Source organism: Pteronotus mesoamericanus, unplaced genomic scaffold, assembly GCF_021234165.1.
Source record: "Pteronotus mesoamericanus isolate MK-2021 breed Mesoamerican mustached bat unplaced genomic scaffold, CSHL_Meso_final contig_84, whole genome shotgun sequence".
Taxonomy (NCBI): domain Eukaryota; kingdom Metazoa; phylum Chordata; class Mammalia; order Chiroptera; family Mormoopidae; genus Pteronotus; species Pteronotus mesoamericanus.
This window is the reverse complement of record NW_026555267.1, coordinates 6,979,915-7,246,661: the sequence shown is the minus strand read 5'-3', so window position 1 is coordinate 7,246,661 and position 266,747 is coordinate 6,979,915. Positions and strand designations below refer to the sequence as shown.

The 266,747-nt window shown below is 46.4% G+C and overlaps 9 protein-coding genes, 1 long non-coding RNA gene and 2 pseudogenes across 18 annotated transcripts; 7 read left to right on the top strand and 5 right to left on the bottom strand.

The window, feature by feature from the left end:
• Positions 1 to 940: 940 nt before the first annotated feature.
• MKS1 (MKS transition zone complex subunit 1) lies at positions 941 to 11,748 on the top strand. Of its 2 annotated transcripts, XM_054585539.1 has the most exons (18): positions 941 to 1,038; positions 1,424 to 1,533; positions 2,638 to 2,708; positions 3,123 to 3,278; positions 4,641 to 4,738; positions 4,930 to 5,058; positions 5,310 to 5,414; positions 6,080 to 6,188; positions 6,731 to 6,787; positions 7,824 to 7,866; positions 8,124 to 8,189; positions 9,154 to 9,224; positions 9,573 to 9,642; positions 9,749 to 9,856; positions 10,529 to 10,662; positions 11,196 to 11,278; positions 11,365 to 11,462; positions 11,564 to 11,748. In XM_054585539.1, exons 1-18 carry the CDS (start codon positions 959 to 961, stop codon positions 11,653 to 11,655), a joined length of 1,680 nt encoding a protein of 559 aa, XP_054441514.1. In that variant the 5' UTR covers positions 941 to 958; the 3' UTR covers positions 11,656 to 11,748. The 2 variants fall into 2 exon arrangements, with proteins under 2 accessions (XP_054441514.1, XP_054441516.1); XM_054585541.1 differs by lacking the exons at positions 10,529 to 10,662; positions 11,196 to 11,278; positions 11,564 to 11,748.
• Positions 11,749 to 13,256: 1,508 nt separating this feature from the next.
• Positions 13,257 to 22,970, bottom strand: EPX (eosinophil peroxidase). The gene is made up of 12 exons (XM_054585501.1): positions 22,880 to 22,970; positions 22,676 to 22,769; positions 22,255 to 22,430; positions 21,954 to 22,071; positions 21,706 to 21,835; positions 20,540 to 20,746; positions 19,051 to 19,366; positions 17,489 to 17,649; positions 16,847 to 17,102; positions 16,218 to 16,388; positions 13,988 to 14,225; positions 13,257 to 13,458 (listed from the first exon to the last, which is right to left on the bottom strand). The coding sequence occupies exons 1-12, from the start codon at positions 22,953 to 22,955 to the stop codon at positions 13,257 to 13,259; spliced, it is 2,145 nt and encodes a 714-aa protein (XP_054441476.1). The 5' UTR covers positions 22,956 to 22,970.
• A 6,473-nt stretch (positions 22,971 to 29,443) lies between these two features.
• On the bottom strand, positions 29,444 to 30,400 carry LOC129080245 (olfactory receptor 4D2-like). Its single transcript, XM_054585538.1, has one exon. The coding sequence runs from the start codon at positions 30,398 to 30,400 to the stop codon at positions 29,444 to 29,446; it is 957 nt and encodes a 318-aa protein (XP_054441513.1).
• Positions 30,401 to 37,307: 6,907 nt separating this feature from the next.
• LOC129080244 (olfactory receptor 4D1-like) lies at positions 37,308 to 38,245 on the bottom strand. Its single transcript, XM_054585537.1, is given in 2 exon segments — positions 37,308 to 37,540; positions 37,543 to 38,245. Coding segments are annotated over 2 exon segments (933 nt in total). The 5' UTR covers positions 38,243 to 38,245.
• Positions 38,246 to 40,094: 1,849 nt separating this feature from the next.
• LOC129080203 (60S ribosomal protein L13a-like) lies at positions 40,095 to 40,611 on the top strand (annotated as a pseudogene).
• A 39,091-nt stretch (positions 40,612 to 79,702) lies between these two features.
• DYNLL2 (dynein light chain LC8-type 2) lies at positions 79,703 to 86,799 on the bottom strand. The gene is made up of 3 exons (XM_054585469.1): positions 86,518 to 86,799; positions 83,621 to 83,759; positions 79,703 to 81,679 (listed from the first exon to the last, which is right to left on the bottom strand). The coding sequence occupies exons 2-3, from the start codon at positions 83,750 to 83,752 to the stop codon at positions 81,542 to 81,544; spliced, it is 270 nt and encodes an 89-aa protein (XP_054441444.1). The 5' UTR covers positions 83,753 to 83,759; positions 86,518 to 86,799; the 3' UTR covers positions 79,703 to 81,541.
• Positions 86,800 to 87,060: 261 nt separating this feature from the next.
• LOC129080242 (uncharacterized) lies at positions 87,061 to 107,172 on the top strand. Its single transcript, XR_008530166.1, has 3 exons — positions 87,061 to 87,314; positions 93,604 to 93,733; positions 106,909 to 107,172. It is a non-coding gene; the product is annotated as an uncharacterized LOC129080242 (long non-coding RNA).
• Positions 93,602 to 93,741, bottom strand: LOC129080256 (uncharacterized; annotated as a pseudogene).
• Positions 107,173 to 135,344: 28,172 nt separating the features above from the next.
• On the top strand, positions 135,345 to 135,803 carry LOC129080202 (60S ribosomal protein L29-like). The gene has a single exon (XM_054585500.1). It carries the CDS (start codon positions 135,345 to 135,347, stop codon positions 135,801 to 135,803), a length of 459 nt encoding a protein of 152 aa, XP_054441475.1.
• A 1,298-nt stretch (positions 135,804 to 137,101) lies between these two features.
• Positions 137,102 to 155,485, top strand: SRSF1 (serine and arginine rich splicing factor 1). 5 transcript variants are annotated; one of them, XR_008530163.1, is made up of 7 exons: positions 137,102 to 137,398; positions 137,812 to 137,996; positions 138,358 to 138,530; positions 138,731 to 138,917; positions 139,293 to 140,688; positions 142,597 to 142,643; positions 155,312 to 155,485. XR_008530163.1 is itself a non-coding variant. In XM_054585468.1 (5 exons), exons 1-5 carry the CDS (start codon positions 137,205 to 137,207, stop codon positions 139,313 to 139,315), a joined length of 762 nt encoding a protein of 253 aa, XP_054441443.1. In that variant the 5' UTR covers positions 137,102 to 137,204; the 3' UTR covers positions 139,316 to 142,588. The 5 variants fall into 5 exon arrangements, 1 of the variants encoding a protein (XP_054441443.1); XR_008530162.1 differs by having other exon boundaries at positions 154,956 to 155,485; XR_008530164.1 differs by lacking the exon at positions 155,312 to 155,485 and adding an exon at positions 144,747 to 147,890.
• An 821-nt stretch (positions 155,486 to 156,306) lies between these two features.
• On the top strand, positions 156,307 to 172,216 carry VEZF1 (vascular endothelial zinc finger 1). Of its 3 annotated transcripts, XM_054585466.1 has the most exons (7): positions 156,386 to 156,477; positions 159,071 to 159,291; positions 161,355 to 162,049; positions 162,820 to 162,883; positions 163,958 to 164,159; positions 165,679 to 165,819; positions 168,874 to 172,216. In XM_054585466.1, the coding sequence occupies exons 2-7, from the start codon at positions 159,286 to 159,288 to the stop codon at positions 169,299 to 169,301; spliced, it is 1,536 nt and encodes a 511-aa protein (XP_054441441.1). In that variant the 5' UTR covers positions 156,386 to 156,477; positions 159,071 to 159,285; the 3' UTR covers positions 169,302 to 172,216. The 3 variants fall into 3 exon arrangements, with proteins under 3 accessions (XP_054441440.1, XP_054441439.1, XP_054441441.1); XM_054585465.1 differs by lacking the exon at positions 159,071 to 159,291 and having other exon boundaries at positions 156,307 to 156,477; positions 163,976 to 164,159; XM_054585464.1 differs by lacking the exon at positions 159,071 to 159,291 and having other exon boundaries at positions 156,307 to 156,477.
• A 13,103-nt stretch (positions 172,217 to 185,319) lies between these two features.
• Positions 185,320 to 260,921, top strand: CUEDC1 (CUE domain containing 1). Of its 2 annotated transcripts, none has more exons than XM_054585462.1 (11): positions 185,320 to 185,453; positions 240,944 to 241,569; positions 245,797 to 245,924; positions 250,768 to 250,894; positions 251,590 to 251,782; positions 252,639 to 252,722; positions 254,714 to 254,785; positions 255,607 to 255,700; positions 256,461 to 256,519; positions 257,255 to 257,325; positions 259,743 to 260,921. In XM_054585462.1, exons 2-10 carry the CDS (start codon positions 241,234 to 241,236, stop codon positions 257,320 to 257,322), a joined length of 1,161 nt encoding a protein of 386 aa, XP_054441437.1. In that variant the 5' UTR covers positions 185,320 to 185,453; positions 240,944 to 241,233; the 3' UTR covers positions 257,323 to 257,325; positions 259,743 to 260,921. The 2 variants fall into 2 exon arrangements, with proteins under 2 accessions (XP_054441437.1, XP_054441438.1); XM_054585463.1 differs by lacking the exon at positions 185,320 to 185,453 and adding an exon at positions 231,611 to 231,790.
• Positions 260,922 to 266,747: the final 5,826 nt, after the last annotated feature.

Here is a 266,747-nt window from a genome sequence, read left to right as displayed (position 1 = left end):
CTATTATGGTGAGTCCTTTGTGTTACACAACAGCAGCTATGCTGCCCAGGGCTCCCAATGAAATACAATCAATCTGGCATAAGAATACTGATTTCAGAGGACAATTGCTTACTCTGTGGGGGGCGGGGGGGAGTAGCAAATGTCAAAGGCTGATGACTGTTGGCACTTTGGGATGCCAGGTGCCAGACAAAAGGTTATGACGTGTCTTGCCTTTGATAGTCCATTGAAGCATGACTTCTGAATGGCACTTTGTTAGCTTTTCAGGAGGTCGGTTCAGTATCTAAGGTCTTAATAATCCGGAACTAACACATGTAAGGGAGAAAACAGAACAATAACATGTTTCCCTTCCTTACTGCTAGCTTCCTTGTTTTTTCATTCTCTGGCTTAGTGAATACAATAACTAATTAATCTTCTGGCAGGTCTCTTTTTTTTTTCTTCTTCTTCTTCTTCCAAGAATATATTTTCATGTTTGTATAAGCGCCATCACCTTCTCTGACTCTCTTGGGTAGAACAGAAACATTCTGTAAGTCCACCGATTTTCAGGCTAAAGTACCGAGCATTCCGTGGAAGTCAGGGTGGTGTAGTGGCAAAAACCAGTGGTGAGGAATCAGGGAATCTGGGTCTGCTCTGCATCACCAAGTCTGAATCTATATGAAAAGGGCCAATGGCTCTGCCTGAGTTTCCTCACTTGTAAAGTGCATAAGTCGGCCTTGAGTGTGCGTGAGCTTTGTTCGCACTTGTAATAAGCGGTGATCCCGCGAGACCCCAGCACCAGGAAGCCTACGCGCTCGGCCTAGGCCTGGGCTGTACGCGAGAGGCAGGCGTGGTGCCGCCATGGAAGCTGACGATTGCGCGCTCAGCTCCTCGCATCCCTGGCCTCCAGAACCCAGCGTCTCCGTTGCCAGGGGAACTGGGAGCAGCGCGCTTTCCGGCGCAGTCGTGGCGCGTTGCAGCTGTCATGGCGGAGACCGTCTGGAATACTGACACCGGGGAGGCTGTGTATCGCTCCCGGGACCCCGTGCGCAACTTGCGTCTCCGGTAGTCGCATGATCCCAGAGCCCCGCACTTTTATCCTCTCAGATAATTCGAGCCTGAACTTCACGTGTCAGTGCTCAGCGGCCCCCACTTCCGCTTAAAATCCCGTGCACTTCCTCTGCGGTCTCCATCTGTCTCACTACCCTGCACCCGCTCCTGTCACAGCGTGCAGACCCAACACAGGCACTCCCAATTCCTCAGAGCTCTGTGTCCCCAATACACTTCCTCATCTTCACTCTTCCTCTTAGGACCCCGCGCCACACTCACCATCCCTCGGTTGCGTGCACCCCGCACACATTGATACTGTGTTTCCCCTGTCTTTGTTTGGTGTTCATCTTCTGGCTGTGTGTCTTTTAATGAGTATCTTGGGCTTCTCTTTTCCTGACAGAGTCCACTTGCAAAGAATCACATCAAGCAACTTCCTCCATTACCAGCCTGCTGCCCAGCGCGGGAAGGACCTCATAGATTTGGCCACTTTTAGCCCTCACCCGTCTGCCAGTGGGTGTATGGTGGTGATGTGTCCCCCCTGGGTATCTGGAAGGGCCTAGGATGGTGGTTACCTCTTAAAACAGAATAGACCCAGGGCTGTAGTCTGCAAAAAGGCATGGAAAGGTTGTGTCCCTTGCTCAAGGTCACATGGCTGGTAAATGTTGAAGCCAGGGCTTGATTAGGCAATGTTAATGGCTATATTACGATGTGTATGAAAATTGAATAAGAATGAGTCCTGCCATCAAGATACTGATCTTAATTGTTAAATGTAGTGAAGTAGTAAATACCATACTTTAGATATGTTATAAATTTTCCTGGCAACCTAAATTTCATTTGTGGCATTTTTTTTTTCCTAAGAGAAAATATGCTGCAAATTCTAAGTATATGTATATAAACACTTCTTAAAACGATTTTAAAAATTGAAGCCTGCTTGGAAAATATGCATATTAACATCAGCTGTGCTCTTGCAGTTTTCATTATCTGGAGAGGCGGAAGAGTGAGGAAGAGAGGACAGTGTGTTTGTATTAGGCCACTAGTCTCTACTTTTGTTTCTGTTAAAAAATAGTCCTGGGCAAGAGTGTGGGCTGGTGGATTGTGAAGCGTGTGTGTCTGAAAAAGGCATACTCAAGACAAGAATATATTAGATTTGTTTTTTTATATATGATCATTTATTTGCCTTTCCTCTCCTTTCCTGATACTTGGTCCTAAGGTTACAGTGTTTGTGATTCTAGATATATGGCTTCAGGAATAGTAAAGATAAAAATGCCAGGATTCCTTTTAAGCAAATGTAGACAATTGGGATTGAGGAAGAGCTATTCAGCCTATATCTAAATTTCAGCTACTGACATTGAATTAGATTAAATGATTCCTAGAAGACATGTCTTCCTTTTATTCAAATTAGAGAAGCAAGTAAGACTTCTTGGGTCTTAACTCAGGCTTCTGTATACCCGCAACCTCTCCAACATTTATATAGAATGAGTGCTTAATAAATCACTGAACTTCAACTGTTTTTGTGCTAAATATAAGAGCAGGGACTTTGATTATAACTAACCACAGAGCAAAAAGTAGTGCTGGTTTTGCTCAAGCATTTGACTCACGCTGTTGTCTTTGGAGGTGGACACCGCCCAGATGAAGATGAAGAGGAGGAGGTCTTGATTGGATGGCAGGAGAAACTCTTTAGCCAGGTGAGCCAATGTCACTTGTCTGCTCAGTCTACCTCCACCTGGTCCACATCCACCTGCCTGGTGGCAGGGAAAGATTCTTGATACAGACTGACAAACTGATTTCCAGAAAGCTTGTAGCAGGGGCAGTGTAGCATAGTGACTGCCGTTACCCAGTTTTATTATCCTGGATGAAGAACTTTCCACTTCTGGGCTACATGCCATCAGTAACATCGGAGTTGGATTAGACCATCACTCTGGTTCCTTTTAGCTCTTACATCCTTTGGATCCCCCGCCCTGCATTAGTTTAGATACATGAGAATTGGCTATGAAAACATGCTGGATTGTCTCAGTGCTGTAAAACTGCTTTAATTAAACGGTTACAGGAACAGAAGTTTGACATAGTCTCAGTAGATCTCTCTTTCCTTGTGACCTCAGTTTGAAGTAGATCTGTACCAAAATGAAGCCGCCTGTCAGAGCCCTTTAGATCATCAGTACCGTCAAGAGATCCTAAAGCTGGAGGATTCAGGTAGAAGGAAGAACCGACGAATCTTTACGTACACTGACTCTGATAGATACACCAACTTGGAGGAGGTATTGTTCTGTAGCTCCCCTCTCCTTTGCCTTCCTGAGCTTTCTGGCCTTCCTGGGTTCCGGGTGTTAAATCAGGCGCCTATTGAGGGGTGACAGAGTGCCTATCTAGGAACTGCCTTGTGCTGCTGGCAGCCAAGCTGGAGTAGTGTGGGCACAGTCAACAAGTGGTGTAGCTTCCTCTCTTCTTCACCTGCTGGGGGGCCTGGAAGAGCTGGCAGGGTCTCCAAAGATAGGCTTGCAGGCTGCAAGCCCAGAGAAGCAGTCCCCGTGCTTGACTTCATGCACGCATCCTGAGATGAGACTGGTGGGTGGAGTCTAGAACCATCTAGATCAGCGATTTTCAACCTTTCTCATCTCATGGCACACATAAGCTGATTACCAAAATTCTGTAGCACACCAAAAAATATATTTTTTGCCAATCTGACAAAAAATATAGGTATAATTTTGATTCATTCACACCAGATGGCTGTTGTTATGTTGGCTATTGTCATTTTTTTTATTTGACAGTCTAAGGGAAAAGAGGTCAGTGCCCCTGACTAAATAGTCAGGTATTGCATGTTTTAAAAATTCTTGCAGCACACTGGGTGAAAGTCGCTGGTGTAGATAAAATTTACCAGAGGATTCAGCCAAAACTCTGAGTGTATGGTTTTGAAGAGGAATTCAACATAGCCAGTGGCTTATGTCCTCAGTTTGCCTCCATTATCCCAGCATACCCTGGCAGACTTCTTTAACATTTTCTTCAGTTACTGTCTGATATGGTTTACTTTCTCAGTGAGATTTTAAACTACTTGAGGGAGGTTGGAGCCACTATTTTCTGATTTTTGTCTATAACCTTGTAGAATTCTACAAGGAACAGATGTTAAATGACTGTTTTTGAAATACTGATGCTTTTTATTAAGAAAACTATAGGTTGATATCATATACAGTTTGGTTGTCTGTTTTGGAAAAGTGAATAAAATTACAGTTAGTGCTTAGATCCCATGTGAGGATTTCCCACAGAATACTTGGATTCCATTTGGCATCCTCCAACTACCTAGTGAATTAATGTCAACATCCACCAGGCAAACTCACCCAACTTTTGGTTAGTATGTGCTCAGAAGTTGCAGCTCTTTTAACATTAGCATAAATAAATGCATTTCTGAAGGTCAATATCCTGCTAAAAATCTTAGGGCAGACCAAGGTGTGGTAGGAATCTTCTTTGGCTTGTTGGTGCCACTACTCCCCTCCATGCGCATGTATCTTGTGAGATATAATTTTAGGTTCGGGTCCTGGATGAGGCTTCAGAAGGAGGGCTTCCCTTTGGGTACTCGATCCCCTGTGGCGCTGACCGCCGGGTTCCACAGGCCTGCTCTCTTTCCCCAGCACTGTCAGAAAATGACCACCGCAACCAGGGAGATGCCATCATTCTTGGTCGAGCGAATGGCAAATGTCAGGCGGCGACGGCAGGACAGGCGAGGGATGTGAGTGCGTGGGGACTGTGGCAGGGGGCGGGGGGCCTTTGTGGGCCTTCCATGCCATTGTTCTCGGTATGTCCACCGACTGGAGCCTCCCGTTCTGCAGTCGACCTCCACCGGGGTGTGCTCCCCTGTGCTCCTCCTTCCGGCTCTTTAGGGGGAACCAGGGAAGTGACCCTTCCTTTGGCGTTCCCCAGGGAGGGCGGCATCCTCAGGTCACGCATTGTCACCTGGGAACCCTCAGAAGAATTCATCAGGAACAACCATGTCATCAACACTCCTCTGCAGACAATGTACATCATGGCAGACCTGGGGCCCTATGGAAAGTGAGTGAAGCTTCTCACTGCCCAGCTCAGATGCCCATCATCCTCCCCTCTCCCCAGCGATCCTGGGGTATATGGGAGGGAGGGACTTTTTCTCTTTTTGTTTTTCTTAGTTGTTCTCAGAAGAAAGTCTTTTATGCGGTAACTCTCACTACAGCTTCCGTCCTCTCCCCTGACGTGGTCTGACTACCTCTTCCTCTTTCCCTGGATGTGGGACCAGTGACCCTGAACCTTGCTGATTTCCTGGTTTCTAGGCTTGGCTATAAGAATTATGAACATGTCCTCTGTACGCTGAAAGTGGACAGCAATGGTGTGATCACAGTGAAGCCTGACTTCACTGGGCTCAAAGGACCCTACAGGTGAGGAGCGAGCGAGAGGGGTGGTAGAGACTGGCATTTTTCCTCTTGGCTTCACTCCTTGCCCTTAGTTGAGGAGATGTGCAGAAAGCCCCTCGTCTGTTCTAACTTTCAAATTCCCAGGTAGTGGTTCATGTTCTATTCTGGGTTATTGACACCTTGGGTACTGGGAATACTATTCTCAGACTATATATCACTATACTGATTGGACGGTGATACCTTCAGCTGTATAACTAAGTGAAAATAGTCCTCTGTGCTGCTGACTACAGGGACTGACCAGAACAGATGAGGTGAACTCAGCCAGGTCTTGTCCTCTGGGCTGATTGTTCTTTATCTCTATGTCCTGGAATAACACAGCTGTGAATTAGAAATCACCTAGACCCTCCTGTCCTTTTCTTACAGGAGAGAACTGGGTGCCAGGGATGTCATGCTTTAGGGTTTCATCGTGACTTCGAGACAGAAATGGGCCCAGAACCTGTGCTCTCTGAGTCTAGTCTGGTGCCCTTGCTTTCCCATTTCGTTTCCCCCTGCCAGTTACCATTCTGGCCGACGTCGTCAGCAAACACTAAATGAGGTGTACAGCCAGTGAGAGCTCATCCCTCAGCTGCATCTGGAGGGCCCTATCTCTTGTTATTAGAGTGGGTTCCTATGTGGCTTTGATCTTACAGAATTGAGACCGAGGGAGAGAAGCAGGAGCTGTGGAAGTATACCATCGACAACGTGTCCTCCCTCGCGCAGCCAGAGGAGGAGGAGCGGGAACAGCGTGTGTTCAAGGATGTAAGAGCTAATTCCTTCCGAGTCCCCAAGGGGCGAGCCTCAGCGCCTGGGGGCTGAGTCCCAGGTTGCTGTCAGCAGTTGCACAGGCTGTTCTTAGTGGCTCCCTCCTGACTCGGGAAGTATTGCTGACGTATCAGACCCAAGTTTTTGATCATATTAGAACATCATCTTCGTAACGACCATTTCTTTGAGCACTTACCGTGTTCTGGGCTAGGTATTTCATGTACTTTATTTCCTTTAGACCATGCAACAACTCTTTGAAATAACTACTTTTATTACTACCATTTATGAGTTAGGAAACAGACTGAGAAGCTCAGCAGCCTGCCCAAGGTCACCTAGCTTGTACTTGTGAGAGCCAGGATTTGGTCCCAGGCCAGCGGACTCTGCAGCCTCTGGACTTCACTCTAAAATGTCAGTGGCTGGGATGCTTAGGCCTCCAGCTCTCGGGGCCGTTTCCCGTTACGGCTTTTTCTCCCATTTAGGACTGAACCCTGGTCTGGCTTAGGTCACATCCCAGGTTTTGGTTTGCTTTTCTTCCTCAGCTCTACGGCCGGCACAAGGAGTATCTCAGCAGCCTCGTGGGCACTGACTTCGAGACGGTGAGCCCCTGATTCCCCGCGGCACTGTGAGCTGTCATCATGCCTGCCTGCCGGGTCCCCAAGGCATACGTTTCAGTGCCAAAGGAAGTAAAAAAATAGCAAAGAGGGTAGTCCTTGTTAATGATTTTAAAACATTACATATTGATGTAGAACTGTTAGTACACAGAGAAAGGCCTTAAAGGCTATGAGAAAGCCACATACTATGGGTGGCTTTTCCTAGGGAGAGGGTGGGGTTGGGAGATGGTAGATGAATATTGGGTGGTGAGAGCAAATGTCAGGGGTGTTTATTTTTTATTCTCTAAACTTACGTAGTTTTGAATTTTTCCAGTGGCAATGCACTCAGTACTTTATAATTAATTTAAAAGTAAATATAAAGATGAAAAATGTCTTCCTCACTTCATGTGGATATTTTGCCTGAGGGCCCCATAGAGACAGAAGGGGTGTCATCTCTATTTGTTAAATAGCTTGGCTCCTTAAAAAGAAAACAAAATGGTTTTCGTCAGTAATTTGATGTCATGTTCTTTTATGTTCTCTTATTCTTGGAATTCCATTTCTAGATCTGGAAACAAGGGTAGAATTAGCCCCTGGTGTCCCTCTCTCTCTCTGAAAAAATGAACTTTCATTATTTTTGATACTGCATTAGCAATAGATGGTCAACGTTAAAAGCTAGATAAAATAGCTACACAAACAACTGCAATGGTGGACCCCTAGCTGCTCGACCTCAGCCACCTAATGGGAGCAGAGGCCTCTAGCCTCCCGGCTCACACTGAAGCACAGCTGTACGGCTTCCCTTGGCTAGTCTTCCAAATTTCCCACACTGTGTTGCCCTCCCCGCCATTTAAATTATGTACTTTCTTTTTCTACACTACAAATTTTAACTACTTTAGGGAACAGCTCTTTGAAGTGGCAGGGTGGGGAGGAGATGCATTAGGGATGCATCTGGATCTGACATCCAGTGTCAGGGCTCCTGGGGACAGGCTGAGAAGCGCTGATTGCATCCACACCTCCTGACCTGTCCCGCTTCTCTCTACCTTAGACGGACCCCGGTGCCTTCCGGCTCTTTGTAAATGGAGAGGTAGGTAAGTATCTTGCCAGACAGAGACCTCTTAAGCTTGGTCAGGAGCCCCAGTGGAGTGTGAAGCAATCCACCCGGCCCCCATGGAGGTCTTGGGTTGTCCGCAGTACTTGGAAACCTTAGCCACGAGCATTTCCAGGAAACGCAAGAGAGTTCCTGGCCCTTGAGGACTTTCTTTTGGAAGTGGATAGACCCCGTAGAGTTGGGTGGGTGCCAAGGATGGCAGGAGGAGCAGCTGAAAATAGGTCCCTGTATTCTTAGTTTCAGCCCAAGGCTACGAGTATGACAACCTCTACGTCCACTTCTTTGTGGAATTACCAACTGCTAGTAAGTAATATTCATAGGTCTCTTTTATTATACCCATTCTGAGAGTTTTCTGCTGGCCTTTGGTCAAGCTTCCTTTCCCGCTTCTGTACAAAAGCTCATTGTTCTTTTCAAGGCCATAGATCACTTCCAGGTTGTCAAATCCTGGGGTGACTTCTCTGCTGTCACCTTATTTGACTTCTCAGAAGCATTTGGCAAGGCTCCCTCTGCTCACTGAAACGCTTCTCTTGGTTTCTGGCTCCACGCTCCCCTTTTCTCTCTCACTGATGGACCGTCAGCCTCCTTGCTGGATTCCCACCTTCTGAGTTAATCTTAACACTATTCAAGTATCCAAGGCTGGGCCTTTGTAAATTTTGTTTTTCTTTTTAATCCTCGCCCAAGGGCACCTTTTTTTTCATTGTTTTAGAGAGAGAGGAAGGTGGGTGGGTGGGTGGGTGGCAAGGGGGAGAGACAAGAACGTGAGAGAGAGAAACATGGATTGGTTGCCTTCTCGTATGTGCCCCTACCAGGGAGCAAAGCAAGGCTGGGCCTTTTCAGGACCGTTTCCTGTGTCTGAAATCCTTTATGTCATGTCTTTGCATGACTGGTTCTTCTTGCGTTTAAGTCTCAGCCTAAGTGTCACCTCTGGGAAGTCTTCCCTCGCCACTCCGTCACCGCGGGCCTCCAGGTCACTCTGCCCCTTTACCCTGTCTCAGTTTTAGCATGGCATTGTTCGTTACCTGACATTCTCTGGTTGGTGTGTCCGTCTCCCTCACACTGGGATGCTGGGTCCATGAGAGACAGGGATCTTTTCTATCTGGTCACCAAGATGTCCCCTGTGACTGTCACAGCATAAAGTAGACACTCAGTAAATGTTAAATGAGTGATTGATTGTGTGAATGAGTGCATGAAGGAACTCTGTCTTTTGTTCAGCTACTTGTCCTCCTCCCAGGTAAACTTAGAATAATATATTGTCTTTGGCTTTCAGACTGGTCAAGCCCAGAGTTCCAGCAGCTCTCAGGAGTAACACAGACCTGTGCCACCAAGTCCCTGGGGATGGTATGGGAAATGAGAGGGGGTACCTGCAAGGGAACAGGACTCTGATCACGGGGTGGCATCTGAAGATTTATCGGGCGGACAGCTTCGCCCTCTAGGCAGATTCCAGAATTGGGCGTAGTCCTTCTGTGCAGGCCTGGTCCCGCGGTTCTCTGGCTGCTTCTGTGAGAATGGGAGCAGCCGGTAATTGGGTCTCCCTTGGCTTCAGCCTTTTATTTCCCACCTGGCGTGATAGGTTTTCTTATCCCCTTGTGAAGCCGACCTTGTCGTTGGCCACAGGGAGGATAAATTTCAGATGAGGCCTTGCCTTCCTCACAACACTGAGTATAAAAGGACACTCCTCTTTTTTAGGACAAGGTGGCCTACTTCTCCTATCCATTCACATTTGAGGCCTCCTTCCTCCATGAGGACGAGTCAGCCGGTGAGTAGCTCAGCAGCTGACCCATCCCAGGCCTTGGGTCTCCTCAGGCAGCGCCCCCTCCTGACGAAGGCCTCCAGTGACCCGGCTGCTTCTCTCATTGCTCCAGAGGCTCTCCCGGAGTGGCCCGTGCTCTACTGCGAGGTCCTCTCCCTCGACTTCTGGCAGAGGTACCGCGTGGAAGGCTACGGGGCCGTGGTGCTGCCTGCCACTCCAGGTGACTTGTTGTCTCTGCCCTTCATGTGGCCCACATGCCCTAGCTTCTAGGAACAAGACTCATGCTTCCAAAAGTTTCAACCGCTTCCAGTGAGAAGGAGGGATAGTTAGGAATTAGAAGCATTTAACGCGCAAGAGCCCTTGCTCCTGTTGAGGAGTCTTCCCCCTTCCTTAGAGACAGCTGAGTGACACTGCAGCCAGCTCTGAAGTCGAGTGGCCTGAGTGTCTCTGGAGCCTGCTCCAGGCTCCTCTGGTTCGACTTGCAGCCTGGAGGGAGCAGCTGCTTGGCCGAGTACATCAGCGTTCATTTGAAAACAGCAGCCACTTCCCCTTCCTGTGTGCCTGGCCTTATGCTAAGTGCTTCTCCTTAACTCTCCCAACTATACGAGGTGTAGGTGTTGTTGTTTCCATTTTATGAGATGAGAATGAGCCTCGGGGAGGTTAAGAAACCTGACCTGCGTACACAGGTAATAACGGGCAGAGCCAAGGTCTGAATTTCTGTCTAACTTCCAAACGGGTGTCCTAAACTACCACCGTGATAGTCTTCCCTAGAGGTCAGACTGTCACCAGAACAGGCATTGTAGTGGTGACTAGGCCAGTGTCACTGCTGGGGAGTCAGCAAGGCGCCTCGTGGCCTTCCTGGCCCTGGCCTCATTTTCCTTGCGCTGCACAGGCTTGCACACGCTGGTGGTCTCCACGTGGAGACCCAGGGAGCTTGGCACAGCAGCCGAGCTGAGGCGGTTTTTCATCGGTGGCTCCCTGGAACTGGAGGACCTCTCCTACGTGCGGATACCAGGAACCTTCAAGGTGGTTTTTGTCTCTGGGGAGACGTCATATTGGGAACTTATGTTTCTATCTCATCTGTTGAAGGTGGGATCTGGGTTAAGGCCCCTTAATTGTTCATTGCTTCATTATTACTTAGCCCCTTCCTTCCCGTTGCTTAAGCTGGAAGTCATAGGCACATTTTGAACCAGGTACAAATATCTACACTGCTCTCCTAGCAGATCTCTGAAAACTTGTATACTTGAAATTTCCCTTGGTTCCCATCAGAATAACCCGCCCCTCCTTCCAGCCCATCACGGAGGCCTCGATAGCCAGAGGTGGGGATGATCAGCAGGAAGCCTGAAAGACGGCTTCTTCTCAATGAGGTCGGAATGTTCCCTCCTTAGGGGCTGGGAGCCCGGGGTTAGCCTTGAGGTGATGGAGTCTGGGTGCTGGAATGAGGTTTCCCCAACAGAACTGTTTTCCCTAAGAAGGGGAAAGGAACAGGAGTGAGGCTGGCCTGGTGCCTGGGGTCCCGAGACCGCAGAATCCTGATGCTGCCTAACTGTCTGCCACAGGGGGAGCGCCTGAGCCGCTTTGGGCTCCGTACAGAGACCACAGGTAGTGTCACCTTCCGCTTGCACTGTCTGCAGCAGTCCAGGTGAGTGACCCTGGCCCTCTGCCTTGGGGCTTCTTCTCCCTGAGGGCTGGAGAATAGCCTTGGCCATGTGGCACCTTCCCCTACAGGGCCTTCCTGGAGTCACGTTCTCTCCGGAAAAGGATGCGGAGTGTGTTGGACCGTCTGGAAGGGTTTAGCCAGCAGAGTTCCGTTCACAATGTGCTAGGTAGGTTCCCCCGTCCCCCCCAGCTGGCCGCCCAGGGTCAGCATGGGCTGTGTTCCTCCCCACACCATGGCAGCTGACTCCTGTATTTGCTTCCATCACAGAGGCTTTCCGTCGTGCCCGGCGCCGCATGCAGGAGGCCCGAGAAAGCCTTCCCCAGGACCTAGTTAGCCCCTCGGGAGCTCTGGTCTCCTAGCCTGCTGCAGCTCTGTTCCTCTGTGCAAGAGGATACGACGGGTGGCAGCCAAGGCCAGTATTCTCCCACCGCCTCATCCTTCTCATTAGAGACCTGCTGAGAACCGGAGGTGCTGAGGAAGTCCCCAGGCCAGCCCCCTGCCTAGTCTGCAGGGTCTTCTTCCTGCCACATGGCAGAAAAGCCAGAGACCCTGGGGCCCCCATGTTCATATTTCGGTTGCTGCGAGTGGGCATCGCAAGAAGACAGGTTTTTTGGTTTGAGGCTAGTTTGGGATAACCCCATAGGTAGTTCTGTCCCACACAGCCTCTTTTCTGGCTTGTCTCTCAGGCTCGGCAGCCATGGGCTGCCGGCGCCTGCTTCTCCACAACCTCTTTACAAGTGGAGGGAGGAGGAAAGTGAGGGGAGACCTCACATTCCCCATCCAGGAGTCCCAGCCTCTTCCCCCACGGGGATCCTCGTCCCACTGCGTGAGGCTCATTGCGTTTGAGATGCAACTATTTCTGGAGCAAATGAAGGCTACAGGCAGTGCCCAGTCCTTGCTGCTGGCTGGGTAGTGTCTTTATTGTGTTTTTTATACATAAAAGCTTTTTATACGGACTGATGTTCTGTCGGTTATTTCTCTGCTCAGGTCGCTGGCACGACTGGGGTATTCTCCTTGATGTCAGGGCTCCTGGCACTGCTGCTCTTCCCCCTTCCTGCCTTTTCCTACTCCCGAGTGTTTCTTTTGATTCTCTTAACTCAGCGCGCCGGAGAGGCTTAGAGGTTAGGTTAGTGGCAGTCCGGTCTTAGCAGCAGTCCTCCTAAACACTTGCAACAAAGCTCAGGACTGAGGTCACACCCTCCCCAGCCCAGCACAGAAACCAGCTCCTGCCCCCAGTAGAGCTAATATATTGGCAGAAGCAGAGCATGCTGCCCAGCCTGCAGGCTCCCGAGGAGGATTCTGGGGTGGCCAGAGGCTGGGACTATGTGGTCTCCTAGTCATAGGTGGAAGCAGGGGATGGGCTTGGAAATACACTGTAAGAAAGTGGCTGGAAACCCCCCCACAGGTGACTTCTTTCAGAGGCCTCAGGATCTCCTTGCTTAGCTCCCAAGGCGGGTGGGAGCCTTGCTGCTGGGCACACTACCTATCACCCCCAGCCAAAGAACCAGCTCTGAGCTGTAGCCAGCGAAAGCATCAGCAGGGTATGGCTCCTCCAGGGAGAAGGGTAAACTTGGGGTCTTCCCGAAGTTCCCTGTCTCCAAGGTTGGAGGCTTGGGATGGAGTCCTGTGGAAGCAGCAGAAGTGGACATGTGAGAAACTTGCTGGACATCCAGAAATGAAACTGTTTCAGAGTGTTGATGACTAAGCTAAGACCAGCTGCATCTTCCTAATCGCAGACCCCTGCCCCCAAAGTTCTCGGCCCTGGGTGGGATTAATCATCATCCCAGATGCTAGCATACTGGGAAGCCACTAGGAACAAGTGCCCTTCCCCTAGTGACAAGCTCTGTTGTCCCTGCTTAGAGGCCCAAGACGACTCAGCTGTCCCATCTGGGGAAGGAAGTTGAGGACCTGTCCCAGCCCATGGCTCTTGGGGGAGGGCCTCCCCTTACCAGCAGAGGCCTCAATTGCATCTCCAGGCTGACAGGTTCAACCTGGGGATGCTGCTGCAGCTCACAAAGTCCCGGGGGAAGGCGTTGGCCCTGAAGATGTGCCTCGGAACGGTGGTGATACCAGTATTGTCACACACAATTCGAGACAAGGAAATCTGCCTCAGGGCCGCACGTTGTCTCCTGGTGAAAACGCCTCGTTTCTCCCACCAGAACCTTCCAAGACAGTCGAGAGATGTGAATGAAGGTTGAGGAAGAATTAACATGTAATAAGCCCCAGTTGTATGCCAGGTACATTATTTCATTCAGTTTTCACAAACTTCCTGCAAAATAGCCATTTTTCCCGTTTTATAAGAAACTGGTTCAGTGGTCAAGTAAATTGCCCAGTGTTAAATACACAGTAATTTAAGTGGCCAGGGCCATATCTGAACCTAGGTAAAGTTCAAACGCAAATAAATCAGGTCTTAAACCAAAAAGCTTCTTGGAAGGAAAGCAGATTTAGCCCTTTTTACCCCTGTTTTCCGGGATCCTTAGCCTGGAATAGCGAGGCTGTGACATCTCTTTCCTGGGTTAATGGCACCTCTGGCGCAGGCAATACCAGCCCTCCTGGGTCAGTGGTCTCACGCCCTCTGCCCAGGCTCTCCTGGACCCTCCTGGTCTCCCATCTTGTGACCTCGGAGTCTATATATGCTAGTGCTTTTCTTTCCTGCTGTGGGGCTAGTTTCTTTATGGTCAAGTCACTTACCTGTCTCCAGCTCGGGCTCTTCTGAACTGGTCCTCAAAAATACAAGCCAGAAGAGGCCCCACTCGGGCCCCTGGCAAAAGAGGCTCTGCAATGGCCCCGATCCAGATGTCAATGTTGTCAGGCGTCCCGTACACATTCAGGAACTTTCTCGCTAAATTCCGATTTCTCAGCACTCGGCTAAGCTGTGCTAGATTCCTGGGCTGGGAGAGCCCACAAAAGCGCCTCCAAGCATTATACCCTGAGGGGAAAGGGGCAGAAGCAGTTTCAGTCCCAACCCTGCTGTCTTCCCATTACTTTCTGGTTCTTTCCACATTTCTCCTGAGAGCTCTGTGGTAAGGCCATATTGGGCAGAACAAGAGCCTGCGGGCAGAAGAGTCCCTGAACCAGAGATCAAATGCAAACAGACAACCATGCTTAACATGGTACCCAGAACACAAGAGACTGTCAGTCAGGTTTGCAGAATGAATGAATGAAGAAGTAAGTGAATGAACAAGAAATGAAAAACGCGAATACAGCTTATTCAGAAAGGGACCGCATGCTGTGTGATTCCATTATGTAAGGGTCCAGAATAGGCAAATATGCAGAGACAGAAAATAAATTAGTGGTTGTCAGGGGCTGGGGTGGGAATGGGGATTGACCGTTAACTGTGCAGTTTCTTTTGTGAGTGATAAAAATGTTCCGATAACAGATACGGTGACTGATGGCACCACTGTATATTAAAGTCATTCAATTGTATACTTTCTATGTGTGAATTTTACATCTCAACAAAGCTGTTTTAAAAATTTTTTTGCCTACTCAGAAACTTCCAAAGACTAGCCATGCTGAATTCCCAGCTATCAGCATCTCACACCAGGATCAGGCTACCTGATGTGGTGGCGCCCTCAGTGTAAGAGATGGCTTTGCCATAACCTGAAGGAACACTAGCCCAACGGCGCCCCTGGAACTGCAACTGACAGTCACCATCCCCCAGCTGATCAAAGGAAAACCGTATCATGCTTTACCACTACTATGCTCTGTTGCCTGAATACGTATCTCTCAGGACCCTCAGAATACCTTTATTATTCCCATTTTATCAATGGATAGCTGCTGAGCTGAAGCAACCGTGACTTTTTTTGCAAGGTCGCTTTACTATTAAGTGGAGTTCAAACGCGGTCTTCCAATTTCAAATTTGGTGTTGGATTTTAGAAGGGATCAGAATAGAGTATAAGAGGTAGTATCAGGAAAAGAGTTCTGGGACAGCTTGCAGGGAACAGGTATTGGGGGAACAAAAATCTCTGTGGCAACTCGAGTAGCTAGCAATCTCAGTTCTCCAGCAGGGGGCGCCCACAGTTCTTTAGCCAAGTGTAACAAAGGAAAGAAACTGGTTCTTGTGAACCTGCCAGTTAGGGGCAGTAGAAATTCCCCCTACGCTGTTACGACAGAGCCAAAGATTAGGCGAGGCAGATGGAGCTGCAGATTGTATGTGGGCAAGAATGTGGAAGGTGGGGAGAGGGACAGAGAAGCAAGGCCATGGGCAGAGCCTTCCCCTGACTTGTGGATTGACCAGGGGGAAGAAAGAAGAAATTCTGAATTTGATTCAAATTGTACTACTTATTAGTTATGTGGCATTAGGCAAATTACCGGGTGTCTGAGCTTATTTCCTTTCCTATAAACATGTCTGTGGTCACTGGAAAGATTAAGTGAGTTAATATCCACAGAAGTTCCTAGCATAGTGCGTAATTTGTCTTCCTTCCCGGAATAAAGCTTTCCAGGTCCTCACCAAACAGCCAAGGCAGCCTTAGTTTTACCTGACTTGTTCCCTGCCTCTCAGGCTCTGCCATTCTCCTCTTAGAGGCTAGTTTCTCAGTCCCTGGAACTTTAGCCTTTTCTCCTTGAAACTTGCCAAGGTGCTAGGGAATTGAGCATTTCTCTGCTGCCTTTTACATCTGTTTCTCTCTACTTGGAAAAATCCTGATCACCTTTGTTCATCTCCTGTTCCCAAATCCTGGTCCTGTTGTGAACATAAACCCAGAGACCCTGCAACAGACAGAGAAGATGTAGCAGAGCAGCAAAGAGGTATCCCAGGAATGCCCCACTGCGTCAGCCTTGTTCTTGCACACCTGGGAACCAGAGCACATTCTGTAAGACAGTCCCGGTCAAAAAGAGGCACCAAGGGTCTTCTCTGAAACCCATCCCCACCGCCACTACCATGAGCGGCCCTGGTCCAAGCAAAGCCTGGCAGCCTCCTCACCTGGGAGGCCGTGGTCCCGGCTCCGTTGCATGTTGAGAGCTGCCAGGTCTAGCCCGATTCTCCTCACTTGCTCAAATAGCCGGTCTCGGAGCTCATCCACCACCATGGAATCCTGCCGGTTCAGCTTGGCCTGAGTGGCCATGAGGCCTCGCACGATGGGGTCTATGCCGCCTGGTGGCAGGAAATGTGAGCAGCACAGATTGGACCAGCTTCTGAGAAGCCCCTGAATCATCACAGGTTGCCAAAGTAGCTCAGAGCTGGATAAGCCAGTCGCTTATATTCTATAATGATTCTTTCAGGAAACAGAGGACTGGGGGGCCATGAAGAAAGTGGGGCTGCCAGGGAAAGGGGTCACCCCTACTTCTTAAAGGAAAGGAAGGCACGCTTCTTTCAGGCCCACAAGCCACCAGTCTGACATCAGTCTCCTCCCCTTTTAGAAATCTCTAATCTCAGAGGGGATGGGACACCTGTGACTGAGAGTCTTGGTGGCACCTGCCTTGTCACTATCCTGGGGAGATGGTTAGCAGTGGCCTGAGCAGCAGCCTTGCCTCCCAGCAGGAGGCTTGGCCCACCCAGAGGAGGGGTGCTCCCCAACCCCACTCCCCTCTGCCTTTGGAAAACCTGGTCACCTTCATGCACAACACGCCAGCTGGCAAAGAAGGCGGAGCTGAGCGGAACATGTGAGTTGGGTGCTGAGGCCCGGAACTGGCTGTCTAAGCGGATCAAGAAGGGTGGGAGCATGGTGTGCCCAAAGCGGAAGGCCAGGGTGAAGACATTGGACACACGAGGGTCCACATTGGAGAAATAACCCTGGTAGGGGCCCAGGGTTCTCCTGGCCCGGTCCGTGCCCAGAATCAGGGGGAGATAGTCTCGGTAGGTGATGATCTAGAAGAGAAAGCATAGGAAGATACCACCTTAGAGGCTGCCTACCACACTCCCTTACCTTACCTTTGGACAGATACTTGGCTTTTCAAAGGGCCACTCAGACATGTTCATTCTTGAATGTCATCGGGTCAAATGTAGCTTTAATTTCCCATTGGCTGATGGAGATAAGTGAAGCCCAGCAAAGCTGAATGACATGGACAGGGTCACGCAGTGTGTCAGTGGCGAGCTTGGGGTATAGGTCAGGTCTCAGGCACACACACAATCACTCAGACCTGACTTGCTGAGGCACACTCCTGAGGGGGTTAAGGAGGGTGGGACCCACTTTTTCAGATTGCTTCTCATGCCAGATTTTCTTCTAGTGGATGCTGGGACTCAGGACTTCCTACCTGGACCATGGCCCCCACAATCTTCCGAGCCTCCTCGTATAACTTGTCTCCAGACCACCGGGGATTCAGGCGTCTCAGCTCAGTCGCCAGCCGGTTGTGCTCTCGCATAAAAAGGGTATGCATGGCTGCCAGATTGGGAGTTTCACTTGATCGAGAGTCACCTGGAAAACCCCAAGTTCAGAGTCACCACAGCTCTTCCAGAGAAATGTCTTTCTGCTAGGGCAGACAGAATTCTGGGGACTAGAGAACGGTGGCAGGACTTCGTGACCTAGGCCAAGCTCCTGGCCCTCACTGGACCTCCATCTCCTTGGCTGGGCCGTGGGCCTGCTCACTGACCAGCACTCTCTTCCTCAACACAACGGGCAAGGATGGGGAGAACAGCGGGGTCCGGATCCCTAAGTGACTGGAACAGGTTTGGGTGGGGTGGGAAAAACACAGGGCAGCTGCCAGTCTTGGGCAGGAAAATCTTTGCCGAATGATTCTACTCTACAAGATAGCCATATCCACAGTTCATGGAGAGAAGTGGATGACTAGGAACCTTGACTTGGGGACCATGAGCCTGCCTGTCATAAGAACTACATCCATCTGCATGTTCTCTGCCAAGGGCTGGGTCTTTCCCCAGCTTTGAGGGCATAGATCGTGCAAGAGGGAGGGCTGGGCAGAGCCTCTTCCTGTAGCCAGACCCTCTCCTACAGGCCAGGAAGCAAAATAAATTCCTGAAGGCGGACCTTACACAGTTATTTGCTGGCTTTGAACTAAGTCCTTTTGCACAAAGTCTTATTTAATCCACTCCTCAGGAGGCTTCTCACAAAGGTGCAAACAAACAAAAAAAATACATCCTTAGAAAGGGCAGCTGGAACCAACTCCCCACAAAGAAGTGGTAGAATAGAGTGGAAAGAGCAGAGACCGGGACCCTCCCCTGACTTGAGTTCCCACTGTGGACTCTGCCATCTGAACTCTGTGCTCCACAGCACGTTAGTCTTCTTCCCTGAGCCTGTTTCTCATCTGTAAAACGAGGGTGATAATAGCAGCCTCCTGTCAGGGCTACTCTAAGGATTAGAGATGGCACATTTAACTATATTAAATAACCAGAAGCGATGCCCATTATCATAACCAGCACATGGGGGCAAAGAGCCCAAGGAGAGTTCAAATTATGCATCCGGAAGAAGGTACAAGGTAACAGTGTCTAGCAACAGAGGAATGAAGGGTAGGGGCATTGAAAACCTAAGGGAATTTAGCCCAGGGAAGATAAACATGTAGGTGGAAGATAGACCACTTCTGCTCTGAAGTTCCAGAAACGTGATGAAGAGCAATAGGTGGAGGCTGGATCAAAATTGGGCCACTTTTCTAACAGTCAGCACTGCTGGAGAAAAACAAGCGTTTGCAAAGGGATTCCTAACAACTTGCGGAGCCTGTGGCAACTACACATAGATCTGTGCTATGGTGTGCCTAATTCTGAGGTTCGAAGACAGGTACCCCCACCGCACCCCACCACCGCCTCCTAACCCGGAACCCAGGGACGGGCCGTATCCTACGAAGAGGCCACCTTCCCCCAGTCTGACCTGCCAGGAAGCAGGGGACGCGCGCTGGGCGGTTGGTGAGGAGGCAGGGGTCATCACGCAGGCTGTCGAAGGGTAGCAGGGCCCGGCCATTGTCACTAAAGCGCTGGTTAATGGCCAGTAGTCCATGGAAGTTGGTCCGGTTGCGGAGACGCAGGGCAAGGGAGACCTCACTGCCATACACCATGCTGGCGTCCAAGAAGGAGGTGAGTGAATTCATCTGGTTTCGAACGACGTTCTTCTGGGGGCATGCGGGTGCCGAGCGGAAAAAGGGGATGCAGTCTCTCTGGTTCTTGATTCGGGGGTCATTGGGTGGAATCTGAGATGAAAGAGGAACTAGTGGCACTGGGGGCCCTGAAGGGCAAGCTCACGCCTCTTGGTTATCCCACATCTTCTTCAAAACCTTTCTCGAAACTCCCCTCCTTCAGGAAGCCCTCCTTGACTTATCCAGACTCACACTGCTCACCAAGTCAGTTTAAATGTCCTTAGTATCATAGAGTCATGAGAGGTTAGAAATGAATGCAGTTTTCAATCCTCATTTTCCTCATGGGAAAACCGAGGCTCAGAGATGGGAAGTGACAAGGAGTTAGCAGGAGAAGAAGGATGGAAACCTAATTCTCCTGACATTTAGGCCTTGCTTCTTTCATTTAATTCACTTTAACAGTTACTTCCTAAGCACCTTTCTGGGCTGGGTGGTTTGGAGATACGAAGATCAACAAAGCCCAGTACCCGTTGCAGGAAGCTAGCAATTCAGTTGAAAACAGACACACAGACAGAGGATATAACTCTAAATTGACATGCCATTTGCTATGCTTGATCCGAAAGCCAACAGTGAACGGTGATGTAGGAAGATATGGAAAGGCTCCACAGAGGAGATGCCCCTGAACCAGAGCTTGAAGGAATGGGCGAAGTTGCAACAGGGAGGAGCCAGCCAGGGGTCCTCATACGCACCATGCCCCCTGGATACCGCCTTGCCTAGCAAGGGAGGGCGAAGGTGTGAGGGTGTGTGGTATGAGTGTGTACACGTGTCTCCCCCTTGCCCCAGCGTCTTCTCTTCCCTAGAGTTTCACAGCCCCCTTGCCTTTCTGCCTGAGAGACAGCACCCTGCTCACAACCCAATCCCAGGAGGTGATAAGAGCTTCAGGGCCCTCGGACCACCCCAGGAAGGAGAGACAGGTGAGAACTAAGAGGCCCTAACGGCTCCCGAAACCAGCATCCCAGAGGCTTCCTCTCTTGGGATCAGACCTATAGGTCAAAGCCAGTCTCACTTGTTTCCCCTTCCATGAAGCCTGCACTGAATCTTCTGGAAGAGTGCCCCACCTCCACCCCTCAAACACACACAGAACGGGAGTCTATGCCAGGCTGTGTCTCCATCTGACATTCTAGCATCTCAGACAGCTCCTTAAGGATGGTATTTAAGTCTTCCAGGTCCCCACCCTCAGCTCTTGGCTGGGGATGGAGGCCAGGGACCTGGGAGGTTGGCTGAGGATACCTTGATGGGGAAGCAGGGGGGCAGCTGGGCACAGGTCTTCTCACAGTCGACACCTGCAGTGAAGGCCACTCTGGCTAGGGATTCAGGGACAAAGTCCAAGTCGTGGTCGATGAACTGGCCCCACTGCATTAATATGAGGGCCCGACTGTGGTCGGAGGTCAGCCTCTCTTTGGGGAAGCGCACGATCTGGTTAGAGACTTCCCGGACCTGGTGGGAGAACAGGTGAGTGTGAGGGGTGGGCTTCCAGACCCCAAAAAGTGTTGGAGCCAACCCAGGACGAGGGCAGCAGGTCGCCCCTGCAGGAGTTAATAGTCTCTCCTCCTCTCCTGCTCTCCCCTCCCCTGTCCTACTTTGTCCCACCTCCTCAGTGGCTGTCATTCCTAGAAGGATGGCCTCTGGCCTGGCACCTGAGGAGTCCAGGAGGAAGATGCCGGGTTGGCTGGCTCAGATCCCGCCAGCACTTCCAAAGGGGTTATTACATCAAATCGATAGATTAATTTATAAACTAATGGATAACTGGATGATAGCACTGATTGATAGATGCATGGACTGGTTGCTAGGTAATGGATAATAAATATGGAGAGAATGGATAGATCAATGGAAGAAAAATTAATAAATAGTTGTTGATAGGTAAGTGATAGGTTACTATATTAACATATGAATAGAAAATTGATAAGTTCATAAATGTGAAACAGTGTCATCAGTAGCTATAACTAGATTAAAGTGTACAGCCTTTATACAGGGGTGGACAAAAGTAGGATTACAGTTGCGAATATGCAAAACAGAGCATTGATCCTTCCGTTATTTAATAATTATTATATTATTTATTTATATGACAACTGTAAACCTCCTTCTGCTGACTCTTGTATTTAGCAAGATACTTTGACACGAATTCTTTCAGAAAAAAAATACCCTATAATAGATTATATCTATATGGATGTTTATTTAATATTCATGCCAGCAACATGAGGCAGGCTTTACTGCCCCGCTTTACAGATACACAAACCGAGACTCAGATGTATTGCTTGCCCAAAGTCACCCAGCCAGCCCGGGGAACAGCCTGGATTCCAGTCCTGTCTGGCTGACTCTGGGCTATGCTTTTACTGTCCCCCAACCCTGAGTTTTGCAGAGATCAAGCCCCCTCCAGGTCCACAGCCCCAACTCACCAGAGGGAGAAGGAAGCCATTGCGCCTCCAGCCAGGAGTCCAGCCGAAGGGGCGCGACAGCCCGTCCTCATACTGCGCTGGCAGCCAGCGCTTCAGGGCAGTGTTGGCGGCCCCCAGCCAGGGTATCCTCCTGCAGCAGCGGGTGAGCTCAGGTCAGCGGGGTTCCGGACCTGGAGACCACTCTGAGTGTGGGGCAGATGGTGAAGCAAGGGAGGCACCCCCCGCTCAGGTGTAGCCCTGGCACCCACCTGTTGTTGCATCTCCCAGTGATGGTGCGATACTTGTTACTGCACTTCTCCTCTTGGGCCCGGACAGCACAGCCACTGGCCTTGGACAGCAGCCACAGCTGGGATTCCGTCAGCACATCTGAGGAGGGGGGCAGGCGGACAGGGTCTGGGTCAAGGATCCTAGCTCCTGAGCTGGTCTGTTCTGTCCCTCCCACCCCTTTACCCCCTCGCATTGCAAGGCTGCACAGCCTGCCTCCCCCTCCTGGCTCCCTTCCACTCCCAGACCAGGGCAGCCCTGAGGGCCCAAAGGGGAGCCCAGTACCAGTGACATTGGGGGAACTGGACCCCTGCCGTTGTAACTTCTCCTCCAGCAACCCCAAGGCCACATGCATGTAATCAGCAGCCTGCACAATTGTCCTAGTGGTCGCCACCGGCTGTTTGAAGTAGAACAGGAGGTCCGCAGGGCTGGCAGAACCACTTCGAAGGCGCTGCTTGATTCTACGCAGAAGAGGAGGAGGGAGGGCTGATCAAAGGAAGTGGACCCACCCAAGAGGGCCCCATCCCAGGTGGTGCACAGTCAAGACAGTGTAAGCAGGTAGATGGATGGAAGGGAGGCTCTCTACCAACATGGCCCTGCCCCCATGGTGCCCAGGGGCAAGACGCCAGGTGAGGTGACCTTGGTTGCAGCCCATCCTCCCTCATTGATCCTCCCAGGCCCGTGCAGACCCTGGGCCCAAGCCCACCTCCTCTGAGTCCGATTGTAGGCGGCATCCACCAGCAGCTTGGCCTCTCTCACGCAGTCCTGAAGGACTGATGTCTCCACTGCCATGGGGGAAGCTGCTCAGAGGGAAGAGGACTCGGGGTTCAGGAAAGCAAACCCTCCCATCCCAGACCCAAGCACATTCCCCTCCATTGCCCTTCTTCATAATTGTCCAAGGGGCTATTACCTGGGGCAGCACCCTCACAAGGCTGGACCAGGATGAGTGTGGCTATGACCCCCGCCAGGGCCAGGAGCAGCTTCATCTCCACAATGAGACCCCCAGCCACAGTGGGGCAACGAGCAACACCTACGTCTTGCATACCAGGGGAGCAGCTTGCTGCCTTCTCACCTGAAGGGCACCAAGCTGATCTCTCCCCTCCTCCTGCACTTCTTTGGAAGTAGCCGGCAAGGGACTTTTATATCCTGTCCTACAGTGAGGGAGGGGAGTTCTGGGCCCAGAAACCCAGCCTCTTGAGGTGGAGCTCTAGAACTTCCCTTTTATTTTGGGGGGCAGTTGTGAGACTGAAACACCCACACCACCCTGCAGCTCACCAGGCTGGGGACCTTCTTCTCTCCTTTCCATTCACCCCACCCTCACCCTCTTTGCTGTTGAGTTCACTGATCTAGTTCTCTCAGAGCCCAGGTTGCTCAGTGAAAGTTTGCTGGATGACGGAGAAACAGCATCCCTCCAAAGAGGACTGTGCCTGGTCCTACTACTCACTGGCTGTGTGGTCATGTCCCCTCTCCAGACCTCAGTTTTCACATCCCTAAAATGGGATTTGAGCCAGATGGCAGGAAACACTCCTCTCCTTCCCCAACAGGGCAGAAACTGGGTCTGTCTTACTGTAGTTATCTCCCCATACTCCCCCCAGCACAAGGCTTGACATTCAGTAGGTGCTCAATAAATGTTTGTTGAGTGAATTCATGATGGGGGATTAAGGATTCAGCCCCTTCCCCTCACTCCCTACCCTTACCAGCTCTCTCCAGGATGCCAGTAGAGGATGAGACGATGCTTGAGTCATGGCCTGAAAATTAAGGGGGCTACCTCTTGGGGCCATCTGGGGCACACAGTGAGATGTCACAGTAAAGCACCCAGCAGAGTAATGGTAGCAGAGGCTTCCTTAAAAGCTGGAGACCTGTCTTGGGCTTGGTGCTTCTCCATGAATTTAAGTACTTAGGAGTAGTAGGTGTGCACTGAGTAGTAAGTGTAAATTCTGACCTCCTGTTGGGCTGATTGGCAGTTGCTTTCTTAGAGAAGGCTTGCTACAGGGGCTCAGAGCCACCTGGGTTGGATCTGGCTCTGTCACTACCTGGGTGACATTGGCTAAGCCTTCATTTCCACATCGTAACGCCTCAAACAGTTTCCCGCAAGGGGACACGGCTTCTCATACCTTCTTGAATTTCCTCCTGCAGTTCCCTCCACTGGATGACCCAGGCTCACCTTTGCTTCAACCCCACCCTGGTCTGCCTGGAGAGCCTGCGCTCGTCCCTCTCACACTCAGCTCCAGGATCACCCCTGCCGAGCTCTGCAGCCTGCCCATCTTCGCCTCTTCTCCAGGTGGACGTGTCTATCCCTTCCTCCGTGTAGACCCCATACCTGCTGCAGACTCGCAGCAGGGCTGTTCTGAGTGTTCTTGTCTCCCACTGTCTTATCTTCCATGCCCTACCGACGTCTCCATGAAGGAGACGCCCTCCACAGCCCTCTCCCCCCACACCAACACCCTGGCCTGACAGTTGCTCTTGAAATAGCCCCTTCGGCAATCCCTTTCACAAGCTCCAGTTGAAGGCCTGGGCCCTAATCTTATCTCCTGATCTTCAGCAGGGGCCCCTCTCCTGTGACAAGGGGGCCTGGATGGAAAGTCACTGTGGAGTTGCCAGAAGTACACTTACCCCCACATGGCCTGGGATAAATCACACCACTCCCTGGACCTCAGTGGGATGGGGACAGTGAACCTCATGAAGGAGAGAGAATTAAAAAATGGTAGCCTGCTCTCAAGAGTGCTTACCCTTTGGACCTCAAGAAGCCAGGTACCCCCAGAAGGCTGGAAGCTGGGGTGGGACCTAGATTACCCACCTCCCAGGGTACCCTCAAGGAAAACTCAGAGTGAGCTCTGCTTGCCCTCTGAGAGGACTCGCTCTTCAGCAATAGCGAGTTGTGCAAGGGTTTGTCACAGCTGTGGGCTGCTGCAGGTTATTGGCACAAGCTTGAGACAGGACCCTGGGCCCTAGACCCTGCCTGCCATGTTGGCCAATCTCTAGGGGGTTGGCCCGCTGAGTGCTCGAGGTGCTGATGAGATGCAAGAAGATAGGAAGGGGCCTCCAAGGGGTCCTGTACAACCAGCCTATGGAGGGCAGGTTTCCCAGGCATGGCAGGGGCAGGATGGCAGGCAGAGATGTAGGCAAGGGGACCGAAGGAAACACCAGGTCTGCTGCCTGAACTCCTGCCCTTTCAGTCTGCTTTCAGCTGCCCACCCTGCCCCACGGGACCCTGCCCCTGCGCTCCAGCCAGCTCAACCCTCCAGGCACAACACCCACCCTACTCTCACCCCCTCCCCTCCGCTTCTGCTTCCAGGCCTCTGCTGATTCTGCAGGAAGCCTCTCTCTGGGAGCCACAGCACTTAGCTCCCAGGAGCTTGTCGAGAGCAGCACAGAGAGGTGGCTAAGAACTGACCTGGGTCCCGGTCCCAGCACCCTCATCCACTTGGTCAAGCTCCTCATCTGCTGCGCTTAGCTCTTCATTGTCAAATACAAGTCATTTGTAACTAATGTGTAACTTAGAGTCATTACAGCAATAAATGTAGAATGCTAGCATAGTGCCTGGTGCGCAGCAGGTACTCAACAATGTTTGTGGCTAAGCCAGCGCCAGCTCAGATGATCCTGAACCCAGATGATTTGGAACTTACTCTCGAAGTGAATGCATGTGTCTGAGGGAGCCATCATGTAACTGAGAATTGACTTCCACATAGAATACAGTGCTTGTTAAAGGATAAGTAATACAAATGCATTCCTTTGAGGTTTACAGGCCCAGGGCCTGGTTGGACCATAGAGGCTGGGGAGTTGTGCAGGAGAGCTCTTTCTCCTAAAGCGAAATGGCAAAATCCAGTTCCAAGACCAAGCCACACAGGAAGAAAGGATTTATCATGAGAAACAGCAAAAAGACCCCCTGGAGTAATAGGAGGAGATAAGGCTGCTTGGAAACCGTGAGTAAGGGGGCGAGCAGAAGGATGGGGTCATCCTGAGGCATCAGGCCCTGACCAGCCAGCCTTTCAACTGCTCTCCCTCCCTCCTTGGTGGCCATAGGACAATGAGGTCCTAGGGGACTGGGTACCACTGGGCCCATGGGTATGCTATCTCCTCTGCCAACTCATCTTCTCCTAAAGAAAGAAAGCCCCAGGTTCGCACAATCTGGCTCCTGCCCCCTCCCCTCTCCAGAGCCCCATCTCCTCTCTCTATTCCTCTGCCCTCTAAACCTGCTGGCTTTCAGCTCCTGAAATGGGCTCACCATTACCTGCTATGGGTCCCAACTATGAAAACCTTTTCCTTTTTGTGGCTGGAGATTCCTACAGACCCTCCAGGCCCCAACTGCAGGGATCCTTTCCTGTTGCGGCCCCACCAGACCCAACTCAAGTGGCTGGGTCTTCCTGGTCCTTACTCTTAGAGCTCCTTCCATAGAACTTAACATCGCTGTCATTATACATGTATTTCTATGGTTGGACCTAATGAAGCAACAACTCCCTTCATGTCTGTGAGTGCCATACAGAGAAGGTGTGTGCCTGTTCCGTCGATCACTGTAGCCTCAGCACATAACATAATGCCTGGCAGGGCCTCCGTATGTATTTGTGGAATGGATGCATCCACCGTGACCTTGTCTGTCACAGCTCTTGGGTAAAGGATTGGGTTGTGCCTGTACATCTATTAGGACCTGGTGTCTCTGGTCAGAGGCATTGTTCGCCCTGGGACACTGGACGCCTTTGCAGGGACTGGTTCTGCCAGGCTGAGGCCCAGACTCAAGCCCATGAGGGAGCCTTCCCTCCCGGGCATCTTTCAGCTGCAATGCCCAAGACCCTTCCTTCCCGCCTCCCTCAGGCCATCTCAAAACCTCTGTATTCTGCAACCACTTTCACAAGAACTGTCCACCAGCCACAGTGGAACTGCTGACCACAGGGCTGATTGGATCTCTTTATCTGCTCAACCCCAACGGCCCCCGCGGAGGCAGCTGCAGCAGAGCAGAGCTCAGGGCCCGGCGGGCCTGCTCCCATTCCAAGGGGTTGTTGGGAACAGGGTCCTTGGACCTATTCTCAGGACAAGAACACTGAAGTCTGCAGGGAGAAGGGGCTTAACTCAAACTGCAACAGCTCTACACTGTGTCAGAGACTGGGTCAGGTCAGAAACGTGTGCACGTGTTTGCATGTGTGCATGTACGTGTTCCAGCGCCAGGGGCACTCCTGAGAGAGGTGGCTCTGAGTGTTTTGTTTCTAGCAAAGCCAGAAAAAACTCACTGTGGGGCTTTGGAGAGCTTGCCTGGGAGCCCAGTATCACTCTGGCGGTATGACCTTGAGCAAGGGTTTGACCTCTATAATCTGCTAGTAAAGTCAGCAATGGGCAGAGATGTTCTAGATGTTCAGAGGGGGTCTCCAATGAGCACTGGGAAGATGCACAGGCTCAGGATGAGGGGTCAGCTGAGGGCTAGGCCCCTTCCCTCCCTCTCCCTCCTGCCTTGGCCTTCTTGAGAGCTGTACCTCACCTCCTCTGTCACACTGGGAACTCCCAGGCGCAGGAACTGGGGGCAGGGGGAGGAAGAGAGTGGCCTTGCAGATAAGACAGACTCTGCTTTGAATCAGTGACTTAACGAATGAGGGGGATATGAGGGCCTCAGTGGGGGACATGACCCATTGGACACTGCCTCTTGTGAGATACCCAAACAGCAAATATTAGTTTAACAAATGAATAAAACATGAATGTCCAGATATAACTAATGTTCAGTTCCTCGGATATCATTTAAGGGATGCCCTGATTGTTCCTTTCATGGCAGACATGTTTAGGGGGAGTCTGTTCACTGACATTTCCTTCTCTGGAAACAACCCTCACCCACAATCCCTGCTGAAGGGGTGGGCTTGAATGGACGCGCTCATGTCACATGACCTACATACCCCTCAGCCAAATGGGACACATGGTCCAATCTAAGCCAATCAGATTATTCTTATGAGACTTTGGAATCTGAACCATGAAAGACGGAGCCAGTCAACTGTGGAAGGCAGAATAGAAAATTCAGGCTTTTGGGCTGAGATTCCCCTTTGCGCCATGTAAACGTGGTTGCGTAAGTGGGGAGGGATGAAGGGAGGGAAGAAGGGAGAGATGAGTTGTGTGTCAGCCCTGACAGCTTCATATTTTCACAATACCCAACTCCATCTTATATCCTTAAAATAAATCTCCTTTTTTTAATTTAAATTTGTTTGAGTCATAGCCCCTTCAACTCTAATGATAATCTATTTCTTCTTTTCACTCCGCCTAACAACCTGGCCCCAAAGCCCCAGGTTGATGGTGGAGGAAAGATATGAGGGAGTGTGGAGTGGAGGTCCAGGCAGAGAGGACAGGAGGCACACCAGTGAATTGGCGGAGGGCGGGGTGCAGGGGAAACCCCGGGGGATGTAAAGGCTAAACTGGCAGAAATCAGTGGGAGGAGGGAGAGAGGGAAAAGGGAAGGGAGAGATAGGATATCTATCAGTGTAAGGGAAAGAAAAAGATAGAGTCAAAAAACTGTTATAGGGCACTTCTTATAAAGTATTACATCAGGCTTTATTAATGCATATTTACAAATATGAATGAATGAATTAATCAATGAATGAACGAATGATCCCATTCCTGTCTGCAAGAAGTGTTGCGACTGAAAATGGGTGTAGGTAGGAAAATAGCAGTAAGTAGTCAGAGTCTTGCAGACATGCCCTGAATTTATGTCACTTTCTCTTCTCAGTTTCACACTTGGGACAGTGGCGTGGCCCCTCTGGAGTTCAGCCTCCTCCCTCTCCGTGCCTCCCTTGCTGCACTGAGGAATTTCTGCCCTACTTCTAAAACACTACTTAACTGATGAAAGAATAAATGCCAGGCATAGTAGTAACAATAACAATAATCCTTAAATAAGCTCAATGATTTTCATAATATTCTTATGCATTATTATTTGAATCTTGTAACAAATCCGTGAGATTGTAGGGACAGATACTGTTTTATGCCAGTTCAGTAAGGAAGACTCCGTGAGTCCAAGGGAGGCCAGGTGGCACATCCAAAGTCACAAGTTTGGCAGGTAATGGAACAAGGGCTCCCAGTTTGGGGCTAAGTCTCCAAGTTCTGCACTCTCTCTATCACTCTGGACAAAGGCCAAAGGGATAGTGGAGAATGGGGTCAAAACACAGAAAATAGAACTGCTCTTATGGGGAAATGCTGTCATCACAGAAGGAGACTGTCCCTCAGGAAGGTGGAAAGGAGGGAGTAATTTTCCAGAATGTTTCCATGAGAATAAACTTTATTATCATAAGAGTGTTCAAACCATACATCACAAACAAAAACAAAGATATTTTTCTTTTCCTAAAAATCTGAGCAAGTTGCTTAGTTTCAAAACTCACTCACTTCTGTGATGACCTGCACAACATATCCACCATAAAGAGAACAGATACAGTGGCTCTCTGTTCTCTCTACAAATGGAAAACAAAGCCAAAGAGAAGTGACCTACCCACTGTCACTCCCTTTTAAAAACCAGTCAGTGTCTCCCTAATCTCTTCACTGCTGCCTGCATCTCCTGGTTCCTCAAGGTATAAATCATGGGGTTGAGCATGGGGGTCATGACTGTGTGGCTGATGGACACAGCCTTGTCCATGGAGAAGGTGGTGAACGGCCGGGCATAGAGGTAAATACTTGGAATGAAGACCATAGACACCACAATGATGTGGGTGGTGCAGGTGGAAGCTGCCTTCTTCCTTGCCTGTCCTGAGTGGGACCTCAGCATCACCAGGATGACCAAGTAGGAGGTCAGGAGGAGAAAGAACAAGATGACATCCAGCAACCCACTGTTGCAGATCATGAGGAGCTCTAAGATGGAGGTGTCAGTACAGGCAAGTCTCAGCACCTGTGGGACATCACAGTAGAAGTTATCCAGGACATTGGGGCCGCAGAAAGGCAGCGGGAGCATCAGAACCAGCTGGGTAATGGAGTGGACGAAACCTACCATCCACACTGTCACTACCAGCCCCACACAGAGCTGAGTGCTCATGATGGTGACATAGTGGAGAGGCCGGGAGATGGCAACAAGGCGGTCATAGGCCATCACCAAAAGGAAGAAGACCATGGCACCTCCCAGAAAGTGGAAGAAGAAAATCTGGGCCATGCAGCCCTGGTAGGAGATGGTCTTCTTCTCAGAGAGGAGGTCCACCAGCATCTTTGGGGCAGTGACTGAGGAGAAACAGAGGTCTAAGACAGCCAGATTTCGAAGCAGAAAGTACATGGGAGTGCGAAGCTGTGAGTCTGAGGTCACTGTGACCACGATGAGGAGATTTCCCAAAACAGTGGTGGTATAGACAAACAGAAACACCAGGAACAGGAAAAGCTGGAGCTCCCAAGTCTTTGAGAGACCCAGGAAGACAAATTCTGACACCAATGTGTGGTTCCCTGATTCCATGGTGTCTTTTTGATACACTGAAGGAAAATGAACCACATACATAGATACATGAAGTCACTTTTAGTGCTCAGGGGCTAAACCAAGTTGTCCAGGTCCAATGTGATGGTCATCCTCATCGGCAGACTGTAGCACCAGGTGCTGATTAGATAACCTTGTCGCTGGAGCGTTTACAAGTTGGTGCTGGAATATATATATTTATGACCTTAAAGCCATCCAGAGACACACGCAACATACCTTTTAAAGATTCAGTGTAATAAAGTGGTGGGAAGACACTTGGAGTCCAACAGACCTGCAGTCAAATGTCAGGGTTTTTCTTTCCATGAGATTTGACCTTGAGTGAGTTACTTAATCTCTCAGTCTCAGTTTCCATATCTGCAATAAAATGCAGAATAAAAAAATGTTTTCTTTAGAGAATAACCTTTGGGATTAAAGAAAATAACACATAAAGTTCCCAGAACAGTACCTGGAATAGTAAATGATAATCACTCTCCTCTGTGTAGTCTCTTACACAAATGACGTCCTCTCTTCTTCTTGTCTCTAATACATTTTTCTACCTACCATTTTTCCTGCAACATTTGATACATTATAATGTTAATGAACTTTTCACATGTCTATGTTTTTCCTCCATAATTCAACTGTAAGCTCCCAGAGGCATGAATGTAGATCTTATCATTTATTTGTGCCCAATCTTGCTGATACTTAATACTCAAAAAGCTCGTGATATTGACTGCTGGGTGTGCACCTCCTCCCTGCCCCCTTTCCCGGATGTCACTGATGAGGTGGCCCCTTATTGAGTGAAGACAGGACATACATGGTGTGTGTGCGGAGACAAAAAAGAGAAGGGGGAGAGAGATCCTCTGGACTAAGAAATACATGATGAAATTGTGTGAAGGGGACTCAGAGAGCTCTTCTGAAAAGAATAAGAATTTTAGAATATGTTACTGAATACAAGGGTAGAAAACAAAGGAGGATGTTGAAATAAGGGAAATAGGATAGACACGGGAATAAAGAAGGGAGATTAAGAGGGAGTGAGATGAAAGAAGAGAGCACATGGAGGAAGGGAGTGGAAAGCTGATGGGGCGAGGGAGGAAATGGGACCGAAGGTGGAGGAGGGGATGGAAGATGAGAGATAGAGAGTAACACGTGAGGGGAGAAGTGGCCTCTCACTCCCGCCCCCTTGTCTCAATTTCCCATCCTCCCCACCTGCCTATTGCAATCTATTCTCTATTAGAGGTCTTTTTAATCTCATCCTTCTGCTTCCATTCCAGTCCATTTTCTAGATAGCTATCAAAGAGACCTTTCTAAAGTCATATCTGATCCGTTTCTCCCTCGTTATGATCTTATAATGACTGTGCAGTGCCCACAGCTTAAAACTTGGAACTCTTAGACGTCCCCTAACATGCTTTGTAGCTCAATCCAAGGTATGTATGTACGTGCGGCTCCCTCTTAGCTTGTCATACAAAGCTATCAAATGTAGCCCCCATCTACCTTTCTAATCAGCACCCCCGTACCCAGGGACTGATTTGTCTTCAAGAAATTCATATGCTTGGTTATTGCCATAGTTTTAGTAGTGAATTCTGTTTCCTGGAATACCTTCTACTATCTTCTCAACTAAATTCTCAGATACTCCCTTCTCTGTACTCCTGGTTGCATGTCTCCCAATCAGAAGTAATTTCTCATTTCTCTGGGTTCCAATACATTTTATAAATACCTCAGACATAACAGTTATTTATTTTTTTCCTCTTGTCTCTCTTAACTAGATTGTAAATTCAATAACTTAGTAGCCCCAGCACCTATAACAGTAACTCTAATCTAGCAGTTGCTCAAAAAATGCTCTCTAACTTAATGTATTAGTAGGCAATTATGCGATCTTGTTTTAAGTGACTATGTGGAGAATTTTGTGGTGTATTTCCCTACCCTTTGCTCTCAGCATACTCCCCCCTAAATCAGTGGGCCAATTCTTCACTTAGCCTTTAAAAGCCTCGATTTTCACCTGCAACTCAAGGCATCTGTTTTCAACATCACATTCCCCTGCATTACGTTCTGAGGCCCTCCTCACACTTTAGACTTACTGATGTCAAATTTATGTCACTTGTTTATTCTCCTCACCTTCCAGCCAATGTTTCTAGATCCTTCTCACAGCCAATCTATTTACAGTTGAGGGAATGCTGGTCTCTCACCTTCTTCAGCCCAGAAGGAGAGAGAGGCTTCAGGCCTCAGATATTCTTGGAGACGCTTTTCCTGCAGCTTCAGTTTCCTAGCCAGTGCCCAAACCTCACATATACAACAACTGGTGTGATCCTAGGGGGAGGCAATATCTCCAGGGAGAAACTATTGGACTGGGCTCAGGAAGCAGGACTGGGCTGATTACCACTGGGGCCTGAGGAGCAAAGGGAGTTGTTAAAAAGTTTCTAAATGTCTCAAAAACGCATGCTCTTTGAGCCACATTCCTTGGGGGCCAAGAATACCAAGGATAATGAACATTTTAAAGATCTGTAGAATGTTGGATTCTCAGGTCAAGATCCAAAAGGTCAAGAGTCTCTTCAAAAAGAAACAAGACTCTCTGGAAGTTTTAGAACAACTTGTCTCCTTAGGCCAGTGATTCTTATCCTTGAATCACCTGAAAAGCTTGTTAAAAAACAAATCCGTGTGCCCCAGCCCCAGGCATTTTCCTTCAGTGGGTCACTGGCGAGGCCAGGAATTTGCATTTGTAACAAGTTCCCAGATGGAGCTGACAGTTCCTGCTCCTGGGGCTGCACATGGAGAACCACCGACTTGCTGCCAGCACAGCAGACTGGTCACTTTCATGGAATCGGCAAGATTACCTGGTTTGATTTCTTTCTTTCTCCTTCTCCTTCTTTTCTTTCTCCTTTTCCTTCCACTTTTAAACTTCATTGATCTTTACATAGGAAAAGTCATAGCTGGGAAAATGTATACCTCAGTGGAAACTTACTACCCTGTAAACCTTGTCCTTTATTTTGCCAACCAGACCCCCAATGTTGATTCACCATCCATAGTCAAATGCTGGCATTCTTTACATGGGAGTTATCACTACCTCCGATACAAGGATGGGTACAGGGATCCTGCATATTTCCTCATTACGAGGAATTGATCAAAACTGAAATTAACTGGCATTGTAACCTTAATGTGCTATAAAAACAGTCTGATTTCTCAGAGCTCTCTGATCTACACAGTATTTCCAGGTTGGTCTGAATTCCTTCACTGCAAAAGTTTATACTTGGCAAAATAAAGTCTCTGCCTGAGGTAAGAAACAATGTAAAGCTCTTCCATGCATAAGAGATAGAGATTTAAAAAATAATAATAATAATTCCTTTTTTATTTTATTAAATTTATTTGGGTAACATTGGTTAATAAAATTATATAGGTTTCAGGTGTTCAGTTCTGTAATACATCATTTGTATATTGCATCGTGTGTTCACCACCCAAAATCCAGTCGCCTTCCACATCATATACTTGACCCCTTTACCCTTTCCTACCTCCCCCACTCCCCTTTCTCACTGGTAGCCACCATGGTGTTGTTTGAAAAGAAAAGCATTAATTCTTATTTAGCGCTTTAGTCCATTGCAAAATTGAGTCACTTGGGAAACTAGTCTGGACTGATTCTGAGGAAGGGGAGAGGACTTATAGTTCTCATTGATTATCGTAAGAGTGATTTCAAGTTCTAATTCTAATTTAGCTTTCAATAAGAAAAACCTCGTATGTTCCAGTTTATATATTTCTCCTCAAAGGCACATGTGGGTCTGTAAAATGTTCACTGAAACTCATCTATTCACTGCAACCTTTAGCCAACATAAAAATTTTCAAAGACCCAAAGGCGAGGGATAGAATAATTATACTAAAGACCCAGTCATGGAAATTGAACTGAGAAAACAGTTTCCCTGTGTACCACCTATTTAAGAAAATAAATATTTGTCAGACTTAAGTAATGTTACAACTTCATACTGTTAAGTGGATTCAGAATACATAGAGAAGGAACTTCATTTACATTCTCATTGAGGGAGCCCAGCATCATAGATAATTAATAATTCTTCCCATGTGAAGATTGGATTTATATGTCAACTGGACTATAGTTCCCAGGTTTTCAGTCAAACACTGATCTAGGTGTTGCTGTTATGGTATTTTGTAGGTGTGTTTGATGTCTATAATCAGCTGATTTTGAGTGAAGGAGAGTATCCTAGATAAGCAGGTGGGCCTGATTCAATCAGCGGAAAGGCCCGAAGAGCGGAACTGAGGAAGGGGTAACCCTGGACGGCAGCTTCGGCTCCCGCCTGTGGTCCAGCCAGCACTTCCCGATGGCCTACCCTACAGGGTTCGTACTTGCCCAGCCAGTCTCACAATTGTGTAAGACTCATTTTTTTCCTTGCAAAAGATCTCTTAACCTATACAGGGTCTGGAAGAAGTAAGATCTGCTTGAGTGAGGTTGGTGGGGTAATAATATGGGTGTAATAATTTATAGTTTTAATTTGAACATTTCACCTAAAATGTCATGTGGTGTGCTTGAGAGTGATATTGTTATGTTACCGAATTGCATGCTTATGATTTTATAATAAAAGATTTTGCAATGAAAAAGAGGGCATTACTTGTGCCAGACCCTGTATATCCATATCCTACTGGTCCTATTTCTCTGGTGTAGCTCTGATGGATACATCACTTTCCGTGCAACACGAATGAGGTCAGCAAGTTAGACAAGATTGTGAGGTCTTCTTCTTACAGTTAAATCGTTGCTGTGCTCGATTATGAATACAACTGAAATGGCAGGATCTAGGGGTTAATAAGGCTGCGAAGTGAAATATTTTCTGGACCAGAATTTATCTACTATCACTGAAATATTTTGCAGCCTTCTTTGGAGAGAGCTGTTTTTTGCTAATTCTACAGATAAGCGACATAACTAAAGCATATTACTTGAGCTGATTGTTCATATCATAAGGATGCCTAACTGTCTTAGTTTAATTTAAAAGTATCGATGGAAAGTGGGCGGCGGTGGGGGGGGGGAGGTAAATGGGAATGTGTGAAGGAACTAACATTATTTGAACAGCTACTATGAGCCATGGACAGTGCTGGATGTTTTACAGTGGCCTCATTGATTACACAACACTGGGAGGCATCATGGACATTTCACAGCTAAAGAAGGAGAAGTCCGATGAGGTCTGAAAGGAATACAACCTACGGAAGTTAGAGCCTGAATTTGAATCCCATGGCTTCACAAACTACTGCTGTCCCACTATACTACTGAAGACAGCATCAGAGCACTGGGCATATTTTTAACTTAAGCTATTTTATGAACAACTTATTTTTAATTTTTTTCCTCTAAAGTCTTTATAGTAAAAGACATTGCACCAATCCATTTAGAGTTAATAAACTTAGATTTGAGTCAAATTTATCTCATAAAGACAGCATGGCTTCAGTAAAAAATGTCTTAAAGGTATAAATTTTCATGGATATAGCTGTATTCATTTAAATGCGGGTATTTCTTGACAAACTTAGTTAAGAATCAAGAACCTCATCTTGTGGAATTAATGTGTGTACAATAAGTCTGAGGAAATTTTTGTCACATTTCTTCCCTTTGGGTCAACATTATAGATTATAATTAGCAGATGTTCCACCTGGAGGAGAGATGAATTGGAGGATGAGAAAAGTATCTTCAGTCACTTAAAGGAATTCAGTGTAAAAGGGGGAAAAGCTGTTCGGAAGGACCACACAGATGAAATATGACACTAAGTTCACTTTCTCTTCCCTCACCTCCATAGGTCCACTGTGGGTAGGGAGAAAAGTATGAAATGAGAAAAGGAAAGTTAAAGGCAGAGTTGCCATGATGGCTTAGAAAGAACCCTAAAAGACATTTCTTGGGTGAGATGGTTGCTAGAAGGGAAGAAGAAAAAAAAAACTTGTACATCACATTCTTAACTTTGAATCAACATTAGACAAGGTCAGAGACTTTTGCAAAGTGAGGCATATGTCAAAAGAGATGGAGGGAATAAATAGAAATATAACAGAGATAGAAATAAAAAGTAGATTCTGAAACTGGCAGGGAAAGAACAAGATGCAGGAAAAATAGAAATGCCTCTCTGTGTAAGTTACTATTCAAGGTGCTGGGAGGACTGAAAGGTGACTGAAGCACAGCCTCTGTCCTCAAGGAGCTCTCATTCCAGTGCAGAAGTCAAAGGGAATGCCCACGGGGTGTTGGCTTCAGAACGAAACCCATGGCCCCAAACCTGGAACACCAATAGTCCTGGCTCTGCCTTCTCTGACCCTCGTTCCCCAACCATCCTACATACTCCTCCTCAGCCATATCCTCCAAATGATGTAAAGACTGTGTTGGAAAAGTAGAATATTTTGTAGGCTATATCCAAGGAGTATTTAGTAGGAAGAAAACATACAACAGGCAGATGTGCTTATGGGAAATAATATTTATACAATGTTAAAAGTGAGACAACTTCCTAGATACCAGAGTAGTTGATGAGGCAGAGACACAGAGAGCAGAAAAGAATGTGATTGTTCCAGAGTTTACATGAACCTGTTGACCATTTATCACAGACCTATTGTCCCATAGATGAGGAACACTCCAGGTTTTCCCTTGTGGTTCTGGGAGACCCTGAGTTTCTAATCCCACCCATATCTTCTGCCTCTAATCTTGGAGTCTGAGGAAACATGTGCCTGCCAACCTCTGCCACTCGCTTGCTGCGCATTATTGAGCAAGCCCTTTCTCTCTGAGTTTCCTCGTTTGTAAAACTGTTTAATATAAAAAATAATATATTCATTGTCAGTTTTCTGAGAATGAGACAAAAGTGCCTAACGTAGTATCTGACAGAGGAGGAGGTCCATAGAAATATTAATTTAATCTTAATTGTCATACTCTATAAAGACTTTCTTCCACTTTCACATGGGAAAACAAAAGTTCAGAGAAGTTTGTTGTTTAAAGTCGACCTATTTAAAGCTTCCCATTGCAGATCACTAGGCGCTTGCCTAACCTCTTCATGGCTGCCTGCATCTCCTGGTTCCTCAGAGTGTAGATCATGGGGTTGAGCATGGGGTTCATGACCGTGTAGCTGATGGACACAGTCTTGTCCAGGGGAAAGGGGGTGAAGGGCTGGGAATAGATGTAGATACAGGGAACGAAGGTCATAGACACCACGATGATGTGGGTAGTGCAGGTGGAAGCTGCTTCCTCCTTGCCTGTCCTGAGTAGGACCTAAGCATCACCAGGATGACCATGTAAGAGACCAGAAGGAGTAGGAACCAGATAAGAACCAGCATCCCACCGTTGGAGATCATCAGGAGTTCTAGGAGGGAGGTATCAGTGCAGGCGAGTCTCAACACTTGTGGAACGTCACAGTAGAAGTTATCTAGGACATTGGGACCACAAAAAGACAATGGGATCATCAGAGCCAGTTGGACAATGGAGTGGACAAAGCCGCCTACCCAGGCAGCCACTGCCAGCCCCACACGCAGTTGGGTATTCATGATGGAGATACAGTGAAGGGGCTGGGAAATGGCTATGTAGCGATCATAAGTCATCACCCAGAGAAAGAAGACTGTTCCACCTCCCAAGAGATGGAAGAAGATCTGGGCCATGCAGCCCTGGTAGGAGATAGTCTTGGTCTCATGAAAGAAGTCCACCAGCATCTTTGGAGAAGTGACTGTGGAATGGCAGAAGTCGATGACAGCCAGATTTTGAAGCAGAAAATACATGGGCATGTGGAGCCGGGAGTCAAAGGTCACTGTGACCATGATAAGGAGGTTTCCCACAACAGTGGTGACATAGACAAATAGAAACACCAGGAACAGGAATTTCTGGAGCTCCTGGGTCTGTGAGAACCCTAAGAGGACAAACTCTGACACCCATGTGGTGTTTTGTGGTTCCATGGGATCTTTCCCACACACCTAGAGAGGAACCCGCAAAACAAAAGTTATAAAAATTCAATCATTTTCCTGTGGAGCATCTGGACAAGTTCATTAATGTGGAGTATAAGGACAAAATCATTATCCTGTATCATTCCAAGATGACCCTTAGAAGAGCTTTCCATGGAGACAAACACATTTTCAAGGCTCTCACCGACTTGTCCCCCTAACCACGCCCTACGTTGTACTACGGGCATTCATGGGTCTTTTTCTCTTTGAACTGCACTGTCCTTGTCCATGGGTTTTGTGTCTGATTCATACCTGCGGTTCCCAATATGTGCCTTGTGAACCACAAGCAACACAAATACAGTTGGATCAATCAATGAACAAATAAACATGGCGGTAAGTACCTGTGACCACAAATATCATCAACCTACATGCAAAAATCTTGAGAATATGGAAAGTACAATCTAAAAATTGTTAAATAAACAACTGAATCTTCTTCAGGGAAGAGGTTTGAGGAAGAGAGGTATGCATTAGAGGAAGTTGTCATGGGCAAATTCAAGGACAAATGTGAAGAAAAACAAGCAGATGATCTTGGCTGTAGTAAAGTTGAGACGATGAGTGCTTCTCAAACTTTTCCGCAGAAATGCTTCTCTAATGACACTTGTCGTCATGGGCCAACAGCACAGGGAACTCAGTGCCGTGCCAGGAACTCAATGCAGCCCAGGGCAAGTACAAAATTTCCTTAAAGTCTTCATGTCTTGTATTTTAAAATTTATGGGACTTTTCTAGTCTATCTCAACAATCTTTAACAGGGCTTTTGAAATTTAACAATTGTGGCTTGTAAAACTTTAGTGAGTCCAAGGTGCTATATATAATATAGGACAGAGAAAAAACATTTTCTTTTGTTCAGTAAGTGACAGTTCTGGAAGACATTCACTTGAAAAATAAGCTGTGTATTAAAGCCCATTCCCTTGGGTTACACTTTTCCAAAACTGTTTAATTGTTCAGGAAAATTTGCCAAGTCCTGGCCACAAGCAGAAAATAGAACATAGAGTTCTCCTCCCTGACTCCTGCTTAACACAGGGGAAGGACAGCAGAGTCACACTGATGTTCTTCTTACAGGGGAACTGAATAAATAAATGCACATTTTTTTCTATCAACTTCTGTAGACAAATATAAAACAATTATCTCTAAAATTATCTGTGCAGTATTACAGTACTCAAAATATTGCCATGTTTCTCTCACCTAAAACTCATATTTATCCCAAATATTTTTGTAAAAATGATATTGCTGGAAGAGGCATTCTGTTTGTTCTGTGGCATCACTGACTCCCAGCAGAGGACCATTTGGAAAGCCTCTCCATGGGCAACTGAGAACCCCTGGCAGCTTTTGGAAGGAAAATGATATGATGACACAGGGTCACAATGAGCTTGTCCCAGCCCACTCGGGCAGGAAGCCCTGAGGCAGGCAAGACCGGAGCAGACCCTCCTGGGCTGTTGTCAGAGCAAACCCAGCAGAGGGTAACACGTTTTTGTCTCTGGCTTTGTGTCCCTGCGGAAGTGAGACTGGGTGGGCAGCAGCTTAAATGGCATGGTTTGGCCTCCCTGAGAAAGGCTCTGCCCGCTAACGCTTCGCCCCCACCCCAACCTCCTCTCCAGTCATTATTCCTAAAACATCATCAGCATAGCTTTATTAGTTCTATTTTTATCTTTGTCTGTATTAAGACTACAGCTATCACACCCTTTTATAGGCCCTTATCAGTCAGAGGTGCACACCGTGCACCATCATACGTAAGTCAACTGCCCAGCAGATAGTTTCTCCTCTAGATCAATGTTTTTTCAAAAATTGTCCATGGTCCTTACAGGTGGCCATGGAAATGCTGGATGGCTGCAGTCACCTCCTAAGTCACCTGGCAGCCATGGTGGCCAAGCAGGTATTGCTGGGCCGGAAGGTCATGCGTGGTGAGAGCATCCAAGTTTCTGACAATTTCTGCAGAAACAAGTTGAAGTACCCAACCTTCCTCTGCAAGCAGATGAACACCAACCCATCCCGCGGCCCCAACCCACTTCCGAACATGCAGCTGCATCTTTTGGCGGACCGTGGAAGTCACGCTCCCCCACAGGACCAGGTGAGTCCTCGTGTCCCTGCACCACCTCAAGGTGTTTGATGGGATCCCTCCGCCCTATGACAAGAGAAGGTGAAGGGTAGTTACTGCCGCTCTCCAAGTTGTGGGTCGGAAGCCTACAGGAAAGTTTGCCTCCCTAGGGCGCTGGGCTCATGAGATTGGCTGTAAGCACCAGGCAGTCACAGCCACTTTGGAGAAGAGGAAGGAGAAGGCCCAGATTTACTACTAGAAGAAAAAAATATCTCATGAGGCTAAGAAATAGGCCTGAAAGGATGTAGAGGGGGAAAAAATGACAAATACAGAGGTCCTCAACACCCATGGACTCCTGGTCTGAACCCAATAAAACTGACTGTTAATTCCTCAAATAAATAAATAAATAAATCCATGGTTCTTCATTGTCTACACAGGAAAGAATTCACACTTACATGGATTTTTAGGGGATTCCACACAACCTGGCTCCCGCCTTTGCGGATCCATCTGCTGCTCAGCAGTAGAAGTAGTAAAACATTTATGGTTAGTGATAGTAATTGTTGTCATTGTAGTAATAAACATTTACTGAGTGTTTACTATGTGCTAGGCCCTAGGTTAAGCATTTTTTAAGCATTATCCTGTTTAATTCTCATGCATTATTCGCATGCTTATAAAATATAGTAAGTACTATTAATTATCCCCGGTTCACAGATAAGTGAACTGAGGCTTAGAAGAGATAACATAATTTTCCCCAGGTCACACAGAGAACGAGTAGCAGAGCTCAGACTCTGAACCAGGTCTGATTAGTCCCAGAATTGCACTCTTAACTATAATTCTCGTTTTACTTGCTCCCCGGTAAGAATCCTTGGCTTCAACCAAACTGAGCTCCTCAGTCCCTCTGGTCTCAGTGCCTTTTGTCAGGCCAGTGCTCAACCTGATTACCTTCCCATTCTGCTCCCTTATTTGAATTCTACCCCTCCCTCAAGGCCTGAGAGTAATGAGCTCTTCCACACCTTGCCAAGTATTGGCGGTTTTCCATAAGGACGGCTCTGTCACCTCACATGTGTTTGCAATTCAATGTAAATCTGATATGTTAGTGCTACAGAGTTCCTAGTGCACATATAAACTTTCTCATAGATGTTTCCCAAAAGAATGCTTGATATTTTCACAGTGCATGGAACACCAGTTCAGGTCAGACCACTGAGAGAAGCGAGGGGAGATAGAGTAGCCACTGCATGAAAGGGTTCAGTTTAAGGGACCTTGAAGGGCACCCCAGGATCCTAAGGGCCAGCATCACCAGGTTCATGGACTTAGAAGCATCATCTTGGCATTGCCAGCATTCTTTCTACACATTCATAAGAATCTTTGGAGGTGATTCTTCCACCTGCACAGAGAATAGGTTTAGAGGGATTCTTGATGGGAAGGAAAACAAAGAGACAGAAAGGAAGGGCATGATATGCATAGGGTAATGGAAGGATTCCAGGCCCTTTCCTGTTGTTACTCAATCTTGTCTCCCATCTGTCCTGTTCTCAGAATATCACTCCACACAGGACGAAGAGGCAGGAAAGGAGGAGGAATAAGTGGTTCCAAAAATGGGGGTGAATCTAGTTGGTGGTCATCTTGGGAGCATAAACAGGTTTTACTAGACATGAGATTTGAGGAAGGATAAGATGGAGGTATAGCAATAAAGAAGGAATGAAAACCTGAAGTGGGTGGGAGAGGCAGCAGACAGGAGAAGGAGGAAGGTGGAGGAAAAAAAGAGGATTAGAAGGGCAATATTAGAGGGGAGGAAGTGTGAGAATAGGCCCGGTTGTTTTCTCCTGGGTGTGGAAAGAAGCTGTATGTGGAAAGTGGGGGATAAACCAGTGGCATCTATATTCTGCTCTTTCTCTCACCCTCTGTCCTAAATTCCACCCAATACATAAGCCTGTACAGACCAACGTCTTAATTCCAGATAAAATGCACTGTTCCCCACATCCTGTCTTCCCAGAATTCTTGCCCAATGACTCCCCCATAGCTTCCCTCTACCCCATGCTTATCTTTCTATAGGCTTTGGCAGGAGCCTTCTCAGGGCTGACTTGTCCATCAAAAGGACACCAGGGCCATGACCTACCTCCAGCCCAAAGGGGCCAAGTGGACTTAGAGCCGTCCTTCTTCCAGGCCACCCTTCTCCTGCCACTCCATTTATCTGGCCTCTCTAAAATCAGGAACGCATATAGGATTGGCCTTAAGGGAAGGAACATTCCTCAGAGGACAAAACTTAGGCTTAATTTGTGAATTGAAGCTGGGCTCAGGCTGCTAAGGACAAGAGCAACGGGAGTTATTAAGAAGTATGTGAGTTGTTGCATCAGATGCACCATTATAAACTCTTCAGGGACACTGGTCATAGGACCAAGATGAAGGAGGATAATAGCCCTTAAGGAAAATAAATTCTCAGGAAGGTTTACAAAAACTAAATCCCTTGAGGTCAGCACCATGGACAGTACAAGTTTCCTCCCTCTGCTACCACTGAGCTGCATCCTAGGAAGTGGTCCAGGTCACACTCTTTAGAGAGGAAACACAGAAGCCTTTTTCACATGTATGATTGTTAAGGTATCTCTCATCCCAACCTCTGATCTGTTCTCCTTACAGCCATAGAGACCTTCCCAATATAAACTGACAAATTTCGCCTTCAAGATATTATTCACATACCATAAAATGCATCATTTTAAAGTGCACAGCTCAGTGGGTTTTAGGATATTCACAGCCTTGGGAAACCACGGTCTCTCAAGAGACCATGCAGCAGCAGTCTCTACCCATTCTGTTCTCTTCCCAGTCCCTGGCAACGACTAAACATTTCTTTATGAATTGGCTTATTCTGAACATTTCATATAAATGAAATCATATAATGTGTGGTATTTTATGTCTTCTTTCTCTTAGCATAATATTTTCAAGGTTTATCCATATTGTAGCATGTATCAACTTCATTCCTTTTTATGAATAATATTTCATTGTATGGGTATACCACTTTTGTTTCTCCATTAATCAGTTCTTGAACATTTGGATTGTTTCTACTTTTTGACTATTATTAATAATGTTTCTGTAACATTTGTACACATGTTTCTGTGTGAACATATGTTTTGAATTATCTTGGGTTTATACCTAACAGTGGAAGTACTGGGTCTATAACGCTGTGTTCAACTTTTGAAGGAACTGCCCATCTGTTTTCCAATGGATGTACCATTTTATATTCCCATTAGCAGTGTATGAGCAGTGATGATTTCTCCACATCACCAACACCTCTTATTATCTGTCTTTTTATTTTAACCATTTTAGTGGGATTGTATCTCCTTGTGGTTTTGATACGCATTTCCTTAATGACCACTGGTATCGATAATCTTCTTATGTGCTTGTTGGCCATTTGTATATGTTCTTTGGAGAAACGCCAGTTCAAGTTCTTTGTCCATTTTTAAATTGGGTTGTTTGTTTTTTTGTTGTTGTTGAGCTAGAAGAGTTCTTTCAATTATGGATATTAGACTCATAAGATGTGTGGTTTACAAATATTCAATATTTTTTCCCATTCTGTAGGTTATCTTTCCATATTTTGATAGTATACTTTGATATAACAGAGATTTTAGTTTTATGAAGTCTAATACGTCTACTTTTTCTTTTTGTTGCTCCTGTTTTTGGTGTCAAATTTTAAAATCTATTGACAAATTTGAGATCATGAAGTTTACTTCTTCTAAGAGTTTTATATTTTTAACTCTTATGTTTAGATAGTTAATTCATGCTGAGTTAATTTTTATATGTGGAATCAAGTAAGGGTGCAACTTTATTGTTTTGCATGTGGAACCACTTGGCCCCACCATTTTTTGAAGAGACTATTCTTTCTCCATTGAATGGCCTTCACACCCTTGTAAATAAAGCCAATTGTCCATTGATGTTTGGGGTTATTTCTGCACATTGAATTACATTCTATTGGTCTAGATGTTTATTCATAGGCTGATACCACGCTGTTTCAATTATTGTAGCTTTAATAAGTTTTGAAATCAGGAAGTCTGAGTCCTCCTACTTTGTTTTTCTTTTTCAATGTTATTTTGGCTAAGCAGAGTCCCTTGTAATTGCATATGAATTTGAGAATTGAATAGTCCATTTCTGGGGGGGAAAAAGGCCATTGGAATTTTGAAAGGCATTGCATTGCATCTGTAGATCACGTTGGGGAGTACAGCTCTTTTAATAATAGTAAGCTTCCAATCTGTGAACATGAGATGTCTTTTCATTAATTTAGGACTTCATTAATTTTTTTCAGCAATGTTTTGTAGTTTTCTAGTGTACAAGTCTTTCATGTTTTTGGTTAAATTTTTCCTAGGTATTTTATTCTTTTGGGTGCTATTTTAAATGGCATTTTAATAATTCTTTTTTATAATGGTCTTTTATTAGTTTATAGAAGTACAACGGATATTTGTGTGTTGATCTTGGCCCCTGCAACTTTGCCAAAATTTGCTTATTACCTCTAACAGATTTTTGTGTATTCTATGGGATTTTCTATACATAGAATCATGTCATCTGCAAATAGACATTGTTTTTATTCTTCCTTCCTAATGTAGGTGTCTTTTATTTCTTTGTCTTACCTAACTGCTCTGGCTGGAACTTCCAGTACAATATTGAATAGCAGTGGTGCAATAGGCATCTTTTTCTTATTTCTCATTTTAGTGGAGGAAAGCTTTAAGTTTCTACCATTGAGGATGATGTTTGTTTTGGGTTTTTCATGTATGACCCACTTATATTGCTAAGTTTCTGAATGTTTTTATCATAAAAGGGTGTTAAATTTTTTCAAATGCCCCTTCTGCTTCTATTGTGATGATTACGTGGGTTTCCTTCATTTTATTAATGTATGTATTACATTGATTGATTTCTCTTATTCTAAACCATCTTTGTATTTCTGGGGTAAATCCCACTTGGCTACAGTATCTTTTCAATCCTTTCAATGTGCTGGAATTTGGTTTGCTAGTAATTTTTTTTAGCATTTTTGCATTTATATGTATAAGAAAAACTGGTCTGTGGTTTTATTTTCTTGTGGTGTCTTTGTTCGCCTTTAGTATCAAGGTAATGCTGACCTTATAGAATGTGTTAGGAAATGTTCCCTTTGTTTCTATTTTTTGGAAGCATTGGGTACTATTGGTGTCACTTCTCCTTTAAATGTTTGGTAGAATTCACCCAGTAAAACCATCGGATTCTGGACTTCTCTTTTTTTAAATACAATTTTTATTTGTTATAGGTGTGTTGACATTTTCTGTTATGTCTTAAGTAATTTCTCTGGAAATTTGTGTGCCTTTAGGAATTTGCCCATTTAATCTAGATTATCTAATTTATTGGTATATAATTCCTTCTGGTATTCTATTATAATCCTTTTTTATTTCTATAAGACTGGTAGTAATGTTCCCACTTTCATTTCTGATTTTATTTATTTGTGTCTCATCTCTCTCTCTCTCTCTCTCTCTCTCTCTCTCTCTTTTAAAGTCAGTTTAGCTAAAGGTTTGTAAATTTATTTCATTTTTTCAAAGAACCACCTTTGGTTTCATTGGTTCTTTCAATTGTTTTTTTCTATTCACTATTTCATTTATTTCTGCTCTAACCTTCATTATTTCTTTCTTTATTCTGACTTTGTGTTTAGTTTCCTTTTCTTTTTCTAGTTCCTTAAAATGTAACCCCATTGGACTAGGTAGGATTTGGGAGACATGCACTAGTGTCAAATCTACTACAAATCAACTGTATTTCCTTTGAAATTTCACTTAAGCTTTCACAACTTCTATTTTGGAATATCTATCTCTCAAAGAAGACAACATGAAAAAAACAGCAGAGCAATAGATAGCAAAGCAAAATCCACAGACCCCAAGATGCGAGTGAGGAAAATCCATGCACAAGGGCTGCGTGGTATCAGTATCTGTAAAGCAGGAAGTGGAGGGAAGCAATAAGGTATATCATGGACCTGAAAGGAAGATAATAAGAAATAGCTAACAGTATATACAACCAAAAGCAAGAAACAAACAAATAAACAAACTCATAGACATTGACAACCGTATGATGGTTACCAGAAGGAAAGGGTTGTACAGAGAGAATGAAGAGGGTAAGGGGGGTCAAGTGTATGATGACAGAAGGACACTAGACTTTGGGTGCCAAGCACACAATGCAATATACAGGTGATGTATTACACAGTTGTACATCTTAAACTTATATAATGCTATTAACCAACATTACCCCTAATTAGTTTAATTTTTTAGAATATCCAACAGATGTTCTCTGGAAAGTATGGCAGACCGATTCAAAAATAGAAGCTGAACATTGACTGGCATGGCTCAGTTGGTTGAGCATCATTCCAAACACTGAAATATCTCCAGTTCCATTCCTGGTCAGGGCACATGTCTGGGATGCAGACGGGTCCCAGTTGGGGTGCATGCCAGAGGCAACCAATCAATGTTTCTCTCCTTCCCTTTCTCCCTCCCTAAAAAAATAAATAAATAAAATATATTTCAAAAAATTTTTCAGTATATTTTATTGATTATGCTATTACAGTTGTCCCAATTTTTCTCCCCTTTCTCCCCCTCTGCCCTGTACCCCCCCACACACTCACTCCAGCATTCCCCCCACCATCTAAGTTCATGTCCATGGGTTGTACATGTAAGTTCTTTGGCTTTCCATTTCCTATACTGTTCTTAACTTCCCCCTGCCTATTTTGTACCTAACCAATTATGTTTCTTATTCCCTGTACATTTTCCCCCCATTCTCCCCCTTCTCCTCCCCACTGATAACCGTCCATGTGATCTCCACTTCAGTGATTCTGTTCTAGTTCTAGTTGTTTGCTTAGTTTTTGTTTTTGTTTTTTAGGTTCAGTTGTTGATAGTTGTGAGTTTGATGTGATTTTAATGTTCATAGTTTTTTGATCTTCTTTTCCTTAAATAAGTCCCTTTAACATTTCACATAATAATGACTTGGTGATGATGAACTCCTTTGGCTTTACCTTGTCTGGGAAGCACTTTATCTGCCCTTCCATTCTAAGTGATAGCTTTGCTGCATAAAGTAATCTTGGATGTAGGTCCTTGCCTTTCATGACTTCAAACACTTCTTTCCAGCCCCTTCTTGTCTGTAAGTTTTCTTTTGAGAAATCAGTTGATAGCCTTATGGGAACTCCTTTGCAGTATCTCTCTCCTTTCCTCTTGCTGCTTTTAAGATTCTCTCCTTATCTTTAATCCTGGGTAACTTAATTATAATGTATCTTTTTGTGTTTCTTCTTGGAACCAACTTCTTTGGGACTCTCTGAGCATCTTGGAGTTGTATGTCTAATTCCTTCACCAAGTTGGGGAAGCTTTCCTTCATTATTTGTTCAAATAAGTTTTCAATTTCTTGCTCTTCCTTTTCTCCTTCTGGCACCCCTATGATTTAGATGTTGGAGCATTTAAAGTTATCCCAAAGGGTCCTCAGCCTCTCCTGATATTTTTTTAATTCTTGTTTCTTCATATTGTTCTAGTTGGATGTTTATTTCTTCCTTCTGTTCCAAATTGTTGATTTGAGTCCCAATTTCCTTCCCTTCACTGTTGGCTCCCTGTATATTTTTCTTTATTTCACTTTGTATAGCCTTCATTACTTCCTTCATTTTGTGACTGAACAAATATATATTGTTTAAAGTAGAAGCTGAAACAGTGGTTCTTCCAAAGTTAGTGGAGAGGGAATGCAAGGAGCCTGGAGCCATCTCAGCCATGCAAGCTCTCAGAACCCACCAACCAGAGCCTCCTCCCAGCACAGACCCCACACAAAAGAGACACTGCTGGGAATGGGATCAAATCGGATCCAGATGAGGCAACAGAGAAAAAGGAAACAAAAAAATGTGGGGAAGACAGAGCAAGCTCTGACAGAGCTAGTAATTCTCAGAAAGCAAGAAGCCACATTTTATAATACTACATAAAAACAACAGAAGAGTTGGGATATGTGAATCATGACCCCTTCTCAAAATTCAGCAATGGTACTTTCACACAAAAAAATGAGCCACAGAAAAATATAAAGGGAAAACCCCACACAAAGTTGTCATCAGAAATAAAAGACTAAAGAGCAAAATAATATCCCAAGGATGATGAGATCACAGTGGGGAGACATGTCCACCAAACAAATCAAAACTATGACTTAGAGGTTCTAAGACTCTCTCTAACTTCTCCACTTATGACAAATAAAAACTAAAATCTGAGGACACTTAAAGAAGAACAACAGCCAGAAGTTTGTGGGAGGAAATCAAACCTTGAATAACAATTAATATGGGGATGGGTTTCATGATCTTTCTTCCTTCCATTGCTACTGACTTAGACTCTAGAGTCCCAGAGGCATACAGGGGACACAGACAAAAACAACACTCCCAGCAAAGCTCTCTCTTTATGGCCAAGGGATTGGGAAAAGGAGCCCCTGCTGGATTGAGAATGTGTAGAGAAATCCTCTTTTATTTTTTTATTTTTATTCTTTATTATTTTTAATTTTATTGAATATATTGGGGTGACATTGGTTGATAAAATTATGTAGGTTTCAAGTGTACAATTCTACAATACATCATCTGTATATTTTATTGTGTATTTATCATCCCAGGTCTCCTTCCATCACCATTTATCCCCCTTATACCCTCTGCTACCTTCCCCCACCCCACTTTCCCTCTGGTGGAAATTTCCTTTTTTCCCCCTTTCTCTTTCTCTCCTCCTGGTCCTATCCTCTGGCCATGGAAGCTACAATCCTGTGGCAGCGGCTCAAGCAGTAAAACTCTGAACAAGATCCCTCTCTTGCTAGAGGATTTGGATAAACAGGGTCCAAATAGCATGTGGAGAATCCTCATGAGTTTTTTCTCTTTCCTGTCACCACTTTGCACTGAGACACACCCAGTCATGGGAAGTTCGTGACAGCAAAAGGAGACTAAACCCCTGGCTGTGTAGCAAGAGAAAAGAGGACCATAGGAGCTAGATGGCATAAAGCACAGAGAGGAAATGATCCTTAAATCTGTGCATGGGTAAGAACGAACTTGCAGCAGTATAGCAAAGGCTTCGGGAACTGAGGTGTAGTGTGGACCACCCAAGTTCCAGGCTGTCCCCTATGTGGCGCACACACGGTACTGGTGCAAAGAGCCCCACTAAGACTTTGAAAAGTCCACTGACGTTGGAACCACACCTCACACAAGACAGGTCAGGACTTACGTGGTTAACTGACCGGTAAAACAAAGAAAATCAACATTTTTTAGAGGACTCAAAGTCTCATAATATGATATTTGCAGGATAAAATTCAAAATTATTCTACATTAAAAGAAAAAAAAATAGGATAAGCTCAACAACTTGCAAGGAAAACACAACCAACCTCAACAACTTGCAAGGAAAACACAACCAACAAATATCAACCCTAACATGATATCAATGTTGAAATTATCAAACAGAGACTTTAAAGTAGCTATTATCAACATGGTCTCTGAAATTTGTGGAAGCATGTGGGAAAAATAGCAGTTCTCAATAACAACAAAAATTAAAACTCTAAAAAAAGAATCCCAAATGGAAATTTAGAACTGAAAAATACCACAATGGAAGTACAAAATTCACTGAAGGGGCTCAATAAGATAACAAAAGACAGAGTCAGTGAGTTTGAAGATAGATCAACAGAAATTATCTAATCTGAAAACAGGGCTGGGGTGAGGTGAAAGATCGCCATCATGGCGGAGTTCACACATGGTCAGAGTTTGCCTGGGAGGCTATGCATCTGGGCGTGATGATCCGGACTCACCATCTTCTGCTCTCCAGGGTCTCATTTCCCTGTTTGTGTTCCCTCCCTTTTCTGCTTTAAACATCACCCCTTGCTGGAGTAAATGGGAGTTAACAGGAGCTCAAGGGCTCTGCAGTCTCTCGCCTTCACTGGACAATTGCCCTGTATTAGTTTTTCTTATCCAAAGACTCAGCTCATTCCTGTTTTTAACTTTGAGGCTATTTTACAGATTCACAAATTTTTCACGTCTGCCATTGGCTAGGTGCCTCTCCAGTCTCCTTGTCATACACTGTCTTTCAGAGACGTCTCTGTTTATGGAATCGGTCTTATTTTTATCTCATGCTTTTAAAAGCTGCTTTACTCAAGGTTGAGGGTACGTGACTGAGTTCATTCCTCCCTGCCCCTTCCCCCGCCAAAATGCTCCAAAAAGTGACTTAGCCACTTTCCTCTGAGACTTTCACACTTACACCCTGATCATTCTTCTTTATAGCCCAGATTTAAGTGCAACGTGTTACAATTCTAGTTTTTTTCACGTACCCTCCCAGCCCACCCAGCACCCTCCCTATCCCTTCCCTCTCACCAAATCCTTCTAGCCCAACAATGGGCAAGGGAGAAGGAGGTAGAGGACACAGCATCCACTCGTTCTGGAGGAAATTCTCATGGAGGAGCTCAGATTGTTTGTGGTATGATCAGATAAGCACTGGACCAAATGCCAAAAAACCCTGGATTCTTACCATGGTTCTGCCACAAACAAGCTGTGTAACCTTGAACAGGACATAGAGTCATGGAATTTTGAAGCTCTATGAAGCCTTAAGGGGTTATCTAATCCAACTTTCTACTTTCATATATGTAGAAACTGAGGCCTGGAGACATGGCAGAACCTGCTCCCAGTTTTGTGGTTGGTTAGTGGCATATCTGGGTACACACAGGACTATAATGTCACTGCTGTTTCCCACACCCCTCATTAATTGCCTCCATTGCCTCGTCATGCAATGGGAAAACTGAGGATTATGGACGAGAACAAGTGAGCTAATGCTGCTATAAGAATATGGAAAATAGAAAATCATATTCAAAGGAAAGGTTATTAATTTTATTGACAATCCCCACTGGAAACTGGTCTTCTGCTGTGCCCCAGGGGAAGGTTGGAACCCAGATGAGGTCTAAGCTGGCTCATCCACCTCTCCTGGGGCCTGTAAACTTTTAAGGGAAACACTGGGCAGAGAGCCATGGCCACTGCAGCTAATGAGGCTCACTGGAACCACTTTAAAGTTGTGTTGTTCAAAAATACCTGCAGTAAATACTTCGGTCTCAACAAAAAGTATATTAAGGGATGTGGGGTTATGAATGGTTTATCTTTTTCCTTTCTCTATTCCACAAATTGATTACAATGTGATTTACTGTTTTGGCATATCATACCTTATCTATTGTAGACATTTAGCAAACTTTCATTAAATACCAAATTAACAATTTGAAATTAAATTTCTTGAAGAATTAAAGAGCAGCAAGAGACATGCCTAAGCATTCATGAGTAAGAAGTTGTAAGAATTTAAAAAAGCAAGGATGCCCACTCTCACCAGTCCTATTTAACATCATACTGGAAGTCCTAGCATTAAAACAATAAAAATAAATACATAAAAAGTATCCATATTCTCAGAAAACATGGAAATTCCTAGGAATCTACAAAAATATTCCTAAAATTAATGTTCAGCAAGGTGGCAGCATACTAGCAATGAAGAATTGAAAACCAAAATGTAAAGAAAAATATTTACAATAACTGTAAAAATGAAGAGCTTAAGTAGAACTCTAACAAACAGGATTTGTATGCTGAAAACTATAACATAATAATCAAAGAAATGAAAGATTTAAATAAATGGAGAGACATACTATGTTCAATATCTGCAAGACATAACATTGTTAAGATGCATAGATTCAATGCAAACATGATAAAAATCCCAGCAGGTTTTTGGCTAGATATTGATAAGATGATTCTAAGACACATGTGGGAAGGGAAAGAACTAGAATAGCCAAAACAATTTTGAAAAGAATAAGGTTGGAGGAATCACACTACTTGATTTTAAATTTTATTTATTTATTTTTGGAGAGAGAAGAAGGAAGGGGGAAGGAGAGGGAGAGAAACGTTGATGTGAGAGAAAAACACCAATCAGTTGCCTCTCGCACATGCCTAACCCCGTGCCCAACTGGAGACCAACACCACAACCTAGGAATGTGCCCTGACTGGGAATCGAACTGGTGACCTTTCACTTTGTGGGATGATACCCAACCAACTGAACCACACCTGTCAAGGCTGTTATAGGAGTTACTATAAAGCCATATTAATCGAGACAATGTGCTATGGCTGAAGGGATAGACACACAGATCAATGAAATAGAATAGAGAGTCTAGATGTAGAACTATATAATATGGCCAACTGAAATCTTGACCAAAAAATGCAAAGACAACTCAAAGGAAAAAGTGATATTCTTTTCAACAAATGGTGTTGCAACAGTTGGACATCCCATATACAGAGAAATTAATTTTTCCCTAAACTTCACACCTTTTATAGAAAATGTTCAGTTCTGGTGGGAATTTTCAGAATGAATTAATATACAGAAACCTAAGTAAGCAAAAAAAGAAGCAATTATTAACTCCAGAAAATACAAAACATTGAGAGGTAATTATAGCACAATATATGGCTCACCTATCACTATTATTTGTATTATCTCCATAGTATGAACACTGAACCAGTGGCATACCAAAGGCAGGGTGGCAACAGCAGTCTGCCCTACATGCAAGCAATAAAGGATACATTCTCTGCAAATAACTTAAAAGCAATGATAAAATTTACTAAAAGTCAGTCTGGTTTTTATTGTCACTGTACACTAGCAATGCTAAATAATGTCAGTGATACAAAATACTCTCCCAAAATATCTTCTGTTTTTTCTAATATATAAATAATATTTGAAGTTACTGTTGAGCTTTAAAAATATATTCACAAGCTTCAAATTAACACATTTTTATTATTTATCCTTTAATGAACATTTTCTTTTACATGAAAGTTAATTTGAGGAGCTCCCAGTTGTAAGTTTGTCTCCAGCACACACGAATGCAGCTACAAGCAATTGTTTTGAGTAAATATCTAATGGTTCAGAATAATTGTTCAAGTTCATTTCAGGACCAGTTCATGTCTCCAACCCTGTGGTACCACATAGCCCTGCTTTTTAGCAGTAAATTAAAAGTAAACAAGGCAAGATCTGGCTGGTGTGTCTCAATGGATTGAGTACCAGCCTGCAATCCAAAAGGTCACTGGTTTGATCCTCGCTCAGGGCACATGCCTGGGTTGCAGGGTGGATCCCCATTTGGGGGCCTGTGAAAAGACACCCAGTCGATGTTTCTCTCACACATCCACGTTTCTCTCCTTTCTTTCTCCCTCCCTCCCCTCTCTCTAAAAATAAATAAATAAAATCTTTTAAAAAAATCATCCAATCCAGGTGTCACATATGCAGGCATGCCCTGCACTGGATGCTGTTTCAATGGAAGGTGGTGATGATTCTTTTCAGAAGATGAGAGGTCGAATGTACACATGCACCTTAGGGAGAGGGCCCAGTAAGTTACCTAGAGCCTCAGCTGTCACAGCAGGAAGTCAATACTTTAGGGTATGAGTGTACAAGCAAAGGAGAGCATGGTGGGAGATGGGAATTGCACCCTCAGAGTGGTGAGGTTGGATGGGTGAGGGCATTGCGCAAAGAAATGCTAGCTTTCATTTAGAGCCAAGCGGTAGAAATTGACTTTTTAAGCTACGTGCATATAGTACTTTAAAAGGAAATAATTATAAAATCAAAATAGCTTAAGAATGGAGAAACCAATATAAAAAGACTGGGCAGTCAGCTCTGGATACGTTTACTTATATAATCTAGACATTATTACGGGACAGGAAAAAAAAGGATTTTCCCCAGTGAAAGGAAAATCAACAGAAGTAACAAAATTGGGTGATTTATAAAGGGAGGGGAAAGGGTAACTGTTAACCACCTCAGCTTTTGTAGCAGGGAATTGATCAGTACTGTCTAAAATTGAACCATGAGATTTGAAAAATCAGTAACTTTAACCCCTTTATGGTTTAATGGGTTTTGTTATCATTTTTCCTTAACCTTGGGGGGGATCTTTTATTAATTAATATATCCTGTGATGGGAAAATATTTAAAGCACAACATTTCCTTAAGACCTACCTATGTTTCTTTTTCTGCTGTTGAATGTGATAAAAATTAATCTTACATTTTGATAAAATGTAGAGTAGGGATCAACTTTCACAAAATCATTTCTGCCTAACTTTATCTAAAACTTTCACTTATTCTTTCACTATTCTTTTGCATGTAAGCATAGAGAGTGTCTTTAACCATTCTAGAATGCAGATGTATTTTTCACATTTAAACAAACTTGGAAATCTAGGGAGCTCATGCAATGGCTGTTGGCTGGAAGTCAGTAGTGAAGTAGTTGTTACTGCTGACACCTCCTGGTAAGATAAGGTGACAGCATCAGAATTTACAGCTGAATATCAGGAATTTGGAAGAGTTCAGAGCACTCTTAATGAACACTGAATCATCCATACTCTTGAAGCACAAAGGATTATGTTGTAGTCACACATAGGACCCGGGGTCAAAAAGTGATCCAGCTTTCAGCTTTCAGCTCGGAGGAGGTGAAGGTGCAACTTTCTTCGGTCGACCTGAATCCGTATTCATTTAACATCAGCCGCCTCCACCATGCCGCCGAAGTTCAACCCCAACAAGATCAAAGTCCTATATCTGGGGTCCACCCGTGGGAAAGTCCGTGCCACATCTGCCCTGACCCCCAAGATGGGCCTCCTGGGCCTGTCTCCTGTATTACTCTGAAGCAAAAAAACATTAAGCACAGTGGAAGTATCACTTTTGATGAGATTGTTAACATTGACCAACAGATGCAGCACCGATCTTTAGCTAGAGAACTCTCTGGAACCATTAAAGAGATCCCGGGGACTGCCAATACAGAAAATGAGCCCAGGCTGTGGGCGGTGATGTTGTTGATGGCCACCACCTGTATGACATCGTGGATGACACAGCAGCAGTGCAGTGTGGAGTGGCCGGCTAGTTACAAACGACAAAGGAAAAGATTTCAATTAAAGATCATTTGACGACAACAACAAAACAAGGGATCAGAAGAGTTGAACTCTAAATGTAAAATGGCTTAGGAATACAACACCCAATTTATTTGATTTGTATTTTTTTAATGTTTGCATGAGAATAAAAGATATATTTAAGTAAGTCTAAGAGTTATTTTTTTCTTCCTCCAATTTTATTTTATTTTATTTTTTAAAATTAATATTTATTATTTTTTATTGTTCAAATACGTCTGTCTCCATTTTCCCACCACCACTTTCCCCTGCCTCACCCACCCCCACCTCCGACCTTCACTCCTTCCCCACTTTGGCTTTGTCCATGGGTCCTCTATACATGTTCCTTGAGTCTTCCCCTTCTTTTTCCTGTTACCCCCTCCCTCCTTCCCTCTTGTTATTGTCAGTTTGTTTTTTCTTTCAATGTTGCTGGTTATATTTTCCTTCCTTGTTTGTTTTGTTGATTAGGTTCCACTTATAAGTGAGATCATATGGTATTTGTCTTTAACCAGCTGGCTTATTTCACTTAGCATAATGCTCTCCAGTTCCATCCATGCTGTTGCGAAGGGTAGTAGCTCTTTCTTTCTTTCTGCTGCATAGCATTCCATTGTGTAAATGTACCATAGTTTTTTGATCCAATCATCTACTGATGGGCACTTAGGTTGCTTCCAACATTTGGCTATTGTAAATTGTGCTGCTATGAACATTGGGGTGAGTAGGTTCTTTTGAATTGGTGTTTTGGGACTCTTAGGGTATAATCCCAGCAGTGGAATCACTGGGTCAAAAGGCAATTATATTTTTAGCTTTTTGAGGAAATTCCAAACCGTTTTCCACTGTGTCTGTACCAGTCTGCATTCCCACCAACAGTGTACTGGATTCCCTTTTCTCCATAACCTTGCCAGCCCTTGTTGTTTGTTGATTTGTTTTTGATGGCCATTCTGACCAGTGTGAAGTGGTATCTCATTGTGGTCTTAATTTGCATCTCCCTGATGGCTAGTGATGCTGAGCATCCTTTCATATGTTTCTGGGCCCTGTGTATGTCCTCCATGGAGAAGTGTCTGTTCAGGTCCTTTGCCCATTTTTTAAATGGATTGTTTGTCTTCCTGGAGCGGAGTCATGTGAATTCTATATATATTCTGGAGATCAAACCCTTGTCTGAGGTTTCATTGGTAAATATATTTTTCCATACAGTTGGTTCCTTTTTCATTTCGCTGATTTTTTTTTTAGCCATGCAGAAGCTTCTTATTTTGATGTACATGACACCAGCACAGAAATAATCAAGTGGATCAATGAAATAAAATGAGCATTATAGAAACAAACATATATATCTGTCTAATAGTGTAATATATGATTAAATTGATATTTCAAGTCAACGGGGAAAATAAAGCTTATTCAACAAATAAAGTGCAGGGACCACTGTTACTTGAAATAAAACAGATGTAGAGCCCTATTTCATTTGTTATACAAAAAATATTCAGGTGAGTTAATAATCAATATACAAAATCTAAGGAGTTTTAGGAGAAAATATAAAATAATATTTTTCTTACCCTGAAGTAACATATTCAAATCCAGAAGCTATAAAGTAAAATATTGACAATATGACTATATTAAACATTTAAGACTATACAGTAATATACAGTAATATAAAAAAGTTAAAGGACAAGTGATAGAACAGGAAAGTATTTGCAAGACATCTAAAGAAGGGTTAATAGTTTTTATTTTTTTAGGGAAAAAAATTCTACAAACTTTTAATTAAAAAATGGATAAAGAATACCAAAAAGTAATTTAAAGTTTTTTTAAAAATAATAGAAATAGGAAAGAAATATACAAAAACAGGTTTTGTTTCAACAAATAATAAAGGAACAACTAAAATAACACATAATTGTCACAATCAGATTAATAAGTATTAAAAATATTGGTAATATCAAGTACTGGTGACTGCGAAAGGAACTGGGTATCCATAGACTCTTTTTCTTCCTCTTCTTAAAGCAGTCCCTTTAGCATATTTTGCAATGCTGGTTTGGTGGAGGTGTATTCTTTTAGCCTTCTTTTGTCTGGGAAACTCCTTATTTCACCTTCTATTTTAATTGAGAGCTTTGTTGGGTAGAGCAGTGTTGGTTGTAGGCCTTTGCTTTTTGTGACTTGGAATATTTCTTGCCATTCCCTTCTGGCTTGCAGTGTTTCTGTTGAGAAGTCAGCTGCTAGCCATATTGGGGCTCCCTTGTATGTTACTACCTCTTCTCCCTTGCTTCCTTTAGGATTCTCTGTTTGTCTTTGATATTTGCCATTTTAATGATGATATGTCTTGGAGCGGGCCTCATTGGGTTCCTCTTGAATGGGACTATCTGTGCTTCCTGGAGTTGTGTGACTTTTCCCCTCCTCCAATTAAGGAAGTTTTCCATCATTACTTTTTCAAACAGGTTCTCTATCCCTTCCTCCTCTTCTTCTCCTTCTGGTATCCTCTATTATGGATATTATTATCCATTTCCCTCAATGCCTCTTCATTCTTTTTGAGTCTTTTTTCATTTTCTTGCTCTTTCTGGGAGCTTTTTTCTACCTTGTCCTCCAGCTCGCTGACTCGATCCTCTGCTTCATTTAGCTTGCTTTTGATTCTTTCTACTGTGTTCTTCAATTCAGAAATTGTATTCTTCATTTCCTCTTGTCTCTCATTGATAGTTTCTATGTCCTTTTTCATAATGATATAGTTCATGCTGATATAGTAAGTTCCTCGTAGTTTACTGTAGTTTTTCTGTAATTCTCTCTGAGCTCACTGAGCTCATTGAGCTTCCTTAGAACTGTTGTTTTGAACTCAGTATCTGATAGTTTACTTGCCTCTATTTCTTTTAGTTCTCTTTCTGGGGATTTCTCCTTTCCCTTAGACCAGGGAGTGTTTCTTTGTCTTCCCATTATTTGTGAGACTCTTCCTTTTTGTTTCTGTTTCTTAAATTGATCTGTCTTGATTTCCTGACTCTGCGGTGTGAACTTCTATGGTAGGAGACAGCTGTTTTTTCTTTCTGGATCTGCCTCTGATGATATCCGATGTTGACCCTGTGTGACCTTAGGCAGTCTGTTCGAGACTTCCAGGACTCTATTGTCTGTGGCTGTCTCCTTCAGTTGTTAATCTCGTCACTCTGCACTCAGCAGTCAGGCTTAGACACCACAGGATGGGGCAGAGCCTCCTGAGGGTGGGGCTATTGTGTCTTCTCACACTGATGCCACTCAGGGGCGTGGTCTCTGCCTGAGTAAGATGGCTGCTGCTGCATTGGGGAATGACTCAGCACCAGGATACTGTCAGCTACTCTCTCAGTTCTCTCATCAAAGTCTCCTTCCCCAGTCTCTCCTCAGGTGTCTCTAGCCCACTCTGCCACTGCCTTTGCCAGATACCAGGGTAAGTGGCTGCAAATAAAAATTTATGCGTTGGCACTTTAAAAGGCTCTGCATCTCCAGCCACCTGTCTCTGGCAGAGAGCAACCCTGCCGCTTTTTGCAGCTGACTGTTATCTGTGTACTTTTTGGATCTCTGGTGCTGTAGGCTAGAGATCCCCGCTTATGGTTTAGACCCCACTCTTCTCAGGGGGTTCCTGCTCGCCGTTTCAATATCCTTCTGGTGCTGCCACCTGTGGGTGCCCTGCCTGCCTTCTCGAGTCTGCCACACTCCTTACCAGTTAGGTTGTGCTACATCTGATTCTTCGGTCTGTCCAAGGTTATAAGGCTCTAGCTATTGTTCAGTTGTTTGTTCCAGTGATTTCTCCACATTTTAGTTGTAATTCCTGATTGGTCCTGGGAGGAGGTCAGGATGACTACCATTTGCTCCTCCGCCATCTTGAAGTCCCTCAAGAGTTCTTTCAATACAAATTCCAAGTGATAAAAAGTACTGTGTCATGGTTTAATTGGCAACATCTTTTAGTGATACAAGAAATTATTTGTCTTAGAATCAAAACCTAGATTTTATGAAATATGGTATTTCCAAGTGACAGGACAGGACTGTTCATTGCTTTCTTCTTTAAAGTGTCTCATATGGCTTAATTTTATAGTGAGTATATACTATTACATGTGTATACACATGTACACATAATAATACATGTATGATTATGTACACATAATACTACATTATGATTATGTATTATTCATAATATATTGTTATATATTGTAATACTGTGTTATGTATAATATATTTACACTATAATATACAGTATAATTATACACATAATATATTATACATAAGACATTTATAATGTGTTATAAATATACATATTACATAACTAAGATGTAAATTTTTATATGGTATAATTGTATAATACATATGTAAAGAAATAAATATTATGGGCTCTTTCATATGACTGATATCATTTCACTTGAATGATTTTGATATTGCTTTCTCAATGTTATCAATACTCATCCACATTTGCTTAGCTTAGTGCTCAAATTTCTCCATATCCTTCAGTTTTTTGGTATTTGGGCTACAGTCTGTGTCTAATATGGTTTCTTTCATGATTAAAACAAATGTTTTAAAACCAAAAGACCCTTTCTAACAGCATCTCCTCTCCCCGCCCCACCCCTATATTTTATACTTCCTCATCGCCTTTTATTTTCCTTTACCTTTTTATTCCTTATCTAGTTTAGGGTCTCTGAGAGATATTACACAGAAGTCACTACTGTCCCTCATATGGAAGAAACAGTCATAAGCCAAGGAGCAACAGTGACAATTCAGCACCACGGACAGTAACACATGGCTCTAAAAGTCATTTGAGACAAGCTCCTAGTCTTCGCCCTGTCAGTTCCCCCAGCATCTGAGCAGAAAAGTACACCTTTCTAATTCCCAAATAGTACTTTGTCCTATTGACTGTCTCTACTTGCTCCAGTGATTTCTCCACATTTTAGTTGTAATTCCTGGTTGGTCCTGGGAGGAGGTCAGGATGATTACCATTCGCTCCTCCGCCATCTTGAAGTCCTTATAGATCATCTGAGGTTTTCACCATTATAGATCATCCTGTGCTTAAGGCTCCCAAGATTCCAATAAATATTATTGTATTATCCAGGAAAGCTAAGACTCCACACATTCTTCCTATCCTAACCAAGAGTCTCTTCATTTCCATGAGCAGGAACTCATGTAAGCTCCCTTGGTCAGAGAAGAGACATTTACTGTGAGAACACAGGTATAACTCCCAGAAGTCGACAGCAGGGCCTCCAGAGGTGGAGAAGGAGGTGGTCCCTCTCTGCCCATCCTTCTCTGGGGCAGTCAATAGTGGGGTGTTCTCACTGAACAGCAGTCAGGAACCAAGCACAACAGCAGGCTCTGTGATTCGTCAAACACAAATGAGACATGGCTTGTTCCCTCACAAAGTTACAAACTGAATGGAGTGATTAGACATAACACACAGACTGGAGCAAGAGTGGAGTAGCTATGAGGTAAGCAGGAGCTAGAAAGGGACAATCCGAAGACCAGGCCCAGAGGAGGCAAAGCCATGGTGCCCTTGGCTAAATTGTGGAGATGCTGGAGATGAGGAGGGGGAATAGATGGAAAAGTGGGTCATGGTGAGACCATGGAAAGTTTGGGTGTGCCAGAAAAATAAGTTTAGCTTGTATCTAGCCACTAAAAAAGAAAAATCAGAAGCCCCTGAAGGACTGAGACAATAGAGTGGTGCAATCCAACCTGGGCCTCTCAAGGGACCGTCTGTCTTCAAGGGAGAAATGAGGACAAGAAAGATCTTGAAAGCAGAGAGGCTTTCAGAGCAGCACAGAGAGGAAGGGGCTGTTCAACCAAATGAGCTGGGTGCAAACCAAGGTCATGAATACCTGCAAGCTCCCCTGTGCACAGATCCTGACACACAGATGTCTCCAGCTAAGCAGTCCTCAGCCCCACAGGGCCTGAGAGAAGGGACCCCAGGCCAGGGCATCTGTTTGGAGGATGGATAGTGGCAGGGTGTCAGGAAGGATCCAGAGAATAGCCAGTTCCGGGGGGGGCAGCAGGGACCAGGGTGGGGATGAACAGTTGATGGTGTTGAACACAGATGCACTTAATCAGAATCACACATACTTGTGTGCATACACCAGACCAAGCACACAATGCTATGACTGAGCAAGGGCTCTGAGTCAGGCAGACCCTGGATCAAGTCCTGGCTCTGCCTTTTACTAGTGTGAGATGTTATGTAACCCTTTCACCCTCTCTGAGCCCCAGTTTTTCCATCTGGATAAGACCTACCTCCTGGTTTGTTGTGGTGATTGAACTGAAATAATAATAACTATGATAGACAAGTCATTAAAAATGACAACACGTTCTTGCCCTCCTATAATCAGTGTGACCTTGCACTTCCTCTCAGCAAGAGGTGGAGTCCATTTATCAACCCCTTGAATCTGAGTTCATGACTTGCTTTGGCCAAAGGGACAATAGCAAAAATTGAATAGACTTGAATATTGTTCATCATGGGGCTTGTTCTCTTGTGCTCTTAGAACTCAGCCGCCATGTGAACAAGGCCAGGCTCGCCTGCTGAGTGATGAGAGACACGTGGGCCAGTTGCCCCACTCCCTCCAGCCAACAGCCAGCAAATGTCTGGGAAGCAGAGCCACCTAGCTGACTCAGAGCTGGCTGCAGGCCCAGGGGTTAGCCCAGCCAGGACCAGCCTCACTTCCTGGCCCAAACTGCCAACCTGCCCAAACATGAGCAAATAAATAGTTGTTTTAAGCTACTACATTTAGGGTCACTTGTTATGTTAAGTGATAGACATGTGCTCCTTATATGTCCTTAGACATATCCCTCCAAAGATACAGTAGCTGGGAACACACTCATCTTCCTGCCTGAAACAATCAAAATAACCAAGCAGGACTCTAGACACTGAAGCGTAATGAAGGGTAATGAAGGACAGTGACTCCCCAAGAGACAGGAAAAGAAATGATGTGGGCCCTGAGATCACACCAGCATACTGCCTAGGAAGTTTCCAGGCTGCAGTGCACATGGGGAGACCCAGAGGGATCCTGGGGAACTTCTGAGTCCAGGAGACCTAACGGAGAGTCTGGAGAGACTAAAGCGGGTGGAGTTCTTAGGCCAGAGTGCTGGAGAGGAGAAAGAGAACCCCAGAGACGGGTGGAGGGTCCCCCTCAAGTATTCAGCAGAGTACTGATCAGTGCATGTGTGTGAGAAAACTCCAAAGCCAGGAAAGAACCGTCTGAACAGATGAGAGAGCAGTGCCTGACACTTGCATAGAGCCAGCAATGGTGCCTGCTGCCATCAGCCAGACAGCAAAAGATCATAGTTCATGGGGCATTGAGTAGAACGCTCAGTAACAGGGAATAAATACTTAGCCCTGGACAGAACACACCTCCAGACCTGCCTAATAAAAGCAATCTCTGAAATGCTCAGACAGTTTCTAAGTAACCTCACTGCATCCCAGAAAATCTGATACAAAACCTAAAACTTATAGATTGCTTACTAACTATATTCCAGCAACACTACATATATCTCAGCATTTACATATATTACTACCATCGTTACTTTATAACAACCCTTTGAAATAGCTGCAACTATCATCTAAACTGTAGAGATGATAAAGTCTAAAATGATACATATAAAGTGCCCAGCACACAACATGTTCAGTAAATGGTATTTCCCTCAACTCCCCATCCTACCTCCCTGTATGCAATCATTGACAACCAAATGACTTTTCCCTTTTCCCAAATTGCACATCCACTTCACAGAGGTAATGACTTTAAAAAGCCACGAACCTCAACCTTCAGAAGGAAAGTGTTCTCTGGCTGGGATCATGGGGAAAGTCCTCAATGAAGAGTCAGGGGTGCTAATTCCAGTCCGAGCCCTGCCGCTGCCTTGCAGGGTGACCTCGAGCCAGTCTTTCCGTCTCTGAGCCTGACCCACCCATCTGCAGTGTATGGGGAAGGGGGCGACTCAATCAGATTTCCTCAAAGCAACCCACTCCCAGAGGCCAGGATGCCTCAACCACCCTCAGGCTAAAATTCGGTTGTGGAGGATGGCAGAGTTGGAAAAGCAAAGTAGTAGCTACCAGTGTGTGAGTGTGTGTGTGTGTGTGTCTGTGTGTGTGTGTGTGTGTGTGTGCGCGCGCGCGCACACACTCACACACTCAGGGAGCCTATTCTGTTGAGCTCTGCCACAGGTCTCTTGCACCCAAGAGCCCTCTCCCGCTCCAGTGCAGCATTACCCACTTTGGCCAGAAGATGGTGCTGCTTCTTCGTGTGCGTTCGACTGTGTTTCTTCTGCGAGCACAAAACGTTGTCTTCGACGCGGAATGAATTCAAAGGGGATTACAATATAACCCTTCCTTTGCAGGACCTCACAGTCGAGTCACAACCAACCAAAGTTAATATAAAATTAGAAGGGAATTGGAACTTTTCCGGAAAGAAACTAAACATGAGAAAGTGCTAGGCACTATGCCAGCTGCTTTACAACCCTTGTTTTAAAAGCTGGGTGCTCTAATGCTCACAGATGATAAAAGTACGAAGTAGGTGCTTGGTAAATGATGATTTTACTTTCACTTCTTTGTAGCCTTACAGCACAGGTCACTTGGTTATTGATCAATAAGTCCGTATGGATTGATTGGTTGAGTTATAATTGCAGATAGAGACCCAAAGTCTAAGCCAGAATGGTGGGACCAAAGAGAGCATTCAGTTCAAACATTACAATTTGTAGATGAAAAATGAGGTTCAGCGAGAGATAAGAAGAAAAACTATGTGTCTGATACAAAGTAGGTATCCCTCAAACATCTACTAAATAAAGTGCTCTTGCCTACCTCATCACTCACTCCAGGAGGTAGATAGTTTTTATCCCCACTTTACAAACGCTGAAACTAAGGGTGCCTCAAGGGACCTGGCCAAGTCATAAGGTGACTTTGAAGCACGTTGTGCCATGCCCCTAAGAATAATAGTTTACATTTCTACCATTCTTGGTAGGTTGTCAAGCACTTTTTTTTATACACTTTTTCATTTATTTTAATTAATATAAGAACCCTGAGAGGTAGGTAGTATTATTCCTATTTTGCAGATGAGGGAAACAGAGGCTTAGCAAGATTGTCTGCCCAAGTAACTGACTGTTAAGGGGTAGGTTGAAAGATGAGGTCTGTAGCTTCTGAATGTGCTCTTATTCCCCAACATCCATTTGTTTTTAACTTGAGGGTTCTTGGGAGCACAAGAATTCACTGGAATAATTTTTCACTCTACATTTCCATGTGCTAACTTTCCACAATTTTATTGAGATGTAATTGACATATGCTATTGTGTAAGTTTAAGATATACAATGTCATGATTTGATACATGTATATATTTTGAAATGTTTACCAAAAAGAAAAAAGGTTAGTTAACACATCCTTCACCTGGCACAGTTCCCGGTTTGTCACAGTAAGAATATTAGTAAAGCCTGACCATTTTAGCACCTTTCAAATATATAGTACAGTATTGCCAACTATAGTCACCATACTGTACATTTCATTACATCCTTGAAACTTACTCATCTTTAACTGGATGTTTGACCTTTTGACCAACATCTCCTCATTTCCTTTACCCCTCAGCCCCCTGGCAACCACTGTGCTACTCTGTTTTATGAATTCAATGTTTTTAGATTCCACATATAAGTGAGATCATACAGTATTTCTCTTTCTCTGACTTATTTCACTTAGCATAATGTCCCCCAAGACATCAATGTTGTCGCAATGATAGCTTTTTCTTTTTTTTTTTTTTTTAATGAACTCTGGATGGCCACTTTAAAACGAAGAGCTGCCTCCCAATATCAGTGTCCCTGTTTGTGCTTGTTGGTTGCTTTGGCTACTTTAATTATTCATAGCCAACAAGGGGAAAAGAGAAAAAAAGGGGATAGAGCTGATACCTAAATAATGCACTCACCGTGGGGAAGTCAAACTGTCCCAAGATGCATAGTTAAAGGAGAGATTTGTTGGGGTTCAAATCAAGGCACGTGGGGAGACAGGAGTGATCCACCTGGCACACCTGGGCAGAAGAACCTGTGCAGCAGCTGGCAGGCACTTGTTCCCCGTTGGAAGTGTGACTTTGATACAGAAAGAAAAAAAAATTTAATTAGTCTTGTTTATTTGAATTTTACAGGTTTTGTAATTTTGCTTGTATTTAATGTGTAAATTTGCCTTTGGTTTCATAGCCACTTAAGAGCTATAAGCTTACATTTATACCAATTTTATGCTTACACATACTTAAGTAATATTATAAGGAAATTAATTTGTTAACAACACAAGGAGTCCCTGGAACTTTATTTTCCCTTTAAAAGAGCTGTGCACAAGTCAGGTGAGAGACACAGAGACATTTTTTTCTCTCTGGGTGGGAAGGAGCCCTCTCCATGGAGAACAAGGAAGAATTCACCCCCAGGCCAGATGTGGCGCAGGAGAAAGGCAATTCTTTCTCTCATTCTCAATCCTTCCCTGCTGGCGGGGGCCTGGGGGTGAAGAGCTAATTGCTTTGAAGCTAAGAGGTGGTTCCCTGCAGGAGATGGGCGACCCTCCTCAGGTTTAATCAGAAGTCAAGAGGGTGGTGGAGCTCAAAACTGAGGGTGAAATGGGCGTGCCTGCTCCTCACCTAACTTGCTAATAGAAAGAACATCCAGGATCTGTGTCTAAGTAATGGGGGTGGTGAGAAGTAGTCCCAAGGTTTCCATCTGTTTCCTTTAGAATTTTCCTAAACTATTCAAGAATTAGAAAAATAATTTATGTTTATGGCATTCAATGAGACAACCATAGAGTGAAATGAATAATCTCTTCCTGGCCCCATCAGTATTCGTGGCTCGGATGTAGCTCTCAGCCTGGTCGCCACACTCACACAGCCATGTCCAAACAACATATCCTGTTTAGAGGGTGTTTGGTCATTGTTTGTTTGACAATGTAGAACCATACCATCTGCATGTCTCCAACATCCTCTTAACCTTCCAGGTCAGTGGAGGGACCCTCATATCATTCCTTTTGAAGAGCTGCAGAACAGTGAGCCCTGGAGGAGGGGATGATACAAACATACTCCCTCACCCCCTTACTCGACATCTGCCTTTCTGGGGTACTATTACGTTGTTGGTTGGATAGAGTTATGTAAGTACTAGTTATCCAATATGTAACTAGTATGTAAGTAGTAATTATTCATCTAACTAATATGTAAGTAACTCCTTGGTGCTCATATGCATGAAGGGCAAAGCCTTGTCTCATCTCATTTATTTCTGCACACGCAGCACAGTGCCCTGCAGGTTGCTCGATGACTATCTGTAAAAACAACACTTCAATAATAGGAAATAGCTGTTGAACTCAAAAAGAATGACCTACATATATTGACCAAGCTTAGTTCTCGGAATCCACCTGGAAGAGGCTGTAGAGGAGAGAGCCACCTGTCCAAGGATGGTTACTGCAGCATTAAATGTAATGGTCAAGAAGCACTGTCCATCTTTAGGGGAGGGCATGAGTGTCCAGCTGGAGAAATATTGAGGTTCTGCCTCTGGGTCCACGCTTCTCATCCCTGGTCACTCGCAAGAGACAACCCTCTAGAATCGGAGGACATTTTCCCCACTCACGCTAACCACTGTTTGTTGTGGCGGTCTTCTATCTATTAGACATTTCACATATATTCCTTTATTCTCAATAATCCTTACAAACCTACTGCATTCATTTATCTATTACTGTGTAATAAATTATCTTAGTGGCCTAAAACAATAAATATTTATTATCTCACAGGTTGTATATGGCCTTTTGTGTCTGGCTTCTTTCACTGAGGATGTTTTCAAGGTTCATCCATGGTATGAGCATGACTCAGTAATCCATTCCTTTTTGTGACCCAAAAATGTGCCACTGTATGGATATACCACTTTTTCTCTATCCATGTATTAATTAATAGATATTCTTTTAATTAATATGTACATAGCATATATTTTTTATTCTCTTTTTTTAATGCATAACAGCTAATTTATTTTCTTTTAATCATGAATTTAATTAGTTCTTTATCATGGTTATTTTTACCGGTTTTATGTATCAATAAATATAACTTTTTTTAAATTTTTAAACCATGCTTATTCTATTACAGTTGTCTCAATTTTTCCCCCTTTGCCCTCCACCCATCCCACCTGCCCCCCCACACCCCACTCCCACAGTCAATTCCCACTCTGCTGTCCATGTCCATGGGGCATTCATACATGTTCTTTGTTTAGTCCCTTCTCCTTCTTTCCACCATTGTCCTCCTTCCTCATCCCCTCTGGTCACGTTCAGTCTGCTCCATGTTTCCTTGCCTGTGGTTTATTTTGTTCATTAGCTTATTTTGTTGAATAGATTTCACTTATAGGTGAGATCATATGGTATTATGTAGCGTGGTCCCTTTTCGTCCCTGTTTGGGGTGCCACCTGTAGCGCAGGGGACAGAGCACGTCACAGGGAGCGCAGTGCTCCGCGGGATCTGAGGGTTACCGTCCGGGGCCAGCTGAGATGGGAGTGGGGACTCTGAATCCCCCAGAGCCCGACCCAAGGGTGTCACGGATGGGGGAATAAACACGAGTCACAAACACTTCTCTGTTTGCCAGGAGAAGGGACGTGGTACATCCCTCTAGCGGGGAAGGCCCAGAGTTCCTTTGTTCAAAGGCTTTTATTGAAAGGGTTATCAGTGGGGCTAGGTAACAGGATTGCACAGGTTACCTCATTACATCTCATTACTTTTTCAAACAGTTTCTCTATACCTTCCTCCTCTTCTTCTCCTTCTGGTATCCTTTATTATATGGATATTATTATCCATTTCCCTCAATGCCTCTTCATTCTTTTTGAGTCTTTTTTCATTTTCTTGCTCTTTCTGGGAGCTTTTTTCTACCTTGTCCTCCAGCTCGCTGACTCGATCCTCTGCTTCATTTAGCCTGCTTTTGATTCTTTCTACTGTGTTCTTCAATTCAGAAATTGTATTCTTCATTTCCTCTTGTCTCTCATTGATAGTTTCTATGTCCTTTTTCATAATGATATAGTTCATGCTGATATAGTAAGTTCCTCGTAGTTTACTGTAGTTTTTCTGTAATTCTCTCTGAGCTCACTGAGCTTCCTTAGAACTGTTGTTTTGAACTCAGTATCTGATAGTTTACTTGCCTCTATTTCTTTTAGTTCTCTTTCTGGGGATTTCTCCTTTCCCTTAGACCAGGGAGTGTTTCTTTGTCTTCCCATTATTTGTGAGACTCTTCCTTTTTGTTTCTGTTTCTTAAATTGATCTGTCTTGATTTCCTGACTCTGCGGTGTGAACTTCTATGGTAGGAGACAGCTGTTTTTTCTTTCTGGATCTGCCTCTGATGATATCCGATGTTGACCCTGTGTGACCTTAGGCAGTCTGTTCGAGACTTCCAGGACTCTATTGTCTGTGGCTGTCTCCTTCAGTTGTTAATCTCGTCACTCTGCACTCAGCAGGCTTGCTTAGAGACACCACAAGGCGGGGCAGAGTCTCTCCTGGGGGCGGGGCTATTGAGTCCTCTCACACTGATGCCGCTCAGGGGCGTGGTCTCTGCCTGAGTCAGATGGCTGCTGCCGCATTGGGGAATGACTCAGCACCAGGATCCTGCCAGCTACTCTATCCATTCCCTCCTCAATGCCTCCATCTCCAGTCTTTCCTCAAGAGTCTCTAGATCACTCTGTGCCCCCTTTAGCCAGGGATCTACTATCTGTGGTTGCCACTCTGTGTACTCAGCAGGGTGAAGTCCCTCCTGTTGCGGGGGCGGGGGCTATTGTGTCCTCTCACGCTGTTGCCGCTCAGGGGGAGTGGTCTGTCTGAGTAAGATGGCTGCTGCTGCATGAGGAATGATTCAGCACCGGGATCCGGCCAGCTACTCTCTCAGCTCTCTCCCCAAAGCCTCCTTCCCCAGTCTCTCCTCAGGTGTCTCTAGCCCACTCTGCCACTGCCTTTGCCAGAGACCAGGGTAAGTGGCTGCAAATAAAAATTTATGCATTGGCATTTTAAAGGCTCTGCATGTCCAGCTGCCTGTCTCTGGCAGAGAACAACCCTGCCGCTTTTCCCAGCTGGCTGTTATCTGTGTACTGTTTGGGTTCTGGTGCTGTAGGCTGGAGATTCCCGCTTATGGTTTAGACCCCACTCTTCTCAGGGGGATCCAACTGGTCATTTCAATATCCTTCTGGTGCTGCCACCCATGGGCACCCCAGCAGCCTTCTCAAGTCTCTACCACACTCCTTACCAGTTAGGTTGTGCTAAAGCTGATTCTTCTGTCTGTCCAAGGTTATAAGGCTCCTCTCTAGCTATTGTTCAGTTGTTTGTTCCAGTGATTTCTTCACAATTTAGTTGTAATTCCTGGTTGGTCCTGGGAGGAGGTCATTGTGACTTCCACTCACTCCTCCACCACCTTGATTCTCTCATTCTCATAATTACATTTTTCTTGCAAAAAAATTATAGGTAAGATTAATGTTGCCTTAAACTCCAGCCACCCTAAGCCAATTTCCTCCTCAGAGGATTAAAGTTTATCCAACTCTCCTTTTGTGCATGTCTTTAAATGTGTACCTGTATTAGTTGTTGTTTAACAAATCACTCTAAAACTTAGTGGCTTGAAACAATAACAAACATTTACTGCTTGATACAGTATATGAGAATAAGGAATTCTGAGATGGTTTTGCTGGATGGCTGTGACTCAGGTTCTTTCATGAGGTTGCAGTCAAGATATTGGCAGTGGCTGGAGTCATCGGAAGGCTTGAGTGGGACTTCCCAGATGTCTCATTCACATGGATATAGAGTCAATGCTGGCTGTTGTAAGGAGGCATCAGTTTCTCTCCATCCAGGGTTGCTGTATTTAGCAAATAGAAATACAGAATGCACCTAGTAGATAACTAAGTTCTAGAGTTCTAGTACACAGCATAGTGATTACAGTCAAGAATACTGTTATAAACTTCAAAGTTGCTAAGACACTAGATCTTAAATGTTCTCACCACAATAAAAGAAATGATAATTATATGAGGTGATAGTGGCATTAGCTAATGCTACAGGGGTAATCATAATTCAATATACAAATGTATATATATATCAACATAGTGTACACCTTAAACTTATACAAGGTTATGTCAATTACACCTTAATTTTAAAAAAAGAAAAGCAAGACCCAACTATATGCTACAAGAAAGCCACTTAACTACAAAAACACAGATAAGTTAAATAAAAAAGGGTGGGGAAAATGATATGTCACGCTAATATTAAACAAAAGAAAGCTGAAGATGCAATAGATTTCAGAGCAAAGAATATTGACAGGGATAAAGAGGGTCATTTCATAATGATAAATAAACCAATTCATGAAAAGAATATAACAATCCTAACTGTTTATGAGGAGTTTCAGAATGCATGCAAAAATGCTAGAAATTCAAGGAAAAAGAGATAAGTCCAAAATTATAGTTGGAATTTTCAACACTCTTCTTTCAATAATTTAGAGAATAGACAAAGACCGGTAAGGATATAGAAGATTATCAATCATTGGCCCGAATGACTTTCATAAAACACCCCACCAATAGCAGTAGAATATGCATTACTTTTAAGTGTATATTGAAAATACACCATGCTAGGCCATATTCTGGACCATAAAGCAAATATAAATAAATTTAAAAGGATTCAAATCATATAAAGTATGTATTTACATACAAAAATTAACTCCAAATAGATCATAGATCTAAATGTAAAATGTAAAACTTTTAGGAAAAAATAGGAGAAAGTCTTTCTTTCCTTGGGTTAGGCAAAGTATTCTTAGAAACACCAAAAACACAATTTGAAAAAGAAAAAAAAATTAGATGTCATCAAAATGTTTTAAATGTTTGCTCTGTAAAAGACAATTAAGAGAATAAAAAAGACAAGCCACAGACTGAGAGACAATATTTGCAAATTATATCCTTGAGAATGGACTCGTATCCAGAACATATAAGGAATTCTTGAAACTCAACAATGAGAAAACAAACAACTCAATGAAAAGATGAGCAAAGATATGCCAATAGCTATATATGCATTTGGGAAAATGCTCAACATCATTAGTCATTTGGAAAGTGGAAATTAAAACCACAATGAGATACCACTATATACCTATCTGAGAAGCTAAAATTAAAAAAGAAAATCTGATAACAGCAAGTGTTGACAAGATGGAGAGCCACAGAAAGTCTCGTATATTGCTGGTGAGAATGTAAAATGGTGTGGTCACCCTGGGAAATAATTGAGCGATTTCTTTTAAGACTAAATATATGCTCACCATAAAATCCAGTAATCCCACTCCTAGTCATTGGCCCAAATAAAAACCTACATTAACACAAAAATTGTACACAAACATTTATAATCACTTTATTCATAATTGCCAAAATGGAAACCCAAATGTCTCTCACCTAGGGAATGAAAACACTTTAGTAATATATTCATTTTCTGAACTATTACTCAACAATAAAAAATAATGAATTAAGATGCACAGAAGAGCAACACAGACGAACCTCACGATTATGCTGAGTGAAAGAAACCAGACCCAAAAAGAATACATATCATATGATCCCATTTTTAAAAAATTCTAGAAAATGCATCCCAATCTATGCCAAAAGTAAACAAAAGGTAGAGCAGAAGGAGGCAAGGAAAGGAAAGGCAGGGGTTACAGAGGGTCATAAGGAGGCTTGCGGGTATGATGAGAATATTTGATATATTGATTGTGGTGATAATCTTAATAATGTAGACATATGTCAAATCATCAAATTGTATACTTTAAATATGTGCAATTTATTGTGTCAGTTACACGTCAATAAAGCTGTTTTTAAAAATGACTTGTCTCTAAACATGTTTGGATTTCCCTATGAGAAGTTTTAACTTTCTTAGTTTACAAACTGTATTGGTCAGTTTTGTGTCAACTTGGCTAGGCTATGAAAGCCACTTATTCAGTCATACACTAATCTGGGTGTTGCTGTGAAGACATTTGGTAGGTACCTACAATCAGCTGAATGGAAAGGAGATTATCCTGGATAATATGGGTGGGCCTAAGCCAATCAATTGAAAGGTATTAGGAACAGGACTGAGGTTTCCCTAAGAAAGAAGAAATCCTTCCGATGGACTGCAGCTCCAGCTCCTGCCAGAGTCCCAACCTGCTAGCTGAGAGATTTCAAACTTGCCTAGCCAGCCCCCACAATCACATAGGCCAAGTGCTTGCAATAAATATTTTTGTCTGTCTGTCTCTCTCTCTAAGGGATTTTTAATATATTTATCCTAATATATCTTTAGGATTATATTCTGATACCCTATTGATCATATGTTATCAATAGTTTACATATATGTGTGTATATATACACATAGAGACTTAGTATATATACGTACATATATACAAAAGACTGAACCAGCAGAGAATATATGTTCTGGGTAGGAGATATACATCTTCTGCTGGTTGAGTCTTTTTTTCCGGTATGATGAAATGAAATAAGCCAAATGCCTATAGTCCTTATTCCTGTTATGTTACCTTCTCCCTCCCAGCCTGTAACCATGGCCTCATGGGGAGTTCCCTATGACCAGCTGACAGAGAAAGAGAAAACTCAGGACTGGCTACAGTCACCACCCAAAAGTGGATGGTTGCAGCAATGACAGCCCCTTTCTAAAACATCCTTGAAGGACAGTGGTGAAGACAAGTCTTCCTGGTGGGAAGAAATTTGACCAGTGCACCTGATTATTTATTTTTCTCAGAAAAGAAATGGCCAGACGCGTAAATCTATGTGGATTTGTGAGCTATGGTCAATAGTTTGGCTGGATAGTCAGGGACTTGATAGGAACATGACAAGAGAATTGGTGACGAGGAATCTAGAATGTGGCTCTCTCTAAATGGGCAAAGAATGTGAAGATGTTTGTGTCCCATGTGACTTCTGCATTGGAGGATTTTAATAATCAAGTGGATATGATGACCTGCTCTGTGGGCACCAGTCAGCCTCTTCCCAGCTACCCTTGCCCATTGTCATTGCCCATTGGCTTATGAACAAGGTAACCAGGAGGCAGGGATGGAGGTTACTGATGGGCTCAGCAACATGGGCTTCCACTCAGCAAAGCCAAGCTGGCTAAGCCACTGCTGAGAACCCAATCTGCTTGCAACAGAGACCAACACTGAGACCTGACACCATTCCCTGGGGTCATCAGCCAGCTACCTCGTGGCAGGTTGATTACATTGGACTACTTCGATCACAGAAGGGACAGTGCTTTGTTCTTACTAAAGCAGACCCTTACTCTGGATATGGATTTGCTTTCCCTACATGTAATGCTTCGGCCAAAACTACCATCTGTGGACTTCCAGAATGCCTTATCCACCATCATGGTATTTCACACAGCATTGCTTCTAATGAAAGAACTCACTTCACAGCAAATAAAGTGCAGCAAAGGGCCCAAGTTTACAGAATTTACTGGTCTTACCATGTTTCCCATTATCCTACAGTAGCTGACTTGATAGAAGGGTTGAGTATCTTTTTGAAGATCCAGTTACAGCACCAGCTAGGTGGCAACACCTTGCAGGGCTGCGGCAATATCCTTCAGTAGACTGTATATACTCTAAATCAGCATTCCATGTATGATGTTGTTTCTCCCCTAGCCAGGGTTCATGGTTCCAGTAATTGAGGAGTGGAAATGAAATGACACCACTCTCTAGTATCCACTAGCAAACCTTTTGCTTCCCATCCCTGCAACCTTATGCTTGGCTGGTCGACAGGTCTTCATTCCAAAGGGAGGAATGGTCTCACCAGGAGACACAACAATGCTTTCACTGAATTGGGAGTTAAGACTGCCACCTGATCATTTTGGGGTACCTCATACCTCTGAATCAAAAGGCAAAGAAGGGAGCTACTATACTGGCTGAGGTGATTGATTGTGACTACAAAGGGAAGATTCGGGAGCTACTATGGAGGAAAGAAAATATATGCCTGAAATATAGGCAATTCCTTAGGGCATCTCTTAGTACTACCATGTCCTGTGATTAAAGACAATGGAAAACTCTAACAACACAATTCAGACAAGACTTCAAGTGGCACAGACCCTTCAAGAACAAAGGTTTGAGAGCACCCCACCAGGAAACAAACACAACTAGTGCCAAGGTGTTTGCTAAGGGCAAAGGAAATACAGAATCCATGGCATTAGTACCAGTTACGACTAATTGCATAAATTAGGACTGTAATTATTGAGTATTTATTCTTTGTTATGTTTATTTGTGTGTATATTGATTCTTCCCTCTCTTATCCCCTTATCATCTAATATAAAATGTATTAATAATAGCTAACTTTTACATTATTAAAGTTATAGGATTGTCAGGAGAAGAGTGAACATTGTCTATGGACATTACATCCTCTTCTGGGAAAAGGGTTAGCAAATCTTCAGTTGTACGCAGGGCAACTGTACCATGTTAAGTGGAAGTATGACTTTGTTACTGGTTTAATTTGGAGCCTAAGTATGGTTTAAAAGGATGTGTATGGGTGCCAGATTGACTAGATGTGAACTGTGATCAGTTTTGCGTGTTAACTTGACTAGGCTCTGATACCTAGATATTTAATCAAACACTAATCTAGATGTTGCTGTCAAGGTATTTTGTAGATATGATTAACATCTACAATGAGTTAACTTTATGTAAAGGAGATTTTCCTGGATAACATGGATGGACCTGATCCAGCTTACTGAAAGGCCTGAGGCTTCCCTGAAGAAGAAATTCCATGTTTGGACTGCAGTGTCAGCTCCTGCCTAAGAGTTTCCAGCCTGACCTTTACAGCCTGAAGTACAGATTCCAGACTTGCCTGCAGAGCCTCACAATCATGTAAGCCAATTTCTTGCTATAAATATAGATGGATGAATGGATGGATGGATGATAGAGAGAAGATGATAGGAAGGAAGGAAGGAAGGAAGGAAGGAAGGAAGGAAGGAAGGAAGGAAGGAAGGAAGGAAGGAAGGAAGGAAGGAAAGATATCCTACCGGTTGTGTTTGTTTCTCTAGTGGAACTCCAACTAGTACAAAAACTACCTGAGAAAATCTTGTGTTTCTTGAGAGAGCTTGTTTTTGATCGAAAAGGTATCAACCAACATATTCATTAGACATAGTCCCCAAAATTCCTGAGAAAATCCCATGAGTTCAAAAGATCATTCTGATAGAGGAGTCAATAGAGCAGGTCAGGGCAACCCTGCTAGAATAGTGTTCTGTCTTTCAGGGCACGCCTTCAGATATGTTAGTCCTTTCACGTTTATTAATCTGTCTACAACACATTGGAACATTACACAGCCACTTAAAAATATGCTCTTATCAACTCTTTCTGAAAGGAGGCACAAAATTTCATAACAGGAATTGTTTTTAAGAAGGGGAAACTTGTGGCGGGAGGACAGGAGTAGGAGGGCGGACTTTCACTTTTTGCATTTGTGGAATTTTGAATTATGTGACTACATCATCTAGATCAGGGGTTGACAAACTATAGGCCATAGTCCAATTATGGCCCACTGCCTGCTTAAAATTTTACTGGAACATACTCATAGTCATTTTTTTACATAATGTCTATGGCTGCTCTCATGCTACAATTGCAGTTCAGTAGTTGCTGTCATATGGTCCACAAAGACTAAAATGTTTACTATTTGACCTTTTTCAGAAAAAAATTACCCATTTCAATCCAGGTTTTAAAAAATAGAAAATGACTCAAAATAATGACCCAAGAATTGAAAATATATGACCACACAAAAACTTATACATGAATGTTCACGTATAAGTTTTTGTGTGGATGTATGTTTAACTATTCACAATAGCTAAAAGGTGTAAACAACCCAACCCAAATGTCACTCGATGAATAAACAAAATGTGATGTATAATGGAATATTAATTAGTTGGCCGAAAAACGGAATGAAGTACTGATAAATGCCACAACACAGACGAACCTTGAAAACATTATGCTAAATGAAAGGAGTCAAGCACAAAAGACCACATATTGTATAATTCCATTTATATGAAATGCCCGGAGTAGGCAAATTCATAGAGACAGAGTAGATTAGTGGTTTCCAGGTGCTAGGGAAAAGGAGGAATGGAGACTGATTGCAAATGAGTACAAGGTTTCCTTTGGGAGTGAAAACGTTCTGGAATTAGATAGTGCTGATGGTTGCACAACTCTCTGAATACACTGAAAACCACTGCACTGTACACCACCGCCGAGTGTAGGGCATCCCACAGTTCAGCAGGGGCTCAGCACCTCGTCACGAATCAGTCCTCTCCATCTCCTCAAACCAGGATCAGACCTGGTCTGAGAGTCAAGAGACTAAGTCCTACATCTCAATTGCCCCAAACCTCCATGTGACCTTAAGTACGTTTCTTTCCCTGTCTGGTCCTTCATTTCCTCCTTTATGAAATGGGGTAATTGAGGCAACCTGACTTCCCAGAATTATTCTTTCAGTGTCTTCATCATCATTTTTCAATTTCAAAGCTCTTTCACACACATGATTTCATTTGATCCTTATAACCACTGTTTAGGGTAGATAGGTATTAACCCCATTTTACAAATAATTGAGCCTCAAAGAAGTCAAATGACTTGTCTAAATTTATACAGTGGGTGTTGGAGCTGGAACTCAACCCCAGGTTTTCTGATTCTATACCCTGTGTTCTACCCACACCACCGCGCTGTTTTTGCATGGTTAGCCTCTTTTTTAAAAGCCCAAGACAGGAATGTCCAGCAGCGTCACCAGTATAAACCTGTTTTGACAAAAAAAGGAAGGCGAGGCATAGAGACTTGGGGCTTCGATCTTCTTCTGAACCTCTCAATATTGGCACAGCAGCAGTCCGTGCACAGGAGTATGCATGTACATTGGCGTGGACACTGAGCCCATTGTATCCCAAAGATATACATATAGGTACACTTGACCTCCTCAACAGGTGATGTCACTCCTTGTTACCAGAATGGTTAGCAGGCTGTACCTTTAGTTATGGGGAAGCCTAAGAGGTCAAAGCTCTGGTAGTCTGCTCTCCCTCCTAAGTCCAGATGACTCCTTACTCGTCATGAGGCCTAAAGGAGGAAGGGGCAGCTCCTCAGTCCTTAGGAGATGGGAGGCGTGAGAAGGGACGGAGGGAGGGACAGGGAATCATCCTTGCCCTTGCTGCAGCAGAGCCCAGGAAAGGGAATATCAGTGAAACCAGGGATTCACTCGTAAGCTCAGAGCTGGGCCTAAATCTCAGGGAGCGTCAGTGAGACCCAGTGCTGTCAAACCCAGCACAGCGCCTGGCTCCAGCAGTGCTCCCATCTACATAGGCTTTTGCAAGTTGCTCACCCTCTGTTTATCCAAAAACCTGGCTAATGACTGCTGGGTCTCGCTCAAAGAGATGCTTAGAGGTTTCAGAGACATAAACCAACTGAAATGCTTTAAAAATAAAATGTACTTTAGGAACACTCTTTCATTCTCCCATAGTGGCAAGTAGGGCTGAGGCTTGCGCATACTGGGGAGGGGCCCACTCACTCCTTTGCAGGCAGCAGGAAATACACAGGGCTTGGGGCGGCAAGGGAGAGGGAGGCCAAAGGCAGAAGTCTCTTCAGGAAAGGCCATGCTTCCCTGAGGCAAGCCTCCATGCTGGCTTCCACTCTTATTTTCATTTGAACAATCGACATTTATCAAGTATATCCTACAGGACAGGTGCTGTTCAGTGTGCTTGAAGATAAAGCAGTAAAAGGAAAATGGTTTATATTCTAGTTGTGGGAGACCAACAAATAAACCAACAAATATGTCAAGCTTTGGCAGGTACTGTGCTGAGTAAACTGGGTAAAGTTAATAGCGATGGTGAGAGATGCTATTTCATATAGAATGTCAGCAGGGCCCTCTGATAAAGAGGATGATTGAGCAAAGACCTGAAGGAAGAAAGGGGATAGTTTAGGGGACAGCAACACCTTAGGTCTGGGCTGGAGGACACTAGAGTTCTAGAAAGAGGACAGGCATGTTGCCCACAGCGACAGAGACAATTCCCTACCAAGCTGGTATGGTTGGCCCCCCTTAGATTCATTCTCTACCTTTTTCTTTCCTGCTGTTCCCAAGTGGTAGGGGAGCTGACTCCTACAGCCTGCATCCCTGAGTCAGCCTTGCCATCTACCTTTCAGTTAGGTTCAGCCAAAAGGATCCCCCAGAAGATTGGACAACACGCTAAGAGAGGTGGCACATTGACACTCCCACTCCGTCTGGCCAGCTCTGGCGGTGGCTACATTCCCCTATGCCACAATTCCTACCTGCCTTCCACAGCCCCTCTGTAACTCATGCTCCCGACCCACCCATCCTGGGCCCCACAACATCAGGAGTCGTCTTCTCCAGCAAGCCTTGCAAAATTAGCCTTCCAGATGAGCACCACGCACTACTTACACAGGAATGTATTGTCCAGAGATACGACCTGGATTGCCTCTCCCATTTGGGCAGGTTAAGGATGTTTTAGCCCCAGAAAAACCTGTCACAAATTGTGGCCTCACTCTCCTCTAAGGCTCTGGCTCTGACAAATCACTCACACCCAGATCACTCATAGGAACAGAAGTTGGGGTTCTAGAGCCCCTGGTCTTCCTCCCTTAGGACCTTGATGCCCCAGAAAGAGACTTCTCCCCAGGATCCAGCTCACCAACTTCCTGTGTGAAGGAGCTCTGCAGACCTACTTCCAAAAAATCAAAAGCTCATTGTCAAGGAAAGTTTATTTCCTTGATAGTACAGTTATCACTATTGGAAAAAGTTTATCAATGTATATGTCTGCTCTGCCCATTACAACATGCATGCCATGGAAGCACAGAACTTGCCTATCTTATTCACTTGTGTGAACAGCATCCTAGGCCCAAGTACATGAAAACTCAGTAAAGTGTTTGAGTAACTGACAACAGAAACGAGTACGAAGTACCTCTGCTCTTTTAACACTCCACAAAGATGTGGCCATAAACCCAGACACCAAGAGCTTAGGCTCAGGGATGGGAAGACACTCTCAGCAGTGCCTCAGGACTGCCGACCTCTCCGGGTGTGTTGGGGCAGGAGCCCCCAAGTGGGACAATCAAGGTAACACAGGAGTCAAAGCAGCACTAGATTCCACCAAGAATTTCCATCTTTCTGAAGGCCCCCAGCTTTTTCATTTTTGAGTGGCTACAGCAGGACTTAGCTAGTAGTCTCCAGGTCTCAGGGAAGCTTCAAATGAGTATGAGGGCTAGGAGCTTTGGCCAAAGGGTCTAAGCCAGCTCCTGTAGGTCCAGTACAGCAGCTGCCAACTGCCATCCTGAACCTAGAAACTAGACCTGCAAAGTGGGAAGGCAATATTTATTATATTGAAGACCCAAAATGTGGTTCACCTGGCCATCTCTACCCAAGGACCCAAGAAACCTTGTGGGTAAGTGTTGCCATCTAGGGGCCCAACCATAAACCCAATTAAAACCTGACTCAGGCCAATCAGTGTCTCTCTGCCTGGTCTTCTCTCTTCAGGACCCATTCTACTCCACTTTAGGTACCCACCACCCCATCCATGTGCGGTACCACCATCACCTGACCAAACCCTTTAGCCCCAAAGAAACTCAAAACAGCTCAGAAGTGCATCAATCAACCTTTAATGTCCAAAAGAGGCATGGATGCAGAGCACAGGAGATGTGGCGGGGTCTCAGCCCCAGCTCCAGAAATGAGGGAGAGACAAACACAAACCAGACATTTCCGACTGGCCACGCAAGTCTGGGAGGGCAAGGGAAACACAGATTTGGGACATTCATAAAAGGGTTTAATACAGGGAACTCACTCATCATCCCAGTCCCCACCCTCCTGTCAGCATCAGAAAGAAAGCTCGGCACACACTAAAGGCTTGGGGTGGAGACATTTTCCTGCCTCCCCAAAGATGGAGTTGAAAAAAAGAATGAGCTAGATCCCAACCCTCCCCCCGACCCAGTGTCAGCCATACATAAGTTTTATTTAAATGCAATTTACAGGAATCAACAGCTCAATCAACGACTCCATCCACCCCTACACCACTGCCCCATCTCTATTTGATCAACAGACAAGATTTGCCCAGCACTCTCCTTGGAATCTCCTCCCACTAGTGGCCCTGCTGCATCTCCTCATCCCTGCAGACTTCCTCCCAAGCCCCTCATCACTTCCATCCTTACCATCCACAAAGTCACTTTCCCGCTCCACTGAGAGCCAACTCCAGAGCAGATGGCACCATGGCCATCTCATTGTGGGCTATTCTCCAAAAACCTTCCTGGGAGTAGACATCCACAGGACAAGCAGAGTGTCCGGGCAAGATGACTGAAGGGGGCGACACCTGTCTTCACCCACTGATGTTTTTTAACATAAAGGCCCATTTAGAATTAATTGTGCACCCATATACCATCTACCCATATATCCTAGAGATTCCATACCATCCTGCCCCTCCCTCCCCTCCACCCCAACCAAGACACACACATACACACACACACATACACAGAGAACAATCAGGGAGACACTGATTTGGTTTGATTGCTAAGACCTAACTAAGGAACTACGGTCACCAGATATTCCCTTGTCAGCCAACTAACAGGGGCTGCTCTAAGAGAACTCCAGAGGAATGAGAAAACTGAGGACTAAGCAGGGAGCAGACAGAAGTAGAGAAGAAAGAATAAAAAGAAAAAATAAAGCAAGCTAACCCTACCTCCAACATCCTCCTAGCATGAGCTCTGGCAGGAATAAAAGATAATCCACAAAGACACAGCCCTTACTTAGAAACTCTTCTGACAAAGACAGCAAGACAAATCTGCTCCCCACTCCCACACACCACAGACAAACACATCTCAGGGCCCCTTAAAGAATCCACCCCTCCAACCCCACCCTCTGCCCCAAGCCCTGGAATCACAGTTCAGTGGAATAGTCTCCCTGGTACTAGATCAATCCCCCTGCCTTCCTTCCTATCCCTCTCTTCTTGTTGATCCTAACATTGTCCCCCCCACCCCCCGCCCCCAGCAGCCTTCATGGCCCTCCCAAAGCAGGAAGAGGCAGCTGCACAGTTTTAGTTCCACCTCCAGAAACCATTTTTTTCCCCTGAGCCCTCCTGGTCTTACTGGGGGGTTTTTTTGTGTGTGTTTTTTTTAGGGCTTATTTTATAGAGAGAGAAAGAGAAAAGGAAGGGGTGGGAGAGATTTCCTAGTGCAATACAACCAAAAAAAATTTTTTAAGTCTTGAAAAATAAATGTAAAGCAGCCTTCTTCCCCAGGCAACTAAACAGAAAGAAGTTTGGTTTTGTTTACTGCGACATACACATGAAATCGAGTATACAGTCCATGCAGTAGCACAGCCATTGGTGAGGACATCCTGATGCTGGCCCCAGTGCAAAATAGTCCCAGCAACGTCGTCTGCTTGCCATCGCTACCGCCGCCACTGACACCTTCCCTGCAGCCACCTAGCCTGACTTGAAGAGGAGGATTGCAACTTGACCCAAGTAAAAATAGATGAAGTGCTTTGTCTCGTGTGTAACGTAGCTGCCAAAATTTCGGCCCACGATACAATGCCAGGTAGGGTTGTATTTCTTGTCAAATTCCTAAAAGAAAAATAAAAGGGAGAGAAGAAAGGTGATTAGGACAGCTACAGAATGAGAAATCAGAATGGGAGTCTGATCACTTTAGTTATCACCCCCAACCCATGGCCTCAGCTCCCCAAACCTCAGGAGCTCAGGTTCTAAGGCTGGCTAGAACACTTCTTCCCTCGTTAATAATTTAACACCACAAAGGCTCCACTATTTCTCTCAGGCACTTTACACCCTGATCATCTCTCCTCCCTCTAGCTACCCTATTCAACAGCCCACCCTGTGACTCTTCAGCAGAGGAATCAGAGAAGCCAGTGGCACAAACAACCACTCCAGTGTAACACAGCATGAGTAAGAGCAGAGGGGCCTTCCACATTACTAAACCAGTATTTCTAAATGTCAAAAACCAAGACACTAGAGCAAAACAGGAACCAAGTATCAGGAGTACCAGAAAGCAGTTCTGTTTAAGTCATTATTAAAAGCATTCTTGTGTGCCAGACAATGTGTGGACTGTAAGCACTAGAACAAGGACCTTAGACATGAGACCAAGGCAATTCCCTCTTCTCTCCCTGGCTCAAAAGTTCAGCATCAAAGCCACCTAGGAAATCCTTGTGACCTAATCCAACAGGCAGTTCCCTATCACCTTGTAGATGCAGTAGGAAACCAATGGCTCAGCTCTGGATGCATCCTGCCATAGCTATGAAAGGGCAATATACCACTGCAGGCACAGCAATGCTGCCTGCCTACACTGTGGCTCAACATACAACTTGTTTGGCCTCCTCAACTCCCACAGCAAGTGACTCCAAGAGGTATTAAGGAACAGTGGCACGTATCACCAAACCCAGCTTTAATCCTGACATGACTCCATAACAGAGGAGAGCCATAGTCACTTCCCTAGGTCTCATTTGACCCACCAGCAAAAGAAGAAAGCTGGACCACATATAATCTAGGAATTCTTCTGGCTCTGGGAGTCCATGATTCTGGATTCTCTCCCTAGATAGGACAGCAAGGCAATCACTCAGCAAGGAGCTGGCATGCCCAGGAGTCTTGCTGGCTCTGCACTCCTTGGCTCTATACTCAATCTTGCAGGACTCCAGAGTTCCCTCTTCTCTTCCCACCCATCTGGGTAGACAAGCAGAGGTCTGTTAACTCAAGAACACCCCACCACCTCTACAGACCAGAATGCCACTACTTAGGCATCCTTCTTGGGATGCCAGAGCTGAGAATATTTAAGACTAGGACTATGCTACCGATGGACATGGACCCTGACTCACAATCAGGGGCCCCATGTACCACTTCTCCCTTCTAGGTGAGCTGATTCCTCACCATGTTTACCATATCCATTCACCCAGGAATTTTTCAGGGACTAAACCCATTGCTCTAATATTGCTCATCCATTTAAAAAAAATTATATATTCAGGCTCACCCTTTTCTTAAGAAGGTAGGGGAGAAGGGCAAGATACAACACCTGAGTCCTTTTTATTGTTTATTTTTACATGTTTTTCCCCCCAGAGTCCTTTTTGAGAGCAACACAAAGAAACCTCCTACATAATGAGGATTATCACAGAGGTATACCACTTTAAATGATGAAGTTCCCTGAAAATTTGTATGATATTATATTATTTATTCAAATATCCTTAATGTTCATTTTGAATAGTTCCGAATTGGGCCAGTTATATTTAATCCTCAAGCTTCTCTTCCCAATCTCTTGCAGTGACACAATTATCTGTAAACACATACATGCACACAAACCAGCGGCGTTACTATTGGGAATGCCTAAGGTAAATTCTTTGTCAATTAATAATCACTCCCTAATTTGTCTGCTTTGCAAATTCCTAGGGTCTTGTTGTGCAGGGTATAGCTAGTTTCCTATGTCCCCAGCTCCAGCCTTCCCTGGGGTACAGCTCAGCTGCCTATCCCCACCCCTGGCCACTAGCCACAGCTCTCCCAGTGCACCTTCTTGATATAGGCAGCAATGTCCTTCTCTATGTTGTACTTCTCCATAGCCTGCGTGGCGCAGTCAACAGCATCCTGTTGCATGTCCTCAGACATGTCTGCGTTCTTGATCACTGCCTTACGGTCAGACATTGTGACACTGCAGAAGAAGCAAAGAGGTAAAATTGAAAACCCTATGACTATGGACAATGAACATTAGCAATTGGGTGTGGGACCTCAGTGGGAGAAGGAAGTACCAGAAGTTTAAGGGCAACAGAAAACAAGGACAAGAGCTAAAAGAAGAGGGAGCTTCTAAGCTTTTAACCAAGACATGGCCCCCAAGCCTGGGAAATACAAGATAAACAGTAACAAAAATATAATAAGACATCAATTTTTATTATATGTAAAATGAAGACTTTCCAACTGTAAATTTAATCTATTTCTGATATCTTGAATGGCACCAGTAGTCGAAGTACTACAATGTTATTACCTGCTAGCTGTGTCCTTGGGCAAATAACTTTTGTATTTTCATGCCATCACCTTAAAGTGGGGCCTGCAGGGTTATCCTAAGGGTAAACCAGGTGGCATAACACCTGAAGATAATAAGCCCTTGATTTAATGACCATTATTATATCATTGGTATCATAGTGGAAAGAAGACAGTAGGGATCACCAGGCTGGACTATGAACTCTTGTAGTTTTGGTCAAGTCTCTTAGCTTTTCTGCATTTGATTACTTCCATTTCAACGATGAGGGTAGCTCTCTATCAGGGGCTGTCATAAGGGTTAATTAAAATTGTACAAGAACATCAGCAAGCAAAGGCAGTCCATACAGAGATCTGTCTCACCTGTTTTTGTAAATAGTTTTAGGGGAACACATTACAATGGCAGAGTTGAGTAGCAGTTGCAAGAGACTGTACTGCCTATAAAGCCTGCAATATTTACTATTTGGACTTTCACAGAAAGTGTTGCAAACCCCTAGGCTACCAATGCCCAGTGGTGACAGAGATAACAAAAGATAAAGAATTACTTTAACTTTTCTCTTTCATAGATCTGCTATCTACACCAAGGTACTCATCCTATAGCAACCTATAGAGTTCTGGGGTAGATTTTGCATTGTCCCTTCCTAGGATGACGGGAATCTGAGGAGTGCTGGCCAGAGCCCGCCTGGTAGTCTGTAGCACGCGAGGGCGCTTTGCAAGAATAGAGGAGATCAGCTGAAAATCCTATCCTCTGTCCTTGACCACAGTTCTGTCACACAGAGCAGTAACAATCCACCTCCCCCACATCCCACCCCCCAAAATACAATTGTGTGGCGCAGCCCAATGGACAAAAAACACTGTCGTTCCAGCCCTGTCTGATGAGAGGCTACACAGGGTTCTGTATAACCAAGGAGAGATTCCAGACCATTCCCATCTGAGTCTACACTAGCCCGTGGACTGGGTAGGCTAAAAGGGAAACAGAACTTAATAACTACCCCTTTAGCCTATAACAGAGACAAAAAAATGCATGCAAGCCAGCTGCAACTTAGGCAGCCCTTGACTGAATCCAAAGCACCTTTGTCTGGCACTATCAACCTAAGCAGAGCTGGTTCTACTTCAGCAGAGGCTGGCACAGCTGAGAATTAGTGGATCAGCACCCTCTGCCCCCACATCCTGAGAGCAAAAGTCAGAGAGCATGAGGGAGGCTGCGAGCACTGCCTGGTGCTGAGGAAAAGGTCCGGGGAACCCTGTCCAAGGCCTGACTACCTACATGACCTTGGGAAAACCAAGTATTTTTGAAAACCCATGATTTTTAAAATAAATTAGGCAACTTCTGTGAGTTTAAACAATAGTACCTGAGCACCGCAGGGAGAATGTGCTGATATTAAAAGCTCTTTACCCGTGAAGAAAACTAGTGTCACTCGTGTTCCATTCCAGCTCACCACTCAGAAGGGGACACTGTTTATAAACCTCGGGTGGGGGTGGGGCCAGGTTACAGAAATTAGCACCCTTTCCCAGCGAGCTCATTTAGCTGCACTGCCTCATCCCCAAAGTGCAAAGAACAACTTTATCACAGTAATTAAAAGCCACCTTACTCTCCTGGAGAGAGCCCTGCAGTTACATAACGTTGGTCTTGTGACTACAATGCCACGATTCTTCACCCTCGGCCCCCCAGGCGTCTCAGAGGTGAGGTCTAGCCCCAACCTCCCCAGTCCAAGGTGCCAGTGAGAAAAGCATAGGGAGGTGCCCAACCTAGCCCCTCCCTCCTGGGAAAAAAAGCAAGGGACCTGGGCCTACCTACAGGATGACCAAAGGGCCCCTGGCCAGCTGCCTCAGTCACGAGCCACGAGCTCCTTAGGAAAGCTAAGAGGCCATCCAGACCCCAACCTCCATCCTCGGTGTTGCGACCAAAAAATAATATCCCTCCACCATCCCATCCCTCAGAAGGCCAGCACCTGGTGAATGAGAACGCACCCGCCTCCCCGCCTCCGCCTCCGCGCGGGCCGGTCAGCCGCCCTCCCCCGCCCGGCCTGGAGCAGCGTCGGAGTGACTGGGCGTCCTCGCCGCAGGAAGGACGCCCCAGAGGGTGGCGGTGGTGGTGGTGGTGGCGGCGACGGCAGGGGGAGCCGCGTCACGCCCGAGCCCTCTCCACCCCACCCCCTCGGCCCCAAACACTAGAAGCCTCCACGCAGCGCAGGGAGACTCCCGGGGGAGACGAGAGCCATAACTCCGCACCTTGAGCCTCCAGGCGCGCCCCGAGGGTCGCGAGGGCACAAGGTGGCGCAGCTCCAGAAAGGAGGGCCGCCGGGGGCGTCACGCCGAAGCCAGCCCTTCTCCGGGCCCCGCGTGGGGAGAGAGGACCTCAGGGGCACCGCGCGTGGGGCCCCACTCAACCGGGGCGGGCCCGCGCCCCGGAGGCGCCCTCACCCACCGCTTACCTTCACTCCGGGAAGTCCGCGTGAGGCCCCGGGGGAGCAGCGATGGCCTCAGGCAGGGCGCGGGCAGGGGCGGTGTCCCCTCGGCTACTCCTGCAGCAGCCGCCGGCCGCCGCGGTCTCCGGCTCCCGCAGCACCGGGCCGAGCGCTCGCCGCCGCCGCCGTCTGCTCTTCGAGCTTCCTCGGTTGCCCTCACGCCTCCTCGCTCCCGCCGGCCCACCTGCCTGCTCTACGCAGACGCCTCACTGCTCCGATCTGCTTCGCCGCTGAGGGCGACTAACGCGCGGCCCCCACTGAAATAGCGCCCCGCCCCCGCCCCCCCCGCCGCGCGCGCCGCCGTCCGCGCTCCCCATTGGCTGCGCCCGCCAGGCCCCGCACTGCGGGCTTCTCCCCGCGCCGCTCTCGCCCCACATCTTGTTTCCTCCCACAATGCCTCGGGGCGGCGGGAGGGAGTGAGGAGGGGGGAGCTGGAAAGGGTGGGGGAGGGCGGTCTGGCCTTAAGAGAAAAAAGAGGAATCCAGACCCCTTTACCCAGGCAGGAGAGCCCAGGCCTAAAAAGGAATAATGAGGCGAGGCTCAATGAGAGGGAACCCCTCGGCTAAAGACCTCAATCCCAAGAAGAATAAAGACAGGGTGTCGGAGATTTCAGACCCAGGGAGCTTGCTGGGGAAGAGGTAGGAGATCCTAACCTTAGGGAGAGAAAGGGGCGAGGGGTGAAGTCAACAACATCAGAGGAAAAGAGAGGACCCCTTTCCTCCCCTCAAATCCGTGGGAAGAAGAACAGCCAGCCCTACGGAGAGGTAATGTCATAATAAACAGCCCCAGGGCTCCCATCACCTCACATTGAGGGAAGGTCCCTTTCCTGTCCAGCTCAGCCTTTGTTCCTGAGTCTTAAGGCCACGGCACCTAAACTCGCAGCCCGGGCCGCAGCTGCTGTTTATCTTCAAGAGCAAAGGAGGCAGACCCTAAGTACAACTGTGAGGAGGGAGACTTGTCTTTGGGGTACACAGGCCCCTGTAAGAATCCCCACCTGCCTGCTTAGACAGGACCCGAGGGGGAGTGAGTAGAACCCCTTAGGGGTAGGAACCGGAGCAAGTAAGAGCTGAGAGAGACTTTAAAATTCACCCCCTCCATATTCCTCACCTTATGAAGGAGAGAACCAAGGTACAGAGAAGGGTGATCTCTTGGCAGGGCACCACAGGTCAGTCCTGGATGTGAATTCTAGGCTGGAAAGTGGTGTTTCTTGGCAGGAGCCCCTCTGGTAGCTGAAGAGGCTGTTCGTGGGAGTGTGTGTAAATGCATGGGCACATTGGGAAAGTGCCTGCCCTACACTCCACCCCACCTACCTCTAGAGAAGAACAGGAAAGCCTGCTTTTTTCTTCCCCTTTGTTTCATAAAGGAAGTATCTACCTAAAAAAGTGGTGAGTCTTTATTCGGAGGCAAGCACAGTGAGGGTTAAGAAGCTTCCATTCCCATCATTTTCCCTTCACTGCCCCAAACCAGTCAGGAAGTCAGACTTGCTTTGGCCCTGGCCTGCTATGATTTGGAACATATTTATTTAGTGTTCATTATGTGTCAGGGCAAACATGGAAAATCGTCCCCTCCCACTTCTGCTTTCCATAGCTCTGTCATCTGCCAAACTCAATCTGGATTTCAGAGAAATGGGCAAGGCCTGAGGTATCCCCTAACACCAAAGGTATTCTGATGTCAGCCTCTGTGTGAATGAATGGGGTATGGGGCATATGTGGGGAGGGAGGGAGGAGAAGGAGAATGCTTTATCCACTTAGGGTTTGTGGGGAGTTAATCTCACGGACTAATGGGAGGAGAACTCCTACCCTCTTTCCCCAAAGATCATTAGCTTCCAGCCTCTTCTGTGGTCTAAGGGTTAGAACCGCTGTCTATGGTTGTGCTGGTTGTTCATTATACAGTGACATTCAGCCTAAGAAATACATGGGGGCTAAAATAGATCCTGCACTCCACTTGCTAAGCTGTGTGCCTGGTACAGGCCAGCATGCACCCAAAAGATGCATACCTTTTTCAAGTAGGCATGAGGGTGATTATGAACTAGCAGTGGCCCTTGCAAGGCCATGTAGCCAGGGTAGAAATCCTCCCTCTCTCTGGCCCCCTTCCCTAGTTTAGAGTTGGGCAAGAGTTTGGTCATTCCCAGTCCTGGGCTGTGGTGGGGTGGTGGTAGAGGCACAGAGAGCTTTAACTAACAGGGGTCAGAACCAAGACTTTTGACTTTTAAGAAATATGGATGGCAATCCGTGTGTGTGAAGTGTGTGACAAAGACTAAGTTCTAGAATATCAGGAAGATTTGTCAATAACAATGTGGTTTACAGTTAAGAGTTAATTTTTATAGAGCCCTCACTCTGTGCCAGGCTCTATTCTAAGTCTTTTAAATGCATACATTATTGCATTCAATCTCTGGAAGAATAATGGTGAGTATATTACTATTTCCTTCTATAGAGAAGTTCACGAACTTGCCCCAGATTACCCAGTTTATCAGTGGCAGGATTCAACCCCAGCTTATCTGCACTCAACCATTCCACTCTTCTAGCTCCTAAGAGAAAAAATTGTAAACCAAGGGTTTAGCGCTCTATCTAACTAAATCATACCCTGGTTTGATTTAAATCATACCTCTATCTAACTAAATGCATAACAGCATTTCCTAAACTTACCTGACTCCAAAGCCCTTTTTTATCCAAACATTTGTTAACATCTTCAAGAACTACTGCTATTCCACAGGACACAGTCTGGGAAACTTGTGCTATACTAATTACTGCCATTTATGTAAAATGCTTACTGTTTACAATAATTAACTGTGCAACATAGTAACGACTGTAATTAATGTCAGCTGAATTTGGTCACATTTTTATGTGATGCCACTACACCTTTGTGATTGCCCAGTTTTCTGTTGCCCGGATAGCAGAGCCATGTCTTCAGACTTGAAAATCAGAGGGGATTTTTGTTTTTGTCTCATCTGTGGGCCCCTTACCTTCTGGCTACTTCTTTAAATTAGGGGTTTCCCAGGGTTTCAGTCACTGTTCAACTTGAGTAGTTTCATCCACATGTATGGTTTTTACCATGATCTGGGCCCTGATAACCCACTAAGTCCCAGACCTCTCCACTGTGAGTATTCCACAGGCTCTTCAGACTCTTCGCATATGCACATGTAAACCCTGGTTGTTAAGAGCATTGGCCCTGGAGCCGGAATGCCTACATTCCACCACTCTTCCAATTGTGCAGATCGGGCCAAGCTATTCAACATCTCACAGTTTCATTTTCCCATCTCTAAATCGAGAATAATAGTATCTACCTCATAGAGTTATGAGAGAATGCATGAAAAACTCTTGGCACAATGCCTGGTCCTTAAAAGTGATTAATAAATGTTAGCCATCATCGACATCTCTCTTCCAGGCTCATTTTCCTTCCCTGTATTTCTTACCTCAGTTCATGGCCCCATTTTCCACCCAGGCATCAAGTCAGGAACCTGAGAACCCCCTAGATGTGTGTTTCTTCCTGACCAACCATAATCTCCATCACTACTCACCTCCAGGATATATCTCCACTTCATGCCTCCTTTCGTTGTAAGTGACTCATTCTCATTATGAATACCCTGCATCAGACACTCATCAGCTCTTCCAGTTGGTTCCCTTTCCTCCATTCTTGGTACCTCCTCCCCAAATCCACACTGCAGTGATCTATGTAAAATGCAAACCTCCCCGGCATCCCCCAGGTAGAAAAAAGACCATGCTTCTCTCTCTCTCTCTCTCTCTCTCTCACCCCCCTCTCTCTGCCTTATCTCCCCACACTTCCCATCTCCCTCTTAAATCTCTAGCAATGTCATTAACTGCCTGTGGTTTTCTCTACACCCAGATTCCACACCTTTGTCCATGTGGTTTTGTTGCCTGTGAGTTGTGGCTTTCTTTCTTGACTAATTCCTGTGAGTGTTCTCTACAATGCCTTTTCTGAATCCCAGGTGGGATGTATCTTCCTCTTCTTTGCTTTGGTCCGTCCAGGGCTTATCACTGACAACGTTCTATTAAACTTGTCAGTCTTATGCTTGTCTATAGTTCCTTGTGGTCAGGGATTATGTGTGGGCTGCAGAACCCAGCACAGTTCTTGGAACATGAGATGTTCTCTGTAAGTATTGGTCAAACTGGTTGTGCTCATTGATGGCTGAAAAATACAGCCTGGAAGGACAGTCTGTCTCTTCCTCCACCCAAAGAACCATGGCCAGGCTCTCCTGTTTCTATAGGATAACCAATGAATGCTATTTACAATGGGCCCTTACTGCGTAGAGCCAAGTTGCTAGGCAAGGTAAATTATTGTTAACTGTGGGGAAAGTACAGGCCTGATTTCTAAATTGATTTCCACCTCACACTCTCTGTTGGGTAAATTGACACCTCACAGGTAAAGACAATCAAGGGCTCTCCCACCCCAGCTGACTGGGTCACCCAGAGAAGAAAGGCCATCCAGTGACAGAGGTCATTTCAGCAAGCCCTTTAGCCATTACTTGCATCAAGGACTCCAGGATGATGGAAAAGAGTGGGAACACACATGCTGATACTCCCATTGCAGCGCAAACCCTGGTGCCACTCTCCTCTGCCAAGTTCTCAATCGGAAAACCTAAGGAAGAAAGCAACATGGAACCTGCCCCATTTCCTTGCTGATTTTTTGGGTGGCCTTAAAGGACATACTTCCCTAGGCAACCATTTACCAAGCCCCAAATATTGCCCTTTTCCCCCAAGTTCCCTGAAACCTGGAAGAGTCAGTCAAGGTTAACCATGTGACTGGGAGCTAGTGAGATAAACAATGGACTTGGGAGTCAGAGGAGAAATCCTAAACCCAATGTGACTCTAGTCATTTCACCTCTCAAAATCTAGATTTCTTTATCTGAAAAATGTAGGACCGGATAATCTATAAGATCCCTGTCAGCCCCAAAGTCTATGATTCTCCGATTTCAATATCCTATCATGAATGATACCTTTCCCATGGGTCAGGGAAATTTCTCTACCTCTAGCCGAGATTAAATGCCCTCTGTTTTCTGACCTAATAAATTCAGAAGTCAGAGAGCATTTCTCTACACTCCCACACCACCCTCCAAAACTGGGATATCATTTTGTTCATCTTTGTACTCCCTTATACTAAGAAAGTACCTTGACATAGTTAAGAGTCAATGAATATTTAGAGCTTTCATTAAAATACTGAAGCAAATCATCACCAATAAGGAACCAAAGAGAAGATGCTCCAATGGAAGTATAAGAGTGGTTTCTTGGTCATGACTTCTCATAATTTAGGGGTCTTCCTCCTTCATTGCCTGGACAATCCTGAGGAGCCCTACGCTGCCATACGAGAACCATGACAATGATATGGAATTTGTCAGCCTTTGAACATCCAAAAGGTCAAGTTAGGATTCTTGGATGTAAGAAGTGTCTGAAGGGAAAACCAGGACCAGAGAAGCAACCCCTGACTCCAGAGCATGGGAACTATGGAGCAGTTTCCTTCGGGCATTCCAGTGGGGCAGGTCACTGGCGTTTTCCTTGAGTCACCACCCCACTCTTGATTCAGATTCCCAAAGAAGGGCATCTGATTGGACAAATTAAGTCACAAGTCTAGATTTTGGTAATGGAAGTCAAGGGCATCCTGACTGACAGGCCTTCTGAGGTTGAGGAGGGAAATAGTTGATGGGAGGAAAATCAACATGCAATTAACAAGAAGCAAGAGAATGGGCACTGGGCAGGCAGAAACCATCCATTGCTCTGGGAGAGCCTCAGGAGTGGGAGGCAAGGCTATCTGCGTGTGAGATCCTTGTCTCCACTGTCATAAAATCATGCACTGTGTTCTCACTCTCAGCTTCTTAGAGCAAGGTGGGGAATGGTGAGACCCCAAAAACGAGGTCTACACATCTTTGCCTTCCCCTTTAGCACAACTTTGGAGGAAAACTTTGTCTTCTCAGGCATGTTGCAATATCTTCCAGTTGTCAAAAACCTTTTTTAAAAAAAAATCTTTTCACTGGGAAATGGAGGCCGCCCTTACATTTCACATAATAAGGTAATTCTATTTTTATATATATAACAGCTTTATTGAGAGATAGTTCACATACCATAAAATTCACCTTTTTAAAGTGCACACTTCAGTGGCTTTTAGAATATTCACAGAGCTTTGCAATCAGCACCACTATCTAATTTTAAAACATTTTCCTCACCCCAAAAAGAAACCCCATACTCACTGTCAGTCACTCTCCTATTTCCCCCTCATCTCCAGTAATGTGCTTTCTGTCTCCATGGATTTGCCTGTGCTGGATATTTTGTATGAATTAAATTATAAAATATATGGCCTGTTGTGTCTCTCTTATTTCACTTAATATAATTTTTTCAAGGTTCACCTATATTATCCATTAATCTGTACTTCATTCCTTTTTATGGCTACGGTTAATATTCTATTTTGTGAGCATACACTTTTGTGTTTATCATTAATCACTTGGTTGTTTCCACTTTTTAGCTACTATGAATAACGTCTCTAGAAATATTGATGTACAAGTTTTTGTGTGGATATATGCTTTCAATTCGCCTGGATATACAGTGTACACCAAGGTGTGGAATTGATGGGTAACACTGTGCTTAACCTCTTGAGGAAGGGTCAGACTGGTTTCCAAAGCAGCTATTATTTTTTATATAGCCACCAGCAGTGTATGAGGTGAGAATATATCACATTCTCACCAACAACTGTTGTTATCTGTCTTTCTGGTTATAGCCATCCTAGTTCATGTCAAAGGAAATCTTGTTTTGGTTTTGATTTGCATTTTCTTGGTGGTTAATGATGTTCAGCAGCTTTTCATGTGTTTTTCGGCAACTTGTGTATTTTCTTTTGAGAAATATTCAGATCCTTTGTTCATTTTTAAATTAGGTTATTGTCACTTTATTATTGAGTTGTAAGAGTTCTTTGTATATTCTGGATACTAGACCCTCATTAGTGATATAGTTTACAAATAATTTTTTCCATTCTGCAGATTGTATTTCCCTTTCTTGATGGTGAAACTTTGAAGCACAAAGTTTTTAATTTTTCTTTTCCTTTTTCATTTAGGGGAAGAGCATGAACACAGCCCCCCAATACCACAAATTATGCAGTCAAGTTTCCCACATTTGGGGAAATCTCAGGGGCCAGCACACCATGAATGCAACCACATTCATGATCGTGGTATCTCCTCTACCAGGTAAGTATACAGATCTATTTTTCTTTTTGTCCCTTGTGCTTTTAATGTCATATCCAACAAATCACTGCCTAACCCAGGATCACACTCCTATGTTTTCTTCCAAGAGTTTTAGCTCCTGCTAAATGATCTATTTTGAGGTAATTTTTATGTATAGTGTGAAGTGGAATCTAACTTCATTGTTTTGCATGTGTATATTCAATTGTCCCACATCTTTATTTGAAAAGACTATTCTTTCACCACTAAATTGTCTTGGCATCCTTATCAAAAAGCAGTTGACCATAAATATAGGAGTTTATTTCTGGACTCCTGATTCTGTTCCATTGATCTATATATTCTTAGCTAGTACCACACGCTCATCATAGCTTAGTAGTAAGTTGTGAGATCTGGAAGTCCTATAGCTTTGCTCCCGTCTTTCAGGATTCTTTGTCTAATCTTAGTCCCTTGCATTTCCATGTGACTTTGAGGACCAGCTTACCAATTTTTATTTAAAAAGTCAGCTGGTATTTTGATGGAGATCATGTTGAATCATAGACAATTTGAGAAGTAATCCTATCTTAAAACTAGTGTTCTGATCTATGAACAGAGGATTTCTTCCCTTTTATTTAGGTCTTCTTTAATTTCTTTCAATAATGTATTATAATTTTCTGTGTACATATCATTCTTTTGGTAAATATATTCCTAAATATTTCATTTTTGATGTTAGAAATTGAATTATTTTTCTTAGTTTCATATTCAGATTGTTCATTGCTAGTGTATAAAGATAGAATTAATTTTTGTATATTGTAGTTTGTATACTGCAATCTTGCTGATCTCACTAATTAATCCTTAATTATGTGTGTGTATGCTGTTTAGAATTTTCTATATACAAGATCATATTATATATGAATAGAGAGAGTTTCATTTCTTCCTGTCTTATCAGGGTGCCTTTTATTCCTTTTTCTTGCCTAATTGTCCTGGCTGGAACCTTAAGTATGTGTTGAATAGACCTGATGAGAGCAGACATCCTTATCTTGCTCTTGATCTTATGGGGAAAGCTTTCAGTCTTTCACCACTAAGTGTCTAATGTTAGATGTGGAGGTTTTGTAGATGCTCTTTATCGAGTTGAAAAAATGCACTTCTGTTCCTATTTTTTTTAGTGTTATAATGAAAAGGTATTGAATTTTTTCAAATACTTGTTCTGCATTTATTGAGATGATGGTATGATTTTGGTCCATTATTGTATTAATGTGGTATATGATATTAGTTTTCAAATATTAAACCATTCTTGCATTCCTGTGATAAATCCCAGTCTTTTTATACATTGCTGGGTTCATTTTGCTAGTATTTTGCTGAAGATTTTGCATCTGTATTGATAAGTGACGTTGATACACATTTTTCTTGTGATGTCTTTGTTTGATTTTGGTATCTGGGGAATACTGGACTCATGGAATGAGTTGAAAGTGTTCCCTCCTATTCTGTTTTGGTTTTTTTTTGGAAGAGTGTGAAATATTGGTATTAATTCTTTAAATATTTGGTAGAATTCACTAGTGAAGACATTTGGGCCTAGAATTGTCTTTGCGGGAAGTTTTTAAAATATTAACACAATCTCTTTACTTCTTTTAGGTCTATTAAGAGTACCTGTTTCTTGAAGTAGTTTTGTGTCTAATAACATGTTTTGTCCATGTTTATCTGATTTGATAGCATTAAATAATATACTTGTTCATACTATTCTTTCGTAGTCCTTTTTATTTCTTAAGGTCTGTAGTAATGGCCCTTATTTCATTCCTCATTTTAATAGTATGTGTCTTTTTTTGTTTGTTTGTTTAGCTGAAGATATGTCAATTTTGTTCATCTCTTCAAAGAACCAACTTTTAATTTTATTAATTTTTTTATTGCTTTTCTGTTAATAGAGTGGTATAAGCTGCTTGGGTCAGGGGAAGCTCAGACTGGGACTATTTCTTTGAGCAGCTGGATTCTAACTCAACTGCGTGTCTATTTCACTCTAAATAGGGTTTTATTTTAGTACCTCCCTCATCCCCATGACTCGGAGTGATATGACAAAGAAAATAGAGACCACACTATTAGTTGGGGGCTGTGAGGAACAACTATTCCATTAAATCCATAAACACTTCTTAACCATTAACAATCTGTGAAGAAGACACCAAGGGGGCAAGGATGAGTAGCCAGAATCAGCCACAGACTTTCTTAGGGCCACAGTCTATTTGGGGAGACACACATGTACACAACCAACTTTGGCACAGGTTAAACTACAATGAGGGCTGTGATTACCATGAGCAAAAATAATGTTTTTGAAATATTGAATTCAATAAAATATATTATTTAAAGTTAATTTCATCTGTTTCTTTCTACATTTTCAAAATTATATTTTATTGATTATGCTATTACAGTTGTCCTGATTTCCCCCCCTCTACCCAGCATCCCCTAGTCCCTCAGGCAATCCTCCCACCGTTATTTCATGTCCATGGGTCATGCGTATAAGTTCCGTGGCTACTCCATTTCCTGTACCATACTTTACATTCCTATGGCTATTCGGTGACTACCTATTTGTACTTCTTAATCCCTTTACGGTTTAACCCATTCCCTTACACCCTCCTTCCATCTGGCAACTATCAAAGTGCTCTCTGTATCCATGATTCTGTCTCTGTTCTTCTTGTTTGCTTAGTTTATTTTTTAGATTCAATTATTGATAGATATGTGTTTTTACCATTTTATTGTTCATGTTTTGATCTTTTCTTTTCTTAAATAAGTTCCTTTAACATTTCATATAATAATGGTTTGGTGATGATGAACTCCTTTAGTTTTTTCTTGTCTGGGAAGCTCTTTATCTGCCCATGGATTCTAAATGATAGTTTTGCTGGATACAGCAATCTTGGCTGTAGGTCCCTTCCAGCCATTTCTTCCACTGACTCATTCCCTGATGGTTTTTGAAGCCAGAAGTTGTGGAGACTTATCTTCCTGGCACTGCAACCCTGGGTTGGGGGGCCTGGTATGGGGCTGGGACTCCTTTCTCCCGAGATATCCCTCCCAAATTTTTATCCACCGCACGTGGGTTAGGGACCAGCCCATTCTGCCTCTGCGCCCCTCCTTCCATTCTGGATGGATGGGGTTTCTTTGATTCCATAGTTGTCAGGCTTCCATTCAACTCAATTTCTGTCTGTTCTGAGTGAGGTTGTTATTTTAGTTGTAATTTTGTTGTGGTTGTACCAAGAGGTGAGCCATGTCTGCCTTTGCCACCATCTTGTCTGGAAGTCTCTACATTTTTAATGTGGCTACTAGAAAATTTCAAATTACACATATGACTTATGTTTGTGGCTCTCATTATATCTCTATTGAATGGCACTGCTGCCCATAAAAGCAAAAAGGATCTTTATAAAACACATATCTGAATCTGCCACACATCTTCATAAAACCTTTCAGTGGCTTATCATTATATTTAGGATAAAGTTCATTCTACTCAAAACAGTTTTCAAGCCCTTCATGACTCAGACCCAACCTCCACCTCCAGCCTTATCTTTCACCGCCTCCTCCCTCTGCCTGCCCCTTGTACACTATGCTCCAGCCCCACACATTTCACTCAGTTTCTTACATGTACCAAGTGCTCTCTAGCCTCTGGGCCTTCATGCACGCTATTCTTTGTGCCTAGAACACTCTTCTCTTGGGTGAATTAATGCTCCGCTCCTCTTTCCAGCCTTAGCTTAGATGTGTGTCTTCCCTGGGAGGCCTTCCTAGCTATCCTTCTTTTCCAAGTTCCCATTACTTCTCTATCCCGACCTCACCCCACTCCACCCCCAGATAACAGTATGCCAACAAACTGTGTCCTTCTCCAGGCTGATGGCAGTCTTGCCTGTCATGTTCATGGTGGTATCCCCACCACCTAGAGCAAAGGCTGGCATGTGGTCAGTAGTCAACAAGTATTTGCTGAATCAATGAATGAATCAATAAATGACTCACCCTAAAGCCAGGTAAAACAAAGTTTCAGATGGAGGGTAAAGCCAGACTAGATGACTTATAACTCTCAAAGAAATGGCCACCCAGTGACCATTAGGTTCCCAGTTTGAGAGTTGAGACAAGGGGAAACTCGAAACACATTGCCCAGTCTTCAGTCCTGCTCCAGGCATCACAGGCCAATTTTTGAAGACTCAGGCCACCACTGTCTCTTCCTTTCCCCCAGGAAGCACAAATGGCACTGATTGACCTCTCAGGAAAGCTTCCTGGCATGGGCCCCAACATTTTCAGAAAGAGCTATATTGACATGAGTTTCCTCCTTGTTGCTAAGGTGGGGTGAACAGGGAGGGAGGAAGGAGGTGAGGAGGGTGCCTGTCTGGAGTTGCTGTTTACCCAGCACCAGGAGAATTGATGTGTATGTTGTTAATGGTGTGTGAGCCTCTCTGTGGAGATTTCCTTTCAGAAGACAGGAGGTGAAGGAGATGAGGGAATGGCGAACCAGAGCTGAAGACAGGAAAGAACTTGGAGTCAGGAGGCCAGAGAAGGGTTCCCTGGGGCTTTGTTGCTAACTTGCTGTGTGACCCAAGTCACATAGCTTCTCTAGGACCCAATTCCTTATCTATAACTGAAAGAATTAGCTGTCTGCATCTCTCGAGGGGCTGTTGTAAGAATGGAAGATGACAGTTGATGTAAATAGGCTTTGAAAACATCAGAGTAAAAGTACCATGCAAAGGCAAGGTTTTTAGGCTGCTGTTCTGTGCAGGCAGGAGATGAACATATAGTTGTGGGAATGTGGCTGGGGATGATGGATGGGAGCTCACTTTCTCTCAACACCAGTGGCAGAGCTGGAAACCATTCTCCTAGCCATGGCCCAGTAGCCTCATCTTCCTGTTCTAAGCTTGGGCCAGAAAAGCTGAGTCGTGAACAGAGCCTTGGAGAAAGTGAGCCCAGCCAGGAACCTCAAGGTCCTGAAGGAAGCACAGTCCCACGTTGGGCCCCCTCATTGCTGCTGACACACTCAAGTAAACAAGAACACACACAAACACACACCCTTTGTAGTTGATGCCTACACGCCACCTTAGAGCCTCCTATTACCCATTCTCAACTTGGATGGATTCCCAGTGGATTGGCACTACCTTTAACTCAGCTAGAGACCACCGTGCCATGGACGGCTCCATGTGGAGTTACTGATCCCAAAAGAGTCCAACATAGAAAGGGTGGCTAGATTCCCCTCTGCCCTACCCAGGTGGGGTCTGAAGGCGGGGTACATGCTGGAGGCTCTCCCTCCTGGAGCAGAACCGCACCTGGCAAAGCCATTGTTCACAAATTTTATTATCCTCCGTTTTCTTTTCCTTTCACAGCCAGGTCAGATCTCACAAAGCAATTGGTAGTACCTGCAGTTCCCAACCTGGAGAATCGAAAACACATTCCCCAGCATGCTGCCAACAGCAGCCAGCTCGAAGAGGCTCTGTAATTACAGACAGGCAGGGGTTTGCCTTGCTGTTCTTACTCACCTATGAAATGCTTCCATTCCCTTCATGTCTCATGGTGCCTTAAAAAATGAAATGTGAAGTTGGGCCCTTCAGAAAAGTGAGTTCCAGCTCCCTATTCCACCAAAGGCAGACAGTAGATCTCACCATGATTCAAATCCATTCAGTCATGTATTCATTCCTTCATTCAGAACACATTTAATGGCCCCCTGCCATGTGCTAGCACTGGGTCTGTTGTTGGTGACACACCGAATATGACCCATGCCCTACTTTTGAAGAGCTCACAGTCTAGTAAGGAAGTTAAGGTATAAAAGTAGTTACAGGAAAAAATCAAAAAGTGATGTGTAATAAAAAAAGTGAAGATAAGATCCTAGATAAGAGAAAGACAATTTGGGAAATGCTGGCTGTTTCTTGGGCGGTCATGCAGTACAGTAGCTGAGATTATAGACTCTGGGGACACAGGCCTGGGTTCAGATCCTAACTTTGCCACTCAGTAATAACTGTGTAACCTAATGAAGAAATGGGGAGAATTTTGAGATTATGAAGAAAAATATAGTGTCCAGTCCTGGCTGGTGTGGCTCAGTGGGCTAAGTGCCGACCTGTGGACCAAAAATATAGTGTCCAGCACACAGCAGAGCCCAGTGGATGTCACCTGGTATAATCAGGGAATATATGCAGAACATGAGTTTTCTGCATGTGTAGAGCGTCAGGGTAGGGCATTCTAGAAGGCAGGGACACAGAAAAAAAGTGGTATTTCTATGGAATTCCAGTTGAATACAGCATAGCCTTTTAGAAAGGAAGAAAGAGGTAAGGCCCGTAAATTGGGTTGGAGTTAAATTTTGGAACAAACAATGCCAAATGAACTTAAGGAGAAGTATAATGACATAGACAACTTTGATAGAGTAGATTGCCCACCTAGCCCCAAGCAGTGGTCCTCATCTTTAGAGCCACAATCTGGTGAACTAACTTCAGGCTCTCCAAAGATGAGGAGCCAATGTGCAATGTGGGCTTGGTACAATGTGTTGGCCTTTCTCCTGGATTCCACCCGCCTGGAAAGGCTTATCCCTGCCTCTCCAGCAGATTGAGTCCTGGAATCAGGGCTGAGAGAGAAAAGCCATTTTCTTTCTCAAGAACCAGTGGACGTGGACACTTCTGCCTACCAGAGTGATGGTGTCGGGACATCAAGGCTGGGAGGGGCCTCAGGAAAGGTGGCAGATGGGGAGAAAGGTGGGTAAGGTCAGGTGAAGCTGATCAGCCTCAGTTTATCACGGCCTGTTTTCCTCTGGGGTAATACAGAACCTCCTCAACCCTATATTCAGTGAGGCCGACTGAGAGCAAATATTTCATCAAGTGCCAAACGAACTAAGGAGAGACCCTGCTGGCAGACTACAGAAGGCGGCAAGGGTTCTTGTCTAGCTTGTGTCTTTCCTTGTAGACTTTGGGAAAATCCCTTCCCCTTGGCCTCTGTTCCTTCTCAGTAAAACAAAAGGATTTTGCCAGGAGGATCCCAGATGCTTTTACAGCTCTGTACTCGAATTAAGCAATGCCCTACTGTTAGGATTCGGGGTGTTGGAGTGTGTCCTAAATATTGGAAAAAGCCAAGAACAGCCAGACCTGAGAAAAGAGGAAACTAGAGAGGCTGCCCTGAGCTCCCAGTCGCCAGGGTACACAGGGGTGAGGGCTGTAGAAGGGGGAGGGAGAGGAGGGAGAACCAGGGGCAGGAGGGGGACAGCACCTGCCATCTCCAGGACAAAGGAAGCTAATTGGTAAAAGGTGTCTTCTCCCAACTCCAGCTCCCTCAGGATCCTGTGGAAGAGCTGCATTATAATCGATAGCCTCATAAATAAATAAGGAGCCAACGCATCCTGTCTCCAGCTCAGGGCTTCTTTAGGAAAATTGAACCTCGACCCACTTCTGACTCACCCATTCCGGATTTGTAAAGAGGCCTCCTGAGGGAAGGAACTCTTAAAAGTATTCTTAGGCATCCCCCTGCCTCTGAGCTGGCCCTCCATGCACCCCGTCCAAGAAGGTCAAGGGCTGGGGAGGCTGTCCTCTCCCCCGCTCCCCACTAGGCCCTCCCTCTTCTCCAGTCTCCCTTTACCCCGTCCGCTGGGACTCTCACTGTGAACTCTCACTCTTACTCTCATCTTCTTAACCCTGGTAAACTCTCCCTGTCCTTTCAGCTCTTGCTCTTTGCTTCTCACCTCTCCTGATTTCATGCCTTTCTTCTGACCACTGCTTGGCCCTACACAGAGTCAGCAGCAGGAGGAAGGGAACTGCTCTCCACCCCCTGCAGTCTCCCTCTGTTCCCACCCTGCAGTCTCCCTCTATACCCAACCCTTGGACTCTTTGTCGTGATCATCAGTGGGGCCCTCAGAGTCTGTCTGGAAGAGTAAATGCACTTCTGGAAGCAATAGACAAAAAACCCTTGTAACTTCCAGAACAGATGTATGCCAGCAAGTTGACTTCCTCTCTGTGACTTCTTTTGTAACAGCGGAGATGTTTTTTCTCATGAGAAAAAGCAAATCTCCGATAAAGCAAGTTCAACATTCTGGACCCCAAAGACCAAGATGGATGGCGGTCAGCTCTAAGTGGCGATGGGCAACTACCTCTGGGTGTGCCTTGAAATACATCAGGGCCTTTCCTCTGCTTAGGTGGCTCAGTCTTCCCTCCAGCTCCCAGGCCCAGGCAGACGACACTCCCGTGCCTAAGGACTCTTAGGGGCCACTTGGGCAGTGAGCATGGAGAACATTGTTGGGCTGTGACAGCCCCCTTTGTTCATAATTAGTGACCACCATGCTCCAGCTGATTCCTGGTGGCTGAACATGCTTTTAATTACAGGTTTCTAACTAGAATGTACCATATCCCTGCTTTCTCTGTTCTCCAGGTATAAAATTTAGAACATTCCACTTCCTTCTGAGTTATCCATGGCAGAGTTTCCACCTCAGCTTCCCTATCCCACCAGGTTGCCTCCTGTCATCCATCGTTACCTAAAGAAACAAGTAGAAGTGTGAGTCTATAGCCAACATACCCACGTGAACAAAACAGTGTTGTTCTGAGACATCTATACAGTGTGCTGACAATTGGGGTTTCACTGTCCCAGGGAGGAACTTGGGCCTAGGAAGCAGTCAGTAATCCAGGCTCCTGGCTCTGGTTTGGCTGTCTCCCAGCTGACAGGAGGGAGCTCTGGCTGGCTGCCCAGAATGTGGCAAAAGTACCTCCTGAGAGGCAAGGGTGGCCAGTAGCAGGGTTCAGTGGACTTATAAAGCTGGTTACTAATTTGCAAGACTGCATTCCTGAACTCCTCCAAAATTTGGGGAACATGTCTATCTACTGGGCTTCCTACCCCAAGGAAGAAATTGTGAATGCAGCACATCAACCTTCAGTTATAGCTCTTAGAGCCGAAAGGGTCTTCAACGGATTATTTGGCCGAGGCCTCTCCCTTTCAGTGACCGCCAGGGCCCAACCCTAAGGTGATTGGCCCAGGGTCTCATGCAGGACAGTGGGGTCCAGCCCTAGGCTCCCAGCTCTACCTACAGCACAGGTTGGGGATGGTGCTGAGCAAATGGCTGTCACAAGAGAAGAACTGGCAGCAGACACAGCAGATTGTTTTCTTTGCAGGCTGAGGGTAACTAGAGGAAGCTGAGAATTCCTCTGCTCTGCCTCAGGCAGAAGGAGGGGGATAGGGGAGGAGGAGGAGAACAGGGAAGACCAGGGGTTCTCAAAGGAAGAATGTTCTAGCTCGTAGGATAAGCAAGGTAGTGAGGAACAAAGATGGCAGGGAAGACAACCCCAGGGCCCCATGGAGTCCCTGAGAATGATATCAGGAGCCTGGGTCCCCTGTTTGGAACTGTTTTGGGGGAGTCATTGTGAGAGCTCTGTGACCTTGGGTAAATTATTTAAACTCTCTGTGCCTCAGTTATTTTATTAATAAAATGGGAATAATAGCCCTGTCAAGTGCAGCTCCGTGGATTGAGTACTGACCTGTGACCTGAAAGGTTGCCGGTTCGATTCCTAGTCAAGGCACATGCCTGGGTTATGGGCCAGGTCCCCATTTGGGAGCATGCAAGGGGTGGGTATCAATGTTTCTTTCCCTTTCTCCTTCTCTTCCCCTCTCTCTAAAAGAATAAATGAATAAAATATTTTTTTAAAAATAATAAAAAATTAAATGGGAATAATAATAGTACCCAACTGATAAAGTCATTTGAAGATTTAGTATTTATACGCATAAAGCTCTTAGAACAGTCTACCATGGAGTAAGCAGTAGGTAAGTTTTTGCTGTCACTGCTTTGTTGAATCCTCACACAAAGCTCTGAAGTAGATATTAGTATCTGAGGCTTGATGAGGTCAAATGATTGACAGCATGGGTGTCTTCCTAAGGTCCTCTTCGGAGCAAGCAGCTTCAGGCTCACAGCTCCCCACCCCAGCTGTCCCCACCACAGCTGCTTCATCAACAGCAGGAACAAAGGTGGATCTCTATCCTGCCTCTGAGGCTGGAATGCCCCTAGGGTCCAGGCTGGCTGGTGGCTTCGGGCCCAGCCAGAGCGCCCTCCCACCAACTCTTGCAGCACCCAGATCCTGGAGCCCCCTGCACCACCGTTCCTGGCCTCCCTTGGAGGAAAGTCAGAGAGACTTTCCTCTTCCCCAGAGTCTCCCCTCCTGGTGCAAGATGCTGGCTGCCCAGCCTGGAGGGACCCTTTCGATTCAGATCTCAGGATAAACAAACTGCTACTCTGGCCCAGCCCTCAGCTGGCTCACTGCTCCCTGCCCCCCTCAATCCGCAATGCACAGTCGCTCAGTTGTTCTCTGTTCTCCTGCCAACTTGGCAGCTCATCTCTGCTGTTACTATCAACACCTCCAAGGGAGAAGGGAGAGGAGTCAGCTCTGATCGCCTGGCACACTGAGCAATGAATTCATGTCAGAGCCAGCCCTGGAATGTCTCCCAAGCTCCTGAGGCTCCTGGTGGGATAGGAAAGGTGGGCTTGGTCACAACAGCCCTGATTGCAAACCAGCCTCCCAGCAGAGCCTCTGGGCCTGGCCAAAGCTGCAGGTCTCCCAGAAGTAGACAGCTCTGACAGAAAGGGCTGCAGAGGGCGCATTGAGAACAGGCAGGCACAGAAGAGAGGGCTGCGGGGTCTGTCTCATCCTAGCTCTTGCCATGGTCCAGGGCAGGGTTGTTGGCTTCAATTCCTGAGATGGTTGGTCAGGGGGCATCGTGGGGCCAGGACTGAAGAAATAGGTCTTTCTTTCTCCAGACTGTGAGCCCTGGGATGCATGGGCTGTGCCTTCTATCTTCTCTCTTTCTTGAACCTCTCATGTGCAGAGCTCTTGCCTCCCTTGTCAGATTGGATTGGGAGCCCCTATGTGATCACAATTTCCCCACCAAATGGAAACTTCCCGCAGACAGAAACTACCTTTTGTTTCCCCAGACCTCACAGGCCCTGCCCATTTACTCCATAAAGCAGCTGACGCCCTTCTCTGGCTCCTGCCAGGACTCCTGGGGCCTAGTTTGGAAGAAGAGAGAATCTATATCTTCAGGGACCCAGTGCACACCCTTGAGACTGCCCATGGCACAAGGTCTGTGGCCAGTCATCTACCCCTTGACAGGACCAAGAGTGATCACTATGCAACCTCTCCCAGAAGGAACTTCCTTCCCATCTTTCTCACTTCTTGTCAAGGGAAGACCTTTGGGCCCTGCCCGAGGCCTTCGGCATCGACACAAATGATGGGTTCAGGGACAGCTTCCTAACCCTTACACGGTCCAGTCACCTGGTCTACCCAAAGATGTGGTTGTAAGCTCCCACTCCGGGTGTTTCCATCCTGTTTCTTTTTCTGTAACATAGAAATTACCTTTTAGAATGCACTGGGTTACAGCAATGGTGGTAAAGACATGAAGATATTGCCTATGTTTCTAGCCTTGTGCTTGCCACTTAAAGACTATGTTTCCTCCCTCCCTCCTTCCCTCCCTCCCTCCTTCCCTTCCCTCCTTCCTTCTTTCCTTTCTCTACTCCTCCTAGATGTGAAACTAATCCTAAGACCCCGTCTTCCCCCCACATTCCCTGCTTCAGACATCTGAAAACTACCACCAAGAGAGACATAGCCATGTCCCTGATAAGAACCCCCCAGTTCCCTGGAAGGCCAGCTGACTTTCCATGGGCCAGGAAACAGGAAAAAAGAATTCATTCAGTGGACTAGGATGTAAATAAGCCACAAGAGGCTGTGCCATTCCAGGCTGCACCTGTGAGCATCCCTCGAATGAAGCACTGTCAGCGTTTCCATGACAAATTCGTATTTCTGCAGGCCTCTCTTCCAGCTTCAAGAGCATGCCGTGTGGAGAGACTTGACACTAAAGTGCTTTCATAATTTTTTTTCCTTAAAAAAGATTGCATGCTCTAAAAACCCACCTGCTTGTTATGTGTTTATTTTTCATTCTGAGTTTTGTGGATATTATGTTTGTATGGTATGCATACAAGCATATGATATGCATGTGGGAGTTCTGTGGTGGAGAGCTGTCATGACAAATATACAGTCACTACACAGTGTGGTAAGACGTCTCCCCTCCCTAAAACATCTCCCACATCCAATTTGTCCCAAAGCCTAAAATTCTACCATTAGAGATTTACTACTCTTGAACCTGAATGATTACCCATCCCTAATATCCCACCGTGACAGTGTGCCGCCCCTAAACCTCTCAGATGGTAGCTAAAATTGAGACTAAGCTACCATCTGATGAGAGGTTAGGAAAGGAACCATGAGGCATCAGGAAGGATGGCCAAAGGGTAGAAGAGCTCTAAAAGAGTAATGAGAGACATCCAAGATGGATTACCTGTTCTACAGGTTTGCTAGGCCTGCCTGAGGGAGGACACATGCCCACATATACGCACACGTATACACCCAGTGCTCTTTTAAAGTTGTTCCAAAAACCTAAGTGGTATTTAAATTCACATGGGATGCTTCCAGAAATGCAGATATCCAGGCTCCACTCCAGACATACTGAATCAGAGTTTCTAGGGCTGGAGCTGAGCCCAAGACTCTGCATTGTAGGGAAGCATCCAGGTGATGCTGATAATCAGTCAGGTTTACAAACCCTGATCTAAAGGTTAGAGCACTAAAAGAGGAAACAGCATACCTGACCTTGGGTCATAGTATCACCATTTATTGAGGGACCCTGGGGGCTGCACTTTCTGAACCAGGGGGAAACATGAGACCCAGTGGCCATGGCCCATAGGAGGCATGCTTTGGAAATGCCCATTGAAAACCATGAGACAATGCAAGTGTTCATTGTTATCCCATACTCACACAGGGCATGTGGCATATGTGGGTACATGTTCATGTGCATCCAAACAGCTGGATTGTCTACACAGAGGTCAGGTCTAATCTTCATTATTCTCCTTCAACTAAGCTTGTGGCTGTTTTCACTTTCTGATAGACTTTTTCACTTCAGGACATGCCCCCTGCTCTCCTCTTCCAGTAGCTTAGCAAAGTCCCTGGTAACTTAAAAAAGATTTTTCTATCTAATAGGTTTATCTACCATCTATGATCTTTCAGATGTTCACCTATTCTGGGGAGTAAGAAGGAAGAGGGGTAGTTGCTTGTTGCTCCTATTTTATGGCAAGGGGAAACCCAGGCAGGTGGATTTAGAGGACTTTATAACATTTAAATAAAAATATAGACACACAAAATTTCTCATACACTGTCAGGGTTGCATGGATTTCCTAACACCTTTCTGTGGATTCCTAGGAACCCCGGACAAGGAGCACATGGCCGACCTGGCTCTAGCAGCCCAAGCCCTCTGAGCTCCCAGAATGCCACGTTCAGGCACAGGAGGTGTCCTTTCAGCCATGCCTTTGCTGAATGATGGACTCATCACTCCCTCCCCTCAAACTTTGAGATGAGCCTGCCTGACCTTCCCTCCTCCTTAAAAGGGTTAAAATCCAATGACGCAGTGACACATCACCTATGTCAGGACAGAATCTTTTCAGACCAGACTGGGCCTTCCCGAAGCCTGCAGCACAGAGTCTGAGCTGCCACTAGGTATCAATCAGGAAGATGGACGATCTTTATTGCAATAACAAAACGCAGCTCAAACTGGCTTAAACAATAAAGCTATCATTCCATGACAATAAAAAAGTTCAAGGTAGTTTCAGCAAGGTCTGATCCATCGGCCTTGTGTGTGTGTGTGTGTGTGTTTTGTCTTCTCACCCTCCTCCACATTGTCAACTTCATCCTAAGACTCTTAGCCTTCGAGGTTGCAACTTGGTCACCAGCAGCAGCCAAAGCTGTATGCACTTTTATTCCCTCTCAGGAGAAAGAATGCAAGCCGCCATTTTGATAGTTCCCGTGAAAGAAAGTGGAAGCCTCTTACCAGGACCCGTCAGTCCATCTCTCCCCACATTTCATTGGCCCACATTGGGAAACATCTCATCCTGATCAGAGCCTCTGGCACTGGAGTGCTGCCTGGCTGGGAAATTCAGAATGTGGTATAGATGGCATGACTTAATGCTCAGACTCCCAAGTCCTGGTACTTGGGCTTGGTCCCTCACCCCCATGCAATTTAAACTGCTTTCATGAAAGGAATTAAAGACTCAAAAGAAATGATTTTGAAAATGCTCAGACTTTGGTCTTGTCCCACATAGGCCCTTGGCAAAAGTCTTAGCCTTCTCTGGAAGGAAAGGGGAGATGGCTCTTCGCTTTCTAGAAAGGAAGGAAACAGAATCAGCAGCCAGTCAGCTGAGTAGAATGCAGATCACACAGGGAGTGGGAGACCTGGGGTATTATGCCTCCTTTCTCCTTTAGGCAGCCTGGTGGATGATCATGAATGACTTGTTATCCTCTCTGGCCTCTGCGTGAAGTGGTTATCCCCTCCACTTGACAGTGATCCTGTGTAAGGTACCACAGCCTGAAAGGAAGCTGAGTCCTCAGAAGATTCCGTTCTTGCATTCCGTGCAGAGGATAGGCAGCACGGCGAGTAGAGTGGTTTCTGGCTAGTCCTCAATTGCCAAAACAGTCCAGAGGCCTTTAAGTGCAGCTCCAATAAAAATATGAGTCCCATGTGGCCTTGGCTCGCTTGGAGGTCATATAAAGAAACACGGTTCAACAACTGCGAGTCACTTTAAAAGACATTCCAATATTTATTTATATCTGTTGAAGGGATACAAACACTTCACAAGATTTTTCTAAAATCCTCTTTTCTCCTCCCTAATTCTCTCACATCCATAGCTACTCAAGGGCCTTTACAAGTCAAAAGCTCCTATACTCTCTCCAGCACCCTAACATCTCCCCTCTTTCTGAGCTCTTTGTTATGGGGGGTGACTTAGCCTCTTGTGTGCTGTTTCCTCCAGTCTCTCTTCCCACTTGTTCTCCCAATTCCATATCCCAGGATATCTGGATAACAGTTATTAAGCCAGAACTCTCCCTGGAATACTCACACTTCAGTAAATCTCATCCCTGTCATATAAGCATGGTTGGGGAACAGACTTGCAGTTTCATATACATATAGATTATTCTAATACTATATGCTAATCAGGATTCCTCAGAGAAACAGAACCAATAGGAGATATATATATAAAATCTAGGAGATATATATATATATGGTTATAGTTATAGTTATAGTTATAAGACTTGACTCACATGATTATGAAAGCTAAGAAGTCCCATGATCTGCCATTTGCAAGCTGGAGAAACAGGAAAGCCAGTGGTATCCTTCAGTCCAATCGAAGGCCTGAGAACCCAGGGATCCACTGGTATAAGTCATGGGGTACAAAGACTCCAGGACCAGGGGTTTCTATGGCTGAAGGCAGGAGAAGATGGACATCCTAGCTCAAGAAGAAAGAAGGAGAATTCACCCTTCCTCCCCCTTTGTGTTCTATCGGGGCACTCAACAGGTTGGATCATTGACACCACTTGGGTTGGGGAGGGCAGTCTTCTTTATCCAGTCTATTGACTCAAATGCTAATCTCTTCCAGAAACATCCTCACACACACATCAGAAATAATGTCTTACCAGCTATCTGAGCATTCCTTAGCCCAGTCAATTTGACACATAAATTTAACCATCACATACCCCACCCTGAAATAGAATATCAGCTTTAGTTGTTTTTGCTAATGTGGACCGAGGTCATGAACCACCCATCTTGAGAATATTGCCTTCTAATAGCTTCAATTTCTGAAGTTGTTATTCAGAACAAGTTTGCAAGATATTCTCCATTGGCTCCCCCAGCTCTACTTTTCAGCCTTCTCCCCGCTGCTCTGAGATCCAGGAGGCTGGCCTGTGTGATCTATATACCAAGAGGCTACCTTGCCCCCTGGCTTCTGGTTTGGCCATTGGGAGGCATTGACAAAAGAAAGGAAGGAGAAGGAGGTTAGGATGTTTATTCTGCCAACTCCAACCTTGTGGGGCTGATGGTTGGTTAAGGCTGTTGTCTCAAACCCTCTCTAGCTGCAGCTGCCCCTGGGATCTGGTCACTACTCCACATTTGCCCCTTGAGCCCAGAGGCGATAACAAGTCCCTGTTGTTGCTTGTCCCTGGAACTTGTTACTATGTTCCCTTGCTTCCTCACTTTCATTGCTCACCTGAACCCTGCAAACAACCCCTTCACCCAACTTTCTCACTATCTGGAGTGACAAGACCCAGACTGATTCAGTGCCCCTGACTTCCACACTGTTGTCACCTCATTGAGTCTCACCTTATTGTTGTAAAGTGGAGGGAAGTAAAATTACATTCTTACTTATGGAGGTTCTAACATGTGAAACTTTTGAAAATGATTCAGTCAAATGTTAAAGTCTAACTTGCATCTTTAGATTGAAATATCCATGATTTTGGGCCAAGCAAAGGGTTGTGGCTTAAGAATTGTGTATCTGAAAAGCTAAGTGAAAATGAATTCACAACTTGTCAATACCATGACCTAATTATGGAACTACCACAGCAAGGCAGGCACCACTAAAATTCAAGGTGGGGCCCTCCAGATCTTGACTATAACAAAACCAAAAAAGCTAAGCACCAAATACAATTCTACAGCAAGATTGAGTCAATGGTCAACATTTGAGAGATTCTGAATTTCTCACCCTCAAAAATCCACATATACCTCCCTTTCTATCCCAGGCCTAATTAGAATGAAATTGTATCTGCCATATCTGAAATTTCATCAGTAGAGAGACGAAACTTTGCCTGTAGGCTAAATGTAAATATTGTTTCCCGAAAGGAATAATTTCATTACATTTGATTAATATTTCTATTATGTGAAGGCACAGTGCTGAGTACTAGCTTGTGTTTTAATCCCATCAGTTACCCTTGAGTATGAAAAATCTGGTTATCAGGAGAAGAGAAACCACAGAGAGGTGGGCATAAATGTGCCAAAAAGGGAGAAAGCTGAATACATGCTTTGCCTTGATTCATTCCAGGAAAGGCTCTGGATTAGAGATATAAATAAGGGGGCTTGCAGTGTATAGATGGTGTTTAAAGCCATGGAACCAGATACGGCCACCCCAGGAGGAAGCGAGAAGAGGGGAAATGCAAGAAAGAAAGAAAAGGAGAGGCAATCCAAGAATTGAGTTCTAGAGCATTCCAATCTCAAAGCTCGTGAAAGGGAAATGGAAAAGGAACAGTTGGTGTAGTAAAAGGAAGATTAGTAGACTGGAGTCTGGAAGCAACTGAAGAAAGTGTTCAAGAAGGGAGTAATCAAGTGACTTTAATTGCTGCTGATGGGTCATATAAGAACAGAGAATTGACCATTGAATTTGTCAGCATAGAAATCTTTGGGAACTTTGATAAATGTGGTTTTATTCTGATGGGAGAGGCACAACCCTGATTGGAGTGTATGTGACAGAGAATAGGAGGGGAAGAAACAAAAATAGTACAGATAATTTTTTTTAAGTTCTGCTATGAATGGTTAGCAGACAAATGGTGGAGTAACTGCGGGGGAAGGTAGGGTCAAGACATTTTTTGTTTTAAAGGTGAGAGTTATATTCCATTAACGTGCTGATGAGAATGGCCCAAAAGAGAGAAAATTTGACCATGTGGAGGAGAGAGCACATAATTTCTGGAGTCATGACTTTTAATAAGCAAGAAGGAGAGAGATCCAGTGTACAATGGGGAGGGCCTGGCCTCAGACAGACACACAGATGATCCATTCACCATAAGAGGGAAGGCGGAGTATTAGAGCCTGAATACTGGAGGATGATATTTTTGGTGGTGGAAGGATAAGGATTTTTTTTTCTGATTTCTATTTCCTCAGTGGGGAAAAAAATACACCATTGGCTAAATGTTAGAAGAAGGGAGAGTTAAGACCTGAGAAGAGAGGAGTGTAATACAATTATCACAAAAAGTAGGAGAGTGACTTGCCAGTGGGTGAGATTGTAGGATTTCTGAGCAGCAATATGGTCCTCCTGAGGTCAAAGATCATGGGTTTAAAGGGAGACCTTTCAGCTGAGTCGCGTGTTTTTCCCTAGCCACAATCAGCAGCTGGAGTGCAGTCATGGAATAGATGAAAGTTAGATTTGACCAGTATTGGGGTTTTACTAGGCCCATTGGTGGGGAGGAATGAAGATCAAGATGGTTGTATTGTCTATTGCTGTTGAACAAATCATCCCAACACTTAATGGCTTCAAACAATAGACATTTATTATCTTATAGTTTCTGTGAGACAGAACTTATAATTTGTAAGCAGCTTCATGGAACAGTTCTGGCTTGGTATTGTCATGAATTTACAGTTAAGACATTAGCTGGGCTGCAGTCATCTGAGAGCTTGACTGGGCTGGAGAATCTGCTTCCAAGATGGTGCACTCCATGCCTGGCAAACCAGAGGTAGCTTTTGGCAAACAGACTTGGTTCCAGTCTACCTGAACTTCTTCACAGGCTGCTTGGATGTCCTCACAACATAACAGATGGCCTAACCCAGAGGCAGCGATCTTAGAGGGAGAACCAAGTAGAAGCTATCCTTTCACGACCTACACTTGGGTCACATTGCATTACTTTTGCCAAATTCTATTTGTTAGAAGCAAGTCACCAAGTCCAGTCCACATTCAAGGGGAGGGTAATTAGAATCTACATTTAAAGGGAAGAGTATTGCTATGGACTGGATGGTTATGGTTATGGTTCATTATAAACACTACAAAAGCCGTATGTTGAAGCTCTAACCCCCAGTGTGACTGTATTTGGAGATAGGGCCTCTAAGGAAGTTCAGAGTTAAATGAGCTCATGAAAGTGTGGCCCTGATCCAATAGGATTAGTGTCTTTATAAGAAAAGACACACAGCTTGCTTGCTCTCTCTCCATGCACACACAAGAAGGAATAGCAAGAAGACCATCTCAAGCCAAGAAGAGGGCCCCTACCAGAAACCAAATTAACCAGAATCTTGATCTTAGTCTTACAGCCTCCAGAAGAGCAAGAAAATAAATTTCTGTTGTTTAAGCCACCCAGTCTCTGATATTTTATGGCAACCCAAAACAACTAATACAAGTGTCAAAGAATTTGTATGTTAACATGTATTTAAGATGTATTTTAACATCATTACAAATGACAAGAGTATATTCAAGTACGTTTATTGTGATGGACTATCGACTCTAAGCTGAGAAAGGAGAGAGTTGATGGTCTAGAAGGATGATAAATGGACTGGAGAATCACTGAATAGAAGAGAGGTCTCTGAGGGGATGAACAAATGTAGGAGTGGGAAGCAAATTGAATAGATTTGAGGTAGTCACCAGAGAGAGCTACTCGAAATGGAGATTTTTAGACATGGCACAACTGATGCGGGTGAGATAATCTAGGATAAGATGATGGGAGTACGTGACTGAGGTGGGAGGGAAGGGATAGTTAGCGAGCAGATGAACAGAGAAGCAGAGTGTTGGAAAGGTCATCTAAGAGACATTGAAGGGACCAGGAGGGATGCTGAGAATAATGATGGAGAGAAAGGCAGTGAACCAGGTGTAAGGTCTTTAATGACTGGGGGAGTGCCGGGGAGGAGAGTAGAGGGTAACCACAGGGAGCAGGACTTGACAGCAGGTGGGAAACAAAGGGTATTCCAGGGACTAGTCTGTGAGTCTCAGGGGGAGGGTGGTGGAGTTAATACTGGAGTGGCCACTAAGGAGCCGCATGTACAGACAAGTTAGGAGGGAATAAAGGTTCTGAGAAAGCTTGTGAGAAAGAAGAGGAAGAGGTGAAGCAGAAGGCCTGAGCGTAGACACTCACACACAGCCAGATGATAGTAGTATGCATCTCATAAAGTTAAAAGGACTAACTGAGCTAATGCTTAGTGCTTTTACAGAGCCTGGTGTGGGGGTGTAGGGGTGTCTTCTGAAACAAAGCAATTCTCTGACAGCAACTGGGTGTCCAAGAACTCTATTTAATTCTGATATTACTTCCCTGGAGTTAATACCAGATTCCACAAGTTACAGGACTCAGCCCAGACTTCCCACATTTCTGCTCTGACAACTACAAATTTGAGGGTTACTACAATTCCCTTAAGGTTCAGTAATTTGCTAGAATGACTCACAGGACTCAGGATAACACTTTACTTACATTTATGGGTTCATTATAAAGACTCGGAATGAATAGCCAGATGAAGAAGTACATAGGGTGGGTCCATACACGGGAGCCTCTGTCCCCAGGGAATTAGGGTATACCAGCCTCCCTGCACAGGGGTGCATTCACCAACCAAGAAGCTCTTCTGTGTCTTGCTGTTCAAGCGTTTTTTAGCTCAAACAATCCCCAGCCCCCCCCCCCCCGTTCTGTGGAAATTGAGGGATGGTTGGGGCTGTTCTAACCTCACCTCATCTTACCTGCTTGGCCTTTCTGGTGGCAGCCTCCATCCTGAGCCTTAGGGCCCCACCCTGAGCCATCTCATAGGCATAAACTCAGATGTGGTCCAAAAGGGCTCATTATGAATTAAAAGAGACACTACTACAGTATCAGTAAAGAAATGTCATGGTTTTTAGGAGCTCTGTGCCAGAACCAGGGACAAAGGCCAAATATCTGTATTTTTATTTTATTTTTTAATTACAGTGTACATTCACTATTATTTTGTATTAGTTTCAGGTCTACAGCATAGCAGTGAGATAATCATACATGTTACAAAACGTTATCCCCAAATATATTTTTTATTATACCACAGCCTTGTAGGAAGTGTTATATGAATTATTCACTATCCCTTGTTACGGATGAAGCCACTGAGGTACGGAGAGGTTAAGTGACTTGCTTATGGGCACACAGCTAATAAGGTCCAAAGTTAGGGACTCAAATTCAGAACTGTGTTAAATGAAAGAGCCCATCTGTAGAAGGAGCCGCCTCTCCAGAGGGTATTAGACAAACCCTCCCTGCTTCCATTCTTTCTTCTTCTTCTTGAGATAGTCTGAGTTGCTTTCTTTTGTGTACAACCAAAAATGCCGTGACCAGAATGACTACACCAAAAGACTGAACAGCCACTGTGGGTGGTGCAAGCTATTAGTGGCTGGGAAAAATATTTTTAAGGGCCAATGGCAAAATTCTTTTGAGAGAAAACTGAGTGTAAAATGTAGGCTTTCAGGCATAAGCTGGAAGTTGAGGGCAGAACAAAAGGACAGTTGAATTACTTTGCCTAAAAATTAGGAGGAATTCATCTTTTTTACTTGGCCTCCTAAGAGGAAAGTTTAGGTTGCCTCCCACTTGAGTTTATTATGAAGCCATCATGAACAAATAAGCATCCCTGTGGCCAACACTTTGACTATATTTCTATTTCCTTAAGACCAGCTTCTAAGAAGTGAAATTACTTGGTCAAAGGGCATGGATATCTCAAAGAAATTTTGTTACCTGGTACCATATTGCTCTCCAGAAAGATCGAAACCGTTTATATTTCCACCAGCAGTGAGTGAAAGTGCTGGTTTCCCAGGCTGTTGTTCATTTATGTTTAAATCTTTGACAAACAGGTGAAATTGTGTTAGTGTGTATTTTTACATCACCAGCAAGTTTGGACTTTTTAAATGTGTTTATTGGCTCTATCTATTTCTCCTTTTAAGAATTGCCTTCCCACCAGCCTCTGTCTGGCGCTTCCCATCTTTCTGGTGAACAAAATCCCACCAACTCCCCTCCCCTGTCTACTCTACCCACATCGGTTTCCTCATCACAGCCCCTCATAATGTGACCAACTTGTCTGGTTTTAAAACTGAAGTCCCATGTCCTAGAAATTTCCTCAGTCCCAGGTAAACCAAGACAAGTGACCACTCTACCTCTGAGCCTTAGGTCTTCACCTGCAAAGTGAGGACCAGAGGCCCTCTCATGTCCCTCCCAGCGCTTCCTCTGTTTATCCTACAGATCAGCACCCTGCTCTCCTGCTCTGAGCATGAATCCTATTAGGGAGACTTTGAAATTCTTCTGTGAACAGGACTCAAGTATCCCTAAGACCCATGACGGGTCCCCAGAGCGATAATATCTTGATGAATTTTCAACTAAGACCTTAGTGTAATTGATTGATAGCAGATAAAGAAGTCATAATATGGGAGCAGAAAGAATGAATGAATGGTCCCCAGGGTACACCTGAGGGGAGTTAGATACCAGGAAGGGTGAGAGAGGGATGAAGGGATAAAAGATAAACCTAATGTACTTTGAAGTTTGGCCAAGGATCAGCCTGTCCATGGTTCAGCCCAGGAACAGTTAAGAGCATCCACTTCCCTAGAACCAGAGAAAGACGTTCCACCATCTGAGGCTATCTATTCCCTCATGCCCTTGCCAAAGTCCTGAGCCCTCAAAGTAGATACTTGAGAAACTCCTCCTCTGGGTTTCAAGGCCTGTATTGACTTTATGTGTCTCTTTTATTGGCCCAGGTTTACATTTCCCAAGATTTTGAAAGAGCTTCTCTCCCTAAGACATCCTACAGAAATGAGCACCAATAGAGATCATCTGCCAGAGGTGTCCAACCCGCGCATGCAGGCCAGGGTGGCTATGAATGCAGCCCAACACAAAACCTTAAATTTACCTAAAACCTTTTTCTTGCTCTTCAATTTTCATTAGTATTTGTGTATTTAACATGTGGCCCAAGACAGCCCTTCTTCCAGTGTGGCCCAGAGACACCAAAAGGTTGGATACCTCTGACAGAACAAGCAGTTTTGTGCCCCACATTATTGAACAGCAGAAAATAAACTTCCACAGCACCCAAGAAAGGACCTCAGAGAGGACGCAGCCAAGGACATAAAGCTGTCCAAAACCTCTCTCCTCTCCACTGGCTCAAAGGGGCCTGCCTTTTTTATTCTACTCAGGAGACTTCTGGGAGGATGGGGAGCCCCCTGAAGGCAAAAACAAAGTTTTGCCTCCCACAGCCCCCTGCAGACAGAACACGGAGCCTGCACTCCTGGGGCTAAGTAAGCACTGGCTGAACTGGGTGGACCAGGTTTGGAGAATGGGAAGCTGGATCGGGGAGAAGGTAACTGGAGTTCAGAGCTCCCTGCGCCTTCGGGGGCAGGGAAGTTCTAATGAAAAGCCTGCCAGACCTCTAACCAGAGCTAAACCGCCAGCTGGGTTGTGATTGCTCATTGTTTGGTTATAATTAGCAGCGTGTTCTGTGATGGCAAAATCGCAGTCTGCAGCAAGCAGGAGCCAAGCTGGGGGAGGGCTGCCACGCTCGCAGCCATGGGCCCTGGGTTCCTTCGCATCCTGGTCCTGACTGCCCTGCACCCTGAGGCAAGGCCCTTCACTGCCCAACCTCCATCACTGATACTGAGCCAGCACAAACCCCGGTCTTAGGCCAAAGAGGAGCTGTTTACTGTGATTGTACATGAGCATGCACACACCTGGCTATGCGACCAAGTTTTGTCTGAAATGTACAAGCTGTGTGATGTCAGGTAAGTTACTGAACCTTCTGAGCCCCAGGTTCCTCATCTGTAAAATAGAAACAGTAATAATAGTACTCGTCTTCCTTCAGGAGTGTGGTGAGACTTGAAAAGGATAGCTGAATAAAGGCACTTGGCCAAGGGCCCGGTGTGCTACTGGCTCTCAGTGCATTGTGGCTGCTATTGTGGAAGTGATGAGAAGTGGGCTTTACTCAGGCCCTTTCCTGTCTCCTTTCTGCACTGACTGTCCTCCCCCCGCAGGTGCTCAGCAGCCTGCTACTCTTCTCCCCTTCCCAGTGCAACCAGCTCCCTGCGGAGGGTCTGCCGTAGCAGTTTCAGTCTCAGTGTGAACATATGCAACTGTGCAACATCTCCTAGGACAACAGTCTTGAACTTTTTTTACCGTGACCTACAGGCAAAAAATACATTTTACATAGTGATCCAAGACACACATACCTATGGGTAGATAAACAAAAGTGTCACAAAACAATGCTTATCCAAATCAAATGTGATGTATGCTGACATGTTCTGTCCTCTTCCCTTCTCTCTTCTGTATTTATATCCCTATCTATCTATATGGTTTTGAAGTTTTGACAGAGGTCAGCTAACTTGATTTCATGACCCAACGGTGGGTTGAGACTTGCAGTATGGGAGCAGCGCCCCAGGAGGAAGAGGCCAGTTAACTCTCATCTCTTACAGAGGAAAAGTCTCAGTTCCCTATCAAAGGGATTTTTTTTAATCAGAGACCTGTTGGGAGAGAGAATTTTTAAAAGATGATGCCACAAAGATATGTCTGAAGCTTAAAGATGAAAACAAGCCTGAACCTCTGTCCATCATGAGGGTGGTTTTTGCTTAAGGTTTGGGGGGCTTCAGAATGAAGCTTCAAATAATGGGTCACCTATCTTTTGCTCCTACACCAACTTGCAAGCTAACTTTTCCTTAGCTGGAATTCCAGCAACTCTTCCAAATGCCACTATGCCTAGGTGCCAGGGAAGGGCAAGATTTATGTAGATTCAGCTGGACAAGAAATACTCTGAGTTAGAATTGTACTTACGGTTTTTTCCATAACAAAAATCAGGGCATGTGGCCTCACAAGTACTTATGAGGACAATAGGGTAAAATATTTAAAATTGGAATTGTCCTGAAAAGCCCCCAATGTGGGATCACAAGGTTACCCTGAGAAGTAAAGAGTTTGAAGCCAAGAGAGTCAGAAGGAGGCAGAAGTCCTCTTTTCCATGCACCCCTTGCCTTCTGATTTGAGGAAAGGAGTCTTGGGTTTCCAGAACCTCCTGGAATACAAAAACCTCTCCTAGTACACTTGAGCGTGTTCAGTTATTAAATACATCGGTGGATTTGTAGGAGGACTGGATCCTTATTGGTAATAGACGTAGAGAGAATAAAGGGACATGGGAGGCTTCCAAAGTATTCCACAATTTTGCTTACAGTTGCTCACCCTGCCTTACTCCAACCCCCGCCCCCACTCCCCACCATATCCCCACAACACTCTCAGCTAACGCTGCTGCTAACGACTTGACTTTAGCCAAAGGTGGCTGTTGTTATTGAAGAATGAAGAGGGACTGGACTAGGCTGGGCTACAGTTTCACACTTGGTTCTTTCCTTTCATGGATCAGTTCCATGTGGGAGTGTGACATATAATAGTTTCCCTGTCATTTGAGGGCTCAAGTGCAGAGGTTCCTCCCTTCTACACTGCAACCCTCTGAGGAAATACTCAGAGCTTGACTGAAGCTTGTCCTCAAATGTAGAGGACATTTGAGGAGGATGTCCTTCGACTCTCACATCCACAGGACTGTTGGAAGGATCTAAGGACAGCCTCCTCAAATGCCCTCTACCTCCCAATATCTTCTACTTCCAGCCCTAGTTAGGCCCACTGCCTACATCCACACTGCTCAGTAGGACACATGGCCAATGACAATAGTCATCTCCAGGCCCGAGTCTTCTGTGAGCTCTCAGAAAGGAGGTTGATTCCAACATACATATAATCAGGGCTTGCTTTGAGCTGTAAGGGAGGAAGCCAAGTGAGACAGAGAAAAGCCCCCTCTGGAAACTTCCTCCTATAGATTCCAAGGACAGAATGTGAAGTGGACATGGGATCACCTCTCAGGGCCTCCTTCGTTGAGCAAAAAGGAAAAAGGACTCATGCACATGGACAGCAGTGTGGTGAATGCAGGGAGGAGGGAGGTATAAGGGGGCTAAATGGTTATGGAAAAAATACAATAAAAATTTTTTAAAAATAAATAAAGTCAATCATTAGGTGGGGGGAAAGTCCTCCCTCAGTCCCTATTGCTATTAAACAAGCCCCGCTCAGCTCAGCCCATGAGGTCAATGTTAAGCAGACCCAAACCTCAATGCCAAAAAGTAAAACTCAAAGTCCCTTTAATCATTCTCCCAATTACCTCATTCTAAGCTCTGACCTCATCCTTCCTTGGCCCTATCCCTTCTGAACACAGTGCCTTTGATTAAAACCCCTGACTGCTGCTGCTTTGTGCCATCTGCCTCCTTTGCCTGCTTGTTTCCTATGTCTATGCTTATGGGAGTCTAATTGTGATTAAATTATAGGGTAGTACTAATAGGGGGTGAGAACCCAGCTAATGGCTCACTGTTCCACTAGGCAACAATTGTAGTAATCACCAAGCTAAAGGCTCCCGTGCATTAGCTGAGTTTGCTGGGGTTTCCTGGCCTACGCTTCCTCCACACCCCTGTCTGAGCGAGTGAATATAGTTCACAGGGCACAGGAAAAACCCAGAGGCAAGAGAAGATGGAAACAATGTTATTGAAAGAATTAAGGGACAAAGCAAGAAAACTCAGGAATAAGAATTTGAGTCACAGCAAAAGCAGAAGCAAAAAGAACTGGGTTCACTATTTCAAAAAAAATATCTTGGAAAATAAAACTAAGTAATTACATAATGTAGTAAAAGGGCTTTAGCCCTGGCTGGTGTGGCTCAGTGGATTGACTTCTGGCCTGCGAACCAAAGGGTCACAGATTTGATTTCCAGTCAGGGCACATGCCTGGGTTGCAAACCTGGTCCCCAGTAGGGGGCGTGTGAGAGGCAACCACACACTGATATTTCTCTCCCTCTCTCCCTCCCTTCCTCTCTGTCTAAAAATAAATAAATAAAATCTTTAAAAATAAATAAATAAAAGTGCTTTAACTTGGATTTTCTGAGATGTGATGAAGTTGGGGTAGAACTGGTCCTCGACTCACTTTTTCCAGATTGGGCCTGAGCATAAGTGAAATGAACACAAGGCTCCAAATCCACACCACAAACACTCCAAACAGACACAGGCCAGCAGCACCACGAGTCCACCCCATAAAGTGTATTCACTTTCGGATAGAAGAAAGACAACATGACGTGGGCCCTGACTTCAAGGTCCGCACAGTTCAAGATGGGAGACTAAAATAAAGTCTAGCTGCAAGTGCCTCTTCCTGACACGCATGACCCACTTCTCAATTTAGAAAGTGTTTCATAGGATCTTGGCTGTGAGAAACACAAGGATTGTTATTGTCATCATTCTACAGATGTGGAAAACAAGTCTCAGAGATGTAACTTGCTCAACATCACGTATAGTCCAAGTTCCTGAATGCTTTTGGCTCATGCCCCTTTCTTCAGGGAGTCCCCACAATATCTCAGTCTGCTCTTGAAGAAGTCTGCCCCTGCCACGGCTCCACCACCTCACTTCACACCCTGGAGGTGCTGGAAAGCAGGGAGGGACAGCAACTCTCCTGTGACAGCAGAGCTCTTCGTAGGGATGCCCCAAGGCCTAACAGAATTTGACTGAAACACTGCCTCTCTGGGGTTTTTTGTTTTGTTTTGTTTAAATTAGAGCTCCCCCAATCCATCTCTCACTACAATCCAGATTTGAATCTATAAGATGTGGAGCCTGGGAAATAAATCCAGTATCTTATGGTTGAAAAATAGAAGTACATATCATGTTAATGCTTAGGCTTAAAATAGGAGCATTTTGGTTCATGAGGTGTCCTAAACAAAATGAAATCAAATGTTAAGATAGAAGTTTCAGCTGAACCACAATAAATACCAAATTTCAAAGTGAAGTGCTAGACCAAGATTTACAAAGTTAGCAGCAAAGAATATTTAAGGAACAGAAGAGTTGAAGGTAAGATTTTAGATGAGAATTCTTTGGAGAACAATGTGCTAATAGTTCCACTCCACCCCTACCTCAGAGGCATCAAGCCTGAGAAACCAAAATGGGAAGAGGCACCGCAGAGTAGAAGGCTACACTTGGGAAGGAACTCTACTAAGGGTTGTGGGGGCATGAGTGAGAGGCTTGGCCTGGGATAGTCAAAGATCCTATCTGAGAGGGATCCTTTCTAGAGGGGCAAAAAGTCCAGGCAAGAGAAGCTGGAGGTATAGAGGAAGAAGTAAGCAAGGAGCCAGAGGAAAAAGCCCATCACCCATACTGAGAGACCTGCAGGTGAGCGGTCCCCAGAAATGGAGGTGCTAAGGACTGAATGTTTGTGTCCCCTTCAGATTCCTATGTTGAAGTCCTATCCCCCAATGTGATGGTATTAGCAGGGGGGCCTCTGGGAGATGATTAGGTCATGAAGGTGGAGCCCTTATGAATGGGGTTAGTGTCCTCAAGAAGAGGCCAGAGAGCTTATCTTTCTACCCTGTGAAGATACAATGAGACTAGTCAGCAGTCTGTGACCCAGAAGAGAGCTCTCACCCAAACCTGCCCATACTGGCATTCGGATCTCAGAACTGTGAGAAATAAATTCCTGCTGATTAGAAACCACCCAGTCTGTGTTACTTTGTTATAGCAGCCTGAACTGATTGAGATTGGGGGAGGTATAAAGTGCCCACAAAAGTGTCAGCTTTAAAGCACCTGCCAAGTCCAAAGATCACCAATGCCAGATCCCCAGGCCAGGACCAATTAAGTGAGAATGTTCCTGCTTCTTCCCACTCCCACACGGGAAGCAACAAAAACCACAATTAAAAAGACGGAAGAGGAGGGGACAGAAGTATTGCAGACATTAAGTGCTCAGCCTGAGCTGAAGGAGGGGGGAACAGCCTTAATCTTATAATACATTTGGAATTTTAATGATAATAAACATTTTAATTGCTGAGTTGTGTCTGTATTCAGACTTAGGATGAATACAGACTGAGAAAAACCAAGGAAGCTGTGGGGCCTGCCTGAATTTTTACCCAGGTGCAGCAGACACACCAGCTTCACTGAATTTAAGGGGTTAATGAGAGAGAAAACTTCATTGTCTTTATAATTACATCCCATGAGTTCTGCTGTTTAATGTAACAGTTCAAAATATGGACTGATTTGCTAAATTGCTTCTTGAGAAAACTAGAAACAGTTATGCCATCATAAATATTCCCTGGTTTGTATGGTTTAGTTGATTGGAGCATTGTCCCATGACTCAAAGATTTGGGATTTGATTTTGGATTAGGTCCCAGTTGGGGCACACGCTTAGGTTGCAGGTCCATCCTCTGTCCCCAATCCTCAGCCTAGGCACATGCAGACAGCGGCCAGTGCATGCTTCTCTCTTGCACCCAAGTTTCTCTTTTCTCCCTTCCTCTTTCCCTTCCTCCCTCTCTAAAAGCAATGAAAGAAAAATGTCCTTGGGTGAAGATTAAAAAAAAAAAGGGGGGCTCCACCCCTCAGACTGGTGTTAGGCTATTGGGAGGAGATAAGCCAATGAGAGACAGGCCTCACTCTCCCTGGTCAGCTTCAGGAAAACATCCAATCAGGAGCAGACCTGCCGCCGACACTCACCACAGCCTATTCCCAGGATGCCCTGAGTCCCCAGACTAGCTCTCCTTGGACAGCAAGGATAGAGAGCTATGCAGCTGAGCCCTGGTGCAGGAGGAACCTCAAGCACAGAACTGGCTCCATTTGTCCAGATGGAAGGAATTCCACTCTGGGCTGGGTGGGAAGGGGTATTGAGCAGTAGGTGTCACTTGCTCCTTTGTTCACAGTGTACCATCTGTAGGCCTCTTTGAACCGGAGTGCCTGGGGTAAAGCAGATTCACTTCAGCTGAGGCACACAGTGGGGCAAGGGAAAATGGAAATGGGCCTTCTGGAAATTACTAAAAGAGTTTAGAGGTCATGCTTCTGGAAGGCAGCCCAACTTGTGCATCAGATAGGTCCCAATAAGCCCAAATTCTAAGTAAGCAACAGGCTGAGATCTCTCTCTCTCTCTCTCTCTCTCTCTCTTTCACACACACACGCACGCATGCATGCACGCACGTGCACATGCACAGCATTAGGAGGTAAAATATAAAAATCCAGCACTTTCCCAATAGTGTCCTCATTGGCCTCCCTGACTTAAAACATCCCTCCTCCTCCTCCGATGCAGCCTGCACACCGCCTTCAGGCTAATATCCCTTAAACCCTGTTTCCACCTCACCGCTTCCTTGAACTGGATTCTCCTGGACTCCTCATTGTTACCTTTGGCCTCTATCCAAACTTCGGCAGTGCCTTTCTTCCAATAATGCTTTTTCTGTTGTTGTTCCATAGATACACTGCTCTGTTTACTGGCACTCCTGAAAGATGCTTTGCACTTTCCTCCTGACCTGTTTACATTCTACCTTCCTTCTCAGCCAGGTGAGGCAGAGGTGCTCACAGGGGCCTAAAACTGAGGCCTGGCTGCTCTTTAGACTGGTGCCCTTCAAGAAGCTGCCCCGCTGTCTAGGCCTTTTTTCTTCTGTCATAAAATTATTAGACTGAATGATTTTGAAAAATTTTTTATAGTTCAAAGTTCAGAGATTCTCCCATTAACCCTGCTCTTAAGCAAATCTCTGTCTCTCAGGTAATTCCCAGGGCCAAGTGACCTAAATTTGATGACATATTACTATCTCTTCTGTTACCCTTTACATATATTTTCTCTCCTTCGGCCCTAGACAGAGATGGATTTGCTTGGTTTTTAGAAGCATCTCTACCAGAAAAAGAAACTTTATCTTTTTTTTTCCTTAGTATCTTCTGAGTCCCCGAATTTGTGTTTTTATGGCAACAGCTTGACTTGAGGCCCTGCTTCAGATGGTTCAAGTATTTTAAAGGTGCTGCTGTCCAAGCTTTAACTGAACACAAAAGGCTCTGGGTTCATTTGGGGCCACAGGGAGAGTTTCTAAAGGAGAGTAAGGGCAAAGGGTTAGTTGCAATGATATTTTCAAGACCCAAACCAGACTGAAATTTCATCACTCAGGAAAGGCTGGAGACTCGTGCATTCCAAGAACTTGGCCAAGAGATGTTAGGATTACCTGCTTACCTGCTACTGGGGGACTGTTTTGGTCCTGCTCTGGTATTGAAGGTCACAGTGCCTGTCCTCCCTCCCAGGCAGAAGCCCATTTGAGAACCCCATTCAGATGAACATAGGATAATCAGAGTGAACATTAGTTCTTAGAAATGCAAACTTTGTCATAAAGGCCTGGGCATCTCTGGATACTAAAAGCATTTTACTAACTGGTTGACCTTGAGCTAGACTCTTAACCTCTCTGTGCCTCAGTTTATCACTTATAAAATGGGAAGTAACAATAGGTTTACCGTAAGGATGAAATAAAATTGTGCATGTGAAGCTCTGAGTACTATGCTTGGCCCTAGTGGTTTACTTAATGATAAGATGAATCACCATGCCAAAGGCTTATGGTCACCTGGATTTATCCAAAAATATTAAAGTAAATGTCAAATGTTGAAAATGTAAAATTTTATTTATGTTTTCAAGCATTTCTTCTAAAAATTAATAATTATTAAAAATAAAAAATAAAATTCAAGTTATAATGAACAAATATCAACATTTTAAATTAAATTAACCTAAAAATGGGCATTGTAATTTAATTTATTGGAAATTTTAATTAATTTTTAATATTTTTATAAAAATTAAGTTTCAATTCTAACATCCAATGTATATCTAGTGATTAATGTAAGGAATCTGTACCATGCTTCACTCATCATGTTACCTGCATATATGCACATTTAAGAGTAATATGAATTGTTTAATATTGCAAAATATTCCTCAGTCACTATGTGCAACTTTTGCTAATACCACACTAATTATTGTGAACCACAATGGAACATAAAGAGAAGGAAGAAAATGGATGCTTGACATTACTGGGAAACACTTTATTATGCAAGAATCTATTGCATTTATGCTGAGAGGAATGATTTGACAAGTTAATTTGTCTTTTTTCTTCTCTAAGCCCCTCTGACACTCAGATCCAAAGCATTCTGTCTCCAGCACAGGCAGCAGCACGGCCCAGCCTGTGTCACAGACCCGGGGCACAGGCTGTGAAGGAGCGCTGTCCTGGGGCCTGGTGAGTGTTCACCGTGACAGCGGAGGTTTAGGATGATAAGCCATGCTGTTTCCATGGTTGGCACAGCATCTAGAATGAAAAAGCCACCTATGTTTTTAAAATAAGTGTGTTTTGTGATATGTGCTGAAACTAGAGCAAGGGTCGCTCCTGCCTGCATTGCAGGTGGTATTTCTGGGGCTGTAAGAAGGAATTGGCATGAAAACCTGTTTAGGCAGAATCATCTTGAAAGTATAATAACTAAGAGCCAGTATCTCAACATGGAGTATCTTACTATAACTCAAATCTATAACTACCTTGTGGTCCTGAGTCTTAAACTAAATAAGTCTAGTTGGTTGTCTTCTCTCAGACAAGAGATTTTGCCATCCCAAAAAGGTGTAGATAATGAAGTAGATGTTTGAAACGTTTAAGGAAACAACATACAATACTAGACAATTTAATATGTCAAATTTGTGATTTTTAATTTGAAGTGTTTAATGTCATTAGACATGATGTTTTAAATGTTTATCAATGTACTCCATGCTGCAATGTAAACCATGTTCTTAAACACAGTTTAAATGTAAAATAATGATTTAAGCTTGTAACAAAAAAATAGTTTCCAGTCAATTCCAGTAGTAAACATTTTCAATTCTTTTAGCTCTTCTAGTAATGACCTCCATATTTCTATGGTATAGTGTTTTCTTTTGATTCATTAATTGCAGATTCTTACATCCCTCACCCAACTTCCAAATATACCTATATAACAATTTTTGCTTCAATCCATATTTCATATTTTAGTTACCAACTTGACTGTAAATATTATTCAAGGCTAGTCCAACACTATGCTATAATTTTATTGTTTCTTGCAAATCTATTCAGTTTTCATGGAATTAATAATTGGCTCAGTTTTAAAATAAACTTTTCTATTTTAGAACAGTTTTATAAGTATTGCAAATATTAAACAGAGAGATTCCCAACAGAACTGAGAGATCTCATGTACTCCAGACCTAGTTTCCCTTAGTATTAACATATTTTATAGGAGGGGTATATTTATCACAATGAATGAAGTATGATGCATTACTAATAAAGTCAATATTTTATTTAGATTTCCTCAGTTTTCCCCTAATGTCCATAATACTCCAGGATCCTGTGTCCTTAGACTTCTCTTAGTTCTGTTTTTCAGACTCTCCTTGTTTTTATGAGTTTGACAGTTTTGAGGATTAATAGCCAGGTATATTGTAGAAATACCCTCAATTGAGATTTGTCTATTTTTCCTATGATGCGACTGGGGTAATTTATTTTGAAGGCTCATATCCTTTGGTTCTAGAAAATACTTTTATACTATCTCTTTGATGATATTCTACCATTCTGCCTTTTGGGAATTCTCATTTGTAGTATTTAAACTTCTTGAGTTAATCCTCTAATTTTCTTATCTTTTCTCTCCTTATTGTCATCTATTCATTTTCTGTTCTGCTTTCTGAGAGGTCTCCTTAATATTATCTTCTAACTCTTTTGTTTCATTTTTCTTTTATTTTTACTATAATATTTTTAGTAGTTAAGAGTGCTCCTTCCTTATTTCTGATTGTTTTACATATATGCTACCTATACATGCTTGATCTCTTTTTTTTTCCCCCTATTTATTTGCTTTAGCTTCTCTCTTGTTTAGACATTTTCCTTAAACATCTGGCAATCTGTGACTGGCCATTCATATTTATGAGTAAGGAACTAAAACGCTGATTGAAAGTATCATATGCATGAGCAGGACTTTACTACATGGAAATCTGGCTACAAGTCTTTTGCATTTAGTCAAACTGAACGTTCACAGAGATTCTATCTCCTATGTTAATCTCACCCACCCAGGAACCTAGAAACCCTGTTTCTGAGCCTTTCATGGGTTTTGTGAGGGAATTCAACTTGTTGCTTAGGGTACCCCAGTTTGCCCTTCTGCAACTCTGCCAATCCGCCAATTCACCCATCTATTTCTCCTTCCACTTTCTACTTTCCTGTGTGGTTTAAAGCCTCTTTTAGTTTAATCAAAGATTGAGTTTGTATTTCTGGGTTTTGTTCTTGTGTTTTTTGAGATGAGAATGGGACAGAAATATTGATACTCTACCACCTTACAACCAGAAGTCTACTAGAATTATGCTTCTGTTTGGAAATGTTTGATTGATATTTGTGATTTTAATCTGAAAAGGGGAAAGAATTTTGTTAATTTTCTAAATAGAATTTTATAAGTATTAGGCTGTTAAATAGTGTTACATTAGGAAGTTTTCTAATTCTTCACATTAGATTTGCATGGCGACCATTCCCAACACATTTGTGCAGCTAGGGCTCTGGATATATATGAAGTTAGACTCATTAGATGCACTGGTGCCCTAATACAACAAACTATATGTAAAACTTTCCATTGTACACAACTATGACCAAACATCTACTGCCAGCAGCATAATAGCTACATAGAAATGTCCACAACGGATGCCTGTGATTCCAATTGCCAGGGTAGTGCCAAGGTAGTACCAGTGAGAGTGATCCAGCTCTTTCCCATTCCAGTAGTACTTCCTGTGCATGCTCAGTTGTTTATGGTTGGCACACTGGAAACTGAGCTGGAGATGGAAGATTTTGATAATCAAAACCAATGCATCAAAATTGCTGTTTATAAAAAAGAACAATACCATGAGAAAGATTTCATCATTATAATTTTAATGATGAGGAAAGTGAAGTTCAAACAGGCTTACCACTAGGATACTCGTCTCTAAAATTGGATGTATGCACCAGGTGGTATGTGATACAATACCATATATTTTTATTTTTTTAAACATTTTAGTAATTTATGTATTTTTAGAGAGGGGGAAAGGAGGGAGAAAGAGAAAAAGAGAAATACCAATGTGCAAAAGATACATCAGTTGGTTGCTTCTCATGTGCCCCCAACTGGGGACCCAGCCCACAACCCAGGCACTTGCCCTGACTGGGAATTAAACCAACGAACTTTCAGTTTGCAGGTTGGCACTCAATCCACTGAGCCGCATCAGCCAGGGCCAATACCATATATTTTTAAATCAAATGTCTTATTATGTACCTAGTATAATAGTCTAGAAGTCGTATACCTTTTTAAAATGTATACATATTAGTCAAATGTTTTGTTTATGGTATGACTAGTCAGGAAAGTTTGTAGGCTACTGTGGTAGACCAAGAGCAAGTTATCCTGAGTATGTGTCATGTTTCTTTAACTATGTACCCCTGATGTCTGGCCTAGGGCCTGGCATAGTGAGAATGCTCAATAAATGTTCTGAAAAAGAATGAATACATGAACAGATGAATCAAGGAATAAAAGGATGTTAATTTAGGTATCCACCATAATATAACCAGCAGGTGGAACTGTTAGAATTCAAATTCAGATTTGCTTAACTCCAAAGTCTATATTTTCTTAGAATAGGCTGCTGCTCAGCACACCAAACAGATTAGCAAGGGGAATCTGAGATGTTTTACCAACTAGCTGGTTGTTAAAAAACACACACACAGATAAGCCCAAGCAACAGAGAAAAGCATTGCATTAATTAGGAGGTTTTCATCATCCTGTCAGCTTTTCCACATGAGAAACATTCTTCAGAAACACAGAAAGGCAAAAGAGTGAACACATTTCCTCCAGTTGTATATTTGGGTAGCACTAAAATCTATGTGGCCAAGGGCACTTTCATTTCTCAATTCTTTTTCAGCATAGGCCATATTTCCCCAGTCAAAAACAAAACAAAACAACTTTATTTAGGCAAGAATTTCAACATTCTTTTCTACTAAGCTATCTACACACAATATCAAGTTAGTCACAAGACAGACTAACTTGAGTTTCACTTCTTATTCCTTCCTCCAAAGAAGAGTAAAGTGGGCCAATATTTGAACCTTAAATGTTGACAATCCAAGGGCATAGGTGATCAGGCCCTGAATAAGGACCACTCTTAATTATTAAGAACCTCCATGGGGTGTAGCTCAGTGGGTTGGGTGTCCTTCCGCAGATCAAAAGGTCACTGGACCAATTCCCCATGGCAGCATGTGCCTCCACGGATGGGTTGCGGCCCCATCCTCATTGGGGACTGCTGATGTTTCTATCCTTCTCCTGCTCTCTCCCTTCCCCTCTCTAAAAATAAATAAATAAAATCTTTTAAGAAAAGAACCTCCACAAGCAGACCCCTCTACTACCAGTTAATTCCCATGTTATTTCATTTAATCTCCACAACTGTTATTATCCCCATTTTAAGGATGAACAAAGAGAGACTTGAGTGGATTAAGGGAGTTGTGCAAGATCACAGTTAGTAAATGGTACAGGGGATTTAACCACAAACCCAGCTTGTTCAAAGCCCATTTTCCCACTGCACCAGATTTCCACGTTCCAAATGACGAAACACGTAGAGTAGTGCCTCTGCCACATCATGGTTGCCAATACGCCTTGGGTACATTAAATCACTAAGATGCGGGGGGCGCTGTTTATTATTACAGCTTTACCTAAGAAGAGTTGGTTACTGTAGATATTTTTAAAATCCTCATTAAATATAGTATAGGTATTTTTAACTATTTACTGTTTGTAATGGTGTAAACTTTGGACACTGCTTTAATAACTTGGTATGGTGCAAACCATGCTTAGTAAGAGTCTCTATTACTTTTTACCATCCACAAACAAGCAATTGCTTTTGTTTATGGCAAAGCCTCAAAATGATTGAAACACCACATGGAAGAGTGTGAATCTGCTGGGGCATGGCTTTGGCATTCAAATAATTGCATGAACGTCTAGAAAAATACATTTTCTTAAGGGCAAGTAGAGAATTTTCAGAGTTCCCACATTGTCAGGTGGGAAAAGTACTTAGAGCCCTAAATATTTTATCGTACACTTGTAAACTAAGAACTTATAAAAGGCTGTATAATTGTGACTTGATAAAACATTCAGACATGTCCATATTTTTTCTTAACCTGGATTTAGGTGAAACTAGGAAAGAAAACACATTTTAAGGTGATAAGCAATTACTGCAACTATTAAGGTAGAAGATCTGAATAATCCTTTAGACTGTTTTTGTGTTAGGGGTTCCCTAGTTGCACAAATTTAAAGCAGCACCCATTTACTCATCTTGGGAAAATTATTTAAAAATATTTTTTTCCTGAATGCAGATATTTTAGACTGAGAAGCTGAATGTATTACTTGGGCATATACTGTTTTGGGCAAAGACACACTGCGCCACTGCAAAATTGTGGGGGATTATGAATATATAGATAGAAATATTTCTTCTCTGTACAGATGTTGGTATGTTTTGTGGGAATGTGTGTTCTTTTTTAAATAAATTTCTTAAAGTTTTTAGTTATTAATTAGAGAGAGAGAGAAACATCGATTTTGTTGTTCCACTTATTTATACATTCACCAGTTGATTCTTGTGTGTGCTCTGACTGGGGATCTAACCCACAACCTTAGTGTATTTAACCAACTGAGCTACCCAGCTGAGGCAGAACATGTGTGTTCTTGTTTAAGCGGTGGTTTGCACTGTATCAGAAAATGAGATCCAGAAGACCACATAAAGGACATTCAGACTTGTTTTTCATCACTTACTAGAGGGCTTGGAACTGGAAAAGGAAAAATGTAATGGACCATGTTTGGCTGGCAAGATTCAGCCTTGTCTATGTACTGAGAATGTCCTACATGTGATGTTAATAGTGAACAAACCAAACTTTGGAAAATATATCGATAATGGCCCATTTTCACCTGAACGAGAGGGAGAGGTTATATTCCTGCATAAAAGCAAGGAAATTCCTATAAAGGCAAACATTCTCATTCTAAATCATTTTATATGAAGATAAATCCCAATGAACCAAGGGAAAGAATTTTTTCTCCCCTGGAGCCTGGATTCTACAAAGAGTAGATATTAACTTAGAAGAAATTGTAGCCAGACAAGGAAGGACCCCATGGACATGGGTCTAGACTATAGACTACACTGGTTTCCACATCTAGTAGCCCTCTGGGACCAGCATGGTGGTACCAACACCAGTCTGAAAACTTGGCGGGATCCCAGAAATGTAGAACACAGTCTGCAAATTCCACAGTGAGTAGACATTAATAGATATTTACTTAGGTCAAAATTTGTTATAGAGTATTTGCATGCAACAAATCTTCAATGCAAGAACAGTTACAGCAACCTGCTCTTTTGCTGAGCATTTCAAGGCAACTAGACTTTGGTAACTTATCTGTACTAAACTATAGTAATGGCTGATGAAGCATGTGGAAGCAACAAATCACTTTAAAAAGTGTATAACTTATGTTTACATTACAACTATTAATGATGGGAGATCTTACCCATGACAAAAACACCTTTGAGAGAATATGAGAAAACTTTTAAGTTTTAGCAAAAAATTACAAAAGCAGGTTATTTTCCACTCACGCTGGCAAACTTTTTCTTCAAGTGCCAGATAGTAAATATAGGGTGGGGCAAAAGCAGGTGTACAGTTTGAGTATGCAAAATAGTTTATTCTTGTATTATCAATTATTGTATTATTTTCCATACGAATTGTAAACCTACTTTTGCCCACCCCATATTTTAGGCTTGTGCACAACTACTCAACTCTGAAAGCAAATTTAGAAAAGTAATTCTGATAGTTTTCAGCTAATCTGGGTGTATCTTCTAAAACAATAAAGAGAAAAAAAATCTCAAAATTTCAAATTGAAAACTTTTATTGAAATTATTTCTAACACACTTTGCAGTAGTATTGACCTCTAACTACTAACAATAGTAGTTAACATTTATGTAGGACTCAGACTATAAGATTAAATTGCAAAAAATGTAGTTTTAGCAAATAAAGCATATCTGCTATATTTTTAATATAATTCCTTAAACAGCCATTACTTGCCCCATTAGGAAATGTACAGTATGAAGTGGAGTTTTAATTTTTAAGAGAACTGAACAAGAAGAGGAAGAGGGGAAATAATAATTAGTAAGAAGAGAACATGGTGAAAATATCTTTGTACTGTAATAGATTTTAAGGGATTTTCTGGCAAAATAATATCTTATTATCATCAATAATAGAATAATAAAGATGGCAAAATTAGACAAAGACAAAACAAGAAGAATGAAAGAGGGAGGGAGGTCAGTCCTAAAATAAAATTACCAAGAATATATTATTAGATGACATCTTTGGGCTTGAAGTGGCCATACTGATTATACTGTGAAATGAAAAACAATCCTTGTACCCATTGTGTCTATCCACTGACAGCAGCATGATGAAGTTTCCATAGAAACAACATTCTGCTCATCCAACATCCCACCTTTTTCAAAGAGCAGTCAGTAAATTGTCAATAATATTTGTTTGAACAGAGAATTTACTGGTAATTAAGGGAGTTACAGCAGAAACCTTCCCTCAGTATAGTTTACTAGGGAAGAGAAGACAAATATACATATATTAAATGAAAAGATATATACTATTTCTTCCTTTTCCAGAGAATATTCTACAACAAAAACAAGAGGAACAATGAGATAATTATGCAAGTGGACTGTTCATGTGTAACTCCTGTACACAGTACCATCAAATATCCCTAATCTTTGTGTCCCTTTACCTAGTAAAAATAAGTTACCCCCAGGGAAGACAGTAGGCATTAACACACAAGTATTAAAAAGTCTTTCCAGATTAGGGAAGCCATATTTCAGTGGGAATTACTACACCCCCACCCACCAGTAATGTCTTTAGAGGAATGGTACTAGAGTGATTTTTCTGATTGTGGAGATATTTTTTCCCCATTTTTAAAAAGTTTTATTGAGTTGTCATTTACATACTATACAACTCACTCAGTGTTAACTGTATACAATTCAATAGTTTTTAGTAGTATTTAGAGTTATAAAACTGTCATCACAGGTAGACTTTTAAGTGTTCAGCAAATCACTGAAAAACTGTTTTCTAATTTCAACCCTAACAGTAATTAACTTTTCAGTATCTTTTTTTCCCCTTAAGTAATTATTTCCAGGGAAAAGTATAGTGCTGACACTAGTATATACTCATTGAACTGAATCAAAAATTTTTTAAAAGTTTCTTTTTGAGAAAGTAACTTCTCATAAACATCAACAGTGCTGAAAAAAAGCAGCTTCTAGAATTAAACTGGTAAAATCCATACTCAATAAATTAGCGAATTGTGGGAGCAATTCATAATACTGCCTGTGACTGTGTAGCTCATGAGCTTAAAAACATCCTAAACCATTAATTAAGATATGGGGGAGATCTCAGGAGGCAAAACTGGAGGTGGTTGTAATTCAGTCAGCAGAAATCTAATCAATCGTATACTACGCTGTTTAGAGTTTGTGTGAAGATCAGCCTGTAGAAAGAGAATTGATCTTTACCCAGCTCTGTCCAGGAAGAGACACACAAAATCCAGGGGTTATGAATCTTCCTGTCATTGAAGAGGTGTACTGTTTGGGGCAGGGATCATTTATCAGGTCTCCTCACAATCTGATTGAAATCTCTCTCAAAATGACGAAGCTCATTTTGTTTTGATTCCTCATTTACTAAGCAACTGCCTGATGTGCTTTCCAGACCTGCCAAAACAGTTACCTTGGCACGTACAATTTTGGTTATCAAAAATGAATCTGCCTCACCTTCCCAACAAATGTCCAATTTTGTTTATTTGCTTTCTTGTGAACTAAAATGTGTTAATCAACTCTGGTACACTGATAATATTAAGATCATACCCTTAACTGTATTAATCAAGAAGCCAATGTCATCCTGAGAGATCTTGATAAACAGTCATCCAGGTTTTCCCTGCTATATCCTGACCTCATCATGGATCCCAGAACCTATAACTTGGTTCCATTCAAATACAATAAAGAAGGCCAATAGAGAAACAAGAATGTCCTATTCACTCTATATCAAAGTCTGCCTTGTACACCTCTAACTGAACAAAATCAGAAATGACTGCACTGATTTAAACAGACAAGAATAAATCAAAGCAATTTCAGTTTTACTTTTTGGAAATGAAATTAAAAGCACCTATGTTTAAATTGCTTCAGTTATCAACTTAACATTAATCAACAGGAAACGAACCTGAATAAATCTAAGTTGATGGATGAAAGTTTGAATGGAAAGAAAATGTGCTCAGTACATAACTACTGAATGAAAATAATCAATACATGAAATGCCTGCAATTAAAAAAAATCACATCTTCTCTACTAAGTGAATAGGACAATGCTAGAAACTGAATATATTTGTCAAAATAGTGTTCTTTTTGGTCAGATTCTCACTTTAAAAATTATCAAGTTCTTATCTTTTTCATTAAAAGCTTTGCTTCGCCCTGACTGGTGTGGCTTAATGAGTTGGGCATTGTCCCACAAACCAAAAGGTTGCTGGTTCGATTTTTGGTCAGGCACATGCCTGGGTTGTGGGCCAGGTCCCATGGGACCTGGTCAGGGCACATGCCTGGTTGGGGGCATGCAAGAGACAAATGATTGATGTTTCTCTCTCTTTCACCTTCCCCTCCCCTCTCTCTATAAAAAAAAAATAAATAAACATTTTCTTTTTAAAAGCTCAGTTACAAAAAACATCATTGAAGGATAGTCAAAGGATAGATAATCTGTCCTTCCCTTTAAAATTTTCAGAGGTTCTCTTCCCTTTTAGGATCTACAGGCTCCTCTAAGAACCTGATTAAAATTTCAAATCCTCTTTGCAAAAAAAAACACATGTACATAATTTTGGAAACCATCACAGAGTGTTCAAGGACTACCAAACACTTTAAAGTACAATCAACTTTTAGAACTAAGGAATAACACCCTTCTCCTAAACAATCTTTTTGGATTTTGAATATACTTGTATTGTCTTCCTTTAGTGACACTTCTGGGATAACCAGAGTCAAATTTGGAGTCCATCTCTAGGAACTCAACAGACAATTACTGCAGACATTTTGTGTACAAACCTTATCCGTGACTTCATCTTAATCTTTTCTTATTTTCCCACTCCCCCTGATTTCTCCATCCAGTTTTAATAATGTTTTGTGGTATCTCTACAAGCTGCCTCACATCTCCAGAGGGATTGTTGTAAATAAATTTATAATATGAAAGAAATCATCCTTGCTTTCCTTCTTCCAGTCCCAGGTGCTCTGGGAGCCATGGGCTTTGGTGCAGACTTCAGTGCCAAGTCCAAGAATCACACCACATACAACTTGCCCCGAAAATGGCACAGAAACAGCACCAAAAAAACTCGATCACAAAGATATGACTCTCTTAAGGGGATGGACCCCAAGGTCCTGAGGAACATGTACTTCTCCAAGAAGCACAACAAGCGCCTGAAGAAAATGCAGGCCAACAATGCCAAGGCTATCAAGGCCCTTGGTATCAAGGCCCTGGTAAAGCCCAAGGAGGTCAAAACCAAGGTCCCAAAGGGCAGTAGCTGCAAGCTCTGTAGACTTGTCAGCCCAAGCTCCTGGCTACACCACCAAGGGTCTCAGGCTTTGCAGGTCAAAATCCAAGCTAAGTCTCAAACCAAGCCCCAGGCTGCAGCTGTGGATGCAAAGGCTCCAGCTCAGGGTCCCTATGAGGCTCAGGCTTCCAGGAAGGCTCCACAGTAGAAGCCTCTATCTGCTGGTGGGGATGAAGGGCGGGTGTGACCCTTGGGCTGCTGTCTGCAGGGAACTGGTGTCCTCCTGTGCTGTGCTATTTGTACAAATAAACCTGAGGCAGGAAAAAAAAAAAGAAAATCATCCTTAAAGTCACGTTGCAGATATGTTTTAGCGTTATTACTGCAAGGTATTACTGAAAAAATTTAAATTCATTACTAATATTTTAAAATCCCAACATTTCATATAAAAATTCAGATTTTTGATGACTGAGAAAAATGTAACAAGTTCTTATCTCTCTGGGACAGCATTTGCAAGCAGGATCAGTCTTGAGCAGCAACTGTGGTCTCCAGTGCTCATGATTCTCACATACCCATTTTGCTTATTTATAATACCTGAAAGGTCCGGTAATGAGTTTTATAAAAGGAACGAACTTCAGGATTCTATAAATACACACACACACATTTTTTTCTCATTCTTTGAAAGGGGTTGGAGAAATAACAGGCACAATTCACTGGATCTCGCCTCTCTGTTAGGCCTAATGATACGCGATTAAACACGAAAGAAGCAGAGTCTGGGTCTTGGCTGGCAGGTACCATCAGTGACTGATCAGGGCATGAATTACCGCCAATTAGCAGGAGTGGTGAATTGGACTATACAAAGTTAAATTCTGAACCAATGGTGAAAAAAACTCAGTGGAGGACACTCCCTACGAAATTTAAACTAGTTCCTTTAGACACTTGTCTAAGCAACCCACCGCTAGTTCGCGTTAGAGGTTGGGAAAACAAACCTACGGCTTGGCCCTCCGGTGGAATCAAGGGCAACGTACTCCCTAGGCTAAGCGCACTCTCCGGGGAAGCCCAGGTTTCCGGAACAACCCCCACGTACCTCCCCCTCTTGACTCCGCCCCCGGGAGTCTTTTCCCGCCAAAGGCCGTTAATGCCGCGGAGCATGGTGGGACAGGCTGTAGGGTAGGTTTCACCAATTCCTTTCAAGACTCCTAGATGCTTTAAAAGACTCATTTCTGAGGAAACTCTCTCTTAAGACTCGACAGCCATTAACAACCTTTTGAACGAGGGCTCTGTATTTTTGTACCAACGGCTGGTCACTCCAGGAGGTAACCACTCGTACATCGAGAACGCAGGGAACTTTTTTCCTTTCGCGCGGAGGGTGACGTCGCGCTACGTGAGCTTACTTTCGCGAGCCCGTTAAGCTCTTGCGCGTGCGTACTGAGGTCGAATAGCTGCTTCCTTCCGCTTCTCTTTTTCCCTCCCCCCATATCCGTGCGCCAAGCTGATAAAGGCGCCATTTTGGAGAGGCCGCGGGAGACGTGGTGTCGCTGCCGGTTCGCTCTCCCTTGCGCTAGGCTTGGTGGGAAGGCCTGTTCTAGAGTCCGCGCTTTTCCTCGTCGCCATGTCGGGAGGTGGCGTGATTCGTGGCCCGGCAGGGAACAACGATTGTCGCATCTACGTGGGTAACTTACCTCCAGATATCCGAACCAAGGACATTGAGGACGTGTTCTACAAATACGGTGCTATCCGCGACATCGATCTCAAGAATCGCCGCGGAGGACCGCCCTTCGCCTTCGTTGAGTTCGAGGACCCGCGGTGAGGCGGCTCGGGGCTTGTGGCCTTGAGGAAATCGGTTTGAATCGTTGGGGAAAGCTCCAAGGCCTTAATAGTAGAGAATGGGGAGGTGGGCTCTTAGGTAAGGAACGAGATGATATCGCCCCTCCAGGAGTCGAGTAGGATCTGAGTCGGTTCGGCTTTTATTGTGGCTGGTCCGCCGTGGACCTCCCAGAGCCGACTCAGGCTCGGAGCGGGGAACGTGCGTTGAGGGCTGGTGTAGTGGTCGCGAGCCTGGCGTGTTTCTGAGTGGGGGAGGGGCCATTCCTATTATGCAGCGCATGTGGGCTCTTCCAGACTGGGTGCGCATGTGCGGGGGGCTGCTGGGTCCCGGCTGCGTTAGCCACCCCTCCGAGTCCTTTTTCTTAGTCATTTTGCTTTCTGTGATCATGCAGAGATGCGGAAGACGCGGTGTACGGTCGCGACGGCTATGATTACGATGGATACCGTCTGCGGGTGGAGTTTCCTCGAAGCGGCCGTGGTACAGGCCGAGGCGGCGGCGGGGGTGGAGGTGGCGGAGCTCCCCGAGGCCGCTATGGCCCCCCTTCCAGGCGATCTGAAAACAGAGTGGTTGTCTCTGGTGAGTTTACAGTTAACGTGAGTTGATGAGGAAAAAAGGGACAGAAACCCATCTAAAATTGTCTTTGTGTTACCAGGTTGACAAATTTTTATCCTAGATCTTAAATTACTTTAGTTTTTTTGGGTAAATTTAGTAAACTGGGATTATTACTGTAATAGAGATTTACCAAATTATGCTGCAGTACCTTGAATATTTAGAGCCTTAATTTAGAAATAATTTTGGACTCCAGATTCCAGATTTTAGCTCTTCACCTAGGATCTTAAGTATAATCATTAATTTTAAGTAGTCTTTGTTCTAGTGAAAATGTTAAGTTTAATATGAAATTTAGGGTGATTGGTATTGAAAAAAATCACTTTTTCAGGACTGCCTCCAAGTGGAAGCTGGCAGGATTTGAAGGATCACATGCGTGAAGCAGGTGATGTATGTTATGCTGATGTTTACCGAGATGGCACTGGTGTCGTGGAGTTTGTACGGAAAGAAGATATGACCTATGCAGTTCGAAAACTGGATAACACTAAGTTTAGATCTCATGAGGTAGGTTATACACTTATTCTTTTCTTTGGCCAGAATTGGATACAGTGGTCTTAACAATGGAATTTGCAGGTAAGATTCAGGCAAGCGTGTCCAAGTAAAGTGCCAGATTTCTGGTTTTTAGCTACATTGTACTCATTCAGCATGCCTGAAGACAGGTAAAAGCTTAGATGTTTCAATCGAAAGTTCTGTCTATTCAATAGGGAGAAACTGCCTACATCCGGGTTAAAGTTGATGGGCCCAGAAGTCCAAGTTATGGAAGATCTCGATCTCGAAGCCGTAGTCGTAGCAGAAGCCGTAGCAGAAGCAACAGCAGGAGTCGCAGTTACTCCCCAAGGAGAAGCAGAGGATCACCACGCTATTCTCCCCGTCATAGCAGATCTCGCTCTCGTACATAAGATGATTGGTGACACTTTTTGTAGAACCCATGTTGTATACAGTTTTCCTTTACTCAGTACAATCTTTTCATTTTTTAATTCAAACTGTTTTGTTCAGAATGGGCTAAAGTGTTGAATTGCATTCTTGTGTAATATCCCCTTGCTCCTAACATCTACATTCCCCTCATGTCTGGTAAATTGTATTTTAAGTGATGTCATAGACAGGATTGTTTAAATTTAGTTAATTCTCCATGCTCTTCAGACTGTGATATTGTGTAAATGTCTATTCTGCTCTGGTTTGTGTGAACTGGGATGTTGGGGGTGTTTGTGGCTATCTTACCTGGGGAAGTTCTTATGTTTATCTTGCTTTTCATGTGTCTTTCTGTAGACATATCTGAAGAGATGGATTAAGAATGCTTTGGATTAAGGATTGTGGAGCACATTTCAATCATTTTAGGATTGTCAAAAGGAGGATTGAGGAGGATCAGATCAATAATGGAGGCAATGGTATGACTCCAAGTGCTATTGTCACAGATGAAATTGGCAGTATTGACCTTATACTAAAAAAGCAAGGGTTAAAGATTATTATATGCACCTATCTTAAAACACTTGCAAACATCTTATGCAGTTACCTTAGCTACAATTGCTTTGCTCTTTAAACCTTGGCAATTGTGGCAAAATTACAGCGCCCATTTTGTAACAATTTATTTTGCTCCCTTCCCCCCCTCTTTTGTTTTAATAGGGACTAATGTGGGAAGAGCTGGCTAATTTGTCACAGTGCTTAGTTACAACTGTTAATGTGTGACCTGCTGTTGGTGTACATGTGGGTACAGGGTGTCTTTAATTCCAACCAGATAGAGTATAATATCAATACTGCTAAATCTGCATGTCCTCTGTGTGACTGATATAGCGTTGCTATTTCATTTTTTTAAGACAAAATGAAAGCAAATTATAGAATTTCAACGTATTGGTGTAGATAATCTAGATGGGAATACTTCTAAGTCTCGCCTTCCCCTTTAAACTAATATTCATAATTGACTCATGTTTAAAATACCTTAATTTACAAATTAAATTGCAAATGGGAGCATTAGATTTAGTTTAGGCTTAGGGTCGGTAACAATACCAGTAAACTTCAACTACATAATTTTTGCGACCACAAAACCTGTAATACGCTGTACAGTAACAAGTGTTGGCATTATCAGTTGAACTGTAAATATAAAATGCTTCTTCCAATTAGTCTCTGATGATTAAGTTTCTAAAATTTATCTGAACACCATTCAGAAACTTGTTTTGGGGAATTTGATAGTTATTGATGTACATCTGTTAAACTGATGACAGACATAACTCATCATTCCCCAGAAACCTTTTTTGATTACAGTATCTAACATTTTGCCTCCTCTTTTTTGGTTTTGCTGGTTATAAAGGTTTGGATTGGAGAGGGCTCACTGGATCCCAATCCTTGGAGCTGGATCATTGGATTCAAATCATAATGTGGATAGGATAGGGAGGATCAATTACAAGGATTCATGGAGCGGGATCAGATTACCAGGAACATAGGAGTGGATTCCTGCCCCAACCAAACCGCATTCGTGTGGATTTTTTTTTTTTTTTTATTCAACTTAATTGGCTATTCCAAAGATTTTTTTTTTCTCTATTTTTGACGATTGGAGCCCTTAAGATGCACGATGGAATTGTGTTTTGCATTTTTGGTAAAAGGAGCAAAGCGAGGACCTGGAGATAAACGCTGGAGCAATCTCCTTGGAAGGATTCAGCACGAGTAGATGGTAAACATTTAAAGGGGAAAGGGGGGGTTTGTTTAAAATAGTAAATCAGTAAGTCATTTCTAAATTTAAAGAAAACAAAATTGGTGTTGAAGAATAAGTAGGTTTCCAATTGGCTGTTGCCGTTTTTCTTTGAGAAATAAACATTTTTTAAAAAACTGCATGGTTGTCCTTTTTCCTCTTGTAAGATTTTAACTGGGTGGCTATCAGTTAATACTTTAAATTGATAAGATTCTGAGTCTTGCATTTGTGTGTTAGTAAATTAAAGGTTCTTTAAAGGTGATCTCTAATGGTCTTTATTAACTACTAATTCTTGTAAAACCAGGGAAAGATAAAAGGTGAGAAAGGCAATTTTGTATGTAATACGGTAAATGAATGGTGACCTTAGACTCTGAAAGATAAGCTTTGATTTTAAAAAGTTCTTAAAACTTACAGATGCTGCTTATTTTTGGTGATCACCTACCTAGATAAGAGCCTTTTATGCAAAATTTAATGATGACTGGTAAACGTTAACTTGGAGATGGACTTTGAGATTGTCAGTGCACCTCATCTCAAAAATTGCTAAGTATTAAATGTTTAAATTCAGCACAGATCAGAGTTTTCAACACAATTTACACTTTTATTTTTGAAATGTGACTAGAACACTAGAAGAACAACTGCTTATTTGAGTGTATTGTTACTAATAAAAAGCTAGGCATTCTTTAAAATTTTGCCTTGTAAGCTTTTCTCAATTATAATGTTGTTATTCGGTATCCAGAACATACCAAAACAGTGATTATATCTTGTGGTCTACTAGTTTTTGTATCTTCTTACTTGACAGTCCTTGGTTTTAAATTCTCTTGGTTTCCCTGAATTGGAGAGGATTTTAACCTAAAATCTCTAATAGTCTCATTTCCTGATAGCTAGTCACAACCATCAAATCACTCTTTCTGCACCCAACTAAATCTTAACATTTCCCTTGGGTGCTAATGAAATTGGAAGCTGAATTTAAGACAGTTGTGCAGGTGTCATAATTTCAAACCTATGAAAAACTTAAAACTTTGTAGTGGAGGAAACTGGCCCTGAGATTTGCATATGATCACCTGAGATGGTCACCTAATCAGTACATGTAAATAAAGCTTGTGGAATGTCAGGAGGAAGAAGAATAAACATTAAAAACTAGGATTACACTTAAAAGCATTTAAAACAATTGGTATAGATTAAGGGAGTAATGTAAATTCAGAATAGGTTCAAGAAGCAGAAAGATTTATTAAAGCTATTATGTGTCACATTCAGGTATTAATCCAGCCTGATCTTCCATAGCCTATGAGATCAGGCGTTTTCAGGGTGGCATGGTCATAGACAAGTTGTGTTCCATGTGTAGAATATTTTTAAATGATACTTAATTCTGCAAACATAAATGTGGGGTAAATTTAAGTAAGCCTGGGTTCATTTGTGTTCATTGAATGTTTTGTTAACAAAACCAAAATGAAATTTCCTGCACTCAAGGTTGAGTACATTGGAGCTAAGTTGAAAGATGAGCTCTGCTAAAAGTTTGAGTAGCTTCAACCCCAGATTGAGATGAGACAGAATTTTTCATCTGGTATGTCAGGTGTTTGGAAATTAGGGCTTAATGTGTGATTGCAAAAGGTAGAGGGAGGGGCACAGATTTTGCAGTTAATACCAAGCAGCTAAAAGCTGTGAGGGGATATGCAGACATTTTTCCAGCCTTAAAGAGATGGCCCTTAAACTTCTACCCAAAATGGCAGCTGTTAGAAGAAAGCCACCCTTTTAGAACTAAAAATGGCTTGAATTTTACCCCTTTCCTCCTCATTTGTTTCCCCTTAGAGTATTGTAGGGAGCCTATAATTTGTTATTTTCTAATCAAGGAAAAGCTTAAGTCTAAGAAGCACCTATTTTTCATAACATCAGATTGAACAACCCATCTTGCTGTTCAGTCCACATCCTGGAAACAAAAGGTAAGAAAACCATTTTTTGATTCCTGTTGTTTGGGATCTGAATTTTTAAGTTAATGTTTAATTTATTAATGTTTGAAATATGAACAGATTTCCCTCATTTAAAACGTTTTCCTAAGTTTTATATTTTAATGATAAATTTAGAGTGCATATATCCACTCACTGTGCTTAAGTACAATATGATTCTAGAATTTCAAATTGTTTTTGAAACATCTTGCTCATTAGGGCTGGTGTTTTCTCAAGTTTTTATGAAGGTGAATTTATATGTGCCTTTTTGCGTTGTATAAGAAGTTGTATGAAATGTTTTATGTATGTATTTACCAGAAATAATAATTAAAAAGAGAAACAAGACAGGTTCTTTTGTAACAACTATCCCTTGGTTTAATGAATTTCTATTATAGTATGAACAGTGCAAAGGCAGAAATTGGGTTCCCAATCTCTTACCCAAAAAATACTGAAAACAAAGACATTGGACTAATGTAAAACCTGATACGTGATACCTTGTTTTGTACTTTTGACTACTGGTCATGCAGAAATACTGATGTATTTCATTATACAGTAGCCACAGGCTTTACTGAGGGTATTATATTTTATATAGGGTCTCTATACCATACCTTTGTAAAGGGTAAACAGGTCTGAATTTCAAATACATTTGTCCCCAAGAGTTTGGAAGAGGAATTGTAAACTATGTATAATAGAGTATGTGGGGCTAAAGCTTGTGTAACTTCAGATGTGGAGCAAAATATTTGTTACTGTGGAGCCTTTATTACCTGTATTTTGCCACGTATAATGTGCACCCATGTTTTTGGCCCAAACTTTCTGGGAAAAAAACTTCTTGGTTCAGTTTTTTTTTTACTTGTAGAAACAACTGATTATTGTATTGCAGGGTATTGTTTTGCATACAGATACCATGACTGCTTTCTAGTTACACTTTTAATGCATAAGCATAAATTAAACAACATGGGTACAGAATTAGTACCCATGTATAATGCACACCCTTATATTTCCATCAAATATTTGGGCCAAAAAGTTCATTATACATGGCAAAATACGATAATTGAGGTGCAAGTTCCCCATCTTTTTTAGGCTGAAACAGCCACAAGGTAAAAATAAAAAGGGTATAACTCACATTTCTTCATATTCTACTGCTGTAGTGGACTCAAAACATTTGTACTCCACTGAAGGAAATATTTTGCCATGCTAGCATTACAGTGTAATACTGCATTCTTTTAGGGTACTTCCCTCCCCCACCCCCATACTTTATGGGAACATTTATTCTGATCTGAAGGAAAACTGGGACTGGCATGAAGTAAAAAGATTATAAGGAAACATGTTAATTTTGTCTATAGAACAAAGTAATCTTGGCAAAAACTTGCTTTAGATATAGCCTAAGAAGTTAGCAAATACTTAAATCAGCACTTGCTCTTGTGATTGAGAACTTTAGGGATGGTTCTTCCTGACTTTAAAAGCTATGCCAGACAACTCTGAAAATGATTTGTTGTAATTAAGGAAAGGAATTTTTTTTAAGTTATAAAAATCACTTGATACTTTTGTAATATATCAAAAATAGTCTTTGTCATAGAAATTATTTTGAGAAATAACAGGTTATCAGGGAGAGAGAAGTCAGTCGTGCCTTTGCTTAGGTTACCATTTAAGTAGATATGGAACATAAATGAAACAACACTTTTAAAAAGCATCTTAACTCCTGTAACCATGCAACTTAGGAGTGTTGTCTATCAGTTATTGATAGAACTATCAATGTGAAGATAGTGGACATTGATTGACTTGAACAAAACCTCAGATTTACAGGGATGCCAAATGTATTAAAATTATTTTTTAAAAACAGTATTTCACTTTCCTATTTAGGTAAATGCTAGGGGAAATCACTAAGCCACTAGAGGGAGCTATGAGGCAAAAATCAACCAGGAAATCCCTACTGTAAAGGGACTATACTGCAAGGTGGGAGCCAACTATCTAAACCTGTATAACAGCTCCAAAGTTGGGGCAGGGGGAGTTGTGGGGATTGGTGAATTTTCTTGCTGTAACTTTACCTCTGTCTTCTCATCTGTTGGGCAAAATGTCTTTTCAACTTGTGGATCCTTCTAGGTTTTGAATAGAGCTTAACTTGAGTACTGAGCTTATATAAACCAGAAAAGTATTTCTAGATCTTGGGAGAAAATACTGAAGATGTGGATCTGCCTGTTTCTGCAGCCTTGTACACCTTGAGGTATGGAATGGTAAGGCCAGGAGTGTAAGAATTGGGTGCCGGAGTAGATGTGCTGCAAAAAAAAGTCTTGGCATGAAATTGACCATATACGGAAAAAGGAATATACTTTTAGAAACCTTTAGTTTTTATGGTGTGAAACAGTTTCTGGAGTGATCTTAATCTCAGCATTACTAAGGTTTGTAATTTTTAATGTGTCTTTAAGAACCTGCTTGTCAAGTTGGCCTTTAATATTCTATTTTCTAGGCTTTGCTTAAGTAGGCATGGAGTATCTTGTGATTAAAAAGTCAGTACACATTTTATGTGTTTCCTTAGTGACGTTTTATTTTAAGCTGAAAATTATTGAGGGGTTAGTACTGTGAGCATTTGTTGTTCATATCATTTCCCTCCCCCAACTTTACATTGCCCAAATGTAAAGGACACAAACTTCAACTTTGCCTCCTGATTTAAGTTATCGCTAAGAATACTGTATTGAAGTTTCTTGGGCCCACTTGATCGAGTCAAGAAAACCAGTATGGTGCACTTGCCTTAAACTGTTAACGTTAGAAACTTCTGCTTTGAAGAATAATACACAGAAGAGGACAAATAAAGGTATTTTCCCAGGAGAGAAATAAGGTTACACGGTAGAGATTATTCTGACTGCTGAACATTTTACACAGAGACTGCAGAAGGTGGTTGCTGACTAGGAGCCTTCCTACAAATTGGATTGAGTACTGGAGCCACACTAGATTGAGTGTGCCTCCTTATTCCTAATAGTAATTCTGATGTCTCCTTAATTTAGCTTGTGAGCAAGCACTCAGTCTAAAAATGTACAAAAGAAAATCCACAATGCTGTAAAAAAAGCTAAACTTGGATTTACTTTTTTTTTTTTTAAGATTTTACTTTTTAGAGAGAAGGGAAGGAGAAAGAGAGAGAAACATCAATGTGTGGTTGCCTCTCACACCCCCTACTGAGGATCTGGCCTACAACCCAGGCATGTGCCCTGGCAGGGAATCCAACTGGCGACCTTTGGTTTGCAGGCCAGCACTCAATCCACGCACCAGTCAGGGCTAAACTTGCATGTTAAAGGGTCAAAAGGCATGGATGAATCGTACCCTATATAGGGTGCTGGATATCAGGGGAGTCTTTCATGTATTTTAAGTTTGGAATAAACATTCACATTGCTGTAGATATTAAGGCATAATACTTAGAAATGGACTGCTACATCAAACAAAAGATAACCTACACCCTTTAAATGGCACTTGTCGTGGGCTGAATCTCACCTTTAGAGTGGCATGCCTAGGAATTTGAGATAGAACATCTCGGTGGTCAATGAAAGTCAAACTGACTTGTCAGCCAGAAGTCCATTGGCATCCTCACCCCAAGTCCAACTGCACCAGCCACTTGTTGCTAGAATTAACTTTGTAAAGTGAAGAATTTATCATTACCACTAAAATTATTGGAAACCTCATTGTCCGGAGGACACATTCCTCAGGCAGATTCAGCTCTAAGTAACCTGACCCCAGGATTTGGCATTTTCCAGGATTTCTTGCATTTGACCCTGTTTTTGTCCTCCAGTGTCTACCATCTTTTCATTTAGAGAAGTGTAATTTACCTTGGGCAGTACTTAACCACCTCAGAGAACTGGCAACCCATCAAACAGAAGCAATCCCTTGTGTGTTGACACAGACTCTGGGTACATGCCTCTAGTATAGCATATGTCACCTGGTTTGCTCACTCCATGTATCTACCTCAACTTTCTTGGTTCATGAATTTTTATTTTCTAAGGAACCAAGACAGCACCTGGGACATGATAAATACTTAATTGGAGAGGCACTCTTGGTCCTTTCTTCATGTTGCCGTATAGAATTAATACTGTATCTTAAAACTTAAGTCATTCTGCCTTGATATCAGTAAGTTCATATGTTTTCTAGTAGGTCATAACCTCTCTTACCCTTTCCTCCCAGGTATGTAGCACAGTGCTTTTGCACTGAGTAGACATTCAACTCAATTGCTTTGGAAGAGAAACATAGAAAATTGAATTCTGCTTTCTGAATATCTTGAATAAATAACAAATATAAGTCTCAATTTCTTCTAAGTTGGGGCTAAATCCCTCTCAGTTTATAATTACTGTGCAGCAGAAGGTAACTATTTGTATTTAACATTAAAATTTTGTTTTGTGACCCGGAGTGTTTCTAATTCTTCTTGGAGAATTTTTGTTAAAAAAAATTTAGTTACAAAATAAACCAAGAGTGACAACCACATCTTAAGATTAGAACTGTAAAATGATTAGCAGTACATCAAGCACACTACAACAAAGAAAACTAAAAATGGCTCCTTTGTCCTTGGGTGATAGTCAAATTCTTTGACTTTTAATATAACCGATTCTTAGCCACAGAGCCGTTATATCTATGACTTAAGCTAGACTACAGAGATGTGTTTCGTCAAACGGTTCCTTAAAATTCTGTTTGGATTTGTCCTCCATCTCCATTTACCATGCCAGCATCCTTATTTGTGCACCCAAAATTCATTACAAAAATGTTTTAGCTTGTTTCACGGACTCCAATCTCCATCCTGGTCATCAAGTCTGAACTTCCTAAAACATGTCACTTTACCTAATACAAATCAAAAGTTCTCAATCACATCTTACCTGCTCTGGTTGATCTGGTAAATACTGACCGTGCTTGTTTTTGCTGATGTGTATTTGCTTGTGTTTTCTGACTTCTTACTCCACTTTAGCAGTCACCCTGCAGCTTTAAATCCTGATCGTCCTCAAGTTAAACTTCATTTCTGTAACTATAAAAAACAAGCTGCTAAACCTAAGTAATAGCTGTCTTTGTGATGCATTTAGTCTCCTCAAAATTTATTATAGAATGTTTTGTGTTAATTTTTCATACCCTATGAAAATTTTGTAATACTTGTATTTCCCAATGAGCCAAATGCAATGCTGACAGTTTAATAAATGTTGATTGAATGAGATGGAAAGAGCGTAGTACTTATTAAAAGCAAAGCACTATATGGAAGCCCATTTCAGAAACTATTGGTTAACCGGGTGGATTATTGGAGAAAGTAATTTTAATTCTAACATTGCATTAGATAATTTCTTAACAAGGAAATGCAAATTAGTTGAAATGCTAGCCTAAGCCTAATATAATTGGAAAAGTATATGCTTCCTCAAAAATCAGCCTTGCAAAGTCAAAAAGTGTGCAAGCTGTATATGCTTCTCAGTGTAGATAAGAATTGATGCCATTGTCTCCTAAAAGTAGAACAGTTCTCTCTCGATGCTTCCTCCTGGGTCTCCTGTTTTCCATAATTCTTAAGCTTGATTATTACAGAAAAAGTCTTAAATCATTTCTGAATTTAGTGATCCTGTCTCAGGATTTCTGCAGACTTATCAGTGGGATTTAATCATTCTGGTTCTTTATTATCCCATAAAAGGATTCAGATACAGATTTATATAGAGTGAAGAAAAATGGTGTATCATTTTCTTGGGTTGGGAAAGTCTTAACATCCCAGGCTCCTGACCTTGGTTTTTATGTTTATAGAGGAGGAACTGGCCTAGGCAATTCTCAAAGCCAAGAGACTCAGCAAACATTGAACACATACAACACACCCAAATCCTACACACATCCCCGCTTGTTTGGCCATTAAAAATTGTTCCACCCCTTCGTGATCAACTAAAGACTTAAGCGTTCTTGGATTAATAGCACTGTATTGGTTTAGATTTCTTTAGCATATGTATATGATGACATTCATGCACTTAATGTTGCCTTAAGCTGTTTTGTTTCATGTACACGTTTTATTTCCCTCAGATACATGGTAAACTCAGAGCCAAGGACTGAATAACTTGGACACTTTCAAGGTGCCCAGTATGCTAGTACACTTAATAAATTTTTGAGTGAGTCACAAAATCCTAGGCAGGTGTACCCCATAGCTTAGATCTGATACATACTGTGGTCCTCCAGTTACATTGGGCTTATTCCCAAAGTAGTGACTTCACTACCTTTTTTTGAATGGTAAATGTCCAGGGGAAAATCTAAGGACGTAAGACACATTTTTACTGCAAGTAGCAGATATTTTATGAAGTACTTTTGATTCATTTTAACCCTCAAGTAGTATTAGCCTCAATTTGCAGTTTGAGGAAGTAGGCTCAGAAATGTTAGAGTGGCCCAGTACTTGACTTCTGCCTCCTGGTGACAAGTTTCTGTTTATTTTACGTTGCTGTCTTTAAGCCAGCCTGACTTTTCTAGTGGGGACCGTAGCCGGAGGCTGTCTCTGACATAGCTTGTAATATCCAACTGATGCCACTAGGGTGTCCCATCGCGCCATCTTTGATTCATATGCATACCCTGATTACTGGGGGCAATCCAAAGCAGGAGTTAATCTATTCAGTGGCCATGGTCCAAAACCCAGCAGCAAGGAAGTGAGGTGTTTAGGCCCCTGGCTTTCCAGTGTGCAGTGCACAGCCAGCATCAAAGAAGCCCTTTCTTTTGACCCCTACAGAAGGACGACAGGGTGGCTCCACGGAAGGACAGCAGGGCTTGCAGTGGCCAGGGCTTGGCTAGCCACTCCTAACTAGGCAGCAGTGCCACAAAGAAATGTAGCACAGAAGAATGTGAATGGGTAAATGTCTACAAACATTTGCATTTGTTTTGGTAACTGAGTACACTGAAACAACTTTGTATTAGTAAAATAGATCCACAACACAAAACCTGATTGCTTTACCGCTGTAGGTTACATGGGTTTTAAAAAGCCAGTGCATGGCAACTTCCCACATTCTAATGTACAGTAAAAGTGCATTATACTTGGCCCTGAGCATACAGTCTCCTGAGCGTCGGTTCTGATACTCCATAACCCTAGATGACAATTTTTGGTGTCAGAGCAAACCATGAGAACCAATGAAGTCTCAGATTTAGTATTCAAAAGACAATCCCTTTAAAAATGCGTGTCCTTGCCAGTCTCTTTAAGCACTTTGTGTAAATATATAACGTGTATGTGATTTTTCAAATTTCGATTACTGGAGGAGATTCTTAAAAGTAGTTCCAGTGACTAATACAATTCCTGGCTTTCAATAGATGCTGAACAAATACTTGTTTACTGAACTAGCAAAGCCTCTGTAATAGTAACAGGATAGTTATACACATGAGCTGTTTTTCTAAGGAGAGAGTCCACATTGAGACGGTCTTTGGTCTTCAAGCTGATTTTAGTCCATTATGAACTGGGAAATTGGTCTTTGAGATGTCCTGGCTGGTCTTTGAAAATCTTATGTCATTCTAGGCTGTAATTAGCACGGCCTGAATTTGGGGCTTTATCTGAGCTGATACTCTAGATATCACCCGTGCTGTATCTCTACAACCAGGTGTTTACCAGGTGGCACTTACAACCACCAGGAGAGATTAGGTAAATTAGAGTAAACATTGATTGGAGCTGTTGGACTTGTGCCCTTTTCCCTCCCTTTCTCTCCCTGTTTTTTTCCCAGGTGAGTCTCCATCCTAGAATTTTGGTTTTAAGATCACTGTGGAGTAAATCCCAAACCTACCTTTAGTAGTCAAGCTTCCCTTTCAATTTTCTCAGCTCATCTCTCGTGAGAGGGCTAATTGCAGACTGATAGTACCAACTTGGATCCTTCATATGCTTTGCTTAGGTGATCAGAGTAGCTGCCTCAGCGTAATAACCTTGCGTATAGAATATATATGGGGATTTCCTCAGGCAAAAAGCAGTAATAGTATGTATCCCAACTCCCATAATGTCTGTTCCTGGGATTGCTTTATACCTGATGCTCAGGAAGCATTTTCACTGGCTTGGAAAGGCTACTTGCCATCTGCTTTTTAAGCATTCACTGCTGAATCAAAGAGGAGAGAAAGTAAAGGGAGATGTGAGGGGGAGGAAGCTAGAAAAACCAAAGGAAACAGCTGGGGAACTGCAGGGGGCGGGGCAGGCAGCAGGGCGCTTATGTAAGTTCAGTAAAACAAAGTTAGCCCAGGGACAGGGTCAGGCCCTGGGGGTAGAGGGCTAATTCTATCAGCTGAGTAGATCCTTGTGTGCTTTGTTAAAGACACTGAAGTTACTTCAAAGGAAAAATCCAGATGCTCCAAATCTGACTGTCTTCCCAGTGTACCACAGTAAATTTTTTATCAAGTCAAAATCTGTCCTGTCCTCTATTGTCCTCTTCAGGTCTAGCGAAGAGCATGCTGCCACTGCTGAGGCAACCAAGGGTGAAATACTTCAAGTAGTAGTTGTGGATAAGCTTGGTGTTTGATTTACGGCCTAAGGAGGAAATGCTAAATACAGCCGTTGTCCCTGTGGAGAGCTTTAACAATCAGCTTACTGGGTCCCTGCACCTGCTTTTATGCCAGGACCTAATGACCGTAGAACTTTAGACAGCTTCTAGTTCAGAGACGTCTCTGGGTCAAGAAAAATCTTTAAAGCAGTTAATTCTCTCTCCTGGAGCTTTAGCCACATCTCATCCTGTCTTGGTCTTGTGTCACTGTCTCTTGGCATCGCTCTAGAACGGAGCAGCTTTCTTAAAGCTTAGTCTAGCTAGTCTCGTGATACCACATCAGTGTCTTAGGTCACCACTGCTCCCTTCTCTCACCCAGGGAACATACTGATATGTTCCTCAACACCTGTTTCATTAGTTCTTGTTCCCTTCACTACCAGGAATGGAGGGGTCCTCAATTGAGTATCAGATTCTAGGACAATGAAAAGGAGAGGAAGGAGTACTCTGAAGGAGGGAGCTATAAAATCTGCATATTATTAATATGCTAACTTTTTTGGAGACTTCTGAAAATCAAAATCCTTCCCGAACTCTGAACTATCCCAAAGTTTAGTATGAAGACGGCATTGAATAGGTGTTTCCATTGAAGTTTGGGTAAAGGGTATTCGCTTGATATATCTGTGGTTTTACAACATTTACAAGTTGTAATTTTTTTTTTTTTTTTTTTTGCAAATGAATAACAATTTTCTGGTAAGGTAGATGGCAGCACAATGATGTTTAGTGTCATTACATCCCTATTAACCAGTGAATGTATTTGGGTTGGAGGCTACTGCCACTATAAAGAGCTTTACCTCTGTACCAGGATAACTATATATAAGGATTTAATTTGGTTTTGACAATCAGCATGATGTTTTAAGTGGGCTAAGCTTTGTAGTTTAGTTCAGATCCACCAAGTTTGCATGACCTTTTAAGTATGTTTTTTTTTTTAAGTTCAGCCTTTACCCTGGGCTTGGGGCATCTGAGGGCACGAAGGAACAGGTGTCCAATGGAGAAATGTTGGTGCCTGAGGGTATGTCTTCCAGTTGTATTGAATTTCTTACTTGGTGTGTTTTTGACCTTAGTTTATTCCCTTCTTGTGTCCTATGTTATCTTGCTTGCATATGACAGATGTCCTCTGTCAGTCGTTCAGGAGTTGTAATATGGAAGTTAGTATTCCTATTCAAATGCTTTGTAGATGAAACTGATAGGTTTAGCATTGATTTCTGGCAGCCTCTTTCAAGAAGTGTTGAGGTGATAAATGTGTTTTCATGGCTTTGGACTTGTCTTTGGCATATTGGATGTGTGACCCTTCTTAGCAACAGCAGAGTATTTAAGAACCCTCAATTACCAGTTGAACTGAATGTCTACGTAGGAAAGTGGGTAGATTTGCTCCCTGTACCTTTGTTCTCTGTGACTGTTTCCCAGCTGTCAAGGAACTTAAATAGGTATTCAGGGTACAAAAAATTTCTTTATTGATTCCCCTTCCTCACCTTCCCAGTTAAAACAAAAATAACTGGTAACGACACTTCAGGTGGTAGAATTGAAACAAAAACCCAGTTTCTCACCACATGGGCCACAGGCAGTTGGCTTAAGCCTTAAGCCCTTAGTGTTTATGGAGCTTAGGGTGGAGTGGAGGAGGGTGGGGAGATTACTTCTGCTTTCTTCTGGGGAGGTTCGGCTGTTTTTGTTTGAGGGGAGAGAGGTGTTCCCTTTGGTCTGGTGTAGTGTGCTACCATCTCTCTCTGGCCACTATTTTTTGGTATTTTTAAATATTGCAGTCTTGGTTTTTACTAGATTTGTGAATTGTTAGTTCTGGCTTTTTTGCATAAGTGTTAGTTCATTAACCTACCAGTTTGAAACTTCTAACCAAATAGTCTCTACTGAAAGTTTTGGATTTAATTTATTTTTGGTTTGTTGAGCTGTCTTACATGGGGACAGTGAAGCAGAGATGCTTTCTATTCCTAGGATTCTAAATCTAGTCCTAATCCTTAATGTACTCACAGGATTTTAAAAATCCTTTCCAAAATAGGAAGGAAATATCCTGTTGTTTTTTAATGTTTGCTAAATTGTCTTTAGAAAAGCTAATCTTAATAGGCATCTTCCTTTGTCATGGGTCATTAACCTTTTGGCCACTTACCTTAGGGCTCTATGAAGGAGAGGGCCTGAGGAGAAACCTGTCACTTTGAAAGTAAGAATAATTAATTGGCTCTTACACAGTTGTTATGCAGAGTTCCCAGCTCTAAAGGTAAAGGAGAACCACTCAGTAACACCAGTAAAAATATTTACTTAGCCCATGTTATATTCCAGGGAATATTCTAAGCATTTTACATACATTTCTCTTTTAATTCACAAGTCACCCCTATGAGATAGGTGTTTACTTTGTCCTCCTTGTTTTCCAGATGAGGAAACTTGGGCCCTGAAAGGTTGACAGGTGAGGCAAGCTGGGGCAGGGTGGGTAGAAAAGAGGATAGGGACGGAATCTGAGTTTATTTGGGTGAATGTAGGCACAGCGTATTTTTTGCTTAGGCACCCAAACATTTCAGTTATTCATCATATCTGAGGATAATACCATTTATTCACTTCCTGCAAGTTGTTTACAATAGTCAAGACAAAATGACTGTCTTCAGATATCCCTAGGCTTTTGACTGGACCCCATACGGTCAATGGAGGGGCTCATGTTTGTGGTTAAGGAAACTCATTGTCCAAAGAGTAGGTAAAAATGCCCCTTCTAAAAATGGAGTCTGAAGTCGTAATTTTGATTCCTGGTCCGGGCACCCCCCTTGGTTGCGGGCTCAGTCCCTGGTGGGGGGTGCATATGAGAGGCAACCAATGGATGTTTCTCACATAGTTGTTTTTCTCACTCTTTGTTCCTCTCTCACTACAAAAACAAAAAACAAAAAAACGAGTCTTTGATCTTACTGGTTGCATTTTATTCCTCAAAAACAGTTGGAGCTGATTGTTTTTGAAAAATTGTTTTTAGGTTTAAAACTTCATCTCAGCCCAGACCAGTGTGGCTCAGTTGGTTGGGCATTGTTCTGCAAGGCAAAAGGTCACAGGTTCAATTCCTAGTCAGGGCACATGCCTGGTTTCAGGCTTGGTCCCCAGTCAGGTGCATAGAAAAAGCAACAATTGATGTTTCTCTCCCTCTCTTTCCCCCTCCCCCTCTTTTCTGAAAGTAAGTAAATAAAATCTCTTTTTTTTTTTTTAACTTAAATCTGAATTTAAAAAGTTATTAGATTCTCTTTTAAAGGGTGGTTTGGGGACCAATAAAGAATTCTAGCTTCATCTCATGGATAGAGATAGAATTAGCCATTTTCCTCAAGAAAAGTGATACTTCTGAATCCCAGCTTTTCGATAATTAGAACTGGACTGTTTTCACTTGACCTCTACTTCCTGTGGGAAAACCCCTCTGCGGAGATGCTGTGAAACACATTGCTGAAGAAAGGTTCCTAGATTCAGGGGTAAGAAGTTTAAAGAGAGTCCAGCAATATTGTCATTAGAATTATGGTCTTCATTAAATACCAATTTCCATAATCCTGAAGCTTCATTTTCATACTTTGAAAGGCAACAAAATAGGAGAGGCTATACAGGGGAGGAGGAAAACTGAAGAGATGAATTACAAAGAACTTGATGTGAAATCACAGAATGAAAATGGAAGAACATGCAATGTCCAGTGAGAGCAAAAAGGTTTTAGTTTAGTTAATTCCTTAGGCTTACACTTAGTCCCCTCCCTATCTTGCATGTATACACAAACTTAGGCTTCCTGAACCATTTTTCCCTGCCAAACTGGAGTAATAGACATTTATAGGAGAGGGGATGTCTCAGACACTGTTCATTTTCTGTCCCCTCCTGTCAGGCTGACTGGTTTCTTGGTGTCACCTGCTTCTGCTACTGACCCAAACTGCAGAACTTCTCATGCCTCCCTCCTCAAGGCCTCCAGGCAGTATCCAATTGTGTATGTACAGGAAAAGTTGGAGATAGTGACTTTGATTAGAAGGTGTCTGGAGAGAAATAAATGGAAGAGCCGAGATAAGAGACAGTTGGTTATGAAAGATGTTGAAGTCTTGAAATAATGTGACCGTCTGAGAAAATTTTTTCAACCGCAGTTTATAAAACTATCACTGATACAGCCGGCACCCTGAAGTCCGGCGACAGGAGACTACTTGTACCGGAGACACTCATTTAATAGCTTGTCTCTGATATTCCCAGTAGCTACCTCCATGTGAGGAAAGGAGAGAAAACGTTCAGGCATCATCATATAAAGTACCAGTAGCAGTGACGCCTACACGGAAGACTTGGAACTGCTAACAGGCTGGGGTCACCTCAGTGACATCTGACGCTGTCCAACCAGAAGTTCGATTTTTGTTTGGGGGAGTGAGAGCTGACTGTATTAAAGGACTAAAATACTTTCTTGACTATAGTTTCTCACTTGTTTTTATTTTTTTTGGCGGGAGAGGTGGTGTTGGGGTAGAATTTCACATCCTATCTGGAGTTAAGGGGAGGTTGGGGAAGCTCAGCCCTTCTCCCAAGAATAACCCAGTTATGACATCTCTTCGCGTGGGAAGTGTTTCCCTAGACACTGGGAGGATCTGAGGCTGCACCCCAGTGGGATTCCCTGCTTGTGCTGGAAGGCCACTCAGAGTGCGATGCATAACAGAGCGAGAGTGCGGAGGATTTAGCTAGCTGAGAATGAAGTACCAGAGGGGAGACTCGACGTGGAAGGGGCTTCCCCCAGCTTGGAGGTGGGGGCTGTGCTGCACCTAAGGGACTGGAGAGCCGGGTGACCGCGGCGGCCTGTGCTTTTCGCAGGGTCTGACAGGGACACGATGCTGCTGGGTACAGTGTCCGAGTCACCGGCGACGGCCCAGCGGTGCCCAACAAGGCAGCGCCAGACCCTGGCGTCCTCCATCTTCCCTCCTGAGCTCCCCCTGCTCCAGCTGCCTGAGCCACGGACCGCAGCACCACACACCCCCGCGGGGGGGGACGCCGCGCCCCATCCCCGCCCCCTGCCCCACCCCAGCCCCCCCGCTGGGGCCCTGACCCCACCGCCCGCAGGCACTGGCTGAGCTCCGAGGCGGCGAGCCAGCAGCGGGGACGCCCAGGAGGGGTCCGGGCAACTGGGGGCGGCGGCGGCCGGGTCGGGGCTCCCCCCCCGCCCGCGCTCGCCGCGGCGGTGGTGCGTCCCGGAGGTTACCGGAAGTGGCCGCGCTCGGCGCTGCCATGTTGAGGAGCCGCCGCTGCCGCTGCCGCCGCCGCCGCCGCCGCCGCTTTGTTGTCGCCTCCTCCGGCTGAGGAGGCTCCCCGAGCGGGGGGAGTGGGGAGGAGGGGGGTCGGCCGCCGCAGCCATGGAGGCCAACTGGACCACGTTCCTGTTCCAGGTAGTGGGGGCCCCCCCGGGGGGGTACGGGGGGGACAGGGGGGCCGGGCCCCGGGCTGGCGGGCGGGCGGGCGCTCCTCCTCCCCTCCCTCCCGGCTCCGCTCTCCGGCCCGGCCTTAATCCCCCTTTGTTTTTCCGCCACCCGCCCTGGCGGAGCGGGGCTGCTGAGGTGAAAGAAGGCGGCCTCACGGGGTGCGGGGGAGAGAGCAGGCCTCGGGGTGAACCCTGGCCCCCCCAGCACACTCACGCACACGCACACACCCTTCCCTCCCGCCCTGAAAGGGAAGGGAGGAGGCCGGTCGCTGTCACCACCCGCGGCCCAGAGAAAGGAGGGCGCCGTGCCGCTGGATAGCGCGGGGCGCTCGGTCACGGCGCGCCGGGCCCGGCCCGCACCGTGGGGTGAGGGCGGTCCCCAGGTCCTACTCTCAGAGCCCCCCCAACACAGAGACACACAAACACTCAGACACTCACTTGTGCTCGCGCTCCTTTTTCATCTCTCTCTGTTTTTGCGTATGGTGACTTTCTGACCCCCCTCCGATCTCCGTGAATAGCGGGTATACCTGGGTTCCCCGCCACTCCCCCTTCCCGCCGCCCCACCTCGTGTTTATCCAGTTGGGGGGTGTTGTGTGTATTTCCTCTCTCAAACTTTTTTACTGGATTTACATTTTTTCTGTCCCAAGCCCCTGCCCAAATCTTGGCAGTTGACACCCTCTCCCTCTGTCCAGCTCTTCTGCAGTCCCATTCAGCCCGGGGAATCCCCCCGCCGGGCCGGGGCGGGGAGCGGTGAGGGCCGGGACTCCAGGAGGCCCGGTCTCCTCCCGGAGCGCTGTTCTCTCTCGTTCCCACCTCGACGTTTCCTCCAACCAAGTGGGGGAGACAGAAAGTGGAGAGTGCAAACAAAGTCCGCTTACAAAGCCCCCAGATGAGTCATTCGTTGGGGTGTTGGTCTTCACTTTTTGCAGGAAACTTCAAAGTGCTACTACGTTGGCAATCCTCTTGCCAGCCCACTTTGGGTGGGGGACCCCTATTTGGAAGACCTGGGCTGGAACGTGTATTTTTCCTGCTTGGTTTCTATTTGCAAACGAAGCACTTAGTGGGCAGTCGTGATGAGCTCACGGAGAAACTTCGAAACCGGAGGTTGGGAAGCTCGTCACTTTAAGTGCGTTCTTCCCGCCTCTCGGAGTTATTTTCCTACTTTGAATAACTTAGTGAAATCCCAACGCGTATCTTGGGCTTTTGAGGCCTTTTGGAACTAACCAGGAACGGATGCAAAATTTTCAGAAACTTCCCCCAGCCACTGGACCCATCCCAGGGAGTTAATACAGGGAATTGGATAATTCAAACGTTACTTAATGTGTAGAGCTGGTTGATTGTCTTAAGAAATATATTTTAAATGTGAGTAATTTAATTTTTAAGTAGTTGTTGAATTATATTCAGGCTTCTTAAAATTGAAGATACTCGAAAATTATGGAACTCACAAACTTCCCTACTTTTTTATTCTTAGCTAGTATTGTTTTATCTGGCTTTGATTAGCTTGATAATTGTGATAAGTGAACTTAAAGATGCATTGGAAAATAATGAATATACAACTACCTGGCGTCCAGGTTGGTGTAAAGGTGGTAAATACCATCTCCAGAAAAAGCTTTCAAATGGTCACTTTAAAATATGGGATTAATAGGCCATTGAAGTGATTTTCATGTGAATAATGAATTAGATTGACCATATTAAACCTGCTGTTTGTATACTTAAGGGAGGTTGGAAAAAACGGGAGTTCTTTATATAAAGGAAAAACTCCTAACTACTTTTTGGGAAGGTAGTTGAAAAATCTTTTGAAATATTTTTATTCTTTTCCTAGATAAAGCAAATGCCAAGCATTTATTGATCAACTGTTTAATTAGATTTTATATTATTTAATTTTTTTCCAGCTATTAAAATCATTTTTTCCACCTGATGGAGGAGTGTGAAAGTTCATATTTGATCCTGGGCTTGGCAATGTGTGCAGTGAAAATTGTTGGAAAACTTATAATTTAGAGCTGAGGACAGTTGAATGGGTAAAGAGAATATTTCAGTCTTTTCTATGGAAAGGTATGAATAGACTTAGTTCCAGTTTTAAGTAATTTTCTCTGGGGAAATGGAGACTTAGACGCTCTTGTTTTGTTTCCTGGAGCATCCTACTGAATTTATATTTTAAAACAATTTAATACATGCCTGCTTTCCAGATAACCTGGTGGAAAGTGAAAGCCATAGTTAAAATGTTTGATGGATGATTCTCCTAACAGGACATTCAAGATATGACTCACTGATGCTAATTTGTTTCAGTACAAAATCTTTTACCCTCTGGCACTGGAGATTTCATGGTGCCATATCCTACCACCCTGGGTGATGAAATAACATTTCTGTTTTGTTGTTGCCAGCCCCAGAAAAAGGAAAGCTTGGGAGGGTTTAAAAAGCCTTGAAAGAGATGGGAGATAAAATTAAAACTTTGGTTTGATGATGCTAGTCAAATAAAAGTCAACCCATAAGTTATGTATATATTTTAAATCACTTAACTGAAGGCAGGCCGTGGTTGTTATTTTACTCTGTCTCTCCCCCAGAGAACAAGTTGGGGAAACCCACTTCCCCTCTTAGAAGGCTTCATGTAGCAGAGTGGGGATCCTAGGAATCCTCAGAGAGAGATTTCCGTAGTGGTCGAGGCATTCTACAGCATTTCACCCAAGAAGCAGGGACCTGGTGTGACCCTCGTGTGAGAGTGAGCTTCAGCAATGCTGTAAAAATACTTTATGTTGCCACAGACATCTGAATTGGTAAAATGGCAGTAAGTGCTTTTAGTACTACATCAAACTAATGGTTGTTTAGAATTGAAAAATGCCTCTAAACACTGTAAGTCTGAACTTTGTCCAGAAGATTTGCATTCCCTATTATCTGATATGTTGCCTTTGAAATTGTATATCTTGAGCTATCTTCAGCTATTAACCGTTTATGTACTGTATGGAAACTCGGGTATCCTACAGCCAGGTTGGAAAGGGGGTAAGATTAGAGTCCAGATTCTGTAGTTTCTACTGTCGTCTGGGTAGACACTGACATTTACAAGAGCTCCATAAATTAAAAGTGGACTGTAATTCAGTATGATCACTAAGTCCAGAAAGATACTCATAAGTAAGCACAAAATTTCTATGAGTACCTCCAGGACTCAAAGGGAGATTGGATCACAATTATTAAATTGAAATTGGTAACTATGGATGCCATATCTCCAAATACTTTGGGGGAACCTGGTTCCAGGTTTAGCTGTTGTGCTGCCATCAAGAAAGTAAACATGGAGCAATGATAGATGTTCTTATCCATCAGAGGAGGAGCTCTATGTGAGTGTGTGTGTCTTTTCTCCTTGTTTTTTCCTCCTTAATCAAGTTAACCGTTGGATTAGTGGTTATAGAGTGAGAAGGGTAAACAAGCGTCTAGAGTGTCTAAGATGGTGGGATGGGCTCCTCCTAGAACGATGTATTCTTAAAGTATTTGGAACTCTTAACCTCTGAGTGCATGCAGCCTTTTAGGAATACAAAACTCAAGCATAGGGGCTTGGGCTCACTGTCAAGAGTTTCAAAGATAATGTTGGTAAAGTACAACATATTAGGAAGAACTATTTCAGGAATTTTTCCCCATCATTTCCTAAATGTGTTTCAGTATGGAGGTATGGAGATTTTGAAAGAATCAAAACCAAGAAAATAACTACTCATAAATAACAAGAACCTGATCCATGATGAAATTCTGGTTTCAGTGCAGTTAAGTAAATTTCCAGGCAATGTCCAGCTCCCAGTTTTGGAATGTAGAAGCACATTATAACAGCGAATGTCTAGTACTTACTTTTTATTTTAAAGATTTTATATATTTATTTTTAGGGAGAGGAGAAGGGAGGGAGAAAGAGAGGGAGGGAAACATCACTGGGTTGCCACTTGCACGCCCACAATGCAGGCATGTGCCCTGACCCAGAAGTAAACTGGCGGCCTTTCACTTATAGGGCGATGCCCAATCAACTGAGCCACATCGGTCAGGGCTAAAGATCTAATACTTTAATGAAACCTACAACTCTTGGATGAAGATGAAAATGAAAGGAATTTTAATTATTTATAGTTTGTTTTCTCTTAGTCTATCTGTGAGAGTTTAGGGTTTGAACAACTAGTGTACCTAAAAGATGCAGACTTCTGTGAACTGAGAAACAATTGGCAGGTGTTTTGCTGTGGGCTACCTTCACAGATGCCTTCCAGGTTGATTAATAGCAGGTTTCAATTCAACCAAATCTTTTAGTAGAATTAAGTGAAAAATTTTAAAAGTAAACTTAAACAGCATATGTACTCAGAGAATTAGATTCCTTTCATCACTTAGCAACAGCCTCTCTCCTCAATTACTAAGTTTTCTCATGGAAAGGGAGAGACATAATACTTTTCTTTTTCTAGGTAACAGACAAGTAGATGATTGTGTTTCGTGCATTACTACAGTAATGTACTGTTAAATAAGTCTGGAGTGTAATTTTTTGACAAGTTATTTAAACTTGGTTTCAACACTGACAGACTAATGCAAACTGATTTCATCAGCTGGTATGTCCCTTATGAACCAGGGTGGAGTGTAGTTTAGTCAGCTGTTTGAAAGCAAGATCACTGTCAGCAACTTAGTCGAGCAAGTTTTGGCTCTGCACGGTGATTTTAATGCTTTATATTGGGAGCCCTTCAGAGGAACTAGGTGACTGCTGGAATTTTGCTGTAGAGAGTTGCTTACAGCCTCTTTGATTGTTTCTTCTGGTCTCTGGTCTCTATTGTTTGGAGCATGTTGAATTTTGAAGGTCATTGTGACAGGCTGAGTTTCTGAAGTGTAAATGTTTGGTTTTAGACCCATGAAGGCTCTCATCACCAACAGCAGGCAGCACAAAACAGCTTGCTGCCCCTCCTGAGCTCTGCTGTGGAGCCCCCTGATCAGAAACCATTACTTCCAATACCGATAACCCAGAAACCTCAGGCTGCACCAGAAACATTAAAGGATGCCATTGGGATTAAAAAAGAAAAACCCAAAACTTCATTTGTGTGCACTTACTGCAGTAAAGCTTTCAGGGACAGCTATCACCTGAGGCGCCACGAGTCCTGCCATACAGGGATCAAGTTGGTGTCCCGGGCAAAGAAAACCCCCACTACAGTGGTTCCTCTTATCTCCACCATCGCTGGGGACAGCAGCCGAACTTCGCTGGTCTCAACCATTGCAGGCATCTTGTCAACAGTCACTACATCTTCCTCGGGCACCAACCCCAGCAGCAGTGCCAGCACCACAGCTATGCCTGTGACCCAGTCTGTCAAGAAACCCAGTAAGCCTGTCAAGAAGAACCATGCTTGCGAGATGTGTGGGAAGGCCTTCCGAGATGTGTACCACCTCAATCGGCACAAGCTCTCCCATTCAGACGAAAAGCCCTTTGAGTGTCCCATTTGTAATCAGCGCTTCAAGAGGAAGGACCGGATGACTTACCATGTGAGGTCTCATGAAGGAGGCATCACCAAACCCTATACTTGCAGTGTTTGTGGGAAAGGCTTCTCGAGGTACTGCATTTTGCTTTGCTTTTTTTCATTATGATATTCAGTGAGCTTCAGTTTTGTTTCTGTGTGCTCTAGAAGGTTTGTGTGAGAATAGATGTGGGTAGGCCTATGTTACTAGAGGAGGTTGGTGATAAAGTATTATACCTCCAGGTCTAATTTGAGTTTGGTGTGGTTGACAAGTGGTGACATAGTGATTAACGTATTATTTCATTTAAGAAGTACCTCGGTGGACTCAGGCCTTCATTTGGCACATGGATACTTCTTATCACTGCATAACCACCAGATTCCAATTCAGTTGGGTGACTAGGCACGAAGTTCACTGCATAAATCAAAGAAACTTATTTTTTGGAAGTTGGGATGACCTTGGATACTCTTAATAAAAATTTTTAGGAGAATGTTTTTCCTTTTTTTTTTTTTTTTTGTGGTTACTAACATTTCACTAATTTTCATTTTTAAAGGTTTTTAAAATATAAAGTATACATAATACTAGCTGTTTCTGGCAATTATTAACTAAAATTTGGGTATTTTGTAATTGTAAAGAATTGAAACCTAATATGATTTGATGTTGAATAGGAGAGAAAACAGGTAAAACTTTTGTTTATGATAAGAGAGGTAAGGAGGCTTGCATGGGGGTGGAGGGGGATTTGGTAATTCTGCTAGCTTTCCTTAAAATGTCCCCCACCCAAATCTGCCAAGCATGCATACATCACAGTAAGTAGCATTTCTCTATGTGTGTTCCATTATATCTTCTGTTGAAACTCTCTCTTTCACAGGCCTGACCATTTAAGCTGTCACGTAAAACATGTCCATTCAACAGAAAGACCCTTCAAATGCCAAGTAAGAGTTAAAATGACTTATCCTTAGTGTAGCACTTGATGCACATTGTCCAGAAGGTCTGAGCCAACCAAATCTCACCATTCTTGAATAGTTTTAAAAATCACTGACTTGAGTAAATATGATCCATTTGAATTATAGTTTTATAAAATATAAATGACAGCTTCTGTTTCTGTGGGGCAAGATCATTAAAAAATGTAAATGTGTTGTTTTTGTTGAACTACATTTCCTTTTCCTTGGGCAACAGCAATTTATTGTTATAAGAAAAAAATATAGTCTTGCAAAGGTTGTGTATTGAAATGAAGAAATGAATGAAGTGCTTTAAATTCTGGGTTGGTGGTTGAAGTTGTACTAACTGTAATATAAGGAAATAAGAATTTTTTTTGCAAAAGTTACCACTTACTGGATTTTTGTCAGCTATTGCCAAATTGGAGCCTTTTCTAGTTGTTTGAAAAATCTCTTCATGTTAATGATTTTATTTAGCATAAGTTGTGATATTGAAAAGGTTAAGAATATTGCTAAATCAAATTACTGCTTTAGGTATCAGTTATTCTTAATTTGTTGCTGGTGGTTGTTTTGTGTTCCCTTTTGTTAAATTTGTTAATGACTGATTTTATTGAGTAAATGATTTGAATTCTAAGAAAAATCCAGTTGGAGAAAGGATGCTAGTATCATTTTGAGTGAGTACCTTTTATGTGTGAGGCCTTGGGTCAGGCTCGTAATCCACCAGTAATTTTGTGAGGTAGGTATTATTACTGTTTTACAGATAAAGAACCAAATTCAGATAGGATAACTAACTTGTTCAATGTTCCGCTGCTTAATGAACTGAGGAGCTGGATTTAAATCTAGGTTTAACCCTAAAGCTAACATCATCTCATTACTCTGTTGATATTTTTTCTTCCCTTAAAATGTAAGAGTCTAAAATTCACCAAATGTTTTATTATGATTCTGATTCTGAGTAACACATACAATTAAAATTCAGCTAACTCACTCCGCTTGCTGTTATGGGTAGGGTAATGCCTAGAATATAACGTACTTTAAAATGAGTAGAACAGGATAGTCTATATTTAAAAAAAGTTTTCCTCCCTCATGCAGACATGCACTGCTGCCTTTGCCACCAAAGACAGACTGCGGACACACATGGTGCGCCACGAAGGCAAGGTATCGTGTAACATCTGTGGGAAGCTCCTGAGTGCAGCGTATATCACCAGCCACTTAAAGACACATGGGCAGAGCCAAAGTATCAACTGTAATACATGTAAACAAGGCATCAGCAAAAGTAAGTGAAGCTTCAAATTGTATTTCTTTTGCGTTATTTGTATATCAATGGTATATCAAAAACATCAAAGGTATTTTTGTTGTGTATTATTGTTCATCTTACATGTTTCCTGCTATTACTAAAGTCTGCAAACAAGCAGCAAGGAAGAGTATATATTAGTATTAGAAATATACTTCACATGTATGTGTATAAACAGCACTGATTTTGCTTTCAATCCTGTGCTTGTCTCATAACACCCATGTTAGAAGAGCAGAATCTCTCCATAGCTATTTTTCAGTGTGTCCCTTCTTTGGAGTTTGAATAAAAAGCTCAAGTGCATTAGGATTGTAGCAGCAAAAGCCACACTAGGAAGTTGCATCATATCCAGGCAATTTTAATTGTTTTTATTTAACGTTAGGATGATTCTTAAGCATTAGTGTCTCCTAACTTCTGGTTTTATTAATAACATGTCCTTAATAACCTTAAAGGTGAAAGCAGTGTTAATTAGTTTGCTTTTCAAATCCAAATCTATACATAGAGAAATGGGGTATCAAATCCATTTTAAGGTTTAAATGCTTTATTTACCTTAAATTCAAAGTTGAAGGTAGAATATTCCAGGGATTTGTAAATAAAATTCAGTATTTTTACTTATCCAGGCTCGCTCGTTGGTTCTTTCCTTCCTTCCTTCCTTCCTTCCTTCCTTCCTTCCTTCCTTTGTTTTATTTATTTTTTTAGAGAGGGGGAAGAAAGGGAGAAAGAGGGAGAGAAACGTCAATGTGTGGTTGCCTCTTACACGCCCCCTACTGGGACCTGGCCTGCAACCCAGGCATGTGCCCTACACTGGGAATCGAACCAGCTACCTTTTGGTTTACAAGCCTGCACTCAATCCACACTGAGGCAAACTAGCCAGGGTGATACCCAGGCTTTTTCTTTAAGATCTCCCTAACCACCAGAAAAAAGTATTTTCCTAATTCTATTCTATTACATATGCTATTTTATATATTCAATTATGTATGTACTTTATGCAGCAGAAACACAAAATTCTCAAAATACATGGACAAAAGTAAATAGGAAAGAATGCTTACTGTGTTTTAATCTCATCCATTTTTACTTCTTTGTAAGTATATTTACTTATTTGTAAGTACATGTAAGTATCTAGTATGTCATTCTTTGTAACTTTATAAAAATTTACTTTTAGTGTACATCACTGTGGTCAAGTAATCAAGTGTTTTAGATATTTTGATGAGCATTAATTAGCCCATGCTAATATTACCCAAGTTCCATTCTAAAGAAGCTTGTTTTTAATATAGCAAAGAATTCTTTTCTCTTCTATATCGGCTTTCTCTAGCTCTCTAGTGTTTTTATTAATTTATCCATTTTGACCAGTATAGGCATGAGCAGCAAAAAAGATGCACTGTAGTAAAAACTATCAAGTCAAATGATAAAGATTATAGAGGCACAAAGAATCAAAGTTTTGGGTTTTGGGGAAAGAGCTATACTTTTTCAAGGTAAATGTGGTTCTGGTTTGTCTTTGGAGTAGCATGCATGAATGAAGAGACCAGCAACCAGAAGCAGCAGCAGCAGCAGCAACAGCAGCAACAGCAACATGTGACAAGCTGGCCAGGGAAGCAGGTAGAGACACTGAGACTGTGGGAAGAAGCTGTCAAAGCAAGAAAGAAAGGTAAGAAAGATGAGGCATTTTAGTGCTCAAAGTATGGCTAGATAGATGTTTTCATCCAGTATGCTGGATGATCAAAGTAAAGAAGCCATAGTTTAGGGAGCCCAGCTTTATGGAAACCTGGAAGTATTATGCTGGGAAATATAAGTTATCGGCAACAAAGCTTTCCAGCTTTCAGATAAGGTTTTTGGGGTTTTTTGTTTCTTTTGTTTTTTTTTACTAGAAAATAAAAATTTTCAGTATTTCTTAAGTTCTTTCTTTTGATTTACTTTTTGTTGCAAATTTAGAACCAAATTTGGTCTTTTGCTATATATGTTCAGAATTCATTTCTATGTGAACCTCTGTGCATTAGGGGCTCCTTTTTTTTCTCTCTAAAATATTCCCTCTTTTAGAGGTGGGTGAAATACCCTTATGTGTATATAAATTCATCTTCTTAATGCTGTGCTATTTTATTCTGTTTAGTGTTCTTTCTGTACTGTTTTATTTATTACATATTTATTATACAGTGTTTTTTGTCTTGGTCTCACCCTTAATGTCATTCAGTCTGTCACTGGGGCTGCTTTAGCTTAATATGTATGTACTTCAGTTTTTTAGAGATATTGCTATAATTGAGAATGGTCTGCTTTTCTCTCATATATCTAAGAATCAGTTGGACTATCAGTTTTCAACAGTTTTTTTAACTTACTAGTTGTAGGTTGGCTTCTGGACTATTGTGCAGCCATCTCAAGTAAATCATTTTGTCAATATACCATCAGCCACAGGACAGATTCCTAAATTTCTTATTTTGTCCCCCTACCCCTGCTATGTCTTACTGTTTCATTTTAAATTCATGTGGAATCTTCTGCACGTAGGCTCCTTTGTAATTCCTTTGCTGTGTGGTTTCTTCCATCCTTTGCTTCCATGTGGTGTGGCTGTTCCCTTCCTCAGATCCCCTGTAAACACTCTGTACTTCAATAAAAATAAAAGGAATAGCATCCTTTTTCACACATCTACTGGCATTGGAGGAAAAGAATGCAGCAGTCCAGATAGGCTTTCCCCCTTCCTCAGGCTCAACTTGTTCCTGTCTTCCAAATGAAGATTTGTCATTACTTTGATAAAATGTATTGTGGTAGGAAAAGGGGTGGAGAATGGTGGGAGAAGGGACAGAAAAATGTATACGTGTGTATCTGCTACGGTAATTGTATAGTAGGTTGAAAGCATGCCATTAAGAATGTTTTACTTGAAGAAGGAGTGAGAGTGAAAATGTTTAACGCAAAGAAAAGGACACTTAGATTTTTTTAAAAAAATGAGGAGGATGTGGGGAAGTGGTAGATGGCAGAGTGAAAATTCCTTCTTTGGTGAAAACTGGAGACCATCATCTCAAAAGTGAGTTGGCTTTCTCTGTCATTCTCTTTCTTTTTGCACTCTACTATTTGGTATTGTATTTCAGTTTGCTCACACAATAAGACTCAATTGTTTGGTTCATCTTCTGACCCCCATGAAACAAAATGTTATTGTATTCCCATTTGTACCATGAATCTTTCTGGAAATGACCAACTGATGCTAGAAATTTCTTTATTCATATTAGTAAATGTCACATTTTGGGGAAGAGCAGACTCCTGACCTGAAAACCTAAACTTGGATCAGCATATTCCTTTTAAATAATGGGCTTAAATAATGTAAGTTCCCAAACTTGGAAGACAATCAGGTCACCATCTCTGCAGCTTTCCCAGGTTCCATCTCTGGAGATTTCCCAGGTTCCATCTAAATCCCACTATGGGATTTCCTGGGGACCCATTTTTTAAAAAGCTCCCTAAATGATTTCGATCAGTAGCCAGATTTGGGAACCCTTGACATGGAGTATGGAGTATGCCAAAGTTACACCATATTGATCAAGGAAGGGCTGCAGATTGACTCAAGGGTCTACTTGAGGTGATTTAACCTACATGAGGAATGTGTACAGACCGCCTTTTTTAGTCTCAAATACATTTTTCCATTTTGACATTCAACTCAGAGCCAGCCCTCCCATCTGTGTTCTTACTACTGTTTTGTGCCACACTAGCAGGTGGTTCTGAATTTTGTTGAGAGGTGGGGGTGTCACCTCTGAAGGAAGTTTTCTTTTAGGAAACTTTTGCTGGGTAACAAGGACCAGGGTCCCTTCAACTCACTGCAAGGTCTTCTTGCCTGGTTAGTCCTCCTTGGTATGGTTGAGGGTGTGTGTAAGTGTAGTTAAAGGACTCCAGGCATAAAGTAGGTGACTGTGGTTGCACCAGAAAGAGAAGAAATGGTAGCGGGGCAAGAACATAAACCTACTAAGGGATAATTTTTTTTTCTTAAAATAGTTAGGGACACATAACCAGAAACAACAGGATTATTTAACTAAAATGTTATTTCTAAGACTGAAGTAAATAGATGATATTAAAATAGCTTGTTTATCTACCTCTGCTTTTGGATTTTAAAAACCTTAGCAGAATGTGGCTTCATCTTGGAGAAGACTTAAGAGTAAATACAGCGTTGAGGATACACACATCACCTGCCTTTGCTAGATACAAGGTGCCTTATGAGAAGATTTTTTTTTTTTATTATCTGTTGCTGTGTAACCATCGGCCCAGCCCTCTGTAAACAGGCTCTTGTTGTTTGGCCTGCCATGGCTGGCTCATCCCAGGAAATTCTTTAGAACTCAGAGGAACTGCATGAAGTGGTTATGAGAATACTTTAGCTCTCCTCGATCTCTCCCCTGACCCCCAAAGTGCCTTGCAGAAACTAACTCATCTTCCCAGTATCACTGTGAGGTAGGTAAGTAAACCTAAACTTGAAACCAAAAGTGCCAGGGCTAAACAAGTTGCCTAACTCCTTGAGGGAGATACAGCATCAGAAAAGAGATCTGCCCATGCTGGGATTCCTGGCCCCCAGTCTTATGCTCAGAAGTATCCTCCCTTCCTGTTGACTGTTTGATAGAAAACTAACTTAATTCATTACATGTTTGTTCTTTTTAATTAAAAGAAATTGATGCAGAAGCTGTTTGTGAATTTTGTTCACTTTTGAAAATCTAAAGCCCCTTTTGTCTTCTTATTTTAGAAGCTGCTAACCTGTGCCAAACCTCCACGGCTGCTACGACGCCTGTGACTCTCACTACTCCATTCAATATAACGTCCTCTGTGTCGTCTGGGACTATGTCAAACCCAGTCACAGTGGCAGCTGCCATGAGCATGAGAAGTCCAGTAAATGTTTCAAGTGCAGTTAATATAACCAGCCCAATGAACATAGGGCACCCTGTAACAATAACCAGTCCGTTATCCATGACCTCTCCTTTAACACTCACTACCCCAGTTAACCTCCCCACTCCTGTCACCGCTCCAGTGAATATAGCACACCCTGTCACAATCACATCTCCAATGAACCTGCCCACGCCTATGACTTTAGCCGCCCCTCTCAATATAGCAATGAGGCCTGTAGAGAGCATGCCTTTCTTACCCCAAGCTTTGCCTACATCACCACCTTGGTAAACAGTATTATAAAATCAAAATATGGGTTAAAGTAAATATTTACCAGCAATTTTTAGTAAGGCAAAAAGTAAACCATGAAATTGGAAGATTTTATTACATTAGTTAATAATAGTGTAGTAGCATTTTTCTCCAATTTGGCTGGGATTGTTCAAAGTAGGGTGTGTGTGTAACTTATCACTGGACCACTTTAGTTTAATCAGAAATTCCTTTTAGCTGACACCATTGCTTAAACAGGATAGTAGTTGGTAAGATGAAATGCCAGGATTAAAACCAATCATAAAAAGCAAAACTCATTTCAAAGTTTAAAAAAACAGCATTAGTTTCTAATCCCAAGAAATCATTTTATTCTAAACACTAGCAAAACTCTTCTCTCAATAAAGTGGATGGTTGATTTTAACCTGAAGTTCTAAATCCACGAGTTGAGAGCTAGTGTAGAATTGTCTGTGTTTATTGTTTTTATGAATAAATACATGCATTGTCATAATAAAATGCATTTCAGAGAATATGCATTTTACCTTTGGGAATATGTTAATTTCAGGCAGCATTCCCTATGGGAAAGGTGATACCAGCTCTGATATGCAAAGCATATGATAATTTATCATTCTAACTTCAACATATAATAGGGATTGTGACCTGATATTTGGAGATGTAAATATTGCTCAGCATATTAATCCTGATGGAATATAGCACTGTAGTTGACTTTTTAAAAAAAATTAAAAAAAAAAACAAAATATACAAATTGTGTTTTGGTAAGAAAAGGCTGCAACTGACAGGAGAAGTCAAGTGTGTGGACAGGCAGACTCCTAACAAACGGAGGCTAATGGGACTCCTGTTCAGGAGCCAAGGAATGCTTTGGAACATTTAAAATTACTGCTTTAAATTGGAAGACGCTGGAGGCACTGGGATGTGATATGCCCCTCTCTCCCAATCAGAGCCTGTTGATGTTCCAACAGGGAAAGATAAGTTAGTTGCTCACTAGAGTTTATGTCTTATATTAAATTGTATACAGTTTTTATTCTAACCACTAACTAGGTAGTATGCCCCTTCAGAACAAGCAGAGTGTTTTTTTTTTCATTTCTCCTTTCATAATCAAGTATTGTGCAGATTTGTTCAACTTTGTAAATATGGACATCACTTTTTTTTTTTCCTTTGAGAAAACACTTGTATCAGCTTTGTGGTGTTTTCAGGGAGACAGCTAGCTGTCTGCACTCCCTGTAGAAACCAGCAATGATTGTGCACGTTACGACATGTGCTTCTTATTAGCAGGATATTTTATCTCTGTACATAAAGTAGAAACCAAAAGCTAGGGAAACAGATCCTCTTCACACCATCATGCCACACATTAATGTTTTTAAAGCATTGTGTTTTAAAAAATAGTTACTAAAACCAAGACGCTGTGATTTTTTTCTTTTTTAAGTTACAATACGTTTTTGGGTTTTCTTTTTTTAATCTTGCAGTTAAGAGAAATGGAAATTAGTTGTGGTAATCTTGCAGAATGTTTGCAGGACTGACTATCAAACTGGATGACTTCCGTTTATACCCCACTGTGTCAGTTCAAGCATCAAAATACCTTGTATCTGAGGCAGACTTCCTACATCAGGGATAGGTATCTGTGTGTCATTATACAAACAGTTCGAGGGGGTTGAACTACATAGTAAAAAATAAAATAAATAGTACTTAGTGTAAAATAATTTTATAAATGATCTTTTGTACTTTAGGACATTAAATTGTACAACTTTTGTATATATAAAAGCTTAGGAACTTTCTGTTTAGCAGGAAGGCAACACATTCCTACACTTTTAATGTATATGTTTGTTATAATGTCCATGTAAACATACCCTATGTTTGTGCCTTTTAATTAGTTTGTCTCAATAAACAAAATGTAGAGAAAAATATGTAGCTATGACTTTGTTACAACTGTTCCCTTCCACAGTACAAAGATGGTTTGTTTTTAATATTTAGAGCATTATGTGTGGACTACTGGAAGGACTCATGTAGGGAAGGCCCATGCGTGGCCCTACTGAGGCTTGGATTGGGCAGGTGGTGGCCACATTTGGAGGAAGCCCACATTTCCTGGCATGCAGCCCCAGGACTGGGTTCTGGCTCTGCCTGCTGGGACCTGTCATCTCTGACTAGGCTGGTAATCACAATCCACAATTCAAACAGCCCAGGCCTCCTCCATAGTGGCCCAAGGAGCAGTACTCAGTGGGGGCAGGTGTGGACCCTACCCCCAGGCTAGAGTGTGGTTGTGAGAACCCTGAAATTATTAGTTCTTTAAAAAAAAAAAAAGATATATACTAGAAATGATTGTTTTATCAATTCATTGTATAATAAACAGGAGTGAGACTTCATTGTATGACTTCAGTTAAAATACTATTTTGTATGCATTATTCACTTAAGAAGCTTGTCTGCAATAATAAAGCCACATTGTGTCTACTTTTGGGAGGAAGAGAATTGGCAGGATGGGGGTGGTGGTGAACCACTGAAAGGGACCTAGTAGGTTGTATGGTGAAATTCTGTCTTGGAACTGGAATTGAGTTTTGATGCTGATGAACTGATTCAACCAAGTGTTGAAGGCACAACGGCCACCGCTCTACGAAAAAGCAGAAAAGCAGAGATTTTGTTTTTTCCTTCTGGTTGTAACCTGGTTGAGAGCATCCCCTTTATCAGATTAGCAGCTAAACAGTTGTATTAGATAATCCTCAAATCTGACATCAGCCTGTTATGCTCTAGGGCTTGCTGCTTGGCCTGCATTTGCCTTTCATTGTGTATTCATTTCCCTCCCAAGGTGTGCTCCTAAATGAAGGTTTCTATGTAAGCAGATGATGATTTTTCCTGTCAATACCAGCACTGTATTACTAACATGCAAAATACTGCAGATTTATTTTGACAAATTAAAGTTAACCGGTCACAAATGTTATGATTGATTGCTTAATACCTCAGAAGCTTCACCAATTCACTGAGATAGAGAAATTTTTGAAGCACCGCTTCTCCAGGTGTACACATGTCCGTACTGAGCTGGAGAGGGAGGAACTGTCAGGCTGGTGGGTATTGAGATACTGTGGGAGGGTGGAGGTGCACCCGACTGACTGCAGGAGTGCCCCTGCCACTCAGCTGGAGGAAAGCCCAGGAAGCCAGGCCTTGGGGCAGTAGCCACCAGCTTAGCCCCCCCTGTTCCACCCAAATGAGAAGATGGGCTTAGAACATTGCTTCTCATGCTCCAGAACTCCGTTTCTTTACTTGAAAGGGGCTTTAGGCTGGGTTCCAAACCCACTTGGGTTCAACGATATTCATTGATTACCAACAATGTATCAGGTATTAAGTACTAATGAGCATGTAATGGTGAAGACAAAGGCTGTTAAAGAGAGAGAGGACAAGAACTCAAGTGGGAGTATCACCAGACAGCAAATCAAGATGAATCTGACATTTCATTTAATGAAAAAGTTGTGGATAACTACATCTGTTATATACAGAATTGAGGTTTCCCAAACTTCCTCTGATAATTGATTTACTCTTTATTGACCCAGTGAAAACAGCTGGAGAAAAAAAAGAGTTCCTTGTGTTGCTTTTGTCTGGGAACAGGAAGTGTTATTTCACTGAGTTGCTAGTTAATCTTTCCAGTCCTGGCTGTCCAGGTGTCCCTGCCCTTCTCAAGGGACCCTGCAGTTTGGTCTTCTCTGGAGACACCTGGTTTTCAGACGTAGATGGGATAGTGGTGGTTTTTTCTGTAGTATCCTCAAAGATCATTGGGCTAAAAGACAGTCCAATGTGTTCATGGGATGGTAATCACTTTCCCCTCCCTGCCATAATAAATCTGGCCTTCAGTCCTGCACTTCCTCTATTTCCTTCTTAAAGAGGCTTGTAGCCTGAAAGAATACCGTTTGACCCCTTTTGGGTCTATAAATCTCCCCCTCGGCTGGTCTGACTCTGGCAGATTACTGGATAATCTCCCTGGGTCCTCTAAAAGTACGGGGGGGCAGGCATGTGCTTCTTATTAGTTCTGTTCTGATTGGTTCAGGGCTGAAGAGTGACCAAGGTTTTGCATCAATCTGGACTCCAGCTTTTCTTGGTTGCCCACTTTTGGGCAATCTAAGGCCCACGTAATTCCCAAGAAAGAAATGGAGGGAAGGTCAAGGGCTTTGCTTTGGATCTGTGTAATCTAGCCCTCTCCGTGGGCCAGCCCTTCAGAGGTTGGCTAGTTAGCTTTCCAAGACAGTAGCACTTGACCCAGATCTTGGCCCTGGACCACGAGGGTCAAGTATACTTCACTTTATAAAAACTTCCTTTTCATGGTAAAGGAATGGATGTTCACTTCAGATTCTCTATCACCACTGACTTGCATCATAATTTCAGCAATTTCTTCATCCCTGATTATCTTGTTTCAGATGGCATCCCACTTCCCTCCCAACAGCTAAAAATCCCTTTGAAGAGTGCATATATAAGAAAATCACTATTTTTACTGGAGTAAATTCCTTCTGACATATGTAAGTGCCAACCGCGCAAAAAGAATCCTCTAGGGTGTTTTGGTAAATTCCCATTGTTTATGGGGTTTTCTCAAGGTGCGACCCACCCGCGTTTGTCTGCATCACCCATTACCTGGATGCCACTTTTTCCTAAAGGCATCTCTAAAGAGCCTGAAAGAACTACTAGGCTAAAGGTGGACCAGAAGAAAATTTGAGGACCAAGTTTTCTTCTGCAGGTGAGCTATTCCTTTGTCATGGCAGCTAAAAAGGACGAGGAGACCAATGCCCTTCCAGTGAGTGACTGGCCCAGCAGCTCTGCCTGGCAGTACCCAGGTCCAACACTGGGAGCAGGTGTATCATTTCTAGAGGTTGCTCACAGAGAGGGGAGGCAGCCTCAGAGACTGGGACTGGAAGCCAAGTCTTTTGTCAGTCGTAGGTGCAATTGGGGGCCACTAAAGCCACAGTCCCTACAGCGTCAGCCTAAATCCACTCAGATCTGGCTTGAAGAAGCCTGGATCCCCAAGGTCCCCTGCTCATGAGCCGAGAAACTCCTAGCTTTGTAAATGGTGGGTAAAGAACCAGAGAGAAATCACCTTTGTTTATGAGAGGAGGGGTAGAAGGGGAAGGAGGAACTTGGAAGTTGGGAAGAGGCCCAGGAAAGGAGGAGATTTTGGAGAAAATGTCCTTGTGCTTCCTGTGGTGTATGTAGCCCCATGCTGATGCCCTTCCCTCTCCACGCATCTGCCCTGGGCTGGGCATGATTACTCCGAGGACCCTAGGCTGCTAGTTCAAACCAGCTGTAATAATTTCAGCTTTAGTTAATGTGCAGAAGAAAAGATGTGTCCTTCTTAGCCAGAAAGAGAATAAAATCAGTGGCTGAAAAAACAGGCAAGATTCAAGTGATTAGTAGAGAATTGCCCCTCCAGTGGCGACCCATAAACCCCTTCCAGCCGCAGAGGTATGGCTCCCCACTCCTGGATTCGCAGAACTTTATCCCACAAAAGTAGGCCCTCACTCCAGGGTGGTCTGTCTCACACAAGGCAAGTTCTGCCACACTGTCAACACCAGAAGCTGTGTGGCTGTCAAGGATCTCTGAGACAGAAAAATGGTTCAAGGAGCAAGTTGGGGAAAGAGAAAGGAGACAACAGGGCCTTTGTATATGCTGTTTCCTAAGCCTAGAATGGCCTGCCCATAAGAAACCCTCCAACATTTTCTCTGTTGTGAACCCCTAGATGTCCTGCGAAGCTCAATTTAAAGGTGAATCCTTTATGCCCTGACTGTTGTGGCTCAGCTGGTTGGAGCAACACCCTGCAAAGTGAAAGGTCGCCAGTTCAATTCCTGGTCAGGGCACACGCCTGTGTGCAGATTCAATCCCCAGTCAGGGTTCACGCGAGGGGCAACTGATTGATGATTCTCTCTCACATCGATGTTTCCCTCTTTTTCTCCCTCCCTTCCTCTCTAAAAGTAAATAAATAAAATCTTTTAAAATAAATAAATATTGTCTCTGCCTACCCCCACCACTTTCCCTTGCCCCCTCCCTACTTTCAAATGTATTTGAAAAAAATAAATAAAAGAATTAAAAACAAAAAAATAAATAAAATAAATAAATATTGATCCCTCTGAAACTCCCTGTAACCTTAGGCAGTTAGTTGATTCCTCCTTGTTGTACAAATAAAGTGGAGGTAATCCAGCACCACCTCCCAGACGGAAGGCTAGTTCCTAAGTTTGACTATGCTGGTTCCAAATGTTTTGCCATAGCCCCTAAATCTCTGGTTCCAAATTAATGGGGCTAGGGCAGCCTGTGGTTTTCACTGACTTTCCTTCAGGTAGCCTGAAATAGAAGGAGGAACAAAGCACCAAGGCCAGAAATAGCAGCAACAGGCCAGTGAGGCCCCCAGAGGACACAGAACAGGGCAAGACCTGGTAGAAAGTCCAGCCAGCCACTGGGTGCTGTGATACAGGGTTGCAATCAAGAGCAGAGGCTTGGAATCCACCAGGCCCGGGTGTAAATCCAGGCTGTGTCACTTGGATAAATAACCTCTCTGGCCTGTTTCCTTGGCCGTAAAATAAGGATGATAGTTCCAACTTAGTAAAGTTTTTGAGGATCTAATTCATATAAAGTGCTTAGCATAGAGCCTAGTATGGAGAAAGGAGTCACAGATTCAATGTACCCTACCTCCACCTGGCACTCCTATTTCCTGCCTCAGTAAGGACAACATCCTTTGGCTCAGAGGCACCAACTCCATTCTCTGAAAGTCCTGCAAAGGAACAGAATGCCTTCCTGCATGGCTTCCCCACCTCAGGCTGAGATTTTGAGGATGGACATCCAGCATGGGAGCCAGAGCCTCAGGGAATGAGAAAGTTAGATCTCAAAAACAGCTGGTCAGAGATGTGGCAGGAAGGGTTCAGCTTAGACCCAGGGAAGAATTGCCAGGCTGGGAGACCTGGGAAGTATGTCATGATATGTGCCTATCTGGGGGTGGTGCACCCTGCTTCAGACAAGTAGTTCCATCCAGCTTCATTCCCCTATCGTGCGCTATATCCAGAGAAGGTGCCTGTACTGCTTCCCTCTGCAATCAATCACACGTCTCAGAAAGTTAGTTCGTAGAGTTCGCTGCAAACCTGGCACAGGCCTCACCGCCTGCCTTCCCAAGAGGACAGGGAGCGCCACCACCTACCCAGGCCAGATGGGGAGGAGAAGCCTGACATCTTTCTCAGACTTGCTCGCTCTTGCAGTCAATTCTCATCAGCTCCACTTGCTCTCCCGACAGCGCCCTGGACTCCAGCTCCTGAGAGAGGGGCCCCGTAGAACGCGCAGCAAGCATGGGTTGTGCCAGGACTGGGTCAGTCAACATCTTGTGGTACCCTAGCATCACTACTGCCAGGCCTAGCATCCGAGGCCATCCGCCCTTTAGCCTAATCTACTGTACTTTGCGGGCCTCCTGTCCGCGATTTCCCCCAGGGTAGGCTCGAGTTAGGGCTGGGCTTGGGAGGAGAGGAGGCAAACCGACAACTCTGGGCGTGTCGGCCCCGCCCCGGCTAGAGCATTGCCGCGCTGTGATTGGTTGATATACCCTGTGTTCTGATTGGTCGGGTAGCATTCTGCTGAAGTTTCCACCTCCAGAGCAGATTCACTTTCTAGACTCTGAACAATGTTTGGACGCATTCTATTTAAATAGGGAAAATTCAGTTCTGTGGTTTCCACAGCTGACGTGCCCCCGAATGCAGTGTTGGTCCTGTGAAGGAAGGGCGAATCTGTCCGCCTATTGTATCCTATAAACAAACCACACCTGTGCGGGTAAATGGGGAGAGGCTTGAGGGAAGCTGTTGGGGTCCGTGCTTTGCATTCCCGGGGGAGGTCACAGTCTATCCTCGGTTGCCTTTCATAAGGCCCACTTTTGCTAGAACCTGTCCTTTCTATCATCTTACATTTTCACATTTCCATGCCTTTGGTCATACCGTTCCATATGCTAGGAATGCTTCTTTAAAAAAAAAAAAAATGTGGTTAAATACTCCTACTCAGTAGGATCCTCTGAGAAAAAGCTGATAGCAAGGTGTGGGCAGGAAAAAACACAAAGTGAGCCTGGAATATTTTTGAAAACTTTTTATTTGGAAATAATTGCAAAATCACAAAAAGTTGCAAAAATGAAAGTTATGCAAGAAACACCTATATACTCTTTACCCAGATTCACCTGTTGTTAACATTTTATTCCTTCTTTAATCACATATGTGCTCTCCTCTAATTTTTTTTTCCTGAACCATTTCAGCGTTTCCTACATCATGGCCTTATCTCTAAATACGTCTGTATTTCCTAAAAATAATGATATGTTCTTACATCACAGGCCAGTTATGACATTTATACATTTACATTTGTATGATATCAATAGTTTTATTTACTCTAACAGCATATTCTAATTTTGTGAGTTGATCTAATTATGTCCTTGATAGTATTTTCTCCCTTTGACTATATGGTCTAGCAGTGCATTTAGTTTACATGTCTCTTTAGTCTCCTGAAATATTCACATAGCTGGTTTTTTAAAAATTAAAATTACAGACCCCTGTCTTTAAGAAAAAAATAGAATATTCCTCATTTTGTGTTTGTCTGATGTTTCCCCATGATTAAATTGAGATTATGCATTCTCAGCTGGAAAACTGCTGAGGCAATGTGTTTGCAGGCTATCCTATCTGGAGGCACATGATCTCTCCCTATCCCTCGAAAACAATGCTAATTTAGATCACCCCGTCTAGGTGTTGCCCAGTTTCTCTATTGTATAATTACTCCACCCCCGTTCTCCTTGCAACTAATAAAAAGTCTGTGGGGAAAACACTTTAAGACTATTCAAATATCCTATTCCTCATCAAAATTTCCCTCTAGATTTAGGATCCGTTAGTGGTCTGATACAATCTTTACCGTGATGGTGGAAAGGTCCCTTTGTACAAGAAATTAAGGGTAGGAATGTATCGAAGAAAATGGGAGTGTATCAAAAGAACACAGGAGCTAGCAAGTGGCCAAATCTGGAACAATCTAAGCATCAAAAGAAATCATGATAATGACAAATTATAAACTATTGAAGGAAAGTAATAATCCATGAATACATAAATAAATGAATTACTGTATTTTCCTGCTCATTTAAATCTCCTTTCAGCCTTCCAGTGAACCAGTCCCACAGTGGTAACCAGGCCCTCTATGCTGTTGTACTGACTGTGCCTCAACTCTGACCAGCCACCATCATGTGATACTTCCCTGACTAGGGAAAGGGCTGAACTGAGCCCTGACTCTACCTCCACCAAGCCCCCAAAGCAGCAGGCCCTGCAGGCTCAAGTGTGAGACCCAGGGCTGAGGGTCTGGACCCTGGGAACCCAGTCTTGTCAGAGCCTCAGCACCCTCTTGTCTCAATGGGCGCAGTCCTGCCTCAGGGAGAGGTTTCTGTTTTCTCTTTTAAAAACACACCCAGAATGTGAAGTCTCCTTCAAAGACATCACTCAGTCCTCTAGGTTCCTCTGCCCACCATCCTTATCCTAGAACTGGCTGTGATGCAATCCCAGAGATGTTCTTCTGCCAAAGAATAAGACATTTTTGCCATTTCCAATAGTGCCCCGAGCCCTGCTCAGGGGCTAGGCCAATGAGGTCATGTCGGCTTCCTCTCCTTCCTTCCCTCCCAGCAGGAAGGAACCCACCCAGGATCCCCAAGTCCACAGGCTTCTCCGCCTGTGCTGCTGCTGCTCCCCAAGTCACACTTAGGAATCTCCATCCTACCCTACCCCCAACCTCCTCCACTGATCTTCATTCCCGAAAGAAACAGATCTGAACATCTGGACTGAATTAATTTCAGGTAAGCCTCCTTGGAATGATAAAAATGACGATAAGTAAAACAGGCATCATTTATTGAGTGTATTAGAGTAAAAAGGAGCAGACAATGCAGCCAAACCACCTGAGTTCCTATCCTGGCTCTGCAAAGAAACTTGGGCAAGGTACTTAATCTCTCTGTGCCTCAGTTTCCTCACCTGTAGACAGGGCCTTGTGGTGATACCCACTGCAGGGTCATTGAGGAGAAAATGAGTTAACAATGTAAATATTAACTGGCATGTTGTAAGCATTGTGTATTTGCTTTTATAATTATTGCAATTGTGATCTCCAGGGTAGTGAAGCGATGGGCTCTAGAATCATGGGCTGGGTTTGTGTCCTGTTTCTACCACTTATTGTTGGAACTTCGGCAAGATTTTTGACCCTTCTGTGTCTCAGTTTCCACATCTGTAAAACAGAAATGGTAATAATGTTTGACTCTTCAGGCTTTTCTGAAAATTACATGAAATAAAATGTGCAAAAGTGCATAAAACAGGGAGAGATACATTGTAAATGTTCAAGAAACTTTATCACTTACTGTTATTATTTTTTATCTTATGAGGAGAAAGGTAATATTCTTATCATTTTACACATGAGGAAATGGAAACTCAGAGAGGTTCAGTAACTCACCCAAGGTCACCCAGCTTGAAGTGGGTATGGCAGGGATTTAGTTGTCCCTTGGTCTGACTGGCACTTAGCCACTACCCTATACTTTCAGGCTGAGGAACTAAACTCTGTTGATCTAAGCTGAGATTTGAACCTCTAAACCTCTGAGAATTATTTGTAGCAAATGCTTAACGCCAGGCTGCTTTTGCCAGGAGCTGGTCAGGTGCAGGAGTGGAAGACCTTACTGCCTCAACTCTTGGTGTTGCCAGGAAGATCAAAATCAATGTTTATATTCTGTTTTGAAATGCAGGCCGGAGCCTGTAGCACAGCCCTTCTCCGTAGATTCCGTAGTGCGGTGCTGCAAGCCATTCATTCACTGCCACAGCCCCTCACCTTCCCAGCCTCATCTTGCTGACACCTCCCACCTCCCTGTCGCCCTCCGCCCTGCACTCTGGCCACGGTGGATATTGACACACATCCAAATGTGCCTTAGCTTATGCTGTGGCCAGATGGGAATGCCCTTAACCCTGGTTAAAAGGGCTCAACTCTCAAGGCCCAGTTCAAAAGCCAGCTGTTCAAAGATGCCCTCTCTGACCTCTCCCCCACGAGAACGAACCGCTTCGACTTCGTGCAGCTCCGGAGCCCTCTGCTCGCACCTGGATTTTAGTAAGCGTCACACACTGCCTTGTATTCCTCACTAGCTGCTCCACATCTCCCCTCCTCTTAGACTCAGGGGATGAAGAGGGGTACATATGGTTCATTTTTGGGGGTGGTCATGGAACTGGGTTAAAATAGCCTAAGTTAAGCATAATTATGGTGGAAAGTCAGTTATGTTTAACTTCCAATCATACTGATCTTGAAGGCTAAATATAGGTACACATCAATATATAAATACCTTTTAAAGGAATGTATGTTCAATGGAAGAAATTTGGAAAATCTGGAGAAAGTACTAATAACAAAGTAAAAGTTACCTATAAAACCCTCATCTAACAATTGTTAACATGTTGGCATATTTTCTTCTATGTTTATAACTAAATAAAAATAAATTGGCTCATATTGCATACACTGGTTTGTAGTCTCCCTTTCCTGTAACGTATCATAACATTTTTATAGGCCTTAAATATTCTTTAAAAGCAATTTTATGGTTACATGGAATTCCATTTGTTTATGCTTCCTCTCTACCTCACCACCTTGCACAGGACAAGCTGGCAGCCTGTGTACGGAGGGCAGAACCCCTGGAGCCTCACAAACTACTACCAGTGAAGGGAAGACATGTGGTTTTGGGGAGGGCAAACCAGACACATCGTGCCCACCTGTCAGAAGTCAGCCCTTCGGCAAATATTTACTCACTCGGGCCTGCCAGACCTTGGGCCGGGAGGCTCAGGCGCTGAGACGGAAGGCAGCCCCTACCTCCCTGGAACTCGCACAGAGACCAGCCACAATACCACGTGCTACAGAGAGGCTGGCAGGATGGACAGAAGGACTGCAAGGGAGCCATTTGTTATGCAAGAGAAGGAAGGTCCACAGGGAATGGCACAGGCATGACCTTGGTCCTGGCACACGGGGCAAGGGGCGGGGTCCCGGGAAGCCTTCTCTAAACTGGGACTGAGATTGGCAACCCCACAGGCACCCATCTCGTTACATCGCAGAAGGGGGTCGTTTCCCCATTTCTGGTGGGGGCGGGGGTACTGCTTCCACCTTTCTCCCATGTTTTCTTGCAAAACCCCCAAGGGATGACGCCAATTCCTTCAAAGTTTCCTGAGTTTCTTCTTCAAGTTGGAGAAAGATGGAGAACGGAATAGGATTACCCAAATTATGTGGATGTTTACACCACTGTCTTTTCTACCCTGGGTCTTGTTAAGGTGCCTCTTGTGCCTGGAGGAGGGGAGAGGGTCTGCTGGGGGCTGGGACAAAGTGATTGGTTCCTAAGCTGCGGGCACAAGCTCTGGTGAACCACGGGCAGCCCTGCATTTGTCCTGGGCTAGGGAAATCCCAGAAGGGAAATGTCCTCTTTTCCCTGTGATCCAGCTGGAACCTGCTGGTTCCAAGCCTGAGCTCCGCAGCTCCCTATCAGCTTCATCCTCAGGTGGAGGCGAGACGTGGCAGACGCGCTCCTATCTCTGTGCTTAACATGCCCAGAGACCTCAGCTTCCCATGCACTGAGTGGGAACAACAAGTGGCCTTAGCTGCCCAGCTTGGGGTGGGCAGGTGGGGATAGCACAGGAAAGGACAGCGGCTGGATCATAGGTTAAGGGCAGGCGGGGAAGGGCCTCTGCAAACTGTTTAAATTTCATTCTCCAAGCAGTGCGGAGTCATCCACCTTTTCAACAGGAGAGAGATATACATTTCCCGTCTATGCTTTAGAAAAAGCTGCTGGTGTTGAGGAGGATGGAGTGAAAGGCAGGGGCCTGCTGGCCTGAACCAGGAACGAATGGAGACAGGGCAGAGTCCAGAGAAATTCTTGAAATAGAAAGCTCTGAGTTTATGTGGGGGCTTGAGTGGGGGAGAGAGAAGGGTGGTGGCATGTGAAATTGGTGGTGCGGGTGAGTGGGAGGTGCCCTTCTCCAGGACAGAGGTTTCTGGCAAAGAAGGATGTAGAGATGATAGATTCTAGCCTTGTCGTGCTGACAGTGAGGTGACCGTAGGACAGCCTGTCCAATGGCAGCCACACATTTCAGTCCGGAGACAGAGAGAGGGAACATGTGCAGGAATTAGTCCTCAAAACACTCCACCTGACAGTAGATGCAGTAATATTATCAATAGCAATACTAGCACTTACTGAACGTTTCACGTGCCAGTCACTGTTCCAGGCATTTCACATGTGTGGATTCGTTTAATTCTCACCGCAGTCTTTTGAGGTGGGCACTGTTGGGAGCCCCAAATACAGAAGAGGAAGCTGAGGGGCAGAGAGAGTTAGGTAACTGGCCCAAAGTTATGTGGCAGCTAAGTGGACCACTCAGGGGTTGGTACACGCTCCCGTCTATTCCCTCTGTGAGAACATCCTGAGAACTGTGACATTTATGGAAAGCTTAAGAGGACTGTACCCTGGAGAAGCCCCTGGAGCAGGCAGAGCTGAAGAAATGGAGTTGGAAACCAAGAGGGTCGCAGCCAAGCCTTGGCGAGGCAGGGTCGGAGGGAGGCCTTTCAAGGGGGTGTTAACTTCATCCAGGGCTATGAGGGGGCTAAGGAGTGGGGGGGGGGGGATGGGTTGAAAAGACTGCGAACCACTGGAGTGACAGAGAAGAAGGCCAGATTGTAGAAGACGGAGGATTAAATGGGGATTGAAGAAGCAGAGAGAGTATGCGTGGTTTCTTAGAGGAAGTAGATGAATGGGAAGTAGAAGAAAAAAAAACTAGGGCTATGGCCTGAGGGCAGGGGAGGGCTGGGGCAGAGTTTCTTAGAAGGGGGCATCCTGTAGTGTTCGTAAATTGCAAGCAGAGAGAGGGGGAGAAAGAACTGATAGAGTCTCCTGAAGCAGACAGGAGGGTTGGACTTGAAAGCAAAGGGGACATTTCATTCTCTGAGACAAGCAGAGACAATGGGGTGGGGGCGGGGGGCTGAACCAGGGCAGAAGCTGGGGAAATAAGGGACTGAAGAGAAGGAGGAACAAATAGAACTTGATAACCAATAGAATTCAGGGGAAGGGACTGAGATTTCCAGCTGCTAAGCCAAAGGATGACGAGGAGGCTTGGGGAAAAAAGGGCTCCAAGTTTGAGTTTGCTTTTAGCCTCTTTGCGGCAAGGCGCCTGAGGGGCCTGGGTGCATGAGGGCTGGAGTGCAGGAGGGAGGCCCGGCTGCGACCCCGGAGAACTCTCAGCTCAGAGGCAGCTGGGGGAATTAGGGAGGTTCCCCGGGTGTCTGAAAGGCAGGAAAGGGGTCTGAGGAAAGCTTCCAGGAAGACAGCTCTGAAAGGCAGAGTTCTTCAAGGAAGAGTGTCCATTACAGTGAGTAATTTCATTTGATGACTCTATCAATAATATATTCAATGTTTTAATGAGCACTCAGAGTGGAGTACAAACATGGACAGCTCCCTGTTTGTGGATGCTTTCTCCTGACCCCCAAAAGGCCAAGGTGACAGGGAAGATCTTGCAAGTAAGCAGAAAAGTGGCCGATGAACTGCACTGTGGGCACATGTGAGGTAACACATGTGGTAACATGATCTAGATAACCAACAGGGAGGATAAATCCCGAGCCCTCAGTCGCAGTTTCAGGTGAGGAGCCAGGAGTCGTCATGCAGGCATGGATGGGTCAGTCCCTCCAGATTAAGTATTTTTAACCTGGGGTTGATGGGATCACCTCCTGGGGCTTCAATCCCCACCCCCAATCGAATGTACCAACAAGTGAAGGAGCAGGGGAGAAGGGATGGGAGAGATGCCCCCGGCCCCGAGTCTGGGATCCAGTTCTGGAACTCTACTCAACATGCTAACCTAATGTGGGGCCTCCCCAAGGAGGGTGAGGTTCTGAGGTTTCTTCCCATCCCAGCTTCCCAATTTGCTGACGGAACTTACTCTTGACTGTAAACGATGGAAACATACAGTGTCTGGGTGCTTTGGTTTGTGGTTTTTACCATCAGATGTCTCTGTGGCGTAGCATGCTGATTTGTCTCAGCAGAGCTAGGGGACTCCAAGTCCTGGGAAGCAGAGGGGAGAGGGGCTCCTCCTTGAGGTATGGGCCCAGATGGGCCAGCGGGTCCCTAAGGTAGGCTTATCCAGGAGCAGGGCACAGACCCTTTGCAAGGGATCTGGGGGCAGAACTGGAACTGCATTCTGACCTTCATCCTCCACGGATCCCTTACGTAGTCCCTCTTTCAGGCAGGTGCTTGGTGATTGCCACCTGCCCCACCCTACCCTCCCCAAAGTGGAGTTTTAAACTAAACCGCATGGAAAAAGAATAGTCAAAGTTGATTTCCCATTTATTGAACAAGTTTTGCGGTGAATCTTCTCGGGTCTCAGAAGCCCCTGAAATGGCCAGGGATGTTGGGGAGGCGATGGGGAGATAGCAGGTGGTAGCTGATGTGTGAATGGGTAATGATCTCTTATGTCCTGATCGCCTTCCTACCACCTCCTCTGGCCCCAGCATTTTATTTTGTTTCCTTTCCTGAGCCCTACTCCCAGCCTCTCCGCAACCCCTCAGCTGTCCCAGGCCCCTTGTGTGGGTCCGCATTCCTAACCTTCTCGGGGCAGCCCTGCTTTTCCGTTCCCCTCGGAGCCGAGGTCTTCCCGTCCCACTCTGTCCCGGGTGAGCCGTCGCAGCGCCGCTCCCCGAGCCCGTAGGGGCAGGACGCCAGGCTCCTGGCTCTACCCGGGGTACCGAAGCTCCCCACTCATGCCCTCCAGCCCGCCAGCCGGGGATGGACGACCTGGCTGGGATTTTCCCGATCTCCACCCGGCGACCCCCAGCCCCCGCCACCACGTTCCTTTCCTGCGGTCGCCCCTCTCTTGAAAGGGGTCGGACGTCAGAGAGGGTCTGGGGGCGCCGCCGCCGGGCCCCCGCCCCGCCCGCAGCCCCGCTCCTCCCCGCGCGGCCCCACTTGCGGCCCCGCCGGCAGGCGCGCAAGGACAGCTGCATTTCTAGCCGCCCGCCGCTAGGAAGCTGGCCTCGCCTCGCTTTCTCCGCCTCCCGCGCCCCAGCCGCGCCGCCGCGCCGGGCCCGCCGCCGCTGCCGCGGGATCGCCGCCCCTCCCCCAGCCCGCCGGCCCCCACCGGCCCGCGGGGCGCGGACGCGCGTGGCGGCTGCTCGGTAAGACCTCCTTTTCGTCCCCGGCCGCGGCCCCAGCCGGCCGCCCGGCGCGCCATCCCGGCCCGGCCCGGCGGCCCCACCTTCTCGGTACCGATCGCCGAGGCACCGCCGGGAGGGCCGGGCCGGCACGAGTTTGATTCCCCTTGCTGCTGCCGCGGCTTCCAGGGAGCCCACGCCGCCCAGCCGCTTGTGGCAGGTCCCGGGCTTGCTTCCCTCCCGACACCCCACCTCATTCCCGGCCGTGGGCGCGCGAGGCGTGCGGGCTTCTGGGGACTGGGAGCGGGGCGCTGGATTAAGGGGTGGGCGCGGGCGGGCGGCGCCGGCAGGACAGCAAGGCCTCCCCCAGCGCGCGCCGGCTTGAGTCCCTAATGCGGCCGCTCCCCCTTTTGTGTGGGCGCCCCTCCCCGCTTTGCCCCGGCCTGGGGGCTCTGGCTGGTTGGCGATGGCTGGCTGGGGCGCTTGCTCGGGGCAGAGCTCCTTTTAGGAGGATGGGAGGTTCGCCTCCTGCCCCCGCCGAAGTCACAGGTCGCCTCAGCCTACCCGGGTCCCACCCGGTCCCCGGGGAGCTGAATCTCCCGGCGTCTTGGCTAGGGAAAGTTCAGAAAGCACTGTCCCCGCCCCTGCTCCCCCGCCCCTACGGCTCTGTGTGCCCAGGGCTCTAAGCTCCGCGGGGGGGGGGGGGGCGGGAGGGGGTGCGGAGGGGGGTGGTGTTTGTATTAATTCATTCTTTCCTCTTCATTTTCTCCTTGCATTGTTGTATTACGCCTAGGAATGGCTTGCGCATTTCTTTTCTCCTTAAAAGAAGTTTTAGCTCCAAGAAATTTATACTAAAATTAAATTCCTGGAGAGGAATTTATTTTAGGGGAGAGAGGGTTTTGATTTTTTTCTTTCTTTCTTCTTCTTCTTCTTCTTTTTTTTTTTTTTGGAGAGTGGAGGGTGAGGGGAATGACTAGGAGTTTAGAAATAAAATGCACTAGAGGTGACACAGCCTACAGGAAGACCATCTCACTCCTCACCTGACCCTCAGGCGGGAGCATCACGAAAGATTCTGGGTGATGGGACACGGGGAACAAGCCTTCCTGTTGGTTATCCTGCCACACTCTGAACCACCTAGCCCAAGAGAAAGGACTCAGGAAGATTTTCTGGCCTTTCATCTCTTCTTTGCCAAGCAAGCTCATCATTACAGCCTGGGCGGAGTTAGCTGTATAGCTAGGTGTGTGGGAGGGAGGGAGGGGCGCCAGGAGTTTTCTCGTGAAGGAAGTCATCTACCACGAGATTTGGCCCCTGTGGGATTAAGCGTGAAATCTGGCCCTCTCTGTTGTTGGGGGTCGATGCTGTTGAGACCTCAGCTTGAATGGAGGGTGGCGTCTCTGGGATGAAGACAGAAACCTGGTTTAGGTCACCAGGAAGCTGGAGGCTGTGGGCAGGAGGTTGGCTTTGAAAGCCCCTGTCCGCTTTCTGCAGCTGGAGGGAGCAGGGGACAAGAGAACAGTAGTGGTGCCTCAGGCCCAGGCGCGTTCTTGAATAGGAGAGAAACCTTGGAGAGCTAGGGATGGCCTAGCGATGATGAGATTAACATGACGGAGCTCCGGGCCGGGGTTGGGGTCATGGGCCTCTTCGAGAATCAGATGAAAACTCTGACTTCTCCCCCACCCCCAAAACATGCACGTAATGCAGGGACACCTTCTGCATGCAGTATCAGAAAGTCTCTATACTCCTTGGAACTGGGGTCCTAGAAAGACCCCTGATCTAGAGTCTGTGGGCCCAGGCCATTCAGAACAGTTCCCTCCTTTGTGGCCCAGAGTGTGAAGAGTAGACCTCTCAGGAGGTCTCTTTTCATGACCTTCTGATGCCACTTTGGGCTTGTGGTCATGGAGACCTGTAAACTCTGGACTAGATCCCAGGTGCCTACAGCTAGCCAGAGGATGGGACAGATTGGGAACGCTTCTCAAGTGGCTGTTTTGCTATCTTTGTGGTAGGAAGGCTCTGGGCACTGAACTAGGGCCACAGGGCTATCGAATTAGAGGTATATACAGGCATAGGGTAAGGGATGGGCATTCTGGTGTTTCAGCTGTGTGTAGGTTCCAGGTGCTTGAAGAGCTCCAGCTCATTCTTGGGGAAAAAGGGAGAAGGTATTTCAGTGGAAAGTTTAAATGTGAAAGACGCACCTCCTCTTGAGGAGGTCTTGGGATAGAGTTGTCCAAGACCAGGGTCTATGTATTGTAGGTTCCTTAGATCCCTCTGGACTTTAAAAGGCATGTGAGGGCCCGAGAATATGGCTGTCACCATCCCCAGTGCATCTGACGAGGTCTGGGCTGCCTTCTGTTTCTCAGCCAAAGCTCACTGTGCCCTGGCTGCCGCTCAGGTGTTTGTGACATCTACCCTCGCTTGGGATCTGGAAGGGCCTTTGGTACAGTCTGCCATCTGCAGCTTCTTTGCCTTGGTAATGAGAAGTCCTTCTTAGACTCAAGTGTCTCCAGACAGTGGTAGCTCATGGGGATTTTTCTTTGTTTAAATAGCAAGCACAGTGTTTGGCATATAGTAGCACTCACACTTGTTTCTTCCTTCAGAGCTTCCTACATGTACTCTGCCTGATGGATTGTTCCCATCTTGGCAATCAGCAACACAGGTCGGAGGAGTATTCTAGAGCCTTGGAGGCAGGAAGCTGGGTGTCGGACAGGGATCACCTCTGACCATACAAGGTGGCCTGGAGGAGGTGAGGCCTCTATTTTGTTGGCTCTTACGCTTACTTGTGGGAAGTAAGAGCCACAAAGGGGCTTGGAGATGCTGTGATCCAGCGATCCCTGCCTGCTGACGAGGAAGTTGTCTTAGGGGGATGTAAGGGTCCTGTGGCAGTGACTGAAGATTCACATTCCTCAGTGGCCAGGACTTGTCTGTCTGCTGCCGCTCCGGCTGCCACAGGTTGGTGAGTTTAGGATGCTGGTTTGTGTTGGCCTACGCAGTGTTTCTCTGATCCCCTCTGCTTCCAGCCTTCCTGTAAGTACCTCTGATGTGTCACAGCGATGTATGGACTCCTCGTAATGCAGCCATTGCTCTTATCTTTAAAACAGGTCTTAGTGACAAATACGATAACAATGCCTGTAAACATCAACTCCCTTTTCATAAAATGTGACCATTTCATTTTCATTACAGAGGCACCACATGTCTCTGAGGAGTGATTGGTGGGATAAAAGAGTCCCAATTCCGCTGGTTGAACCTCCACCCCCAGAGGCAATGCGGCCACTTTGTGCCCACTTCCACCTAGCTTAGTGGTTTAGAGTGTAGGCTCTGAAGTTACACAACCCCAGTTAGAATCCCAACTCTCCATCTTACTCTACGACTTTGTGCCTCATTTTCTCAGCCCTAGGAAGAGTTAAAGGAGATCCAACATGTATGCCAGACAAAGAGTTGGCATCCCTTTTTTAAAATTGTATTTTTCAATTACAGTTGACATAATATATTAATTTTTGGTGCAACACAGTATTAGACATCTGTGTTACTTATAAAGTAATCCCCCCAATAAATCTTGCACCCACCTGACACCATATATAGTTACCAAAATATTATTGTCTGTAGTCCCTTTGCTGTACTTTACATCCCCGTGACTAGTTTATAACTGCCAACCTGTACTTCTTAATCCTTTCACCTTTTTCACCTTTTCCAGCCCCCCAAACCCCTTCTGTCTGGCAACCAAGAGCAAACATTTTTGGAGCAGACGCCATTATTTTTATTTCTGCACGCGGTGCTAATGGTCCAAGGCTCCTTATTGTTAAGGAAAATCTTTGATAAAAAGTGCAGAGGCTGAGTCTGGCTTTTGGAGGGGTGGGAGGGGTGGGATGAGGCTCGCTCTTAAATTACGAGCAGAGGGGATCGCCCAGTGGGAAGCTGGGGAGCCTGACATGTCAAGGGTGATGGAGAGAGAAGCATAGTTGGGGGCGGAATGACTCAGCATTTATAGCCCCGCTGTGGAACCAGCCTTCTTCTCTTTGGAGAATCACCTTAGAAGCTGGTGGAGGTGCAGCAGGGAAAGATCATGGTCAGTGAGGAGGGGTGAATGACTTTTATGTTAATGCTGACGTTGTCCTGGAGGAACAGAGCAAAGGGGTCCTGGAGGACGGAGGGTCTTTGGCAGGGGCGGGGGGGGGAAGGGTGTGGCACTCTGTAGACAAGAGTGGTGGGTCGGGGGTTTTGTATAGTATTAGGCTTGGGCAATAATAATTCCAGCACTCACTGAGCACTTGCAATGGGTCAGACCCGGTTCCAAATGCTTCTCATGGATCAGCTCATGTAATCTTCACAAGACCCTAAGAGCTATTACCTCTAGTTTTCAGTGAGGAAACAGAGACATAAAGAGGCTAAACATCTTGCCCAAAATCACATGGCTAGAAAGTGGCAGAGCCAGGATTTGAACCTAAGAGGCCCAGGCTACAGAGTGTGCATCCTTAGAGAAATCTCAGAGAGACCCCTACTGAGCTGGGGGATGGAAGGGGGGGGGAATTTGGACGGGTCGGTGCTCTGCTTGAAGGGTCAATGTTCAGGCATCATTGGAACTTGTCTGGAGGGTTCAGGCTAGCACAGTCTGCTGGGAACCCCTGACCAAGTGCCAGGCACTCTACTAGAACCTATCCCCCAGTACAAAGGTCACTAAGATATGGCCCCTGCCTGCAAGATGCTTACAGTCTAGTAGGGGCGGCAAAAACGTCAGCCTAGACATCCAGTTGCTGTGGCAAGTGCTGCCTTGAGGCAGAACACTGAGGAGAGAGTGCCTTGTCATCCAGAAGAGGAGTTGGGGCAGGGAAGGCTTCCTGGAAGAGGGGCGCTTGGGCTGAGTGAGGGTCAATATGGCTGCTCTTTCCAAGGCTTTTGATCTGACTGTGGGGCAGTGACATTATTCTCCTACTCTGTGACTCAGAGTGTAACCTAGGGTCACATTTTCTGGATAAGGCAGGAACTGGGAAGTGTGGTTTACTTCCTTGATGTCTTTGTGGTTTTTAATAGTCACTGCCTGTAATGCCTGTGAATATGCTGAAGAAGAAATAAAAATCTCGTCAGAGTTACTGCTCAGAACACAGTGATTCACTCTTGTCTGCGTACTGAGAAGGATAACCAGAGGCGAAGGAATGCAAGCTGTGGAGGAAGGACTCCAGTAAGGCATGAGGACAAGGTTCCAGATAGGATGTGAGAGCAAGTGACTCATAGGAGCGGAGGGCAATGGCCTCCCCCAAAGGTCTTTAGAAATGGTAACCAGTTCCATTTGTCTTTGTGGTTTAAGAGGTTTCATCTGGAGACAGGAAGATGAAATAGAGGCCCGGAGAGGTCTGTGACAAGCTCCATGATACAAGGGTCAAAGGAGCTGGAATTTTTTGAGCTAGAAGGTTGCTGATATCTGGCCTAACCCCTCATTTTACCATTGAAGTGACTGAAGAGTGCCCAATAACATGGAGAGGCTCACCCATTCGTTAGTGAGCCAAGACCCGAACCGTATCTGCCCAACGAGGGGCGGGGGGATCGCTCTGCACAGATCCTGTCTGAGGGGATGATGCTTCTGGGAGTGCCCAGCAGCCCTAGAGGATGGAGCCCAACCAAGCCTTGTGAGGAGGGCTGTAGAAAACCTGTATCAACCATTTGCCTGGCTGTGGAAACTAGAGAAAGCATCAGCTCCTATTCAGATGTTCCTGAGAATGGTGTGTCCAGTTGGAGCGAGCAGGCCATCTCATTTACCCTGCTGGCCCAGCACCTAGATGAGCTTCAGGCGCCTATACAGGGCCCTCTGGAACCTTTGTTGAATGAAGAATAAATAGCAGACAATCTAAAAGCTATTACCCTTTTACCCTCCACTTGTGGGGCCAATGTTTATGCTTCCAATTCTGTTTTGTTTAAGCCAAAAGTATCATCATTATGTAATATGCCCCCAGCAGCAGAGAAAGGCACCCAGAGTTGTGCGAGGGGGTGCGGGGCAGGGGACAAGAGTAATCAACAAAATACAGTTTAGGATCTTTCCGAAAATGTAGAATTCTTTGAAGGATCATCACGGGTTGATGTTATGTTCATTTATATTGACTTGCTTTATTCATTTGCCTTGGGTGGTGGTGGTGGTTGTTCCTTGCATAGAAGTATACAAAAGTGTGGTATAGCAATCTAAGCTGCATTCAGCAAAATGGCTATAGAGATCTTGGAAAAGAACAAGGCTTGCTCTCGGAAGAGAATCTTATTAAGAATGAGCCAAATATGAACTGATGCTGGACAAGGAGTTTAAAATACCAGCTGGTGAACTGCAGTTCCTAGGGTGAATTTAAATCAACTTGTGCAAATTGAAGAGAAGCAGCAGCAGAAAACACTGTGGCACGAACTCATGCTTCCTCCTCTAACCCTGTCGTCCCCTATTCACTAAGGAATCATTAGGGTCTCGGGGAGGGGGCACCTGCAGAGCTCTGTTTCTTTGGGTGACCAGCAAGCTGGATTTGGAGCTCTTCTGAGGAGAAGATTCTCGTGGTCATGTAGCATGATCAGGCCAAGGAAATGACTTCATTTTGTTCAGATTTGAGATTAGTTTTGGTTTCAGGCTGTACCAGGAACTGAGAGAGTGAGCTGCGGAGAGTGAGAGGAGGGTGAGCTGGGAGAGAGTTTTACCATTGGTTGTGTCAGCTACAGGCATGGTGGGTGGGCACGGAACTCCTGTGCTGGGCAGGCAGAGGAGGAAGATAAATCAGAGATGGAGGCAGGAAGGCAGCCCACTGAGCGTGTGTCTGCAGACTGGGCTGGGTGGTGAGGGAGGGAGTGTATGACGACATCAGCAGGTATGCAGGGGACAAAGCCCTGCGTGGTTGCAGGATTACTGAGCCATGGGCTAGGAGGACATGGGGAAGCCATAAAACACAGATTACCTGGATGAGGTGGGCTTTCCATGAGTGGGTGAGACCTCAGAGTCAAGCAAAGTGTTAAGTATGCCACAAGACTTACACTCACCTCCACTGTGCAGCATCCTCTTGCATTTGACTTTCCTTAAAAGAAAAAAAAAAAAAGTCCAATTAGGGTGTGAGAGCTGATAGTTGAGAACTTGCAGACCTTTGCAAGCTGGTGCATCCTCTAAGAGCCTCAAGCTGCCCTTTGAGATGGTCTGGGGCCAGTGTGGTTGTTCACAGGGCATCATTACCCTAGAAAAATCAGCCGTTTCCTCCCCTGACTGGATCTGGGCGAGGCATACGCAGATGGTTCATTCCATTTCAGCAGTGCTAGAGCATCGCTGGATTTTATTTCTCACAGTTGTAAATTCATTTGACTTCTAAAAGAGAGAATCATTGAAATCTTAAAGCCTGAAAGGATTTCGAAGATCATCCAGATGGCCCCTAGAGGAATTTGTGGTCCTGGGTCGTTAAGTACCTTGAAAAAACTTATGGTATGTGGTTAAGAACACCAAGTCGGACCGCCCTTGTCTAAACCCAGCCTCTGCTAGTCACTGCTGTGTTCTTGGGGCAAGTTACTCACTCTCTCTGAGTCTGAGTTCCCTGATCCACACAATGGGAGTAATAATAGTCCCTAGTGATGGCTAATGAGGATTCAGTACTTATAAAGCCCTGAGCATGATGTTTGGCATATTATAAGTCCTCAGTAAATGTTGTGTTGTTGTTGTTGTTATTACTGTTGTTATTTCATGAAATCACATGGCTAGTTAGTGGGAGAGCCAGGGCTACAATGCAGAGACTCTTTTTGTTTCTAGTTCTCTCCAGCATGGCCACGAGGTGATTTCATCACAGTCTTGAAATACACGAAGAACATTTATGGAAGTGCCTGTGTAGAAATCTAATGAATGTTCATAACAGAGCTAGAAGATGAGCTTAATCCATTTATTAGATGCAATTAAACTTTGGGCATGAGGTCAGATGTTTACATCATTTGTTTCCACAAATATCCTTTACCAGTGTTTAGAACTTTCAGTCTCTTACCTCTGCTGGACAGGTTGGGGTGATTTGAGACGTTTTTATTGAGGAGTTCTCTTTGAATTGGAAACATCCGCTTCAATGAGTTGTCGTGGCACACAGGCTTTTGGGTATAATGGAAATATTTCTGTAGCCTGGCTGCTATTTATCAAGGGTGAAGACAGTGCATGTTTTTTAAAAAAATGTCGGCTTGGCAGAAGTCCACATGTCTTAGGCCATGCCTGCATAATGCACTCCCAAATGATTTGCACTGACCTTTTTGCAAATTGTTGACAGCCTAGGGAGTGGAAGTCTCCTGGGGGAGCCCTTTTTGCCTGAAACATTATTGAGGCCAGTGTGATCCTCAGCCTTGTGGGGTCTTTTGACGCCTTGGATGGGGTGGCGCCCACTCCTGTAAGGCCGAGGTGGTGTATTTTCTTGGAATCTGAAAACAAATAGAAATTAATTTTGTTTGGCAAATCCTGCAGCATTCTCTTGAGATACTGCCACTCTCTGGGGGTTACAGAATTGAAGTCTGTTTTTGATGCTGATCCACCGGACTTCTCAAATTTCCATGCCTGAGGGAGAGAGAGTTTTAAAGTGTAAAATTTATGTGCGTGCAATGTGGAGTTCAAGAGCAGAGATCTAAGCCCTGGCTGGGCAGCTCAGCTGATTAGAACATCATCCCAATACACCAAAATTGTGGTTTTGATCCCTGGTCAGGGCACATACAAGAATCAATGAATGCATAAGTAGAGCAACAAATATATGTTTCACTCTCTCCTTTCCTTTCTCTCTCTCTCTCTCTTTTGAAAGATTTTATTTATTTATTTTTAGAGAGAGGGGAAGGGAGGGAGAGAGCGGGGAGAAACATCAGTGTGTGGTTGCCTCTTGCCCGGCCCCCGCAGGCCGCAGGGGGCCTGGCCCACAACCCAGGCACGTGCCCCGACTGGGAATCTAACCGGTAACCCTTTGGTTCACAGTCTGGCACTCAATCCACTGAGCCACACCAGCCAGGGCTCTCCCTTTCTCTCTCTGAAATTCAATCAATAAATTAAAAAATTAAAAGACCAGACATCCAATCTCAGCCCAGATATGTATGGACTGTGTCATTCTGAACAGATTACTTAACTTCTTAATTTGCACTTTTCTTGAGGTTAATCTATTCTTAAATGCACAATAAGAAGTGGCTATTGAACATATCAGTTAAACAGAGCTGGTAATAATCACCCCCTGTGCACAGGATTGTTGTGGATGTCTAATAATAATAGCTAGCACTTATTATATGTGTACTGCATGCTAGGAAACTTTCTAAGCTTTTTAAGAGTATTAAACCTACAAATATAGTATTATCAGCACTTTACATATGGAGGAGACCAAGATGCAAACAGTTAAGTTGCCCAAGGCCACACAGCTAGTGAGTTGCGGAGCTGAGATCCGAACTCAGATAGCCAGGCTGCTGAGCCTGTACAGGGTGTTTCTGAGAGGGCTTTCTAACGCTGTAGTGTTGCTCTTCTCATTCTATGACTCTTCCTCTTCTTACTTGAGCTGAGGGAGGGACAAGCTGAGCCTGGAGGTAGATTAAGTGTACAGATCACAGTGTTGGAAAGAATGAAGAGTCGGAGCATATGAGAGCTTTTTTTGGAGTTATAGGGAAACAGCTGTTTCTAAGTTTGGGACAGAGCAGAAGAGAGCCAGCAGGGACAGAGAAGGACGTTTTCTTGGGAGGATTTTTACTATCTACTGTGAGGGATTGCGCTGTCTGCGGATTTGAGGGCCACGTGTCTCTTTCCTCTTCTCTCATATTTTATTTGGAAGCCTGTCTTTAAATCCCAACTCAGCCCTCAGCTGTGACGGCTTTAGAAACTTAGAAAACCACCAAGCATAGTGAAGTCTTGGGACATGAAAGGGGAGGTAAAGGATGGGCTTTTTTAGTGGGATTTCCGTTACTGCATTTCTATGAAGGGTGTATGGGGATGAGCCTTGGAGAGGCACAATGTGTTCAACAGAGAGAGGACTGGGAACTTGGGTGACTTCCCTTTTTCTCATGAGTTTGACTTAATAAGAGAATGAATCATCCTATTAGCTTTCATGCTGGAAGAGAAAAAAGGAGCCAGTGAGTGAGATGGCATTTGCCCGAAACCAGAAGCCCTCTGTGCCGGCCTCCCAGGGCAGAAGCTGGGCGGATATGCAGGCCCTGGGGATTCGAGCCAAGGGTGAGGCCCCTCCAGGGCCTTTGGGGAGGATTCCCAGCTCCCCGTCATGGCCACCCTCAGCCCTCTCCATCCCTGTGAGGTTTGGGGCATGAACTTTAAGGGGAAATAATAGGAATGTGTCATTTTCTAATCACAAACCACTGGGGAAATGAACACACAGCAGTGATCATTTTGAAGACACTAACAGAAAAATCTATTGTATAAAAAATAGGCAATTCAAAAGTAACCTTTGCCCTTCAGAGATGTGAATGGCTACTCATACTCTGGCCAGTGAAGTTGGTACGGACCCTCCCTGTGCTGGTGCTTGACCCCTGGGACATTATGGGGCCCTCTGGTTCTCTTCTAGGACTCCAGAAAAGAGCCTTCCAGAAGCCAGGGCTTCCTGCCCACCAAGCCCCACCCGCCAGTTGCTCTGTTCTTCTCCGAGTTTGCCGGGAAGCTGTGGAGCACATCCTTTTCTGAGTTACTCCTTGTGACCTTTCTGTGGGCCTTAATTTAGATTCTCAGCTGAGGCTGGGGTCCCCCCAGGAATGTAAAGATGGCCTCAGAGGAAGGGGTGGCGAGAAAACTCGCTCTGTCTGACCAGCTCCCGGAAGCCTGACGCAGGCACGTTAATAGGGTGGTTGTGTTTTCAGACTCTCGCTGGCTTCTTGGCACACGTTTCTCAGGGCGTTTGCTTTTTTCAGCAATGCCCCTGTGCCCCGCTTCTGCCTTAATTTCCTTCCTGTCCCCAGTCATCAGCAGCAGCTACTGTTAAGAGCTCCCACTTGGAGGAGGACTTACTCTGTGTCAAGCATTTAATTTAATTTAACTGAGTCTTTATACCAACCCTGTGAGCCTGGGATTATGGTTCTTCGAGATACAGGAGCTGAGGCTGAGGGCTAAAAAGTACAGCCAGTCTTCACTTAACGTCATCCATAAGTTCTTGGAACTGTGGCAGACTAACAGGTAACTAGACCAATCGATGTAAACAAGAGTGAAGTTCCGCCAGCATCGCACCAACCTTGTAATGAAGTGACATTGAACAAAACGACCATGTTATTCAAGGACCACCTATAATAGCACAGCCTCTTCCTGGGCGAGATATTTTTTTCATTTTTTTGTTTTAACCTTTTGTTGGGAAAATTGTCAAATATACACAAAAGTAGAGAGACTAGTATAGTAAATTCCCATTCACCCATCCCCACATGCACTCCTTCGTGGAAAAGCCCCAGCTCCAGTGCTTGTATGGCTATGGCCATGGTGTCTAGCAGACACCTTTTGTGAACTAGAAGAAAGGACCCCTTCTCCTGGGTACACAGCTTGGTAAGCAGCACGCAGGCTGGATTCCAGCCCCACTCACCCCTCTGCATGGGCACTTGGTGCAGTGAACAGCCCACGCAACTGTATATGGCGACCCTGCCTGCTTAACTTGCATCTAGCTTTTGGCATAAAGGCGAGTGTAGCAAGACAGCAGTTCCGGACAGGGTGATGATTTCTCTGGTTGGCCCTTACCCATGTGGGGTGAGGGGAGACAAGCTCAGTCGTTGGGGACTTTGGGGGCTACAATAAATCAAGCAGGGGGTGAGTCCCAGAAGAGATACTTCTGTCGCAGAGGAGGGTGAGGTCAGCTGAGCCATGCCTTTCGCCACTTCTGTTTTCTACTGGCCACCTGCTCTCTTGATGACTCCTCCTTGATGCCCTCTCTCCCCTATCCTGTGCCCTGGGCAAAGGAAACACTGTGTGTGGCCATGAGGCTGGCAGGAGGCGAGCTGCTAGAGCCCAGGGTGTGAAAGCCTGGTGGTATGAGTTCACTCTTGGCTGCCACCCTCCTGGTGTCGCTGGGACAAGCTGTCTTTGTCTCCTGGCAGCTCACCTTTTCTCCTGGCTCAGTTTAGCCAGTGGCAGGGTGGGAGGTCCTGCTTTCACGCCTATACAACTGTTCCTTTTGGTCCCCAAGTGGGGCCTGGGGGTCATCAGATAGGGAGCTTCTTAAGGGAGGGATTGGGTCTTTTTCACTCTTGTGCTCTTGGCTGTACCCATTACGGCATCTGGCATTGGTGCTCTAGAAATATTTGTTAAACAAGTGAATGTTAAACAAATAAATGTAGCATCGTGAAGACCGCAGCAGTGTGCTTAAGGGCCCAGGGTGAATAACTGGTCCGCTTCAGTCAGGAGAGGCTAGACTATGCTGTGTTAATAATCAAGTCTGGACGTCCCAGTGGCTTGACACAGCCTGGATGAAATTTGTGCTCACGGAAAGCCTGATGTGGCTTAGGGCCGTCTTCCTCCACCTGGAGCCACACCTGGCAGAATGTGCGGCCTTCACGGTTATACCCCAGAAGGGGAGGGGAGAGATGGAGGCAGCCGCTGGCTTTTGACTGTCTTGGCAAGGAACCGACACGTGTTACTTCCATCTTCATTTTATCGGCCAGAACTAGTCACACAGCTCCAACCTCACTGCAAGGGATACTGGGAAATACAGAGGGGCAAAGAGCCGTCTTGATGATTTCAAGGAGAGGATTTTGTGTGTCTTGTTCCTGGCTTTAGTCCTTCAGAGTACCTCTGGCTAATCCCTTATCCTCAGCATGTTTTCACACTTACAGGAAGGGAACACCTGTCACTTCTTTTAATCCGGGGAAGCAGGCATAGGATGGCACTGAAGGAAAGTCACATAGAAGGGAATGAAGCTCTCCTTTGTGACATGTTGGTCATGTGACATTCATTCAGTCGCTTCAGCTCTGTGGGCCTCTTTCCTCATCTATAGAAGGAGGATAACAATCCAGCCCATCTTTTAGTTCAGACTCTACTGATTGCAAGTAACAGAAACCAGCTTGAGCTATTGGAAGCCGCAGGGGAATGGAAGAACCAAGGCAGGCACTGTGACTGACTTCCTAAGGGCCTGGAGCTGCAGGCGCCACTGCTTCTGTAGATGTGCACCGATGTCATGGCAGTCAGCGCCCAGTGACACCCGTCTCATTCTTCATTTGATCTTAGCCAAAAGGCTGAGAAGTGATACCCTGCCTCATTCTTGACTGAACAGTATCTCAGACCCTTGATTCAAGTTCCTGAGGAAAGAATCTGATTGGCCCATTTGCGTCAGCTGTCTCCCATTGGTCCAATCAGCTGTAGCCTGGGGGACATGGTCTGTGCCACCATGGACTGGGGGGCCTTCCTTTGTGATTGGGGCCAGCGGCAGTCCTCAGAAAGGTGCCCACGCTTACCCCAAGTGGGTTAGATAAGATCTGTAAGGAAACTGCGTCAATGTGAGCTGGCATGGTGGTGTGGGGTTTTTCCTTAGGAATCTTGGAAGTTGTTGCATTTGCCCTAAAGGGGGACGGGAGAGATTATAATGCTGTGTGAGAGAATTGACAAGTCTTGGTGGAGGCAGGGGAGCTGTGTGTTGGAAGGTCGTGGAGCAGGCACCTGGGAGAGTAGACAAGACTAGATGGGGCCTTGCCAGTGCTCGGGCTAGGTTTATAGGCCATTATCATTACATGGTAAAGGAGAGAGTACCTGGAGTCTGCTCTCGCTCAGGGAAATAGAGATGCTCCTGCAGTTGGAACTGTGTGATGTGGAAAGGATGTTTGTCCTGATTACAGCGCTTTGACCCTTGTCCAGCCGACCGCCCCCGCCGGCTGTGTGAATATGGGCGAGTCATGCCGCCTCCCTGGGCTTAGCTCTGCTCTTTGAAGATTCTGTGTGTGCGCATCTGCGTATGCCTGTGTGATGTGGGGATGAAGGCACGGAGCCTGGGATTAGACACCCGGGTCGGAATTCTTGTTCTTCATTCGCTAGCTCAATGACCTGGGGGGATTTCTTAACTTCCTTGAGTCTCGGTTTCCGCACTTGTGAAATAAGGATTTTGTAGCTCGACCTCATATGGTTACTGTGGGGATTACATGACATGAGTGTTCAATTAATACCAGCTAATTAATAATCAGGTTATTGAGAAAAGGCAAAGCTGGCCAATTCTAGGGACCTACGGCTGTATAGTAATACTGTGCCCAGGCCCTGTAAGAGTTAGGGTGAACGTGAGGGCTGGATAGGGGTGGGTGGGGGTGCCGGAAAAGAGAGGCTAGGAAGCTGAAAGGGGGGAGACTGCTGACAGAGAGGCAAGCCTCCGGCCGCCAGCACCGTGAGGTGCAGCGCGGTGGCAGACGCAGCCCCCCCAACCCTCGCGTGCCTGCGGCCCCTCCTCCCACTGCCCCATCTGCTTCCCAGCCACTGTGGCTGGGGCCCAGCAATTTGTTGAATTCCAGATGACTGTTGAAACTTAGAAGCTGAGTGGCTTCACCTCAGTCCTGGGTCTAAAACCAGGTCCAGGTTTGGGATTCAAGTGCTTCCCGCTGTGAAACTGCAGAGCCTGGAGAGTTAAAAAATAAATGAAGGAACCCTCCTGACCACAGAGCAATTTGAGGGCTGAATTATTTAGAGGCTCGGCTCCCTCTGGCTTCTCCTGGGGGAAAGGACAAGGGAGGAATGTGAGGCCGGCGAGAGCTGAATTTCTGGGCCCGTGAGACGCAGGCCTGGTCCTCCGCCTTGCGCTCCCTTGTGCTCAGATCTCGCTGGGCCCTGCTTGGCTCCTGGGTGCAGCGATAATGAATTACATAAATAAGTCATCGCCATTAGCAGCCGCATGGGTGGGGGCAAGGAGGCAGGGCCGAGTGGGAGTCCAGTGTCGCTGGCTGGTCACCTCTCTCCGCCCGGGGCCCGGAGGTCTCTGCCTCTAGCCCGCAGCAGGCAGGTCAAGTTAGGATGGCTCTGGGAGGAGCTTTAATCCTCTTTCATTCCCTTCAGGATTTTGTTTTCAGCCGAGGGACTTGATGAACCTCAGCATTTCCAACAATACTGTATATAGATGATGTATCATAGAATCGTACACCTGAAACATAAATCATTTTATCAATCAATGTCAGCCCAGTACATTCAATAAATAAATTTTTAAAAATAAAATAAATGAAATAGGAAAGAGACAAAAAGAGAATCAGCGTTTCCAGCAGCTGCAGGGGCTCAGGGGAGGGGCGTTGGGGGGGGTGGTAGTGTCCCCTAGAAGGAGGTCAGGGCTAGCTCCTGGCCTGAGGCCTGTTCTGGGCCTCCAAGGTGGCCGGTGGCCATGGCAACCCCTGCCCTGGGCTGGGGTAAACACAGCTCTCAAAAGGGGCCTTGTTCCTTGTGGGAGCCCTTCAGTGCCAGCCTGCTGGGGCTTTCAACCCTGGGGAGAAAAGGGAGGGCAGCAGCGGGGAGGGGGCGGGCCTGTTGTGAGGAAATGTCACTCCGGGTTCTCCTCCTCTCCCCTGCTCCGGGCGGGCATGTTTCCTGGAGGCCCTGTTTCCAGAGCCCCAGCTTTTGCAGAATGAAAAGGAGCATAAGCGTCAGGAATGTGTTCTGTCTCTAGGCAACTGTGTGTGTGTGCGTGTGTGTTTGTGTGTGTGTAACTGAGGGAGGGAAGTAAGCTTAAAAAAAGAAGTTGCTGCCCCGCTGGCTACCTAGACTGATTCAACAAGCTGGCCAGGGCCACCTGAAGCAGATCATTACGGCTGGCTTTTCCTGTTGGCAATGAAGATCAAACAAGTATAATCTCAGAAAAAAACTCTAAATCATTCATTAAATGTAATGCAACTACATTGTCAATTTGCATTCTTATGTATTAGCCAGGGAATTTTAGTGAGAAAGCTGACTTGAGAAATTGGCCTGGATTCCCCTCCCATCAGTTTGCCTTTAAGCTAATTCAAGTATAAACATCAGAAAGGATGGCATGTCTGCTCTCTAAGCGCTTAGGTCACTCACCAGGTGTTCTCTATTTGTTACTAAATGAATGAGTGATGAGTGCGTTTCCACTTCTTAGGGAAGATAGGGGTTAATAACCCCATCGTCTCTCTTGACACTGCATTCCTCTTTGTCTTTGAAGAGCTGGCCAGTGGGGGCGGCCTCAGGTGAGGGCAGGAGGCGGGGTGGGAGGACGCAGGACACAGCCCTGGCTGCATCTGATAACGCTGGCCGGGCCTCCCTCAGTCAACTGTCCAGGTGCTCCTGAGGATTCTTAAGGGAGGTGTGGGCAACGATCCTAGACTTCGGGCTCAGAAAGGAGCTCTTCTGGGTCTGCGTGCACATATTCTCATATCCCTGTCAGCCCGAGGAAACCAGCAGTGTCCAGTCTGGTAGACTGGAATTTCTCCCACTGCTGCTGACCCCCAGCCGCACTCTTTCCATTCTGGTCAGGAGGGATGGGACTCGATAAACTTGAGTGTATTCAGCTGGCACTCTTGGGCGTGAGCAGTTTCCTGTGAAGGGGGCCTCATTCAGAGGTTTGGCACCAGGACCGAAATCAGGTGGCTAGATTCTCATGGACCCGTATCTCATCTGGCACCCCCCTGCCGCACCCTTTGAAACTGGGAAGATTGTGAATTCTTCCTTGTCATATGCTGTTGAATTTGGGCTATTGAAAGTGGCTTCTTCGTCTGAAGTAGGGATGAAAGAGGCTCAATAACTTTCCAAACTTTTCCAATTAGCATAAAATGGGAGGAAACTTATGGAGCACTGCCTGGAACTTTGTGGAGCGAGGGAAGAAAGAAGTTCTAGCTCAAGCTTCTGGAGAGATTCTGGAGAGATTCTGGAGAGATTCTGGATGACCTAGCCAACACGTTAAAAGAACATTAAGGACTCCTAAAGTGACAGGCATTCTTGTTTACTTGTGGAATTCGGGCCAGAATCAGAATGTGTGTGGGGGGAGGCCCAGGCATTGGGTGAGTTTCATAAGTTTCCCAGGTACTTCTCAGGTGCCGCCAGGAGATGATTTTGCTCCCCTGGAGACATTGGTAGTGTCTGGAGATATTTTTGGTGGATACAACTGGGGGGGGGAGCGGTGCTACTGGCATTTGTGGGTTCAGGCCAGGGATGATGATGCTAAATATCTTCCGATAGATAGGACAACCCCCAAAACAAAGAATTATCTGGGCCAAATGTCAGTAGTGCCCAAGGTTGAGAAACCCCGCTTTAGTGCCTGGAGATCTGTTTTAAGCACAGTTCTGAGAGGGGGAAGGACGTGGTTGGGTGGAGAGGAGCGGGGTGGGGTCATCGTGTAGGGACATGGGAACATTTCCCGTGGCAGAGCTGGGAACCAGGAGAGTGTGGTCTGGTTTTTGCAAAGGAGAAGGAGGTTCACAGTTTCATGAGAGTCATCTGAGGTCCTGAGGACATTTTCAGAGTGATGCTCCCTGGAGTTGGGCTGGCATCTGGTCCAGAAACTTTTGGTTGGGACATGGAGCCCCTCTGACTGTGTTTGCTGAGTATGTCAGTGACCCTCAGGCCTTTCTTCGCTTCGTGTGAGTCGAGTGAAGGAGCCCCTGTCAAGTATCCTCGACTTCAAATGCCCAGTCCCACCCTGAGGCCGACTTTCCCTAAGTCAGTGCATACGTGAACTCGCTTTCTCTTTTGCTCCAGGAATAGGCAGGGTCCTTTGCCTTAGTTAACGGCACTAAGGCCCCTTGTATCCTGTATTCCCTAATTTTTAGAGAGGGGGAATAAAAGGGCCCCAGGCTTCTGAATCCATGCTGTATGCCCACTTTCTGATGGTGCCTGGCATGTGGCAGTTGCTCCATAAATGAATGGATGGGTGAACCCACTGAGTGAACAGGAGATCTGGGGCTTTTGCTGATATTTGCCTCTTTAGTAAGTACATAGTCCTTCAGTCCTTGTACCAATAGGTGAATTAGGAGAAACTGAGATTGGTAAGAAGGAGGAAGGTCTCTATTATCAAGAATTTCCAGGAAAGAGGACAGATAACTTGAGGGAAGTAGGGATGGTCCCCTTTTGGAGGTAAGCTGCTCATGGCCCTTTCTGGCTGCAGGAGTGGCCACCAAAGGGCCATTTCTGCCCTCCTGGAGTGACCCACGTTACACCCCTTCCTCAGAGGTTTCTGGCTCTTAGTTTCTTAGCGTGCACTTCTTTTTTAAGATGTGAAAAGTGCTGTCCGAATGCATGTGTGTAGTAATCCTCCCAGGGCATCGCTGCTGGAGATCCTGCTGTAGTCCGGCACGAGCGGAGTCAAGGTGGTGCAGGTTTTGCAGAACACCTCTGCTCGGGTATGGTTATAGGTAGAGTCCTCTGAATGTCTGCAGATGCTCCTGAGTTGCTTGTCTTTGCCTTCTGTCAAGCCCTTAGGACAGGAAGGGCTTCCGTTTCAACTCAGGCAGACAGGGCCCTTGGGTATCGCAGTCTCAGGCTGCAGTGGGAAAACGTGTGTCGGAAGGGCTGTCTGTGAGCTGAGCCCAGTGGCGTTTCCCGCACTGGCCTCATCTGCCTCGGTGCATTTGTCCAATCAGAGCTTTGCCCCCAAAGTCTGGTCCCAGACCAGCCATCCCCGCCTCACCAGGTTAGAAATGGAGGGTCTCAGGCCCAAGGCTGTCTGCATTTTAACCAGACCCCTGGGTGGCTGGAGCACGCATTCAGGGCTGAGCAGCACTGTGCTGGGACACTTTGCGTGCTGGAGGCCTCCTCTGAGTGTCATGTATGGCCCCATCTTTGTAGAATCCTCTGCAACAGCGCTTTTAAACTACCTGAAGTGAAAGGCAGGTTGTTTTTTTCATTTATTTGGGGGCATATTTTCATATGTGGTCCCAAGGAGCACAAGCAGCCATCACTAGTGTGACAATGACTGAACTGGTCTTTGCATACACTGTTCAAAGATGAGGTCCATGGTCACATGCTCAGATGCTATAGCAATGTCAAGTTGCTAGAAATGTCTCTAAATCCTTATTTTTTTCTGTACTTAAAGGACCCGTAATGAATAGTGTGGATGGCCTGTGGCCTCGCTTTTAGTGGCCCTGGTCCAGAGCCCCATATTTTAGGGTCCAGGAGACCCGGGCTTGAATCCTGGCTCTGTCACTTCCTTGCTGTGTGTTCTTGGGCAGCTGTTTCACTTCTCTGAGCCTTAATTTTGTCCTCTGGAAGTCAGAGATAATAACGGCCCTGCCTCCCAGGGCTGAGGTGAGGTTGAAATGAGATAACTGTGGCGAAAGCTCGGAGCCCAGGGCACAGACCGCACCCTTGATAATACTGGCTGTCACCTGCGGGCAGCAGCACCCTCACTGTGGTTTGCTGTCTCGGGGCATCTGAAAATGAGGACAGTGGCCTCAGGTAAGGGACACCTTTATCTTAAGACAGACAGTGGTCTTAAAACTGTAGCAAATTAGTTTGGAATAGAAACCTTTTTTCCCCCTGCTAGTTTCTGATTGTTTGGGGCTTTTGGTAATGAATTTTCCTCTAAGTGGATCCAAGCAAAATCCAGGATCTGAATTGGGGCAACGACAGAAATTGTTTTTTAAGTGATGGAAAGAAGTAATAAACACCTTGTGGGAAATCCCTTTTCTCCTGCAGGGCCCAGCTGTTCACCCTCTCCCTCCCCTCCCCCACAGTGTGTCTCCTGGTACCTGCCCCCGAGCAGGCTGGATGAGTTTTTAATGCCAAGTTGCCATATCCTGAACTGCCTTTCCTCCCTCTCTGGAGAAGTTCAGGCTAGGTTGCCCTCTTGGCTGTTCTTCAAAGCAAGGAGGTGAAATGTAACAGTAGAGGACTCAAATCAGAAGCTCTGTGTTCTAGAGGCAACTTGGCAAACCTTGCTGGCTCATGGTTCTTAGGTTCTTAACTCCTTTTTGGGTCCCAGACCCCTTTGACACCCTAAAGAGAACTTTGACATCCCTTGTCCACCCTGAAAAGTGCACACGCGCGCATACCCCTTCAATTGTGCATTTGACCTCGGGGGAGGAAGGGGGTGCGTGGATCTCATCAAAACCCGAAGGACCCTTGGCTAAGAACCTTCTATCAGGTTGTAAACTCCATAAGGCTTGTGTCTGGTGTACTAGGATATCTGAGTGACCCCCAGCATGTGGTAGGGGGTAAATGCACAGACTTTGGAGTCAGGGTGCCAGAGGTCTGAACCAGTCCTCTGCTACTTGCTAGCTTGCTGACCTTGGATTAGTAGTTATCTCCTCGAAGCCTCAGTCTCCCCATCTGTAAAGTGGGGATAAGAATAGTAGCTACCTCAAAGGGTAGTTGTAAGATCAGACGACGTAACATTTGTCAGATGCTCACGTTGCACTGTTAGGGTTTAGCCTACAGAACGTCCCATTGCCCTCTGAGAACGCGATGCTTTCCTTTGGGTGGGAGGGTAATGGACCCCTTGACCATACCTCTGGGAAATTGGCAGGGTCGGAGAGCTGTGGAGCAAGGCTCCTAGGAGCCCTCTAATTGCAGCTGCTCCCGTTCAATAATTTCCATGTGCTGTTGTTGGTTTTGGCTACCAGCAAGGAGATCCCTGCCTCCGGAGCTTCCCTGAAACTAGACGCCCAACCCAGAGCGTGTGGGGAGGAGGGAAATGAAAAACTGAGAAGCAGATTTTTTTTTCTCTCCTTAATTAACTCTGACTCTTTTGCTCCTTGGGCTTTCAGATTCTCTGCAACCCCAGCAATTAGTGGGCGTGTTAACTGGGGTCAAGGCAGTGGCAGGGCTTCAGGGAACTCCTGGGGACAGTGCCGAGGAGGAGGAGGAAGTGTCTCGCAGGCCCTGAATGAGGGCTTCGCCTTCTGCTGCCCCGGCCCGCCTGCCCCTTGATGCCCCCTTTTAGCTGAGCTGTCCAGGAACCCAGTGCCGCCCCCAGTCACAGCCGCACGCTCTGGCTCAGCTGTTGTGTGAGAATGACGAGGAGTTAAAGGATCCAAACATTGGCCCCCACTGGGCCCTTAATTACATTAAGGCACAAAGCGGCAGTGCAGGCCGGCTGCTCGGGTGCAGCGCCCGGTCCGTCCTGGGGAACAATTGCCCTTCTGTTCTCACAGCCTATTTTCCCCCAGCTGCGCCTCCCTTTCATCTCAGCCTCTTTCTCAGGGATGAAGGCTCATTCCCAGGAGGGTGGAATCTCGGTTCTAACCTTTTTACTTCTTCCCTGGTTTCGTTGGTTTTGTTTACCCCTTCCCCTCCCCTTTCTCCCTTGAGCTGGTCCTCTCCCTCTGATTCTCGAGGCCCCATGTGGCCCGCAGCAGCCGCTGAGCCCCATTTCATATGTTCCTGAGGCAGCCCTGTCCAACCCAGTTTTAGAGCAGATCAGTGAAAAAAATTAATGTGCTTGTCTGATTTTGCTTCTCATTTGCATGTTGTCATGAAAGGGAAGCAAAGTGCCCCCACTTTATAATGACACTCCACTAATCACAATGACACCCCACTAATCAAAATGACACCTTCCATTTGTTTAGAATTGGATAGTTTTTAGAAGGACTATCCCATACATTTCTCTGCGAATGTTTTTCATGCAGCAGCTAGGACGGATACCACTTGCACCTCATTCAGGGGAGTGAGGGGCTTGCCACACCCACCCACCTAGGAAACTGCCAAACAGGGACGAGACCCCGTCAGACGCCCAGGCCCTTCCTGCCTCTTTGGCTGCACAGGTGTGGGCCTTTGCAGTTCTCCCCAGGCTCTCGGCAGCAATGCCGGCAGCAGGAGGACATCCCAGAGGGGCCCCACCAGTCATGGTGAACTTGAGCTCCTTGCCCTGAGCCCTGAGTGAGGGACCCCTGAGAACTTACATTTTTATTCTGTCTTACTTGACTCTGCCCCTTCCCCAGCTTTAAGGGATGAGGACATCACTTTTCCCCCCTATTTCAGTATTGAGCTATTCCAGATGCTTAGGTCTTTAGAATTTTCAGAGAAGGAAATTTCTAGCCCAGTGTCTCCCAGTCTGGCCCCGGGCACAGGCCTCTTGACCTTTTATGCTGCAGACTCCTCGGGAAGCCGCCTTGTGGACCTGGGCTTCCCTGTCCAGCCGGGGGTGGCAGCAGGCCTGTAGCCCCAGCCAGATTCCTGCTCGTGCCTCTGGGCCAGCCACAGGCAGCCACGCATAGGCGGCTGGGCCCCTGGGAAGATCTTTGCCTGCAGTACCAGGTCTTGTTCAGGCAGAGCAGCCCCTGCAATTAGTTTTCTTTTAAAGACAGCTGGTGCAGTTCCTACTCTTTAAACCCCTGTCCTTACTCACATTTGCACATGGCTTAGGGACCTGCCATTCTCCCTCCCACTGACATTCCCAAGAGGCCCCTGAGCCCCATATGGTGAAGTTTGTCTATTTTATAGCCTGGTGCTGGGGTGGGGGGAGGTGTAGTAAGCAGGAATCCTCATCTGCTTGGGGTCTCGGAGGGACCTTGGACCCCACAGTGGCAGCTGTCTACTGCCTCTCTGCCTGGGGCAGAGCACCTGACTGGACTGTTTTTCACGTCTGCATCTTCCCCCCAAATCCTTAAGAGCACTTTAAGGGCTAATGGGCTTTTTGTTATGTTCCCTGGAGAATTTCAACCCCTTGGAAAGGGCACCCCACTGGCTTGCTTGTCTGAAGGCCCCTGCATCGTAGCCACGCCTGTCCCGTGTCAGGGCTGTGGGCTGCCTGGGGTAGGGGTGGGGTGTACGCCTTCACAGCTGGTCTTCACGCAGACTGCCCCCACGTCCTGATTCTCATCAGAATGTGCCCCTCTTGCCCTGTGTGGTTTACATGTTCATCAGAGAAAAAGGAAAACCCTTAACTTCCAACATGAAATGATTATCCTGGTCATTTAAAAACTGCCACAGATTACACTTGGTTGTATTTCCTTCTGTTCTTTTTTTACGTGCACATATTTAAAAAAAAAAAAGTTGTGTTCTTACTGATTATGTCCTTTTGTATATAGCTTTTTCATGTCTTGCCACATAATTAGCATTTTTAACGAAATGGTATGGTTTTAAATCATTTTAAACAGCTGTCTACTATTTCATCCAGTGAAATACTGGCTATACCATTGCTGACCTGAGCACTTCCCTGTTGTTGGCCAGCCCCTTCCCAGCTGGTCTTTTAAGTGTCAGAACTTTATGGAGCATGACAGTCAGGAGCCATGCGTTTGGGTTCTGTTGGGATACAATTAATTCGGAGTGGGGCCTCTGCCGAGGCTGGTGCCTTGGCAAGCAGGGGCCCGGCTGGGGTGTAGGTCTGGGGCTTGTAGCGTGGTGTCTGCATTCCTCAGGTCCCTTGTCCTGAAAGTGTGGTGCTCATTTGGAGTGGCCTTTGGTTGCTTCAAGAAGCTTCTTGTGGCCTAGGCAGGGGCGAGGCATTGGGACGCCAGTTCAGGTTCGCTCTCATGGCCCATTGCCGCATCGGTTGGATCTCATTTTCAGCCTTGGGCCTGGCATGCTGACCCAGGTGCCAGGAACAGGCTCTTGTGACCCAACGGGGTCTCCTTCCTTGAGTGCTGGCTTTTTGGAGTCATTCTCTCCCACAGGCAGAGCCTTCCCCCAAAGGCTCCTGGGTGTTCACCCTGGAGTCAGCAGGTGCTGTTCACCCTGTCTCAGAGGGACTGGGGACTGCTAGAAACTGCCTGGGACCAGCGCCTTGCTGAGCCACCCTACATGTTAGGGGAGACACTGAGCTTTTCTCCGTGTCTGTTAATTACACTTCTAATGATGATAATAATTAATAACCAATATAATGATAATAAGCATTTTCCTTTGTTCTTGGAGACCCACAGCCCCGTCCAGTTTTGTTGATTTCCGTCCTTTTTCCTTTCTTCCGTGTCCTAATGAAAGGGTAAACTGAAGACTGAGAGATTTGAGAGTTTTGAGCAGCAATGTAAGGAAGTGGGAAGGATTGGCCAGGGGTGGGTTCCAGTCCTGGCTCCGTCCTCTGCAGGTTCTGTTGTCACTTATGTGCTGAGCCTCAGTTTTCTCATCTATCCAATGAAAGCAGTGCTGCCTGGATCACAAAGTTGATGTGAGGCTCCAACAAGAATATTTCTGTAAAATTCCCTGGCACGTAGTAGGCACCCAGTCAGTGCTGCTTTGTGATGTGGTGCAGGGTCACAAAATGCACCAATCTCAAAGCCAGAAGGGACTTGTCTGCCAGCCCCTTCCCTGCTCATGTTTCCTGGAGTCCCTTCAACTCTGCACTTACCCAGCCAGCTCCAGGCAGGAAGCTTTCGTGCTTGGCTGATCGCAGGAGTCTGGCTGATGAGAGTTGCTATTGTTTTCAGCTCCTTCTGGCTGGGACATCCTGCCAAGTCAGGCCATGTTCTCCTACACCCCGCTCATCCAAGTGAAAGTAACTAGGGCCCTTTCCTTCTGGCTTTTCCCTTGGACGGTGTTGGGAAGGCAACTCCACGTGAATGCAGGGTGTGGTGCCGTGATTAATTTGCTAGTGAGTCTTTGTAGCCGCACTTGTCTGCAGGCTCTTGCTAGAGCGCAAAACGCCAACAGGAAGCCAAAGAGAGAGTCATCTGAGGACAGGCGTTGGTTCTGGGTCCTTTTGCCCCACTCTGAGGTCATATAGTTGACTGTCTGCTTCCAGGAGCCAGTGGACTCTAGCCTGGCTAGACAGAGCAGGCCTTTGAGACTGTCTTTATAAGAATCTTATAAACTTTCCAGCCATCTGCCCAAGACTTCAAGTGTTGGGTGCCATTCTTCCTGAGGCCACGGACCAGCTGCATTGGCCCCCTTCCCTGGGAACTAGTTGGAAATACAGAATCTCAGACTCCACATCAAACCAACTAAGACAGGACTAGTTTTTAGCAAGATACTTAGGAGACTTATACGCATGCTAAAGGTTGAGAAGCACTGATTTAAAGATTTTATTTATTTATTTTTAGAGAGAAGGGAAGAGAGGGAGAGAAACATTGATGTGAGAGAGAAACATTGGTTGCCTGTCGTACATGCCCCAACTGGGGACCGAACCCGCCACCTGGGCATGTGCCCTGATTGGGAATTGTACTGGCAACCTCTTGCTTTGTGGGATGATGCCCAATCAGGTAAGCCACACCCGTCAGGGCGAGGTGCTTTGATTTAGAGCACAGTTCTCAGCCAGAGGCCCACATTAGAATCACCTAGAGAGCTATTAGAAATGTACTTGAAACCACAGCCAGGCAGGGACAGTGTACGGAAAGCAAAATGCAGGGCAGAATGCGGCTGCAGGAGCAGGGTCTTTGTTTTGTCTGCTGACAGTCCCGAGCGCCTGAACATTGCCCGACACGTGGCAGGCACCTTACGTGTTTGCTCGAGAAGGCAGATGCTAACAGTCTGAAATAAGTATTTAAAAAAATCAAATCCAGCTGTGTATAAAATAGAACTTCATACCTGAACCATGTTTATCCAGTAGTATAAAAATTTGTCAATGTCATTTCCTATCTCTACAGGCTAAAAGAACCATAAGCATGTCAATAGACGTAGAAAGATAAAACATTGGTGTTATGATAAAAATATTGTACACTAAGAGTTGATAGGATTTTAAAAAATAAACCACAGCGAGGCTGTTGATAGCTCATAGATATAACTTTCTTTCGTCTTTCTTTCTTGAGGGGATGAAAATATTCTAAAATTGACTGTGGCGATGGTTGCACATGTCTGTGAATTTACAAAATGCCAAAGAATGATACGCTTTAAATGGCTGAATTATATGGTATAATATAACTGAGAATTTTATCGCAATAAAACAGTATTTTAAAAAGAAAAAAAAAATGTACTGATTTCCTAGGTCCCACCCCAAACCACTGAATCAGAATCCCTGAGGATGAATCTGGGCCTTAGTATTAAAGAAAGAAGCACTTTCCTAGGTGATTCTAGTGTGCAGCTGGATTTAGACTCCTGTCTTTGGAAGGAGAATCATGATGGTAATAGCTGCTGTTTGAGCTCCTGCTCTGCATGAAGGGCTTTATTCTTACCTAGAATCTTCTTTCCAAACCTGAAAGGTGGTAGGGCTCTCACTATCTTACCTGTAAGCAGCGGCGCTGGAACTGGCTGCCCTGAGGCGTCTTTTGCCATTACTTTGCTTTAACTGAAGCTCTTAGTGGTTTAGAAGGGCCTGGTTCTCTTTGGAAAATCTGGCAGGGTCTTCTTCTTCTTCTTCTTCTTCTTTTTTTTTTTCCTCCCAGGGGATTTTTTTCTGGCTCAGTGTCAAGGATACTTTCAGATTGTGTGGTTTTAGGATTATTCAGTGTGACGAAAATCACAGTGGCTTTTAGCCCTTGGGTTCCTCTGTGTCAGAGAATGAAGGGACAGAAGGCAAGGTCAGTGACAGACAAGTTGCAAGCGAATGATAGAGAAATCTTAAGGAAAGGCTGTATTTCCAAAGGTCATAGAGGCCTGATCCAGCTCTATTTATTTTGAACTAACTATGTGAGTTTGAGCAAGTCACTTTATATCTCTCTGTACTCAAGCTCCACACTCCCCCAAGGGAGCATGGGGTAATTCTTACTGCTCTTTCCAGGTCTGCAAATCTGAGCTGTAAGATAAAATTGGGGGAAACTTAAGGCATGGGCCAGAAGCGAGCCAAACGGTGAACCCTGTCTTTTGCACTAAGGGCAGCTGGGAGGCCTCATGGGGGATGGTCGCCCGAGAGTCATAGAAAGCGCAGGAGAGTGCAGCCACTGTGCCCACACAGGAAGTCCGCAGAACTCTGCAACTGAACCTCCAGAGAGCTGGGAGCCTGCAGAGAAAGACGGTGACAAGCGCAGAGAAAATGGGCCAGACAGAGAAATAGCCCTTTCTTTTCCCGTTTTGAACCACATCCAGACTTAACTTTTAAGTTCGAATAAGGATTTGAAAATCAGACTGAGGCTCACAGAATCTAAATCCAGGTTGCTCTGTATATCTTCCTTATAAAGGCATGGACTATCTGTGTTTAGGGAATGGAATGAGTGAGTGAATGTTTCACTGCTTTTTTTCATCGCTTCTCTTTTTAAGAAAACACTTGGCCCTTGCGTTGCACAGCACCTTGCAGTTCATAGAGGCCTTTAATACATTTCACTGTATGGTTGGGCCCTGTACCAAATCTATGGGGCTGGAAAGGTGTGTGCAGGGACCCCCATTTTACAGCGGAGGAAGCACAGGCCTGCACATGCTAAGGGAGAGCCTCGAGGTCCCTCAGAGTTAGGAGCAGAGCCTGGACTTGAATCTGGGTGCTCTGATGCCAGGCACAGCACTCTTTTTGTGGCATCAACCCTTCCCTATTGACTCCCTCTCCTGACCTCGCAGGGTCTGAAGTTGGGAAACTTCAATAGCTTTGGGTAGATGTAGCTCCTAAAATACAGTCAATTTCCAGTGACCTGTATGTGCATTTTTAAAAATGCTTTCCTTTTTAATTATATAACCAAGAAACAACTACATTATTTTTATTAAAGATTTCAAATAATACAGACAGAAAGCCCTTTTGACTACCCCTCTCCCAATGCCATCCCACTCTTCAGAGGTAACCACTGTTGACAGTTTGATGTGAATCTTCCTAGTCCTTTTAACAAAATGCATTGTGTGTGTGTTACTGATGGATTATTATAATCCCCAACCATCTTGTCTGCTTTCATTGCCAGCTGTGTGTGTGCGAAGAGAAAGCAAACATTCTAATATTACCTTCAGCAAGATAACACCAGGATGGTAAATCAGCCAGACTGGTGGTTCAGAGCAGGGACTCTCCAACTTGGATGTGCATAGAAATCACCCGTTGATGAAAATTCAGATTCTGATTCAGTAGGTTTGGAATGGATCCTAGGACCCTGCATTCTTTTTCTGTGCTTAGTTGATTTGAGAGAGAGAGAGATCGATTTGTTGTTTGAAATAAATAAACACTTATTTATGTGTTTTAAATTACTTATTATTTTTATTTTTTAAAATATTTTATTCATTTATTTTTAGACTGAGCGGAAGGGAAGGAGAAAGAGAGGGAGAGAAACACCAATGTGTGGTTGCCTCTCGTGCACCCCCTTCCAGGGACCTGGCCCACAACCTAGGCGTGTGCCCTTGACCAGGAATCGAACCGGCAACCCCTTGGTTTGCAGGCTGGCTCTCAGTCCACTGAGCCACACCAGCCAGGGCACCACTTATTTATGTATTCATTGGTTGATTCTTGTGTATGTCCTGATGGAGGACCAAACTTATGACCTTGGTGTATCAGGACAATACTCCTAACCAACTGAGCTACCTGGCCAGATCCTTAACACTGCATTTCTAATAAGGTCCTAGTTGTTGCAGATGCTGCTGGTTGCAGGCCACACTTTGAGAAAGAGGGGTTTAGAGCACAGGCTCTGGAATCAAACAGATCCCTGGGCTTTTTGTTTGAGCTGGACACGTGTGTTAAGTTTTCTATCCTTATAAATAGCCGATAAGAATGACACCTTACCCATAGGATTGTTGTGAAAACAATGAGCAGGGGACTGTGAAACATTAGACCTGTGCCTGGCACATAGTGAGTACTCAATAAATATCAGTTATTAGCATCATCTAGAAAAAAATACCATGAAATTGTCCAAGCCCAACAGAAAACACTTGCTGGTTAGCCACTATTTGGGGCTGTTTATACTGATGCACTTCTCCATGGTTCATTTAATAGCACCATTATCATCATCATCATCTTCATCAGGCATTTTAATATGCCTTCTATTGTATTATTCCCATTTACTTGTGGGGAAACTGAGGCTCATGGAGTTTGGTGACCTAACCAGATCCACACAGCTAAGAAGGAGCAGAAACAAACTTACACCCAGTTTCCAAGTCTAGTGCTTGTCACATACGCTGTGGCTGCCTTCTCCTGAGAACTTATGTGCGTAGCCCAGTGGGTCTGTCGGTGGCATGGAAGTTACAGCTTTTGAATGTGGCTCCAGGGAAGTGAGGCAACAGTGTTCAAACTTATTTTGCTTCCATACCTGTTAAAAGAATTTTGAAAAATTTTATCCCCTTACACATTAAAAAAGTTATAACTTTAAGTAGAGTGCATTTCCAGACTTATTTCATGTCATATACTTGCTTAGAATGTATTTTTGTCATAGCCTTAGAATGGCAAACCCATCCCATGCAGTTATGGAAATTGCTGGCCTTAATTCCTAATTGGCCAAGCTGGACCTCATTGTTAGAGCCATCAGCCAAATCATATTTTGTGTCAGAAAAATCCGAACTCCTCTTTTTGATTCCTATAGATGTGTTCAGCAGGTGTCCCCTTGGCAGCTTCCTTGCTTCCTAATTTGAATCCTAAAATAAACAGACGGATAGATAAGATAGATCAGGCTCCACCCTCCGCCCAGAAGTGCTGCATTCTCCAGTTGTCTGTCTGGTGGATTTTGTACCCCAGGGAACATCAAGAGGGTGCAGTTGGGTAGCTAGGGGCGGTCCTTTCCTTTGGAAAAGATTTAGGAGGGCCATTATGAAAGGACAACAGGTAGACCAGATGGTTCCCAGCACCTCAATTTAAAGAAAGATTCCACGTGGGAGTGGAGATTTTGGAAACAGATCCTGAAAGCCAACTGTGTCCAGCACCCCCCAGGAAGTCCCCATGTTTCCCAAATGTGCCCTGGTGGGAAGACCACTGGCCCAATGCCTCCTGGAGATACCTCCCTGGGTTTTTGCTCATGGCTCACTCCAGAGCTCATGGAGCTTTGGGAATCTTTTGCTAGAACTAGGACTGAGCCTGTTCCTCCCATGGGCTCCCTGGTGACACCTTGGACGCATGCCTATGTTTCTTCCCAGCTCCTCTTCTTTCAGTGAGATGGCAGGGGCTCACACTGTAATAATGCCTCCTCGTTACAGGAAAACTGGGGTCTAGAACAGGAATGTAACTTAATAACCACAGAACAGTCCATATATCCCACCAAGAAAGCCGGCTGGCCTTTCCAAGGGAGGCATCACAAGGCAAAAAAGCCTTGGGTGGGTCAGGAGAGCAGGTCTTCTGAGTCTGGCCCCAGCCTCAGTGCAAATTGCTTAATTCCGTCATCATCAGCATCTCTGTTAAGCGGGCCGATGTGGCAAACATTTAGCCCGGCGTTCACAAGCTTTGAAGTTGGGCAGCTGTGTTCGCATACCAGCTGCTTGACTTTGGGCAAAGACTTACCTCTCTGTGCCTATCTCCCTCATCAGTAAATGACAATCAGAACCATCTCTCTCTCTCTCTCTCTCTCTCTCTCTCTCTCTCTCTCTCTCTCTCTCTCGGTGGTTGAGAGAATAAACAAGACAATGGCTGTTTAGTGTTTGGCCCATACGACATGCTTAGTACATAGTGTGGTTGCTAAGCTTGTCTTTTGTCCTCTGTAGGAATTATAGTCAGAAAAAGGCTGAGTGGAGTAAAGGCCTGGTTGAGACTCTGCAAGGGCAGGGCTGTGTGGGTGTGTGGCGTTGTTCCCAGGATGACAACATGTGCGAAGAGGCGCTTAATACGTGTCCCCTGTTGAATGGCGAGAGCAAGCCAGGAGGCTCCTGTTACAGGCCTTGAGCCCCAGCCGCCTGCGGAGCCTGCTGTCGGCATTTTCCTCAGGCCTTCACCCAGGAGCACCTCAGGCCTCTGGCCTTCATGCTGCCTGGCAGGATGAGCGCTGTCCCTTCCTGCTCCCCATGTTTGCTCTTACCTAATGGCTTTGAGAGTGCTGTGCTTTGGGGGGCCTGTTGGAAACCTGGGGCTACCCAGCCTCCTCCTCATAATCTAGGTCCCCGGGCCCTCAGTGTGACTGGACACAGGCGCTCAGCTCAGTCCTCTTTCTGTTTTAAAGCTGCCCTGTCTCTGTTTCTTGTGGGCCACTCCCAACAGATGTCTCATAAACAGATGCCTTGTCCCCACCTCTCCTCCCTTCCCCTTAGGAATTTTGTCATCTTTTCTTACCAACTTTCAACTGGAAGTCACTTGCCTGTCCTCCTCAGTCTCAGAGGAGCAAATAGTGAAACAAAACAAGCATTCCAAGGCACCACGAAGTTTTGGTGTTTCAAGGAATCTCTTTGTCAAGCAAAGAATCCTTTTGTAAAGTGAATAAATCATTCACTTTGGATTTCTCTTGGGGATTTTTTGTTGTTGTTCAGGATCTTTCTCAAGAGTCGGGGCCACCCTCTCTACTAACTGAAAGGACTCCTGGTAAGGCTTCTAGATCTTCTGATTACCTTTAATCTTCCCGCAGTCTTCCTGTCAGGCCTCTGGCCCGCCAGCATCCATCACACTGGCCCGGAAGGTGGTGACAGGCTTGTGTTTCTCCCTCTGTTCCTCTGCTTAGCCAGTCGCGTCTCCATGGAAACAGGTGCAGCCTTTGTGTTGCCTTTGCTTTGGGCAAATCGATGCCCAGTGAAGGTTATTCTTTACCATCCAGCCCCCTCCCCTTTGGGGGATCAAAGGGGGAGGCGGGGGCAGTACAGGGCTCGACGGGAGGCCTTGGGGTGACCTTGAATGCCCTGGGAGGGGAGCTGTGGTCAGTTCTAGCCAGGGACCCCATGGTGTGGCACCTGGCCTGCCTCTGTAGTCACACCTGGTGTGCACCGTGAGGACATCGGATGGAGCGAAGTGTGCAGTGGTTTAGAGATAGTCTTCGTCCCCCTGGGTTCCCCTCCTTAGAGCAGCTGCTTGCCACCTGTGATGGGGCGCCGGCTGGGAGAGCTAGGCACCAGCTCTGATTTTTTGGTGGGACCTTGAGGGTGGGGCCTATAACCTTCCTGGGCCTTGGTTTCTCCTGCGGGGGTGGAGAGGTTTTGAACCTCATTGATAACGCAACTCCTTTTACCATAAGGAAACCCCACATCTGAGTAAACTCTGCAAAGTTGTTGTCATGTGACTGTTTTATGATGAATAGTAAATCCTGTGTTTGATGGAAACCTGTGAAGCCTGGTTCGAAATGAAACTTTCAGAAACAAGAACTTCTCTTTAGACTGAGCATCTTGCTCCACATCTAGCCCCCACAGGTTCCCCTCCCCTCTGCCTAGGGTGTTCTACATTCGAGGCCAACCACAGACTGTTAGGGGAGCCTTCTGTTCCAGGCCAAAGCACAAGTGTTGGCCTGAGCAGCCCAGGGCACCCGGGTCCACCCTGCATCCTCAGGGGGGCCCCCCCGCCCAGTGTTTTCAGCAGTGAGTGGGCGAGGGCGCCCCATGCAGGCCAGGGTTTCCGGAGACCAGACCGCATTTTTCTGCCTGAGCTGTTTGCCCGCCGCACTTCCCATAGCTTTCTGCATCACAGCTGGTTTGAGCAACTACGGTATCCAACAGGGAAACAGTAGACTTTTAGCAATACCGCACTCGGTCTAACTTTAACGCAGTCACGTTAACCTCCTTGGTTAAATCCACAAACTCCACACTTCATTTTAATATCTGAACTCCCGAGGCCCACACGCTTGCTAAATTTAGCAAAGGATGTGTTGAGCCTCAGATTTTGCATTGTTTAAAGCCCTCCCCGGAGACTGGAGCCAGAGCCGAGCTGCCTGAGGAGACCTCTGCACCTGTTAGGTGATGCTCTCGCGGTGGTGAAGGTCAAGTTGTCCAGCCTCCTGCCTGCAGAATGGGCAGTAGATGGAGCTGCCACTTTTGGAGAATTTGTTCTAGGAAGTGAACCCTGTAACTTCTCTTTACAGTCAAGAAGTTTCTTCTGGAATCTAACCTAAATCCCATTTTATTTTGCCTGTCTTTAAGAAAGAGGACAAAGAGCAATTATCTTTAATGCTTGGCTCAGAAACCCTTAACTCCCTCCTCAGCCTTAGACAAACACTTGCAGTCGTTGTGGATTTCCTCATCGCTTTCTCTCCTTCCAGCAGAACAGTGCCCGACTCTCCCGTTGGTAAGACAAGGAGAAAAGTAGCTGCTCACTGGGCTGGTGCGAAAATTAAATAAAGACTGTGGGGATGTACCTTGCCAAGTGCTTGGCATGTGGTTCATTTTCAGTTACTCTAGTTGATTCAGAATATATTTTATTTCCCGCCTACTTTTGTGCTACTCAGGGTTTCTGCATTTCTTCACAGCCTCTTCTGAATAAAGCCCCCTGGGCCAGCGGGACATCCTCCTCCCTGGCCTGTTCCTGGGTCCAGGGAGGTCAGGTGGGGGAGGGGCGAGCCCCACCCCTCTGCTGCTCCCTAACCAGCGGACCAGGAGACTCGGGCAAAGGAGTGAGTGAAAAGCCTTTTCAGCCAAGGCCCTGGGTGGCATTGGCCTTGTCCCTGTTTCTAGGTTGACCTGCCAGAGTTCCTCCCTGGGACCACTGACCCCCGGGCTCTCCCAGAGGGATGCAGCAATGTCCTCAGTACCTCATGGAGAGGAACCTGTGGCAGAGACAGATGGCTCTTGTTCCTGTGAACTGCCACCTGCACCGGTTCTTTGTCCAAAGGCGGAAGTACGGAGCCGCTGTGACTCCAAAGCCACAGAGAGTGAGGACTTCAGAGGTAGCTGGGGTTTTGTCCAGATTAAAAAAATCTTTCTCTCTTCAGACCACAGGAACCAGAGCAGAGCGGCTGAGTACAAGGCCTGGTTCTTGCCCAGCTCTGCGCAGCGGGCGCCCTTACCTCCCCGTGTCTCCCTCTTTGCGGCACTTAGGAAATGCTTTAAAAACTGCTTGCTGTAGGTTTCCTAGAGTTCTGAAGAAGCTGCCCAGTGGAACTGCTTGATTTAAAATTTCCTCCCCTCCCTTTCTCCTGATCAGCATAAATCTGCATATTGCTTACCTGCTCTGTGCTTGCTCTATGCTGGGCTCTGAGCTAGGTGTTAGGGACAGAGGGCGAAATGGACAAAAAATAAAATAAAATGAAATAAATCCCCTGCCTGCCAGGTGGGTTCTGTCTGTTGGGGTCAGCAACTGGCACCCTAGTGATTGTGATAGGACTGCCATGCTGATTATGCAGAGGAAGTAAGAATCTAACAGGCTGAGGCTGTGCGCGGGTGAGCCAAGGAGTGAATCTGGCAAGACTTCCTGGAGGAGGGGGTCTAAAGACTGAATCCTGAAATAAAGAGTCACAGTTGGTCAGGGAGCAGCTCCTGGGGCCAAGGCCTGAGGGGGAAAGACAAGGGAAGTGTTTCTGGGCTGTGCTCGTGGCCTCAGGGAGGAGCACTCCAGGACGAAACCGTCCGTGCTGACGTCCTCCTCCTCCCTACCTGGTCTCTGGGCACCCATGGCACCTTCCGCCCCATGTCCACTGCCTCGCCCTCCTCCCCTCTTAGATGCTGATTTGCTACCTTCCTCTGGGGTAGTGTCTCTTAAGTAGGAAAGAACCAAAATACTCGAACCTCTTTGATTTGCTTGGGCTCAGAGGATGGAGATTGTGTGCGTCAGGAGATACTGATTCAGGAGGGGTTCCCAGACTTTGTGTTTCAAAAACTCCCCAGAGATCCTGCTGTGCACCCTCCAGCTGAGGCCACTGCTCCTGGGAGCCTGTGTACATTCTGGGCTTCCCCAGCGGGAATGGACGAGTCTTCCTTGCCCGGCTCCTTGCAGTTTCTTTCTTTTACTTTTGCACAGTGGCCTTATTGCTCTTAGCTTTTTTACTGGCACTAGTGTTCTTTCTTCTCACCTTGTATTTTGCCAAAAGGGATCTCTATCATCTTGTTCTTTGGCTTAGACGGTGAAACTGGGACACAAAGAAATAAAAGTTGCCCGAGGTCCCAGAGAAGCTTGCTGAAAATGTCTTGCAGAGGCTGAAGAGTCCAGAGCCCCAGATGTTTGAGGCAATGGGGCAGGGGTCTGCTCTCAGACTCACCACCTTGTCAGTAGGAGGCAGTGTCTTCTTGTCTCCCTCCGGGGGGGCCCAGGCCTGCACAGTCACAACCACTGTTCCTGCTGCTCTGATTTCTTGCCCGGACATCTGTTCTCCTAACAATATCTACCCATAAATCCTATCCCCGAGTACAGGGCGCTTCACTGGGAACAACGAAGTCTGCAACTAGTGGCCAAACCTTCACCATGGCTACACCAGGGCGTGACCACAACTGTGTGTGCTTGCTGGCGGGCACTGACATCTGCGTCTCAGCCAAGGTTGTGTGTGTGCACGTGCGCCACACACAAGGCAGTGGTCTCTGGGGCTGGAGGAGGGGCCGCGTTTGGCTGCGGTTGGAAGGGTCCCTTCCAGAACCCCTTCTGCACGCTTCTGTTCTGATTCGTTAGTCTCCGTGAAGAAAAGAGATTTTTGTCGTGTGCATTCTGGCATACAGTATGTGCTCACTGCGTGGTTTGTGACTGGCAGTGAATGAATGCCTGCGAATGAAGCAGATCCTCTTCACCTGGGACATGCAGAATACCTCCTGGGGAATGTGGGGTCCCTGAAGTGTGCCTCTGCCTTTAAGACCTGCTGTGATGGAGGCAGACAGAAAGTGATGGAGTGCCACATGAGCCGTCATTAAGGCCACTGTGCTCTGTCTGCTCTTCGGACCACCAGAACACTTTTAAATGCTAGAGGCGGTTTGGAAGAGCAGAGAGAGATCAATACTGGCTGAAGTTCCCAGAGACTCCCTTGTGGAAAGGAGGAACTTGAGCTATGTCTTGAACGCTGGACAGGGCTTGTTTAGGAGGACAGAGAGGTGTCGCAAATCCGCATTCTAGTGCGGTCCCTGAATGAGCGGCACCAGCATCGCCTGAGAACTTGTTGGATATGCAAACTTTGGGGCTCCACCCGAGATCTAGGGGACCAAGAGCTTTGGGGGTAGAGCCCAGCAATGTGTGTCTAACGAGCCCTACAGGTCTCCCTGATGCTCATTGAGCATAGTGACTGCTGATGCAAAAAAAAGAAAGGGGTCTGATCTTTCTATGAGAGGCTGGAGAGCTGAGGAATGACCTGGCTTGTTTTAAATTTCTGTTGGCAGCACAGACAGAAGACAGGCAGGAGATGAGAAGGACGAGCTAGGAGGCACCAAAGGAAGCAGGCCTGGGCTGCGGACGGTCCCAGCGGAGTGGCCGTGGCCGTGAGAGCGGGAGCAAAGGCAGGTGGTCCTGTGAAGGGAGAGTGGACAAGCTTGGTGACACATTTGGCCTTGTGCCACACGTTAAGAGCTCTGTTTTCTTTAAAATGTTTAAAAATGGCCTGTTCCCTATCACACTGTTATATGCTAATCATGGAAAAATTTAAGAAAGAAAAAAGGGGAGCACACAGGATTCCATCGTCGGTAAAACTATCGCTACGTTAGCCTATTTCCTTCTGGTACTTTTTGCCTCTGCATTTGTTCTGTATGTGGTTGAAAGCACATCACGTATATGAGTTTGCATCCTCCGTGCTTTGCTTAACAAAATAAGCATTTCCTGATGAGCTTCCAGGCTCTTTTTTATTGCCGCAGGAGCCCCATAAACTGGGCAGGACAATGCTGGTTGAGAAGAAGTAACTGACGGTCAGAGAGAGAAGGAAACTTGTTCTATGACTGTCAGACAGTTGGGGAGTCCGTAGTCAAGTGCCCTGGGTTCTTCAGCTAATAAATTATAGGGGAGAATGGATAAAGGGGGAATCTGTAGATTAAAATAGACTACCGTGTCCAGGGCTGTACATTCAAGTGACAAATGCAAAGGAATGATCACTGCAGAAATCAGAGGGTGGCTTGTGGCGAGGGCTTTGGAGTAGCTGGCAAAGTTTTGTTTCTGGACACGCGTGGTTACAAAGGTGTTTGCCTTACTCAGTAAATTCATTAATTAAACTTAACAGCTGTTTTGTGCGGTTTTCTCTATCTGTTTAATTTTATGATTATTATTTTTAAAAAGGTTAAAAGGAGCAGGGAACTTGCTCCCTGTGGCAGAGCTGGGGCCAGGCCCCAGGTTCCCCATTTCTCCCTCCGTTTTCATTGCCCAGTGTTCCCGCACTTTGGGGGTTGCCAGCTTGCCCCACTCCCAGCCTCCAGCCCTGAATCTGTCAGAAACACGGCAGATTTACAGCTCATTTTGCTGGACTTTCGGGGCAAACCAAGACAACTTAGGGAGGGGAATGGTGATGCCCCTGTGATTCAAATGGGGGAATTCTTTAGGAGTTTGGTTAAGTTAAGAGTGAAGGTGTCTCAGCCGTTTCATATCATCGTATCGGTGGGTGTTGCAGGGGCGGAAGCTGCTTGGCCAGTTTTTCTCTGGTTAGTTCGGAGATATAGGCCCAAACACCCAGCCATCATTTGCATTCTCAGAACTCCTTTCCATCCATTTCCTGAGACTGACCCATCAGGTTCCGTGAAATGATGCTTTCTTCTTTAATAAGCACCGCCTACCTACCCTCCCCCAGCCCCACACACCCCTGCCTCAGCTGCCCTTTTCCCCTGACTCCTTCCCATTGCTCTGGAGAAGTCCAAGGAGGCAGAGCCAGGGCCTCCATGGGGCACACCCTGGGGCGGGGACAGTGGATGAACCCTGACAACACTAAGCGCCCCTTCTTCCTGGCAAAGCAAATTGGAGGGCCTTGGGTCCTGTGCGTATTGAAACCAGAACTTGGAGTCCTAATGGGACACCCTCTGCTCAGGGTGTCATGTTTCAGGGGAACCAGGCCAAAGCTTTGATCTTGGATGAAGAGGACCCAGTGCTCACCTGGCTCTGCCTGCCTAGGAGGAGGGGGTCTTTGCACTGCCCACCCTTCCCTGAAGGATGTAAAAGGGCTCCTTTGTTGGGGACCAAGAGTCCACAGTCTTTTGTCTCCCCCAAATAATTATACGAAAGTCCTCCAGTCTTCTCCTGCTAAGGAGGAGGGCTCCCCTTTGGGTTCTAGAAGAGCGCTGTCTGATAAAACTTCCTGCGACGTGGGAAAGGTACTGTTCAATGGGATGGCCATTAGCCTGGGTGGCTATTGAGCACTTGAAGTGGAGTGATGTGACCGAGGATCGGAGTCATACATTTATTTACTTTTCATTCATTAAAATTTAAATTCACATTGCCACATGTGACTAGCGGCCACCTTATTGGACAGTACCGTTCTACAGGTGGGTCTCTGTGAAAGGCCATAGGTGGCCAAGCCGAACTGTGTCGGAGCTGCTGCCTCCTCTCCCAGTGCACGCGTGCACACGTTATGCGTTCCCGGAGGCCCTGGATCCAATGCCCTTTTACAGCAAAGTCCACTGTTTACATATTCTTATCTTGAGGCAGGCAGAGCTACTGCTGACCACAGATGTGCCCCCGACATAGCTCCCCCGTCCTTGCACAGTTGGAGAGAAGCAGGGTAAGAACCCAGGAACCCGTGGACCCGGGAAGCCTGCGTCCCGCCGTCACGGCCTCCAGACCTGGTGTCCCAGCCCAGCACCCCCACGCTCCTCTCTCTGCTTTTCTCCTTTGGTGTCGGCCGATGCCTGGTAACTGGTGGATGGGCCACGCCTGTGCGCGGGAGGCCCAGTAACCAGGGAGGCCGGCCCATGCCGGCAATCTTGATCTTATTTCCTATTCTGGACAGAAATGCTTGGCCTTAAGTAAGAGGGGTTTTCACTTTCTGCGAGAAGGTGGAGGCGGGGGCAGCTTTTAGTTTCTTTTTATATATGTATTTCTTTTTGAGGAAAGTGGGTGGTGGGACTGAAAGTACACTAAGGTATTTACAAGATGAGTGGGTCCTCTTCCCCCCCCTCCCCCGTCACTTTCCCACTGCCTAGCACCTGGGAGCGCTCTGGGATGTTTAGTGAATGATTGATGAATGAATGAGATTTCTGCCTGCCAGAGCACCCTCTAGGACAGACGTCCGCTTATTCCCTCTCCCTCTCTTTCCCCTGACCTTCCCTTCCTATCCCCCTGACGTGTAAGCGCACCATCTTGCCTCCCCTCTACCCAAGGCCTTTCAGTGCAGGCTTCGTTGTCTAGCACACTAACCTTTTCTAATGCATCATAACCCCGCTATTCCAAATGTCTCAGAAAGTATCCCTGCGCCGCCATCTGCCCCCAGCCTTGTGGCATGTGTGACTCTGCAGATCATGTGAACGGTCCTCATCAACAGGGATGCCATTGTCCCCTGGCCCGCTCCGTGCAGATGGGGACAGAGCTGCTCTGTGCAGGCAGGATTTCCTGTGTGCCCCCTTCTGCCCGGGGATTCACAGCCTCTTCTGCAGCCCAGAGCCTCGTCCTGCCTGATACCTCTTTATTTATTTTTATTATGATAAAATATGTGTAACAAAACATTTACCATTTGAACCATTTTTAAATGGCGGTTTAGTGTCGTTGTTATATTAACAATGTTGTACAGTCGTCGCCACTCTCCATTTCTAGTGATTGTTTATCATCCCAGACAGAAACTCTCCGCCCGTTAAACAAACCTCCCCCTGCCCCCTGTTCACCCGTTGACTGACGCTTGGGCTACTTTGAATAATGTTGCTATGAGCGTGAGTGTACAAATATCTGTTTGCATCTCAGCTTTCAGTTCTTTTGAGTATAGATTTAGGAGTGGAATTGCTGGATCATAGGGTAATTCTAGGTTTAACTTTTTAAGGAACTACCCAACTTTTCCACAGCAGCTGTACCGTTTTATATTCCCACCAGCAGTATAACATTTTTTTTTTTAATTCTTAATTTTAAGCTTTGGAAATAATGCATGTTTGTTGTAAAAACTTCAAAGGATGCAGAGGTGCATGAAGTCAACAGCATGCAACTCTGTAGGTAACTGCCACTTAGTATTTGGGGTGTTTCCACCCAAACATCTTCCTCTTCCCATGCATGTCCAGATACACAAGGACACTTGAACAAAACTGTCATGTACATGTGGCTCTGCAACTTGGTGTTTCGTGTCATTCCAGGCTGGCACTGCATTCCAAGGTCTTAGCTGCATGCCTTTCCATTCCGTGGAAGTGTCTTGTGTTATATGTTGGTTACTGGGTATTGAGAGACAAGAAGGAACATTCCTTTTTCTTTTGTTGTCACAAACCTATATACACTCACGGCTTTGCACACATGGGCCACCATTTCCCCAGCTCGGAACCCCTTTGGGGAATCTGAGCTGAGCTTGGCGATGGGGAGGCCGTGCAGCCCAGAAGCACCTTCTGTACCAATCTCAAATTTTCCCAAGATGCTCTCCACTCCCAGGGCAGCTAAATGAAGCTGCGTGGTGAGCTTCTTTGTAAAGGTGGGCCACCCACCTGGCCTGAGCTGGCTGGCAGCTTGGCCAGGCACACCCTCCCCTCTGGGAATCTCCTAGGAAGTAAGGAAGTAATTTAGAGCTGAGTGGAGAGGTGATCAGGGGTGGAGAGAGAAAGAGTTGTAGCTACCAGCAGGCTGGGCTCTAGTTATGGGGGTTCCTCTTTCTCTCTTTGAAGCTATGAGAAGGTGCCTGTGGAACCATCAAGGCATGCAGTCCCATGTGCTTGGAAAAACCCAGCTCAGTCCTGTCGAAAGACCACCTTTTAAGCCAAAGACCAGCCTATCTTTCACCAGCACCTTTCTCTCCAGAGCCCCAGGCAGCTGGTGGGAGAGAGAGTACAGAGAGGCCTGGAAAATCCACAAACTGCATAATCAGCCCCTGCATCTTGGCCACCTGACTCTGTTTATTGCTTCCTGTCCCTGAAAGCCCTTCACAGACAGAGAGGCTTTGAGGGGGGTGAGTTGGACCGGGTGGGTGGCCTGCCCCTGCCAGGCAGAGGTCCCACAACACGGATGGAAAGGGCAGCAGCTCCCCTAAGCAGGCCGCCTCCTACAGAGGAGCCTCGGGAAGGTGGGAAGGAGGGGCCTGGGAGTCTAAGAAGACCCCCCCCAGAGGAGGGCAGTCCCCCAGAGAGCTGTTTGCTTTGTAATTGACAAACGACAAGAGTCCCATTTCTCCCAATTTCCTCAAGGGCCTGGAGGTTAAGCTCTAATGAGGAGCAGGAGGGGAGCAGAGTGAAACCTTAGCCTCCGACTGACCCCTGCGAGGCGGGGAGGGGGGCCGGGCCCATTCCCGGGACGCCCAGACCGTCCTGCTTCCAAGGGCCTGTGGCGCTCGCTCAAAGCCTGTTTTATTCTTGTTGTTTGTGTTACAGTTTTAAAAACAGATTTTTCCTTGTTGGCCGACTTGTCTCCCTCAACTATGTTGCCTCGGACAGTGTTTCCGGGCTGCAAGGGGTGCCTGTGAGGGCTGTTCCCTGGTCTAGCCTTGCATCTGGGAGATTCCGGGGACAGGTGACCCTACGTGACTGGAAGACGGATGCCGTGTTTTGAGACGTGAGGGTTGTGCAGGGAAAGCAGTCTTCCCGGAGCTGGGGCTGCGCCTCCCAGCCAGATGTGGGGGCGTCATTCACCCCGGGGACCTGGGACTCCCGCCGTGGCTGTGGTGCGGGGCCTGAGTTCCCACTCTTCCTCTGCTGCCTTTCTGCTTCCTTCCTTCGCTTGGCTTCCCTGACGCGGAAGACGACTGACCGCGGGCCCCCACGGACCCCCTGTCGGAAGGCCTCTCTCTCTCTGACTTGAAAAGCAGCAGAGCTAGGATGGCCAGTATTCTCCCTCCGTGTGGACCCACTGGGTGGGAGGGCCGGAGGTTTGCGGGTGCATTTCCTCAGGGGCCCTTTCAGCCGACTTCCACGATTTCCATGTGGGACCTGTGTGTGTCTGAGCCTGTGCCTTTGGTTGTGCAATTCGGAGCCTGCCCCACCCTCTCAGCTCCTTCCTGAAAGTGAAATGCTCCACTCCTTGCTCAAGAACAAAGGCCCCAAGCTCAGCCCTGCATGTTAATGATTTTCAAGTGTGGCCACTTCCTCCTGCCAGGCCTTGACTCACTCAGGCTGCTGCCGGTGTGGTTGGAATGGAAACACAACTTGACCAGAGCCCAGGCTGGGACAGGGAGGCCCTGCTGGGGTGAGAGTGGGAGCCCGGAGAGGTCCCCTCCCAGCCGGGGCCGGCTGCGGTGCCAAGGAGGCATGTGGTGGGACTGGCCTGCCCAGCTCTGAGCTGGGTGCACCCACCTTTTTTCCATCTCCCTGCTGTTGGGTCTGCTCCACACAGCCGCTTCTCTCCTGCTCCAGGCTGCCTGGCGGTGGGGCCGTGGCCAGGCTGCCTCTTGGTTCCCAGCCTTCTGGAGCCTCAGTTTCCCCCTTGGCCCCATGCAGAGCCGTAGAGGCTCGTCGCTGTGCAGGGGGTGACAGTGCGGCGAGTGGTTGGGAGTGTGGGCTTTGGGGGTAGAATCCTGACTCCACCACTTCCTGGCTGTGAGACGTCGGGCAAGTTATTTCATTCCTCTGTGCCTCAATTTCCTCATTGCAAAATAACACTTCCTACCTCATAGTTCTGTTGTGAGAGTTACGTGCCTCCCACCGTGCCGGAGAGAGTCCCCTGCTGTGAGGAATGTGCCCAGCCTGGAGCCTGGCTGAATGGAAAGGGCTTGCTGACGATTTCCCAGCATTGTAAACTGTGAAGTGCGGTACCCATGTAAAACCCACACAATCATTTGGGCCAGTCAGTATGCTCAGGGTGAGAGAATGATCTATCTCAGGATTCTTAAAGGGCTAGGATCAGCAGACCCTGGGTACAATTCAAGACAGTGGGTACAAGATGTTTCCCACTGTCTGTCCTTCCCCTCTGGTTATTTTGCACACGGGCATGAGCACACACGGGCTGACCGTGCACAAAGGCGGCATGAATCAGAACTCACTCTGTGTCCCTGGGCTCTGGGTCTGATAACCCCCACATTCCACACTCAAGGATTCATAGAGCTTAAAGGATGAGCAAATCATACATTTGCCACTAGCAAGCAATGCTTGAGCACTAGCTAAACGTGTGTTTTTAAATTAATTTGTTTGCTAATTTATTTTTTTAGAGAAGGGAAGGGAGGGAGAAAGAGAGGAAGGGAAACATTGATGTGGGAGAGAAACATCAATGTGTGGTTGCCTCTCGCACGCCCCCACCCCGGGACCTGGCCCACAACCCAGGCATGTGCCCTGAGTGGGAATCGAACCAGCAACCTTTCCGTTTTGCAGGTTGGTGCTCAATCCACGGAGCCAAGCCAGTCAGGGCTGAACACGTGTTTTAATGGTGCTATCAAGGAGCCAAGGAAACAAAGGATGTCTAGCTGCTTTTGGAAGGTCCCAGTTACCGCTGGACGCTTCCCATGCTGTCGCCTCATCCCCCTTAAGTCTGGATAACCATGTAACCCATTTGTAGTCTGGAGCCATTTTAGCTACACGCACAATCTGACCTGGCCCTCATTCCCATTCTATGGCGGGAGGGAGGGACAGGGTCCACACATCCCAGGCTGCTGCTTCCCTGTGACAGACAGAGCTGGATGAGTTTGGGCTTGTAGGGTGGCTTGGCAGTGCCTTTGTTTGATGACTATTGACTAAGCTCAGGTGCGGGACCCAATGTTTACAGAATTTGGCTGGCTCAGTCTGGAATGAAGAAAATAGGTATTCATGGGGGCAGGGAGGTGTCATGGGTAATCCAAAAGGCATTTGTTTAGGGCTTAGAGCCAGAGGCAAGGTATTTTTGCAGATCTCCCTAAGTCAAACAGTTAGGGACTCTTTTTTAATGTGTGCCTACAGTGTGTATTGTGCTACAGAGACTGCATAGTCCCTGAATCTCAGTTCATACACCTATGGACCATCTGGGGACTCAGGTTGGACCCAGAGGATGTCAGAGGTGAAAGGGGTCTTGGAGATCATACTGTGCTCCCTGCCCATTTTTCAGATGGGAACCTGAAGGTCCAGGAGGAAAAAATGACTGGCCTAAGGTCACTTGGCTGGTTTGTGATGGAGCTAAACCCAGAATCCAGGGCTCTGAACTGCATTGCCCTATAAGGTAATGGTCCTCACACTTTACTGGGTGTCAGTCTAAACTTGGGAGCTTGTTAACATGCAGATTCCCAGGACACCCCCCCCAGAGATTCTGATTTAACAGTGGGCTGGAGAGTATGTGTTCTTAGCAGACACTAAGAGGGTGATGAAGTCTCGCCACCCTCTGAGATGCAACGCTGTAGTGCAAAGAGCATTTGCTTCTTAGACTGATAGACAAGTACATATTCATTTCCAAAAGAGCAGCTTGGTAGCAGTGGGGAGATGAGAGCATATGGAGTTAAACCCAGGCTTTAAAGCATTTGCAAGTACCTACTGTGTCAGGAGGCTTGACAGGGACCCCGGTCTCTGCCCTGTACGCCCAAGCAGTTTGGATGGGGCACGGTCCTGGACAGCCTCTAGCTCACACATAACTCAGTGTCCCTACCTGTAAAATGGCTCTGATAAAGATAGAAGACGGTAATCTACAGCGCTAGGTTATCATGAGGATTAACTGACGTCATGCACCGGGAACACTGACTAGCACTTAGTAAATGGCAGGTTCTCTGATTACACATAATTGCTGGATGAAGGCGGTGAGGACAGGCTTCTGCCGAGGATTTCATTTGAGGAAAGGGGTCTGGTTCTGTAGCTAAACGAAGGGCAGAGGGCCTTCCGGCCATGGGGGACTGGGACGCAGCCACCTCCTTCTACAGAGGTGTCATCATGCTTTGTGCAGTGGTAGCTTTCTCTGACCCTGATCTATCCTCCCACCCCTACCCATGTCCTTGTATCCCTGGCAGGGAAGTTTCATTGATGGGAAAGATTAAACGGAGTAGGGACTATTTCTCTTCATTTTCGAGAGGTAGAGACTGAGGCCCCCTGGAGGCAAAGTAGGCAGGTTATAGAACCCCTAGGAGCTCCTGCCTCCTCCTCGGGACTGACAGGCTAGAGGGCCAAGCCCCCAGCCCCAGCCCAGCTGGTCTGGGGCTCTTCCCTGCATTCTCTTCCCGGAGCTGGTCCCGCAGGTAACCAGGAAGCCGATGCCTTGGCCAGAGCGTGCCGCTCCCCAGTTCTGGCCAGTTTTGCTGCAAGTCAAGTCAGCCCAACCTCACAGTTGCTGTATCAGATGCTGTGAAAACCGTTCTGGGCAAAGATGGGGAAGAGACAGGGATCCGGGGCCACATCTGGCCTTGCCGTCAGCATAGTGGAAGGAGTGGCTTGCAGGGTGGGCTGTGGGAAGGGGGAGGGTGCTGTCAGTGCGCATTAATGTGGGTTTCGAAGACTGGCTGTAATTTTAAAAACACAGCTTCAGAGCTGGGTGGAGAGAGAAGTGGATTGAGTGCCTGGGCTGGATGGGAGAGAGCAGGGAGAATTTCAAGCAGGTATCTGTGTCCTGTGGTGGGGGACCTGAGACTAGCATGTGGCACCGTGCGTGTAAATGGGTTTGAGTGAGCTGGTGCTCGGGACACACACACAAGCCCATGAGCTGGTTTGGAGCGTGCAAGTGTGCACGCCCACACAGGGAGAGAGCACTGGCCCAGGAGTCTTGAAATCGGGGCTCAAATCCCAGCTCTGTGGCTACTGAGTTCTGTGACCTTTGGCAACATGCACCATCTGGAAGTGAGAACATGTGGTTTCTTTCTGCCTTCCTAACCACGGCCTCTCCAGAAGGCATGTGTGGGCGCGTGGGTATGTAGAGGCGAGGTCATGTGGATGAGGGAGGGCATCAGGTGGGGAGAGGAGGCCGGGCAGCTGGCCTCCAGGCACCTCTGTGGCGGCTGTGGAAAGGGAACTTTGCAGCTACACAGGTGGAGAAGGGGCAGAAAGGGCAGAGGAAGAGGGAGCAGTGTGTGGTTGGAGGAAGAAGCTGGCCTGGTAAGCGGCTCTGAACAGTCTCACCTGCTGCCTGGGATGGGCCCTTCGGGCCCTTCTCTCTGGGGTGGGATTTCTGATGGCATCCTGGCCCCCGAGTCGGGGGTGATGGCTCCCCCAGCCACAGCTGCCTCCTGTTCTTTTTTTATTTTTAATTTTTTTTTAAGTTTCTTTTTTTTAAGACTGTATTTATTTATTTATTTTTAGAGAGAGGGAAAGGGAGGGAGGGAAATGTGAATCTGTTGCCTCTCCTATGACTGGAACGGGGAACCTAACCTGCGACCTTTCACTTTACAGGATGATGCCCAACCAACTGAGCCACACCGATCAGGGCACCTCTTGCTCTTTTGAAGCTTAGGGCCAACCACTGCCTCCCCAAGCCTCTGCTCCCAGCCCTGGGCTTGTATTCCTCAGCTGCCCCAGGCAGCACTTCTGAGAAGGCCACTCTGCCGGTGCGCCTTGTGCCTGTGTCCCTGCTGCCCAGGGCCCGGGGAACCCGCCCTAAGGGGTCAGGCCCCTATCAGACCACCCCCTGTCCTCCAGCCCCAGCAGGAGCGGGAGGCCTGGCAACCCTGGGCCCATGGAATATTCCAGTCACTTCACTTCTCGCTCCCTACAAAGCTTCTCTAGGGGCAGAGTAGAGGCAGGAATGGGGCTGTTGGCCCAGCTCCCTGCTGCACTCAGGAGCCCCAGAGCACCGCAGCCTGAGGTCCTAGAGGCCCCTCAGGGGAGACCTTCAGGCTGCACATGCTCCCCCTTCAGGGCTGGAGTCAGGGCCCTAATCCCAGGCCTTTCTCCTGGGCCCTCTAGACTCAGCCCCAGAGAACGATGTGGCCTTAGGGCTCGCATTCAAGTGTGGAGCCTATGTGAGGCCGTTGCCTGAGCTCCCCTCAGGAGCCCGTCTGAGGAGGTGCAGGTTGCCCGTCCTGCAGATGAGGAAACACTTGCAGAAGGTCTCTCCCTGTCACAGAGTGGGAGTCAGGAGGTAAGCGGAGCTTGGCCCCACCGTAACTGCTGTGCTCGGTGCTCTGTGGCTTCTTACCCCCGGCTCATCCCCAGCAAAAATCAACTTGCGGTTCCCCTTGCATGAGGTGCTTCCTGGCCAGACCCGACCCCACTCTGCCCCAGTTGGCCCTCCATGCTGTAGTCTCGCCTCTGAGAGCTGTGGCCCCAGCCATTACCTTGCCCACTGAGCCTTATTCTGCCTGGCAACCCCACCAGGAAGTGGACGGGCCTTTGACCGTGAGCGATGCATGCTGTGCACCAGGGGAGGGGCGAGCCTGGTTCCCACTGGGCAGGACTTGAGGAAGCCTTTGTTGTTAGGCAGGCAGGATGGATTGAGCTGAGGTTCTAAGGAGTATGAAAGTGGTAAAGCCCTGGAGGCTCTATGGTTCATTTTTTCTACAGGTTTTTTTCTATCATCATTCAATTTTTGTTTGTTTGGGTGCTATTTTATTTTATTTTTTAATTAGAGAGACACTATAAGGTGGAGGTTAAGAAGAGCAGAGACTATGGGGGAACAGATGGTTGGGATTCAAATTTTGTCTCTGTCGCTGCGTGACCCTACATGAGTTATTTAAACTCTGAGCCTCAGCTCCCTCTTCTGTAAAGTGGGTATAATACTTAATTTACTGTGGGGCTGTCATGGGATTATACACGCCAAGAGCTTGGAAAGCACATGGCACATAGTACATGCTCATAGATATTTGCAATAATCATTATTAAAAAGTAATTCATGTCCGTTGCAGGTAATGCAAAAAGAGCATTAAAAAGAACCCCTGGCAAGACTGTCACTTTGGTATTCTTTATAGGTTATTTGCTTATTTTGTTTTAAAATTAATACATAAACATGAAGCAAAATTTAGCAGATATACAAGGATTTACAGAGCGAAGCTTCCCCGATCTGCCTCCCCTGACCTAATGCTCCCCGCAGCATCCTGTAGCATTAGTTTCTTATGGCTCTTTTCAGAGTGCTCGCTCTCTCCCTCTCCATACATACAGACCTACACATACCTCAGTGCACTACAGTATACAGGCATAGCTTGTTTTATTGTACTTCACTGTATTGCACTTTGAGGATATTGTATTGTTTAAAAATTGAAGACAAGGCCCTCCCACCAGCAAAAGGATTACAACCCACTTAATTGTGATACATATTACAGGGGTCCGGAGCCGAACCTGCAGTGGCTCCGAGGTATTCCTACGGTGCCTATGTCGCATTTGTGCCTTGTGTTGTTCCCCTTAGCAATAAGCATCGGGCATAGAGACATATCGAGATGCCTCATTTTTATTTACTGTTGTACAGTGTTCCATTATATATATTATATGAATTCCAGAAAGGCAGTTAGGATCAGTGGGTAGATGGAAAGAAGTATGGGTTAGTGGGGCAGGGGATGGGGAAGGAGCAGGAGTTGGGACTCCTGTTCCCAGGACCCTCCACCTCTCGCCCTGAGCACCCGTCCGTAATCTTGGTTCCTTGGCCTGGATTCCCTGGGCATGCTCAGATACTAAATTACAGTAAATACTAAATGTGGCGTTGCTGACTGACCACCTGTCCCAGGGGCCCAGAGATGCCTCCTGGGGCTGTCCAGACATTGGGACTCAGCCCCAGACCATGCAGGCCTCCCCTGTGGAGGAGCGTTCGCCCTAACTGCTTACAGGAGAGGCCCAGGGAAGGGCAGCTGCCTCCTCTTTCCCAAGGGGCTGGACCTGGGCCAGCAGGAGCTCCTGCCTGGATCCAGCCCAGCTTCCCTGCCAGTGGTCCCCTTCTGCCAGGTTAGGACAGGTACGCGCACATTCAGGCCGGCCCAGAGGGCCTGCTCAGACCTAGGGCTTCAGGTATTGCAGTGAGGTTTGATCTCCTCCCAGGCATCTGGGTTGAGTGTTTTGGCTGAGTGGGTGACGTTTGTGAATGAGAGGGGGATTGTTGTGGAAATAGTCCCAACCATCTCAGGTAGAGGGGAAAAACAGTCCTGGCAACTTGATAACCTTGGTGGGGTGGGAAAAAGATTTGTAAGGAAACTACGGGGGTTCTTACTTCCTGAGGTTTTGTGCGCACACTCCTCCCTCGCTCCCCTAGCCTCTGCAGGGGCAACTGTGCCCAGTTAGGGACTCAGCTCAGTTCACAGTTACTGAAGTTTTACTGTGTGCCCAGCTCCAGGGACCTTGGAGGGGAATCAGACATCCTGGGCTCAAATATCAGCTCTGCCACTTAACTGTGTGACCTTAAACAAGTTACTCAACTCTTCGAGCCTCATTTTTCTATCTATAAAGAGGAAATAGCAGTGGTAATAAGTACGTTGTAGGGCTCTTGGGAGAATACAAAGAGTTAACATGCAGAATGCACCTGGAATAGCGGTTGGCGCATCAAGAAGCCGGCAGTAGGTTATGTTGTTGTTGTTGTTGTTGTTGTTGTTGTTGTTGTTACTACCATTAGCTACCGAGATGAGTCAAACAAATGACATGGCCCTCATGCCTGAGGAGCTTCATCTGGGATCTTTTCAAAAGGGAGGAAGAGTTGCGCTTCTTGACTGTGCCTTTTATGGCAGCCAAGCCTGATATTTGAGCCTCAGGAGCAGGCGCAAATGAGGGTGTCCTTAGGACTGAGGCTACAGGGCCATTCCTTTCACAGGGGAAGGAACTTATCACCTTCCTTTGACACCTCTTGACTTAATCCTTGCCTGACCCCTCCTAAGCACCCCCCCTACCCGCCCGCCCGCCTGCCCGCCGCCACCGCTGCCCATGGACTGCAGACCTGGCAACAGAAGTAAGTTGGGGCAAGAGAGAGAAAAAAATTAGGAGAGAAAATGTCTTTTTTTTTCTTTTTCTATTATTTTTTTAAACCCTTACCCGAAGATATGTTTATTGATTTTAGAGAGAGAGGAAGGGAGCGAGAGAGATAGAAACATCAATATAAGAGAGAAGCATCAATTGGTTGCCTCCTGTCTGTGCCCCGACCGGGGATCCAACCTGCAACCTAGGTATGTGCCCTGACTAGGAATTAAACCCGTAGCTTTTTGGTGTATGGGATGACGCTCCAACCAACTGAGCCACCTGGCCAGGGCTTTCCCCTTGTTTTTCTTCTATGGATTTTTAAAGGATTTTTTTCAGGTAAGGACAATTTTCTTTTTTTTCTTCCCACCCTTAGTTAGTTTAGACTAAATGATGAGGGATGGCCCAGAGAGGTAAATGGCTCACCCGAGATCATACAACAGGGCCTGGCAGAGCTAAGTCTTGCCCCTCCCTCTCTTCCTCCTCCTGCTCTCAGGTCCAAGGAGGCCTCCTTTCCCCAACCGCCGTGCCCAAGGGTCCTCTCTGCCCTTCCGGACTCACAGCCCCACCCTGGAGGTGGGCCCAGGGGTGGCGGCCCAGGCACTCCAGGCACCTAGAGGATGAGGATGGCTTTGTTGCCGCCTCAGCAGCTGTGGCCGTTGGAGTTTCCATTAAGCCATTTCCGCGCCTTGGGCAGGAGGAGGAGGAGGCTCTGCATTTAAAGGTCACCCGGCTTTTGAAGCTGCAGTGACATTAATAGCTTGGGAAGAAAACAAGCCTGTGCAGGGGCAGGAGGACAAGATGCCTCTGTCAGGGCTGTCCCCTCCTCCACCCCGCTGGAAGCTCCACACATGCACACACTCACGCACGGGTACCCGCGCGCACAGACCCTGAGAGCCTCTCTCCATCTCTGTCCCACTGTCCCTTCTTTTCTCCCCCTTTTGGGACCCCTGCAGCGCAGAGGCCAAGAAGCTCAGCAGACTTCCCTGCACTACCCCCCCCCCACCCCCCGCCCCATGTCTGAGGTGACAATTGAACAAGGATGCAGCTGCCCCGGGCCCAGCAGCCTCTCCATTAATGATGCCATTACCCACTTGAGGTTTCCCCAGAACTTAACCATGGTTACACAAGCGTCCCAGGGGTCATATGACCTCATTCTGGCCCTGCTGGCTTTTGCAGCCTGGATTCCTGATGAGACAAAGTCAGCCGGGGCCTGCTCTTCTCGTACGGGAAATGAGAGGGCTGGCAAGCGGGAAGTGTCTCCTGCCAGTTCTAACCGCTCGGTAGTGGCCTGCCCAGAGCCCTTTGCTAAAAAACAATTCTGAGGACATTAATACCTGGATGGATTAGTGATGTCTGCCAAGGACATGGGATAGAAATTGATGGTATGCGTGCCTTGCATTTCCTGCCTTGGGAATAAGTTATTTTGAAACTCTTGAATCTCAGATTCTAAGACTCCTGGGGTGGTTGGGTGGCTCCTTTCCATTTTAGTCAGTCCAAGGGTGGGGGTGGTGCAGTTTCTTGGGTTCTAAGAGAGAAGATGATCCTTTGGCCCTTTCCTTAGGGAGCAGCAGCTGTGGCCTGAGCCTTGGGACACCCCCTGGTGGCCTGGCTTGGTGGCACTGGACTGGGCCCAGGTCTGAGATAAGAGACAGCCAGTCCCTCTGCAGGCTGTGATCAAAGCCATGTCAGATGGATCACTAGGTCCTATCTGTCCCTTGTTCCTGTTTTGGAGAAGGAAGCCAGGGCTGTGCAGGGACGCAGCTGGCCCGGGGCAGTCCCGTGCACTTTCAGATGCATGAGGTGGGGGCGGGGCAGAGAAGTGCTGGCAATGGGGTGTGGGGTGGGTGTAAGAGAATGTGAGCACTCAAGAATGACTCCCAGGTGTTTGGCCTGAGCTACATGGACATTGTAGCCAATGACGATGCAGAAGGCGAGGAGGAGCAGGCGGGGGTTGGAAGAAATCATGAAGGTGGACGATCTGCTATGTTGGAGCTGCTACCGAACGTTCAAATGAAGGCAGCAGGTCGGATGGTCAAATGCAGAGTTGAGTGCGAGAGACCTTAAGACCTCAAGGCAAGAGAATTGGGGAGCCAGTGTTTAATGTGGAGATGGTATTTAAAGCCATGGGACTGGATAACATCGTTCAGGGTGTGCGTGTAGTCCAGGAAAAGGGCTAAGGCCTGAGGCCAAGGTCATGCCAACCTATCTCATTGGGTGCTTACTATGTACCAGGCGCCCTATACATTTTATCACAACACTCCTGCCACGTAGGTATTATGTCTCTTTTTGCAAATGAAGAAGCTGAGGTTCAGAGAAGGGAAATAATCACTCCAAGTCACACAATCTTATTAGGCTCAGCCAGAATAAGAACCTAGGACCCTGGCCCCAGGGCTCTCACATCCGCCTTGGTGGCCCCTACCTGGCCCCGCAGGAGACTGGCTGGGGTGACTTTGGACAAGGTCAAGAGAACAACACTGGGGCAGTTTGCCCACCTCTCCTGGCCAGGAGGGAGTGACTCAGGCCTTGGCTTCGTGCTCAGGCTTGGAGTAAAGCTTGGCCACTTGCCGCTCCCTGCCAGGCCTGGATTCCTTTACTGGGAAGTGGAAGGCCTGGCTCCCTGGGGCCTGGGGGAGGACAGGTGTGGGGTTTCTGCTTTCCAATCCCCGAGTCGCTGACAACTGCGCGTTCAGGAGAACCTTCGAGTCAGCCCTCAAGACGTCGGAGGGGCTCAGTGGGTTTGAGTCACTTCCTGCTTCAGGAGCCAGTCAGGGTTATCGGTTTCCCTCCCAGCACCCAGCACCTGAGGTTCAGAGAGGTGAAGTGGTTTCCCCAAGGTCACAGAGCCCGCTTTGGGGCACAGCCAAGAGACACCCCTCCCCCCTCCCTTCCTCAGTGCTGTCTGGGTCACATTTCCTCTGCTAGAATGTCAGCCAGGCTGTGCCCGGCTCTTGAGCCTGGGGCACACATGGCCGCCTTTCTGACGCTCCTTGGCTCTTAGCCCTGCAAGCCTGACTAGGCACTTCTGGCTCTTCGGTAGTAGGTTCCTAATTCTGGCCTCTCTAGGTACCGGCTGTGCGGCTTTGCCCAAGCTACCTAACTTCTCTGAACGGGTGTCCACAGCTATGAAATGGAGAGATCTGTCTCTGGAGTTGTAAAAAAGATTAAATGAGAAAGCGCCTGGCACAGCTCATAAACCTAAATCTCCTGCCTTAATTCTTTCATGTGCATTTAAGTGGCTTTTCATTGGAGCAGCGCTATTTGCAAAAAGGCCCCCTGGGACAGAGAGAGAACTCCAACCCTGAGGACAGTCCTTCTCTCTGTCCCAGGCACGATAGCCACACCTCAGCCCTGGCCCCAGGTTGCACTTGAGCTTAGTGAGAGGGGCAGGGGCCTGGTCCTCTGGGAAGTGGGGCCTTAGAGCCCCACCTGGTGCTAGTTATAGGCAGCCTGGCTTAGGAGTCTGCGAGGCCTTGCAGAGTCCTGTGAAAATGGTATTTCTGCATATCACATCCTTTACCCTTGCATTTCCCATTACTGTTTCTGAGCCACTTTCTCCTCATGCACAGAACCACCCTTTGGTGGAAAAGCCCGGGCTTTGCCACAACTGGCTCTGTGTGCTTGGGCAACTCCCTCCCAGTCTTGCGCCTCACCTCTTCATCTGCATTGTGGAGCAGGGGGTGGGGCTGGCTGAGAGTCATCAGCCGTTTACATGTCATGGCACACATGAAATACCTTTTCAAGGCCGTGCACCTACGGGAAATGGAAGAGGCCTCTTGATCTGTCGTCTCTCCGGCTGTCCAGGCCAGCTAGGCTTCCCCTGGAGCTTTGAGGACCAGTATCTCCTTCTGGAGGGAATTCCAGGGGTTGGCATCCTGATGGCAGGGGGAGGAGTCCTTAAGATGCCCCGCCCCATCTCCTCTGGGTGGCAGTGTGGCCAGTATACCGACTACCCCTGGCTCTTTGCTAGCCTTCTGGGGCGGTGGCAACAGCAATCACAGAGCTAACCATGTTCCAGGCACTGGGCTGAGGATTATCTTGTTCAATTCCCCTTGAAGCTCCGTACATATGGGTGAGGGCATTGGGCACAGAGAGGAGGCGAAATTTGTACAAAGGCCCTCAGCCGGGGAGTGACAGCGGGAGTTGCAGCCTGGGTCTGAACCAATGCACTGCCTGCAAACGGTGGGCATGTGAGGGTGTCTCTCCGAGGCTTCCTAACACTCAGAGGCCCAGAAGGACGGGTCCAGAGGACTGTTAATGGGGGAACTGGGGCATTCCATCCCTTTTTACTCCAACAGGGTTGGGCGAGGTCCCGGGTTCTTTCTCTAAGGGATTGCCATTTGCAAAACGAGAGCCATGTCTCTCCAGCTCTTACTAACTTACTCGAGGGGCAGGGAGATGGTGGTGCCAGAGGGCGTCAGCACCAGCCACTGGCCCCTGTGCGCGTGGTGCCAGGACAGCAGGTGACAGCCCCGGGCACTGGTTTCTGGGGCCCCCTGGCCCTGAGATCGCTGTTAGAGGCCTCAAGGCAGTCTTCAGAGCCTAGGACAGAGGCAGCCGCCAGGGTGGAGCCCTGTCTTGGAGGGCATGCGTTCTGGCCATCAGAGCAGCATCCTCCAACCTTCCAGTGTGTAGGGGTGGCGCGAGGTGTGGCCATGGAGGGCATGGCGTCTGAAGCCAGCGGCGGGAGGCCAGGTCGTCCTCGGCTACCCTCCTCCGTTCGTCCTCACAACAGGATTCTTGGACTGGTCATTTGAGGTCATCCCTCTGTGTCTCCTTGTAAAATGGCTTGGCATCTCTGGGCTGCTGTGACTTACTCATCTGAGAAGTGATGGGGAGGAGGAAGTTGAATAATACATAAGCCATGCTTCACCTAGTCAACAGAATACTACTGAGGTATTAAAAATGATGAAGTAGATCTACATGCTCTGAGATGGGCAGATGACTATAATAAATTAGTAAGTGGAAAACGCAAGTTGCAAAGTTGAATTTATGGTCTGATCACATTTCAATAAAGTAAATTCATACGTATGGTAGTATATGCATAGAAAAAGTATCTAGAGGTAGGTATGCCAGAATGTTAACTGGTTTTCTGCAGAAGTGGGAGGGGATTATGGTTCTATGACGCCGGTGTTGGGGGCGAAGGGAGGCGGGGCTGTGTGGGGTCTCTGTGCTTCTAGTTTTCCATTCTTGAATCTGCCTACCTCCCTCGCACTAGGCAAACACCCACCCAGCAAGCCCCAGAACATGAGCCCTGGACAATTCCCATGTCCCCCCAGGGAGGTGGAGGTTTAAATCTCAGCATGGTGGCTCTGGAAGGCATTGGGGCACAGTATGAGGTCCTATTTTACTTGCGAGGGGATTGACCTGCTGGGACAAAGAGCAGCAGTGGTAGTTATTGGTGTTCTGACCCTGGCGTGAAGGAGGGACACGGAACCTTCCCTACCCCTCTGGGCGCGTTGTCCGTGCATCCTTGCCTCTGGAGCCCATGACAAGGGCAAGCATCACTGATTTGCTCACACAGACATTTTTGTATCAGCTGTTCAGAGTATGTCCCAAGTACTTAAAAAGGGAAGACAGGTTTATACCTGTTTCATCAAACTTAAGAATATCCTTTGATAAAACAGTCCCTTAAAATAAAGCTGCCATATCGCTATAATTAGCAAAATTACTGTAAAAACTTGGGATAAGTGTGAGGAAGTCAGAACTTAATGACTTCAGGCACATTCCACTCTCAATGGGCTGCACTGGCAGAAACGCGACCTTGGCAGCGATTCACACGCCAGGATCTGCGTGGGCGGCATAGTTTCCTGCCACAGATTTAGAGGAGCCCTGCACAGATCGGACGCCATGGTGTGGGACCACGACGGCTGGGCCTAGATGTGGGAGGACAAGGAAAGCAGGGCATGGATGGGGCTAGAGACAGGAGAGGCTTGGTGTCGCCTCTGCAGGGCCCCTCTTGCCCTAATCAGGTCCTCAAGGGTCTCTGGCAGTGTGTGTAGTGGTTGAGACGAGTGGCTGAGAGGCCACAGTCCTGGGTTCAAATTCAGCCCCCCACTTTCTCAGCGTCTCTGCCTCAGTTTTCCCCTCTCCAAGATGGGGATACAAGCATATGCCTGATTCAGGCGTCTTGAGTTAGTTAGGCCACTCTTAGGATGGTGCCTGGCACAGAGTAAGTAAGCCCTTGCCAACCGGTATAGCCCTGCTGTGTTACTGAAGAACTGGCTGTGTCATGATTGCGGCTGGAGGAAGCAGAAGGAAGCAGTTCTCCCGTGGGCATGGCAGGGGTCTCCCTATTCCCCATGGCCATTGCCCTGAGCTACAGTGCGTTGCATTCTGCTCCTGACTCTGTGTCCCTCCGTTTCAGGTGCGACCGTCTGTGGAACCCGCCTCAGAATGCCCTGGGGGTGTGGATGACCAGCAGTCCAGTCCCCTCGAGGCCCAGGTCCGGATGCCGCTCCTTGAGGGCCGCTGGTGGCCCCGCGCCCTAGTTTCCTGACGCGGGGGCCCCGCCCGTCCGGTCCCCACCTGGCTGCCCAGAGGCCAGGCAAGGCGCGGGAGTAGCTTCCCCGCCAAGCACGCGCGGCAACGGCGCACGGACCAGGAGGAAGGGACTTGGCACAGGAGGGCAGCACCTTCGCTCAACGGCTCGGCAAAATGACCAGCCTGTTCCGCCGGAGCAGCAGTGGCGGAGGCGGCGGGGGCGGCGCTGCCGGGGCACGTGGGGCCGGGGGCAGTGCGACGGCCGCCTCGCAGGAGCTCAACAACAGCCGGCCCCCGCGCCAGGTGCGCCGCCTCGAGTTCAACCAGGCCATGGACGACTTCAAGACCATGTTCCCCAACATGGATTACGATATCATTGAGTGCGTGCTGCGCGCCAACAGTGGGGCTGTGGACGCCACCATCGACCAGCTGCTGCAGATGAACCTGGAGGGTGGTGGCGGCAGCGTCTACGAAGACAGCTCCGACTCCGAGGACAGCATTCCCCCGGAGGTAGGCGCTGGGCCTTGGTAATGCCTGGGGGCTACAGCACTGTTCGAACCTTAGAGGACTTGCGTTATACCCCTGCCTGCGCTCTAACCAGCGAGCAGCCTTATTTCTCTAAGAGGAATGGTACCCAAGTCAGTCAGTGGCCTTATTGTATGGGCAAAGTTCATGCAGTCATTCAACAAGCTCTGAGTGCCTACTCAGTGGTATGCCAGGCTTGGAACTAGACCCTGGGGCAGGGGTCCTCAGAATCGAGGAGCTGGTTAAAAAGTCAGACGCCTGGTCCTCTCCAGCCCAGAGAATGTCAATCCAGGCTGGAGCCCTATGGTCTGTATTTTTCAAGAAATGGTACTCTTGAACCTCTGGGTATCCACCTTGGTGAAGTCAGACAAGGTTTCTGTCCTCACAGAGTTCGCAGTGCAGCAGAGAATAGGGACCAGGCTCAGGCAATGACAGCCCGGAGCGGTGAGCGCTGTGACGGGGGACACGGAGGCAGGAGAGGAGGGGATGGCTCCCCAGAGGCGGGGATGGCTAGGCTGAGACCCAAAGGAAGAGTGAGGGCAAAGGTGTGCCGGCAGAGGGAACGGCTTGTGCAAAGCTCGGAGGTGAAATAGAGCATGAGTCGCCCGAGGGCAGGACCAGCTGTCAGGATCCTAGCATGAGGGGGGACCGGGAGGTGGACAAGGCCTTACCCTGAGAGAGTGGTGCTATGTCCCTAGAGCATAGGAAGCCACAGAAGAGAAGTGACATCAGACATCTTCTGACTGAGACATGACAGAGGTGGTAGTGAGTGATGCCCAAGCCTTTGTCTCCTCCCTCCGGGGAAGGGGATGGAGGAGATGCAACCACCCCCCTGTATCAGGCCTGCCTGCTGGAGGTGGCCGATCCTCCCTGGCCCCATGCAAGAGCTCAGTGTACGTTTGACACCTCCCCCACCCCCAGTCTCTACAGGACCTGCATGCTGGGTGCAGAAGGGCACATAGTCTTTCAGTGAGAAGGTCACTGTCTGCAGGGACACGTGAGACATGCAGCCATGGACAGAAGGACCCAGTGGATGGGATTTAACTCTGCTCTTTTTTTCGAGTCCCAGCCGTGCCAGGCAGTGACCTCCTGCTTTAGATGTGTCATCTCTCCTAGTCTTCCCCAGCTTTGTGAGGCAGCACTATCATCACCCTCCTTTGCAGTGAGAACACCGAGACCCAGATGTGGCCTCAGGCACTCAACACCGCCCTGCAGGGCCCAGCCCGTGCGCTCCTCCTTCCTCCGTGGGAGCTGCCTGAGACCTCCCTCTGCAGGTGGGAGAGAAGCTCTGTGGGCAATGACATCTGGCTCATCCCGGTGTCACCTGCAGCACCTGGGACAGTGCCGACACAGAGCAGGCGCTCAGGGAATATTGTTAAACGGATAAATGTTGCTACTGTCCTTACACAGTTTCCTTCAGCCTCTTTCCCCTGGAGACCATTCCTCTGACCTGCCTGGATTAGCAAGTGGAGGGAATATTGGAAAACGAAGATTTTCTCTGTGAAAAAGAGGGGTCCGTGTACATCGGAGTGTGTGTTTGCAGATACATCCTTTAAGTGTGAGCTGGAAGGAAGGTTCTCTGCAAACCCTGACCCTCCTGCAGTCTCATTTGTTCTGACAGTCTGGCGGGGAGGATACTATTTCCTCCTCTGTCCACCGCACCCACAGCCCTGGGACCCTCTGCAAGACTTTGGCATCCCCTAGATAGGCCTGCGCTGTGTGTGCTTCTGTTTTTCTAAGAATCTTGCTTTCCAGATCGAGTCCCTTCTCAGCACCCCTCTTGGGCTCTTTCCCCCACCCCCCACATTTGGAGCCCTGCCTGGGCCCATTGGCGGGCAGTTCCTGAGCCAGCGGAAAGTGCTTCGGAAAATTTATGAGGCAGCAGCTGGAACGACAATAACTGCTGACTGGAAAAAGCCCGCTCTCTGGGGGTGATGGATGGTGGGCTGGCCCGAGGGGTACCCTTGCCACAGAGAAACATCTTCTGTCAGATAAATGGCCAGACCCTGACCCTCGGAGCACCTGGTAGGCATCCATCACCCATACTGGGTTAAGCCAGGAGGCTGCAGAGCCGAAAACTTCAACACCTTTAGAGCCAGAAGAACAATCTCATTGTGGCGGGTGGGGTTGCGGGGAGAGAGGCCGGGGGAGGCCAGAAACGTGGCTGGGGCGGCTCTCCCCGGAGGCTGGGGATCAGCTTTTCCGAAGCGTGCCTGGCCCGGTGCCTGCCTCTTTGGCATTTCCTCATTCTACTGCAGGAGCCTCTCTGACAAACGTCTGGTCCCTTGCAGCCCCAGGAGGCTGCCATGAGGCACAGGGGTGGCTGGGAAACAAGGGTCCTCCTGGTGCAGTTGTGGAGACCTGATCTCCCTCAGTCTGGGGGGCCAACTGCCCAGCCAGTCATGGAAAACCTAAGCAGCTTCCTTCTGGGAAGAGTTCCCACGGACTCTCCCTGCCTTACCCATCTCATCCAGACCAACCTCAGTGGGGACAGACCACAGCAGCCCCTGCCGGGGAGAGGCTCAGCCTCCGCAAGTTGGCCTCCAGGCCCCAGCCTGGAGCCCTGTCCTTCCGAGCAGCGGGTCTGGGAACGGGGAGTGGGGGCTGGGGGATAGCAGCAGCACGGGCTCTGGACGTGCCAGGTAGCTGCTGAGCCGCTGTCCTGTGCCAGGCACCAGGGGTTCGCCCATGAACAGGGATGGAGCTCAGCGGTCTCTCTCTCTTTCTCTTTTTTACTTCTTGTGGAAATTTGAGGTAGGCAGAGCAGTGGCCTGCAAAGCAGTAACATTCTTCTTTTTCTGCAAAAGCATCTGTTTAAATACTTTCCACCTCAAAGGAAAGAACGTTAGTGCATTCCAGGGCGGGAGGCCTCCTTGGGTCAAGCTGGCTGGGTATGCACAGAGCATGGCAGTGTGTGTGTGTGTGTGTGTGTGTGTGTACTCAGTGCTCACTCACCACCTGCCCATCTACCCGCCAGGTGTCCCTGCGAGACTTCCGGTGCCTGGGCACGGCTGGGCTCGGGGCAAGGATGTGCCAGTGCAGCCTGGCTCAGCCCAGGCTTGCAGGGGCAGAGCAGGGTTGGTTTAGCAGTGACTTCTGCAAACTCACTCGAGGTTAAAACGTGGGGCCTGGGGACTTTGGGGCTGATTGATGGCCTAAGAGCCCTTCCCATGTTCTTCAGTCTCTGAGGAGACGGGAACAGAGCTGGGGAGGAAAGGAGAGGGGAGCGGGAGGCTAAGGTACAGACTGGCTGGGGTGGCATGACCTAGGACCTCCTGGTTAGGGCTGCCCCCTGCCCCAGACTCCAGTATGGACCTGCAGGCAATGGTCCAGGTTAGTCCAGGTAGCAGGAACCCTGGTGTTCGTCCAGCCCTTGGCCTGTCCCTGTCCCTGTTTCTGGCTCCTGGATGAAGAAAGGAGTCTGAGAGGGAGAGGCATCCTGGGCGCGTGCTTGCTGCTGTCCGCCCGGCAAACCCGCCCTGGGCCCTGCAGGCGCGGTGCCTGAAGGAGGGACCCTTGCTGTGGAGGCCATGTCCAAGTTGGGATTCGGTTCTAAAAACACTGTGTGGCTTTCACCATGTCACTTAGTCAGCCTGGGCCTCAGTTTTCTCATCTGCAAAGTGGGGTAACCATCCATATCCTACCTTACTAAGCTGTGTGAGGTTAAGGCAAGGTAATCCAAATGGAAGTACTTTGAGAGAGGGTGTGATTGATGTTAAAGTTAGTTTTCAACAATAACCCGTGGATGGAAGAGTGCGCGAATTCTAAGTGTGCGGCTCAGCGATGTTCTGAAGCACCCGCGTAAGGAGCATCCATGGGGCCTGGAGGCCCCCGTGTGCCCCTGCCTGGCCTTCCCCACCTCACGGCGGCTACACTGTTCTGACTTCTATCACAGTGACTTGCTTTGCTTGTTTTCGAACCTTACTTGGATGAATAATGCTGCCCTGAACATTGTTTTGGGGACATGTGCTTTCATGTCTGTTGAGTATGTCAGAATTGTAGGGTCAGGGGTAGCCATGTATTTAACTTCAGCATATAAAGCCAGACAGCTTTTGCAACGTGCTGATTGTAACAATTTATATTACCACCAGCAACAGCAGAGTTCCCTTACTACACACATCGTCCCTCACCCTGGATTTTGTAGAAATGTTATTCACATTCAAGGAAGAGGAAGGGTTGCTAATATTTCATTCTTTATCCTCCCTGATACAGATCTTGGAAAGGACTTTGGAACCCGACAGCTCCGACGAGGAGCCCCCGCCTGTGTACTCCCCGCCAGCCTACCACATGCACATGTTCGACAGGCCTTACCCGCTGGCTCCCCCCACTCCGCCTCCCCGGTGAGAACCCGGCTCCCCTCAGAGCGCACAGCAGTGGGGAAGGGATCAGAGGCTGGGGCTGAGTACAGGCACAGAGGAAATCTTGGCCAGACCCCTCAGCAGGAACAGGCTTCTCCTATAGCAAGAAACATTGTAGGTAGACACCAAGGAGAACTTTCAAGAGCAGACATTCACTAAATTCCTACTCTAGGTCAGGTGCTATGCTGACCACCATGTGAGACACAGAGTCGAGGCTCAGCCTCTGCTTTCTGGGAGCCCATAGTCAAGGGAGCCTCAGAGCAGGAATGGCAAACACGTGGAATGTGAACTGACATTTCCCCTCCCGGGCCCATGGCAAACGTTACTAACTGATCACTGTGCTCTGGGCTGCTCTGTTGAGACAGAACCTCAGAATCTTCCTCAACAGAGTACTCCCCGACAGTCATCGGTAATTGATGGCATGGATGTATATTTGCCATGCCTGCTCTAGGAATGTGTGGGGAATTTTTAAAGTAATGAGAGTGAGTAAGTCTCTTTTTCTGGAATAGTTTAATAACTGGAGGCAGGGGAACAGACTGCTAGGTCCTTGGAGACTTCTTCCAGGTCAGGGACTCTGTAATTTGGAAATTTAACATTAAACTGGTTGTCAGCTGGGTCCCATGGGTCTCTGAAGTGCTCGTTTTCCTGGGCCTCATGTCTGTGGTAGGGCTGGGGCCCTGGAGCCTCTTTGTCCTGAAGCTGCCGTTCCTCAGAATGACTCAGGCCTGGAGGGGTGCGGGGTGGAGGAAGTGATGGGGCAGGGGACTTGTTCTACTGGACCTTCTGGGGATCTTGGGAGACGCAGGCAGCGACCGTGGAGACCTCTGTTATCATACAGGTATAGACTATAGTAACAGATCTTCTAACAACTTCTGAGGTAGGCACTGTTGTCATCCCCATTTTACAGATGAGGAGACTGAGCCTAAGAGCTGTTTCATAACTTCCCCAAAACTACAGACCTGGGATTGGAACCCAGGTCGTTTTGACTCCAAAAACACTACTCTTTATTGCTTGTTTCCTGTTGCCTCCCAAATGAGACAGTTCTCTGTGGTTGAAGCTCAGGGAGCTGATAGAGGCCTAGAAGATGATGGGGGGAGGTAGGGGAACAATGTTTTGAGTCAAGGACAGAAACAAAACTGGGCTCCTTTTATCACAGAGGTACTAGGAGGCTGTAATGTGGTGGGAGGCAGGGTAAGTAGGAGGGTCTAGAAGAGGCCTTGGCATGGACTTTCAGCCTGAAATGGGGATACATGATTTCCCTTAGACTTTTTTAAAAATTTTATCCTAAGATGCTTTTGCAAATGGTTCAGTTTCTACTAGGCAGAGTGGTTCTGCCCATTTTTCAGAAGGGAAACCTGAGGCTGTAAGAGACAGGATCCCAGTGTAACCCTAGTGTGGGTATCCTGGCCATGTCCTCCCTTCCCTTCTCTGGCTGGATGTTCAGCTGTGGTGGGTGGGGAAGGGCTGGGGACTGGGGCAGGGCAGCCCAGTGATGGGAGCCCCAACTGGGGGCAAGGTGACCTGAGCGCTAGACCAAGACTCAGGAGTTCTCGTTGCAACCCTGTGACTTTGGACGAATCTCTGACCCAGAAATCAAGACTTTCCTAGGCTGGGCATGGATACAGGGAGGAGAACTTGAGCTGTGGTGTCAACCAGAAGCAGAGTGCCCTCTCGCCCCCCTTCCTTTAGCTGCCTAGCTTCTGATTCTTTAGATGAGGTGTCTTTGCTGTGTGGCCTTTGGCTCACTGCTTAATGGTTAGGGGCTTTGTTTCCCTCACCCGTGAAATGGGACTTGTAGCCCTCGCCTCAGCACCGCCGGGAGGATTGAATGAGTGTTGTATGCTGAGCACTCAGCAGAGCACCAGGCAGGGGTCAGATCCACAGCCCCCAGTGCTTCGCTGCTCCTCCCAGCCCCTGCTGCGTGGCTGGCCTCTGAATTCTAACATTGGACACCGTGGCCATTGGGAGGCTTTCCTCAGAGGCCAGTGTCCAGAAAAGGCAGGGCCAGCCTCCGAGCCTGTGCTCTTTTGCTCCAGGTTGGCCCTGCCAGACCCAGACCCTAAGCCATTTCCAGAGCCTCCGTCCAGGACATTCCCTGAGTCACCTGCAGTATGGAGGTGCTGAACCAGGAGTGTGATGCAGCGAAGAATACAGCACTGTCTTGATGCCCACCCCCCGCCCCAAGGAGATCAGGGTTGGGGGGAGGAACGGACCTGGATGCAGGGCTGCAGCAAAGATGGCCTAGAGGAGCTGATGTCCCAGCTGTGACGTGGGAGAGCAGAGGAGAGGAGGGCATTCCTGGCAGAGGAGACAGCACATGCAGAGGCCTGGAGGCAGGAAAGGGAGCCATCGGGGAACCCCAGGAAGAATGGAATGGCTGGGTGAGGCTGGAGAGGTGAGCAGGTCTTGGGGTCCTCCAAGGAGCCGTGTTTTAGACTCTCCCTCTGGCCTCTGGTGATCATCAGATTTGAATAGGAGGTTGAGGGAGGAATGGCCCAGCACCTTTCTGTCACCCGCAGTCACTGGAGTGACTGAGACTGCAGGTGGGGCAGGGTTTGGGAGCTTGTCCTGCAGAGGCAGAGAGGCAGGGTGATGCCAGGGGCCTGTGGCTGGTATGCTGGCCTCCCTGGGCCCAGGTCCTGCCTGAATGATCGGGGTGCCCCAGGAGAGGGCCTGACCCATCTGGGCCTCGATGTTGAAGCTTTATCAAAAATCTTGCCTGGAAAGTTTGACTCTGAAATCCTTCTGGGGTCTGATTGGGGGTACAGTTCTAATTTTGGGGTCCAAGGGCAGGCTCAGGGCCAGGAGAGCCTCCCCAGTCTTCTCCCTCCCCTCCCCCAGCCTGTCCTTTCCTCTATCTTGTGAATAAAAGACAGGCTCTGAAACCCAGAGGCACCCCTCCGCACAGGCCACCTGCTGTTTTCCCCTTGAAATGACAGCCTTGGAAGTTTTTTATTTGCCTCTCGGGCTCATTTCTGACATTCCTTTCTGACCACAATGGAGTTGCCGGGGCTGCCTGGGAGCAGGGCCCCCTGTCTCTCACAGCTACGGCTGAGCTCATCTCCGCCCGTGCCCGGGCAAGGGGCCCAGAGGGGGCTGGGCCTGCCCTTCCTCCAGGACCGTGGGCCCAGTAGCCAGGGAAACTCAGCTGAGGACAGGGCTACTGCTCCTCATCCCCCTCCGGTCTTGGGTTCTCAGTAAAATGCCTAGAGGAGCCCCAATGGGACGCCAGGGCTCTCCTTCTGCAGCTTTCCTGGGAGACTCTTAAGTGTGGTTGGGTTGGGGGGGGGGGCACCCATGTCCCAACTGAAGACACTGAAGCCCAAGGAAAGGCGGTGAGCCTGAAGAAGATTCCTCTCTGCTGCGAATGATCGAAGGTGGTCTTCAAGTCCCTGAGCGATTGGACATCCTCTCTCTTGCCTGCCTCTCAGGCTCTTGCGAAAATTGAAGCTTCCCACAGTGACAGAAGGCAGCAGAGTGACAGAGAGAGCTGCCTAGGAATCGGTCCAGGATTGTGATGCAAACTCTTCTGCAGACCATCCCCGCATCTGTGCGGCGAGGGGGTGGACGAGGCGTGCTGGGGTTCCCTTGGCTCCAGCCTGCCTGTGCTGCTCCCACCCCGCACTTAGCAGCTTGTTATCCCGTCTGCTGCCGCCCCCGCCCCTCCCCCTGTCCCCCGCCCGGCCACCAGCCCAAAATAGAAAAGGAAAGGAAGTTATTTCCACAAGCAGCGGCAGCCCAGCCGGAAAAGCTCCCCTCCAGTGAGGGGGCCGCGGGATTCCTGGAGCTGGAGACCAAATCAAAGCCAGGCCCCAGAGCCAGAACGGCCCCCACCGCCCCCATCCCTCGCCGCCTTCTGTGTGTGTCACTTCCCTGATTCAGCAGAACACGTGTCCTGCGGTTGCCACGCTGCAGGCCACCGAGGAGCTGTGGGGAGCTCCTGGCGGGGCCCCAGGCTGCCCTCAGGCCCAGGGCAGCAGGGCGGGAGGCTGGGGATCAGAGAGGACACAGGCTACTGCCCTTCTTCCGCTCCTTCCCACCTGGCAGCTGGCCTCTGCCGTCGCACAGACCTCCTGCCAGGCCTCTTGCCCATGAAGAGCGGCCCCTGGAACAAGAACCCTTCTGCTCCTGTGTCTCAATGTGCCTTTTCAGAACATTGTTCCAGACAGTCTGGTGAGGGGCTCCCGCCCGCTCTGGCAGGGAGGCAGCTGTTTCTAGATGAGGAAAGTGAATCCCAGAGGGGGGATGATCTCGCCCAAGACCACCCTGCTGGCTTGTGGCAGTGCCAGAACTGGAGCCGGGATTGGCTCTACTCTCTAGGGACCCTGGTTTCCCCATGTCCCGGCCACCCCCGTGTACCAACATTCAGGCAGGCTGGGCTCTCAGTGGCTTATCTGTCTGTTCATTTGGAGCACACCTGTTACTCAGCAGCCGTGAGCTCGCACTGTGCCAGGTGCTAGTGATAGACGCTTACAAAGACATGATCCCTGCTGTCTTTAGAGAAGGCTCATAAACACCTCTGTCAAACCCACAATGGCCAGCACAAGCGCCAGGAACAGAGAGCTCTACCGGCTTAGAGACCCTGAGGGCAGGGTGGTCGGGGAGCAGTGAAGTCTGTGCAGCAGGAACCCAGGCCAGGGCCAGAGGTCAGGGGTGGCCAGGGCCTGGTTGAGAAGAGGGGCCAGAGCGCTGGGTCTTTGCGCAGGAGGCAGCGGAGGCCATGGGGAGCAGGTGTACCATTCTGAGCAGGGTCCTGGTGTGATGCACCAGGACACCGTGTCTGGGCCTGACCCTTCCTTCCTCATTGTCACCTCTTGCCCTCCAGCATCGATGTGCTGGGCTCCACGCCCCTCTCCAGCCAGAGGCACTATCGGAACTGGAACCCGCCACTGCTGGGCAACCTCCCAGATGACTTTCTCCGCATCCTGCCCCAGCAGCTGGACAGCGTGCAGGTAAAAGGGGTGCCCCCACCTGCCTGCCCAGCATCTCTGCTTGCCCGCACAGTTCGGGCCAGCCAGTTTCACTTTCTGATGTTTTAAGCCCAGGCTGAGCTATTTCTGTTGCCCTGGGTTTATAGGGAAAGAATGCTGAATCGAAAGCCTCATTTCCTGTCTGGGCCTGGAGGTTTCCTGTTCCACCCAGAGAAGGTGACAGCCCGGAGACTCTGGCTACAGCCGTCACTCCAGGCGTGAGGGAGGTGGGCATGGGGACAGCCAGTGGCAGGGGACCAGAGCATCCGCCTTCCCTCTCTTGGGAAAGGGCCAGAGGCTGGCATGTCCCAAGGGGCTCTTGTAGAGGGGGTGTCACCCCGAGACAGCTGGTGCAGGGAGAGTTTGTGAGTCACGTGTAGGCTACTGAGCAGTTTTGCAGATCACTTTTCAGGAATATTCAGGTTGAAGAAAAAGAGATGAGGTAGTCCAAGAGAGAGGAAAAATCATTTTTACGCCCTTGCTGCTTCCTCTGCAGAGAGGACTCTGGCCTGTGCAGTGGAGTGGGGCCTACGACTAGACCCTGAAAGGACGTGCAGGCCCCAGGGGGCGGCTGGAAGATCCTGGGAAAGGACACGTGTATACCTAGATGTGCACGGATGCTTGTACAGTGTGTGCCCTTGTGACTAGGCATTCAGCATGCTCACTCCCCTCCTTAGGGCAACCCCGGGGGCTCCAAGCCCATGAGCAGAGAGGGAGGCCTGCCCCCCACGGCTGGGCCTGGGACCCAGGACCAGGAGAGCCGCTGGAAGCAGTACCTGGAGGACGAGAGGATCGCACTCTTCCTGCAGAACGAGGAGTTCATGAAGGAGCTGCAGCGCAACAGAGACTTCCTCCTGGCCCTGGAGAGAGGTGGCGCACCGGGTGGGGGCACCGTGGCCACTTCTCTGTGGCTGACGTTGACAGTTGCCTTAGGGCTCGGGGGAGGCCGGGAGCTGGAGGCCAAGGGTGGGCTCTGAAAGGCTGAGACAATCACATGATTCCTGTGGGAGCCCCAGAATCCTTGCCAAATGGGGAGCTGTCACCAGCTACCCCTTCTCCCTCCTCCATATTCAGGGGAAGAGGGCTTTGCCCTCTCAGGCCCTCTTCCTTGTCCTGCACATCTGTCCTGTGCCAGACACTGGCCCTGGCCTGCTGGACCTGGAGCTCCAGGAGCAGGGTGACTGGTCCATGGGTGCCAGAGTGGGAGCCTCCCCCAGGGCAGGATGTTAGAACAGGGGTTCTTGAGTTTTGGGGTTATTCGGGTTGTCTTTGGCTCGGGGACCTTGCTCTCCAACCTGGCTGCCTTTCCCCTTCTGTGTGTGTGTGTGTGTGTGTGTGTGTGTGTGTGTGTGTGTGTGTGATAGGGGGGGGGAGAGACAGCGACAGCATGTCATAGGGGAGGAGCAAGGTGTTCAGGGAGAAGGGTAGGCTGAGACAGAGGCCCAAGGCCAGCCCCAGCTCTGTAGCAATAGGGCTGGGGGTCTTTGAGCATTTCCTCTTCAATGAAAGGATTGGACACACAATGTCTCAGGGTCCTCCTAATTCTGCTATTCCAGTGTTAGGGCAGTAGTTTCTACAATATCGCTGGATCTTTGACAGCCAGCAGACATTGTGCGTACATATTTTGTGTGTGCTGGTGTGCAAGTCTGGGAGTTTGGCTTCCAACCACCACCTAGGTCTCCGCCCAGGCGCTAACTTCTCTGACTTGAATGCGGTCCTTTTCTAGATCGATTGAAATATGAGTCCCAGAAATCCAAGTCCAGCAGTGTGGCTGTGGGAAATGACTTCGGCTTTCCCTCTCCTGCCCCAGGTAACCTTGCCTTCTTGGGAGAGAGGCCTGGAGTACATAGGGACTCACACCCCAGCTGCGCTTTGCATATTTGGCCTTGGGGGTAGAGAAGGAAGTGGGCCGGTGGGGAGGGTTCTGTCCCCCAACTGCACTCACTGTGGAATGATATGTCCCCTCCATTTAGCAGCCTTGAGTTCTTATAATCCAGGGGCTTCTGGAGCCCACAGCTGGGGTTGGCAAACAGGCTGGCTGAACTCCTCAGAGGTATCTGGAACATGGGCAAGAATGGGACATGCCACACCACGTAATGTCCCATGTTAGGAGAAGGGGCAAGAAGGACTCAGAGACTTACAAGCCTTGGTCTCTGCCTTGGGGGAGCTTACAGAAACACATCCAAGAAATGGGTAGAGCAAACCAGTGAAGCTGAGGACACACTGTTGATTATAGCAAATGCATTGGGAGGAGACGGTAATGATCAGTCTGGGAAGCGGTCATTCATTTGTTCATTCAGTGGTTTGGGACTCTCTACTGTGGGCCAGGCCCTGCCCTCATACTGAATGAAGGAAGAGAATTTTGAGTTTCATGTGTGATATAAGATGGTAAGCCCTGGCCAGGTAGCTCAGATGGTTAGAGCGCCTCCCCATACACCAAGGTTGCTGGTTCCATCCCTGGTCAGAGCACATACAAAGAATCAAGCGATAAATGAATAAAGTGGAACAACAAATTGATGTTTCTAAAAAAAAAAAAAAAAAAAAAAAAAAAGATGGTAAGAAGCAAGAATTGCCTCAGGTGTAGGCCGGATCCCCTCGGGAACACTAAACAGCTGAAGGAGGGCCAGGGGTGGACAGCAGCCTATTGGGATGCACAGATGCAGGTCAAGACAAGAACATGGGGCAGAGAGGCCCAGAGAACCCGGTTCCACACTCAACATCTGGACTTTGCTATATTTGTGCATAGTGGCCCCTTGTCAGCGAGAGCCCTCCACTCACACACAGGCTGCCCCCTGAGAGACAGAATCCGCAGGCCGTGCGTGGTGCAGTGGAATGGCAGCAGGGAGCAGAAGGATGGGGAGCTCAGCTGATCGTGGCTCGAAGGAGAAAATCCTGTGGAACTGATTCATAAGCAACAGGCTGGGAGCTCAGGCCCCACCAGATGTGCATCTGAGAGTTTTAATGGCAGCCTCTGTCCTTGATCCAGAATTAACTATAGACACCAGGGCTGCCGAGATGGATCACAATGACTCACAGGGGACTTACCAAACAAGGTGACTTGGATTAGCCGAGTTGCAGGGTAGAAAGCAGAGGCTTTAAAAGGGCAGTAAGAGATCGAAGTGGATGCTGAGTAAGAGGGGAAACTCTGGGTGGCCAGCTGGGCTCCGATAGTGAGACTAGCCCCATTCTCACTTCCGCTCATCACTGTCTGACCCATCAGAAACTCCACGCCTGGGGGGAATAACGGAGGGGGCCGGCCCTGGAGGGAAGGAGACAGGAACCACTATGGGTGAATGCCTCTGTAGCCTGTACCGTCCTTCCATTACCTCATTAAATCTCACACCTTGTGGGATGCAGGCAGGCTGACCACATACTGGTGAACGTTTAATAGCCAGTCAGAGTGCAGGGGAAGGCCAGGTGTGCAGCGTCTGGTGACTTGCATGGTATAAAAAAACTCCTACTGTGGCTGGTTTCAAGCTGCCAACGTGACTTCAGGGACATGGGGTTGGTCAGAGAAGCAGCCGGTCGGGAGCCCAAGGGAGCCATTTCTCTGCACACACAGCAGACCATGGCACTGTCCTTTTTACAGAGGAGCAAAGCAATACTCGGGTTGGGGAACAAGCGCTCCTTGTACCCCAAGTATCCTTGCTTTAAGCCCCATCCTGCTCTTCACTGCCTTCCTCAAGTAGCAGAGTCAGGCTGAACCCCTGTCCTTCGGGGCAGCCCTAACCCACATCCCCAGGGCCTTGGGCAGCCACTCTCCCTCTCCCGCTGGCCCTCAGAGGTGTCTCCCCCTTCCAGGAACCAGTGACGCCAACCCTGCTGTGTCTGAAGATGCCTTATTCAGGGACAAGCTGAAACACATGGGCAAATGTGAGTCCAGCCCATGTCCCCCTCCCAGATCTCCTCGGACAGGCCCTGTGGCCTCATGGGAGGGAGGGAGCCACCCGGAATTTTTAATGCAGCTGACTCTTAGTGAACCGAAGTGACATTTTAATCGCAGGCTGGCTCCCTCAGCCTTCTTGCCTCATTTCCCTTTGCTGCTGAGTCTGGATACAAATGAAGTTTTAAATCCTCTTGAGCCAGCTGTCTGCAGAAAAATAATGTGCTGCATTTCCCCACTCCCCCCGAAAGTTTTAGTGCTCACATTCTCTGTGGCTTGAGGGGGCTTAGCTGGACCTGAGTGGGGAGAGGTCTTCGTTAAACCCACTTTCTGCAGGTGGGAGGCCTTCGGGATCCGCGACCTCTTCCCACAAAGCCCTGCCAGCCAGTACTCGCCTTCCCCTGCCCCTCCCCTCCCTGCCCCGCCCCACAGACACACAACCATGTGTGAATGAGGCTGCCATCCTTTCAGGCTCCATTTCAGGGAAAATCTGGGATTAGTTACGGAAATCCCAGACCAACTCTGGAGGTGGCGAGGGGAGGGGTGTAGGCAGTGGGAGAGAAAGCCAAGATGCATTGCTGTTTGTCAAGCTGAGAAGGAAAACCTAGATCTCCGGCTGCCAGCTGTCCCCGGTCCAGGTCCCGGTAGCCTCTGCTGCCCCTGCAGGCCAACCCAGGATGGCAGCCTCAGGCCCCTGGGGCATCACCTCCCCAGCTCCCCGGGCTCCTGGGCTGCCCTGCCCTGCCTGTCTGCCCCAGAGGGCAGTTACCTGGTGATCTAGCTGCTGGCTCACAGGTCCTTCTGTCCCCAGCCACTCAGAGGAAGCTGTTTGAACTGGCCAGGGCCTTCTCAGAGAAAACCAAGATGAGGAAGTCAAAGAGGAAACACTTGTTGAAGCACCAGCCGTATCCTTTCTGGTCTGGCACTGGGTGGGGATGGTGGGTTCTCAGGACACTGAGACCTCGGGCTGGGCACCCTGACGCTGCACACTGCCCCGAGAGCGGGGCCCGGCTCTATGGCCCTCCCCTTCCCGTGAACCCCGCTGTCGGCCTGCTGCCCTGCCCCTCTATGCCAGTCTCGACCGCCACGACCAGGCTCGGGGAGAGGGCCAGTGCCTCCCGTCCCCGTCTTCCATCCGGAGGCTCAGAAGTTGTCCTACAGCTTTTGTACCTTTTGTCTGGAGTAAACTGCATCTTGGGAGAAAACTTGGTCCTTCCTCTGAAATCAGCAAACCTTTTCCTGGTTTCTCCACTTGAACTGATCCTCAGATCTCTCCACCTCATATCGAGCATGCTGGCCCTGCTGTCTCACTTTCAGTTCCTCGAGTAAAAATAAGGTTTTCCACATTTTTACCCAGGCTCCTATCCATGCTTGTCATACAAGGCCCAGGATATGAGAAACTGAACAGCCAAAGGGGAAGAGGGAGAAAGTCATTTCTCTCTCCCCGGGATGGGAGCCGGGGGAGAGTCAGAGCCGGGCTGCTCAGCTGACGCCGAGAAAGGAGCCCCGGGGAGATCCTGGGGAGGGTTGGGGGAGAAGGCTGGCGCGGTGGAGGTGGAAGCCTCCGGAGCTTGGAGTGGGTGGCAGAGTGCCAAGGGCCGGGAGCTGGGGTACTATAGTGGTGCCCACCCATCCCTGGGGCAGTTTTCCTGAATGGCCGGGCAGGCTGGGGGCTGCTGCATCAACAGCCAATCTCCTGGACGACGTGGAGGGCCACACCTATGGTAAGGCACGGAGGGTGGGGAGGCTAGGTTTCTAAGTTGCCTGTGACCCGTGGGCCAGGTTGGATTGACCCAACCTGGGGGACACATCAAGGATTGGAGGGCAGATGACCCAAAGAAATGGGTCCTCCCACTTGGATCATATTGCCTCTTCCTTCCGCCCCAGAAAGGGAGCCCCCGCCACACCTCCACCTAGATCTCTACCTGGAGCACAAAGTGCCAGGTGCTGTTGCCAGGGAATATTCTCTGGGGTGTGAGGGGCAGACAGGCTTCAACTTGAGAGCCACGCTCTGGGCAGGTTCAGTCCCTGGGCCCAGAGGCCTGTCAGCATTCAAACAGTCCCTCCCAAAGGCCACGTGGACAGAAGATGCTGCCTCGGCCCCTGGCAGGTCCACAGCCCTGATCCTATGCCCTTTGGTGGTCAGGAGACATCCAGAAACGGGCGTGAAGGACCTTGGAGGTCACCTGGATAGTCCAACTGCCCTGTCCCATTTTATAGATGAGGAAACTGAGGGAAGATCTTCTCCAAGGCCTTGGAGCTCAGCGATGGAGCCAGGCTAACAGACAGGTGTCCTAGTCCGCATCGTATCCTGCTGCCTTCTCACCAGATCTGCATGCTTCCCCCAGGACTCAGCATGTGCCCCAGAAAACGAGGGGAGCACTCCTGCTCAGCCTGGGGACATGCCTGAGCAAGGACCTGCAGGGTGGAGGGTGAGGCGCCGTCCCTCTGCTTTTCAGACGAAGACTTCCGGGGGAGGCGGCCGGAGGTGCCCAAGGTGGAGGAAGCCCTAAGGGAAGGACAGTAAGAGGTAAGGCCACACCTGCCCAGGGACTACCCAAGGCCAGGCCTGTCACAGGTCACATCTTAAGTGTCTTCCCAGGAGTCCAGAGGCGTCAGGCTCAGGAAAGTTAGGCAGTGCAGGCCATGTGCTTCCTCGCTCATCATTGTGGGGGAGAGGGGGGTTTCTGCATGAAAACTAGTCTTCTCCATTTCTTTTCCTTGCTTATTTATTCATTGGATGAAAGATAATCATACCTCCGATGCCGGATGCTAGGAACAGGAAAACAGAGTCAGCTTTGATCTCGAACAGTTTACAGTCTAGCTGGGAAACCAGTGCACGGCACTCACAGCACACTAAGAGGACAATGTGGGAGCAACAGGGGCGGCCCCACCCCTGCCGTGCATGCACAGAGCTCTCCTGTTGGCTGCTCGGGGTGGGTGCTGCAGCATTTGACACAACCAGCTGAGGAGACGGCGCCTCTTGGGGCAGCTCCGTTCCTGGCCGGAGCCCTGGCCCCCAGGCTGCTTCTCCCCAGCTCTTCCTGTGCGTCCCTGGGGGAGAAAACGGAGTGGCAACACCTCCTCCAGGACTCAGTAGCATCTGTCACTCTTCCAGCTTTTCCCTCCATCAGGAAGCTGCCTGCCTGCCCTTCCTCTTCCTGCTGTCCTGGTCCCAGGGCCCCGCAGCTACACGACCTTCTTGAGCTGAAGGTGTGGCAGTTATGGCCCCGTTTCAGACTGTGCAGAAGTACTTGCCGCCCTCAGGACAGATTACAAGGGCCCTCTCCCCGCAGCCTGGGCGGGGCTGGCATCTGCATCACCTCGAGTTGGTCCCCCCCCCCCCCCCCGCTTCCTCCACCAGGCACTTCCAGACCCGCTTGTTCTCTCAGGCTTCGCTCACCCGCAGAGCTGCACCCATACTTCTCCCTTCTCCAGAAGGGACACATAAAGCCAAGGAAAGGCCCCCACTCCCCCTTGGTGTTGCCGCTATCTCCTTCCCATGGGTCCCCAGGAAAAACATGTCGGAAGCCACCCCCGCATCAGGACCTTGCCCATCTTTGCTTTCTCTCCTGAGTCTTCCAGCTTTTCCCTTTCCAACTCCTTCATGTTTATATCCTCTTTCCTGTCATAAAACTCACCCAACTTGCTCCCTGGCTGGTGTGGCTCAGCGGATTGAGTGCCAGCCTGTGGACAGAAAGGTTGCTGAATCGATTCCCTGTCAGGGCACATGCCTGGGTTGTGGGCACGTCCCCAGTTGGGGGTGTACAAGAGGCAGCGGATCAGTCATGTTTCTCTCACACACAGATGTTTCCCTCTCTTCCTCCCTTACCCTCTTTTTAAAAATAAAAATAAGTCACCCAACTTGGGGAAAAAAGTGGCATCGCCCTTCACCTGTTGCAGGCTGGCAGCCTAGCGTCCCCTCCCACCACCCCCAGAGGGACACCTGCCAGGTGTAGTGCCTCGCCCTGTGCTGCGTCCTCTGCTGCTCTCTTATGCATGTAGTGTCCATTGTCTTTCTTGAAACTGCTCTCCCTTGGCTCCCATGGCCCCAGGATCCTGGGCCTTCTTCCTCTCATCTCTATTCTCAGGGTGCTTTTTGGTCTCCCGTTACTCCTCCTACTTCCTCAATCCCAGGTCTCATGGTAGCTCTGCCCTCGAAGCCTCCCTCCCGTGGCGTGGTCCAGTCACCGCCCTCCTTTACAGTGGCAGCAACACTTCTCCGCATTTGGCTCCCAGATCTGAGTCACCATCTCCACCTCAGTCCCCCCAATCTGCTTTGTAATCCCAGCTGTGCCCACGACTGTCTTTCTAGCTCTAGATGCCAACTCACACTGAAGGCCAGTCTCTCCCCTTGACTTCCCCATTTCATTTCTCTTCCTTTTTTTCTTCCCATCACCTGGTTAACAGCCACTGGTCTCTTCACCACCCCTACTCTGCTCACTCATCACCAGAACACTTGAGTTCCGTTTATCCTTGTTCTCTGAGTGGGTCTTCTGTGTACTAAAGGCTCATGAACTCCTCCGGCTGGTGCGTAGGGTCCACCAAATCCTGACCCCAGTTTACTTTGCTGCTGCTACAGGTGCCTATAGTCTGGCTCGTCTGATCTACTGCTGTGTGACAGAAGGGGCCGGGCGCATCCCCACCTCTCCGCCCTTCCCACATGGCAGCTCCCACCAGAATTCCAGTCCCCTACTCCACCTCTGGCTGCCAGACTTCCTGGTGTTCTGCAACTTGGACCATTTCTAGGAGCTTAGAGAGAGAGAAAGAGAGAGAGAGAGAATGTGTATGTCCAGGAAGACTTCCAAGGCTGACACAGAGTCCCCGGAGGAAGGAGAGGGTTCCTGTCCTTGGTAGCTTCTGCCCCAAACCATCTCTGCAGGAACCAGGGATGAAAGACTGCTGGGCTTCATTGAAAACCATTCTCATATCCCTCTCCCTTACTAGGTGACAGCAGGTCCTCTTCGCTGGAGACGATCTGACCCAATGGAGGTGGCCAGAGAGCAATACCGGCCCCCCACTGAAGAGCCCAGCTGCAGCTGGGCAGACGGTGCTTGACTACCAAGGCCCAGCGATTCTCTGGCCACAGTCCAGCCCAGACACTGCCACTTCCATGGGACTTAGAACTTCGGAGTTGCATGCTGTGATTGGAGAAAGAATCTGGGGGAGGGGGGTGTGAAGGCCAACCAGGGCTCCTTGGTAGCCAGGTTGTTCTATGGGCAATGAGTGGAAATGCAGGATCCAACCCCCATCTTTAAAAAAAAAAAATTCCAGAAACAGGCAAAGGTTGGAGGCTCTTGGGCCTGAAGGTGGAGCCCCTACCTCTCACCCTTCCCAGCCTTCTAGGCCACAGACCATGCCTGATCCCCTATCCCGTCCCCTGCTCCCTTCTGGGCACTTTGAGCCCTTTTATCTCGCTGTCTCCTGCATCTCGGCCTTTTCCTGGGGATGCTCACACTGGGCACAGCCCCTGCACGGAGCTCCAGGTGGGAGAGCCCTGGGCAGTCACTCGGCCCCCTCTGAGGATATCTGCCGACTGCCCTGCCTGGGCCCCTGCAGCCACCTCTGTTAGGGGCTGGCACGGTCCCCAGCAGGGATGGGGAGGGTGGCCACCCCGGAGCTGGAGGACTCTGGTTAGGCAGGAGTCGTCTGGAGCAAGGTGAAGAGATTGCCAATCTGGGTGGGAGCGCCTGGGGCAGAAGGGCTTGCTGGGTGCCCCTTGCCAAGAGCGAGGTGAATGATCCGAGGATGAAAACTCCGGTTCTACCAACCTTACCCGGCATCAACCACTGCCAGTGGGAGGGAGACTGTCCTGTTTCCCTGGCCCCACCGTCGGGATGGGAATGCACTGACCTCTCGGGAGTCTTGGGAATCCTGGGCAGCCCGAGGTTTCAGCCACCCCCACCCACCAAGTGTGGAGGCAACTCAACCGCTCAGGGCTGGCAGTGGGAGCCAAGCCTTTGCAGGGCCCAGGTGGCCCCTCAAGTCACCCCGCGACAATGAGGGCGTGGCAGGCGCTCGGGACCGCAGGCGGAAGCGACACCGTGATCGCGCCTCATTCCGCCCACGCCGCGGGGTGCGGGAGGGGCTGGACGCCGCTGCTGCGGTTGCCCAAGTTTGGAAACGCGCGGGGTCGGCCCTGCGTGGGAGGGGCCGCACACTGTCCGCGGCGTCCTGCAGCCGGGATGTGGCCCTCAGCCCGAGCTGCAGCCGCGTCTGACTCCGAGAGGCTGAGGAGGGGCCTCTGGCTGTGGCCTGGGCCCCACTCCACCTAGGACCTAGCGCGCCGCAGGGAAACCCCAGCCCCACGTGTGTGTGTGTGCGTGTGTGTGTGTGTGTGTGTGTGTGTTTCTGTTTCTGTGAGTGGTTTTTTTTTGTCCCCTCTTTCCTTTTTTTTCTTCCTCTATGTGTGGGTTTTTCTCTTGGGGCTGTTTCATAGGAATTCCTGTAATAAAGACTTGATGTTCTCTTGGTGCTCTGATGTGGCCGGCTGCGTGGGCTGAACCCTCTTTCGTCTCGCCACACGCCCCTCCCGGGGCTGCATGGTTTGACCCCGGGAGCTCCGCGCAGCTCCCCCACCCCCGCCCCCCCGCCCCCGCCTCCAATTAAACCGCAGCGTCTGTAGGGCCCAAAGGGCTCAGCCTTCTCTGCAATGCACTTAGGAGATGACACCTGCTGCCACCTTGCCGACCTGCTGGCTTCTCTCTCGAGGTCGCCTTCCTGTTTACTCTGGGAAAGCAAATCGCTTGCTGATAGGAAAGTCAGCTTCTGGCAAAAGCTCCAGCTTGTCACCTTCCTAAATAAACAGAAAGCTCTGGAGAAAAGGCAGACTGGAGGCTGGAAGGATCTTCGATCGCAGACTTCAAAGGGCTGGCAGACATCTTCCAGTTCAACTACCTCTAGTTTTCCCCTACTCCCCAGCTCAGCTGGACCACCTCCCACGCCGGGAAACTCGCTGCCAAAAGAGGAAGCGTGTGCCCCTTTCAGGCAGGGCAGTTCTCAAGGTTAAAAAGTTCTTCCTATGTTGAGCCCAAAAGCCTCCTTGTGACTTCCACCTACACATCCCGTTTCTGAGGCTCCAGGTCACCCAGGCCACAGCCACCACTCTTCCCGATGCCATGTGTGAGCTCAGTGTCGCGACTCTCTTTGAGGACAAACCATGCAGGTTCCTGCCCTCCCAACAAAGAGGTTCTCTCCACACTCCCTATTAGACCAAGGTGGGCGTGTAAACAGGCATACCTGGGCAGCTGGTGATGTTCCAGGCTGCAGCTGGGACCTGGGCAAACCAAGGTTATCCTCTACCCCCAGCTCTGTACATTCTTTAGTGATAGCCCTGTGATCCCAGGAACAAAGCACCAGCACCTGGGGCATTATTAGAAATGACACTTCTCAACACTCCCTCCCCCTCCCCCCTGGTCCTACTGAATCAGCAGTTCTGGGAGTGCAGCCCAGCAACCTGTGAATCTGATGTTCACTCAAGTTTGGGGGCCATGCTGCCGGGCCAGTGCCTAGTACTGGCTGCACAGTAGAATTACTTCCGTAGCTTAAAAAAAACACAACCACCCTGATGCTCAGTACCCCAGACCAATTAAATCAACACCCATGGGTTGGTTTCTTTTAAAACTCCTCTGGTAAGTCAAGTTTGCAATCAAATTTGAGAACCAGCACACTAAGCAGTCTGTTAGGTGTTTCATGTTAGCCCAATTAACCTTGCCCAATAAATGGCCACTTTACAGGTGAGGTAATGATAGTTCAGAAAGGTTAAATAACTTACCCAACATCACGGAGCTAGCAAGGTGTGAAGCCAGAAAACAGGGCCCAGGGCTGCTTGAGTCCTAAACCTGGGCTCCACCCTCTACACCGCTGCTGCTCGAGGTGCGCTCTGCGGACCAGCAGCCCTGATCTCACTTGGGAGCCTGTTAGAATGCATGTAATTGGGCCCTGCTCCAAATCTCTGGAATCTGAACCTGGGGTGTATTTTCACAAGCCCTCCAGAGGGTTCTCATACAAGCTCACGCATGAGAACCATAGTTCTACAGCCTTGCTTCTCAAAGCTTGGTCTGTGGACCAGCGGTATCAGTATCATCCAGGAGCCAGTTGGAGAAACACAGAATGTCAGACTCTACCCCAGCCCTACTGAACCAAAATGCACATTTTAACAAAAAATTCATCAGGTGACTTGGATGCACATGAAGACTTGAGAAACACTATCCTAGAACATTGGTTCTCTGGTGCTTGGATCTCATCCCCAGAGATTCTGGCTTAATTGGTTTGGGAGTTAGCCTGGGAATGAGACTGTAAAAGCTCCTCAGATGATTCAAATATGTGACAAGGTTTGAGAATCATTCACCGTTCTGCCTATTAGCATGGATGAGATGGACAGCGATTGGAACCGGAGAGGAAGGCATGGGGAGAGAAGGCACAGGCAGCTTGCTGCGTCCCCAGGAGTGCAGGTGAGCAGTGTGTATAGAGCCCAGGAGGGGGTCGGGCTGGGCCAGGTGATGACCACCCCAGCCGTCTGCCCTCAGCACCATGCTCATCTGCAAATCCCGGGACCTTGAGACAGATTTCTCTCCTGCAAAAATGCTGAGTTCCCCTTCCTGCTTGGATGCTTTGCTGTCCCCAGGGCCCAGCCCCAACTTGAGAAAAAGTCATGGAGTCAGGAGAACACTGTGCCCAGAACTGGCCTGTTTGTTACCAGGCTGGGCTCTCAAACCTCCCTCTGTTCTTTGAGGCACTTGGTAGGGGGCTGAGGTTGGAGGAAAGGCAGGAAAAGAACTTTCTGCAGAAGGCAGAAGGCAGGCAAGGTGTGGCATAATGAAGATGATTATGAGCGCGTACTGCATGTCAGTCACTTTACGGGGGTGCTTTAAATGTTAGTTTATCTGATCCCCACAACTATTACATAAAATCAGTATTATTACTTCCATTTCATAGATTGGGAAACTGAGCCACAGTATGTTAAGGTTCTTACTCAACATCACCCTTCGTAAGTGGTAGTACCTGGATTTCAACCCTGGCAGCTGAACTCTAGAACTGGTGCCTAAACACTAAACTATATATTGGGGTGGGGCAATGGGCGGTAAGGCCATTACATACATGCCTGCATGTATGTAATTTGTGGAGCACAGAAAACGGGCTTAAAAACATCTCCATAGTGGTACATGTTCCAACAATGTGCCTAGAACTTGTCTAATTAGCATTCTTTATCTGGTGTAAAAAAGTCTCTTAGTATTTACATTAAATGGCAAATATGCTACTGAGAGAGAAGCACATGAACTCCTTTTGCCCATTATCACAGCACAGGTTAATTTGTTGGCCAGCTTGAGGAAGATTTGGAAATTTCTGATGAGTGGGGCAGGGGAGGGGGGTTGAGGGTACTGTGCAAATCTACTGCCACCTGGTGGTTGTCTCTCAGAAGTGGCAGTCGCTGGCCATTGAGAGGCCAAACACCATTTTCCCAAAAGACCTGACTACCTGTTTGGCCTGAGGCCAAACAAAGGGAATTTACTCTGTTCACGTGTCTTGTAAACACCCAGCTCGACGTTAAATTTGCAAAACAAAGATATTTTTGTACTTCTTTTTTTCTTTAAAGAGTCGCTAAGATTATATAAGTTTCAGGCCCCACACAATCGACAGTTCCCCTGTTTGTCATTTCTAGAGAGTAGAAGGTCACAATCTCTTATCAGGTCAAAAGGATTAGTCCAGGGACTCTGATGTAAGGAGCTGTGAAGCCCAGTACAAACTCAGCGCAAGCCTGCCTTGCTGTAACCTTGCTATTTATAGTGTGGTCTGTGGACACGGTCACTCCTGACATCAATCTGGAAGCCCGTTCAAATGCAGTTTCAGGCCTACTCCAGACCTCCTGGGTCGGAATCCGCATTCCCCAAGAATCCCAGGAGGTTCAGGTGCACATTAAAGACTGAGTTGCTTTGCCTTCCACAAGAAAAGGGCCCACACCAGCCCAGAAACGTCTGCCTTCATGGGTCTTCAGTAGAGTGATTCCAATAATAAAAGGCCAGAGTGTTGGTCCAGGCCCAGCCGGCTCCTGTTTCCTTCGCTACGAAAGGAGCCACAATGATATAGACTCCCAGGTCCGGTGGAAGCATCAAGTGCTTTTGTCTCCTCTGCCTGAACTCTGATTCCCCTTGGGGGCAGAGTTGCTGAAGAAATGAATGGGCAGCCATGTGAAAATGCCTTGCAAATTGCTAGGTGTGATTTAATTGTAGGTGTGATTCAAAAAATTGTGATTTATTGCTCTTAAGCATGGAATGGTCAGAAATGTTATTATCCCTCCTATTTATTGAGCGGTTACTAGGCAGCAGGCATTGTTCTAAGCACTAGGCAGGTATTCACCCACTGACTCCTCACAACAAGTCTATATGGTGGGTGCTATGATTATACCCATTCTACAGATGACAAAACTGAGGCCTAAAGGTTTGTAAAAGGGATCCATCCCTCAGTGAGGCACAGAGGACAGCCAGAACTGGAAATGACCAGATGCATGGTGGGGTGGAGGTTTATTTCCATTCAGCCACAGCTCGCTCCCTGTGAGCATATCTGGGGAAGGCAGGCAGCAGGGGAGAGCTGAGGTGCTGCACCTTCATTTTTCCTAAATTGGCTTTATTCATCCGTGCTGTTTGCTAGAAAACTTTTTCTAACAGCCAGCTGTGGACCAAGCACTAGGCTGGGTGTCAGAGGCAGAGATAAGAGCCCTGGTTCCTGTCCTCAGAGAGGCCCAGTGAGACAGACTCAGACAAGTAAACAGAGTTACAACACCAAACAGTGAGAGTGATAAGCTGTGGGAAGGAAGGAGGGAGCAGGTCCTGGGGACACATTCACCCAGTTTGTTGGAGTGTGCGTGTGGAAGCAGCCTAGAGGCGAGATACACAGCGCCTCCTCCCTGAACCCTTCTCTCCTTGGTCTTTGTCCTCCTACTCCTGGTTCTGTGAATGAATATGTACTATTGCTTTTCTTCTCTTTTGAAGCAACAGCTGATTTCCCCTCATCCTGGCTTTCTGCCAAAGGTGAATATTAATGGCTTCATCAATATGCCGGGATTTCCACTTACTGAAGTTGTTTTGTTGTTGGGGATGCCCTTCTACTTTTTGTCTGATAAACTCCCAGGCACTATTTACAAAGATGCGGGCAAGGTGGAGGGAAGCCACAAGGGATGGCCTACCCCTCAAGGCTAGTAGCAGAGGGGTGCAGTTTGCTGTGCCTAAGTCTGAAGGGACAAGGGAAGGCACAGTGACTGGAACCCGGTCAGAGAAAGCTGTGTGAAGAGGCCTCGTGGTGGCAGCTGGGACTTTATGTTCCTGGACTGTGCAGGGAGGGAGCCAGGGGGATGGAGGCTGATTCTCTCCTCCTTCCTTCCAACCCCCTGCCAATGCTTCCCATTGGCAGTACCAACTGGAACTCAACTGGAAGCAGAGGGCAAGGGGCTGGGGGTGGGGCGCGGGTAGTGCAGTCCATACAAGTCAGCCTCCTGGGGCACAGAGCAGGATGAAGGAGGGCACAGAGTGCATGTGGATCTAGATGGGTCAACGAACGCTATTCAGCACAAGTACTTATCAACGTTATGGGCTGAATGGCGTCCTTCCAAAATTCATATGTTGAAGTCCTAGCCCCCAGTACCTCAGGATGTGCCTGTATTTGGAGATAAGAGTCTTTACAGAGAGGCCACAGGAGAAACTGACCTGCCAACACCTTGACCTTGGCTTCTAGACTCCAGAATTGTGAGAAAATAAATTGTTTAAGCCACCCATCCTGTAGTATTTTGTTATTGCAGCCTTAGCAAACTTCACAATCAACAAGCTATTCAGCACTTAAGTTATTAGTTATGAATTTGCCTATTGGTCTGACCCACTGGACAGTCATCTTCTCTAGGACTCACCACGGGGTCAGACTGCTTACATGTTTGTAGGATGAGTGGGTCATTCAACAAGAAAA

Excerpts from the sequence above, each read along its gene's own strand:
- MKS1 (XM_054585539.1), top strand. The coding sequence starts at position 959 with ATGGCGGAGACCGTCTGGAATACTGACACCGGGGAGGCTGTGTATCGC. Across the intron at positions 9,225-9,572 it reads CCACCAAGTCCCTGGGGATG|GACAAGGTGGCCTACTTCTC; the intron begins GTATGGGAAATG and ends CCTCTTTTTTAG. Across the intron at positions 11,279-11,364 it reads CACTGTCTGCAGCAGTCCAG|GGCCTTCCTGGAGTCACGTT; the intron begins GTGAGTGACCCT and ends CTTCCCCTACAG.
- EPX (XM_054585501.1), bottom strand. The coding sequence starts at position 22,955 with ATGAAGCTGCTCCTGGCCCTGGCGGGGGTCATAGCCACACTCATCCTG. Across the intron at positions 20,747-21,705 it reads ATGGCTTCCTTCTCCCTCTG|GTCCGGGAAGTCTCTAACCA; the intron begins GTGAGTTGGGGC and ends TTCTCCCACCAG. Across the intron at positions 19,367-20,539 it reads CCCCCTGCTTCCCCATCAAG|ATTCCACCCAATGACCCCCG; the intron begins GTATCCTCAGCC and ends CTTTCATCTCAG.
- LOC129080245 (XM_054585538.1), bottom strand. The coding sequence starts at position 30,400 with ATGTATGTGGTTCATTTTCCTTCAGTGTATCAAAAAGACACCATGGAA.
- DYNLL2 (XM_054585469.1), bottom strand. The coding sequence starts at position 83,752 with ATGTCTGACCGTAAGGCAGTGATCAAGAACGCAGACATGTCTGAGGAC. Across the intron at positions 81,680-83,620 it reads TTGCTGCCTATATCAAGAAG|GAATTTGACAAGAAATACAA; the intron begins GTGCACTGGGAG and ends TTTTTCTTTTAG.
- LOC129080202 (XM_054585500.1), top strand. The coding sequence starts at position 135,345 with ATGGGCTTTGGTGCAGACTTCAGTGCCAAGTCCAAGAATCACACCACA.
- SRSF1 (XM_054585468.1), top strand. The coding sequence starts at position 137,205 with ATGTCGGGAGGTGGCGTGATTCGTGGCCCGGCAGGGAACAACGATTGT. Across the intron at positions 138,531-138,730 it reads CTAAGTTTAGATCTCATGAG|GGAGAAACTGCCTACATCCG; the intron begins GTAGGTTATACA and ends TCTATTCAATAG. Across the intron at positions 138,918-139,292 it reads TCATAGCAGATCTCGCTCTC|ACATATCTGAAGAGATGGAT; the intron begins GTACATAAGATG and ends GTCTTTCTGTAG.
- VEZF1 (XM_054585464.1), top strand. The coding sequence starts at position 156,445 with ATGGAGGCCAACTGGACCACGTTCCTGTTCCAG. Across the intron at positions 162,050-162,819 it reads TGTGGGAAAGGCTTCTCGAG|GCCTGACCATTTAAGCTGTC; the intron begins GTACTGCATTTT and ends TCTCTTTCACAG. Across the intron at positions 164,160-165,678 it reads TAAACAAGGCATCAGCAAAA|CATGCATGAATGAAGAGACC; the intron begins GTAAGTGAAGCT and ends TCTTTGGAGTAG.
- CUEDC1 (XM_054585462.1), top strand. The coding sequence starts at position 241,234 with ATGACCAGCCTGTTCCGCCGGAGCAGCAGTGGCGGAGGCGGCGGGGGC. Across the intron at positions 241,570-245,796 it reads AGGACAGCATTCCCCCGGAG|ATCTTGGAAAGGACTTTGGA; the intron begins GTAGGCGCTGGG and ends TCCCTGATACAG. Across the intron at positions 245,925-250,767 it reads CCCCCCACTCCGCCTCCCCG|CATCGATGTGCTGGGCTCCA; the intron begins GTGAGAACCCGG and ends CTTGCCCTCCAG.